The sequence below is a fragment of the Ammospiza nelsoni genome, chromosome 13 (genome assembly GCF_027579445.1).
Source record: "Ammospiza nelsoni isolate bAmmNel1 chromosome 13, bAmmNel1.pri, whole genome shotgun sequence".
In the NCBI taxonomy this organism is placed as follows: domain Eukaryota; kingdom Metazoa; phylum Chordata; class Aves; order Passeriformes; family Passerellidae; genus Ammospiza; species Ammospiza nelsoni.
Window position 1 is genome coordinate 13,185,366 of NC_080645.1, and position 288,358 is coordinate 13,473,723.

Here is a 288,358-nt window from a genome sequence, read left to right on the forward strand (position 1 = left end):
ACAGATTTTAACTGTAGCTATGTTCACAGCAAAAAAATTCCAAGCTGTGGCAATTTAGCTGTCTTCATGAGGATGTCATGTTGTAGCCCTAATATGTAAGTACTTCCTACATAATGGGATTTTAATTAGCAGATTTCTATAGAAGATCATACACATGATAAACTCTTGGCCAGGTTGACACATATGCTCACAGGCTCCAGTGAACTGGCTCAGAGAATGCCAATACATATGTAGTTGTCTTTAGGATCTAATGTGAAAGAAAAATGGTTGTAATTCACTCAGAGCAATATCTCAGATTAAAGAAATCCTCCTCAAATAAATGACAAACACCCTTGAAAACTGATTTGAAATCTACACATGGTATTGAAGGCTGGTGAGCCCAAAAGCTTCCATGCTTTTTACAATTATATTAGTTCATCTCATAAAACGTAGCCTCTCTTCATAGAAAGCCCATCTGGTTTCTACTTTTAGACTGTCTTGACTCATATAATTCTACTGTTACTAATTTATCTGAACTATTCTAGCTAAATGAACTTAAAACATATTCTAAAGTGTTTAAAAACAACCCTTAAATAAATGCTGGCCTTCCTGCAATATCAGACATTTAAAAGTATCAGATTATGCAATCAGCTTTTCATTCATTTTCTATCCACAATCCTCCCATTCTCTGCTCTGAACTACACTAGCAATTTATTGACCCAAATAATGTAAAGGAATGACATCGTATGTCTCAACAGAACAGCAACAGGATCCAGTTCCTGAAAAACATATGGGACAAGCCCCTGTACACTGAGCATAGAAAAGTTAATTTGTAACCAAGATCTTGCTGAAATAGTTATTGCTCACCTTTAGCTTTAATCCTGGCAGGCATATTTAGAGAGGTCCATACAAGGATTATGTCTCATAACTGAAACTGGGTGGAGAAGAAAAGTTTTACAGATGGACACTCATTGTTATGCAAGCTCAGTACTGAGATTATTTTCTTATTAATCAAGCAATTAAAACTGTAAAATAGATCAGTTTTACAGTTAGATCACATGAGACCATTGAAGATACTCATTAAAAGCATTGTGCTTGAATGGATAAATTTGTAGTGGCATTTTCATGAAGGGAAGGGAAGGGAAGGGAAGGGAAGGGAAGGGAAGGGAAGGGAAGGGAAGGGAAGGGAAGGGAAGGGAAGGGAAGGGAAGGGAAGGGAAGGGAAGGGAAGGGAAGGGAAGGGAAGGGAAGGGAAGGGAAGGGAAGGGAAGGGAAGGGAAGGGAAGGGAAGGGAAGGGAAGGGAAGGGAAGGGAAGGGAAGGGAAGGGATCTCTTTTACTACATTATTAAAAATTCCTGTGAACTGAATGTCCTGATGACTGAAGTCCTTTTGTAAAAGCCTGATAAAAGGAGTATGAAACTTTGAGACATGAGATCTGAAGTAATATCCTGGCTGCATTTAGATCTAGAGAAATACCTCAATAACCTTTCAGGGAATATGGAAGTCAATCATTTGTTCCAAACTAGTATGATATTGAGAAGTTATTTGTCCTCATGAATATTTTACTCATCAGTTAAGAGGAGGAAAATAATGATGATATTTATCCCTGTAAAATAGTTTGAAATACCCTGAAAAAAGTGAATTAACTTTGAAGTTGGGTCTAATTTCAAAATTGGCTATGGTGGCAGGGCAAGGATGTGCACCAAAAGATGTCCAGAGGTCTCTTCTAGCTAATTTTTTTCCTATGATTTTGAGAAACAGAGATATTAAATTGAATAAGTATGGAGCCATAGGGATAGTAGTAAATTCTCTGCATGCCTCAGCTTCTCCAAACTGAACTGGCACTGGAAGTAAAAGATCTGTAAGTGATGTGTAAGCAAATGTGAGAAGACATTTAAATTTCATACCCATTCAGTCCTTAACTCCTGGATTGGATTGTAATATACTGCAGCAATATTTGCTGAAGGAGGAGCTTACAGTAACTCCTGAAACATAAAACCATAGGTAAAGAATTTTCTGGCATCCTTTCTTTAACAGAAAATAAGTGGGAAAAGGCATGGGAACAAGTGCTTAGTAGTGTTCTTTGATTGCTGTCCAGATGTTTGGAGAGATCTGATCTTTTGGTCTGCCAGGTAGTTGTGCCATGATTACAATGCACTGTAGAAGCCTCGAAATAATTTCCATTGAGATAGCCACAAATGCTCAGCAGCGTGCAGAAGAGCTTCAGAACTGTGGTTCTGATGGATTGTTACCCTGCAGATACCAGCACCACCAGGCCACACTGGAAGCATTCACTTAGAATCCTGTGTCAGTTGGAATTTATTTCTATTGACTTAAAGGTAAGTTAAAACATAAAATTGGTGACTAGACAAGATAAATAAAAATGAAATTACTTCCCCTATTATTTTTCATGGCTTCTCTTCTTCATGGGATGACAATCAATACAGTGGTTTAATCCTACGAAGATTTTATATGTGCTCAGTTCCCACTGGAATATGCTGTGAGTTGTTTAGCCAAGTTTCTCCAAATTACACTTACCAGGCTTTTGAAAGCATTTACTTTTCTGCCAAACTTGTGGACAGATCAAACATGCTTGCATAGTAGTGTCCTTCATATATATTATCATAGATTTACATTAAAGTTAACAGTTTATAACAAATAAACTGAATTTCCTTTCTTTTTAAAATTGGAAATAATGCCATCTGTCAAATAATTTACTGAACAACTTTCTGGATTTAGAATCACTGAAATGATTGCTGACCCTTTGCAAGCCCCCTTGTCCAACACTGGCTTACTGCCAGCACTGCCAGCACATTGAACCAGCCAGTATTTTGTCCAGCTGTGACTTGGAAACCTCCAGGGATGACCCATTCCAGTGCATTGCTGCACTGCTTTGCTGATGAGAAACTTTCTCCTGGTTTCCAATCTGAGCTCATTGCTAAGTTTCTAAATAACTCACTGCAGCTAGTTGAGACAGGATCTTTATGCTATGGTAAATTCTACAAGCCATGTGCTACAATTCCTGTTACCTAATGAGATGAATATGCAAGTACTTCCTGACCCTCTCAATCTGCCTTACCTGGGATTCAAAATTGACTTCGTGTGAAGCTTTATTGCCTTTACAACCTGCCTAGATATATTTCATTGCAATTGCTTCTTTTTTTTACTAGTCTCAGGTATAGTATAATATGAGAAAGAAAATTCAAAGGAAAATATCCTTTTTGTGGCAGGTTTTTAAGCAAGACTGACATTCAGTCTTAGATCAGAACACTTCTATATACTAACCCATTCTCTCTTTGCCCCCTGAAAGGATATAGCATTTTACAAGTCTGTCAGTGTAAATATCCAACAGTAAAGAATTTCCTTTTTAATGATGAAGTTAATCTAGCGAGGTATTTGTTACATAAGCTATAAAGGAAAGAAATTCCATTACCAACATTCTTGCTACCATCACTATTGCCCTAGTGAGAGGAGTAAAACATAAATTGATAACACTATCCACTGCAATAGCTAAAAGCCAAAATGCTCTCTGTTATTCCCTAGTATTTACATGCAATTAAACAGAATAATCTTCTGAATTAATAAATAATAAAATTTAAAATTACATATTTATGGTTCAACAGGATAGAGTTATACCCTCTTGGGAAAAGATCAAGAATTTAACTCCTCATAATAGTAAATGAGAATGACCTAATATCTACATAAAGCATTTAATTTGGGCCATTTTGTACTTTGTATTTTAACAGACCAACTCAGAGACTTCCAGTCACAGGAGTAGCAAGACAGAAAATTCAGTAGTACTCTTACAGAAACCTTCTGTAACACTCCTTCAATGAATCAATGATATTCAGCTTGTCATATTCCCACACAGTGTACATTCACACAGTACTGCCAGAAAGTTCTCAGAAGTTCACTGAACCACAAAATCACTGATGTTTCAGGGTCAGAAGTGGCCACAGGCATCTGGAACATTGGATTCCAGTCACCCATTTCCAGTCACCTCTGCATGCAAACACAAAAACCAAATAGGAAACATAAGACCTGTAAAGGTTGCTAACTACATCCAAAGATCTGCATGCTCCACACTGCTCTCACTTACTGAGAGCTGATAATCAGTGCTGCAATGCTGCAGTGGTGAAAGAACTGATCATCAAATACAAAGGACTGTACACTGGAACTCCAAGCTATTCAATGAAAAACAACTGTAAGGATTACATGATTAATGATGAATTGATGCAGGTTACATCTCCTCAAGCTTTACTGAAAACTGGCTGATACTGGTTTCTCTCATGAGATTATCTTGGCAGAAATTACTTATCTCTGTTCATTCAGATTGTACCACAAGCTCTCAGTTGACATAAAAACCTTGATAAAAAAGGAAGGTGTGTTCCAATAATATTTAACTGCTCCGATATTTAACCTTTTTCTTCATTAGAATTTAATTAAACTTACTCCACATACAGATATGCTAATGCACTTCTTTTTCTCACCACAGTATAAACAGAAGTAAAATATAAATGCAAAACATAAGCAAAACATAACCACCTGTTGAAGTACTTGGGCTTTGAGAATGCTTCATTGAAGCATTTTGTAAAATAAATTGATGAATGCAATTATGTGCAACCAAAATAGACATGATAGGACCTATCATTCAAAGATTTCCTGATCTTTCACCTTGATTATGTTTATTTTGCTTCACTTCACTTCTACCAGCAATTGTTACATACCTAAGATCTGACAAGGGGATTTCAAACACACTCTGTGTCCTATTCTATCCAATCCAAGGGTGGCATAATTTCCCCAAACAAGCAAACCTCTTGATATTTTTTTTTGTACTTCTGTTTTCATCACCCTGTCTTGAAAGTACAAGGTCTTTAAAAAGTCTTGTCTGACTCATGACTACCAGCCTCTAGCAGAACTAATGCCAATTTCTAGGAAGATTAGATGAGTTTATTTTCTGCTCTACCATTTGCAGCTTGATAAGACAACTACAGCTTTTGCAAAATAATCTGATTTTTTTTCTATAGCACCTCTAAATGCATGGAAGACTCTACTTCTCATTGAACTGTATTATATAGTTACAGTCATATCAGTAGAGTCATCAGATCCTCACTCAAATAAATTTCCTTGTTCTATTCAACAAATGCTCTTTCACTTTAACCTCTGAGCATGATTAAACAAGTACCTCTTGCTTTGGCCTGATGCTGGATCCTACACACTGTGGAAGGGAGACAGAAGTAATGTCCTCACAGATACATCTGGCTGATGCAGGAGAGTGATATGGTATCCTGAGAAGAAATATTCTCAGAGAAACATATTGCACAGTCACTAAATGTACTCAGACAGAGAGAAAACAGGTATACCTAGATTATTCCTTTTGGCACACTGTAGAAATTTTAAATTGAAGACGCCATATGATGCAATTCAGTGCATTTTATCACTTAACAGCTATAGAATTGCTTTATAAGCACAGATAATAACTAAGCACATGCAAGCAGGTGCAATTCCCTTCCCAGCAAGTTGGAGTTGTGATAATATAACCTGACAGAGCTGTTTCATAAGTGCCAGTACTACCTCACCTCCTTTTCACAACCCTCTGCTAACGTGGCACACCCCTGTTTGACAGGAAACGTCACCTCGTGTTCAGTCATTCCTTGTTTTCCTCAAACAATTATTTCAGCCATGGTGTCACACGGTTAACATACATTAAGATTTTGCCTTTTCTACACTGAAATTCCTGGTGGTGAGGGAAAAGAGAGCCCGGGGGCACAGGAGAGGAGGTTACCTGGCCCATTCTGGGAGCGACTCTGCACTGACTCGGGTGAATGCAGCCATGATAGCGATGATAACGCTCTGGCTCTGGGTGAGGGAGATGTCTAGGACATAACTAACTTTTAACTACTCTTTTCCAGACTAAAGTGCTCTGCTTTGTGTGAGGAGGGAGTTTTAGGAGTCTATGCTCTATTCTCTAAAGTGGAGTCATTCCCTCATTCAGTTCAGTTATCCTGGATAAAACAGGACTGGTGGGAATGGGCACCCAAGGGGGCACTTCTGCCTGCTGGGTCATGAATCCATGGCTTTAGGGCACGAATCCATGGCTTTAGGGCACATCCAGCTTTCCTCGGGCCAGGTACTCTGAACACCTGCAGCCTCACTGAGGGCAGTCAGGCCAGCTGTCACTGTCACACTGAGTCACCATGGGCAGCATTTCACACCTACTTTATATAGACATAAGATGCAAGATTGTGAAATCAGGTCTTCCTGTCTCTTCAAAACTCTGGATTACATTTTATCTACGCAGGACTCTCTATCGGAGCATGTGTAAAACATCAAATTTTTGATAAATTAATGTGTAAACTTCCCCTTTTCTCACAACACATCTAGCAAAACTGACTTTAAAACACATTTTATATTTTTCACTGTTATCAAAGCCCAGGATCTATCTATCCAAACCTTGTGAATCTGTTTGGTTTAGGGGAACAAGGTGGAGCCCACCACCTTCAATCAAGGATTGGCTGCTTTAATCAAAGAGATGTGAATAGCTTGCATTCTCAACTTTTGATTTCCACAAAGCCTGTTTGTTTTACTTAAGGCTAGCAGTCCCTGTTGCCAAGGAATTGCTAGGGAGCTAAGCCACACCTTAATGAATATACTTAGCACTTCCTGCTCTCTGCAGCCTTGAAAGCAGTCTCCTCTACTCCACAGAGATAATTGGAGGTTAAAAAAACATAAACATCTACATCTTAGGATCTTGCCTGGCTGGCAAAGCCACCTGTCTTTGTGCTCTTGTTAAATAGTTCACACAAGGTCTTGGGGAAGTGTTTACTATAAGTTGTATTTTTCAGAAGAATTCCATGTTTGGGATGGTGATAATATGTTTCTTACCCTTTCATCTGTGTGAATCCAGAGCTTCCATTGGTGGCTGCTTTGTGACAGAAGGAAATGAATTGGTGTGTTCCTCTGAAATCCCTCTGGGCTGGTGCAGATGCTGTAGGCTGACTGGTAGCTCCAGCACTCAGGGTAAGGGTTCATTATTTGTAATACATGTAAACAACCCTCTCAGTGCTCTGAGGCATCTCCATGGTGTAATTGCTAGATCACTTGCATACTCCTTTTTCTGCTTCATCTGTAATTTAAATTATTATATAGAAGGATTTGTCAGTCCTGTTGATGCTCAGTAATTACATCAATCTCAGGAAGATGTTTGCTGTTTGTTTGGGGTTTTTAACATAGTTTACTTAAAGAAACAACTTTTAAACACACATATATTTAGTGCTATAAAACAAATCTAAGCATAGAGCTCATTGCTGAAACTTATGCTATCTAAAAATGCCTAAAGCAGGCAGAACATTCATATCAGAAACATTCTTACTGAAGAATCAGTCCCACAGTTTCATAGATTTCTTTCTTTATCCTTTCCTCTGATGCAAAGTATAAAACTATCTTTTGTTTTATTGTCACTGCTTACTGCAAATGGGAACTGTGGGAGACTTCAGATTCCCACTAAAGATCTCTTACAGTTTTCATGACAGGTTATAAATGATAGCAGCTTCTAAGGCTTGGGTGGGTAGTAGGGATGATTAATAAGATATGGTTACTGGCACAGCAGTGAGGTGGAGTAGGTGTGAGTAATTCTATTCTGTGGGAACTTAATCAGAATCCTCTGGTTCATGGGCATGAAAGAATTTTATATTCCCAGCATTTCTAAGAAAGGACAGAAAACCAACAGCACCTTAGTGCAAGTTTCCTTAGGATTTCTATACAGAGGAAGATACAGGCAACAATAGAAAACAAAAAAAAATTGGAATCAGTTGATTTATTGCTACTTTTTTTTTTAGAATGAAATCTGTAGTGCACATTAGAATGATGTAGACTCAAAATCAGTGGGAAAGGATTCTCACTTGAGGACCTAGAACTTGTTGTACAGGCCTAAAAGCACTACAGGGAACAGACAATGCATTTGAGGATGGAGCTTCATTGCTTCAAAGGAATAGCAGTCTCCACAATAGTCCCAACATATTGTTGGGGGGCAGAGAAGGAGGTTGTGTGCATACACATAATGAAACTAAACTAGTGGGTGTAAAGTAACAGCCAGTTCCATTTATTTGCACAGTTTATCTATAGTAGCAACCAAAGCCCCAGTAGGCAAACAGCCTGGACAGCTGCTGTGGAAGAATGGATTCCACAGCTCTGCAAGGATTTCATGTGAAGCAACACCCTCTTACTGGGATTAGCTACCTTACTCAAGGCCAGCCTCAAAGGGATTTACAAATGCACTATATACCCTTATTCAGAGTCATAGTAATGTCTTCATTGTTTGTGGACAATATGCTGCATCAGAGACATTTGTTTTTTTCTCCTAATGTAGAAGAGAAAACACCCCTTCCTTAGAAAAATCATAAGGGATTGGTAATATGGGGATTAAGCAGGCAGGATTATACAGTCTCAACTGAAAGAAATAGTGTATGACAACTGACAAAAACTGTTAAGTGCCTTTCAGGAAAAGGGATTATTAAGACAACAGTTCTGCAAGCTAGGCCCACAGTTCCTGGCTCTTGGGCAACAAGTATTCATTATCAAATACTGCTATTTAATATAAAATGTGCTCTCTTCAGTCTTCATGTGCCTTTCCACAACACAATCAAGGCCAGAGGACAAAAACACTTTTGTCACATTTCAACAGGGAACTTGGTTTGACATTGGGCATGATGGGTTGTACAGTGGGTTAGGAATACTGAGGGAAAGGATGGGCACTGCAATGCTCTTAAATTCATAAAACCACAGTTCCTACCTTTATTTTTAATATGAAACAAGCAAATGTATGCATCAAGATGTTGTAATGTATAAAGAAAAATTAGTATGGGCATGAAACACTGAGGAGTTTATTTGATCTACTCTCCTTGACTGAGACAAAAGACAGTAATTTCAAGAGCATTGTTTATACATGAAGGAAAATCAGAGTTCAGGGATCTATTTGTTTCTTTAGCCCTTTAGAAATAAAGATATAGACTGCTTGAACTGCTTCAATATCAAATTTCAAAGAATCAAAATATTAAAGTTCAGTTTCCTAATCTATTTCCTGAATTAAAATACATCTTTCAAACAAGGCAACATTAACATTTGGATGGCAAACTCCTCAAAACACATGATCCCACATTACAGACAAATATATATCTATATGCACATATACATAGATCCTTTGTTACATATTCATTTTCATTCCTCACCTTTCTGTTCCCTCAGAGTTCTCAAGTTTGGGCCAAAGGCATATACTTGATCTGTTCTCATTTAGCATTTCTGACTTCTTTAATCTTCTTTTAATTCATATTTTTCTATCCTTTCTCTCAAGTATCTGAAAATACAGAACATTAGATGAGTACATACCAATGCAGAATAATCAAATGTCTGTAGAGATCACAGCTTTCCCACAACAGCATTACAAGTATAAATTGAATACATATTTCACACATCATTCACAAATTGCTGCCTCCCCCTGCTCCCCAGTGAAAGGAAGCAACACTTCAAAGAAAAACTGCCTTAGTAGTGTGACATTTACATCTGCTATAAGGCCATTTATGCTTAATTTCACATTTGATTTTGAGTGTGACTCTATAATTTTCCTACCATCAGTAGATATGACCTTTTCAAGGAATGACTGCATAGGAGAAACATGCTCCTTTCACATAAGTGATTCTTTATGATACCTTTCCTCCACCCCTCCCAGCAGTGCCTTCATGTTTAAGCAGCTTCACCCTGAAGTTACTATAGCTATGCAACTCTTGCTCATTGTAGCCCTTAATAATTGCTGTCAATCTGGATAATGCTGTTGCCATATACTCTGTGTAAGGCTACACCTTAAACAGCTAATAAAATGAAGTTCATGTCAGAACAGCAAGGATTACTTCTGAACTGCTTGACTCAACACAATTTTTTCATGGGTGGTTATGAATAACAAGTGTTCACAGGAGGGTGGTAGAAGCCCTTCTCTTTTTCTCCTCATTACTCTTCCTCTGTGTAACACACACCAACACATGGCCACAGCTGCAGTCCATGTGCCTCACTGTTATTCTTGAGATAACAAAAGGCATGACTGGCAGAAGACTCTCTGAGGTTTCAGGACTCAGGATATCTGCTCCCACTTTACAATAGCATGAAATTATATTTTAGCCATAATTCTGAAGACACCCTCTCAGCAAGGCTTTTGGAAAGGGATGAGGATATACTCCCATTGATAAAGAACACACAAACCAGTTCTGGGTACATCAAACCAACTCCAGCATCAGGCTTTAGTCCAAAGTTGGATCATGACTGAATTTTTGCAAAAAATCCAAATATGATGTAAACTACATTTCTGCAAAAGATTTGGTATTTCTTAGCATTTGCACAGTTTCTCAAGAAGTTTCACTGGGACATGACAGGTACCAGCAGTGAAGGCAGAATTCAGCACAGAGCTAACTTTTTGCATTCAAGTTCAACAATGCTTCCTGTTAACCAGAGTCAATAGAAATCAGCAAATAAAAGACTCCCCTGGGCCTTGTCAAAATTCATTTACTAGTCATGAGTAGATCATGGGTGAATTCCTGTTGAAAGTTAAAGCCAAAGCTTTATTGTAATTAATTTTTATATAAATTAGCCATATTGTACTTCCTGGACTCTGGATCCATTCTGAATAAAGAATGCATTGCTAGTGTCATGTTCAATGTAACCTATTCCTTTGCAATATTTAGATGTATTTTATTTCACCACAGAAAGCTATGCAGCGATGGCAGGTTTTAAGGACATTTGTGATATTTGTCATTTTCATTTTGAACTTTCCAAAACTGTGTCCTTTGCCCACTGCTAAAGGATGGAATTATATTAATGGAACATGACTGTCATTTAGTCTCTACAAGGCCACACACTACTTAGGTATGCAGTCAAATATGCTCTAGAGAGCTGCATTTCTGTTCAGCTGTGTAACTATGAACCTCTTCCATGAGATGCTCTAGGAGAGGGGAGTGACACTGCCCCTGAGCAGTGCTCTGCAGTTACTGCCTTACCTTCAAATCTAATGGTGTTAGCAACTGAATCAACATCTCATGCTGAATTTTCTCCTCTGTACTCATTCAAAAAATAATCCTAATTTGTATGTTGTTCAAGAAATAGTAGAAGTAACATTAAGCTGTACTTTGACTGCTTTGATGATTGGACCACTGAGTTGATCTAACACTATTCAGACTTGCAAATCTTATATGATTAATTTTGTGTGAAGAGATTCTAGCTTTTGTTTGTTTTACAAAGTATTAGAAAATAAATCTCTGCTCAGAGTTGTGCAACCTCTGCCTTCTCTTTCTCTTTGCTTCCTTCAACTTAATTCTCATAATTCTGCTTAATGTCTTGGGAAGACTTGACAGTCAAATTTTACCCAATGATTAGACTTTTCCCTTTCCCTCCAGATTTGTGTGTTCTCTGGTCCAATTTGAATTTTTTGCCCTGGAGAGGAATATCAAAACAAGTAGATGTATCTGAAACTCACAGTAGGCATGTTCAAACAGTAATAAGTCTCACACTTTTGCACTACAAAGAAAACCACAGGATAATAAACTCATCCAATTTTAAGTATAAAATATGTATGTTTATATACATATAATAATGACATGTGGGAATCTGATACATGACTTTCATAATCTAGAGGTGATAGACAAAAGCCTCAAAGAGCCCTTGGATATTCTTCCCCTTTCCCTTTCCCTTTCCCTTTTTAAATGGGCATTTTTCTTTATAGCCCACCCAGAACTAGGTCACCTTTGAAAATGTTCTTGGGCAGTAACTGCACAATAAACCCAAGGCAAGAAGACAAACATACTCGTGCACCACTGTACAGTTTGTCTCAGTGAGGCAGGTGGAACAAAAGAATATTTTGATTTGCTAGAAAAGAAAAAAAAACCTGAGTATTTTACAGGAACTACAGCTCAAAAAAGACAAAAATAGAGGAAGATTTACAGTCCATAAGAACATTCAGCAGTAGCAGTATCTATGTCCTGTATGTTAAATGGTAAATGTCCATTTATTTGTTCAGTCTAGCTTACATCTTTACTTTTAACCCTCACAGCTGAGTAGTAGAGCATTCTCTGTTGAGGATGAACATTAGAGCTTGAACATTTTCTATTATGCAGATCATGTAGTCAGGCTATGATCCAGAAGGAAAACACAATTCAGCTCTCATGTGGCCTAAAGCTAACAATTTTTCATATTTTGTGTCACTTGTAGCTTGCTAACACAGAATCATGTTTGAATAGCTGGCCTGGCAAAGACCTATTCAGCCTCAGAGTACGGTAAACGTTTCCAGACTGGTGTAGAACAAGAGCCACGTGTGATAACAGTCATGTGTGAAAGTATTCAATACTGTCACATTGCTGAGAGAATGCTGGACTAGCACTTATGAAACTGCTAAATTCATGGTGGACTGATGCACTGCTCTATCACTTTTCCTCTTAGTGGGCAGGATTACTGCAAAACTGGTTGAGGGTGTTTCAGTCTCTTTGTGTTTTGTTTCATTGCATCATAGAACAAAGGGAACTTTCTAAAACTTTCATATTGAGATAATACCTAAGTCTAAAACTTTATTGGTTTGAATAGTTAACAGACAACAGGCTCACATGACCACCTGCAAATTTGAGTTGAATTCTGAACTTAAACTCTGTTCAGAAAAATCTGAAATTTGACACATGTCTTTTCAAGTAAAGCTCCTGAACACAACTTTTGAAGTTAAATACTGCAGCTAAGCTGGTTTAACAGCTTGGCACTGCCAGAAGTGGGAAGCCCTTGTTGTTTCCCCACTTCTTTTTCCCAGCCTCATGTATCCCATCTCTTTGTACCTGCTGTAGTTGTGGTCAGACTCTGGCTGAGCCAAAACCACTTGTTAATTCACCAGTAAAACCCCTTTTGATCACCAACCAGACTGACTGAATTCTGCTACTGCCAGAGCACACGTAAACAGAGGGGCCACAGTCAGGAGGCAGAAAAAAGAGTCTCCTTTTAGCAAACCATAAGACTGGCCAAAGCCTCCCTTTCATTACTAACACAATGTAAAAAGCTGATTTTGTCTTTTTAACCAGGGGTTTAGGACTTGTTTTGGCAAGTAAATTTTTGGGGGAATTTTTCGAAGCCTTGACTCTCTAACTACTCTTTAGCTGAACTAAGTCACAGTTTCACAACTTTTTTTTTTTGACAGTTGGCTGGGGCCAAAAATGCCATTTTAACTCTAAGCTGCTTTCACAAGTAGTGCTGTGAAGAGGAATCGCCATGATATCATGCCCTTACAGGGTCCTTCAAACAAATACTTTAGTGTGACAATAATGTAATCACAGACTTCCTTAAGGAAATTCCTTGGCTGAAGTGCTGTGGCATTCAGTTTAGTCAGTTTAGTACAGACCATATTGATCTAAAGACAAAAAAATAATGTACTTCAGATGTAGGTACAGAAGGAGACAAAGCAATAAAGTGACAGTAAGCACCAAATTCTTCATCAGTTAATGGGTCATAGTTACTCATAGCTACTTAGCATATTTTGAAATACTCACAGCAACTACTTCAGCCTCTGGGTCGTTGGAATTTTACATTTTCAAATACTTTGAGAGTGACAGCTAGAGCACAGAAGAAGGAAAATGCTGAGGAAAAAAGAACTGTACAACACTGTACTTAAACTTTTTATACCATCAGTGCCTGAGACAGAAATTGATCTTGAATAAAAATGTCAGTGTTTGTTTACCAGAATATTACAAAAACCTGATGGTGTGAAGGGCAGATCTTTTCAATGTATTAGCTGCACAACCATATGGATTTTGAGTATTCCTTTCAGATAGTTCTGCACATGCATCTACAGTAGTATGCACTCTTTAAACAGTTCCTTTTAAAAGTACAACTTTAGTCAGCTACGAAGTGGTTCAGGTTTTCAAGAAAAGACTCCAACCTGATGGCTGGAATAGTAATTTTATAAACACCCTGTCCCCATTTGTTAACCAGCTTTGCTCATGAATAAATACCATGCTGCATTTTTCCTCCCCATCCCCACCTTTTAAGAACAAAAGCAGCCTCAGGCCATCGACTCTTCCCCATCACCCTTTTAATCTCTGAGAAACAGCTTCTTTCTCAATTGTTCTTGCTTAACGAATGCAACATTTAACACCCCAGATGAATCAGCACTGAGTTACAAGTAACCTTCTGACTACTGATCCTTCAGCTCCGCAGCACTAAATTTACTGATGAAAGTGCCTGGACTGTGAGCTCCATTTTGGGAGGTCATTTTAGAGCCCACATTTGCCTGTGATACTTTCTCACCTCTCGTTCCTTTGAATCTGTCTCTAGAATTCCAGTACATGCGATTCATTTCTGTGATGTGGTGATTTCTGATTGTCAGAACTCATGATATCTGTGTAGTTTTTGTTCTTATCTGGGCAGATCGTAGATGATGTTTGAAGTTTAGGGGTTCAGGGTTTAATACAATACTTCCAGAAATTCCCTGCATGACCTCACCAAAGATCACAAGGAAGCATTTGAAAAGCTATTGAAAAGACAGCAGCTCCAGTCAGCAGAAAGCTTCTTGTTCTCATAGGAACTAAACAAGAAACTCAAACAGATGATGGAAACAAGAGAACAGGTTTGTTACAAAATCTTTCCTCAACAACATGAATATGTATTTATTGGTACATACATATTTAAAATGTAAATTATGGAAATGTATACACACACACACACACACACACACACACCTTTTTTCCTCAGCAATTATTCCTTAGAGTGGACAAGGATGAAATCCTTTCATATTTTTGCTGGAGTTCTAACTTGTTCCTGTGTGCAAATTTTCTTTTTTTCCACTCCTAAGTTTCATCAAACAGAATGGTCTCTGTGTAATAGAAATAGCGTCTGTCAGCAAGATTGTGTCTTCAAGCACTAACAATTTCAACCAGCAAATAAAATGACCCAGAAATCAGAAAATTATATATATATATATATATATATATATATATATATAATTTTTGTTATTGTGTCTCCCCACTATCCCATCCAGGAAGAACATGCTGTCTTTAGGTAAGTGCTCTGTGAATGTTTTCCTTCAGTCGAACACGTGATCCCATCCACCCTCAAGAGGCGAAGGTGGGGCTGTGTTTGTTGTTTGTTGAGCAGCCTCTAGTGGTTCCCCAAGGAGCCACCCAAGGCTGTAACTGCTGCAGAGGCAGCAGGTACCTGCTCACACCTTGCCCTCAGAGAAATTCTCTGAAATTGTCATCTGGCTAGAACACTGAGAAAACTGTTAGGCCTTTCTTTAGCCACCTCCATTTAACAGAGAAATTCTCCTAGCAATGAAAAATATTTATTAGGCACCAATAATTTGAATAAAACTTCCTATTACTGAGACATTCCTGCTTAGGCTGATAAAATCTTCATTCCTAAAACAGGTGGTCCCTGGGCAGCAGCAGTGTGAGCCGTTAATATAATAAAAAAAGTCCAGCATATGAAAGACTGAATATATATTAATAATGAAAAAATTAATTATAAAATGAATTATAAATGATTTTTAAATGTTTCCATTGTTTATAAAATTAATTGTCCATTAGTTATAAAATTAATTTTAATGGCTTTCTAACTGTTGCCACTGTTTATGTTTAAATACATAAACTTGGTGCTCTAATATTCTATTACCTTGAAAACGTAAAGAATTTCAAGCTTAGAAATTTTGGGCTCAGAAATTTACAAATCTATATCTAACTATTTTGTGATGATAGATTGATATTAATAAATTTTTTTAAACTTTTAGTACCAGATCTTTTCCACTAAATATCAAGAAGATTCAGCAGCATATATGTTAGTTCACGTGTAAAAACTAGCGATCATCACAGCAAAGAACAAAAGCTATATTTGAATTATCTACTAAATAATTCCTCTGACTACCTAAAACTAAACTCCAAAGTGCTCCAACCATTTTTTTCAGCCTGGTTAGGATTCTGAGAAAAGATTTTTCAGCTGATTCTCTACATTTGCATCCTAAAACTACTGTTAAAGCTCTTCCCACCAGTAATTAATTACTCAGTGCACCAGGCATGTTTTCAGTACAGCCGAGATCCAGCAGCCCTGCCCCGAGGGGAGCACAGCTGCCCCACCTGTCAGCATGCAAATATGTTTGGTATGCCCAGTCACATTCACAGCAAAGCCTGCAGCCCACTAACAGAAAGATTAAGGTTTCCTATTACTGTGAGGCATGTTTCCAGCAGATCAAAACAATGGACTAAAGGGATACTCTGAAACTAGGAAGCCGAATTTGCAAGATTTTACACTTCTACTAAAGATACCTTGAACCCCTAAAAGAAAAAAAAAATCTTTTTTTTTTTTTGAGTTTCTGAAACCCAGTACAGCCTGGGGTTTGATTTTTTTTTCTTTTTTATTTTAAATTTTTTTTCCCCAAAATGCTTTTCCAATTGCTTTTAGGTGAAAAAAGCTTCATGATTTTAGATCATTGAATAATGTTCTGAAATAATATCTCATCAATCCAGGATCACGAAATAATTTCAGAAATCTTATTTGTACTAAGTTAAAGAATATTTCTGTAGTCATTGCTTTGTACTTACTTCTTTGTATCCCAGGCTGGTAGTCCAGGATAGCCTCACAAGGTGGGAAGTGATAGGAAAGTTTGTCATCAAAGTTTCTCCGAGATCTGAGAAACAAAATGATTAAATATCTGGACTCTCATCTTTCATTTTTGCCCCCATCTCATCCTTACATTTACAGGCCTCAATGAGGTTGGTCCTCCACAGTCATTTTCACCTGTTATCCAATACTCCCAGCTAGATGCCAGTTTTTGCTGCCTGTTTATTTATGCTCAAACCTGTCTTTCACACTATCCCTTAAATCTAAAAAACCCTGCTCAAATTAATTAGTATTCAACTTACCAACCTCAAGACATGTTTATGTCTGATGTTTACAGTAAACTGCCAGTTGCAGTGGAGAGGAAGGTTGTATGGAGGGAATTTTGATACCATAAACACTGTTACTTCCAGCTTCAGGAAGTCTTCTAAGTATGCAAATAACTCATTTTGCTTTATTGTTTATTATTTCTTCCACTAAATTAGCTGCTGCAGCTATTGCAATATGGCTGAAATAAATCTCAATGCATTGTTTGAAGATAATGGGACAGAAAGATGACTATTGCTGTGTCTATTCTGTTTGATACTGTGCTTGTATTAAGTAATTTCCATGTGCCAGGAGCAAAGCTACCTAATCAACATTTATACTCAGGTAGCACTGTGCTTAATTCACCTTTTAAATTTTTTTTAGACACAAACTGATTTTAACTGTTTTTAGAAACAAAGATATTTTGTTAGTACTATATAGTAAAATTTACATTTATCTGCCTTACTTTGGCAAAGGATTGAAGGACTAAAACTTACTCTTTTACTTCAATCCTCACTCCATATCTCAAGGGGAAAATTCAGTTATCTGTAAAAAAGGGAGAGGGAAATGTAGTAAACTGAGCTCCATCAGATCAAATCAGCTTCACCACAATAAACTGGTCTGATTCTATATTATATTATGCAAGAAAGAAAATAATGAATTCCTGAAGTTTATATGCAGAAACTCAGTTTATCCCTGATTTGTAATGTATTTTCTGTGCATAGACACACACACACACACAGAGGAAAAGGGCTGTTCCCAGCAGCAGTGAATCTTTGATATTCCTGCTCAACTCAGCAAGGGTTAAGAGATAGTGTACAAATAACAAACTTCATTATTGGAGTAGTAGCTCTCACAATGTTAAAGGACCATTCACAGATAATCACAAAATGAATTAATCATGTGTTTAGAAGGACTATTCAATTTGTGCATGATGTCATGCCTCTATGAAGACAAGTTGAGAAAATAGACATACAAAGTACTGAACAGAATAATCAGATCTCTCATGGTGTGGCCTCTGTTGTCAAAGGCCAGTGAGGCTGTTCTCATTTACAAGTTCAAGTCATGACAGAAGGAAAATTCATGGGATAATTTTGCAAGACACAGGGTTAGCAGGACTTGTGTTAAGGCCTCACTGCCATAGTACCTCAAACACATTTTTCTTCCAATATTTGATATTGGGAGTTTCTTTCCTTATGCACCAACATGACAAAAGTGCTGTAAAACCTGTCAAAGAGGGGACTGAAAGATGACTGAAAGATGTGGCTAAGGAAACAAGGGAAAAGGAAAATAAAAGGGTGAATATAGGAGAAAAATTTCAAACTCAATATGAATGTTAAGGTAATATGAATGTTACAACTGCTAGGAGAGAGATACAAGAGAAAAAGAACAGTACACCAAAAACATCCGAGAAAGACAATCAAATGTGGAAAGAGCTGCCACAGAAGTCAGAAAGTGTTGACTCTTTTTCCAAATTCTCCAAATTTTTCCAAATTTCTCCTGTGTTTCTTGAAAATTGTACAGAGTTTACTTAACCTACTACATTTTCTGTCTGTAAAATCAGAAAGAATGCTTATCTGATAGGCTATTTGGGTACAGAAAAATCTGTAAGTAATCTTCAGGCCTATCAAATTTCATGCACTAAAATGAGATTTCCACAACTGCTTCCAAAGTCACATTCCCATAGAGCCAGCCCTCCATAGCTCTGCTGGGCAGTGCCACAACTCCCCTTTTCTCTCACCTCCCAGTCACAGCCCCAGGCTCCCTCCAGCCTCTGCTCCCAGCACTTTTCCCACAAATCTGTTCCAAGACACCAGTGTGCCCTGTGGGCAGGAGGACACTGCTTGTTCCAGGGGGTCTCCTGTTTGTGCAGCTACAGATCTAAGATGGTGCAGAACTGGAGAGAGTAAAGTCCTTTGGGTGGCAGAAGCATCTTCTGAAACAAATATTTGGCTAGATCTATAACACCAGGAAAATCAAATCTCTGATTCAGCCTATGTGACAGGGGTGAAAAAAATGAGTGAACAAGTTTGATGTGATAAAAAGTGTTGTCTCTTACTTTTCCTGAGGCTTTTTTCCTATTTGCTAGTGAAGTCTTGCTCCTTTGCAACCACCTGTGGTTGATTTTGTTGTGTTTTGTTTTCTGGGAAAAAAACCCCCCTGAAATAGAAAAATATATGTAATTGGAAAAATACCACAAATAAAAAGTTAGACAGAAGGCAAGGAATTGTAAAGAGAACTGTGTTGTCCAACAGCAAACAGCATTCACAGAAGAAAATTCAAGCAGACACAGCCAAAGCAACTACAGAAGAATGCAAACACGATTCTGTAGCTAGAGGAATACTAACAATGAAAATAAAAGATATATTGTTAATACAAATGACGGAATGAGAAGAATTGTAAACAAAGTCATTCACTGAAAAAAAACATCAAATTGAACATTCAGTGAATAAGTTAAAAAAAAATTTAAAGGTCCCACACCTGGAAATGTAAATAAAAGGAATATTGAGAGAGAGAGATGCCACACAGAAAAGATTAACAATGAAAAAAAGTCATTGAAAGACATAGAATATTTTCCAGCTTCCTGTGAAGGTTGGATTTACAGTAAGGAAGATGAAGGCAGGATATTTATACCATGATAAGTTACGCCTCTAGTTTAAGCAAACAAATTGTGAAAGTATTCTCCTTATTTTTAAGTATAGTTGATAGTCAAATAAGAGCTTCCCCTAAATTGCTTCAGGAAGTACTTACTCCTCTCTAGGTTAAATAGGGAGTCCAGAGAGTGAGAAGTGTCTCAGCCAAATCAACAGTTTCTGGAGGGAGGGCACTGAGTCCTGTCCCCACCTTTCCAGCTCCTATTTCTTTTCTCCCACATCTTTCTTGTGCTGCCTCTGAAGTTTATCAGATTCTTTCCAAGGTCAGACAACAAAATTCACTAACTTGGCAAAAAATGTACACTTTGGAAGGTGGGCAAAGGTAACTCCTGTTGTTTTATCAGGTTGAACAGCCTGCAGCCAGATGAGCTGCAGAGGTGGCTGGAGGTCAGCAGGGGGTCCCAGAGCCAAGAACAGAGTGGGGTACAGGAGAAGGGCAGAGGGAAGAGGGAAGTGATTTCTGACAACAATCAGCTTTTAGCTGAAGTCAGCCAGTTCTGTAACTTAAGCACCTTAGTTAAATACATGAAGTTATGTGGAGGGAGCTGAGCACTGCCATCCCTTATGTGCACAGAGGAGCTGCCATTACTGCTCTTGCATCTTCACACCCTTATAGTTCTTATTCATGTTAATCATCTCCCCAGCAGTTTACTAAAGCTGAATTAGAATATTTTCCACTGCCAACCTTTTATTGCAAATCTCATTATGCTTGTTGGGTTTTATTTTTAGACTCAAACCCTTATATTGTGCAAATAGATAACAGTCCACATTTTCAAATTTTCATTTCTCAGTGGTGTTCTCTGTTTTCTTGTTTATAGAGCCTTTTGTTATATATTTAAAAATCCCTGATTCTTTAACATACCTTAATATATATTTCAATATGCCTTCCTTAGTCAGGAAGGTTTTGTATAGTATTCAGATTAAATTTAGCCAATTTACAACTTTTTTTTCTATTTCTAATAGCCAGGCCGCTTGCCCCGATTCATCCAAGTTTAAGCAAAAGGTGTAACAAGGATTCTACTGCCTGTAGGAACAGATGAACAAACAAGCTGCTACAGGGCATGCCAGGGTGTGAACACAGCATATCACATGCTCTGCAGAAGCTCTACAACCTGTTCCTTCTCCAGTTTGTTGTGACCTCTTACTGCACAAATCTGCACTTTATGATACCTTGTTAGCCAGCATAATAATATATTTATTCAGGCTACATGACCGTGCTGGGCCCTTTGTTCTTAATATACAACATTATTTTATTCTGGGAGTTACAACTTTCCAATATTTTTAGATAGCAGATGGATCTCATATTTCAACCACACACGCACATGGCAGTAGCCTACAGGTATAAAGAAACTTGTAGGCATCAGGAATCTCATCATGAAGAGTAAATACACTTTAGGAAACCCTTCCAAAAGGAAAAAAATCCTTGAAACCAACTGTCTTTTTGGGCAAATTTTTATACTTTGGTTCATTTGAAGATCTAAGCATTCAGCACATACCTAATATTAAGCTTGGGAGTGGTCATATTAAAGTCAATGAGGGGAAATAATGTATGCAACAGTTTTGCAGAAACAAACTCCTTGCACCAGTAGGGATTTTCCTTGCTTTTATAAAAAATTACTTGATTGACTTTAGTAAATCAATCTATTTATACTTGAAAATATGACACCCTCTGTACACCAATCTCTCCCTATGCCTCCCAGAGTCTATCCCTGTACACAGATGTGTGCACACAAACACAAACTGTTCCTGTGTGCTCACTGGCTCCTCATGTTGCTTGAGCAAAAGGTAAAATGATGATTTGTTAGCTCATCAAACCTTTTCTGAACAGATATCCTTTTTCTCTGTGTTCTGGTGGATATGTAAATATTGTAGATTCTAAAAGAAACAAATGCCAGAGGCACTGAGGTACGTGTGTCACACAAACTAAAGCTCAGAGAAAAGTTGGGTGGCATCTGCAGCACCTGCCCAGCCCAGCTGGCTGAGCTGAGTGAGAGGGTGAGAAATGGAGAGCTGAGGGCACAATAACACATCAGCACTGCCAGGGGATTGAGCTTTCTAAATACACTGGTGCATAATGGGCAGCCTCAGTTGGAGACATGTTTAAATTCCTGAAGGAAGCTGTGCATGATAAATACCTGAAACTAAGACAGTACCTGGGATAAATATGTTTTAGACTGAGAAGGAAATCAGTTTTGACTTAATTATAGATGTAGCCTTCACTTTGGCTTCTCTGAAGTATAATTTGCCCAAAACAAAACTAATCTGCAAAAATTCTCTCTTGTGCTACTGTGCTCATTACATCTACATGGAAAATACATAATCATTTCAAAACATAATTTTAGAGGTCTGAGGTTAAAATCACTAATCATGACACAGCATACCAGAAAATACATCAGACGTCTTAAATATATTAATAATTCTAAAAAGAAATTTTCATGCTTCTAAGATATCTTACAGTAGCTTCTGAGCTCATTTCTAAAAGAAGTGATGAACACAAGCCAACTATTTGTGTAGGATCTTCCATATAAGTGTAAGATATAACCTGAGATTTCAGTCTGACCTCTGAGACATGTTGAAATCAAATGCCTAAAATGCAGGGGTTCACTCTGGAAACTTATTTTTTAGTTTCTGCAAAATGATTTTTCCAGATTAAAATTGCTGTTTCAGATTGCTTTGTGGCTACACATTCCTTGCTTTTGTTTAAAACATCTTTAGAGGCCTTTGCAACCAAAATATAAAACTTTTACTTTAATTAAGTTGCAGAGAACTTTGTCTATAAAGGCAATTATTTATACCTTTAATATATACTTCAGTCATTCCAACTGTACCCTGAGGAAATGTTAATTTTTAAACTTTAATGTATTATTTTAATGTAAATTTCTCTGTTACTATTTCTGCCTTATTCTTAATTCAAGAAGCTACTTGGAAAACCCTGCTAAGATAAATTCCATACTAGTTTAGAAGTCTACCTTCATTAAGAGCTCTATTGAAGTACCTACTTAAGTAGTGTAAATTCCTTTAGAATTTATATAAATTTGATTTAAAAAATCTAAGTATTCTGATAATAAAAGTTTTTAAGTGTTTAGCCCACCTGTGCCATGTGATAATAATTTTGTTAGACTTATATTTAATTATGGTAATACATTATTACACTTATCTCACTCTTACAATGGCATTTACTGTGTAGCATTGGGTACCTCCCTTCACCTTCTGTTTTCCTGACTGTAAAGCAGGAACAATAACAGCAGGAGTCACACACAGCCTCTCTGAGCTGTGCAAGGGGGGCTTTGATGGCAGTCAGGTCATCAAGGCACCCCCTCTAACCCATTCTTCCCTCTGGCTTTCCTTTCCAGGCATAATGAAATTTCTACAGGAATGTTTTATATTAAATACAAAACTGCACTCCTTGCCCAGTATCAACAACTATCTGAAGTTGCTACGAATGTGAATTCTACTCAGAAAAAAAACACAAACAGAACTCCTCTTTTGAGATGCAGGTAATGTTGGGGCATTAAAGGGAGTGCCCTCCTGACCCCTGCTCTTGTCCTGAGGCAGCAGATTGGGTTACTTGGTATCATTGCCTTGGCTTGGATAACTGCTCATAAAGTTACAGAGTTTTAGAATTCCTGCAACACCACTTATTTCCACAAACACCTGCAGCTCTGGTTTCCATAGGCCAGTTTTAAATTCAGTAGACAAATATTTCTTGTCTTTTACTGCCTTTCTTACTAAGGATCCCCCTAATTTCTTGTGGACTGAATGGAGTCCTACCAATTTTGTTAATCACTGCAAAAAAGCAATTTTTCATTTCCTGAACTTCCTTTTGTACTGATTAAAATCCTTCTTCCTTATATAATAAAATAAAAAGAAATTAATGCTGTATTACTTATTTGCTATCATGTTATCATTAATTACACACCCAGAGTTAGAGTTTAAACAACAGATTTCAAAGATAATTAACTGTTTCAAATTAGTTCAGGATGTTATAGAAAAGGAGAAAAATTCTTCTTTTTTTTTTTTTTTTGGAATTGGATACTTTAGTTATTACTGTTTATTTAATATTGCTCTTTGAAGAATTGAATGCACTATAATACTGAACAAAATATAGGAAGTTGCTAGCTCAAGAGGCTTGTCTTTATCTTCTGATCAGAGAAATGAAATGGGATTTCCTGTGGTTCTTTTTTGCTTGTCTGTTCACTTTACAGCAAAGTACTGATCTAAGGCACATTTCTACATCACAGTTCCAGCCTTTACCAGTGACCAGACATACATCATCCTTCTCCTTAAACAGAAATGGTGGTGAGCTACTTTTTGTGGAAAGGGGAACCAGTAGAAAGAAAAGGAAGTGGTTTTGCCTCAAGCAGCCAAGGTGAAATGTATGTTTTCACTTACCCTGAGAGCAGGAAACTTCACTTCCCAGGCTTAGCAATGCCACACTGTGTGGCATTTTGCCTATACATGTGAGAAATGAGAAGGGATTTCGCTGGCACGCAGACAGCTGTGGCAAGTGGGATTTGGAGGGGTGTCTGTTCACTCCCTGTGCTACTCTGGCAGCTGAGGAGAGCTCAGTGAGTTCCCCTGCCAAGGGACTGCCCCGGGCTGGCCTGGCTGCAGCAACCAGGGCCAGCAGCTCCTAAAGCAGGGCCCCAGCTCCTTCAGAAATGGTGGTTCCAGGCTGCCACACGCATTGGGGAACCCAGCAACTCTAGGAGCAGCTGAAGCACAAAAAGGGTGTTATGTCCCCTGCTGTAAGGAGGAATGTGAGTGTGAGGAAAGTGTAGGACAGACCACACTGCCATAGGTCAGCCTAGAGCAGAGACCGGCTCACCTCCCACAGCTCCCTCACCCACAGGGAAAAAACACAGCAAAATATTCCCTGGGTTCTTAAACAGCTTCATTGCTTTTGGTACTCTTTAGCACTTGTGGATAAACACCACTAATTTAAAAGATTAAATTTAAAAGATTAAATTACACCACTACCTCTCTGTGAAATTATCAGTGTGCCCAAAATTATTTACTAGAGTTAAATTATAGAGCAACAAGGAAACAAGTCTATAACCAAAGCAATATGAATTTGGTGCTTAGGAAATGCATAGCTATGTTTTCAAACACAAGCCAAGAATTTTTCTTTTCGTGCTCTTGTGCTCAGGATGCTAAATATTTAACTTTATTCAACCAATGGTATTATGAAATGAAATGAAAGATCCTATCACATGGCCAACCCAACAGTTACACTGGGCTATTTAATTGTCTGGTTAACGCCAGCCAAAGTTCAGTGACCCACAGCAGGTGAAATTCTCAGTGCAGAGTGTGATAACATCTTTGTGATCAGAACAGCGTATGTTTTGCTTGCTCTTGTGCTCAGAGAATTTCTGTGTATTTCCAGTGGTTAAAAGATGTAATTTTCTGTATCTTGGAGAGAGCAAAGTATCTTTCTGTGTATCAAACATAGAAAAACTGTGATGAGAATTGAAGAATCAAAGGAAGAAAAAGGGTGAGAGGTAGGAAAAATATTCTGAAGTTTTTATATTATAATTCTTCATTTGTAATATGAAAGAAATGTGAGTATAAGTGAAAAAATAGCAACCTTGAAATGTTAAAGTGTAAAAACAACATCATTTTTTCTAGGAAGCTTCCCTACTTTTTACAAAGTTGCCTAACTTAAGCCATTACATAAAACGGCAATTGTGGCTTATGGCCATTATTCCTTGAATAATTTGCATTTTCCTGTTCTTGTTCTTTGTGTTTCCATTGCTGCTGGAAATGTATCAGGTCCCTGGGTGCACTAATTACCCTTAATGACCCTCCACTCCACAGACCCTGCCTCTAGGCCTGGAAATCCATATAAATTCAGGCCTGGAACTTCACCCCTACTTGACCTGCGTTGCTGGAGTGCCTGTTTGAGTTCTGCCCTGGCCATGCCTGTGCTTGGCCATGTACCTTATTGATACAGGTCCTGACCTATGGTCTGACTTCCTGACATGACCCTTACTGACCACTGTGGTCCTGCTTGCTCATCACTGGCTGGTTCTGATTTTCATTTTACTTTAGCTGTCAAAGAACAAAATAAGGTGTGTAATGTAAAATAGTTGGGTTATAATGTAGCATACAATGCAAATCTTGGGGTAGAATGGATATTTAGGGAAATGGTTATTGGGTAGAAACCTTTCATTCAGGATGTCTTCTTTCTAGAAGTGCTAGGAGAAGTTCTTCAGCAAAATAAGTTTCTTCTGATAATTTTAAAAGTAGGATTAATCAATTAGTGTAATGCTATTCAACATTACAAATGTAAGAGGATTAAACCAAACCTTGTTGAAAGACACCAAAACCACTACATACAGAAGCTGAACATAGCAATAGAGAAAAAAGGTATTTGAAACCAAATCTATTGATTCTGTTTTCTGCTTTACCCCCAACACTTCTCTTATTTTCTTAAAGGCAAAGCTTTTGCAACATTCTTATAATGGATATCTTCAAGATATTTATCATCTGCAAGAACCATTTCTAATTTAGCCATAAGGAAGTCAAGTCTTTCTGAAACTTTTTGAGAGCATCTCAAAACTACCAAAATCCTAGAAATCAATAATATCACCTGGCAGGAGATGGGAGCTACTCAAATTCAAGTCAAGGTCCAGCTCTACATGCTTATTGATGGCTTGGCAGGGAGAAGTTGTTTCCAGCACAGACTTTTCACAGACTGGCATGAGGCAACTGTTAGGCATTCTGTCAGGCACTCTCAGATTGCCTAATTTGTGCAATATTTGAAACAATGTGGGCTTAGGCTCCTGAAGAGCAAAAAAGAGATGAACTAGATCACTCTGAAATGAATGCTTAATATATTATTGTGGATTTTTGTGAACATTTCTGTCTCAATGACTTGAACCTTAAATAGGTTCACAACTGATACAATGAACAAAGTATTTCACTGCTTGTTTCAGTGACTTCCAGAGTATTAAACTTAAGCTTAACTTTTTAAAATGGAAAAGCCACATGGTGGCAGGAGAGAACAAGGCATGTAAAAACCTGTGATGCTAAATGCTTCCCTCAGATTTAACTACCTAATATTCCCTTCTACAGCAAGCTGAAGCTCTGTGGCTGTATTTTTAAATCTAACAGGCACTCATAGTTGCAATGTTTAAAAAGTGTCCATGACTTCTAAGTTTCTGATACTAATCACCAAGTTCACCAGTAAATATTAATATTATAGTGACTTGTGAAATTATGCAGTAGAGTTAAGGTATTGAATCTGCAACTTGTTTTCAGATTGTTTACACTGTAATACATTCCCACAGCATCAGAGGTGCAACGACTAGAAGTGATCTTCACACAGCTATTTTCATATTGTGGCTCTTATGGTGACACCACCAATGACAGGTCATAAACACTGCTTCAAATTCACAATTCTATGAAAATGAAATATTTAGCCATTAATTTTTTGTGTAATGTGCTATACCATGAACAGGTCTGCTGTGCAAAAATGAAAAGTCTGATTTTTCAGTTTAAGATCCAGTAAGAGCAGGCTAAACTTCTAATCCTCCAATTTACAACCATCTGAACATACCCTTCACTTTAATCACAATACATTGTTTGTAGGTGTCTCAGTGCAGTTCACACTGTTTCCTAGTTAATAGCCCATGGAAATACTGATGCACTTACCTGCACACACTATTGGTACCTATACAGGTGCAGCCAAAACTGAAGACTGACCATTAATTTTGCAATCAAGACTTAGTTCTGATAGCTGACTTCTAGTAGATAAATAATAAGTGGATTTTTCTGTTTAGCAGATGTATAATTGATTCCTAATTCAAGAGCTGTGACTCTTTAACCTGTATTTGAAGACTTCATGGCATCTTTTTCAATAATGCCATCATTTAAATCACTGACTTGACACATTCCATAAAATAATTTTCTTCTAATCTGAATATTTCTTCAACTTCAATCTATTTTAAAATGTTGAATCTTTCTAAGAACCATCCATGTCATTTTTAGCATATTTGATTTAACGGGAAAGAAGACACAAAGAAATTCAATAATACACAACTCTCTTATCTCTTATGGAGATAAGAGCACGAACTTTTACAGTCCTCAGAGCACGAACTTTCTGAGGACTGTAAACAGTGTTGTAAAGTTTCTGAAATCCTGGTGTCCCTCATCATAGCCCTGGTCACAGCCAGCTCTTAATGCTAACAGGAGCAGCATAGGCTACTCACCCTCTCAGAGGACAGGCTTATGTCTCTCTAAACTCTGGTTTATTGAATTTTTTTCTTAAATCTACTGAGCACCAGTGTGGATCACACTGAGAAGTTTTCTAATAAGGAATTGTTTCAGTGATTAACTGCTCTGACAAGAAAGCATTCACAAAAATGTGAAAATGTCTTGCAACTGAATAGTTTTCACTTCCCTGTCTGCTCTCTTTCTATACTCAGTTCTCATGGCTGAACTTCTCAGTTCCAGTTTAAGTCTATATAATTCTTAATAATCTTGACTAACTTATTTCTCATGCTTTTCTACTCAAAAAAGCAATAGCTTTTCCTTTGCCTTCCCTTTTCCCAATATATGCAGAAAAGAGACTAATACAAGAGCTGTACACTAACCTGTAGAGGAAAACTTCACGCTGTTAATATTTGCTACTTCCACGTCTTCTGAAATATTTATTCTTTATCAGACTCTTGCTTGAATGTGAAGAAATTAAATTCCTATGTTGTTTCTGTGTCATCTGTTAGCTTCTTTTATTCCTTTCACCCAGGCACTGCAGGCAAATCTTTCATTTAGTCCTGCTAATTGTAACCCTAAAAGTTCCATAACTGCAGCCTTAACTGTCTTTAAAATGTGTCTTTTGCTCTACTTCTTCCTAGAAAACGTTCTGGAGGTTTAAACATTTTTTTTCCTAATATAATGCAGTTGCCCTGTTTCTTCTTGTAAATAAGGATCTCTGATTTCCCTTGTGCTACTCCTTAAATTGTGAGTTGCCTGTAAATATTCACAAAGCTTCATTGTTTTAATCCAGGTATAACTCTTTTGCCTTGATGCTTTTGATGTCAACAGGCAACAAATAGTGTAAGGCTGATGCTTTATGTCCTTTTCTATCCTTCTTGTATATTGGCTGCATGAGCTAAAAATTTCTCAGGCTTTCCTTCAATCCATTTAATATTACATGAATTCACTTTAGGCAGCATAATCCTACTATAGTAAATGTGAAAAAATCCTGATGTAAACCCATGGAATGTTGACAGCAAGTTTCAGGCTAGGAAATATTGAAATGTTAAGAGATAATTGTTAGAAGATGATTAATTTTTACAAATGTGAGAAATTCAAAGTATTTGATCACCTCCTAGTACTCAGTGTTCTAAGCAGAGTTGCACTGACTCCACATGATGTTCCCTGCACTTCAGTGTAGTCTGAGGTGATTTCACTCAGGTGACTGAAGTGGCTCTCTCTTGGCTCAGCTTTCTGCCTTGCTGTGTCACGAGAAATAACTGGACACTGAAAACACACAGCAGACCTCATAAACAAGGGTAGAAGGGTTAGGAAGAAAGAAAGAAAGAAAAAAAAATAAGAACTCAAGTGACATGAAGCCTCTATTTTCCTGGGAGAATCTGAGTGTGTCTCAAGTTAATAGGAGGTCACTATTTTGATCTAGCTTGAGCAACAGATAGAGGTGAGAGCATGTTAGCCCTGATGAAGTGCAAAATCTGGCTGCATTCCTAGGCCTGATGTGTACCTGCTCAAGGAAGCAGCAGACAACCAAGTCATCTGCTTGGACTTTTAGGTGGACTCTTATTGTCCCAGTTACATGACTGTGTGCTGACAAAAATATTAAATCAGTGAGGATTTTAACTGTGCATACCAACGGCAAGAATTACCTCTATTTACTCTACATAAAAATGAAATTAGTTAATGTTGCTGGTTTAGTATGTTCTAGTACTTCTCAAACAGCCTTCAAAAGAAACACAGTTCTTAGAGATGACTGTCTGACTATCTACTGGACATAGAACCAAGGTCATTAATGAGAAATTAAGAGGGACAGTTCTAGCTCCTTGATGGACCTCCTGATGGACAGGGACTTCAGTACTGTGAGTAAAAAGCAATGGAGAAAATGTGAAAAATTAATATTGAGGCAGAAAATTCAGGCATGGACTGATAGAAAAGAAAATATTGGTCAGGCAGCTTGTACTAAAGTTTGCCTGCGTGTTTTCTAACACTCTGAGTTGGGAAATACTTGACTCTTTGTGGCCTAGAAGTACAGTTGCAGTGCTCATGTGCTTATCAGATAGCAAATCTCCTGGTCTACTCTGTGTTGTTGAATAGTGAGTGATTCCTATCTCAAGAACATATTGGGAAATACAGCTTCACTTTTTTATGAGTAGATAACTGAAACTGCTGTTTTTTTGTGAGATAATGTCACATTGCTATATTGAATGCCCTATAGCAATTAAAAGCTATTAGAGGGGTGAAAAATAGTGGTAGGTAAAGGCTGGGGTCAAGTCTAAAGTGTTTCATCTGTTGCTTACTTTTTGTCGCAAACAAGATCTTGCTAAAGTTTTCTTTAATTCCAGTGAAGGAGTCCTGTTGAAGGAAAACCCTCTGTGCTGTGGACTTCTATTCAGGAGAAAAAGTACTTTGTGATAAGAAGCAGGAATAACAAATACATATGCAAAGTTTAGAGAAATATTCTTCCATTAGGAGCTAAGGATTTAACCTCCCTGTGTTTATTTCAGTTTACAAGCTAAATTAATACAACTCAAATATCTTGCACTTCAAAATTCAAAATTATTCAAAATTTCAAAAATTAATGGCTGGTTAGTATTTGTAATTTCTTTTTAAAGATGAGTAATATAGCTATTTAGCAACTGTCCAGAACAAGGAAAATGAAATTACAACATGCTTCGTAATCAGTAGTTATCTTGATCTTATTACAAATGTTTGACTTAAAAATTTACAAAGCAAGGGTAAAAAATGTTAAGCACAATTGAAATAAATAAAACTTCAAAAGCAAACACTTGATGCCATGTAATTTTTCACAGTGAGTTTACACACATTCACAAAACTAAAGCCCTTGCAAATACTAATTTTATTGGTTTCCTATGGCAAGGTCCACTATTCTATAAGAATAGAAAAATATAACTCTTTTATTTGCAAGGTGAAGTTTTTCTGATATGAGACACTTTGTACTACTACCATAATTTTCTTACACATAAATTTAATAGGAAGGATGTCTCCTTCCTCCTCACCTGAGCCTGATCCAATTCTTCCACAATTTAATAGACCTCTTGGAAACTTAACTTCTTTGAATCAAAATTTTTGAGGATACTCAAAGTATATATATTTAACACATCAAATTGCTACTGAAGTATGCAATGTGTTTGCCATCAGATCCAGCATGCAGTCTGCAGTGGTGTTTGCCATACAACACAGTTCTCATACTCCATGTTTGACTTGTTCAAACCCATTACCCCAAGATAATGCAGTAAATGATCTTGACTGTATAAACAACCCTTACTACTTTCAAACCTAAATATAGTAATGAATAAAAAACAGCTTTGAATTTTCCATCAACCCAGAAGACTTTTGTGTCATTAGTACAATAATTTAAAACCATTATGAGCCATATAAAGAATTTAACTTCTTAAAACTTTAGATTGTATAAGGATTTTTGAACATGTAAAAATTTTTTTTTCTGCAGAAAAACCTTAGTTTCATTAGTTTCAAGCTTTCAAAGTCTCTCTTTTTCACATGCAGTTCTTTTCTGTTTTCTGCACACAGACTTTCTAGAAATCAGAAATAATTTTAATGGAAAGCAACAATGTTGTATTCCTCACAATTTTAGCTTTTAGCCACCTTGTTGATGTTCTCAGCAACAGTGAAATAGTGCCCATTTCATGATGTGAATAATAATTTATGAACTGAACAATGTTGTTCATGCCAATTCTTATAAAACACACAAGAAAAAAACCCAAAAGGCTTTTCTTTCTTTACAGCTTTCCCTGGACTGCTCAGTAAATGAAACTGAGAGAATGAGGAGAAAGGACGGCTGAAGAAATGACACAGATTATTCACTGAGTTCCTTGTTAGAGATTTTCTGTGCCTACCAAAGGATCTTCATGTTTGGCTACAACCAGATTTCTTTTCTTGTCTTCCTCTGTTACAGTCTGACTGATCTGTTCAAACAGCTTTGACATCTTGGCAAACCTCAGGTGGTTCTGAAACTTTCGTGCAGCAAAAGCATAAAGCAGAGGGTTAATACAGCTACTGATGAATACAAGTGCTCCAGAGATGTATGCTCCTTTGTCTACAATTTCTTCCAGTGCCAAAGACATCTCCTCATTCGAGAGCTCTATTTCAACAGAAATGACATCCAGGATGTTAAAGATGTGGTGAGGGAACCAGCACAGAATGAAAGCCACCACGACGCTGGCAATGAGACGTTCCGATCGCTGCTTGGATTGGTAAGTCATTCTGCTTATTCTTCTTGCAACACACACATAACAAGTGCAAATAATTAAGAAAGGGATTACAAAACCTGCAAGGGTCTCCAGCAGAAGATAGGACACTTTCTGTCTATTAGAAGAGTAGTTGCGACACGTGCACAGAAGCCGACCGTCCATTTCTTCTGTCTCTTGAAATGGAATGACAGAAATGCCAAAGGCAACAGACAGAAACCAAATGAGGAACACAATTAAAGAAATTTTTTCTTTTCTTCTGTAGGTTTGAATTGTGAAAGGGTAAAACACAGCCAGTAGCCGCTCCAAGCTGAGTGCTGTAATCAGAAATATACTGGCATACATGCTGCAGTAAATAATGAAAACCAGCACTTTGCAGAAGATGATTCCAAAAACCCATGAGTCAACAAAAGAGTAAATCCAGATTGGTAAAGTGATCAGTACAAGGACATCAGCAATGGCCAGGTTCAAGATCAGCAGGACTGAAAGAGATATTTTCTTAATTTTTGTACAAACAGTCCAGATGACAATGCAGTTCCCAGGAGTGCCAATTATAAATGACAAAGCCAGTATTATGCAGACTACTGACCTCACAATATTCCATGCTGAGTTCCCACTGCTTTCCTCAGCTTGACTCATTCTGGAAATTCTTCTGTTCTTGGTTGCTCTGTGCTCTGCTTTTATTCTGTAGGTGTTGGTGAACTAGTTGAAAGTTCTCCTCCAACTGATGTTCTGAAGGCTAATGCAGACTATGAGCTCACATCCTCATGTTTACTCTTACTGACATCTGACCACATATGGCAGATGGCCACATATGGCAGTTCCTGTTGTTTAGGAGGATAGGTATTTTTGCATACAAAGCAAAAGCAAAAATACAATGCAGGACCTGACTTTGCTGTTAGTTATACATCCATTGTGCTTCAGCAAATTTTACAGCATGTTGGTGGTCTTTCTAAAGTGTCCCTATTTAAAGAAATGTGCTACTGTTTTGATGTTACTGATCTAATCAACAGCTGTGAGGAGAAAGAAACCCTTTTTATGCTATTCTATTCTTGCTCCTATGAACAACTTGGCACTTTATTTTATAAAAACAAAAACCAGAGGAGTAGCAGGTCAACTACAAATGGGCATTATATGTTTGGCAAGAATTTTAAAGCACAAAAATTGTGCTTACTACCTTCATGTCATCTTTTTTAATTCAGCAGAAAACAGTCAATCATATTTATAAATACCCTGGCATAAAGGAAATCAACTGTTTGTACTGGTACAACAAAGTGGGTAGGAGTTGTATTTCTAATTCTCTGGGAAATTGCAGTTCTTTACCAAACAATAACCCTCAGAGTATTCTGTCTGGATGTAGACTTATAGGAGGAAGTGCTCCATGCCAGAGAGAAAAGATATGACTACATTATTGTCCTGCTGTGCCAGCAATGGGCTATGATGTTTATGATTTTTCCTAGGAAACTTGGTAGTCAATGTAGTACTCAAATCCTAAATGAATCATAAGTTCTTCAGAGCCTGGCCAAAGAGTATGAAACTATTTTGTTATCCTGATTTCAAAACATTTTCTGAAGTTAATTTCTAAAATGTTAAAGGAGGAACTAGAACAGCAGAGCCAACAGAAATATTCAAGAAGTGGAACTGGATGGGTATTTACCACTAAAAAAAGTTCACTGAAACAAAGGAGTTATTTATAAATTTCTTAAATTTAAGAATGTGATGCAGATTATTTCCCTAATTTTACAAACCTGGCAAATGTAGTGCACAGTATTAAGTTTAAAAGTATTTTTCACCATGGAAAAAGGATTGTAACATCAGCACCCCCAAAGCAGCTTAGCTGGTTTTGCTCTTGTAAGAATATAATGAGATCAAAAGCAAATCCAGAATAACCCCACTGAAGTCAAGTATTATATCTTCAAAATACTATTTGTGTAATACAGATTTTAATTGGGATTTAATCAGATACATGATTCCAGTTCCTTTCATTTTTAACCACATTTAATGAATATCAGGTAGAGGAAAAAATGAAGGAAGCTGTTTGTATTGAAGGGAATTTCTGAAAACCACATGTGAAAATTAACTAGTGGGAGGAAGTGCTGGGCAGGATCTCTTCTTCCAATGAAATCACCTTTACACACATTTTTTTTTCCCCAGAAATATCTTCATAGACTGTTTTAGTTTATTGCCAGTGGCATATCTAGATTGAATTAAGTTGCAGATTTTTATTGGAAAAAGACAATCAAGCAGAGATGTCCAGTACCTCTTGTCACCCAGTGCTTCAGGGACTGGCAGGTTCTTTAAGTAAAGTCAATCTAGATTATGATTGTTGTGTCATACACTGATTATCAAGACTTTGACCTGAATTGCAGAGAGCTCAGGTGACTAAAAGCCTACATAACCAAAGACTTTAGATAGTAAAGAAAGCTACACTGATCACTAGAAACTGCTTAACTGAAAGGTGGGATAATTGCTAAAAATCCTGTGTAGCAGTAAGATACACAAACTGCTAGAAATTGTAGATAACAATAAGGTATGCTCTTAAGTAAATTTTTATGTCATAATAAGTGCTCTAAGTGTAGCTACAATCTTGTGGCCAGCCCTCAATCTACCAAGGATCCCTAAAAGGACTTGTATGTTCTGTACCATTGTGTGACAGTCTGTAGGATTTTTTTGTATAACTTTATTTTTGGTGGAAAAGAGCAGTTGTCTGAACAACCACTGGTATAAGTATAGTTCTAATCCAGTAGTGTATGGATGTGGTTGAACTTCTGAAGCACCTGGCCTTACATTTTCCAGAAACACCTTTCTCCACTTGAGTTGAAGTTTGCTTGCTAAATGGCCTCAGCCTCTGGCTGTGTCTTTCATTTAAGCTAGAAAACAAATGAGTCTCTCAATTGCAGCCACAGTCTGGAATTTCTGTTTCAGAAAAATCCCAAAGAAGTTTTGGACTGCTAAGATTTCCTTGAGTAAGACTCTGAAGCTAGGCTGTTAGACTAAATATCTCAGACATTAGAGTTAACATTAGCTCAGGAGCATGTTCCTGAACAGCTCTATGTGACTCCTGGATCACTAAGAAAACTTCACGCTGTAAACTGTCTTTAATATTCTCTAAGAGTGTCCGTTATTTATCAAATTTAAATTAGTAGAACACAAACTTTATAGGCAATTTAGCAAATATTTTCATTAACAAATATGGGGAAGAGTAATAACTTACAGATGACAATAGTGTAGTCAATAGCTGCTAAAAACAACAGTGGCTAAACAATTCAGTATCTTACTCACCCTTTTGGCCACATGTGGGTGGGCTTTAAAGTATGAATGCATTTGGACTTCGAATCACAGAAGCTCTGGTCCACTTCATCACAGCAGTGAAATTAAGCTGCATCTGTATGTTTAAAAAACACAGTTTAAGTTTTTTGTGTACATGCATATTATAAGTAGTGCAATAAGTCAGTCATCAATCCAGGAAACTCTCTGTAGATGGGCAAATAACTTCTGAAACCTTTCCAAGCTCAAAAAGTCCATGCTACTGCTATGAAACAATTAAAATAGAATTTGCTTTGCCCTAAATATCAGGTGTGTGTTTCTCTCATCCTTCAAATTATTTATTTCACTCTGAATGAATGCATGAGCTTCCCTCTGGTGGATGTTCTGTAATTTACACTACCACTGAGCATTTTCAAACAGCCATGTTTGCATCCCTGCATGTAAATTGTAATTGATATTTCTACCTCTTGCAAATTTATTCTGAGAAACAGAGTTTCTCTTCAAAATGCTGAGAGACTTTGGGCTAAAAGTCTCTGCTCAAAGTGTATCCATCCTTCCATGCCATATGAGACTCCCCTGTAAGGACTTACAGAGTAGCCAATACATGGCAAATAGCAAATCCACAATGTGGAACTTGTATTCAGAACTCTACCAAGAAGATTTTGAAAATCAGAAGGATCCTCTGGATGTTTGTCTAGTAAGTGATTGCAGAATAATGATTATCAAGTATCATGGATCTACTGAGATGCTGCAAATTGATGTTATAACCTCATTTATTTCTAATGTGAAAAAGAAGTAATTAGCCTGAACCTCTCAGTTCTTCAGCCACTGCATCAAGGTGTATTTGCAGGATTTGTACAAATGCCTTGTAACAAACTCAAGTCCATGTGCTACTGAGGGCAGTGTGAAAGTGCCACCTTGATCAGAGAACTATGGGCTACTTCACAGCTGATCTAATTATTGCTTTCTTGATTACAGGAGGGGCTCCTATGTAAGAGGGATTCCAGGGGAATGTGCTCTGCTCTGAAATTACTGCAAAGGGAAGTGCAGTGTAGGAAAAGATAAAAAGCAGATATTTCTATGGTCTTGCAGTGTTTGTGGCAGCAGCCCATGGGGCAGCAAGTACAAATAAGAACACTCCCAGGGCTGCTTCATCAGAGAGTAAATAACTTAAGGAAGAACTTGGGATCAGTTCCAGAATGTAATAAAAGATGTGTACTTTGCCCTATAAAGTTTGAAATATTCTGTGCTGTGTGTATTGTTGTTAATCAGTATCCTAACATTATTAAAAATTTGTATGAGAAAAGGTTTCCTGTTTGTTCTGTTCAGTTTTTTGGCTGGCTAGAGATATGGCTGGCTAGAGAAAAGATTTCCTGCTTGTTATGTTCAGGGAAAACTGCTTTAGGATTTGTGACAGGGAAGAGCTTCCAAGGCACCTGTTTTGTGTGCACCAGACATGCTTACATATTGGCACCTCTCTTGCCCTAACAGACGGATCACTGACAATCAGAACATGTTTCCATGGTGAAAACCACAGAGAAATACTTTCCTTGTACAGACATACCAGGTGCATTAGATTAGAGGTGTTAATTAAGATAGTGGAGAACTGTATTCATACTTCTGACTACAAGCAGGAATATGAATAACAATTAAGCAGAGATTATGGAAAAACTTATAGACACCTTTTCTTGACATTATGAATGTATACAGTTTTAGTGCTCTCTTACAGTACAAGCTTTTGAACAGTAAATGTATAAATTTGTTACAATTAAAGGCAAGGCTGGCCCATTCTGAATCAGCTACTACTAGGTAGCTACTTGTACACAAACTGTTGCTATCCAAAATCCTTAGGGGTACAAGCATATCTGGCACCGTGGTTGCTACTGAGAAAATCAAATGCGCAGTTTATATGCTCTTCCTTTTGAGAAATAACTTACAGATGGCAAATACTGCTTGGATGATTTGCTGCCAAACAGGATTGAATTTTTTTTTAATTGTTTAGCCAAACCTACTGGCATTTCCACCTTGTTTACTGGGATTGCATGTAAATATTATTTTGCTATATGATCGATGTCTCTTTTTGTTATTCAGCAGTGATAAAAGAAAGTGTTCAGCAGAGCATGTGTTAGTGAAGGATCTGTGATTACAAACCCTGCAGTGCCTGAGCAGCAGCACCAGCCGCTCTGCCCACACGGCGCGGGCTGTCCGTGCGCTTCTGCGTTTGCAACACAGGGCGGCGCTGGGGAGCCGTCCCTCGGTGTGGGCCGGGCCTGCAGGCCCGCAGGTGCTGCCTCTCTCTGCGCTGCGTGCTCGGCGTTCAAGGCCACGGCTCTCCACAACACTGATTCTTTTGTAACTAAAACTTCAATAAACTCACGGGGGAACATCACATTGTGCTTTTTTGTCTTGTACATCGCATTATTTTCTAAATATTCATCTTTCTAGCTCTCTCAGTTCTGTTTTGATACGTGTCCATTTCTGTTTTAACTGATCTGGTAAGGACAACTCCCTCTGCGACCAGAAAAAACATTATTTTAATAAATAAATTTTATTTTCTATGTCTCTGAAGGAACAAAGTTTGGAAAGTTTGGTAATTATATTAACATTTGCTCCTTCAGTGTAGCTTCCATTTGTGTGTTCTCTTTGAAAAGCAAATCAAATTGTGATCTCTTGGGTTGTGAAACAACCCTGTCCAGCAGATTTGAGCACCTTTAAAGACTTATTTAATTCCTTTATTACACATGACTTAAACTTGCTCCCAGTGTGACATGAAGTTTTGATTTTGTGGCCTTGTGTCAGGAGGCTGGTTAATTGTGCTGCAATTAGCAGACTGCACTGATTTTATGGGGAATACAAAGCTTTTTCTTCTGCTCTGTAGCATCCACTACGTGTGTGTAAGGAATGCCTGTGTGCTCAATCACTCAGTAATTAGCATACCTGACATTCTGTTCTGCATAGCAGAGAAACCAGCACCCTGTGCCAAGCTGCCCTTCAGAATGGTCTTGTCCAAGCATTCTTGATCTGAAACAAAAAGTAGTCAGGATTCATTCTGAGATGCTACACAGAGCCACACTAACAACTATTTAGTAAACACACACACAATATACTGTATGGAAAAGTGCAAGATATGCAAGCTTCAGGCACAGATAATGTTTTATCATTCTGAGCTGTTGTTTCTGTAGAATTTCTCTATAATATTAGAAATGACTGTGAGTAATAACTTCTCCAATAAATGAAGTGTTTTCACTGGCAGACAGTGGCAGCACCATTTTCTTAGTTAAAACGTATATCTATTTATGAAATGTAATAGAATGTACAGCTAATAGACTCTAAAATAATCTGATGTCTTATTTTTCCTATATTTGACTCTCGAGCCTAATAATATGACCTGGTTTTAGGCAGACTTATTTTCTATGTTCCTGTATTGAGTCAGATCAAAAAGTACTTTTAGCCTGGTATCTTGTCTCTGGTAGCAGCCACAAGCAGGTGTTTAGAGAAGAATGTAAGAACAAGCCATGTGTGTCTGTACTTGTCCTACACATCCTCTGGCATTCAGTCAACCACAGCTGAGGAGTTTCTTGGATCAGAGATGGTTTCTGTGTGTTTAATAAAGCTTTGTGGACATTTATTCTGAAGACTTCCTATCCTTGAACTCCAGTGAACTTGTAGCACTGCAGCTTTGATCCATGCTGTGTGAAGAGCCATCTCCTTTTGTTTCTTTGCTGCTCTTCTGTTGGCTCCAGCTGGCTCCCCACAGCTCATCTGTTGGAAAAGCAGTGAACAGCACACCTGTGTTCATGCTTTCCACAGTTCTGCCTTGATTAAAGCCTGCATCTGTCAGTCAGTGCTTGGCTGCAGACTGAAGAATTCTTACATACATGAATATACCTACAGACCTTCTTATACCCAGTAAAGAATTTCTCCCATGCTTTTTAACATCTCTTCATTCTTCTCACTGTCTCTTCATTCAGGTCTTTTATGTTTTGTTCAGACAGAGGAACAGACTAGCTCTGAAATTCAATAGTTCAATTAAACCACAGTGTGCTGATGAGGGAAAATGAAAGAAATCAAGACATTCAGAGGTCAAAGTTCCCTCATCTCCAGTCTGTTTGTCTCACCCTGCTGCAGTGTAACAGGGCTGGCCATACTGCACCCAAACATGTCCTTTTTTTTTTTTTGTCTAATTGGGGATTAGTGTAGTTTACATTCAAAGCATAAAAATAATAATTAGCTTTTGTCTTTCTCAATGCCAGTGTGTGCTCTAAGATTTAGAAGACTTTGTTCCAAAGGTCACTGTGTCATTCTTCCTTCATTTACTCCAGATGCTTCACAATCATAGAAATCCTCATGTGATACAATGACCTTGTAATCCTTAAACCTCAGGTTATCCCGACTGGTGGAGGTTTGTAGCTCTGCTGTGTGTCCTATTCTGTGTTTAAAACACTAGAAGTCAAGTATAATCTAAAATTGCCATTATTTGGTGCTGTATGAAAGGCAGCTTTAATTGCACCTGTTACCTTTTCCTAGGTAGCTTTGTGTCTTGTTACGTCTGGCTGTGTGGGAAGCATTTAATCCTCTGTGATATTGAATGGTATCTCTTTAACACCTCCTCTTTTCTGACACAGCAAATGTGTGACTTCTCTTTCTCTCATGATTGTGGTTTTCCTGTCTTTTGAGCTTGTGACTGGGATCTGTTAGTGAGTGAAAAACAGACAACATAATACAGAAAATATGGCTAAGGCTCTTGGTAGACACTGCTGATGAGTATCCATTGATCAAATTACTAAGGATCCCCCTTGGCATGACAAAACACAGACCCAGTCACGAACTTTATCCATGTTCTAGTCCTCTGATTGAGGTTTTGAACACTGTCAGGTTCCAATTACAATTTATAGATTATACATCTCTTATTTTATAAGAGATTTGCTAGGTTGTTGTCATCATGTAATACTAACTTCTATAGAAGTTTATACAGATATCAAGAAGACATCTGTAATGGATATAAAAGCAAATGTTATCCACACATTTATAAAGAACTCATATTTTAAACATTATTAGTCTTTCTGTGTTATCTGAGAACAAGCATCTTGTGTAAACACTAGAGAAAAACATCAGTACTGTCTAGCAGATTCCCAAAATGAGGAAATATCCAATAAAACAGAGTAAGAGAGCAGCTGTGAGAGAACTGCTCTCTGCAGCTAATCAATGCATCTTTGCAGCACACAAACACAGCAGAACTGTTTTCAGATGTCAGAATGAGGTCCAAGTAGAAGAGCTGAAATCGCCTCATAATGGTATAACATTTTACAGGAACACTCATGTATTTCTTGTTTCAGCAGAAAATTTGTTTTCATGTCACATGATAGCAGTACTCATTTTTTACTGCTTCTTTGGCTTGTAATCTGAGCAGCTTCACATCCAGCTGCCAAGCACTGATAGCCAAATTAATTTCACCATACCATGAAGAAACTTTTATGAGTGTTAGTCTATTGTCAGTGTAGCATGGCAACAATATTTACACCATCTCAAGCTGTCTTTAGCATACTAATTAAAAAAAATAATTTTCCAATAAATCCATCTTCTCAAACTACAATGCCCAGATCCAGATAGCCTTTGGCAAGCTTCCTCTTTCTAATATGTCCACAAGTGTCTCTAAATTGTCATTATGCAGGTTAAAACATGACAGGTCAGTTCACTGCTACCTGTTTAAAATGTACTTTATTCAGTGCTGTTACCAGGAATGTGTTAAAGGAAATTGTGGAATTTTATTAGAATTTTCATTTTATATTCACTTATCTGCCCAACAGAATGGTCAAAATAATTGTCCTGATCCAAATTTGATCATAGATATGATTTGAACATGAGGATTAAAATAATGACCCTCAATAGTCCCTTCCAACCTTAATTTCCCTGTAACTGTATTGTTGCACTGACTTGTTTGACAGAGCCTCACACGATGCTTCTCATGATGCTGCTGATTCAGGCATTTCCCCATGATTAACTGTTCCCAGCTGCCTGTGTCCCTCAGTCCAGAAGGGAACTCTGTCCTTACAGGAATCATCAAGCAACACTTTTCAACTTAATCTGCCCAAAGGATGGGACAGAAAGTGCCTGTGCATTCGTAGCCTATCTATGCCTTACTTTAGAACACAGTACCAGCCAAACAGCAGATCAGGCATTTCTTTTTGCAGTCAGTGGCAGTTAAAACTCAGATCTCAACAACTAGTTTTGTTAATTTTGTTTGTTTTAAATGTTAATCAAGAAACTTTGGTAAAATGTGGGTCTGTCCTATTCAGTTAAGTGTAGTCAGTTTTCCTATTCATATCTAGTTTTTAATGGGGTACTCTGGATTTGAAGGATAGAAAATAAACATTTTGTCTACAGAGACATTACATCTTCATATCTAAGATGACATTTGCTTCACAGATGCATCAGTTAGTGAGATTGTATAAGCATTTCAGAGCCAGAGACATAACTGAAGAAAAAATCTTTACATATCCTTTAAACTCAGGTGAACTCTCATTTTTAATGCACCAGTGAAAGAGAAACTCTCAGATTTGTTTCTTACAGGCTGAAGGGAAGTCTCTCAACATATGTGATCAGGGTCAGATGGTTTTCCATCCCTCAGTGTTGGGAAAATTCAGCACTGAAAATGAGTGAGTGAAACCTTGTGAAGACTAGACAAAGACCAACATCCCCTTTGATACAACACTAAATTACTGACAGCAGTTTCAGTTCTTCTGGACACACTTGTGTTTCCAGAGATGGATTCACTTTTGTCACTAATCTGTTGGATTCAGTAGCAGCAGTGTTGTGTCTCTTCAGAAGTACTCTGAGCTAGCAGATTTCCTAAGGCCTGTATTTCCCTGTGGCTCCCCTGACACTGTGTCCAGCTCTTTGGGATACCAAACAGGTGTGACACTGGATGAAACACTGAAATGCTTATTAAGCAGTGGCCTCTTGCCTTTTCAGTACATGTGGACTAGAATCCCGAAATGCTGCTGCTTGACTTGTGTCACTGTGCCCTCTCTAACCACACTCAGTCTTGAAAGACTTGTTAAGCCTTCCAGTAACAGCACACCAAATTCTGCTTTTCCTCCAAATTTCTTCCTCACAGAAAAAAGTACCTTGTCTGCAGATTAAACCACCTTGTCAGCTTTCTTCCTCAGAGGGCCCAAGTTTCTCTGCAGAGCAAAAGGTGTCAGGTTCTACCACTCCCGCAATGTGCTGGGAAGTTGTTGTACTTTGTGGGAACTTGTGCAAGACACAAACTGTGCCTGAGGGTTCAACCTATTCAGTTTTCATCACAACATGAATTATATTTTCAACACTTTTCCCCATATATTCATCCTACACAAAATTGTATCTCCCCATTTCATCTTCCCATGCCGCCTCTTATTTTTAAATTATTTTTTCACTTCCATATATGGCTTAGCTCCAGTTTCAAAATTCTTCAGTGGTCCAACCCAGAATACCAGCTCTGAGTAAATCTTGAGTAAAAGTTCCACTAGTTAAGTTTGAGCATTCTTGCTCAAAATTTCTCACTCCCAGATTCTAACAAAATTCTCTCTGAGCAGGAATTCTGAAATTCCAAGTATTAGTAATTAAATCCTCATGATTTACTATGAAGCTTTATTACATCAATAGTTTACAAGGACAAATTGATTTGCTTTAGCTAAACATGAGCCAAAGGAGTAACATGATCTCTATTATATGGATTAAAGGTTTGAAGATAGGAGATATGACAGTGACTGTTACTCTGTTAATTGTGGTTACCCCACGTTGGCTCTGAGTTTGTGGGTTGATGGTTATGTAAGCCTGCATTTTCAGTACTCCCACTATTCAAGTGCTCTCTTCCCTTTTTTCCAGTCTCTGTTTGACACTGTGACCAAATTTAGCCTGAAAGACAACGAGGAACACGGGTTTTGTTTACTGTCCTAATGCTACTGAGCAGCAGCATGGGGAACAATATGGAAGTGGATGTGAAGCACTGAGGAGAAGTGAAAGTAAGAATTGTCTTTGCAGCCCTGGTTCAAATGCAAGTCAAGTTGTGTCCTGGCACTGTGCTACTGCACTGGGCTGCAAGGACAGAGGAAATTTGTCACAACACTTTTGGTTGTCTTCACATCTCTCTTTGAAAGTAGCTGTCTTCTACTTGTGTGTGTAAGTCAGCACAACTGTGTTTGAGGGTATTTGAGCCAATGCAAACACCACTTCAATGGCAAGGATCACAGGCAAATAGAGAATTCTGTTCAATCAAATAAAAGACATTTAAGCAAACAGTAGATTTCTGAAAAGGATTGTTTCTCTTAAACAACCAGTGTGGAAACTCAAATTCAATTCATGGTCTCTGTCAACAGTGCAAGCCCTCAAAGTGTCTTAAACAAAGATAATGCTACTGACACTGTAGTTTCTGGCATTTAATATGGTTTATTTCTATGGTGTGGGTTTTTTGGAAGAAGTAAAGAATATTTTCTTAGAAGATGGATTATGCATATGAAAAAAATTCTACAGTGATAGCAAACTGGCCTCTGAAGTATGAATAATGATTTTTTTTCACTTCATACATAAATGAAAAGGATGTAGTCCTCCTTTTATCAGTAGTTTAACTGCAACAACTTCATTTTCCATTTCTAGCCAACTTTGGATATCAAACATGTGAAGGAAGCAGTATATAAAATGTATTTTATAAAATAATGAGTTGGCTGGCATTTTACTGGCAGTTCAGATGTAGAGTTGGTTCTGTTATTTTTTGAATCTGCCTTGGATGATGACTGGTAGATTTCTGTGTGGCTACACACGCTCACGTTCCCAAACTGCTGTTAATCTACAAATCCCTGTTGCTAAATCATTCTCTGTGGAGAAAGAGCTGGATTGCTCTTCTAACAAAGCAGCCCTTGGAAATAGTTACACTGACTCAATTAATAGCAGGGTATCATCAGCTGGAAAGCAATGCTGTGTGTCCAGGTTCCTGGGTTTGTTGGTGTGAGTGACAATAGGACCAGGCACTCAGTGTGAAAACAGAAATTTGCTGTGCTACAAAAGCAAAGAGCTTAATGCACTTTGTGTTTAAATGCAAATGCTCTGATCTCACAAAAGGAGACAATAAAAGAAATAACTAACAAATGCTACTTGATTTATCAGCTGAAAGACTGCTATTTAAAGAGCCTGGGCTTGCAGGAATAGTTACTATGGTTTTAGAAGCCTTTTCCTGGGATAGAATTAGATGGAGAGTATTTCAGTGAAATGTGAGGAGGTTCCCAGCTGTCAAAAGAGCACAGGGATTTGTAAAGGAAATATTAAGACTAGTTTGAAGACATCTTGAGTAGAATCAATGAGGAAATTGTTACAGAAGTGATACATATGTGGTAATCACTAGGAGCACTTGTAAATGCTGACAAATGCAAAATGTACCTGGAGCCCAAAAGGTCTGTGCCCTTAGAGGCCCACAGCCAGGCACAGAAAATCTGCCCCAAGATGATGCTCTGAGGCCACCCAAGGGAACCCACAAGATGTGGAGGGCTTGACAGGTGCCATTCCTTGAACCTTGTGTCATAGCACAAGTGATCCCAGCCAGGCTATTGGGACATGTGCATTTTGGGCCTTTTGAGTATGAGAGAAAACTGAATTCAGACACAGTCATTCTTTTAAATAGTGTTTTAGCCTCCCATAAGGTGTTTTGCCGTATTTTGTAACTTTTAATTCGTACACGAGGTTCCCTGTTGCAATCACTTTTAGTCAGTCACACTTGCACACCCTGCAGTTTGCCTCAGTAGGAGGTAATTTCATGTCAACACTTGCATGGTGACTAAGCACCTGTCTTTGGGTTTGTTGGATGTAAACACACAAGGTGTGGCTCCTGCCTAGAAAAAGGCAAGTCTAGATTTATATTTAGCCTTACCTTCCTTGAATATTTGTTTTTTAATTTTCTTATTTAAGGAGGAAGATGTATCCTTCTGCTTCCATGTTAATGCCAAGACAATGCAGTTTTTTAAAACTCCTCTCAGTAGGCTGTGTATCTGATTTACCAGATTCTGCCTTCACATACAAATATCTGACATGTCTCTCTCCAGGAATTACAGAAGTTGCTGAATACTGAATTTAGTTAGGCCAGAAATTCTGCTTCTACTTGTCTTTCCCTTACACCTTCACTTGTGATATTGTTCATGCTCATGTATTAACCATTCAAGGTAGGAATATTTCTGAAAATTATTAGACCCACTGGGGGATGTAGGAAGCTGTGAAGTAGACAGTGCAGTGCTCCTGTTGCAAAATAACCTTGTCAGAAATAGCTCTATCCTGAGCATGAATTGCTTGTCAGAAATAGTTTTATCCTAAGCATGAATTGCTAACATCTGGCTTAGAAAGTGTATTTCCACAGCAGGAGCAGATATATGACTGAATCAAGGAAATCTTGTCCAGCCCATCAGCACAATCATTACTGACCATGAGCTGTGATTGCACTGGTTCCATTTTTTTCTATTTAATTTCTGCTTCTATGGATACCCTTCCTTGTTCCTCTCCACAGGCAGACACCCATCAAACGACCTGCACACCAAACAGAGCACGTAGCCCCTACTAACTGGTATTGCTGAAGCACTAAGGCTTATAACACTTCTGGTTCCAAATTACTGTAATTACAGTACAGCCTGTTCTTGTTACATGTATAAAGGTCTAATGATTTTTTTTCCTCTCAGTATTGCCAAACGCCTGATCCCAGGGATCCTCTGTACCAATTAGCTCCCGGGTGAGTTGGGTGTTGCCTGAAGTGCAGATATGCCCGTGAGCTCCTCTATCAGATGCCCAGTCCTTTGACCGTGTGACACTAATTCCCAGCTCTTCCAAGCACTTCGGCTTTCAACCATTCTGACCACGCCCCTTTTGCGCTACTTATTTTTAGACATGTTTTGCAGCAAACGCCCATTAACTTAGCTGTTAGATTTTCACGACCAAACAACTGTAGATGTAATAATGAGAGACATCTCTGCTCCCTTAGCACATCTCCCTCCTTAGAGTGTTCTGCCGGCCCCAACAGAACGGGGGGCAGCTGTCCCTACCTGTCCGGAGCAGCAGTCTGTGCCTGCGGCCGGGGCCGCCACACTGACACGGCTTTCTGAGGGGAAATGGAGCTCCCACAGCCGGGCCAGCCACACTGACACGGCTTTCTGAGGGGGAATGGAGCTCCCACAGCCGGGGCCGCCTCACTGACAGGGAACGAACTGCCACAGCCCGGGCCGCCACACTGACACGGCTTTCTGAGAGGGAATGGAGCTCCTACAGCCGGGCTCCCACAGCCGGGGCCACCACACTAGCAGGGAACGAGCTCCTACAGCCGGGGCCGCCACACTGACAGGGCTTTCCGCAGGAGGACCGAGCTCCCACAGCCGGGGCCGAGCGGCGGCCGCCCGGGCCCTCCGCGCTCGGCGGTGACGCGGGTGGGGGCGGGCCCGGCGGGGCGGGCCCGGCGGGGCGGGCGGGCCCTTTTCTGGCCGTGCCGGGCGGCGGGGCCGCACTCCGGCCGGGCCGCAGCAGCCCCGGCGCAGCGGTGGCGGCTCCCGGCCCCGGGGTTATGCGCAGGGGCGATGTTCCTGCCGGCTGGCGCCAGGCTCCTCCCGCGCTCCGGACGGAGCTCCTTCCTCAGCCTCTTCCTGCTGCTGCTGCTGTGTCCCGGTGGCGGGAGCGCGCCGCGCCGCCGGCCCGCGGGGCCGCCCGTGGTGCTGGGTAAGAGCCGGGGGGGCGGCGGGGCGGGCGCTGCGGGGCCGGGCTGAGCTGAGCTGAGCTGAGCCCGCCGGCCCCGTTACCCACCCCCGGCGGGGGGGCCCGGGGCGCTGCGGGCTCGGCACGGCCGCGGGGAGCGAGCCCCGCCCGCCGCTGGCACTGCCCGGGCTCCGTGGGCACCGCGGGTGCAGAGCCCGCACCGAGCGGCGGCTCCGCAGCTGCCCCGGCGCTGGTAGCTCGGCTCGGCCCGGCCCGGCAGACGGAGCTCCGGGCTGGGGCTGCCTTGGCCTGGCAGCCGGAGGGGGACAGACAAAGCTCATTTTAATACGCATCGAGCTCATTAAGTAACACCAGAGCATCCCTGCTTAAGTCTTTCCTCTCTAGGAACCTTTCGTGAAGGATGTGGATGGAGGAGTGATTGGGTGGTTCAGCAGTTGAATTACAAAATAAAAAAAAAAAAAACAAAAAAAATAGGCGTTTTATCATATGACATGAAAAACGAGTATTTGTTACTGGCCTGTCGTTTCACCTGGTAACACAAAATAATTTGTAATGAATATGCAGATAATATTCGTATGCAAGTTAATAAGTAATACTTGTTAGTTTCTTTTTGTATCCATTGGTAATAAGATGTAAATAAATTTTAAATGTTTCGATAACTTGTCTACTGAAAACTGTAGTTCTTAAGCATTCCAAGAAGCAAGTGCATTTAGTGACAGTAATGTCAGTAGCCAGTCCTGTGAATATATTCAGCATGTTGCATGTTCTTATCTTGATGGTCACAGGGGAAGAAAAACTAAGAAGATGGGAAAAGTGGCATGTTGTTCAGTTTCCATTTCTTGATAGTTATTTAGGCTCTGATGGTGACTTTGTTACTACTGTTACAAACTTGTGACTTATAAGGGCAAACTCTACCAGAGCATATTAAAAAATGTTCTTTTTATCTCAGGGTACAGTGTGTACAAATCCACAGTTCTTAGAAGGTCTCTCTACTGCCTGACAGGCTGTGGTTTGGAAGTAGAAACTGCAGAAGGGTGTCCTAAGAGGCAGGAGTTGAAACAGGAAGAATTCTTTGAATTCTGTCTGAGGAGGCTAGAAACAATCTTTTATGCCATCTTTCCACTCTGTGGTGCTGGATGTAGCAATAGGCCTTGGCACTTGCTCCAGTGCAAGCTTCCTGGTGACAGAGATGTTTTAGTTGCTGATTTTATTGAACTCTATCTGGAAAGGAATCAAAGATTTAAAAGCAACTGGCAGAAAGGGTTACTGACTGTAGAAGTGTGGATTTACTACTGATAGATCTTCTGTAAGTATATATGTTCCCTAAGGATGGTTTTAAGAACTGTGGCTGACCTACATTTCCTGAAGAGACATTCTGGTAAATACTGTGTGGCTGAGCACATGTTCATCCGCAGTGCTTTACAACAGACTCTCTTGCTGTTACAGTGAATTTTCATCAAATGCTGCAGAACTTGTATCTCTGTCTTCTAGTCGGTCTCTGCATTTTAAAATTCCCTGGATTTTTTGTTGCCCAGTTCTCCTCCTTCTTGCACTTGTGGCATGTTAAAATAAGCTTTTTAGGAATTGCTTTGATGAGGATAATGGAAGGGCTTATGAGAATCATTTAGGGAAGCATTTGAAGTGCTGGCTTAACACAGGTGTTTGCGGGAAGGGAGAAAAACCCACATCACCTGGATATGCAAATGAAAAAGATTTAGAGCTATAAGTCTGCATTATAGAAGCCTATACAAGCTTGTATAGGAGATGAATATGGAGCCCATACAAGGTAGGAATCCAGAGTTGATCCTCCTGATTTATCAGACTGGCATCCGGACTCCTAACTTCTCATGTAAGTTCATTTTTAAAATAAATTTTTATCTAACTTTGATCAGTTCTCATGATCAAAGCACTCCCTCTTGATCTGTTTGGAGGTTAACATGCCTCAGTAGAAAGGGGAATTAAGTTTGGTCACACTCTGTATGTGACAAGTTGGCCACCTGATCTTAAGGAATAAAGAGAGAAGAAATGCTGTTAAAAGGAATATTGTCAACATAGTGATCACTTCAGAAATGTTTTGGACCGGGGTGGTCACAAGACACAGTGTAGCTTGCTCTCAAACCTTTTGTGTAATGACCCCACTTTGCAGTTGCAATCTACTCTTACCCAAGTAACAGAGGGCAACTAGAGCAAAATCTTGCAAAAAATGGAGTGTTGCTCATGTGTGGGTAACTTCTGTTCTGCTGCCCAGGTACTGACAAACTGTTGCTTCAGGGAATCTCACACCTGAAAACAGCTGAGCTGCACGAAGACAGCCTTGTAACTCTTGGCCACAGCTGTGATGGCAGCAGCTCGGATTTGGGGAGCCCCCGCTGGCTCAGGTGCAAGGTGGCTCTGTGGAACAGCTGTGCCAGTCTAACAGCTCATTAGTGCTCACCCAGCTTTCCTTGTACCTGTTTGCTGGCCACTTCGTGCAGTCCTTTGTCTTGCTAAAGCATGAGGAAATAACCTGATGAGGAAGAAGTGATTAATTTTGTAGTTGAATTACTTTAATGGAGGAGCTGGCACAAGGAATGTGGAGAATGGCACCACATGGCTTGGGTTAGGTTGCTTTTAAGCTGGTTTGTGCATACTGGAGGTTCCTTAGGAGCAGGAGCTGCTCTGCCTGGAGCTGGTGTTCATTCATACCAAGGGAGCAACACCAGGGACCAAGTGCCGTAGGTAGTAACTGACAGCAAAATACTGCAATGCAATTGCTTGGTTTTCTCTGAGATGTAAATAAAAAAGTATTGAAGTATATTTACACAATAGTGACATTAGAGAAGAAGAAGCAGGTGAAAGTCAAAACCTTATTAGAGCCTGCTTGAAGACCTGATATAAGACCCAATTCTCATTAAAACCTAAGGTGATTGTCTCAGATTCCTTTCCCAAGTGTTTTGGGGGAAAAGGGGACTAATTATGGTCCTGACATGCTTTTATGCCTTTTTTAAAGTGTTTTCTATTTAGCCAGGATGATGTAATCATACAGAAAAATCTTCTTTAAGAACCAAAATAACTCACTGAATGCTTCTGTTCTACTAAAAATGTATATTACATATATTCTGTGCAATCACTTCTGCATATCTGCTTTTATTTAGATGAACTGTAATTTTTTACCCTTCTCTTATCAGTTTGGTGATGTTCAACAGGCTTGTCTTTAATGCTAGTTTCAAGTAGTTTTTGTGGCTGTTCTTCATTCTCTGATACAGTCCATCAATAATCACTGCATACTATCTCGTGTCTTGGACATTTTTGGAGCTGGTAACCCATCCTTATAAGATCAGTGTCAGATGCACTGAACTCTTTACCTTTTACAGCTGACTCAACACAATAACTATATCAATGTTCTGATACCTTCTGCAAACAATTTGTTAGGTACTTGGCTAAAGTTTTCTAGAAAGACACCTAAATGAAGTTTGTTAATAATTGATTTACATGCAAAGGAGCCGTGCCTGTGAATTCCTGCTGACTGCTAATTGAGCTGTGTATGTTTGTATGGTCAGCTGGCTAGATGTCAGGAGTGATTTAAATGTTTATGCCTCATGTGATCCAAGGTATCTGGAAGTATCATGTGAGACGTTGTTTGCTTTCTTGTTCCTAATTTTAAACAAGGCCTTTTCTGTGGCAGTCTATGGAGTCTAGAGCTGCTTCAAGACATTCTCAGAGACCTGTAGTCAGAGTTTAAAATTAGCTTTCCTGGGAAGTTGCTTTATTTTGCAGGAAGACTAATTTATAGAACCAAAGAGACAACAGTTATTTGAGGAAATAATACTGGTTAAAAAGTTAAAATAGTTGATAAATACCCAAAGGCATTTGCATTTCAGATAAAAGCAATAAAAAAGTACCAACTGCTGGCCCTCTTTTTTTCTTTTTCCCCTGCATGAAAAAATATCCTGGCTCCCCACCCTGTTATTAAATAGATGCCTTTTTTTTCCTAAGGATCCTCATATTTGGACATTTTTTGGATGATCTTTTTTCTTTGTTATCTGAGCGGTCTTAAGGCAAGTCACTTTTAGGGTGCAATTTGCTTCTTGTCTCTTGGTGGGAACTGTGAATCTGTCATTAAGACTTAAGGATAGTGATAGGCGGAGTAGGAATGTGTCCTAAAGCTAATTACTGCAATTCACAGTCTATTACCTCTCTTAAACTCTAATGATATTTCTAAATGTGCTTTTCTTTACAGTTTAATCATATAAAAACACATCCCAGAGGGAGATCTACTAGTTTTGTCAGGCCATATGAGACCAAAAAATTAGCCAAGGTTACTATGAATATTGGAAGTAAATTTGGCTTACTGATTATTAGAGTGAGTTTTGTTGGGATTAGCATGTTTGTGAAAAAGGAGGATGTTCTAGAACTGATAGAACACAAAATCTTATGGAAACACATTTTTCTGCTGAATAAGAAATCTAATTTTTCCAAATGTTGCAGTTCTGAAATCGACAGAGGAATTACACAGCTGCAAATCAGGGAAGCAAGGCACTGCTGAAGATCTTGTCTTGGACATGCGGTCTTAACTAGTGCTGATGTGTTTTGCAGAACTTCATAAACAAGTTATTTTGGGGTCAGTCTGCAGACTTTAAAAAGAACTTTTAGAACTTTAAAGAACTTTCTTTAATATTTCCAGCAAAAAGGTTTAGGAACTGCAGATATTGGTAGATGAGAGGAGTAGAAAAATTGCATACAGATTACTCTGCCTGCAGGTCCATCCTCTGTATGGCCTGAAAGCAAAGGAAACATGTTTTTCTACTGCTTTCAAATTCCGCCATAGAAAATTTAGAAAGCTATGTCCTTAACCTACAGAATTAATCTTCAGTGTGATATTTTTTAACCTGTTACTTATAAAAAACCACTAAGTAGTTCTCCAGCCAAAATGTAAATCATTAACACTGTTAAACTGGTTGGGTTGAAGGCTGAAGAGCTTGCATGTTTTTTTTCCATAATCTCAAAATCAAAATTTTGTATTTTGTTTCCTATAGGTTCATCACAAAGCATCTTCAGTTTGCAAAGTAGACTTTAGAAAACAAAAGAGCCCTAAGGTGTGAGTGATAGTGATTAGCAACTTCACTGTTAATATGGAAATGTAAACATGACAAAAACATTTTTGTTAGTCCCTGCTTTACAAACAAACAGGCATCATACCTGTACATCAGAATTTATTTTTAGCTACAGTATTTGTCTTTGCACAGGTAGAACTTGTCCTTTATCTTCTGTTTAGAATTGAAAAAATTGCCATTTTTCATCTTGTTTCTTATCATCCCTTGAGTAACATCAGTATGTCATGTTTTTCATCTTGTGTCCTGAATTGGACACAGGAGCAGAGCCTCTATCATCCAGAAGCTTGAAGATAAAATTTCTTAACTAAATGAAAGTTGCAGTTAATCTGAGATCATTCTATTAAATCCAAGTGAGATTTTGTACAGTTTCCTTCTTTCAGTGCTTTGTTGATAGATGTATCTTGATTATAATCTGAAACTTCTTCAGCTGTGAGTTTTCCCTGCTCTGAGCAGGAGTACTTGTGATTGATTGAGTGCAGTTTGGAAACCTCAGCAAGTTCTCCAAACTCTAATACCCCAGGTGTTTGTCTAAGTCTTTGAAGGGTGTCTTTGCTGGAAGAACTTTATTTTTACCCAAGGAAGTGAGATTTTAGGCTAGAACAAAATGTCACCCTTCTTTGTTTTGCATTGAAACTGAAGACAAAATCAACCTGTTCTGTCCTTGGCAGGTCTGCTGCCGAAACTGGCCAGTCATGAAAGATTGATATAAATAGAATTACGTTCTGTTCCCTTTCCAATTAAAAGCACTGATAGGGCAGAGGCACGAGACTGGAACAAGTTGTTGCCGTAGTTTTCTAAGCAATTCCTCAGTAGGATTCTGTGAGGTTACAAGACTGAACTTCAGTAAACTCTTTCTAAGGTGTGATGCAATGCTGAAATCTCCCTTACTATGCTTTCCAGTATATCAGAGTCCTTGAAATATGACCTAAAATAAACCGTGGTCAGCTACTGGGCCTTTTAACATTTCACTTAAGGTGACAAAAATAAAGCTCCTAAAAACCTAATGAGAAAGTAGAGGTAGTTAATAAAGAAATCCTGAGGTACATCTCATGGTAGAGCAAAACCTGCTGTGGTTGGAGGTTGTAAGAATGTGGTTATCTGAAGTTTTGGCCTTTTTCAGTTCTGCAATAACTTTTTTTCTAAAAGCACATCTGGTTTTCTGGTTAAATTAGGCATTCTGCTAAATGGTATTCTCTCTTTCCTTAAACCATTGCTAAGTACCAGTGTATTATAGAACTCAAACTGATTTGATTGCACAGTTTACTGGAGGATAGGGGGAACAAATGTGTGGGTAGACCTGTTAAAAAACTTCAAAACTAAACATTGATATGCACACCCTAAAAAGGGGGCTTTGTGGACTCCTGAAAGGAGTGGAGGGAACCTTTAAGAAGTGCCTAACTTCTAATTTTTTCTAATACAGAGAAACTTTTCAGTTACTGAAATGCTTTTCTCTTTCTGGTTCTTGAGGAAAAAATGCTAAGCATAACAATGTAAGAAGTTTCTCTGAAAACTTTGTGCTGAAAATTGTTAATGTTTGGTTAAGACTAATTCCAATTTGGGAAAGCATTCATGCTTCCATCTAGGGTTTAAAAAATAATGAAGAATAAACCTTAGTCAAAGGAATACTGACATTTAGTATATGCCTTAAGAAGGTGCAAATAGCCAAGACCCTTTCCACCAAGTCTTACTCAGGTAAGGTATCCAAAGAAAAAAAGGTAACTGTTGTTGCCAAAACCTGAATGTAAAAGAGATAAAACTGCATTTTTACATTGTTAGCCAACCGTGTCTTGTGTTGTAAAAGTCTGGTCTTATGTGAAGAAGGGAAGATAAGTAATATAAATCAATCTTTTACTTTTTACATTTCTAATGTCAAATTGATAGTTTGCAGGCAGCCATTTAAAGAGAAGAAAATGGTGTAGTTGTGGTGCTCTGGAAAAAAAGTTCTTACAGAAAGATTCAGTCTGTATTTGGAAACCCAGATCAGTTTGATGATGTCCTACACAATCTTTTTTTTTCATACCTATGGCCTTACATGCTCCTTTATAGTTTGCTCTTTGAAGTTAGGAGCTGTTCATCCAGAATCATTCTACATGTTGGTTTCTCAGGTAATGAGGTTTGAAAGTATATAAATATTTTCAGTGGAAAATGTATATGTAGTACCTTCTTATGTAGTATTTGTTCTCCAATTACAAAACCTGATGGTGTCTGGGTGCAGTGGTCATGCACATAAGGGCTACAGTATTTAGCTGTGTATACTGCAATAGAAAATGTTATATGCTTTAATTAACTGTCTCCTTTTTACATCTCTCTCTCTTTATATTTTTCAGTTCCAGGGGACTTAGGTAATCAGTTGGAAGCAAAGTTAGATAAGCCATCAGTGGTGCACTATCTCTGCTCTAAGAAGACAGACAGTTATTTTACACTCTGGCTGAATCTAGAATTGCTTCTGCCTGTCATCATTGACTGCTGGATTGATAATATCAGGTAAGAGCAGAAATGTTGCTCTTTGCAGTTCCATCCTTTCCATAGGTTGACATGCAGAATGGCTGCCTTTAAATTACTTTTCTGATTCAAGAGCAGTGAAAGGAATGACTTGGAATTCTGCTGGGTAGGCTAACAGGATGGGTCTGAGGATGCAGCTCTGTTTCATCTCAAGTGGCTGTAATTGCTGATGAGGAGCAGAGGCTCTCTTAATTTCTTCCCCTTTCTCTTCTACCAGTGACTCAGTGTAGGTTTGAGCACTTGTTAGACTCCTCTATGGCCCTTATCTCAAGGAGGAGGTTTTCTTCTCTTTTTTTTTTTTTGCCAAGCAATAGGACAAGAGGAAATGGGCAGAAATTGATGCACAGGAAGTTCCAGCTGAAATATTTTGGTTTTAAGAATTGCCTAATTTAAAGCTTTCATGTTATTTCCAATCTGTTTTCATTAGTGTTCCTGTAAAATAATATATGTATGAAAACAAGAAATAATTAGCTGGTGCAATTAAAAACTATTGTGTCGGCATTTTGCTCTTTTATGAATGTACTGAGCTGTTGTAAAGTAATCTGCTTTGTCTTGCCCTGTGCCTTATGGGTTAGAGATTTTTGTTAAGAGATTTGTGCATCAGTTTAGATTCTTAGACTCCATCTAGGGGCAAAAACTTGCATTCAGAAATGGCAATTGTATTGATATGGTACTAAAAACAAACCAACCCCCAACTGTAATAACAGGGATGATTAAAGAAATAAACTCCTGACTCAATGCTCCAGATTCCTCACATCCTAAATTGATTTGAAAAGTATTTACACAACACTCAATACCTCAATGTGTTTACTGAGGTGCTAGTTGTCATTAGTCAGGAAATAAAGTATTCCCTTATGCTGGTATGGATGTTTCTAGTTAAATAGAAATTAATTATTTTTAGGTAGGTTAATATTTTTGATGTCTGATTTAATAGGTATTTTCTGTCCTAGTGCCACATTCCTATGCTCTTCATAAGTATTTCCATTTTGTGGCTCAATGCAAAGTCAAATGGTGTAGAACTATATAAAGAAGCTGATATTTTAAAGATGAAGTTCAGTTGCACTTCCATATGCTCAGTTTTACAGAGACAAAAAGTTTTAGATTCTGCACCATGAAGCATTGAAGTGTAATTAAAGTAATTGTTTGCACTGTATAATCTCTTAGCCATGAGAGTACTCTGATCATGTCTGCTTGGGTTGGGTTTTTTCCTCCTTCTGAGTTACAGCACTTAAAGTTCTTGTACTGCACTCAGAATGTAAGACCCAGTGTAATTGAGGGTTGTCATGTGGCAATAAAACATGGTTCATGGCTTTTTTCATTGTTTTCCTTCCCCTCCTCCCCAGGCTGGTATATAATCGAACAAGTAAGATCACAAAACCACCAGATGGGGTGGATATCAGAGTGCCCGGCTTTGGGCAGACGTTTTCCTTGGAATTTCTTGACCCAAGTAAAAGGAGTGTTGGTATGTACAAGCTGTGTCTGGAGTGCTTTGTCACTTGCAGGGTTTTTCTCGTTTGTCTTTATGCAACAAGCTCCTGAAATGTGATTTCAAATCACTTGGCTTTTAAGAGTTTTCATTGCATTGTATTGTTTCATTTGCTGCGTGGCCTGACAGATTGAGACAAGAAGATTCCATGGTATTTAGTCAAATCTAAGTTTGGTGGATGAAATCTGAGTAGGCATATTGAGGACAGATGTTTTCTGAAAATGAGATGGGTTGAGTAGAAAATTCTGTGACAGAAGCTTGACAAGCAAAACTGAAATAAAAGCATGAGTTCTGAGTAAGCTGTTCTTTGGGTTAATTGGATTGGGAGATATGGTACCACAATGTGTAGCTCCTTGTATTTTGCTGGTGTCAGAATAATTATATAATTGCATTTGTGCTGCAAAAGATTTCTGTATTCATGTGTTGGCAGGTTTTTTGTTTGATGCTTTTGTAGAAGTCATGTTTCAGAAAACTGTGAGTTTGATAAGCTTTTGTGAGTTGTTCACTGTGGCTGAAGACTGGAGGAGTTGAATAGTCAGTAATGGACTGAGCTGACTGAGCTTCACAAGCTGCATAGCATGGATCTGTTCTTTGAGGGCAGTGATGTGCTTAATGATCTGCACTAGGTCACTCTTACACCATGATTCAATTCTCCACTTGAGGGACAGTATGATAAACATTCAAGACTAACAAATGAGGTTCTGCTCAAAATTTAAACATGGCTCTCATGTTCAGTAGATTGTTCTGATGCATTTAGTCATGGTAATACTTAAATCCCACATGTCAAACCTTGTATTAAATAACATCTTTCAATATTCAGTCTGCAGCTATTTCCCTTTCTGCTATTACAGCTTTATCTTCAATTACTTAAGTCTTAGTCCACTACCCCAGAGATAAAAAAAGTTTTGGGGTAGTTTCTGGAGTTCTGCCCTAGGTTATATAATAAGCATTTGTTTCCAAGAAAAAATGTTGAAGTCCAGGCCAACTGTTACTCCCTACCTGTTGTCAATTTGTAATCAACAAAAGCTATGACTCTGAAAACCCCTCAGAAATTATTATCTTGCAGTTCAAGGGTAAACTTTCCTCTGCTGAGTAAAATTTATCCACTTTGTGTATGCTACATTTGGCTGCCAAAAGGTTTGAGAGGTCAGCCATCTAGTAAGTTTTAGTGGTGGTATTCTCTCGATTTTGGGGGATAGTGAGCATAACTCATTTTGTTTAATATGCATGCAGCTTTCTAGATTGCTAAAGGCAAACTGCAGGTTTAGTGTGTACATATGGTGTCACAGATACTGCCTCTGGAACATGTTTTGCAGTAGTGGCTGTCAGCTGCTTCTCACACTAACCTTGTTACTCTTCTGTTTCTCTTATCTGATATTTACAGGAAGTTACTTTTATATGTTGGTGCAGAGTTTAGTAGATTGGGGCTACAAACGTGATGAAGATGTAAGAGGAGCACCTTATGACTGGAGAAAGGCACCAAGTAAATAATATACTGTTATTTTAATAAAATATCTCCTAGCCAGCAAATAATGTATTGAATCACTTCTCCCATCCTTCACAATCTAAAAACTTAATTTTGTTTAGTTCTCAGGACCAGGGTACTCCTGGATACAAATTCAAGCTCAGTGTCGTGGCTTTTTTTTTTTTTCTTCTTTAAACAACTTGCTACTTAAAATTTGCTGAAAACCAGAACAAAACAACAGAAAAAACCCATTTCAGCAAAGTATGAAAAACCCCCAACCCTCCCATTCAATATTGAAATTTCTAAGGTCTGCATTATTAATTCTGCAGACAGTTCAACACCATTATTTAAAAGCTTGTTTTTAAAGCTCAGCATTCCCAATTAAGAACTCTCACTGTGTAATGTGTGTATTTTAGATGAGAATGAAGACTATTTTGTGGCGCTTCGCAAGATGATCGAGTTGCTGTACGAGCAGTATGGGAGCCCTGTTGTGCTGATTGCCCACAGCATGGGGAACATGTACACCCTCTACTTCCTGAACCACCAGCCCCAGGATTGGAAGGACAAGTACATCAAGGATTATGTGTCATTAGGTGCTCCGTGGGGCGGAGTGGCCAAAACTCTGCGTGTGCTGGCCTCAGGTGGGTAATTTGAGGCTTTACCCTGTGCTGTGTGTAGTGCACAGTGCTAATGAGGCTGTGGACTGTGGGACTGCAGGATGAGAGTTTAAGGTACCATGAAGGGAAAAATAATTTTTTATAAGCAATAACAACTAGGTGTTTCAAGCCCTGCAACCCAACTGTTATCTTTCATGCTTGTGGGGGTGGACTGAGATTTCCCACATCCTTTAAGCAGGAGCTTTCTCCCTTCTTGACCTCTCCTGACCCTTTTCAGCAGATTGTTGTGTTGTCTGCTGTTTGGCCTGATGCCTTCCCTTTCTGTCTCTTCTGCCACCAGCCAGATTGATCTCTGTTCAGTACTGCAAAGCTACCAAGGACTCCAGAACATTCAGCAGTTTCCTTTGATTAAAGATCACACAGCTGCTTGAGGTTAACGTTAAAGGAAATTTGTAGAGATGGTGGGGAACTTGTGTTCAGTGTTAATGTCAGGTGAAAATTGTAACTCTGCAGATTAGGAAAGTGAATCTTTGAGGTCTTGGGTTTAGCACACTGGATATGCCAGAGACTAAAACCAAAAAAATTGAATAAAGCAGCATAATGTATTTCACTAAGTAACTGAAAATGACTGATGGAAAATGTTCACTTACCCATCATGTGATAACATAATTGCATCATGTGCTTTGACATTTAGTTCTCAATGTTTCTGGCTTGGTTTTGTAGCTTGTTTCTGACTTGTTAGCTTTGGATATCCACTGTCTTCTTCCTAATCAAAGCTGACATCAAAAATTGGACTTCATCAAAATGCAAAACACACAGCAAGAGTCAGCCATGCATGGACAGAGCAAAGAATACTTTGCTTAGCAAAGGCATTTGATTCTGAACAGTTGTGCACTACTCCATTACTAATTAGAAAACTTGACTCCATACAAACATCCAATTTACACATTGTTAAAGCTGTTGAAATGTCACTGTAAAAATTTAATTCCCTTTTCCCACAGACTTTGTCTGACATGCTTGATACAGAAATGGCAAGAAGTGAAGAATGTTATCACCCTCATAAAATTACACTATTATATTTCATAGTCCCTTATCTCTGTTGGATTAAACTTTTCTGCTTCATACCTTGTCTACACTTTATAATGCATCTCAAGCAAAGGGGCTAATTCTACTAATGCATAATGAATAGCTGAATTTCTACTAAAATATAGTCAGTCATATTTTAATCTGTGTATCTGTTGTACTAAACTTCTATGTTTTGGAGCAGAAACTTAAGAACCATGTGGGAAAATTACATGGGCATACATAATATCAGAATGTACAGGTTTAAGCTGTTTCTGTCTCAAATATCTGTAGTAAAGCACCACCATCAGCCCTTGGACTGCATTAGTCCATTTAAGAGTTTCTAAAATTATTAGGGTTAGTATGCTGAAGAATTGTAGCTTTAAAGGAAAATACTGCATTTCAGCAGGAAAGACAAGGCACTCTATGAATGCATTCTTTCTGCTCCCATTCCTGTTTATAATATGTGATGCCAGGAACTTCATGTCAAATCCAGCTGTGTTATCAAAGTGGTAAACAGTACACAGGTGGAATTGTTTTCTGGAAATTTCTGTGATACTTTCAGCTACTTGTACATGAGCTTTGCTGTATCCCACTATAGTGGGCAAAGACACAAAGCTCACAGTGGTTTGTTTCTATTTTTAATGTGTTGAAAAGTTGAAATATTAGCAGTGTCTTCCTTACACCTAAGGTTTTGATGTGTCTGCTGACTTAAATGTGATGTTGGCCATCGTGTACTTCTTCACTTACGAGAAAAGTAAAGGATTTGAGAAGCACTTTGTGAGAGTTCTGTAAGAGAAGGCTGGGATAGTCAGGTTCTGTGTTTGATTATTCTGCTGGAAATAAATCTTGTGCACATTCTTTTCATTGTTCAGTTCAGAACTTGGGCTTTCTTTGCTGAAAGCTGCCAAGCAGTGTTCAGTAATGTAGCAGTGAGAGTGCACAGTGAAGTTGTTACACCACACAGTATCATGAGACCCATTTTTCAGGACCTTTGTGATTCTTGCTGTGCATTTGAATTTCCTTTATCTCTTTCAGACTAGCAATGTCTCCATATAGTCCTCCTAAAGATGGCATTACTGTGCTTTGTTTCTCCTTGCTGAAGCAATAGTGCCACCCCATGGAATTGAAATACCACCCAAGTATATTTTTCTTTGAAGAGTGGTTTCAGTTGCAGCATTTCAATTTTTATGGCATGGTTGACCTGGACCACTACATGCTGTAACCACCTGGATCTAATAATGGAAAATAAAATTCAAAGTTCAGCTGACAAAAGAATTGAGATGTGACAGCCACTGTGATAATGAAAAAAAAAAAGGAATATAAATTTATGTTTGTCTCAGGGTTTTTTTTTTTTAAGTAATCACTGTAATTAGTAAGCAGCTTTTGATTTTGTGAAGATGGAAGAACAATTGTTAAAATATGCAGAAAGGTGCATATAAATTATCCTTTAATAATGTGTTAGTTTAAGCCATTTGTTTCAGTCATTCATCAACTCATATTTAAATCTTGGAAGTTATTAAAAGTCAGTTTGCAGAAGTTAATTTACGAGACAATCATAAATGAGGAAAAACTTTTCAAATTGTCACTGTAAGCCAGGGGAACAAACTTGTTCATGTTATCACCATGAGTGCTAGTAATTGTTACTGATTAAGATTGATGTCTTGCTTTCTGGATAATGAAATTCTACTTTTTTTCCCTAAGGTGACAACAACAGAATCCCTGTTATCAGTTCCCTCAAGATCAGAGACCAGCAGAGATCAGCAGTTTCCACGAGTTGGATGCTGCCCTACAACTACACGTGGCCTCCAGACAAGGTGTTTGTGAGCACCCCCACAGCCAACTACACACTGAGGGATTACTGGAAGTTCTACAGGGACATTAACTTCGAGGATGGCTGGCTGATGAGGCAGGACACGGAGCCCCTGGTGTACGCCATGACCCCGCCCGGCGTGCGCATCCACTGCCTCTACGGCACGGGCGTGGAAACCCCCGACTCCTTCCACTACGAGAGCTTCCCTGACAGGGAGCCCAAGATCTTCTACAGCGATGGGGATGGTACAGTGAACTTACAGAGTGCCTTGCAGTGTAGAAAGTGGGTGCACAGGCAAGAACAGGAAGTGGTGATGCTTGAGCTTGCAGGAAATGAGCACATTCAAATGCTGTCCAATGAAACCACGATCTCCTATGTGAAAAAGCTGCTCTTTGAGTTGTGATAACCTTGTGTTGATAGTTATTTTCCTCACCTGTGATGCCTTCCCTTAAATATGGGGAAATGCCTTTTAATCCCTTGATACTTAGATATTTGAATTATTTATTTTGCTTTTTTAAAAGGTTGTTTTCAAGTTGCTTGGTATTCTAAATGATTGTTTGTCTCTGATTTGTGTTCATGATGTTTCATAATATTTTCACATTCTGAAAATTTTGTCAAATATGCATTTTGGTGCCTCTGGTGTTGTGTCCAATGGTCATACAGACTTTCATTTGGAGACTGTGCAGCCCCTTGCACATACCACATGGAGTTATAGATCCCAGAGTTCCTTTGTGTGGTCTTTGCAGTTTTGGAGTGGAAGGCTAGGAAGGATGGCAATTTTGGATGCCCAAGGGAATGGTATTAACAATTTGGCAAACACAGTAAGCATTTTATAAGGTCTTGCATATTCTGATCCACAGTTCCCAGTGGATTAGTTTGTAAATGTGCATATCTACTAGGGAAAATAGGGAAGAGGTCTGCCTGGAACTGTCCTACCATTGTAATCCAGACTTTTATTTATTACAGCCTGTGGGGGGGAAAGAAAGATGTGTGAATTACTTGAAGCTTCTTTATTAGGTGCCCTACTGGGTTATTTTAGAAAGAGGAAATGGTTTGCTCATCAACTTCTAGAATCCCTGATCACATACAGTCTGGAGTCTGAGGAGTTCTCAGCCTGTGCTTTATTTCTCAGTGAGGGAATGAAGCTAAACTGTGGTTGGTGCTTGTAATAACTTGGAGCAGTGTGGAGTAGCACACCAATCATAGCTAATTGAATACTGGCAATCTCTAAGGTATAGAATTGCATTTCTGGGTGGAAAACAACCTCCTGTGGTGGAAATGATAATGGATGGTAGGCAGTATATAAAGAAAAGTGAACTTCTGAAATAGAGTGGGGAATGAAAACCAGTATGGAGTATACACCTTGTTCTCAGTCAAATACTTTGGCTCTGATCCAGTTATCTGACTAAGCAGTGACTGGATCAACATTGCATTCCACTGAAAAGAAATTTTTTGCTTTAGGACTAAAAGTAATTTCCCATAGATTACAAGTTTCATTTTTGCTGTTTGAAGAAGCTGGGACATGTGGGTCCTTAAGTGTTTCTATAAACTGCTGAACACGCAGTTCTGTAGTTTCCTACAGTGTTGTTCTACTCAATGTTAAAATAGTTATTTCAACTCTGACCTCCACAGAAGTTTAGGTCTAAAGGCCATCATATCTACCATCCCTGATTACAGATGTCCTGTTGGAGAAATAGTTATACTCAAAAATTTTCTCTTGCTTGCTTTAAAACAAATCACCCAGTTAGACCGCACTTAGTTTTCTAAAAACACAGCTTGGAATGCTTTCAAAATGCTAGGTTCTCCAAGAAAAATATTTTAAGATTTGCAGAAACTCATCAAACTATTAAGGATTTGTTACTTAAGAAACTGAATTTGTCTAAAGGCTAAAGTTTTAACTATTTTGGTAGCATGCCTAAAATGTTTTCTGCCACTGGACATATCAATAAGATCTGTTGAACTGATGGGCTTGAACTCTTGCTATTGTAGAATGGAATCAGGAGGTAGTTTTAAGACTTTAGTTTTAATTCAGAAATCTTTTGTTTATTCAAAACAATTAGAACAACTAGAGTCATCACCAAGCTGATTATCTTACTAGGTTTTAACTTCCTTATGTAGCTTTGTTTCCCCCTCTGCATTTTTGCCTAGTGCTTATGTTGAGGGAGTGTAGACGTTTTCCTGATTTTTAAAATGGATCATTAATCTTGTCCTCACTTGTCCAGGACCCTATAGTCCAGCAGCAATATTGCCTAGACTTTTCCAGAGTAAGTACTGACTTGTCCACAGCCTTTGCAATGTGTAACTGCTGAGATTGAAAAAAAAAACCCAAAAAAAAACCCAACAAAAACCCCCCCAACCAGTCAACTTAAACAATCAATCCCCACAAAAGAAGAAGTCCTACAACAACAAGGAGGGAGAAAAAAGCCAACTCGACCCCTCCTTCAAAAAATCCCCACAGAAATTGCCCTTTAGCCAAGTGATCTATTTTATGCAGGGCTTGTCAGCTGGATAAGCTTCAGGCTTGTGTTCCAAGACTGCTCAAAGATGATAAAGCTCTTCCTTGGTCTGACTCAATTTTTGAATAAATGGCTATCTGAATAAATTACAGAAAACATATAATCACGATCTGTGTTTCTTGCTGAAGGAGAATGCCTGTTAATAAGCACTGGATTGAGTGGAGCTGGAGGCTCTATTGCAGGATACCAACATAGACATCAAGGGCTGAAAAATGAGAAAACAACGTAGGTAAACAATTCTTAACCTGATCTGGAGAATGTCTGTAAGATTCATTTGGATCCTTACCCATTAATCAATAGCATTTTCAGTCTCCTAGCAAGAATTTAGCTGCAGGGTTTTTTGTGATTTGAAGTTCCAAAATACATTATTCAAGAAATGCTTGGGCTCTTTTCTTTAGTACTTTTTAAATACACTTTTTGTGACCCAAAAGAAGAAAAAAGCACAACTTTTTTATTATTTTCTAATTTTGGCAACCTAGTACAGTTTCTGAGATTAGTTGGCTGTATCTTTTAAACGGAAGATTTCTATACCAGTTTTCTGTTACTAGACAAGCCTTGTGGTAGTTAATGTGGTAAATGAAGCTGAAGGTTTTTTGAGGCTTTTATTTGTTTGTTCTGTTGTTTGTCACTATAAAGCCTTGTTGTACTGTTGAAAAGAAATGTGTGTACCTGAGTCCTAAGTACTGTGTAAGAGCAAGCACAGCACCTCTGATGTTCTTTGATTGCTTGTGGTGCATCTGCAGGCTGGAGTTTTATGTCCAGAAAGTGTGGGGTCGTTTTTCCCCCTTCCAAATGATCATCAGCCCTTTCATTTGCAGTTTCTTGTATGTTAGGATGCAGTTCTCACTGAGAAGTGAATGCATTATTCCAGTTGCTGAAGTGGAAGCCCTGCACTGTGTGAGGAGTGGCTGCTCTCTGAGCAGATCCTCTGCAGGGGCAGCACTGAGCACTGCTGTCAGACCTGCTGCAGCCACGGGCTCTGAGCTGTCTCCATTCCTGTGGGGAGGGAGGTCTGAAAAATATATTTTGTGAGAATGTGGCACTTTGATAAGAGGATTAACTCAGGTGCTTTGCCACACTGCACAGCTGAAGTGTCTGAATTCACTAATGTACCTTTGTTATACCTAAAGCATTAATTATGTGTCTCTTTCCATAATTTTTACTTAGTTTTATTCTTCCAGGATATTTTCAGAAACCAAAACTAGTCTTGAGGACCAAATGTGTTTCTTATTTTTGGCAACTTGTATAGACAATGCTGAAGAAGCTTTCAGCTGTCATTGTAGTACTTCTGAAAAGGTTCAGAGTCACTATGTGATTTGTACAAAAGCAGAAAGCTTCACTAACTAGCAATAATTGCAAAGGACTTGCAGACCAAAGGAAGGAATGTTTGGTATTAAGGTAATTCTTGGAGCACAGTGTGTTCAAGGCCCTCTTAAATTCAGGGAATGTTTGGCAGTGACTTTGCTGCTCTACACTAACCAGTATTTTGTACAGAACATATTCTGAGGCCTGGCATTTTATATGTTCTTGTGTATGAATGTGTTCAATAGATTTTGAATATTTTATTGTCAAATTTGATAATATAATAAAGTTGATCTAATACTGATTGTCTCCTGTTGTGAATAATGTGCTGTCTCAGTTCTCAGAGGAAATGAAAACTTGGTGCTGTTTTTCTTCTCTAGAGATGATTGGTGGCTCTCACAGTAATTCTTTCTTAATCTCCCAAATGCACCTACTGTCTTGTGGTACATTTGGAGTTCACTGTTAATTGTTCTTGAATTTAGGGAGGTGTGGGATTGAGTCTACTCAATTTCTTTTTGCTTGCATCTTGCTTGTCTTGTGTTAAAAGAGAGAGTGGTGAGGCACTGGCCCAGGTTTCCAGGGAAGCTGTGGATACCCCATCCCTGGAGGTGTTCAAGGTCAGGTTGGATGGGGCTTTGAGCAGCCTGGTTTAGTGTAAAGTCTCTGCTCATTGTAGGAGAGTTTGCCCATGATCTTTAAGACTCCTTTGAACCCAAACCTTTCTATGAACATGAAACATTAAAAAAAATCTACCAAATATTCAATTAAAAAGTTCCTCAGTCTAGTTTTGGCTCCTAATCCAGTGACATAAGCCCTTTCCTCCTTGCTTTCAATTCAAACCTTTCCAACCAGGCTTTTGTCATTGAGCCCAAGGTTTTTTCCTTGTTTAAATGATGCTTAAATCTCAGCACCTCATGCAAAAATAAACCTTCCAAAGCCAAACACAGCATGAAAATCTTCCACACAGACAGAAGTAAATTGCTGACAATCAAGTCTAATGTAGAGTCTCTTTTTGGAGAGAGACCAAATGCTTCAATAATGGCAAATTCCCTTAAAGAAACCCCAGTTTTCTTAGCAGGGATGCCTATACAAAGATAGCATTTAGCTCAGAGCTTAAGGGTGTCAGGAAATCAGAAAAGAGAACTGAAATGTCAGGCAGCATGAACAGGTGAGAGGCTGGGCTGGTAGAATGGTGTCTGTGGGGCTATGATGTATTTGTGTTTGTTTTTAAAATCTACTTCTTCAAAGCAAAAGGAAAATTCTGACTCCATGAGAGAGAAGGAAAAAACATGGAGCTAGCAGGTCTGCAGTTACTGTCATCCTCCATCAAAGTCTACTTAGCAAGAGCTAACTTGAGGCTCCCTGGCCAGAAGAGGGTGATGTTGGTTTGCTAAAGACTGCAGCTGTGGGAATCCTGAAGTTATCAAATATTTGCACGGGACCTATGTATGTATAGATCATTTGTCTTAGGAGAATGCTTCCTGTGAGAAGCAGCAAAGGATCTGGATTTACATGAAGATAGAAAACTTTGTCTCCTTTTCTCTAACTCCACTTAGCTAGAAGTCAGTCAGCACTGCAGGTCTCAGAGACCTCTGCTATTCATGGGGAGTGAGGTGCCCAGCTCTGGTCTCTAGGCTTCATCTGAAGATGTCTCAGTTCCCAGCTAAGGAGTTGACACTCACCTAAGGCCCACAAGTTTCACTGTATTTTGCCATTTCCCATGTCTTCCATTTTAAGAATACAGACCATAGTTTACTTAATCTCCCTGTTCAGAGCAGCCTGTGCTATAAATTCAAGGTCATCATGTTATTGCTTTTCCATGTTTTTGTTATTAACTTTCTGAGGAGGATCACTTATTTACTACCACTGAGACAAGGACATAAACACACAAGACAGTACTATACATCTCTAAAACAGGAGTATCACCTAATTTACACAAGAAGCTGTTTCTGTTGGAGCTTAACAGTAGAACAAGACAAGTTTTATTACCTAATTCATTTGTTTATGATCAGTCTAGAAGGGTTCCATTTGTAAAGTAAAATTTATACCTTTTGTGATGATAATATCTCATAGGATTTAGGTAAGGAAATAGTTTGGTCCATAGCAAAAGTTAGAGAGAGCTTTACCAAATTTATTTTTAAAAATTGCCAGATTTTGTTAATCCATAAATTAAATCCATTTTGTTAATGTAATAATGACCTGTTGGATGTATGCCCAAGTGTGACCAACTACTAGCAAATGGTTTTTTCAGAAGCATTAAACAATGAGGTGCAAGAAGAAGAAGAAATACTGCTGCTATGATTCTCTGCTTGTAGCCTCTGTTAAATATTTACATTTTCAAAGTTTTATTTAGTTTTTCAGCTGAATACATTTTCTGTAATACTAAAGGCTGAACATCACCCTATTTCTGTACAACAAAGCAGCCAGGATTTGGGATCAAATTTACATGAAAAAGTCATCTTATACTTAATGTAAGGCTGTTTTTGGGAATAAATATTTAGCATCAAGCTCTTAAGAAGTAATACATATTAATGGAATAGAGTAAGATACTGTGCATTTACTCCTTTCAGAAAGGCTTTTGTAAATGCTAAGTGTATGCTCAGTCAGTGTTTTTTCCTGAATGTTTCAGGTCAATGGAGTAAACAATTTAATTTGTTATTGTTTGTTGTTTGTTTCTAGTTCCTGTAGTCCAATTAGTGAATTGAGAAATTAAACTGATTTGTCTGGTTTCACTAATGAATAGAAAGCAAATAGAAAGGTCAGGTTCAGACTGAGTTTTCAGAAATGTACAAACACATTATCCATAAAAATGCTTTCATTTATAAAGAGGCATGTTGAAAACAGGAAATGCCTTATTTTTCTCTGCTGAAATGAATCAAGTTGTGATAAATAATAGGAGCAGTAGGGTTTAGAGCTGACCTTACATTCCATCTGTTTTACCGCAACAGCTCTGAGTTCCAGCTGCAACCAACACTAAAACAGACTGGGAATCTCTGTCTGTCTTCAGCAAATAGGAGCAGGTTCTGGTGCTTTCTATGAGACACAAAACTGACTGAAGCAGCCCAGAGCACGTCTTGAAGGCTCCTGAGACTTGTCACAAACTTTCACTGATAAGCTGTTACTTATTCCTTTCCTGTTGTCATGTCATCCTTACTACAATTCAGTTATGAATTGGTTGCAGGGAAAGAACTCATTTTCTCCCAAGCTCTGTGTGTGTGTCATCAAGGCAAGCAGTGAGTCAACATCAGAGCAAATTTGATTTCAGTGGTTTTGCGGTTTAACCCTCTGTAAGGTCCTTGTTTCAAGGTGCTGCATCTGCAGCTTTCCAGTCCTCAGCACAGGACCACTGTTATCTGCATTACCAACTGCCCAGAGTTGGGGCACTGACTTGTCTCAGTAGCAAAGTAAAAAGTTATGAAATGCCTATTAATTCAAAATGGATGTAATGGGTAATTTTCAACCCACTGCACTAGTAGTTTGGGACATAGCTATAAGACTCATTTACTTTTCTAAATAAGGCACCCTATTTCAAAAGGTGTGTGGGAAGCTATGCACAAATGCAGTCAGTAGGAATTTGTATGCTAAACTCCCACATTACAGTAAAACGTCCTGCACCACAGGAGGTGGCATGTAGGAGTGGGTGGGTAAACTTCAGAACAGAAGAAGGTAGTGAATCACTTGAAAATTTCTCCTTACTCTTTATTTATGTATTCAATTACTTGTCCCAGTTTTTACCTCCTAAGCACTCTTATTTTACATGGTTATTTCAAGGCTGAATAGAAGCTCTACATTCTTGATGCAAACCTGTCTTTACTCCCACTTCCTCTTCTCTTTAAATTTGAGATGCAAAATTTTACTGAAACATGATAAACCAACTCCCAATGCAAGTTCCAAACCTAGCTTGCAGTTGTCAGTTATTATCCAGGACTCCCAAAGATGTTACCATGATTCTGCTACACTTGAATTTAAAGACATTTATATTTTGTTAAACAGTAACAGACAAACAAGTCCTGTTACTGTTTTATGGTTTTGTAGTAACTGTGTTACTGTTTACATAAAACAGGAGAGAGACATGGCACATATTTGTAATACAAAATTTCATTGGATGCATCAAGAAATGCAACTTTTCTTTTTGGTTCATCCAGGTGTTGGAACTGTCCCAGAACTGGCAAACAGAATGTTCATTGATTAAGAAGCTCTCCTAGTAAAATAGCAGTGTGTGAATCCTAACACTGCATGGCCAGAAAAGGGACAATGGTGGGTGTCTGCATGATTCTAGAGCAGTAAAATCATCAGGGCCAGCTCCTTGGACAGACAATAGTTATACCTTTGATCAAAGACTGCATTTTTAAGTGGTCACAACTGATTCTAAATTTGCCTGTTTATTAATTTCTCTATTCACAGAGAATTCAAACCTGTGTTTATTGCATTTAAAATTCTCCTCAGCTTTACCATTGATCTCTAAGTTAGATTTGCACTGGAAAGTCAACTGTGGAAGAAAGCACATCTTCTAATTTGTTACTGAATTCTCTATTTCTGGTAATTTACAAAGCTTCTGCCTGAAAAAAACTACATTTAGTCCAGAGACTTATTATATCGTGCTTTAAAATCAGCTTGTGATTTTAAATCCAGTTCTAGACTGGCAGGGTTTCATTAGAGATGTTTCCAAAACTAGTAATTACCCTCCTAATGAGCCCTTGAAGATATTGTTTATATTTATAATTAGATTTACAGAGGACACTCAATCAGCTCAAACACAGCTGGGTGCATGATGCTGGCTGAGACAGTCAATCCACTGCAAAGTCCAGTCAGACACAATTGCCTTTTGACAAAGAGCACTGAGCACTGGGACCTTGCAATCTGCAAAGCTAATGAAAATACTGCTGTTTTGCATATTCCACTATAAAAATGGTGATTCTCTGCTAGAGGAAAGATTTTTTACTTTTTTTTTTTTGATCAAGCTGACTCTCAGTTGTGGTCCTGAGGTCTCAGTATTTGTGGATATTTGGGGTTTGGTGGGGGCAGGGGGAAAGTGCTGTCTCATTCACTGAGATCCTTAGCCCAAGGACAAGGTGAAATGGTTTCTGACTGAAAGAGAGTAGGTTTAAATCAGATTTTAAGATTAATTTTATTTACTCCCTTAAGTCAGAATTGTTAGAACAAGATGTACAAGTCCGGGATCTTATGGAAACTTTCTTAACTTACACCTGACAGCCAGCCCAGAAATAATGGGGCACAGCACAGAACCAACTAACCACAAATCTGCAAACCAGACATTACAGCAATTCCCAGTGTTTAATTTCTATGTTGCTAATTACAAGCAATGTCTTTGACTCTTTAAGAAGAGAAAAGTATTTATGTTCCTATCAGGGTGATCTGATATGTTGTAGAAGTACTTACCTATGTAGTGCTTAATATTAATTATTCTTTACTTTGTAATTTCTTTCTTCTTCAATATCTTTTTACGTTGCCTTTCTGTGCTCCATTTATTTCAGTGCTTTTTCTACCCACAGTAAAGTTCTAACCTACAAACATATCCATGAAAACTGGAGGAGCTCCATGGAAACTAAGGTATTCCTTTTCAAACTGATTAATTTCCCTTACATAACTGCCAGAGGATGATCTGGCAGAGCTAATGCATTGATGAAGATGGCTAGAATATGCAGGCAATAATGTATTTACACAAACTGATGTTTGCTTTAAAAATTATTTTCTATACTTAACTGCTACTTTTGTCTTCTGCAGCAGGAAACTAAACCAGGAAAGCTGTATGTTCCATTTTCTCTGTTGGAATGAACATGCTCCTCAAGCACATCAGCTGCAGAACAGAAAGCAAAGTTAGGAAGTTGTTAGTACTACTCTAATTTACTCTAGAATTTTACACAGGGTTCCTAAGACTGACTGATGAAATTTCCCCCTTAATTTTAAAATAAAAATTAATTTAAAAATTAGGCTTCATCTTTGTCACCCAGCTGCAGCAGCATGTTCGCACTCAATAATCTCCATTGCCATAGCAACACATGTTTGTCAGATCAGGGCTGAATTGATGCAGGAGCCTCTGTGCAGAAATCTGCTAACCCTTAGATATGCAACTCTAGAATTCACTAGGATTTCTTTTTACTTTTAGAAATGTAACATTGTTATACAATACAAGATAAACATCTCAGCCCCTCTGATATGCATGACTTGCTTTCTAATAAACCAGAGTTTTGAAAGGCTTAATACAGCTAGAAACAGAAGTAGATTATTCAGATGGCAGGTTTTCATGCAGGAAATTGCAAATGAAAATACATTATGCTGAGTTGGAAGGGACCCATAAGGATCATTGAGTCCAACTCCTGGCCCTGCACAGGACACCCCAAAAATCCCACCCTGTGCCTGAGAGCATCATCCAGATACTCCTCGAGTTCTGCCAGGTTTGGAGCTGTGATCGCTGCCCTGGGGAACCTGTTCGAGGGCTCAAGCACGCTCTGGGTGAAGAACCTTTTCCTAATATCCAACCTAATTGCCCCGGGGCACAACTGCAGCCGTTCCCTCGGGCGCTGTCACAGCAAGAAGAGATCGGTGCTGCCCCTGCACTGTCCCTCCTGTGGAAGCTGCAGCCAACCGTGAGCTCTGCCCTCAGTCTCTTCTCCAGGCGGAACGAGCCAAGTGCTCTCAACTGCTCCTCATTAAGCTTTCCCTCTATTTAACATTTAAATAATAGTGCACAAACTGGATATCATCCTTTTCCCTTTGGAGTCAGCAGAGTCCTTCCCCTTTTATTCCTTGTAGAAAAATGTTTGTTCATTTTTTCCCTACAGTCAGTCATAAGATTCTCAAGTGCCATTGTCTTCATGCACAGCAGGATTCAGCAAGGTAGGGGTGCAGAGAAAACTGATTTGTGCAAGTTCACATATAAAGCTGGCATGGGAAACACTGTTTTGCAGCTCTGGATGAGTTGTTACTGCATTTATCATTATTACATATGCTACCATTTATATTTTCATCATTGCCTGATTCAAAGAAAAAAAGCAATAATAAAATTTCTCAGCCAAAATTGCACATTTCATCTGGTTCTGGGAATTCACCACACAGATTTCTAGGCCTGGTTTTCACTCCAGTATGCTGTGGTTTAGAGCCTTGGTACATTTTTAATTGATCAAGCTCCAAGTGGATTATAATAACATTCCTAATTCAAGATGTAACATAAATACACAATTTAAATCTTAATCTTTTGAATAGACAGAAATTCAGGTTTGCAGTTAATAATCTACTTCCATAGAATATTTATTCTTTTCAAAAATATGTTTTGAGGCCTTTAAAAATATAGAGATAACTATGAACTTCATCTATAGTTTCAGGTTTTCTAACCTCAGGGTCTGAGGAATAATTGAAATCATTAAGTTCTACTATACATTTGTATCTGGGTGACAAAAGATCCCAACCAAGTGTCCTGGGCTCCCAAACATGCAGTGTGCCATCTGAGTACCCCCACAATGTGTGTGTGCATTCATTCAGGCAGGAAAAACCATGTGTACCCATAAAATTTTGAGTTTGATTTGCTATACTTACCCAGGCTACCATGCAATAGCAATGTTGCTATGGGAACAGGTTTTCAAAAAAGCAGATCACACATGACAGGCAACACATTTTTGGATGTTTTTTGTATGTATTATGGCAGGGTGGATAGCAAGCATATCAAAGTAAAGGCTAACTTGAAGTCTTATATGCCCTGATCTACAATGAGATTCCATTGATCATTTTGCATTATATTTTTTTTAAAGATTCCACAAAGCATTACTTGTTTCCAGGTGCATAGGAATTCTTTTCCCTCATCTTTATATACTTTAATTTGTAATTTTTTACCTTCCTATCAGGTCCTCCCCTTTTATTTTGTTTTTCCCTAATTATATTCATAATGCTCAGTTATTAATTTTTCCTGCCCATTATATACCTCTTTCTTTCTTTTCTCGCTCTTTCTCTCTGTGTACATTTTTCTCAGGATTTTGAACCCTTTTTTGTGTATTTTGCAGTCTCCCTTCTCCCTTAACTCACAGTGTTAACACCAGACAAAACATTCAGCACTTGCTCTGACACAAAGGGCAGCAGCCACCCAGAGCCACTGTAACAATACTTAGAGGCATTTTTTCATTAGACAAAATGGAAATATGTATTCCTTTCTTCCACCTCCTCAAAAGATAAGAGGAAGAGTCAGTTCTGCTTTTTGTTTTATGTATTAAAAGAACTATGGCAAAATTACAAACTTGAATTTGTTCTTTCAAAATCTCTCAATAAATCCATTTTTCAGAGTTTATTTCCTACTGTGCAGACTAGCAGGTATGATGTTTTCTGTAAACTGATGATATAACCTTTACATCCTAGTAGAGACTTTCAAAAGCTTACATCCCCAAAGCTTTAAAAATGAAAGGTAACACAGGCAGCCAGCTGAAGAACAGCTAAAACCCATGCAAGTGTAGCAGTATTTCAGAAATCTGTTGCATCAATTCCTTCTTTTTAAATGCTCGTGAAAATGTTATTAAAGATTTTTGTAGGTCTTGACATAAAAAAATAGTATTTCATGTCTTAATTTGGCTTAATATGCATTGAAGAACACTCCAGACCAATAACTTGCCTGACAAGCATCCTGTCCTGGGGTATAGGAGACATATTGTGCTTCATGTGACATTTTGAGCTGTTAGTCAGACACCAGCAGTGTCAGGAAAACGTCATCCCAAGTGGAAGGTAATATATTCAGATCAGTTTTACTTTTTCAGCTTTCTGATTTCTTCCTGTTCCATGATTATTCTTCTGCATCAACATTTGCAGGAATTTGTAATTCAAATATAGAATTTTTCAACCACCAGCAGCCCAAGTTCCATCTGGGATTTGAACAGTCAAGCTGAGCTCCTTCTGCTACACACAATACTTACACCACCACTGCCAATAAATATTGTGAAATTAGAATTCTGCAGGCAGACTTTCTAATGAACAGAACAATTTGCTCTTTCGCACTCTTACTATGATTCTAATTATGATTCCCATAAAAGCTAATTTTATGAGGTAACATTTTTATATCCCAGTCAATCAAAATGTTAGTCACATAACCCTAAATTCATGTGCATACTTAATAAAGTTTTAAAATCTGTTGTGAGTATGAGTGGCATGTCTATATGAACATGCACTGAAAGATGTATAGCACCAATTTCCTTGAGTGATAGTGAACTGTGGGAATTGCATGAATCACTTTTTTTTTTCTTCTTTCTTTTACAGAAACAGAAGACTCAACATAAGCTTTTACAAAACTTAACATGCAACAAGAGTAGTGATATAATTGGTTTATACATACAAAACCAGAAGAGATTTCACAGTTACCCTCTTTACACTTTAAGTATTAAATTCATTATAACCACCAATATCTGCAGTTTTCTACTGTATTTTAACTAGCATTAATTTTCAAATAAAAGTATGTTGCATTTTTTAAGATGCACCATTTAATCTTTTCCATTTGTAGTCTACTACTTCATCTGCTAACTCAGAAATTCAGTGATTCTGAAGTTCACCATCATAGTAAAATTAGTCACTTTAAGCCCTTCTTTAACTACAATGCAGATAAAGTTGTATTTGTCTGGCAAGTACTTTAAATAGTTCCTATTTCAGATGAGATGGCTACCAGACCACAAAACAAGCTGCTGCTATACTGCTGTGCCTGAAACTGTTAAAAATGAGGCTAATTTAGAAAACCGACACAATGCAGGAAATAAATATCACAAACACAAGGAGTTTGAATATGGTGAGTTTCTCCATTTCTCCCTCTTGTTTAGATGAAAAAGAATGACATATCATTATGTGAGTTATTGTGTGAGGTGGGAAAAAAACCCCAGGTAATAATAGCTTTGTAAAAGGTCTTTAGGCATACATAATGTAACTACTGACTGCATGAAATTCCATCTGTTTGTAGGATGGAAGCAGAGTAAGTCAATATTGACCAATTAAGCTTATTAATTGCATTACAAAACATATAGTGTGAGTAATCCTTACAAAATCTCTGGGGCTATTGACAATTTTCCCTGCCCATTTATATGCATTTAGAAGCCCTTAGAAATTTGTTTCTCTTTATAATTCAACTTCTTTGTAAGTATAGCATGAAGTGAGCACTCTCATACAGGATGCTACAGGTATCAACATTTCCTTAGGCATAAACACTAAAATGCATGGCTCTAGGTGGGAAAAGAGTTTTTTAATAGATTTTTATCCACAGACAACAGGGGTTATTGACAGAGCACTACATGGCAAATATTAAATTAACAGTCAGAAAAAACAGATGTAAACATTAGTTCTTTACCGTTTATGCTCAGTTCATTCCTGAACACCCAACATTTCAGAGAATTCCCTAACTCTCCAAGGGTACTGTTGAAGGATTTTGCAGTGTTTTCCTCCTTTTGGTGAGTGTGACACTAGATGGCACATCACACCATGAAATGTGTAATGAGGTGTAAGAAATGCTGCTTGCATTAGAGCACATTACTCATTTTAAAAGCTCCTTAAATCAATACAGTAACACTTCTCTATCAGACTTGAGGTCTGCTTCTGAAAAAAGTCCTTGAAGAATAAATTTCATACAGAATTCATAGGTAGATATTTAATTCACTATTAAATTGATCTTAAGAGGCTGATGCTAAAATACAATTTAATATCCACATGAGAATCATAGGTATTAAGTTATCCTTTTCTTTTAAAACTATTTGCAAAATAATACCAGCATGGTTTAGTTTAATTTGTGGTGCTTTACTGTGTTATGTCCAAACCATGATTTTAACTCACATAGCTTTGAGTGGAACTGCCAAACCTGAAATTCAGAACTGATAGCAGTTCTCAGAACTCAGAGATTTTTTGCATATTAGAAATTACTAAGACTATAAAGTTTATCTGTAGTCCTCCAAACCTCATTCTTTCATAAAGTGAGGTTGTATCACAAATCAGAATGGATCGTAAGATCAAAGCTGTACAGCTCAAGGTCTGGAGCTTTCCAGGCAACCACTATAGTTTATTCATAAGGCAACAATAAAGTGCATTTTTAGGCCTGTAAATAAATATCTATGATTCACCTAGGTATTATATTTGTGATGCACGGTTGCACAAAACCCTTTAAATTAGATCTGTATTTCACATGCCTTGTAACAGCTTGGAAACATTTAAGCAGGAATCTAGCAGTCAGAGTATTCTTAAGCTGCACTGATGTTTGATGCATGAATCCTGGAACAAAATGCAAAATAATCTCTGAGTACGAATTGGCATGCATTTCTTTTAAACTCCATGAATAAAAAAAAAAAAAAGAGAGCTTCTCTTTTCAAGATAGAAATAAAGGAAGAACTCATAGGGAAATAATTCAGTCAGTGGAAAACAGTGCTTATATTTGCCTTCATATGAAGGCAAGGAAGTGAGAACATAGAACAAAATGTAATTTTTCTGGAAAAGAAAAGTAATTTTTAGAACTCTACTTCATATAAACTGAGTCAAAAGCCTAGAATGTTTTAAATGACAATGTAATTGAAAGAAAAAGAAATTAAATGGTTGCCATGGCTGCCTCCAAATGCCTTGATATGCTTTCCTGTCTTTATTTTTAATCCTAACTCTGAACTAACTCTGAATTTCTGTATTTTACTGCACATCAGCCATTTTTCTTAAGAAGTCTATGCCACAGCTTGTATCTTTAGCTGGTAAGGCCAGACAGCTTTGGGATAGTATATGTCCCAGTCCAACCTTTCAGTTCAACATTTTACATGTTAGAAACAAGACTGGAAAAGGATACTTCAATATCTAGCTCCTCTGGTATGTAAAGATAAATAGATAAATAGTTATAGCTTTTTTTCCTTTCTCAGCATGATTTTTCTTGTCTCTGGGTAGATACCCAGCCTAGAATAAGATTCTCTAGCTGTATAACACGACTTGCTTCACTTGCATAGGGAAAAAGAGCCCATGGTGCTCTAAGTACAGCCAGGCAACCAGCACAGCAACCACAGCTATTTTGGTAGCAGCAGCACCTTACAAAGTGGGCTCCACTACGATAATGTGGTCACAACTGCATCACTCAAAGACGTTAAATTGTCAAAAATAGCTTTCCCTCAAATGCAGTAATCAGGCTTGTATTTGTATGTTGAAATTACAGGCAGTTTTCCATTGCAAACAACTTTGTGGCAAACCAAAAATACAGGGGTTTTTTCCCCTTCCCAATACCCACATGCTGTCCATTGGGTAGAAGGAAGTTTCCTCTGTCTTCAAAATAAAGCAATCCTTTAATAAAATCAGTTTGGACTTTGAAATGACAAAATAGTAGCTGGGAAAATGTAATCCAAAGACAAGCTCTCTCCTGTCATAATGCTGTGGCTGAACCATAATCCCTTGAATTCCATTATTTTTGAAGATCCTGGCTTGTACTACCCATCAATGAGGCTCTGTTTCCAACAGAATTACACTCTAATTCAGACACTTTAGAGCATGCCATGTTTTCCCCTGTACCTTAAGGGGTAATATGGAAGCTGAAACACTGGTCTGCTTCTTCATGAGCAACCAATGCTAACAAAGTATTAATGAAAGAATTCTGTTTGCAGTTATTTCATTACAGAGTGAGGGTGCTTTTAACATATTTTATATAGAAATCATGTTTTAATTGAAGCATTATGTACCATTCCATCCTAGGATGCGCAAATTAAATATGAACAAACATTGGGAAGATCTGTATCTAATCTCAGCCAGCATCCAGGTACATAGGGCTGCATAAACTGACAATTATTCAGTGGGTTTGGGAAGACTTCATTTTATTTGTGCTATTTTAGTTAGTGATAGTGTTATAATTAGAAGCTAAAAATCCAAGGACGCAGAAAGATTTTGAGATAATAACACAGCCCTGAACTAATGACATGCTACTGTACTCTAAGGAGAGAAGTTCAGGCTTCAAGGACTACAACCACTACCAGTTCTAAAGCCACTGTAGGATCATGCTGGAGCACAACCATATGCACAAACTTTAAATAGCAAAGAACATGAAACCAAATAACCAGATTAAAAGGCTACTCTTTCAAAAATCACTGGAACTCTGTGCTTTGTACTTTACCATTTCAAGCCCAGACTTGTAGCCTGGTGTTAGCAATCAAAGTCTACAATTAAAGTGAGAGATTCTTTTAAAAAGTCAGCAGTTTCCATTTAGGATAGAAACTCCTGATCAACCAGCAAGTTCCCATCAGTTCATATATTTTTAACTTGTCACTATTGAATATTGAGGTCTAAATATGAATCGAGTCTTGTTAAACTAGATCTTTGATGCAGTGTGGAGAAGAGGTATTTCAAAAACATTTTCCTTTAAAACATAGTTTTCAAAACCAGAACCACCCCAACCAAATTGTAATCCAGTCTCTTAGTGCAGCCACAGTGTTTCAGACTGTACTGCAGCAGCACCTTATTTGCAGCAGCTAAAGCCCTACAGATCTGCCATCATAAAAGCAGAGTTTTGTGGCATCCCAGCTGGGTGTACTCCTTAGATTTGCATCCTTAATAAACAGTAGGTAGTTAAATATCTGGTAAATTTATCCTGACATTTCTGATTTCTTTGTAAAGGGTATATAATTTTTTAACATTACAAGTCCATATATCAGGAGAAAGTAAAAATTGGAAAGTTGATCACAGTACAAAGCTGATTAAGGAGGAAATAAAAGAAGACAGTGTACAGGCTTGGATCAGGAATGTTTGCAGTGGTAGATAATTTGTACACATCTCCTCCACTGTATCTGAATTTATAAGAAATAAATCTAAGAGCAGAAGACTACTATCACTCAGGATAGTAGTTCATGAGGTATAGCTCATGAAGCTACAAAATTACTGAGTACTTTCTTTTAGTGTTTCAATTTAACTTTACAAATGGTGTCCTCCATTTTTTGCACTCATTGTAAACTACATAATTAAAAGACATCATACTCTGCCACTAAAGAATTCTTTGTTCTCATTCCTTTTCCTAAAATAAATTCAAGTTAAGGTACATTATTATTATGCATGTCTATGTAGAACATATCTAAAGCTTTTAAGTGCTCCTTCCCTAATTCAGCTATTCACATTAAATTAAAAACTTTCACTTCAGAAAATGCAGTTGATATTGCTATGGCAACGTAAGAGGAGTGAATCCAATTTTTGGAAAGATTTTCTATCCAGATTTCTTGCAGTATGACAAGCCAGTGGTTCCCCTCTGGGACCCAGTGTTTCTTACCACATGATGATTAAAAGAACTAAGCAGGACCCTCTGCTGGACACTGCAGCTGGCCACAGATTTAACAGTGGCCTAGCAAAAACCTGGAAATCAAAGGTAAAGACCACAAGGACCAGACTACCAATACTTTATCCATAAAAAGTCAGTAAATTCCCCCAGTGTAGGACAGCAAACAATGACAGCAGAAGAGTAAAGTCTTCCAGTCCTTGAGATGTCACAAATTTATGGACAACAGAGTAAGTCAGGTTGGACTGCAGTTTATTGAAAATTGAATTTATTACCAGCAGTAGAGATCTGGTGTTTTCACTCTGCATAGCAATTTTTTCCAGTAACTCTCTGGAAAGGTTTAAGTAAACAGGAACAATTTGTTCAAGAAAAATGATATATCTATGACTGTTATAAATGCCCTGTGTCATCTTATCTACAGCAAATGCAAAAGAAGAAATTGAAATACCTAATACCAGAAAGAGACTGTACTTAAACATATGTCAACTGTACCAGGCTTAGCTGAATACCATATGCCATGGAGACATGACTTACACTCATATCCATATACAAATTATGTGACATTTTGCTTCTCTATCAAATTAATATTTTAAAGGATATTACAGGAATGGTGGAACAAAGGTAAAAATCAGATTATATAGAGAGATTAGCCTTTGGAATCCTCATTATTTAACTTTAAAAATACTTTCATATTGGTCTGTAAAATTTAAGAGTAATTCTTTAAAGAATAGAAGCCAAGATATAAAGGAAAATTAGAAATAGATTCCATTTAATAAAATCTTACACCATCAAAGCCACCCTAGGCCTAATTTGAAATTCATATGTTTAAAACCACAGAATGCAAACTTCCAGTTATGTTGAAAGCAATGTTCTGCATATAGCCTTTCCCTTTTGGAAACTGAACCACAGCCTTGCTCTTTATTTACTGAACTTTCTCTGTACTTGGTCATCACTGAAGTCTGTCATTACAGACTCTCTGCTGAGTTCCAGGCCAAAAAGCAGAACTATTTATGAACCTTTGTAGCAGCAGAGGTAAAATAGGGATACTAATAGGAATTCAAGGCATGTATTAACATGTATTCAGGATCTTGAGCAGAATTCTTTAAGCAAACAAGAAGGCAAACAAGAACAAGCTGCAAAAACTGTGTACATTAGTCCTAGATGAACTTTTGCAGCAGAATAAAATGAGCTGTCATTCATCCGCTTTACTTTTTTTTTCATTTTCATTTCCAAATGAGCACCTAGTTGGAAAAGAATCCTGTTCCCTGATCTTCTCTATGATTTGTCAAAACTAGAAATGTTGCTTGAGGTGTTTTCATGAAGAGAAGTGTAGTTCAATTTTTTCACTTGTGTTCAGTTTTGAAGGATCAGTGAGTGAAAAACAACATATATTTGCCCATATATCAATGTGGGGGAAAAAACTGGAATATTTCTTAATGACAATGTAGCTATGCTGATGTAGGGATTAGGAAATAGTGATTTAATAGTCTAAAAACTGCATGAACAAACAGAAGCTCAGCAAGTAGAAAATTGTCATTAAAATATAAAGTCAATCTGGTACATGCTAACTAAAATCAGACATATTTGGCTGTTAATTTTGCCTTATAAAACACAGTGATTATCTATCCTTGTCACAGCGCTTTTTCAGTTTGCTTCCAATTACAAAGCACTGTTTGTTAATGTAATATTAGCATTATTACAGTAATATTTTATTGATGCATGTCTGTGTGTGGAGCAGAATTTACTGTTAACCATTGCTGTGATTCTTCAGCTTTTTATCGCTTAACAAGGAATGCGTAGTCACAAGTGTTTGCAGCCTAACTATTTAATCTCCTTTATTCTTCTGAGGATCTTACTATTAGCTGGAGTTTGATTTGTTAACTCTAAATTGAATTGAAATTTAAAAGATTTATATAGTACTTGCACATCAATTGTAGCATTAACTCTTCATTCACAAAATTCTCCTTTTGTTGCCACATGGCTTTTTTAAGGTGGTCATCTCAGATGTTTAACATAAAAATAATCGGGGAATTCTACATGGTTTGAGTAGCTTTTGTAACTATAAAAGACCCCAAGGAAGTACAAATGAACAGTTCTACATATTTTCTATGAACAAGCAAGCTAAAAAAAGTGAAATAACTGTGTAGCTATGAAAAAATAATCCTACTACTGGAATTCTAAGAACAGCATAAGTAACCTACATTCCTTTTTTCTCCATTCCACACAAATTCCCTTAATAATCTTCCTTCCACCCAGAGATGAACTGTCAGAGGAGTAGAGAACATACATACATACATATAGAAGAATCATCAAAATCAAAATGAAGAAGGAACAGCCAGAGTGAGTAACCAGACTCCTCTGTTTTTGAGACCACACTTGATCCCATGAAGTCAGAAAACAAAGTGTCATTTTGTGCCTAAACAGAGCTTTTTATTCCATTTGCGCTCCAGAAGAGGAACTGTGTGTGGTGGATTTGAGTATTGCTTTTTTCACATGAACAAAAGCAATCTTCTTCATTCTTCCTGCTCTATTTAAGTAGTTTCCTTGCCTGCTCAGATGACAGTCACATAATCTGCTAATTCACACATGATGTAAAATCTGCCTAACGGGTAGCAAGATTTATTTTCATATAACTGATGACATGTATAATGTGCAAATCTAGACTAGAAATATTCAGCATCTTAACTCTTACTTAACTTTTCTTATTTGTTCAGTTGAATCCACTTAGAAATGGAGATAATATTTGAATAATAGTTGAATATTTCAGACTTTGAACAGAATGCTTGCCTATCATCTAAAATTAAATTATTTGTATTTTTAAAGAAAAACATCAGTGTTTATCACTATAATTGCCCATGTAGAGAGAACCTGTTTCTAACACTGGGATGCACAATAAAAGAACTTAAAACATCCATATGCATTACAAAAATGCAGTTTAAATCGGCAATCTAAGACAGGGCTTAGAAATGGGCATTAGGATACAATATGCTGTATTTTATGCTCTACTACAGAGAAATGAAATTTATAAATGTGCTGAAGGTTCAAAACTTTTCTAAAACACATGGCTATAGACACTCCTGGAATTATGATAAAGGCTAGTAATTTATCTTAGTTTAAACAAATCTTATAAATTCAATATTGCAATTAATTACTCCATGGAAAGAAAGAGCACCAAGTGACTGAACAGGATGTCTTAGCACAGAGTTACAATTAAGTTCTCCTTTTTTTATCTGGTTGTCTCTGTAACACCCAAGGAAATAGCACCAGGCAGGGATTAGTGTCACACTCCTGAAGCTGTAGGTAACAGATATTCCATAATCCTTCACTCCTAGCAGAGCCCCAGAGGGGCTCATAGGAACATCTATATATTTAGCACATAATGAGGAGAGAGGCTTTGGGCAAGACAAGTGTGTAGGGAGAGGGAAGGTTGTAAATTATTAAATGTTTCAAGAATTACGGCTGTTCCTAAATCACTGCACAGTTACACGTGCTATATCACTTGCAAAGGGAGGAGATTATGAAACAAAGCAATACTAAAACAGAATGCTGAAATCAGTTTAAAGAACTCAAGAACTGTTCTCTCTTGACAGGTTTATATCATAATATTCATAAAATATCTATAAAGATAGCTTTTTCAAAACCTAGTGAGACATTTAGCCACAGCATTCTGCTACTAACAAACAAGCTAATTAAATAAATGCTAGCTTGGATAGGCTTAAAAGTGCTGCAGTACAATAAACATATCCATGAACTAATCATTTACAGAGTGTTGATGCTTTGATGTGCTTCTGAGGAAGAAAGCTCAGAATATACATCTGGTTTTCATATGGTACTTTATGTCAGACCATGTGGCCAATTGCAAAATTTCAACTTGCTAAGGTCCTCATTGTATTTTCTCTCACTCTTTATTTTTTCTAAAGCTTCCACTTAAAATTATTTGTAATAAACAGAAGAATCCCCTTCAAACAGCACTAAATTGAGTATATCTCTACATAACAAAAGTCAAAATCAACACTCCAGCTTGAATGTATGTTGTGCACCTCTTTGTTACTGGAAAAGTACATCTTACCTTTATCTTTGCCAATTATGTGCATGCTCTTAAACATTATTTTCTCTGAGAATTGCTGCTCCTCATAAAACTGCAAAAATATAGAAAAAAGAAATGGTCACATTGTACTTTCTTAAGGTCATAATATAAATTGTCACTCCTGTTACTATAGAAACAGAGTGGATTTCATCATTCTAATGCATGCAGTGATAATTGTTCTGCTTTCAGTCTATGGATAGGTAGTTAATGGTGCCAGTTGCTGTTAGCACAGACACAGACTATTGTCGTCTAAGCACAAAGCTGCTGTCTCCTGTTCTGTCACTGTGAGCTTTCCTAACCATCAGCAATTCGTAGGGGAACATTCAGGCAGAATGAAGAGCTGTTCACAGGCCTCGGTCTGTGGCTGAAACAGAATTCCCTGCAGGAATTATGTTCTCAAATGAAAACCAAATAAATATGACACAGCACAGAGTGCTTCTTCAGATTGTCCTCTCACGTCATTGCACAAAAACTGTTTTCTGAGCTTATAAAATTTGCATTGCATTGAGAAAAGATTCCATTTACATCCTATCTATAGAGCAAGCTTTCACTGGTACAGCCAGATACCACAGGCTTACAACACACATCTCCGTGCAACTGCGTGTTTTCACCTAGAGATTATAAACAGATCAGTGGGTACTAAATAAATGTAAATACTGCAGTTCTGGGAGTTCACAGCTATTCCACAGGTGCTCAAATTTAGGCTCATTTAGAACACACAAATGAAAAGTAAGGCAAAGTGAGAGCAATATGGGATAAGAGAACAACTGTCCAAATTCCAGCATTGTCCAGTTTCAATCCAGAACTCAGTTGTATCAGTTTTAAAAGAGATGGACTCTAAAATGAGCAGATAATGGGTTACTAAAACTGTTATCACTTTAACTATGGGTTACTAAAACTGTTATAGCTTTTGCTCAGGTTTGGCTTAAAACATGAAAGATTTATTCCCAGTCAATTATTCTCAGTTCATGTTAATTTGGTGATAATTAATGGAAGTTGTGGGGAATTATCTCCTTGTAGGAGATGCAGCTAATGTGTAGTTTAAATATTAATGAGCTTATTCTTATAAGGATAACTGCAATACTTAATATAGATTAGTCAAGCATATGGATGCTTTTCATAAAATTGACATGCTTCAAATCAATCGGGTTATAGGTTACCTATAAAACACTGTTTTCTGCACTAAGCCTTCCTCACTCAACACCGTCAAATACACAAATTGTGCCCAGGATCGTATTTCCCTCTGACATATGTCTGTGCAATTCTGAAACTCTTTCAGAAACCAATATTATGTGAAAAGCAATTGGCTTTTCTTGTCAATTTTCCCAGTCTAAAACTGACAAAAATGCTGTAATGTATTAGAGCAGTGTATAATCAAAACTAGACATTTATGGAAAGTACTACAAAAACTGAATTATGACTGGAATTATACTTGGAAACGTCTGTTTAGAGGTCCCACCTGTGAACACAGAAAATTAAAACAGACAAAATGTTGATGGTGGTATAATTTGTGAATACCTATAATGACATTAGCTGTTGCTGGACACATGAAACCACCAAGGCATACAACTCCTGTACAGATTTTTTATGAATTATTTCTCCTCAGATCCTAAGAACTGTAACATACAGATTCTTACTCATGAGATTTTATGCAGTGTATCCCTGCATGTCTCTGACCCCTGAGGTTTTCCCCAATTCCCCTGGGAATCATCTCTCTGTTATTCATACATATGTACATACATACCCTATTTATTTTGTATTTAGGTCACATCAGCTATGCGCACACAGCAGCACCAAACAGGTCACCATATGTCCAAAAATTCCACATGTATTTGTTATGTATGTGCACTCTGAAATACATTCTGTTTACTACATGAGCATATCAATTTACTACAGTGAGCATATACACTGGTTCAGAAAAATGTTAACCACAATTAGAAATTTGGCAATATATTGGTTACACAGCAAACTCAGCCTTTTGGAGAAACATCAGGGGTACTGCATGAGTGCTCCATAGTGCACATACAGTTATACAGTTTTCCCACAAATGTCAGGCAAATATGATAGCCTTGTGTTTTCTGAAGATTTTACTTTTTTGGCAGACAGCCAAGCTGAAAAGATTCTGCTGGAGCCCTATAATCCATATTTGGTAATATCTCACTTCCTAGCAAGCATATATAAAACTATGTGAGAGAAGAAACAAGGTTCTAATTCTCCCCCCTTTGACAAGAGCCCAGAGGAAAGAAAACCAACAGTGCTCTCTGCCCATGTGGGTTGCTGCAGAAAGCTGGAAATGGCTGTGACCATGATTCCTGCCCTTCAGGCCTTGGCACATTTGCCCACAGCCTGGCTCATTTGCTCAGGACAGGCACAGAGCTGGGACTTGGAACAGAAACAAAGTGTGACCAGTGAAGTTGTGTTGACTTTTTTTTAAACAAGTATTTGCTTTGAGCAAGTATAGCTAAAATAAATAGACCATAATAGGAAGAGGGTAATTAGGCATATTTCGGTAGCCAACTTGACTCCCATAATACTTTACTACAGACAGTATTACATACTTCACCTTCATTAATGATACTGCAGTGTATCACAATATACTGTTTCCTAACCTGAACTGAGCCAGAATGCACTGTGTGGCAAAAAGAACAATAAAAATTAAGTAAGAACAAATTACATAATGTGGTATGAAGAGCAGCAGTATAATTAAAATTTGGAGAGCAATAGTGCAGCAAAAGAGGCATTCTTTTCCTATTCCAAGTATCAGGTAATGAGATCAGTACCTTGTAAGTAAAACTGAAGCATGTAAAAACCTGCCACATTTCAAGACAAATCTCCTATGCAAGTGCAGCATCTTTTATGATGAACAACGCAGTCATACAAGGCTGAATGAACTCAAAGACAAAACAGCTGGAAAAAGTTCACTGCAAAATCATTATCTACAGCTCATTTGTGAGCTACTTCGATGAGATTGCATCTCTTCTTCAGGGAAAGCTGGGGAGGGAATCTGTGTCTGTGATCCAGGTCTTTGAAATCCTGACAGATTTTGCAAACAGAATAAAATCAGTTTGCTTTCTTATAGGTGTCTTTTGTATGCAGCTGTTAATGTTCTTGATAGCTTTTGTGCTTTCATTTCATTTCCCTATACTTGGCATGGTGGGCAACACCACAACAAACAGAACCATCCTCACATGTACCAAAATCCAGAGCTCACAGTTCACTTAATAGAACTTTTCAGACACTAGTATGGAATACTTCCAGGCCACACTCCCTTTACAGCTATTAGAGAGGGGATTGAGACAGGAAATTACTTATTAACAACATTTTAATGTAGACTGCACTGTTCAGCAAAGCAAATTTGGTCTGGAAAGAAACCTTTCCCCATCAGCTCTTAAAATGATTCAGGTAATATTCTTCCTGATCAGAAGAGTAACCAATTTCCTCCTGACCACATCCTTCTCTGTTCTGACAATGAACGCCATGAAATAAAAGCCTGTAGGCACATGCTAGAGTAAAAATATTTTTAGATTTTTAATCCCCTGGCTAGATACAGCCATATTAAATATAGATTACTTTTTATGCCTAGAGATAAAATGGAATGAAAATAGGAAAATTGTCACTGAATAAAAAAGAAGTGTGGCAATGAAGGTATATGATGTACTGTAGATAATACAGTATAGAAAAAGATAATGTATATGTTCATCATTTGAGGCAGAACAATGAAGATAGTATTTCTGATGTCTATAATTTAATATTAATAATTTATAAATATATTCTTACTCCAATTCCATGACTGAACCATTCTTGAATTTAAAGGGTCTTATTTTAAAATATTCTCTATACAAAATGAGCCCTGCAACATCCATTTACATAGTCATGTCTTAGGACATAGAGAAAATATAACTATTTTCCATTTAAAAAATTGTAAAGCTCAGTGATATTTGTGCTTAATACACAAAACTTCAGCTCCTTTGGCTAGTCTTGCAAAGCAAAACAGTCCCATTGTGATGAAGGATTCCAAATACAACTTAGTATTATAAATAGTATGACAAGCTGATCTTTCAACTAGAGTTTCACTGTACTGGTACTGTCAACAAGTTGGAGTTTTCCTGTTAAAATTATAAATAGGTTGGATTTCCACTGAGGTTTCAGGATATCTTCTTTTGTTAAGGATAACATTTATATTTTCTAGAAATACATCTGCCTTTAATACAGAAGTACAAATCAGGCAAACCAGTCAATCCTCTCTGTGCAGTTGCACACCCAAATGCCAAGAGTTAAGTGGAATAAATTTTACAGCTGTAGTGAGCAGTGAAATGGCTGCTGGGAAGGACTACTGGAAATTGTGGAAATTGTTTGGCTACCCACTGAAAGTTAAGCAGTAGACAGAGAGAAAAAACATTAAATACCATGTTTTAAAATATTACCCCAAATTTATCCAATTCATTGCAAGATTCATATAGACATTTTTTCTTTCTGGAGCAGAGCGCATATAGGATGGACTGGGGAAAATGAAGATGTTCCAAAGAGAGGCTCATAACGTTTATGTTACCTTCAATGGAAGTAGCAAGGCTTTCCTGTGAAAATGCTTCTTTGAGTATTCCAGAATCCAAATTTACTGAGTTCATCTGGAAGCTTCCTTTCATTTATAAACTTAAATCCCTTTTTGGTACATCTTAATGACATATATTAAAACCCAAGGTCAAAGAAAAAGAAAAATAATCAAGTCCATATCCTTTGTGCACATTTTTCTACCCTAGTTACATAAATCAGTCATTTATAACAGGAAAAAGGGACTAACACCTTCACTTTGAACACAGGAGGAATATCCAGGTACCTAACTAGACAGCCAGTGAGGGGGCAAAAGTCCTGCATTTAAAAAAAATGAATATATACCATATATATGAATATATTGATGAATATATACAATGAATATATATAATGCAGAATATATATAATGAATATATACTATATATATGAATATATACTATATATATGAATATATACTTTTTTTTCTTTCCCCAAAAATAGTATAATTTTGTGTGTGATTTGGTCTGGTTTGTTTTTTTCTTGTTTGGTGGGTATTTTTTTTTCCCAGAGATTTTCTTTTCCCAAAATGGCATGGCAGACATCTGAAACACTAATCAACTGAGAGACTGGAAAAGTTCTTAGTGGACACAGCTCTGGCTAGACTTTTCACAGAATAAACACTGCCACTTAGCAGAGACTGAGTTTAAGGGCCCTGCTCCAAAAATAATGCAGAACTCCAGTTTTACCTATTGCATAGAAGGAAAAAACATTGGAGTTCAACATCTTTCTCCTAATGAAAAAGGATTCTTTGGGTTGAAACTCCCTATTAAAATGTAATGTTAATTTTTGTGAAGCAAGAATCATTAAATTACACTGAAGCATCTATTATTGCACAGTGTTTAAACATTTTGAACTCATAGTTCTATTTCTGGATACTTCTTTGTCCCTCTTTGAAATTTTGAAATTGTTCACAGTTCAAAAAGGAAACTGAAGGCAGCCTTTAAATAATTGTCTCTGCAGATGAAAGATAACCAAATTTTGAAGATCTAAGGAGTCAAGAAGAGCACAGTAGCCTGTTTGATTGCAGAGGGTCACACTAGCCTATATTTCATCAAGTGTTATACATTCTATTTTAAAAAAACCTTTAAACTTGTGGAAATTTCAATACATTGCCGTACATAGAATTGAGAGCATAATCCTTCACCTCTGATATTGAGCTGCCTTTGCAGAATTCCTCTCTCAAAATGTCCTCATAGAAGACTTCATATTAGCTAAAGCAGCCTGCTCACAGAATTCTCCTCTTTCTAAAATCAGGTGTCAGCACACTAAAATTACTTCTGTTTCCAATAGTCCCTGCCCAGTTCTAATCTAATGATCAATTTTCCAACTTCTGTTGTTTTATTTCTTCTCCTATTGGAAGATTATCTTCTACCAATCTGAAGGGAGGGTCATTTGAAAGCCTCACCAGTTATGAGAGACATTGTGCTCAGATTGGACACTGGTGCAAACCTGCAGGAGTCACTCGATGGGCACTGGCTCATTCCAGAGCTGAATTTGGTACTTTGCGTTTACACTAATTGTTTCACCATTTGAAACAAATGTTTATTTAAAGCTGATTGAGGTAAGAGTTGACACAGTGTGCCATTTATATCATCAATGCCTTTGCCACTTCATCTCAGCAGGTTTTACTTTGAAGAAGCAAAAATAGCTTCATCAGACACTGAAAGAAAATCTTAATGTTCTGGTTAATCAGCAGCAGTCTGTGAAGAAAACAGCAAAGTAATGAAATCTCCACTTCTGAATAATTGTACTTGGGAAGAAGTGAGATTCCAGCATAAATTAATTCTGAGCATCCAGCTCACTTTTCAGCCAGAATCAATCAGTCAAGTACTGAAACTAAATTCACAGCTCTTCACAGCGTACTCTTTTTGATAGGATGCAGAAAGATTAAAAAATAAAGTAAAATTAAGGCACTAAATTATTTTTTTCCTACACAGGAGATCCATTATTTGTACAATAGAAATCAGTTACTGATGTAGAGAATTTTAATAACCTTATGTTCTCAATTTTCCAAATCCAAGTGATGGATACACTGGAAGGCACATTGAGGTGCATGCCTCAGAATTGTAACTAAATATGATTTACTACTGGAGAAATGTTAGCAAATCCATCATATCACCCTGCCCCCCAGTCCTCTGTTGTATTACATCATGTGAAATCTTTGCACAAAGTTCATAAAACACTCAACAATGAATTTTAAAGCTGAGTCCACATTAACTATGCTTCTCAGACTGAATTTATCCTCTCAACAACTTAAAAAAAATTACAATCAAAAGAAAGTAGCCAAAAGGCTGTTTAAGATATACAATAAAACTTGGGGCCTGCACCACCTTGAGGTGACAGGGAAGGAGCCAGCAAAAATTGTACCCACAATGGTATCTTCTACAGGTTCAAGTACCCAGTCACAGAAAATGAGAACCATATACATAGAATGTAAGAGGAAGATGCAAAAATGACATCCTGGGTTACAATTGGGCTGTTATGGGTGAGCCAAATGTAGCTCTAAGATCATTCTACCTTAGCTAATCAGAATTTACAACTTGCTTCAATTTAAGTCTCTGAAGTGCCTGAAAACATATTTTTGTAATTTTATTCCATTACTGCACACATCTGTCTCAAAGAAAAAGTGTCCTTAAGCCCATGAATATAACATATGTTACTCATTCCATTCCTTTGGGTACTTGACCAGTCTTCCAGAGCCCAGTGAAATTGAAAAGCCATTTTAAAAAAGAGCAGAAATTCTAGACCAATTAGAGAGCTGATAAAGGACAAAATCTCTGTGGAAAAATATCTTTATTGTGACTGGAATTAGCTAGAAAATGTCTCCATTAATCTCCTGTGTTTCAAAGCAAATGTAATTTAACACCTAGAATTCTGAGAAACTTTTCTGAGGAGGAAAAAAGGAATTATTTTTTTACCAAGAAACCCATCACTAATTTAAACTGTAACCTGTGTAATCCCTAGAACCTAACATTCTGATCAATTAAGGCACTTCTCACTGCATAGTAATCACTGCATCTCAAACAGTTTATCTCCTCACCAATTACCAAATGACTGGACTAATCCTCATTTGCTTTACAGCAGTAAAACAAAGACCTTTGTAAAACTGTGTGCGGTGCTGTAGAATTGGCAGCCTTTACTCCAGTCTTTTCTGTACTGAGTGAATTTTGTTAACTTGTGGCAGTGGGAAAATTATCTATATTTCTTCTATTGTTTACTCTAAGAAGAAAACATGCACAATCTTTTGCTCTCAGATATTTTCTCAGTTAGAGATTGTTTAAATGCTAAAAGATATTTTAGACTGTATGTCAGCAAATTACTGACATACAGTCAGTATGTATTTAATTTGCTCCTTTTTCTGTACCTACACAAAGAACATGCCCTGCTGATGGCCAAGGTGTGCCATAGAGACAAGAAAAACCATAGGACACTTAACTGTGTATCATCCAGACAGACAAAACATGCAAATACTCAATACTAGATGAGATATATCCTTCAATGTAAGAAAAAGAAACTTCTAGGACTGCTTCCTGAACTTCCAGTTACTGACACAAACACAGACACTGATCACAGAAAACTAAAGGTGCCCTTCCAGGGAATGTTACATATCACACTCCAGCCAAGCTCTCTGTAGTGCCTCTGGAAGAGAGACAGAAGGCAGACATTTTGATGTTCTAGAGGTATCTTAAGTAAATAAAGAGTTGCACACTTGCAACTCTTCTGCTAACACCACCTTCATTATTTTGTACAAGTGCAGCAGCCTCTGCAGAGGGAGACCTGAGCTTTGATAACATCTCTTCTGGTTATTACAAAGGCAAACCACAGGACCTACAACAAAACAGTGTCTTCATAAGACTTTCTAACACCTTCAACTAAAAGGTAAATAAACAAACAAACAAATAAAAGTGAAATAATAATAACCTAGGACCAAATCTAAAATTATCACATAAAAGAAACAGATCTGAGAATTAACAGTACATTAAACTGTTTTGTTTTCTGGAAAGACTGTCAATAAATAAGCATCTTCTTGAGGCTTCTAAGAAATAAACCAATTGGAAGCTCATCAATAAATGAATACTGCTGGAAAGACAGAACACAGGGCACATAAACCTAAATATGATGGTTTTGCATCATTGTAACAAGAGTCATAAATGTAGCCTTTCCTCTGCATGTCTCACTATTGAAAGTCCTGCTGCAAGTGTTTCTAAACCACATAAACTTACAAGTTGACCAAGTATCAACTGAGAGTTTAATGTTGCAAAACCGAGTGTAGTTGCCTTATATCTCACCACTCTCTGAAGGATGACTCCTCTTTTCCCTTGCTTGAGAAGCTGAAAGCTCTCTGTTCATTTGTTATGATATCCCAGGAGATCAAGAGAGACAGAAATTACACTGTCATGACCACAGCTCTCAGCATTTGCTTTCTGACTACAGCATCTCAGATTTCAGTTTTGTTTTAATGCCTGCTAGTGACCCACATCAATGCAGCTAGAAGACAACATTATTATGTAAAAGTCACTACAGAGTCCAAATTAAAGATCTCATAATTGATCTGAATGATGGGTCTATCCATAGCAGAAGGCTTGAATTGCAAGGCTTGCTTCTCCTTCAACTAATGGTAGACTCGTCTGTGGTCTCAGTTCCACTCTTTATTCCTTATTTTAGAAGATCAAAATACAGTGGTTAGTAAAGATGATTTGGTCCATATTCATCTCTGAAATTACGCCTGCAACTTGTTAAAGCAAAAGTAAGCATTTTTGCTTTTAAAAAAAATCACAGGGGAACTAGTGTTTTACTATGAGAAGATCTAATTATTAGTATACAGACGGGCAGTACATTTAGAAACAGAAAAATAAATCTTAAGCAACAGCAAGAAATGAAAGATTTAAAACACTGTCTAGGTAGCTGCTGGCTGTACAAACACCACAAACAAAAAACCCCAACTGGCTTAAACTAGTGGCTGTCCACTTTATGGTCATTAGACTTCCATTTCCATGGTTTGGGAAAACTTTATACTTGTTTTTTCATGACAAAACTCAACATAACTGCAAAGATGACAAAAATTATCATGAGTATAGGAAAAGTAAGGCAGTAAAGCTACTTTTGCACACTGCAATAAAATTCTAATGTAGAAATGTCTTCCTCAGCACTAGTTAGCCACAGCTCAGTTTGTTTCAAGCCAAAATTTAGGTGCAACTCAGCCACTGCAATTGCTGCTCAAACTCTATCCAACATCATTGTTAAAGTGATTTTACAAGCAGGAATTATTCAATGTCATAACCAAAGCAGAACTTTGGCCCTTGTACTTTAATCAACAATGGACCACATATCACAAGAAGAAAGATGTTGGTGTATCACAGGTGCTATGAGAACAAGAAAAACCCTGGAATGAGCAAGGTTGGCAAACTGTAGCAGCCAGCCCTGTGACGCTGCCACAGCAGACAAGAACATAAACTTCTTGCTGAAATACTTGGCATTATCAAAAATATATATAAAAATCTATTCCATCTGAACAGATCAGCTCATCAAGGAAGTGTCCCCCTAGCAAGGTTATCCATGACACTTGATTGATTTCTGACATCCCCTAGGATTTAAATTATATCTGCATAAACCAAAGCAGTATAATCCTAGAACATCTCATCTATCCCAGTTATTTCAAGCTAGAAATGTTTTAGGGATTCTGAAGGAGAATTCCATGGTAATGCAGCTCAACAGCTGTCAGTATCCAGCCAGTCAAGCAGAGCTACCACCAGGACCCAAGGAAAGCCCCTTTTCATGTCAAGTTGAACAGAACACAAATGCACAATCACTGAACTGACATGGAAATGCATCCTCAAAGTGACTTGCCCATGGACTGCTGTACTCTTGCTCTCTCACTTTTGTAAGGGATATTTATTTATATTCAGCCCCCTTCCCTTTTACCAGCACAGACATTTACAGTCAACAGATCTGGGAGTGGAAAACTACATTTTCACCAAAGACTGATTTTCTGAAAAGCACAATCACAGCACTACATATGCACCAGTGTCAGACCAGCAGCAGGTTGCAAATTTCTGATCACAGATGGCTGGGCTTGGCTTCAGTCTCCTAGGAACTATAGCCTAAGTTCTTACTGGTTTGTGTATTTTATAGTCCACTTGTACGTCAGTAAAACTAAAACCCATTTCTATGTAATGCTCTCCATGGTTTTAAAATGTATTAGTGTATTCCAGAGATTCTCTGGTAGGAGATCAGTGATCCTGCCAGAGGGGAAAAAAGAGAAATCTTTTAAAAGGTCATGTTTACTACATTTGAAATTATATGCTACAGATTTGCTAAGTGGACAGATTAGGCAAAGTGCTACTATGAAATATAACTGAGCTTTCTTTGGCTACTGAATACTTTGGAACAGCCTACAGAAATCCTTTACCATCAGCCTCAAGAAAACTGTTACTGCAGTTCATTTAATCAGAATTCTTGCTAGCACAGGTTCTTGTCTACACATACTTACATGCCAAGAAATCACTTACTACTGAGCCATTACAAAACTTCTGGAAATTACTCTGACTGACAAAGTCAAACAAAAGCCAAAACTCAATTCTGTATTGTTTAGTGTCCTCTCAGAAAGAGGCAGCACATCAAGATTAAAACATTTCATGTGAATGATGAAAGCAAGAATTTAATTTATGCCTTATTTTCAACCTCTTGTTAAACAAATCTTTCATCTGTTTGTCAAGGAAGATTTCCTCCTTAGGTCTGTTCTTTGCTACCATATGTAATCCTCATGTCAGATACTATATGGAATACACATATGTCTTCCACCTATAAATTAATCAAACTAAAAAATTGCAATGGTTTTTCATTCTCACATGTGGACAGTTGTGAGTTATAAATGGTAAAACAAATGAAATTAAAATATTATTTTTATCTTCTGTATTTTTTTCTAATTCCTATAATATAATAGCAGAGATAAGAATTAGTCCAAATGATTTAAAGAAAGTGATTTTAATCTCATCCAAACCCATTCCAATCATGTCTAATACATTTATTTACAGAGTTCAGAACTGAAAAAAGAAATTAGATGATGCTTAATGGCTTTCTACTGGACTTTTTTCTTTCCTTATGTTATCTTTATCTATTGAGGGTGTCTGATGTTGTAGACGCTTATTTTACATTTTTTAGTACTTAAATACTGCTTAACTGATATTTTGTACACAGGATTAAGTTATCTACTTGAGCAAAGACTTCAAAATTAGTGCTTTCTGATGATATTTTTACTCTACTGAGCAAGAAGCTGGAACTACACAAATTGTTATATTAGCTTGATTATGCCTATGATTAGCTCAGTCTTGTCTCCAGTGCTGGCCAATATCAGACACTGATTGCAAAAGTATAACAATTTGGTATCCACTTTGTAGGCAAACCAGGGAGTTATTTTGTTAGGCTCTGGACTTGCTGTAGAGGTGAAAGCTTTCTAATAATTCTTAAAACCCTACAACATTAATGCAATAAAAATCATACTAAAGTGTACAAAAAGGCAAAATTCTGTTCTGTAGTTTAAACTAGAAAAACTTAAAACCCACTCTTTTTATGTCAGCTTAGAAATTACTCTCTTCCAGAGACTTCTAAAGTCCATTTCTCAATTATTTAGCAATTCTGCTTCTAGATGCTGGGAGCAATATTTTACAGATCACAGGATGGTCTAGGACCCTACTGAAGGGAGGAGGTAAAATGCCCTATTAGATTTGTGGCAGTAGAAATCTCCATGGCAGGTTTAACAGGCCCTGCAGAATCCAGTCTAAATGAACACAGAAAGGTCACAGCTGCAAAATAACCAAGGAAGGTGTCAGAAAAGTGTTCATAGGAAGTACATAGAAAAGGCGGTCCTTTCTAAACTGGAAAGTGAGGATGTAAAACACAGTCTGAGGTTCTGGGCATGATTTTGATCCTCCTTAGGCTATAACCATGGTGATTCAACAGCACCCAGTTCTCAGATCCATCTTGTGTGAAAGATATCTACATTATTGTCTTTGTGAAGGCAACACTAGGAGCTTCAATAATGAACTTTTAAAAGAATTGCTCTAAGTGCTAATTTCTGTGAAGACTTTAGACCTCAGACCTTTTTTTCCATGAAGCTTGTAGATTATTCCCAGTTCCTGCATAAGGATTTCCCAAACCCAAGACCTCATTTTAAGACACCAGAGAAACTCAACTTATTTCAGTTTTCTACTTTCACTCATAGTAAGAGCTAGGCTAGATTTCCCATTACATTGTATGAACTGCATTTGGATCTATTTACCATGGTCTATACTCAGTCTTCCAGCTTGATAAAAAACAGAAGACTCAGAACTGGAGAAATGTATTAGTTTGTTGTACCAAGTAAATTCAGAGTGCATATGAGCAAAGGGAGGGTAAAGAAAAACATATCAAGGTGAACATCTTAATAATTTGTGAAGGTTTCTGGTTCTACAAATAATATTACCACTTATGTACTTGAAATTAGGTGTTTCTTGTGAATTCTTGTAGCAGCTGGTAAGACCCCTGCTGCAGGTCATGCATGACAGTACAAGAAGAGTAAACAAAACCAGGCATAGCTTGTCCCAGTGAAAGGAGATGGGAACATTTTGCACAGAGATTGCATTTTTATTTGATTAAAACTTCAGCACTGCTCATGGCATTAAACCATATAATTAATTTACTGGAAGATTAGTTTCAATGCTATGCCTTTTAATAGAAGTTTAACCTGCAAGCCAGAATTTCTGAAGTGAGCAAGACAACCAGCATACTCCAAATACCAAAGTAACTCTTATTTAACAAAGCATATACATAATTCTAAACCAATCCCATAAAGATCTATTGACAGTGGGAACACTCTGCATTAGGGTAAAAAGAGGAGTTACTATCAAAAGTGAAGATGGCAAAGTATTGTTTTTCCTATTCATCAGTATTGTTTTTCCTATTCATCAGTGCTCTGACATGAAAAACAAATCCATTGCAGATCACAATGAAATCAAGGCTTTATATGTGTTCATGGAAGTATAAGAGGGAACTCTTGTCTCAGGCATTCACTGTTAAATTCAGATCCAAATCCTTTGCTTAGTTAATTCAAACCTGTTGCTAACATCCAAGATGCTGCCCATCCCTCCACACAGCAGGTTTGCCTCAGCACTGCCTTGTTGATGGGATTTCATACCTGAACAGAATAACAAAGAAACAAATACTAAGAACTGCACTCTGAAACCAAACCATTTAGAGATGAGAGCGCAAATGCAAACCAGCAAGTTCAGGAAAGAGATTATGTTTCTCAATGTGCTGTTGACAATGGCTGTTATTAATTTTTGGCTCACAGGTAGTAATTTTCAAGAAATAATGAGAATTTGTTGTGTTCCAGCACAGCTCCTGCACAAAGAAGCTGTGAAAATACACTGTTGTCAAGATTCACACAGCAAGAAGGAATGAAAAGAAGGATATTTGGCAGAAAGATATTTGTCCTCCAATGTGCAGGACAAGCTATATGTCTCCTTCATATTCTCTTTGTTAATAAACACAAAAAAAAGGACTTGACAACTGTGCAGGGCTCCTTTACATATGTGGAGAGCATATGAAAACACACATGATTTTAAAATTTTCTGTCTGAAAAAATGTACCAAATATCAAATCCTCATACTTGCTAGTTCATTCTTAAATACATTCCACACCCAATTATTTTAAAAGAGAGAGAAAGAAAAAAAGAAAAATGCCACCAAACTTCAATGCTTTAATGCTTAGTCACTACCTGCGACTAAGAAGTGTTTCCAGAGGACTCCAAGTGTATTTCAACATTTTATTTTAGTCTCCTGACTGAAAATTCAATTTCTCTTTGTCCTCTGATATCAGTCTTAACAGATGTTCCCTAATGACAACATTCTGGTGTTCTAATAGCAACAAAAGGAACGGCTACCTTATTTTATGACCTATGATGGTTCAGCACCTCTTCTATATTACCATTAGATTAAATTGTAAGTAAATATATTTCTTGGCAAGTTTTCATATCAAGTGACACTGGCACAAATAAATCAAAAAATGTTAACCTACTAAGCAAACAGTGTTCCATTGCCACAGCATACAGCTTTTGGTAATGGTGATGATTATCATGAACAGTAAAAAAAAAAAAAAATTTAAAAGTCCATTTTACCAGATTCAGAAAATAGAGAAACATTTAAGGTTGTATTCAGTGCCTCAGCTGACTTACAAGGACCACTTGTTCCTGACTTACAAGCACCACTACTTGGATGGTTGCTTACCTCAGAAGAGCACAGATCATACCAGAAGGAAGAGTACAAGTACAAAGAAATGTTTGTGGATTTTTTATGAGGAAATAAATGTGGAAAGGAGAATTGATATTGTGTTAAGTTTGAAATGAGAGTCAGATAATTCAAAGTTATGATTCTCATAATTAGAAATGGCATTTCCCCTGCTCTGCCATGACACTGCAAAGCACCTGCTCACAGGAGCTTCACAGCAAACAGATGAGAATCTTCTGCTCCAGAACCCACTTGTGAGCTCCTAAACCAGAAGATAATGTTATGTCTTCTCTTTGCTGAGCTTTGCTGGGATGTAGAAGAGACTGAATTGTTCCAGTAAGAGCTGATATGACTTAAGCCAGCTGGAGCCTTTACCCCAGTGTAACCTTTCATGTAGATGAGCTCTTGAGGGCCCAGACTGCTCTGCTGGATGAGTGAGTGCTGAGCACAAATGTGAAGTTTTGGTCTAGAGCAAAGCCTGTGGCTGGGCTTTGTGCAAAGCTCTGCCTGTAGAATAGAAAGGTTTCCTGCTGCCTGTCTTGGCTCTGAACTTCTGCTTTGTTCAGCCCTTGAGGAAGGGACCTGCAAAGAATGAACTTGCAAGATGTGGCAAATAAGGTTTTAAAGATGCAAAGCACATAGCATTAACAAAAGCAGAACTGCCAGGTGGTAAATAAGCTTAATGAAGAAATCCTACATATCTTGACAAAAATCTTCAGGACACAATGTACAAGAATAAGCAATGAATATCCCAACAGTCGGTCCACCTCTTTTGGCTAATATTGAGCCTGCTCTTATTAAGAACAAACTTTTAAAGTAAACTCTACAATAAAAATTTTTAAGCCCTGTTATATGAGCTAATGCTTTTTTCAGTTCTCATTCCCTCTCCCAGGAGAAATTATCTTCATACTACATTCAACAAATATTCACAAGCATGATCAGAAGGGTATATATTATTTATTTCTGCATAAGTTGCAGAATTCCCTTGCTTACTAGGGCACTCTTAAGCACTTGAAAATGAAAGATATTTCACTCATCTGCCAAAATAGGTGACAGAGCCTTTGACACCAATGATCTAGGGGGATGCACAACATAAATTGGTCTGTTGCAATAAATTGACAAATTGCTTTTACAAAACTGCTCAGCCCCAAATGGTATACAGTAATTAACAGAAGAGGTTCTAAGCACCTCATCAACATGAGGAAATTCAACACTTTGGATGTCACTACCCATGGCAGGGGATTGGACTAGATGGCCTTTAAATATCCCTTTGAACCCAAACTATTCTATGAGCAAACACTTTTTCTAAAATTGAAGTATTGCTTAATAAAATGTCTACATTTTAAGTATACAACTTGACTATTGGAAAGCTTGCTTTTAGCAGGAAATATTCCAATAGAAATGGGGATTAAACAGCTTAAAATTTCTGGAACTTCTGCCATCATGTCCCTTGAACTGTTAACTTGCTACTTTTCCAAAGCTCGTGCCTTTATGGAAACCATTAATGAAGAATGGGGCAAAATTTTCCTTGGAGGAAATTGTGCCCCATTCCCCTTTCCCCTCAATTCAATTCTTGATTCCAGTTTCAGTGAAGATACAATTTTTAAAATGGAAAAATCATTGAGAAGAAGAAACAAAGTTACTTAAATGCTTTAAACAAAATCACATTTCTGTTCATTCTCAATTTCGCATCTAAATGGCTTGTGGCAAATGCTCAGCATAAATAAAAGTTCATAATCCTTTTAATAACAATTTGCCTGCTGCTTAAATCCATTTTATTTTTTGGTTAACTGAAGATATTTTGGAAAATATCATAAAGTCATAAGAAACCAATTACATTGTTTGTTGGCATAATCCATTTTTTATATCACAGGGTGTGAAACTGCTAAAATGCTAAAACTGGAAATTCAAGGATGAAGCCATGCAGAAAAAGAACTCTGAGAAATAAATTAGGGTGTTAAATGTCATTTTCTTTTAGTTAGCACTGGAGAAGGAAAGTATTTAGCACAGAAATCCAGTGTGAAGCCTTCAGTTAGCATCCAACCTGGGCAGTGTTCTGAGGGTGAGATGATCTTGGACCTACTGTACAGTTTGAGGTACTTCTGCACCTACCACAGTGAACACTTTCAAAAAATGCACTCAAGTGCCTGCAGGAGATAAGAGCAAGGAGCTTGGCAGTCTATCAGTTGAAAAACAAATCGCTTTGATAGTAGAAACCAAAAATGTTTCACTGGAGGAGAATATTATGCTATATCAGAAAAAAAATGTTAACATCTCACAAATCCTGAGTCAGCAAGTCACTGAGATTTCTACCAAATTCACATGTTCAGGTTCCCCCTCCCTCCTGATTCACTTGTTGCCTAGTCCTTAGAGGAATTAAGGATTTAAATAATCAGTAAGTTTTTAAAACTGACTACCTAGTGGGAATATCTTTAATCAAAAAATCGTAGAGCACATAGCTCTAAACATTAAAATCTTTCTTTCAAATCCAGAAAGAATCACACAATAAAGCCAACTAGAAAGATCAACCCAAGTAGCCACAAATGATTGCATGTGGATTTTTTGGTTTGGTTTTCTGTTTGTTTGGATTTTGTTTTCCACCAATAAAATTAGAAAGAAATAGAGAAGCTGTTCAATTCCAGACTTTGGTCTGATCTTTTTGATTTGTTTTTATTACACAATGTGTTCATTTTGTCTCATCTCTCAAATATTTTTTGCTCAGAGATTTCTGTTTTAGCAGACATTGAGTTTGTTCCACAATGCCCATGGAACTTTTTCCTAACTATTTATTACAGTAATTTTTTCACCAGATACGCAGTGTATGCCTTCAGTATGGACTAATACTTAATGAATCTTGTTTCAATCAGCTTAATTCTTTCCCTCCTCTCTGTACTACTTAATGATCTATATTCAGATCAAATATTCTTGAAATAATCTGTTATTCAATGTTAATCTGAGAATCAAAATCAATTTTTTTACTAGAACCTAATAAGGCAAACTGTTTATGGCAATTATTCAATATTAAACTAACTTGAATTACAAAGCATTCTGAAATTTCCCAACTTGGATGTCCAAATGTAGGCAGCTTGATCTATGCTTAGGAATCTAAATTAATGGTCTGGCTTTTCAAACATGCTAAGCAGTTTTTTTCTCTAATAAGGCTTAACTAATTAAATCTAGCCCAAACTTAGTATTTTTGAAGGATTGTGAAAGGGGCAAACACTTGCTTTTCAATTCACAAATAGCTTGCAAAATGAATAATGATATTTTAATGTTTTTATACTAAAAAATACCATAATAAGTGGCTTTCTACTCCAACATAAATAAAACATTAAACAAAACAGTAAAACCATCCATAACATCAATGGAGTTGTCTTCTAAAAACCAAAACATCCAATTCAAATGAATAATGAAAGGCTTCAGCACAGTTTTTATGCTTACAGTATTTACTTATAGATCATCTAATTTCCTCCTAAGGCTAATGTGGAAACTGGAAGCTGCTACCATACACAATCAATAATCCTCTTAGAAGCTCAGTGTGAGATACAGGAGACATTGCCAAAAGTATTCAGCCAGAAATTAAATTCATTTCAGTTTTGTTGCTGTTGTTTTAAGGAGAAAGCAACTCAAACATTGCCCAGCATTTCTCATTTTGCTTACTGACTTTTCTTTGCAAAAGATGATGCTCAAATCGTCTAAAGCTTTGTCTGACTGGCTGGACCTTATTAACACAACTTGAATTTGGAGAAAAAGCAATAAAACATTTTGTAGCTCATGATTTCTGTGAAATGTTGGTTGCAACACAGAGGGCAAATTCAGCTGGTCAGTCTTTACTGCTATTAAAAATGCCTTGGGCCCTGAAGAAGGCTGAGTCACTTTGTGGGGGAAGAAATTACCTGGTTGCATTAGAGTGGAATTCCAATAAAGGATCACATCCTGAAGAAAGGCACACACATTCTTCCTGGGGACAGCAAGAAGCAGAACCAAGTAGACTCAAATGTACCAGATGGTGCACATGTTAACTAATGCTGCTCTCTGACAACATCAAGTACCCCAATGCTCTGTGTGGATTGGCCTCTTGCATACTGGGGGAGAGAATCCATTTCAGACCAACATGAAAAAATCCAGTTATGCAAAGCAACTGAACTGAACCTGTGAATTTAACTGTAGTGTCCAGCAGTATTTTCCAGTTTGTGTTCTTGAGGTCAGGCCTGGAGAGTTATGCCTCTAGAAGTGATCCAGCCTGACTCATTAAAATAACATTTTCAGAGAATGATTAGAATGGTCCACCATTAAATAGCTGTACCAAGCACTCCTAAGGAATGAAGCATTCCAAAGTATTCAAAAGAATTATCCTCTTCCTCTAGAGTCACTTAAAGGTCTAGGTTATTAAAATATTCATCCCAAGTGTTGAATGATAGATCTGTAGGCACATTTAAGTTTTCCCACCACTGGGCCATCCAGAAAAATAAGCATTAAGCATGATTTGGAGATCTTTCAAGTCAAATGTAAGAACAAATTCTTAGATTCACTGAAAAATTATTGCTTTAATGTTATTTTTTCAAGCTTTGAACAAAAGTTCTGCTAACCCCTTGTCTCCATAAGGGAAATTCAGACACTAAGAACTGAAGGGAAATAATCAATACAATGTGAGTTGTAGGGAGGAGGTAGTCTGTTATTTTGAAATGTCTGTAATCCTCAAAACTTGGTAATGCTATGCAAGGGGAGAGAACTTCCAAAAATCAAGTTAGGAGATTGCACATACCACTTAGTATTACTTTCAATTCTGATTAAGTGGCAAGCTCAAAAATCAGGAAAGGACAAGCATTAAAAAAAAAATCAACATAAACTAGTAATCACTCAAAATACAAAGGACTAATCAGAAAAATCCTTAAATTTAGTAACTGAGATGGTAGAGTATTTTGTGCACTGCACTGATTCTGGTTTGCTTCTGTTTTTTAAATCAAGGGTCCTCTTTACTGGGGAACCTTTATATGTTATATAACTCCAGTAATGAAGAATGTGTCTGCATTCCCAAGGATGGGCAGTGAACAAGAAGGAATACAGATGAGTGTACAGCTCCAAACAGAATGATCAAAAAACAGAGACATTTTTATTTGCCCAGAGAAACCAGGTCTGTACTGGCTATTTCATGTCATTAAAACTGCTCACAGGACAAGAGCTTGAGATGCCCTGATGTTTCTGGTTATTAGGACAAGACTAAAAGCAATCATCATCCTCTATTGCTCACTTGGAAGCTACAATTATCCTGGCCAGTAGGACTTGAAAAAGGATACCCATTCTCCCAGAAATCTGAAGCATAGTCTACTAGTCTGGATAATTACACTGCTTAAATTGCAGATCCAACCCTAATTATTCAATTTGCTGAGCAACAGAAAGATCTGAAGCTGGAAATAAACATTTGGCTCCAGCTTTGCTGTCTTTTGTACATTCCACCTAGGAACATAGGAATGGATTGTGTGCCTTCACCCTAAGCCTACATGCTTTTCTGAGTGGCTGTCTAAAATCACTTTTACATTTTCTTCCACTAGAATCTTTCTAGATCTCAAGATATCTGTCAGATGGGCTTTAAGACGAGATTTCTTAGACTTCTAATGTAAAAATAAGAGAAATACAGGTCAAGAGAGAGAAAAAAAAGAAAAAATTCAGACTGCTTTCCAATCCTGATGAGGTAAAAAACAATTTTCCTACAAACTTCAGAACATCTTGTTCCCTGAAGATATCCAGATACTGGATAAATCATTCACTCTCATTACCTTATAAGAGGTAACAAAACCTCTTACAATTTTGAACTCAGTACGTTTTTTTGGCACCAGATATCTGATGATAGCTAACTAAGCTAAGTGTAATACTGCTGTCTTGAACTTAAACTCTGAGAGTTGAAAGAGATATTAAGTGAAAAAAGTACAAGAAGTTGCTTTAATTATGCAATTTTTAACTCTCAACATTTTCTAAATGCAATCTGCTCTATGCAGTTGATTTGACTACAATTTATATTAATGAAACATTTCAACAGCACAATGTTTGCAATAAAAAGCGTGTAGCTATGAGCACAACACTGATTAAAATTAAGGTTCTGGTGGTGGAAGAAAGCTTTTCTGGGTTGTACCTGCTAACTGAGAGGGGTTGTGGTGCTTTTTTTCTCCCCCTACACAGAAATAACCTGTCATGGTTTAAAATTATCTCAGATCAAACATATTGCATTTTTTTTCCCTGTTAGAGGGAGATAATTCTCACCCATCCACATAAAACTTCCATCCATAAATTATAGGCAGCCTCAAGCTATAGTACCATAAATACCAAAAGAGAATACTTTCTGTCAACTACCAGATGTCTTCATGTCTTAGTCTATGGTAACTTGCCTTCTGGTTGTGTGGTCCAACAGGTGATTTGAAATAAATTTTGTAAGGCTGCAATAGTGGTTTTATAGACTGCAGGCCTTCAGCTCTTGATGGTAAGCTGAATTTAGAAGTAATTGCTACTCTCTTGTCAAGCAAATCCAAGTAATTTTGAAAGCCAGGGTTTATGGGCATTATTCTCATGGTATTTGGGAAGATTAATGAAATAATTTTATTTTTAAGGATTCAGTGTTTAATTAGCACACTTGTTTTACTAAACTCAGTTGTAGGGACATGAAATGTCTGCCTGACTTTTGGAAACTGGCACTTGAAATGCTGCTCTAGGGAAGTTAAACTAAAAGTGCAGCAAGAGATAAAGTACACTTGCTTTTGGGGGATCATGTCAGTAAAATATTTTTCATTAATGAAAAACCTACTTAACTCTACTCTCTGGATCAAGTTTTACCTTCTACTACCTTCAGATACTGTTCAGAGACCCCTTATCCTTCCTTGGTGACAGCAGGACAGTCAACATAAAACATTATCTTTACACAAAGCACAGGTGCCTTATGATGAACAAGACATAGATTTTGTTCCTCAGAGAAAAAACATTCCTGCTTCAAGTTTCTTTGAATGTGCATATAGGATTCACAGTGAGGGTGTCAGAAGCCATAGCATAAAATCAGACTGGAAAAATTAATTTCCCACTGTGAATACTAATAAATGGAAGTATGCATATAAACCATAAATCTAAAAAATGTCTCTTCATAGAACAGAACAAAATTTGCTGGCAACAATTCCAATACCTACCCCAATGCCTCACTGTGCACTATACCTTGCTTTTTCTGCTTTTTTCATTCTTTACTTTTATTCCTTTACCTGACTTGTTTTCCAACAACACAGCTCAATTAGAGAAACTGCATTGTGCTCCATTTCATTTCTGCAAACATGACAACTGTTGTCACCTTCTGTGAAGCCCACTTGATCACCTTCTTGGATTCTCCAAATCTCGGAGAACTACAGTAAAAGATTGGACTGTCTAATTAAAGCCTTTTAGCATTATTGTCTGACAGTTCCCTGTCATAATTTTGAAGTCTTGCACATTTACAACTATTTCACACTTTTTTCCCCTCCTGGTTTGTTAACTGATGCTCTAAAATCAACTGTTTTCCCAGTTCAGTCTATTCTGTCTGTGCATTTGACATCTATGCTCAATCAGTGATAAACAAACCATTACAACTCCATACATAGAATCCTGTGCCTTGGTATCTCTTACTGATAAAATATTGAACCTCCAGTGGCAGAATCATGAAAGACTTATGCCAGACACATCAAACCAGTTTGCAGTACTCTCTACATGAATTGGAAGGTCTAAAAATAATTTCAAAGCCCTATTTAGGTAGTGACTATTTAAGGCCTGATCAAGGCTGTATTTATGAATTTTTAAAAATAGTTGTATTTTTTAGCAAATACCTTGAATTTCTTCTTTTATATATCCTTTCAACTTTATGAGACTCTAACTGTATATGGCTGTGCCATTTATTTTAGCTATACCATTTGGCACAACCTCAGCTTTTCTATTCTGTTAACAATTTAAGATAAATATTCCTACTTTATTCTGTCAGTTTATTTCTCTGCAAGGCAAAGAAAATGTTGGCCCTGTATGGTTATAATTTACTGAGGATGAGAAAATGGAGGTAGTGAGGGTGAATCATCACATCTGCTGTTCTTTCATTTAATAAGAACAAACCTTCGAAAGCATAATTGGGCAGTCCTTAGACAGAATGATCAGTGATCCTTCAGTATGTCTAATTAAATGTTTACTAAGCCCATCAATAAGAATTTGGATGCACAAAACCGAAAAAGAAGAAACACATTGTGCTATCTGTTGAAAATAACAGTAATTTTTTCTTGCTTTCCTTCATAAGATGGATGACCTACTGAGATAAATGCAGGGATTTCATTGAAATTGGGAAGAAATTTAATCTTCTATCTGGGTTTCCCTGAATCTATCTTATGTGTGCAGGAAAATGGGAGTCACTGTCTCCAGGGTAAGCAGATTGGTTGCTGCTGACAACAGCACACTACAGCTGCTGTTAGCAGAAACCAGAATCCATGAATCCAGTGATTCAGCTGTACTTGAATGGCTGATGGCTCCTTGTGTAAGATCTCAAAGAACTTTTCATATTTGATTTGATAAACATATCCCAATTTTACTTCCATCTGGAATCAAGTGTAACTGTAAAAACCTTAAGCTAGCCAGACCTAATTCCAGATTTGAAGGTGGTTCTCAGGAATTTCTATGAGAGTTTGGAAGCACAACAATGTTTGTTCTTCTATTTTGGTGCTCAGAAAGTTACAGTTCAGAACAGGGGGTATGAAAGAAGAGAGTAGGATTGATGTGAGCTTTTGATTAACTAAGTTACAATGCATTAAAGTTACTTGTTTTAAATTCTTTCAGGCACTAAATCCTTTAATTAAAAATAATTTGAACTGTGTTACAGTTTGAACTAATATATTTTGATTATTCACAACTATTTCAAAAGTATTTTTAATGTGTATATATTTCTATTTTTCTTCTCTCCAAAGCAGAACATGGTTAGCAGTTTAGCAGGACACTTTCAGCTAACAAACTTGGAACAAGAACAAACTTGGCTTCATTAAGATGAATGGGGTTTGAAAACAAAGAGCAATGAACAGGACTAGTGGTAGCTGTCCTCCACATTAACACTAAAGGTTTGCTTACTCGTGGCCTTGTAAACTGGGAGTGCCCTATAGCTGCCTACACTCTTGAAGGTTTTCTGCAGGCCTCATGTTGGCCTCAGCCAAGCTCTTTGGCAGGGCAGGTTTCCACTGCCTCCATCTCAGGCAGCCTTCTCGAAAGGGAGCCCCAATTGCACACTAAAGCCCAGCCTGGAGGAAGGACACTCAATTGTTATGCAAATGAGAAGGAGATGCCAAATGGAAGAAATTGCTTTCTGTAATTTGTTCTTTACTATATCAAACCCACGTCTTGAATAATCTCAAGAGCACTTGCCATAATATTTTCATAAGTGCTTTCCACATCTACAAATGCGTTTCAGTCAAACAAAAGTTGTAATAAAGTAAATGCTGTTTTAAATTTATCTACTATACTTTGCTGCAACTTCCTTGCTGTCATCTTATTGCAGGGGTTCCATGCTGTTACCTCCTTACCACAAAAGTTTCATACCTTCTTGGTATTTCTTGTGGTCAGCCCCTCCAAGCACTGACTCTTTCTTCTTCACAAAGCAGCCACTGACTCCAGTTCCCTTCTCACCCAGACACCCCACTCTTTTATGGCACTCTTCTTCTCATTAGTTACAGCTGTGGCCTGGTAAAGTCAGGCCTGTTCCTAATCTTTGATAGCTGGCCCAGCTGTAACTCCTTAGGGATGAGATTACTTTCTGCACTATCTTTATTTTCTTATATTCTATCCCCCTACACTTTCTAATGCTGAAAAGTTCAGCAAGGTAAGGAACAGCATACGTAATTCTGAGCTGAGTGAGTCTTGTGGAAACACTGGGGAAGGTACTTCAGGAAGCAATTTAGCAGTCAGCATGTAGCAAAGATGAGAATAATTATCAAACAGCTGTATATATTCCAAAGACTTATGCTGTGATCAAGTTAGCATGCTGGTGGCATAGAATGTTGTATCATATCAGGCATCCATTACAACAAATCTGGCAGTACTTTAAATCCATGAACCACTGTGCAAAATGTAACATCAGTGTCAACTTCTCACCCTTTCAGGATGGCTGCACAAGAGACCTTGCTCAGTAGGGTGTGACTGTGTGGTCCAGTTGCTGTCTGGGAAACCTACTACATTTAAGAACTGCCCAAAAAAGCATCCAAAAGTGGGCAAGAAATCATTATAATATCTACCCATTGAATAAAAAGAAGCTGTAAACCGAACTCCTACATCACTGATTTAGAAAAAAAACACGTAGGAATGAAGACAACCCAAAGGGAGGTTTTGCTAACACAGTGTAAATAAAACATATTTCTCAGTTTATTTGGCTGCCCCAGATTTCTGTCATATTTCTTGCAAGTTGGCAGAACAGTAGCTAAAACCTTCTCCTAGATGAGGGCAATGCTTGGAAAACAGGATTTCACAGCATCAAAAGCAGGGACCTTCATGCAGCTCAAACATACTGGATCCTCCACACAAGTCTTCAGCATCTTGCAGCGCCACATTATTCAGGGTGAGGTGGGAGCCCAAACATCTAAATTTACTTGTTAACTAATTTTTTAAAATAATACTTGAAAGATTCTTCTATTGTAGTCATTAGCAAAGGAATAAATGAACTTCTAATTTAAAACTACACTAAATAATGATTTTTCTTTTGATGTCCAAGTAAATAGAAAATGCTTGGAAGTACTGTACCATTTCATTTGTAGTTAACTAATAAAACATCCTGCTTCAGAAAATTCTTCATAACTACATGAAAAGCCCTGTATAAACAAAGATATCAGAGATAACTTTCTAAAAACCATCTGCAATTGGATTACAGGCTTTTTTGCTACATTTTCTGCAGTATTTTGCTTTTGATGACACAGGCACTGTTTAGCTGCTCTGAACAGCTACACATGTATCATACAACACACAATATGTATCTTCTATCTTCTGAATCTTGGTGGGAGGAAGGGAGGCAGTACAGCTTTCAGGACTCTCTCAAAGACCATAAGAACTATACTATCACTTCTTTTTCTCCCCCCAAAAAACTGACAAAAATGGACGTTATGGAAATGCTCCCCATATTAAACCAGAAGAGGAGCCAGAAAGGCAATAGCTGGGAGCAGTAAAGCAAGTTTAAAATCAAGTTAATGTGACTTGCAGCAATTCTGATGTTATTAGAGCTTCTCCAGTCTGAACAGAAAGATTGTACTTCTTATATTCAGCAACTTGGCTTTTATTATTATTTTTTTTAACTTCTGCTTCAGGTTCAGATACGTAATTTATTTTTAAGATAGCATACATTCAATTTGTCTCATATAGGCTGCAGATAGCAGATTTTGTGCTTTCCTGTACTAAAAAGAAGTTTTTTCTGCCCCCACCAAAAAAGGGCAGAATCAAACATTTTGGAAAGTCTCCATACAAAGCGCAGCGCCGCAGTGCCAACACCCCGGCGCGGGGCAGCCGCGGGCTCCGGGAGGGCGGAGCTCGCCGCTCGGGGGGCGGCGGCCCCAGGCGTTCTCCCGGGGGGGCTCCCGCCCGGGCAGCGGCGCTGCGGCACCGCCCGAGCGAGCCGGCGCTCTCGGCGCTCCGCAAGCCAGGACTACACCTCCCGGCTGTCCCCGGAGCGAAGCCGCCTCCTCTCCGCGGGGCGGCTGGGAAGCGCGGTCACCGCCGCCCGTTCCGCTCGGGCGCCGCCCGGGCCGGGGCCCCGCGGAGCGCAGCGGGGCGGGGCGGGGCGGCCGCAGCGCGGCGGGCGGCGGGCGGAGCGCGGCCCCCCCGCGCCCAGGGGCGGGAGCGCGGCGCCGGCCCCGCCCGTGGCGCTCCGTGGAGCTGTTCAGCGCCCAGGTGCTGAGTCTCCCCGCGGCTTACGGAGGCTCCGGCGGCGCTCCCTTCTCACCGCTCCCCAGCGCGGCCATGGCCCCGGCGCTCAGCCGCCTCCGCCAGGCGTTCTGAGCGCCCGCCCGCCCGCCGCGCCCCGGCGTGGATGCAGCAGCTCCAGGCGCCCCTGGCTCCGCGGGGGAAGGCGGCAGGTAAAGATTTCCCTCCCCGCCCATCCGCATTGCATCTCCGCCCGCCCTCCGCTCGGAGCTGCCGGCTCGGGGGGCTCTTGCCGAGCCGAGAGCCGGAGGCTGCCGGAGGCGCGAGTTGTGTGCAGGGAGCGAGCTCCGCGAGGCGGACCGCGGGGAACAAAGCGGTGCGGTCCAGATGCCTTTTGAGTAGTTTGGCTATTTTAGTTTCCGGGGAGTGGGGAAGGGAAGAGCGGGATATCTGGTTAATTGCAAATATCTGTACTTAGATGTAGGGGGAAAATACCCCTACGTATATTAATGGAATCATGGAATCACATTGCTATTCTCATGCTTCTGCAGGGGAAAAGATGTGTTTGTCATACAGGTAAGATAGTGCTATAGTCAAGCCTGCAAAATGGTTTCCTTGAGTACCCTCCTTAACTGTAATGCTTGTATAGATTTTGCACTGCAATGATTTCTTACTTCTTTTCGTGTGGATTACCAGCCCCACTGAAGAGCTAGGACAAGCAGCAGAAGGTCAGAGTGGCAGCCACTGTGTTTCTGTGACAAGGTGTCAGAAGAAGAGAGGAAAAAAATCCACTGTATTTAAGGCCAAATGGCAAGTTGCATCCTACATGAAGTCATTTAGAGCCAAGCATTGTGCTGTTATGCCTGATGCTTCAGGCTTCCTCTTAGTGCTGGCTGATGAATAGGGAATTGAGCAAGCGTATTAACCATGCATAATCAAGCAGCAAGTGTTCTTCAGTGCTTGTATGTGTAGCACCTTCTGTCACAGGATCAGTGAGTATTCCTCAGCTATCAAAAGACTGTTTCACCCTAAATTGAGTAGGATGCAGCTGCACCCTTTTTGTGTTGTGGGTAAGACAGGTTAACTTACCCTTCTGAGAGTGGCAGGGGAAGGGGAAGCCTGGCAAAACAGAAACTCAGCACTTTTCTCAGGTGTACATGGTGAGAAAAGTTTAACCCAGGAGACTGCATGGAGTCAGAGCAGGAACTTGTACAGTTTCTGTGCTGATTTTCAAAAGAAACTGAAGAACCAAACTAAGATTAAAAAATTGCTTCCTTTAGAAAATCAAATGCAATCTAATTGGGATACTCTTAGCATTTTGTCTTAGCTTACTTCTGCCCTGTATCTAGAATTTCTTTGTGAAGTATCTCCTCTCCCTATGTTACTATATCATTGTCAGAAGAAAAGAGCCAGAAAAAAAATTGCAGGCAGCAGTAAGGTAAGTGTTAAAAGGCAAAATCATGAGACTCACATAAATTCCTATAATATTAAAGATTCTCCAGTCTGGACAGAAACATAGTCCTTCTCATTTTCATTATTTTCATTGACTTAGCTTTCTTTCTTTCTTTTTTTTTTTTTTTTGTACTAATTATTATGGTTCAGGTATGTAATTAATTTTAAGATAGTGTGCATTCAGTTTGTTTTACAGAAGCTGCAGATTAACAGATTTTTCTTCTTTACTGTAATAAAAAGAAGTTGAATAGATTGAATGCAGTCTGACAGTCATCTCACATCCAAAAGCTCTCCTTCCAATATGCACCTTGGAAATGCAGGGGCATAACATCTGGCTTTTAACAGTAGCCTTTTAGGGATCAATTGAGTTAATAATTAAAATAGTGCTTTACTGTAAAATTAAAAATCAATTTGTTCACATGACTGTGTGCAAGGCAAGCTTCCCCTCACAGCAGCAGAATTAGATTTCCTGACACAGCTCCTCCCCACCTCTGCCTTTCAGTCTAAGAACCATCGAAGCCTCGGAGCACGTGACCACTATGTGTGATTTAAGCGATGCTATTGAATTTTTTCCACAGGGAACAATTACTATGGAGTGACAAGTCAACCATTTTGATTTTAACAGATCCAGCTCTGTTTAGTGATGGTAACCACAGCATACTCTGCCTAACCCAGGCTGAATGTCTCACTGTAGCAGTTTGCTTCTCATTTAAAAGGACACTGTTAAACCTTAACATAGGTTGTCATTTTTGGGTAGGATTAGGAGGCTTTATAACAGAAGGATGTTGTAGATGTTTCAGCTCTATGTTTGCAGTTGCTGCTGCCTGCAAGAGCCCTCAAGAAGCTACTAAAATATAAAAGCTAAGCAGCATGCTCTGACCACACCCCTACAATGCCATAATTCATAAACCCAGACTCTGTGCTTGCTGCCACATTCTTATTTCTACCTGGTCAGTTAGGACAAAGACAAAGCTGCTTTGTCCTAATGAAGCCACTGCAGCATGCTTTCAATAGAGCCAACAGTCTGGGCTTCCCAAAATATATTAAAAAGGACTCTTGTGTTTCCCAACATTGTTTATGCTAAAGGCTATTGCAAATAGAACATTTCTGCTAATTACTTGTATGTCAGCTTGAGCAATGAACAATCAATATTTTACTGATGTAGCATTCATTGCAACTTTCTGTGTCCAGTTATCATGCCTTCAGCACAGTAAATTAAATCTCAAGTTGCAATTTCTTTGTGGAAATGTTTATTTTAACTTCCAAAGGAGACTGCTGAAGTCATGGAAATGTTTCCATTACAGTTCAGTAAAAGTCTATTTTTCAAAAAGACTTGCCCAGAAACCTGACCTGGATATATTTTAATGTCAGAGCCACTGTTGTGATCACACTATACAGCAACACATTAAGGGTAGGGGCTTTTTAAGGATTAAAAAAATTTTATAAGGACAATCTGTACAAAAATGCTATAGTTAATAATCAACATGGGCTCTAGAAAAGCAGAGACTTTTTTAACTGCTGTCTGTATGAGGAAGAATGACTGGACACACACCTTCATATGGTATGGGGAATTAAAGTACTCTGTATTACCAAACCATCTTTTTAATATTGTCCCCTAGGTATGGCTGAGATGGCTTATGTATTTTCTACAATTCTAAAAACAGAAAAAATAATTTCATGTATTGTGTAGTGCCAATTTTCTACTTGAATTCTAACAATTCTTGGCATTAAACATAATTAGATTTTACTTATCCCCATAAATGCCTGTAAATTGTTATATGATACTTCCAAGTCTACTCTTTAAAAAAGGCATTTAAATGCACACTGCAATAAGCAATTATGTACTGCTTCATTTTAGAGGAAAGGGCCTGCTAACTAAAAAGGAACAATCCCAGTGACTTGCTTCAAGTATTAAGTAATGTTTTCAATGACTTTTGAAGATATAGCTTCTAAGTATTTGACTGTAATGTTTAAGCATTTGTTTTAAGTTCTCCACAGCACTCCCTAACAGAAGAAAATTGTAGCTGCACTCTAGGCATATTGCTATAATCACGTACTTTCATGTCTCATAGGTCAAAGCCACTCTAAAATCTGGGAAAATGTTAGACTATGATTGAATTGTGACATTGTTGTAAAAGGGACAATCCATAATTTGAGGTGACAGCATAATGCTGACAAGATTTGCAGAAATATCCACTTCCATTTTGTTTTGTCTTGAACAAGTAGTTTCTGAGAAATGGGCAGCTTGGAGACAGTATTTATGTAGATCACAGTGAATACAAGATTTTCCTCCTTGTGTAAGTTCTACTCAGCTTTGTTTTTAGTGCTTGGGATGGGGGCAAGAAGAGGAAAACTATGGGACAGAGGGCAAGCCCTGCACATACACTTGTACTTATCCACTGGGAAGTCACCAGATTTTGGTGATTCCTGACTTGGTCATGCACACACTGCCCTTTGAGGGCTCTGCTGTCAGCACTCAGCTTTTACTCTACAGGAGACAGAACACTGTCACACCTTAAAGAGGTGACCAGCAAACACCCTCTTGAGTTAAAGCAGAAGCAAGCAATTTCATGATTATAGAAAATGTGACTGAATGTGAGGGAGACTGAGAAATCTCTCAGTCTTGAATCTTGTGCTGCAAGTTTGAGGTTTAACAAGCATATTTAAAGAACAGCTCAGTGTGAGCTGACCCCAGTCTCCTCAGTGGGAGTAAGTGCCTGGGCAGAATGCCTGCTTCTCTGTCAGGGATGATTATTCTCTCTGGCCTAATACTTGATAGTTTGCACTCTTCACTCACCTGCTATTTTACAGAGCAGAGGTGATCGGCCTGGACTAGCACCTGTTTGCAAGAAGTGCACAAAACAATTTGTTCTGTTATTTTTCAGATTTCTTGTTTTGCTTTTTTTGAGATGTGTCTGAGGCTGTGTCTGCTATCAAAAAATTACACTTGGGTTTTTTTAGATCTCTTGCTGCTTGTCCTCAAAAATACGACTTGACAAAATTTGCAAATACAGACATTTGAGGTGAGACACACAGGACCAAATTATTGAAAATTTCTGAAATAGACAGAATTTCCATTAGTTTCCATTTAAGATGGTTATACAGTCTTCTTTAAATTTGGAACCAAGATGTGTCAGAAATTATAAAAGAATAATCTATAGACAACCAATATTCCACTCACAAGAAGTTTAACCTCTGCCTGTCCACTTATCTTTGTGCCAGCATAAAAGGATTATTCTTGCTACATTTGCAGTAGAGAGTTGCTCTGCTGACATGGTTTGCTATTTTTGCTTTGGAAGTGCATTAAAACTTCAGCATCACTAACACAAAGCAGAAAAACTGGCATCCTAAAAGTATGGGAAATTAATTTTAAAGCTGCCCTTTGTTAACATGATTCACACAGCATCTGTTGAAACTTGCACTTTGGAAAGTTGTGTGTGACCTATGACACAGCTCAACTACAGAATAAAAACAAGATTTAACAATTCAGTTCAGTTTTGAGATAATTAAAAATGCATATTCTTCAAATAATAAGAGGCTGTTTACTCTAGAAATATGTTACCAGGGAACAGGTAACAATTAAACAACATAGGCTGAGAAATTCTGATTTAAAAATTAATTACATCCATGCTTAGACATATATCACTGTCTTATGGGGAAAAAACCCACAAGATGTACTCTGAGTTCAGAGCAAACTGCAGAGAGCACATTCTGGGCTCTGTTCTGGGTAGCTGATTGCTGTCTCAAGGAGCACAGTTAAGGAAAAACGTTTAACGTGGGTTTACTGCACAATCACATCCCCACCCCCACTCCCTTGTCTTCTAAAAGGCATCAACTTGAACAGCATTCTATTACTGTTACATAATTGCAAAGTTTAACCACATATAGCTGCTTAAATCTGAAAGCTGAGATAATAAATGCAAGACAAGTATTTTCTCAGAGGTACTTAAGACTTCTGTTAACTGCTGTTCCTCAATCTATTTCAGTATTAACAATAGCAAAAATACCCTTTAAAGTGACAAGCCATATCTGCCACTCAAAAGTACACAAGCTTCAATATATTTTAAAACTGACTCAAGTAAAAGAGAGATAATAACTGGATTCCATCTGTCCCTCTTGACTATTTCTAAAGGAGTTAACATTGATTAACAGTTTTGCTTTAAGAACAGGGTTTTGGTGATTTTTTTAGCTCTTTCCCACCTATACTGTGCTTCAAGCACAGTGGAAGCTTTTCACTTTTAAGCAGGATGTCTCGCTTCAATCTTTTCTCTGCCAAAAGAAGAGTTAAGTGGTCATTTTATTCCTTTCACTTACTCCAAACATTGATACAGCCATGTTGGAAAAAAGGGTAAAATTCCATTGATTTCTTTTGGGTAACTGCATTGCAAAGAGGCTATCAGGAAAATTCATGATCAGCAAGCTGTGAAACTTTGTTTTCCTACTTTACCAAGAAATTACTGTCTGTAGAAAAAGTAGAGTTTAACCCTTTCTGAGAGGAGATAATATCTAAGGAATGTAAGCAGCTATCTGTTGAGGGGCTATAGTTTTCTGTACAGGCTACTCCATCCTTCCCATATGGCTAAGCAGAACTGCCTGTCATTGAAAACAATGAGAAATTCTGTCTCAGTGAGAAATGACAAGTGAAAATACATCAGAATTATAAGTGTGCCCTGAAACACTTCAAATATCACAGACTAGAAGAAAAAATACTCAGTTCCTGACTCCTTCATCACAGTTAATTCTGTGGAATCAGCACTGCCATACAGATGAGAGATCAGAAATTTATAGCTTTTCCTCTAGGAGTCCTTCACTGAGCTCTAAGCTGAACTCCATGCATGACCCTACCTGCAGAAAGAAAAGACAGGGAGAGTAGAAAACCCTGCATGGACAGGAGTCTCTTATCCAAGCTAAGGAACTGGCAGTGAAAAATGAAGAAAGATTAAGAATCTTGTTAAGTTTATTATTTCTCTGTGAATTAGTATGTGTTAGTAGATCTAGTCAGAGGATGGAGAGCAGTTGGTGTTCTCTTGTTGCCATGAGTGAGGGAAAAGGATAAAACCTCTTGGAATTCCTTAGTGCCTCTTTGAGAGAGGAAGAGAGGGAAGAAGAGACCCTGACAATATGAAATCCTGTGCAGGTGGATACAGACACTGCTGGCACAGGCTGGAGATGGGGATCCCTGCTAGTCCCAGGGGATGCACATACCACCCCTTTTTCATGATAGACCTTTAAGCTGTTGTTACTCTGCAAGCATGGCAAGACAGAGCAAGTAAAAATGACTCTATAGTAGAAAACCAGCCCTTCATTGATTCTAGTCCTGGGGAAACTTTCCTTACTCCCTCAGCAAAGCTGGAAAAATTACTGAAAGAATCTAGTCCTGATAAGGTGCAATTATGTAAATTACTCTGTTTACTGCCAGGGTATCAGCTATATCATAAACATTCCTTTGAAAGGACAATGTACAATGGAAATGAAGCACAGGAATTTGGCTACCACAGTCTGGCAAATTTAATTCCAGTGTATGTTGCTGTAAACCAATGGGAATATCTTGGCTATAAAAGGATTTTTATTCACTGTGAATTTGCCATTTCACCTTTCATATTAAACTATTAGCTTTCAGATAACATGAGTGACAGAAGAAGGTATTTGCAACTTTTTAAAAAACAGTTTCCTGATAATTTCTTAGAACCTCAGCTGTAGCCCAATATCCTCTTTACGTCTTCCAAAGCCAACATAATGTAGCCTGTGGACATAAGGTGAAAAAGTACAGGCACAGCTAAATCTTTATTGAACATAGACACATTTGTTGAAAGTTTCTCTGATGCAGAGCACAAACACTGCTGCTGCACATAGCTAATTGCAATAGTCCTGCAAGAAAAGGCTATGGAACACAGAAGAATCAATGTATAGATACAGAACCCTACCCTACCAGACCACTAGGTCAGCACAGAGTAAGTGCTTCTAATTTTGGCTCTTTGGACTTTCCGAGACAGCCCTCACAAGCAATTGACAGCAAATATGTGATGTTCATCTCAGCCAGCTGATACAATGCTTGCTTTCATTATTTCCCAATGGCAAGGTCCTTCAAGTGTAGCTTATACATTAACCTTGCCGATTTTACACATTAAACTTTAGTCAGTTAAGCCCAGTCCTAAAGGAAAGAACAAAACAAAAAAATTCCCCAATGTCAGTGTCTCATTCTCCTCATGACTTAATGCTTTTTACTATTACTTCTCACACTGCTTTTTCTTGCACAAGCAAGTTTCAAATGTCACACCCAAGAGGAGGAAAAGGAAATTGTGTTTTGTTTAGTTACTGTAAATAAATACATCCATTATGCTCATTCACTCCTTCCCCTGGTGGTGTGCCAGCAGCTACCTACAATTCCTCAAAAGGGCTCCCTAACACACCAAAAAGAAAGTTTTCCTCCATGCAATCTCAGTTCCACATGAATGTATTTCCTTCCCATAGAAGGTAGGAAAATCCTGACAGATGGAAGAACCAGTAAACAGCTTCAGTCCTGGAATGGCTTCATATTAACTCTATGTCAGGCAGAGATTACAGCTCTAATTTCATAATCTGCCTCTGAAGAGCTTCTGACAACACTGCAAGGCCCAGCTCCAGATTTCTCCATTCAGAACTTACCTCTAGAGCCTTCAGATCTGTGCCACAGCTGCTTTTACAGAATATGTAAAGTCACTTAATTTAACTTCTTACTGAACACATTATAGGTGAATGGAACAGCATGCCATGCCCTGTTTTAAAAAGTATGAAAAAGAATAGTAAACTCTACACAGTGATGCTCCTATTACTTTAGGATGTTACAATGAGCATTTCTGGCCAGCTGGGTGTGGCTTGCTCACAAAGTTTTGATAAAATGTAAATCTATTTAACTATAATACAATGTAAAAACTATGATGAAACTAAAGCCACGATGGAAAGATTTTATTAGTCTAATATAAAAATTGAGGGTTTTATTCACTTCACACTTCCTTAACTATATTGGTGGGAATTCCAGCTGGTGTGTTAGGAATTCTCTTTAGTAACTGAGATTATTTAAAGCATGAAATCCTGAAGTCTTGTGAGGCCTAACTTTTTTTTTTTTTAAGAGGGAATTAATTGAGATTCCTTTTAGTTAATAGCGTGCTAAGTAGTAGCTAGCTCCTTCTAGCCTAGCATGTAAGTAGATTTTGTTTGCTCTTAAAATACCCTTCCAATCACATTCTGGTGAATAGTTTTATTCTTCTGAAACCAGTTTACAAGTTATTTCAAGCAGAGTAAATTATCACAGGCAGTGTGTTCACCTAACAACAACGACATTCCTTAATGTTCATGGAGTAATGCTGGGCTTGAGCCCAGACCACAGAGCATATCCTGCTAACAAGAAGGGAAGATAAGTTGTAGCTCACCAGTTTCCTCTGCAGCTTCCTTGGGTTTGGATGCTTGCTCTTCTTAGCATAAGACATCTGTAGCTTCACCTAATGAGAGAAAAATATATTAGTAACCAGTTCAGTGTTGAAGATTTCTGGACAGTTGCAAATTTCTTTGCTTCTGCTGATTATATTTAATCATATGACTTGCCATGATCACACCTGAGTACCTCACTTAATAGAGTTTTGGAGACAATCTCTGCTGTCACCTTCCTTCTGGAAGTCACACTCTGGAGTTAGGGAGTTGATTTACCTGGGACAATGCCAGAAAAGAAATTAATTTACTCTCACTGTTGTCTACTGCTGTCTTGAATGTTTTCACTTTCTGTGCACAAAGGAAAAAAAGGCCTGAGCAATGGCAGAAAAACACTGTGTAACTTAGTAAAACTTTTCTGTACCACTGGAATTACTCATTACACTGGCATAAATTCTGTTACCAATATAATAATACAGATTTAACTTTCTAGCCCAGAAGGGATGAAGGTGTTATGAACACACTTCTACCAGCATGAGAAGACCTGTTTCAGTGGCAATGTTTAGTTTGGAAGCAAACCTTTCTCAGATGGACAGCCCCTCATAAGAGGTATTAAATGACAGGTCTAAATTTATCCTGGAGGTCATAAGTACAGTGGGGAAATAAAATCCATCTCACTAATTATTAGTTATTACTGTAAGCACACTCAGATTTCTTTATCATTAAGAAACATTAAGTGTGGAAGAACTCCAGAAGATTACAAACAATGACATCTAACATGCAAATCAGCTGGGAGTTTTAATCTTCTGGGGCTTCCTCATTGTGGACAGCTGCCAGCTGCAGATGCTTGGCTGACTAATTGGCTCTAGCAATAAACAATATTTGAGTTTGTCCAGGAAAGGAGCAGAAGGTCTGAGAAAGGATTACCAATATACATTAAAAAGAAGAAAAGCTGCTGTGTCTCTATTGAAATTATTATCTGTGTGGTTCATTTCTACAACTGAAAATTGCACTAAACCCAAGCAGTTGTTTATAAAGCTCTCAACACTATCTAACTGAATTTTAGCTATTGGAAGATTATAAAGCAAGTACAGTGTACAAAAATAAACCAAACTGCTACTATAATAAGGAATACTGTACTCTCAGGGCTTCATAAAGTAATTTTGCATCCAGACCTGACTGGCTTACAAGCAAATAGAACTTTTCATCAAAAAGATTGCTAGATTGTTTAGCAATATACCAGCCCCTGAGCTACAAGACAATCTATCCTATCTGTAACATTGATACCAGCACAGAGAAGTTATTATCTAACTTATTGACAAAAGGTAACAATCTTACACTTCTCAGGAGCTGTTACCTGACTCATATCTGAAACTGCTTAGATCTTCTTGCAGTGATGGTGGAGTTACTGTGCCACAACAAACAGAACTGGATTAGGCCTTCCTTGCACTCAGATGTGCAATCCCCCAGACAGAATTCAGGGACAAGCTGTCAAATTGAACAAAATTACTCTAAAATTTTCAGGAAAAAAAAAGTGAAGTGATAGACAAACAACTTGCAAAGGAACCTGTAAAAAGGAGGATGCAGAAGAAAGCAACAATTAAGAGCCAAGGATGGGATCGAGAGGATTGAAATGTAGGATATTCATGTGCAGCAACAATTGTTTTAAAAGCTTCTGAATAAAAAATTAACAGCTGATGGCATACTCACTAGGACTTACATCTAGTCTGAGAAAGAGAGCTGTTAAGATAGTGAGTGAGCCAGCAAGACAGATGGCTGGTGAAGGAACTGACACTGCAAGAGCTGGAACATTCAGTAGGGAGGAAAAACAACAGCTCTACCCATGAAGGGACTGCTGCCAAGCACGTAAGTGAAGTGAGCAGAATCTCACAATTTCTATAAAAATGTCCATGATGTGCTGAACTGCAGGCAGTGCATAGGGCCCCAAGCTGACAGTTCTGCATCAGCACAGAAGCAAATAGACAAAGGAAGAATTAAAAGGTCATTATCTGAAAAACCAGCAGCAAATAGCTGAGATGTGAAACTACACAAGTGAGTTAAAGGAGATTTTACAAGTGAGGAAATGCTCCATAGGCATAAGCACTTAAAAGATAAGCATATCACCTAGCATTCATTTGCAAAGACTACCTCTTGTATTCAACATGAAAAACAGTGTCAGAAGCAAAGGTTTATGACATCACCTCACCCTTCCTCCCCAGTTTAAATCTGTCTACTAGGAATAAAATAGTTTCCAAAAAGCTTGCATTTCTCACAGCTACAGATTTACTATCAGTAACATTCCAGACATTCATAACAGTCAAATTCAACACCTGCATCTTGAAACCCACTAAATATTTGCAGTCAGGTCTCCACATAATTTCAAATATTTTTTAGTACAATCCACTTCTCTTTACACTGACAAAAGAACCCTTGAACAATCTGGCCATAACATATTGTTGAAAATTGAGTGAATTCGAGGCACAGGGTTTAGGGGTTGCAGGAAGAACAAGTTTGAGAACTGAACAGATTTGCACGCACAAGGAGGTGTTGTGAGATCTCATGAAAACTGGTCTTGAATTTTGGTACCAACACGAGGAGAGATAGTTCTTACAAAAAAGGAGCTTTAGAATAGGACCCCAAATGAGCACCTTATTTAAAAAAGTTTCTGCATTAGCTTCCAGTTACCAAGTTGCCCTTTCCTATTATTTTTCCTTATTACTTTTCCTGCCCATTACTCCTGCCAGTCATTGAAAACAAGAGAAGTGCATCCTTCTTTTGAGTTCTGTGATGGTGTTTCTGTATTTAGCATTACCACACAGACATGCACTGAAGTACACATTGTTTTCATTAATTGTGCACTGTATAGTCAGTGATTAAGCTGTACAGTTCAAGAAAAACAGCTCATTGCTGAGGACAGATCTCCCAAAATTCTTTAAGTACTGATGAATTTATTACCATTAGTGTAGTAGAAAAATGACTATAGCATGGACAAGTAGAATATTAAAAATCATTCCAAAATTCATCCAGAATATGATTATCTTTCTGGTATTTGGGAAATTGGATTACTTTTCAAGATGCAGAAAGATTTTAATACAGAGGCCAGGCAAACTAATTAAATAAACAGTATGGGACGGCTCCAAAACATTATAGATCACACATTAATGCAGAAAGCCAATATAATTATGAAGAACTCAAGTCAGCCATCAATAAAGGTAGTAGGGCTTATTCATTATTATCAGTAAAGGCATCTTTCCCTGGTTTAAGAACGGTGTTGTTGAAAGTTTGTTGCATAGCATTAGCAAGATACAGGTAAGGCAAAGTGAGGCTATTCCTCAAGAGGGCACTGACACTGTATTCTGAGGCCAACATTATCTTCAAGCAAATACAACATTGAGATGAATACCATACAGATCCCACTTCATCTAGAGGAGAACACCGGCAAACGTTTCACATTTCACCCTTCACCAGAGCACCTGGCTCCTGGGAGCAGCAGAATCTCTGACCAAACCCCCTGAACCACCGCTGCCTCAGGGCCCTGAGCAACCCCACCTTCACACTGAGGCCCGTGCCCTCACCGTGAGGCCCCACCTTCACACTGTGGCCCGTGCCCTCACACCGCATCCCTCACCCTCACACTGCGCTCCCCCCATCACACCGCGAGGCCCCACCCTCACACCATGGCCCCACCCTTACCATGAAGCCCCTCCCTCACATCCTGCTTCCCACCCTCACCGTGAGGCCCCGCCATCACACCGTGCTCCCCACCCTTACCGCGAGGCCCCACCCTCTCACCGCAGCCCCGCCTTCATACTGTGGCCCCGCCCTCACACCATGAGGCCCCACCCCTGCCGCGAGCAGCCAATCAGAGCGCCCTCATCTCCGCCCCCACTGTTGGGCAGCCAATGAGAGCGCACGTGGCAGGAAAGCAGGATCCGCATGGCAGCACATGCGGGTGGGAGGACGAGCGCGCTGCCAGCGGCTCCCTCAGCGCGGGCGATGCCCCTCAGGAGCCCATGGCGGCCGCTGCTCCGCTCGGGCATGTCAAGTAGCCTTGCAGAAGGAGGGGGAATGAGGGAAAAGCCTGGAGGAGCACAGGAACAGCAGCAGCTGAGAGAGGCTGGTTAGCGAGAGGCACGGCTGCCCTGTCCAGATGTCGAGGGTCATCTCCTCGGAGTGGGACTTCTGCTTGTAAAGCTCTTGGTTCACTTCTTCAGTGAAAGAGAAAGCTCTTGGTTGGCTTTCTTCTTAGTGTTGTGGAAATAAACACTGCTAGGCAATATGAAGCAAAAAGGTGTTTCGATGGCAGTACTTTTGTTAAGTAATTAAATGTTTTAGTAAGTAATTTGTTATTAATAGATATGAAGCATTGTTATAGAATAGATTATTAAGCATTGTTTTAATAGATATTTTTTTTCCTGTCGGTGTGCAGATCCTTCCCCAGGCTGTACCGAGCTGAAATCAAAGCCTGGTTACATTTTCTCTTGAAGGAGGTGAGGCTCAGGGAAGATGTGCCCATTTTCAGGGCATCTCATGAGGGACCAGCCCAGCCCTCAAAATGGGGAGTTAGCCAAAACCAGCACCAAATGATAAGTAAGTGTTGCAGGCTCTGTAATTACTGAGAAATGATGGAAGCACAGGAAGCACATGAATCTGCCATCCTCTCCCTCTTAAGTGGGTGAACCTGTAAATTGGGTAAGCACTCAGTCCTTGAGGGTAGCCTGGGGTGGCTCTTCTGTAAGCCTCCATCAGCTTTTATTGAGGCTTTAGGATCTTGGGATCAAATTGATTAGCTATTCTGTGTTGTGTTTGCTCAAGGGACAGGAAGGAAGCATTAAATTATGCCCACCTGAGGTTACTTGCTAATGAATAATGTAATTATACCCCAGGGTATTAGAAGGGTTTTATATTTAATCCCATATGTTTTTGTTTTCTCTTAAGAATCATCTACGTTTAGATAAGCTAGAATTAACATTGCCTCTTTGAGAAGTCTGTATTTGTGACCACAGTAAAAATAGTTTTGGTTAGAAAATAAGATGTTTAAATTATCAGGGCAGATGGCAGAAGTAAAAAGCAAGCACTTCATGCATATGTTTTAAAGGCAAGAGTTCCTTAACAGATGCATGGAGGCTTCTCCTTATAGCTCTGATCACAGCAGAAAAATGATGGTTCTTTTTCTATGTGGCAGTTCAGAGAACTAATGGAAAGCATCTTTCTAGAGAAACAACTATATGAAGTGGACAAAACTGTCATTTCAGTTTTAAATTTGAACACAGAAACACAAACAACTACTATACTGCTAAATTCTGATATCCTCAAATAAACTCCAGCAGCATAACAACTTTTATTGTGTCTTTGGGACAAGGCATTGTGCTGAAGGCAGAATTTTGGCCTTGGTATTTCACATTTTATATTAAAGTTCAAAGCTGTGAAAGCTTTAAAATATGTAATTCAATCTCATTTTGCACAACACTTTAGGAAGTGAATTCTGGGGTATGTGTTAAAGCTAAGTGATACCACTCTAGCCCACGTAAATAGCAAATGGTTACATTCTCCTTCACACCTGTATAAATTTACAGTTGGATGAATATTCTGGTTCTGTCTTTTTTTTCCCATGGTGTGTAAACTGGGATAATTTACAGACATTGAACCTGATTTGGTTGCAGGAAAGCTAAGGTGTGGGGGATTGCTATATTTTCCTTCAGGCCAGCTCATTGTTCTGGCTCTTTTTTACTCTGTAGCAACACCTCAGGCTGATATCAGTGAGGAATTGGCAAAAGGAAGATGTGCTCAGTGCTGGCGCAGAAAGACTAATATAGAAATAAAAACAAAGCTAAACCCAAAAGTGGATGGTGCCAGTAAATGTAGTAGTAAGCTTTGTGATTACAAATAGACTTATTCAGTAGATTTACTCTGTATGTCCTAGGTTGCCTCTTACTTTGTTCCTCCCCTGACAGAAAAACATTGTCAGGACTCCCTTTAGTGACTGCAGTGTTGGTTTGGAACATATGAAAATTGATTTTTAAGAGCTTGGAGCCAGGTTTTCAAGTACTTGGCATCTATAATTGGGGCAGATTTTCTAAAGAGGTTAGCACTGACTGTTCTGAGCTCTTGTGAAGGTTTGTCCATTTTGATTTTGTGCCTAACTGAACTGATTTGTTGAAAATCTGGTCTCTGTAGCAAAGCGTGACATTCTTAGAGTGCTGTCAGGGCAGTAATAACACTTCCAATGAGAAAAAAAAGCTGTACAGCACCCCCCACTCAGTTCAGTACCCCAAAACTGCCACCCAGAACTCAGAGTATGAGTAAGGCAGGGTTGTAAGCTGGTATGTGTTGCCAAACAGTTTTCTAGGATTTCACAGTGTACAAGTATGGTTTTGCTACTTCTGTTCTGGATGTGTTTATTTAAAGTAAAAGCTGCTGTGAAAGGAAGCTATAAATGCTGGTTATAAGAGGGCAAAAATGTGCTTGGGAAGCCACAAGAGGAAAATGCTTTAATTAAAATGAACTGTAGCTGTTGTTAATAATTTTGTGAGTTCTGAGATAACAGCACTGCTTCTAGAGTTGTGCTGCCTTCTGACCTGGGGCCTGGGATGAACATTTTGATTGTCCATTACTGTAATCAATGGTATGAATCCTACTGAATTTGATTTAGCAGTGTTGAGTCCTATGTTAAAATAGTAGCAGTATGAACAAAATGAATGTTTTGTGTTGGAGAAAAAAATTTAAATCAGCCATGGGCCATCTTTTTTACTGGCAGAGCTGTAACAGGGTGATAATATTGATTTATGTGGTCTTTCTGGCTAGTTATGTCACTTACTGTTGCAGATTACTGCAGAAGATTTCTATTTCTGTTTTCAAATAATTCCTTTTATTTGAAATTAATTTAGTGTCCATTTCTACAATGTTTTGGCCTTGTTTTTGTCTCTTAATCACTGTCTGAAGAATGAATTATTAATTGTTGCAGCTGAAGAAACAAACCAATAATTTTCTGTGGCCTTTTGAGGGGAAAGACAAACCAAACCAAACCAGAGCTTTATTTTTGCACACATTGTACTACTTTCCTACTGTGCTTGCATGGTTGAAATAAGGATCTCCAATAATCCAGGATAAGCAAACAATAATACTGTAATTTCCATGTAGGAAGTATGGGATACATGTCTACATGCTAGGGTTGCATTTATAGAACAGCTGAGTGAACCTCTGATAAACAAATGAAAATAAATTGGAAATTACTACATTTATGTTGATACCTCTTAGAGCAGTAAGATTCATTCACACAGAGGTGATAAGGGAAAAGAGATGAGCTATTCTTGAGATAGCTGCTTTCCAGACCTTTCATAAAACTGGAGATTAAGGCATCATGCTATTTCTAGCTTGCCAGTGCTAGCTGGAGTGAATTCTAGGCTTTAAAAACATTCATAAATTAGAATAAGATGGTGATTATAGAGATGGAAAAAACTTGCATGAAGGAGCTGCCCATAAACAGTCACTGCTCTGTGAGTTCCAGGTACAGTCCCATTTTTGTTCCATTTTGTCTGGGTGGTTGAATGGAGGCTGTATTTTACTTGTTACTTAACTGTCCTGTTGTGCCATTATTCTGCTCTGTTGGTGTCAATTACAAGTAAGTTTTTTGTTAAAAGTTTTGACCTTTGGCTTTGGGAAGTGTTCTTGTGTTCCTTGTTAGCCATGGCCACAAAGTTCTGGAGTTTGCTGTCCTTGTACTGTTGCATATGTACACACTAATAAACACATGTAATGGGGTCCTCTGAAGTCAGTGTGCCATACACATTCTATATTTACTGATTTCAATTCCACATAGCAGTTGCTAATATTTCATCTCGTGGTTGGTTTATTTTTTAGAAGTAGAACTTGTACACTGAAATGGCAAAGCAGAGCCTGTCCTACTCTGCAGTTCCCAAAGCTATTTTCCCAGGCACAACTTGGTCACTGTGCTTTCTCTTGGTCCTTTATGGCATGTCACAGTGGTAAATAAACAGCTTGGGAAAGGGTATGTTTTAATTTTTTTTCATTAATTATTTAGTGTGGTTAGTCTGTGTTGAAAAAATCTCAAGGCTAAAGAAGTCACACAACAGTCACAAGCCTCATTTTGGACAAAGACTATTAGATAAGACTGAGCATCCTTTTGTCACACTTTTTGGAGTGGGTGGGTAACTTAGGTCTGTTTTTCATCTGTATCCTTTGAATGACCTTCTGCAAATGAAAATTTCATTTGGGGAGGTTAGTACACTGAATTTGATTCAGCTTGCTCCTCACTGACTTTGTGAGCCCGTTATGGCATCATTACTCTCCAATTAGAGGCATGAAGGTGAGAAGTGACCTAGTAATGAAGGGTACACACCCAGGATGGTGTACTGAGAATTTTGCATGAGGCAAAAGGGGAAAAAAATCTGCTACACTGATACCTGCCAAAAGGCTGTTTGTCATAAGTGACTGCTTTGAAGGAGACCCCAAGAAGGGCTTGTGCTGAGCATTGCTGTGCTGTTGCTGGGATGGGTCTGGTGTGCAGATATCTACAATTTCTATAGTTTTATGTACTGCATAAAGTTATTGCTACTTGTACAGAAACAAGGTCAAGCAGTTTGGTATATTTATATTTATTTAACTTGTGAGAGCAATGTCTAAGCTACAGTTTAAAATAATCCAATATGGACTGAAGCCTTCTGCTTTAGAGCTTAGTGTTCTTTCAGTTTTGAAAAAAATAGTTAGTGTCAAGTGTACTCTAGAAAACACAGATATTTAGTATCATTGTAATTTAATCAATTTATTGTATTCTGTCATTTAAGATATTAAAAACCAACTTTGTCTGCCTTTCCAAAATGTCCTTTCTCTTGTGTGAGTAGAATTTTGTGACAGGAACTGTTATGAGATCCTACAGGATACATTTTTAGAGAAACTGCACCTGCTGTAGGATGGCTTTATTGAGAGTGCTCTGAATATGCTGCAGTGAACTGAAGGCTTGAGAGGAAGCAGCAGGATAGTGAATGTCAATAGCAGGCAGAGTCCATGTAAGTTACATTGTATTGAATGGTTTAATGCTGCTTCACAGGGATGTGTATTTTCATTCTCAAGGAAGAACAGACCCATAGAGGACTTGTGGCCAGAGAAAATGGAATAAACCTGAGCAGCAGGGAAACAGCTTCTAGTACAGCAAAAAGTGAAATCTAAGAAAACTGATAAAAGCAGAGGCAAAAGCTGCACATTCTTTTCACAGGATATATCTGAAAGTTGAGGTCTCCTGACAGGAAATGATCAAGTGAAATATAAATAGTAAAGCTGTCAACTGGCAGAGCAGCAAGGAATAGTGATTTAGATTCTCTTTTTTTCCTTTTACCAATTTATCTACAAGTAATCACATAAAGATACCAAAGTAGTCAGCTGCAGTGTGGTGTGCTGTGATGCTGTGTAGTACTTTGGGATTGCAGACCCATGCTCATGATGATGAAAATCAGTGCTGCTACATAGCTTTTAGCTGCATCAATGCCTTGGTTTAGTTAACTGCAGGGCTGCATGAGGTGCCAGTGACAAGTGCACAAAATACCATAAAAATTCATACAGCAGACAGGAAAAAGTGCAAACCAATCCTTTCTGGTAAAGGTTCACAGTGGCCAAGTCAAAAGTTCTGTGAACATATGAAAAATGGTCTTGCACACAGTTTAGTTATTTCTTGCCATTTAGAATATTATTAAATTATGAAATGTCATCTTGCATTTAAATTTGTCCAGCTTTCTGCTCTGGTTTGCTTTCTGGAAAAAATCACTGAAGTTTTCTAGGTGCTATGGAGACAGTGCTGATGTCAGAAATGTTTTCAGTGGGGGCCTGGAGCAGGGAACCAGATGGCTGCAGTTACTGGTGAGTGTGGCTGGCTGCTGGTGCATAAGTGAGCAGGGGAGTGCAGTGCAGAATTGCTGAGCTGGCTGTGGCTGGTGACTGACGCTGGCAGCAAGGTGGGAGAGCCTGCAGGGCCTGGGAGCTTTCCCCTGGTGCTGCAGTCACACTGTGCCCCATGGTGTCCCCACCAGCACAGCCACACCACATGGCTGCACTGGCTTCAATTCAGGCCAGCTCACGTGCATCTCATTTGCAGCTCTGGGCCAGTTAACACTGCAGGTTTCTGTCCCAGGAAATGAAGTGTATTTCTGGTACTTATGTTGTCCTGACCTTTATAGACCTTTATTTTCTAGGTGACTTCACAACTTATGGGGCTTTTATAAGACCTGATGACCCAGGGGTGAAGAGACAGTATAGGTGTAGCATGAAGTGTCTCTGTTAATTAAATAAATTCTTGGGTTTTTAAAAGTATTGAGCTTTTGGCTAATGTTAAATGCTGTTGCCTTAAAAAACTTATCATCTTGCATTTAACTGGAGCAAAACCAAGAACAGTAGCACCAAAATATCTTTCCAAATTCCAGACTTCCCCCACATTCTGAGAAGAGCCTCCTCCTCTGTGAACCTTGAATCCCATTTTGTGCAGTTGCCATCAGTGCAGAGCTGTGCTGCTGAGCTCACTGCCTTGGCTCTGGAGTCAGCCACGCTGTGTGCTTCTCCTGCTTGTCTCTCCAGCACACGAGTGAGGGGACCTTGCCAGCTGATTAACTCTGCTCTGCTCTGGCTTATCTATTGTGTCACTTGCTTTTAGTTTTTATTCTGAAGTACAGGTCAGCAAAGAGTTTTGGTGGTTTACTTATCCAGCTTTCTAACAAGCCTCTTTTGTTTGACCTTTCCTTGTGTTTAGAAGAAGCTGCTTCTAAATATTTCTTGGGGTCACCTTTCTTCCTTTGAAGTCCTTTGAAACTCTTATTTGCTGTGATACCTGTAAAGACTTTACAGTGGGTAAACAGTGCTTATCGTGATGTTCACTTGTATTTTCCAGTGCCTCTGTTCAGTTGTCTAAAAATAAAATGAAATATTCTGTAAGCTCTTCAGAACAGAGACTGGCTATTTGTACAAGTGTTTAACACAGCAGGGCCTAGAAATCCAGGCAATGGCCTATAATACCACCTCAAGAGAGAAGGAAAAAAATATTTCTAGGTATAAATTTTTTTTCATAGGAAGGTAAGTGTGGGGTGCCTTCAGGAATCATTCCTTCATAAGGAAATACGCATTGATTCTAAGAATATGCAATGATTTCTAATCAGGCTGACATATCTACAATGAAGATCAAGATTTTTTTATCAATGGTATTTAAGGCACCAGTAGCATTTCTGTGAGCTCGAATGGTCTATGTGCCAAAAGTATTCTGCTGGAAACCTACAATTATTCTGTAAACTTCAAAATCTAGAATTCAAGATGAGAAAAGGCTGAGAATTTCTGCACTTGATGGGCTCAGGCTGAAAGCTGGAGAAAAAGCATTTTGCCTTTTATGCATTCTGTCAGCTACAACAATGCTAACCAAAGAAAGTGTCACCTCCCTAGAGTCTCTTTTCAGACAAATGTGCTACAGGGCAATAATGAATCTTAAAAGAAATTAATGATGGGAAAAAGCAGTGTTTTGCATATAAATGTTTCTAATGGAGCTATGAACATCAGTCTTTTGCTCTATTACTTTGAAAAATACCATGTGAATCCTTGTAGTTTTTAGTAATTCAAGACATGAAAGGTGCTATTTATTTTTATTTGTGTTATGTTCCCTATAAAATATTAAACACTCCTTTGGCCAAAATTACTACTAACTCTTTGAGATTGTATAAAAATATTATTCATAACTTCAAAAACTTAAGTTGCTAATGGGTGACTTGGATAAACTGTGATTAGCAGAGAGCAATTCCTACTGATCTCCTAGACAGGAGTACTACAGGTAAGTAGATTAAAATTTGTAGGGAAATATTTCTCCAGCATTGTTGACCTAATGAATTTTTTAAGAACAAAGTTATACTTTAAAGCCCCAAATAAATCACTTGGATTTTGAACATTTTTCTTAGTTTTTCTCTTTGTATCATCTGTGATTTTTTTAGGGCCTACACAGCACAGACTTCCAGCTCATCTCTTCAGCCATGGGGAGTAAACTCCCTCACTATATTTTATTTTAAGAGAATTAAGATCCCTGTAATTTACTGGAACCTTACAAGGAAAAAAAAAAAAAAAACTCCAACTATGTTAGGAGTTGTAAATCAAAAGAAAATTAGATCATCACTAAATTAAAAAGAATGTTAGAACTTTTTTTCTGTATTGCATGGGGAAATTGATCACTGTTTTAATTGTCCATCTTCATGCCACATCCATCCCAAACTCTGCCCACAGAATGTGTCATCAGGAAAATGCAACTGTGCTGAGATTCCACTGCCACATGTGATTGAAACAAATTTTGACAGTTCTTGGAAATTTCACAAGCACATATACAAGCTGAATTCTGCATATATTTTTTTTGGACCAAGAAAATATTTTACTGTTTGTACAAGTTTTTCCCAATTCAGCTGTTGCAAAATGCTATTCTTAACACTTCTTTTTAGTAAAGCAGGAATAACTGGTTGGCTGCACATGGGTGTTCTTGTTTGTTGTTGTTCCTCCTCCTTGCAAAGCACATCTCCAGGGAATGACTATTACAGAATGATCTGACTGGAAAAATCTATGTTCCATTAAGACTTTGGTAGAAGCAGCACTCCAGCCTGTTTAGCAAACAAAGACTTCATCCCATTGTCTTGTCATTGTGTGCCAGTGGTGTTGCCTGAGTGAGTGATGATAAAATAAAGAGGATTTGAGTCCTAATAAGTGGACATAATGTTAATTCTGTGGTTCTGGAAAATATTGACAAGAAGTAGTTTCCTTTCTTCTTGGGTGTAACTGTGACCTGGTTGCATTGTGCATAATAGGTATTTTCACCAGTTACAGTTTTTCACTGGAAATAAAGTTGTAAAATTTAAGTCATTCAGGAATCCCTGGAACTTCTTGCAACTTTGAAACTCAAATGATAAGCACTAATTGCTTGCAGTGTTATTTTTTCTTTGCCATTAGGAAGTACTGTAGTGATGGCTGCATATTTTTAAGACTTGTATGCAGTGATTCTCTTTTCCTGACATAGCTGGGCTCCAGTGGGGACTGCACATATTTTTGCCTGAAGACAGAGCCAATTATGATGTGGTTTGTGCTGATCAGTGCTTATTTTGCTTGTTTTGGCAGTCAACAGTATTTGGTTACTGGCTACAAAAATAGTTTGGAATCCTTTGGGATGATAGTACTGATTAGAACTAAGAAGACTCTGATTTCAAGGTTTAATGCATGTCTGAAACTGGAGGAAGTGCACCTGGTGGATAAGATGAGCAGCTGTTTCTGAGCTACTTGAGTGTGAAGGCATTATTTGCTTTGCCTTATGCAACTTGTTTATTACAGATCTGGATTCCAAAATAGTTTCTTTTAACTAGGTTTTTCTGTCTTAGACTATTTTGATGATTTTTTAATAAAAAGTTTTAAATAAAGGAAACAATAAATTAATGTCTGACCTAAATCTGCCTTTTGCTTTTGAAGTCAAATAGTTAGCCAGTAAAAACCTGCAGATAAGCTGGTATTGCACTCCAACTTTCAGAACCAGAGGAATTTCCAAAAAGTTAAAGGTTGCAAATGCTTACACAAGTGTTTGTTGCTAGACTGTATATGTGGACTCTAAAGATTTTAGTGTTCTTTGAAATATCTGTGGAACTGCTCTTTGTAGGACAAATATTTTATATTTTTTTTAGAAATATTGTAAGAGAACAGCAAACACCCTAGAGAGGGGGAAGAGCATACATGGGAAAATAAGACATGTTCAGTTTGTAGTTGAGATTTTTTTATTCCTGAGTATTAGAAAACCACTTGTAATGTATCAAAATCTACCAATATTTCACATTCCTAAATTTTTGCCTATTAAAAGTCACCAATTTATTCTTCATTCTATACTGCTGGACACTGAAAAAATATAGACAACATTACAACAGTCCTTATTGATTCTAATATCTTCAGTGTTTTGTTTTAGAGGCAGAAATGCAAGGGTTTTCATGTGTCACATCACCAGAGAAACATTTTTCCTTAACATGTTATACATTTTCTCACTTTAATAGAGACATCTCATAGAACTGACAGATTTATTACTATTCAATCTCTACAGAAAAGTAGAATTTACATGAGTTTCCTATTTCTAATCCCTATTTGAGATAGCATTCTGTGTAGCATGCTTTCTTTTCCTTAGTAAATCCTGTTTAAAAGATTTGGCTGGTTTCAGAAATTATTCCGCTCCATTGTTAACTTCACAATTCTTCATTTTCTTTTGCTGTAAATCTGACTACTGAAAAAATCTGTTGTTTTTTAGACAAAGGCAAAATTATTATTTATTTTTCTTGTTGTGCAGGGAACTCCATTCATACTATTACTCCTTCTTATAAAAATGGTGAAATTTGATTTTAATTAAGTTTTACGGGAGTGAAATGTATTTAATTTAGACTGCTTTTATGTTAAACTGTGGTTCTTCAGAAGCCCTGAAGTGGTTTAATGTACCGATTGTAAGATTTAGGGACTGGGAGATCTGGCTTCTTTCCCTGATGTTCCTTCATGTTTTCTCTGTGTGTCAAGTTGAAATCTTGCTTCCTTCTGCCTTTAGAAATGCTTACAAATTATGCCTGAAAAATGTGCTTATTTATAGATGATAGACAGTGCACACAATGTTTAGCTTTGGGTTTAGGTGTTTGAGTTCTGTGAGGCCTTGTGCTGTCCCCCTACAGGAAAACTGTTGTCTTTGAATATTCTTAACTGCCAGTACTTTCTGAAAATATAAACATATTCTTTAGATAGCTACCCAGGTGTTTTTTTGTTCTTGATTGTGTTTTTCTACAGTTTAATTAGAGCTGAATTTTTAAGCTGGCATGGATTTATCAGTACAAGTGACCTTCTCTGCTGATATCTTCAAGGGAACAAGGACGGAGAAACAGGTGTTCTGGCAGAAAGTTCAAAATAGAATAATTCAAAGTAGTTTCAAAGGCCAAGGGAAACACTGAGGTTACACTTCTGTGAGGAGTAATCAGCTTGTGTAGCAGCTTTGTGCAACTACAGCATAAGTGTTGTGTGCACAGCATCTCGGCTAATCCTCTGCCCGTTTTGGGTGTTTTTGGTTTTTTTTTTTCCATTTTCAGTGGAAAGACATGGGCACTTCTGTGAGAAGTGCATTTCAACTTTGTAAGTCTGAGTAAAAATAGTTGCTTTACGGAGGTCAGAGCAGTCTGCCCTGCTATGCCCAGAACATTTCTTGGATATATTTGAAAGCAAAGAAGAGCACAACACTTGGGCTGTGTCTTTTATCACTTCAGATAATGTTTAAATGTAGTATGATAAAATGTGGAACAGTTTTGTTTGGAATAGGTTTTGTCCACACCTAATTGCTTATAAGAGATGCAGCTGCTAATTCACAGCACAGCTAAATGACAGCCAGCTCCTCACAGGGACTTGTGGCACCAGAAAGACATGCTGGATTTATCACATGCATTTATATTACTTTCCTTTGAAAAGTGGAGCAGTCTATATTTACTGTCTATATTTACTCCTTCTTGATGTCAGGTGGATGTTGATGTGTTGTTACCTCTGATGCTTGTGCTAAAGGCAACAATTAATTTAAATAATCGCAACTCAAATTAGGAAGAAACAACATATCTAGGGAAAGAGAGCATTGTAGTGTTACTTAAAAACTAAGAGCACGTCTGATAAAAATACAAGTTGCAGTTTACAAAAGGTTCCTCCTGCCTTCTACCTTGTTTGCTTAGGTGAACTGTAATAGAAGGTGTGAAATATTATAGAAATCAGTGTTTGTTCAATCCTTAAAGACCATTAGAATTATGAATACCAAGCTTTTGGGGAATTATGGTAAGGAATAATTAGTTTGCCATTCCTGTGTCCTGCTCATTAGTCTATGGTAAATGTCTTACCATGTCTTTCTTTAGCCTTAATCCAAGAGAAAGGAAACCAACTTCATATATAACCAGTCTGGATAAGCACTGAAAATGTTACATACTTAGAAATTCCAATACTTAAAAAAATTTAACTAATATTACTGTTGCTCTATAACAGAAGACACACTGAAGGGTAAGTGAAACTCAACATTTCACATTGGATAGGATGAAGAGAAAATAAACTGTAAAGGGTATTCATTAGGGTATAATCTAATTACATAGACTGGCAAAGCAGCACCATCCCATTGATACTAATGTGGTGTTGATGTGACTGTTTTGATGTAAAGCTGGGGATTTCCCTTTGTAAACCTTCCTTTTTATAAGAATCAATAAGTAAGATGGTGTGATTTCACAATTTGTTTTCTCTTTTCAGAGTTGTGAGAGATTTGCACATTCTGTCACAGTGTGTGTGAAAGACTGATTTATGTAGAGTTAGAGGGACTGAGCATATGTAATTAAGTACATAACATAGATTTTAGATTTTTTGTTTGTTTGTTTGGGTTTTTATTTTAATTTTTCTGTTTTAATCTAAAACCAGTTGTAAGTAGCTCTTGTCAATAGGTAAATGTATCTTCCAGATGTGTTGGTAGACTGTGCTATCCAGTGCAACAAAACATGAAAAAGAAGTAAAAATCCACATTAGAAATTTGTATTTTAACACCATCTGACACCATAGGTGTCAATTTTTTTTCAGCAGGCCTGCAGCTGAAATGAACTTCATTGAAAAATTTTCAGAGTAGTTTACTAATTTCTGTTATTACTGCAATACAAAGCAAGTACTGTCATATCAACTGCAATGAAGTAGTATCTCTCCAGTCTTTTTTATTTAAATCTGCATAGTATTTATTCCCATGTCTTGTACTGCTGTTCCTGGATATAATAAATTTTGCCTTTAGCATTGTTAGGCAGGCACATTTCAGAAGACTAGCTGTATCTATGCAGAATTACTCAATTAGGTATGACTAAGCCTAAACAAAGTATCAGCTATTTCTGTCAATGATATGGCTCAGAAGCTACTTCAGTGTAGGTTAAAAACAAACAAAAATGTGTAGTCTAGCTAAGGGTTTGGACTTGTGCTTTCATATTCCAAATGATGACTCAGTGATATTTTGTACTGTGGAAATGGGCTCTGACACATGGTCATCCATCACTATGAGTATGTGATCCCATAATGAGAAGTACAGAGATGAATGTTTTATTACTGCAGGGTAGCTTTTACAAGTACATATGTAATGAGAGAGGGAGCAGGGGCATTGCAAAGTCTCCATCTTTCTAGAATTAATATTTAACTCAAATGGCCTAAAAATGAAGAACATTATGATCCAGGAAAAATTAGCTGGTTTAAGTTTCATTCTTCCCCCCATCATGGCTCGTTACTGAGGAAAATCCTTTCCATTGCTATTTTGTACAAAATGATATTCAGCAAGAACAGAGTGCTCATATCTCCTAGATGACACTGAGCCCTCCCAACAGCCATACAGAATAATTTTATCTCTGCAGTGAAATCTCTGTAGTTCACACTATGGTTCTTTCACTATGGTTTGAAGTAGTGAGGTAGCTCCTTTCAATAGTTGGTTCTTTGTGTTCTTTACCTTAGAAATTACTGATAAGATAGGAAGAACAGCACTATGTCTGCTTGATTCTGCTTTCTGTCCTGCTGTTGGGCTTTCTAAAATTCACAAGCATGATCTGGTATAGAAGGTAATTACTCCACAAGTCAATACTGTTTTCCTTAGTAATTTACAGTTATGAATGCTGGGAAAGTTTTTGATGTCATCAGTTCATTCTCTCAAATTGACTTGTACTGAGTAGTAAAACCATCTTTGACTTTAATATGGGGAAAGAGCAAGGTAAGGAAATCTACCCACAGTGACCAGGGTCATTCTATTTTGTTGTTTTCTTCTAATTCAACACCAGTTCTGGATATGACAGACAGAACAACTGCTGTGTAGCCTTTGAAATCTGGTAATGGTCACTGAAAGCTACAAGATGAGAATTTTATACCTGATTAGCCTCAATTTAGTCGGTAATAGACTCATCAATTTCTCAAGATGCAACAAGACAACTAACAGCCTGCTACACTTTCTACAGCTGTCTCCTGAAATGTGGAGAGATCAATATGCCTGTAAAGGGTCAGGGAGTGGGCCAGTGTAAAAAAACCAGACAAACCCAGGAACAACTCATAGTGAAGAAGGGTCATGGAAAGGAGAGAGAAGATGATTATCCAGCCAGCATCACAGCTTAGCAGGGACACAACACTAATGCAGCTAATCTGTATAAACCCATTATAGACAGCAACTAAAAATGGGGGGGAAGGCATGCTCCTGAAACCTGGGAGCAAGGAGAAATCCACCTCGAGTTTGATTAGCTATGCATGGTACTTGCCAGTGCCAGCATGTCGCAGTCGCTGCGTAACTCAGCAGGTACCTTGCTGATTTCATAGCTGACATCTGGGAGCTGGCCACAGTGGCAGTAATGCTTCTCATGCCTGTTGTGTGTCACTCTGTTGTCACTGTGCAGTGTAACAGGAATGTGATATAGGGAACAGCCCCAAACTTATTGAAATTGATGGATATTTTGTTTATCTGCAACTGTGCTCTCATGTTGAGTCCTTTAGTGTCCCATTTTGTAGAACATTCTTGAGCTGTCTTCAAGCTTGTTGCTTTCCCTCACTGATCTGCTGTCAGGAGAAAATCAAACATAGCATCTGTTTCTCATTGACAGAATTAATAAAATGGAAGCAGACAGGATACAGAGCAAGTGCAATTTCAGATCTGCTGTTATGCATTATTCTTCCCCAGCAATGGAAGAGACAAGTTCAAGAGCCCTTGAGGTGAATTCCTTTAAGTAAAACTGTCAATTTCATCATTACATCTCGAGTTTACATCAGAAGTTCTAATGGAAATATATGTAGCTTCTGTTATCTTTTCTCTCACTTTAAGGAGAAGGAAAGGAAAAAGAGTCTGATGGCAGAGTTGTTAGATTGATGTCAGAATTACCTGTTCCACCTCAGGGACTTGCATACTTGGTTGCCTGCCTGCTGTTAAACGTAACTGGGAATTTTAAAGGGCTGTTAAATTCTGTGGAGGTGCTTGCAGGGTGATATCCTCATTTTTCTTCTGCTCGCTGCTTTGCTCTATGATGGTTAAAACATTTAAAACCCTAGTTTGAACCATCTGTTAGACAGATCTAATATTAAATTTTGGAACTGACTGGATGCTCAAATCAGCAGATAATGTTTTGAATGATATAGCAGCATGTTCAGACCAAGAAGGAAGAAGTGCAGTAGAGAGTTAGAAGCTTTTGAGAGTCTTTTAATTAAAAAAAACCCTCCCAAAAACCATAATAGGGAGAGTGGAAAATTAAATCAGCTCACATTAGTTAGTGCCTTACCTCTAAATCAGTTTTTTTGGCACCAGAATCAAGCACTGTGGGAGATGGATCTGAAGCAATTTACACTTGGAATTTTATTTGGGCAAAGAGTTTGAGATAATTATTACAAAATTACTGTGGATCTATAGGGGAATAAGTCCATAAAAACTTTAGATTTACTGTTTTTTAAATAATGTAATTAATGTTTTGCTATAATAAAACATATTAAAATATTGCTTAAAGTATATCTTGTTAACCTCTCAGCAATCCCAGACATTTTTAAGCAGTGAAATTAACATTTGTTTAGAGCAAATAAAATTTTCAAGTTAGAAAGAGCTTATAGAGAGTTCCAAGCTGTGCAGGATCATTTTTCATCCATTTTTCTTTTTTACCACAGTAATTAGGCAAGATGCCAGACAGCACAATGGAAAAGACATTTTCTTTAATAGAATATTTTTTTACAGGCACTGCTGGACACATGCAGACATCTCCTGTATTTTTGCTCCTGGTCATGCTTTCTCCCTGGTTGTACTTTCCATGAAAAAGACTTTAGGTCATTAATTAATTTTTTCTAAGTTATCCACAGGCTCTTTGGAGTTTGAGCCATGTCAGCTAATAAGACAATTGCTCACAATGGCCAGAGTGTTTCTGGGGTTTTTTTGTCTTTGAGGTACCATGAGGACACTTGATAGGGAGCAATGTTAACTAGGGTGCTGCACAAAGAACCTTCTGGAATAGCACATCAAGAACTGCCCTGCAGGTTTTACAGCAATGCAAGAATTTGGATGAGTGTAGGAGCCCTCCTGCAGCTCAGCCACTCGCCTCTGTAGCCCCTCTGATCTCCAGCATGAGTCTGTGTCAAGAAAAAAATACTTTACTACAGTAGCTCCCTAGTTCTTTGTTTTACATTGATTTTCTATCGTTGTATGACTGGCTGTGTTTTCAAGAATATTTTCTTTGGCTGAAATGCTGAGTGCTTTTTGCAGACAACCAAGCAGCAGAGAAGGCTTTTTGTATTCTCTCTCGTTTAAAAGGCTGTAACACCACTTAACTCCTGTTATTGACCCATGGTACCTGAGATTTCTAGAACCTTCAGTGTGATTTTATGGTATTTTTGATTTTATTGAAATCTAGTCTACATTTTTTGTGGATTTGGTAGTGTCTGTTTTTCTTTCTGCTACTGTAGTTCAACTACTAGTGTATGGATAATCAAATCTGGAGTTGATTTTAAGAAAATCAGACTCTCAGCATTAGCAGTTCACTTAGTAGTGGGAGGTACATTTATTTTCCTTTAAATATTTTTGAAGCCTAAGTTTGAGCTTTCAGATATAAAATTTGAGTTATTTGGAATTAAGCTGGTAGTAAACAGATAATTTGAGTTTAACCAGTTTTCATGGGTTTGAAATGCATGACTTTGAAAAGGTTTTGTATTGTAGGCTTTCATCAGCATTAATAGTCTATTTAGCAGAAACCAACCTCTTCTCTTCCAAAGTCTATTGTGAATTCAAAAGTCCTCTTCCCAGTGCTGTAAATCTTTTTATTTTAGTATAGTTCAGTGAGTTACTTAGCAAAAATATACCTCTTCTATTGCAGAGGCAGCTGTCATTTAATGTTTATTGTGCCTTTTAATTGAGACTCCAGTCCCAGTTTGTGTTAATGTAGCATTTTCAGGAGGATAAAATACAGAATACAAAAATTTGTGTTAGGTTTTAAAACTTTAAAGGCTTTTTGTGGCTTGAGCAGATTTTGCATTAATTTTTAAGACTTTACAGGCTTGTTTTGAATGGAGCAAATTCTGCAACTAATTGCATCCAAAGGATCTGTGATGCTGATTCCTGAGAGAGCTCCTTCTTTACTTCCCATTTCTAAAAGTGAAATGCAAACATTTTGTGTGATTGCTGCCACCTTCCAGAAAATCTGTGCTTCTTTTTGTTTGTGGGAGGAGTGGCTTTGACCATTTTATATAAAATTACAGCGCTTGAAATCTTTTAGTCATAGCACAATAACAATGCCTGTGGTAGACTTGATTTCTGTACAGGGTCTGAATAATTGGAGTCTGAACAATGGATGTTGTGTGCATATGTGATTTGATGTACTAATACATAAAAAGTAATAATAATAATTATATGCAAGCTGGTGCAGAACTTGGTGCTGAACTAAAGGGAATTAACCTGAGGATATAGAGGAGCCATTTTCCTGTGACTTTTAATTGCATATTCAGTTGATACTTCAATTAATACACTTCCATTGCTTGACTGTGGGAGGGGCATGGCCTCATAAAGGATCCACAAAATTATAGTGACAAAATGGAGCCCCAGGGACAGGAATGCCTCCATTACACAGGTTGTGCTTCTTCTTCTGCCCTGTGCCTGCAACATGACCTCAACCCTTCTGTGAGCTGCGCCTGAAAATGCTGCTGGGAGGGGATGGAGTCTGCAGTTCCAGACTGTTTTCACTCTCCATTTCTAGTTACAGGCCAATTTCACCTGCTACACTTAGAACTGGGAGACTACAGTTAAATACAGGTTTTGTCCAAAATTACTTTATTTCAAAATTTGCATTCTAGACATGGGGTTTTTTTTTCATTTTTTTAATATATATTATAATTCAAAGAAAATGAGTGGGGAATTGAGGACATTTTTCTATGCTAAAGAAAGTGATTTTAGTATTAATATTTCTAAGACTAGGAAAAAATATCTACAGCTAAATTAATTGCATATAGAAGACTATGTTTGAAGTTGCAAGTAAGGATATTTAAGATTTTGTTCATGGAAAATATAGCACATCTTCCACTACTTAGCTTCATGTGTATAATATACTGTTTTACTTGAAGATCTCTGTTGGGGTGGAACAATTTCTCCTAGAATATACAAAGCTTAATATTATTGTCTGGCACACATCCTGCTGAGGGACCTGGGAAGTGTCAGAAGTTTGGTTACTCAGACTGAAATTTTTTTAGTTTCTTGCTTAGTTTGTAAGATCATATAGCGAGTCTGTGTATGCTATATACCTGCTGACAATATTTTATTGCAGAGTCTCCACCTTCTTGATATAAAGTGATCATATTGGCCACAGAAAAGTAAATAAATAGTTGTGAGTCGTGTTACTGTATTGAAAGTATTGCTGTTGTGCAATCTAATCACAAAGGCTTTTCCTTACAAAAAATAGGACTAATACTTGGATATTTGTTCCATCTTCATTCCTCCCTATCATTTTCCCATGTTTATAAATGTGTTGCAGACCAATTGCTGATTTTTTAAATCAACTTATGTGACCCTTTAATGGGTGACATTCTATTCCCTTAAACTGCAGCTGGCTACATGGGGAAAATGGGTCGCAACCACAGAAAACTGTTCATAGGCCCCAGATATCTAACTTGTGTTTGTCTGGCTGGTAATTGGTTAGAAGCCAGTGTGGTACTAAATCTGAGCAGGACCTGCATCATTTTCTTCTGAAGGTTCCTTCTGAGGAGCAGTCTGAGAGCTGAGGTACAACAGCAGCAGCAGCTGCTGTCCTTGTGGCCCTCAACACTGCTGGAAGGTGTTCACTGCTCCCTTCAATCTAAAACAGATCCACTGATACACTCCGGTAACAACTTTTGAGCTGTAGTGACAGCATGTGTAGAGATATTTCACCTAAAAATTAATCCAAAATTGAAGTCCCTGTTAGGCAGCTGATGCTCTAAATCTTTGCTGTTTCTTCCCTCTTCTGCCCCTGGCTTTAAAGTGCTGCATGGAAGCTCAGAAGCTTGGTAGTTTTCCAGCCAGCAGGATGAAGTTGTAGCTGCACTGGAGCAGCTCCTTAGCTGTAGTTTCTGAGCCCAGGGTTGGTGTATTCTCTTCTTTTTCTGGAAGCTTTGTTCAGACTTGATACAAGCAGGAAGGACTTTCTCTATATAGAGAAGCTGTTTCATTATGTAACTTATAAAATAAGTCTTCTATCTATGTGAAATGTAATCATTTCTCAAAATTAGCAGTCACCTTAAAAAGTAATATACAAAGGCATTTTTTAATTTAAACTATGAAGTACACAATTGGATTATTTCAGACACATGTGAACCAATTTAAAATAGAAAACTAATAAGTACTTTTCATTAAATCTGTTGATATTTATTGACTGATAGCTATGTGTGAATACTTACATTTTTAAGGGGAAAAAATTTCTTTCCTGCTTTCATTTATTAAAAAAAAGTTTAATAATCTTCATTTGTTTGACTCAGAGGTGGTTCTTTTTATTAAAGATTTGCTGTCTCATTTTTGAAAAGTCCATTGTTTGCTTCTGAAAGGTCCTTAATAGAGCTTTAACAGGAGACTAAATTTGAACAGCCAGGAATATTTGAATAAAAAGTTTGCTCATTTTCACTCTGGATTGTTTAAATTTTGATCTTTAGAAATGCAGAAAGAAACTTGAAGACGTCTTCACTCTGCCTCTGCTGCAACTTTAGCCTTTGAATTTTTTCTCTACCAGCAAAATCTTGTATGTGCTACTGATTATCAACATAATTGTTATTTGCTACTCTACACACCAGAATTTTACTTCTGAAATGAGATATAAAGAAATCTAATTTCTTTTGACTTGTGGGGAGAAAAAAGTTATATACTTAAATATTTTACACACAGACTATTCTAAAAATGTTGGAAGTACTGGATTGTTGTAATTCTTGTAATAATTTCTACTTGATCAAAGTGATGTTGAGTTATGCCTCAGTAACTTTGAGTTATATAAATCTAATTTCTGGTTAAGAAACAATAGTCTTATGCAGAAACAAGAGAAAACTGAAAGACAGCACCAATCTTACATCTTGTTTAGTCAAGGGTTTTTTCACTCCTTTTCAAGGTCTTGTGTAACAATACATGAAGAACCAGGCCCAAGAAATAGGCTGAGTTAACTGGATATTTTTTCCTGAGGAAACTGTAAAAATGGATTAGCACATCAGCCCTAGCTGATAGTTAAAGGAAGAGTTGCAAACACCCAAGTTCTATCCACGAGTTCTAGTTGGGGACCAGAAGTTTGTCACTGCTTAGTAAATTTAAGGGATGATATGAGGGAACTCATATGCAGTAAAACAAACTGTATGATTACATGTATAAATGTCACTAATTCCATGTACTAGAAGAATGGAATTGTGTGCCTGACTGGACATGGGAAGTATAAATTAAAACAAAGTCAACTGGTCCAAGCGTTTGATTGTTCACAGCTGATGGTGAGCAGGTGCTTTATAGGTAAATCTTCCCAGCCTCTGCACAGCTGAGAAAAGCAGCAGTTTCCATTTCCCACCTAGTCCAGCTCCTGCTGAAGATGTAGAAAAGGAAATAGACCTTCATGATTTTTTACTTACATGGGTTATGTAGAAAATATGGACTAACTGAAAGCAAAATAATTTGCTGAATAGGATTTTTTTTCTGTTTATCTCCTGCCTTAAGAAAAACCAATTTTGAACCAAAATTATTGAATCATTATACTTTTTTATTTTCAAAATTAAATATTTAGAGCTTTCATTAAAAATTCCTTTTTTTCAGTTCTTTTCTGAAGAAAAGTTCTAAAATCAAAACACAATTATTCAAAATTACTGACTTTGAAATCAAATTAGGACAGAAGGGACACAGAGTCGAAAATTTTCTACTTCTGAGGAAATATTTCAGTATTTTAGACCTTTGGCTGTCCTGAGAAAACAATTTCATAGAGAGATTTTCCCAGGAGCTCACAGAATAGACACTTGCATATTTTGGACTTCTTTTAAAACCTAGACCCAAAAGAATTTTCAGATGACCGTGTAGACATGACAAAGGTGAGATCATGAGATCTTTTGAAATCCACAATGGGGTGGGTTTTTTGAGGGGGAAGGATATGTGTTTTTGTTTTCTTTGGGAAATGCTGTCTTTTTACAAATTTTTAATCACTTCTTTGCATTTAATTTCTCCTACAGCTTTCTTCATTATGTATTGAGTACTTGTTTGTTTTGGGTTTTTTGTTATTGTTGTTGTTGTATTTTGGCCTAATTAGTTTCCTTCCTGTTTGTTTTGCTCATAATTTTGCTGTTAAAGTTTTCCAAAGTTCTTTACAATAGGCTCCCAATTTTAAAGTATTTGGAAACCATAATGTTTGTGTATAGGGGATCTTTTAATCTCTCAAAAGCTCACAGACATTGTGGGCCTGGGTTATCAGTAATCAGCTCAGCCATACTCACAGTAAAATGTTAAAATTGCATTTGCAGGTGTTGCTTGCATAAAGCCAAATGTAATTACTAGGGAAGTCAGCAGGAAATGGAATTCACTTGCACATGTACCAAGTTCTCAGCTGACTGCAGTGATGAGCAGCAGGACTCCTCTATGTCCAAGTGCTCCCCTGCAGAAAGTCTTAGAATGGTTCTAGAACCTGTCATCAAAAGTTGGTCCTGTTATTGCAAAGGCTGAACTTGTCCCATGTAGAAAAGTCTTTAAATCACAGCTGGTAGTCCCAAGCTTCCTACTTTCTTTAAAGTCAGATTTGACCAAAATGTTAGCAACCAGCATGGTTTTTTCCTTTGCCTAACCACAGGGTACAAATCTCAGGTTTTAACTGCTGCTAATCTGTTGCTGAATCCCACTGAGGAGAAAAGGTTGCTGCATAACGATTTCCTAATAGGTCTTTAAAATTAGAAAGCAATATTTTTATTGGGAAATTATACAAAGTTCTTCTTGTTGAATATTTGAAAGGTTTGCATTAAAAATATTTTGTGGGGCATTAGTTTGTCATGCTGTAGTAGTCTTCAGGCAGAAATTATGTTCAGGGACCATTAGCTTACTCATGGTTTTGTGAGGAAACACTAAACTGTTGGGGGTGGGAAAGTCACTTAGTTTTGTTTTATTTTACAAATCTTCTCAAGAATTCAGTAATGGAATGCATTCTGGAATGTTTACGCCAAGTAGCTGTGTAATCTTGATAGAAGTATTTTGCTGGGAGGATGTTTTTTCTTTTCAAGAAAGCTGTTTATAGCTCTTGAGTCTAGAAAGATTGGAAGATTGGTGCATAAAAATTGACTTGTGGAAGCAGAGATGGTTATTTATAGGACAAAATGTGTGTTAGTAGCATTGCAGAAGCTTTTCCTTCCTTAAAGTCTTATATAGTCACATTACTATTATGTGTTCATAACCATTTCTATTTAATCTTTCTTCCATTAATAGCTGAGTATAGAGCTATTCTCACCTCTGGTGTGCTAAAATCAGAAACCTGTGTGCTAGGACCTGCTGTGAATATTCACCTGTGTGATTCCTGTTGATGTTAACAGAATAACAGAGCAAACTTTTGTAGGACCCAGATCTTCAGTCCAGGGAGGTGAGGAATGTGTGTTCCTGACTGCAGGTCTAGGAAGGTGCTGTCCTCTGATGTGGCCAGCCCTGGTGGAGCCACAGGGGCTCTCTCCATGAGCACAGCAGGATGGGGCTGCAGTCAGGGTCTCTGCAAAGCTGCAGTAATTACCTGTCACTGGATGAGGGGATGTGCTGAAGTTTGCTGCTGAGAGAGGAGGGTGCTGAGCACAGTGCTGGAAATATCCATAGTTGGCTGCTGAATGGGGGAAAGAGAAATGGGTGGAGTTTTTTATAAAAAAAAAAAAAAAGAGTCCTGAAAATTCTGACATTAAACTTGTTTAGGAATATGCATATTGAATAGCCTTTGTTTATTGGTGAGATACAAATATTGTAAAAAATAAAGATTTTAAGCCTTTGGAAAGTCAATGTGTTCAGATACCTGTGGACTTAAAACACACCTGCATGCCTGCCGTTAACTTTTCTCTGTGTTGTACAAAGTGTTGAATCAGTCAGTGCCTCTGAAAACTGATATGGAGAATATGTCTTTCTTTCTGGCTGATTCAGAATGAAGTAGTTCAGAAGCACAATGAAAAGCAGTCACTGTTTTGTCTTATCTCTTTTGTGCCATATGTTCCTTTGCTTAGCTGAAATGGTGACTGTATAAGACTCTCCATCTTCTCTCCAGGACTGTCTGAACTGTGTAAAGGGTTTCTGACAGGTGTTTGTAGTAACTGTTCAACTCAGAACTTGGTTGTGCATTTCATGTTGCTTTTGCCACTTTTTTGCAAGAAATTTCCAAAGTGATTTGAGCATGTTTTGCTTCAGAAATGTTGATTGTAAAGCCTTGATTACTGCAGGCAGTGCATGAGGTGCTCAGTAATTCCAAATGGGTTTTGTGGAACCTGATGGTAGAACAAAACCATAGAGCTAAATGTCAGGAATGAGGCACTGATATAAAGTAAAACCTTTCATTACCTGATTACCAAAACCAGCTCTAATGGCCATGTTTTGACACATACCTTTCTCATGCTTTGCTTAGCAGAGGTAAATATATACAATGAAAATGCCATTGTTGCACAGTATTTTTTCAAGAGAAATTTGCTGTGTGTTCCTTGAAATTTTCTCTGCAACAGGCATTGCTAAAATTTATGAGAGAATAATAAATATGCCTCATGGGAATGATAGCAAGGCAAGCATACCGGTGGTAAAAATGTATTTTTTGGATGAGGTTTTTTATTATTGTTATTTTGTGTGCTAGTTTTAAGTCTATTGTAACTGGAAAATGCTGAAGTGTGGAACATCTCAGTTGTGGCAGAAATTAGTGGCAGGGCTGAGTGATGCAGTTGGAAGTACAAAACAAATGTAATGCAATTTATTTGTCTTTGGTGACTTGCACTTCTCAGGAAAATCTGAGGTGTCTATTATGTGTGACAAATGTGCTGGTGAATCCAGGCTTGGAAACATAACTTTTGATTACTACAGGGAATACTGTACTTGATTTGTTGGGCAAGATTTGCCAAGAGCATAATGAAAATTGCTTTGTCATTTAATAGATGCTTAAATAATGCAGTGAGCTTGGATGAGATGTGAGGGATCTCCATTAAGGAAGTGGTTACTGTAAACCCCAGTGATGCTAGGCTGCTAATACCATCTGCCCCTTTGTCTTCTGATTGTCTTGTTTGCAAGATTTCTGTTTGTGCAGTTTTTGTGCTTCAATGTGCAGGATCTTGTAGCTCTAACAGTGTTTTACAATATGGGTGGGGAAATTATTCATGTACCATTTGTCACCTGACTGTAAAGCATGATAAAAAGTGATTATTATATTTTTTAGTGCAGATAGTAGTAGAACTGTCTTGTGGAACATTTGATATATATTTACCAACTGGTATGCTTAAATCAATGACAGAATTTCTGTTTATATGCATCCCTTCTGAAGGTTGTACAATTACAAAGCATTTGATGTTTGACCAACTGGTGAGACGTATATGCAGAGGATATTTATTAACTTTTGTATGGAAAATTCTGAGGCTTGGTACAAGATTTTTTCAAACATTGTTGCTTGTTCTTATTTACAGCACACTCTATTGTGTGTGTGGCAGTTACCTGTATTTTTCCTAATAGCATCTGATACACTGTTGTGAAGATACTGCTGCTCAGGAGCCCAAATATTAACAGCCACCCCTAAAAGGTCACCTCTTATTCTTTTCTTTAACCTATGTAATTTTTGTGGTTTCCTAGGAGGAAATTCTCTCATTGCAATTCCTAAATATATTAAGGTTTGGATATTGGTTTCAGTCTAAAAGGGAAGGGCAATAATAGAAGGGAGGAGGGAATTTTCCAAGTCTAAATAACTGTCTGTAAAAAGACTGTTGAATTTCGAAAAGAATGGCATGTAGAGAGGTCAAAAATAATAAATGACAGACTTAAAAGATGTAATTAAGCAACATTAAAGCAATAAAATATCTAATGCAAAGGACTAGTGATTTCTTTCAGTCATGTTGGCAGTAATATCAAATTTCTCATGGGAAGTTTTGGTCAGTTTTACACATTGACTAATGCTGCTGTTCTTTAGGCAGAATTTGCTGCGTACAGAGAACAAATTAGATTATTTCTAATTTGTAATTGTAAGCTTAGAGGTTTACTAATATGTAAATCACTATACATATTCTGAGTGATTTCACATCTAAGGTTCTGTGAAGTGTTAGAATTCTCCAGTGTGAAGAATGAACAAATAAAGTCAGCACTTGTTCCTAAGTGAAAATCACTCTGTGTTCTCCAGGTGGCTAAGGGGCTGATTAAACTGGCATGGCCTATCTGCTCTCACAACAAATATTCTTCTTGGAGCAGAAAGGGGAAGACATGAGGTGCAGGAGAAAATAGGGCTTCTCTTCTTGCTGTGACCATTAAGTAATGAATGATGACAGACACAGAAACTCAGATACAGAACTGCCATTGCCCCTGTTGCTCTCCTGCTGTGGTATTTCGATGGTGGAAACACTTTCTGAAAAGTGTTTGAGAATAATTTTGGAACCATGTGTTTACCTTGCTGTCTCAGGATCCCACTGTATTTATTGTGGCACTTTGTTGTCCATTTTCAGGGATGGACTTCCTGGGAATTCTATTTCAGTCAGTGAAGTAAATTCTGGAAAAGAGCAGCCCTTTGCAGCATCTTTCACCTGACCTTTCAGAAGCTGAGATTCCAATTTCCTGATCCAGATGGTTGAGGAAATAGAATAAGTCTCTACAGAATCTTTACAGATGCAAACAGTTCATTAATAATTCAAATTGCCTGAATTAAGATAGTAATTCCATTCTTTATTTGGTGTCTGAATTAGTGTAATGTTATTTCCTTTATTTCCTGTACTGCCTTTACCAAATCTTATTTTGATATAGCATATGATTAGGCCATGCTATGAAATAACATGCTGTAAAGGGTTCTATTGAATGACTTTGGTCATAATAATATGAACAGTGATGACTGGAATGTATTTGAAAAGAAATCTTTACATACAAGACCCAGAACAAATAGCCTGTAGCATTATATAATTATGTGCACTCATTTGCAGTTTCATCTCAGAGTGACAATCTCGTCCAACAGTAATTTGGATAAGAACTTCCAGACATAACTGGGTCTTCTATTCAGTATAATCTATACATCTGGTTTTCTGTAATTTGGTGCTGTTTATATATTAGCTCTCTTAGCATTCAGTTTTAAAATTTTTCATAGTTGTTTTGTCTTAAAAATGGGGTAAAGTTGTTATTGTTGCAAATGAGCAGCTTTTTCACTATTAGGTGTTTTGAAACTAATCTTGCACTTCTATTTTGGGCACTAAAGGTGTCTTCTCTCTCACACACACAGAGAGGTGTGAGAATCCTTAAAAATGCTGAGTTACAAAAGGAAAGAGGTGCTCCTATGAACTTATTTTAAATAAAATTTAATAAAATAAAATTCAAAGGTGTTTCTGACCAAGGGGAACAATATGGAAATGAGTGGTAACACTTAAACTTTATGGGAAAAAAAATTCTAATTTTTTAAATTGTCACTGTCCATATAAGAAATGTTATGTTTAGATGGCAAGTTCATTCCAAAGCTGGTGTACAGAACTTTGTCAGTCAGCCAGAAATGCTGGTTAGCCCATGCTGCCCAGCCTGGATTCTCACACTACAAGAAGCAGCAGAGCCCTGCAGAGTGAGGCTTATGGAGCTGAACTGAGCTCAAGTGGAGGTGAGATGCTCAATCAAGAGCAAAAGCTCTTAAATACTTATTTGAATTCCTGATTGGGTTTTGGCCATACCTGCTTAATTTTTTTGTTGCCAATAACCTTTATTAGTGAAAACTGGACTCTCCAGAAAAGTAGGGATTGTAGGTACTAATCAGACCAGGTTTGTATTTTTTCCACCAATAGTAAAATTGTAAATGCACCAAGCTGCATCAGTTCTTCGCCTTGTAAACATTTCTTTGGAACATACACAATTCCTCTCTCTTCTAGCTTTTTTTAATAAAGGGATTTTCTTTGAGAGATAAAGAGTTGCCTGATTTAAATATTTACCTTTCTAATAGACCGGATCTGTAATGCTCAGCTGTAGAATTCACTTGCAGTGGGTTGCACATTGGATTCTACAAAATGGAATGGTAAAGTAACAGCATGACATGAAAGGCCCAGATCCCCCCTTCTGACACCTGCAGCCATTAGAAATGCCATTTCTGCAAGCATCAGGCACAGCTCTGTGAGTGACAGGGCTTTGTGGCTCCTTTTGTCAGGTAGCAATTGTTAGGTTATGTGAACATGAACCCAGAAGGATTCCACATCCTGTAGTCCCACTGATGATGGCCAAAGCATTTTGAATGCTTTTGTGAAAGGTCAGCTTTGTTGGTGGGAAACAAGAAAGGGCAGTGGTTTTACAGATCTAATGTTAGGGGAGGTGAAGTGGAAGAACTGAGACGTGGGAGGGATCTAACAAGCAGCCAAGACACTTTTGTTAATTATATTGCTTTTTAATTTTTTTTCTTCTGAAAGCTCTAAGGAACTGGAAAAGAATGAAGCTGAGATTTGATTAATGGTTGCCTAGACTGCAGTTTAAAAGAAATGGATGGAGTGCTTTTGAAATAGATTTGACTTTTAAAAAAGAAAGATAATCTGTTATTGCTCTATTTCTTACATCATTGTCTGGCAAATGAGATACACTTTGAAAGAACAAAACATAGCTGAGATACCAGTGTGACAGCACAACTAATTCACAATCACAGAAACGTCCAGAAGGTATCAGAATCACATTCTCTGTTGGTTTCTGCAAGAAGAGATCACACTACTCCTACATGTGTAGAGAGGCATCGTGTACTATAGGTGCCTGCAGTGCTTGGAGTGTTGTTCTGGTCAAAAATAAACATTTCCTAAGCACTGAGTAAACTCCTGCATATATAAGAGAAAGTTACATAAACCTTTAGATTAACCTTAGATTAATTCACTCAGGATTTGTCATGGGATATATCACAGTCCCTTAGCATGTCCACTACAAGCAGTGTCTAATAAATTCATAATTTATTTGTTATCTACCACGTGCCTTTGACTGGATCATGTCAGTCTGTGTTGTGCAATGGAATATAGAAAAGGTCTGCACTAATAGGATATCATTCACTTGGTCATTGAGGCAATCCTGGGGACACTTACAGACAAGGTTAATCTGCATGCATTGGGATTTTGACTTTTTTCCCGATAGTCTTCTAATATCTAGTGTTTTGTTGCTCTGCAAGTTATTCTGCTGAGATAAAAGTAATGGAAGTATGAGGTGCTCTTTTCTTTGTTTTAAAATTTAAACTGCCATTTTTCCTGTATATAAAATTGGGTCTACTAAGATAATTACTGTTATTATGATGACTTATTTAAAGGCTTTTTCCAGTTCTGACCATTCTTCTGCTTTTCCACAGGAAATTATAATGAAGATATCAGAGTGAAAATTAAATTTAGTCTGTTCTGTCCTTAACATGACTCTAGTCCGATTGAAAAAGTTGTTGATGTATATTTTTTCGTGACACTGTTTTGAGGAGTATAGACATGTATAACTTTTCTTTATGAGGCTTTTGGGTTTCTTTTTTGTTTGTTTGGTTGGTTTTTGCTGTTGTTGTTTTTGTTGGGGTTTGTTGTTGTTGTTTGTTTGTTTGTTTGTTTGTTTCAATCTAAGTTGTGCTTCTGCTCTTTCCCCATGTAGGATTGGTTGTATTTTCAGACAAACTCCCTCCTCTTTTTTTCCCCCAAATCACTAGTGCTATCAGTCTAAATTTACCTGATCCTGAAGCTAACAAAAAACTCATATGACTGCTAATAGGAAAAAAAAGAAAGACATAGAGCCTGCAGTTACCATGCCAACACTGTTCCCTGGGGTGCAGCAACAGAGAGATGGATGCTGTGAAATTAAGATCTGTGTGATAGGTAGGAGGTACCTGTGCATGTGACTGTGCTGTACTTGGAGCTTTCATGTACATTTTATTTTATCATTTGTGTTTTTAATTTTATGTATTAATCTGGTCTTTATGTTGTTCCCTTCACTCTCTGTGTGCACATTGCAGTTTGCTATTTTTGTGGAATGAGAGAATTTGGTGTTTCAAAACATACAGTGTATATAGTAAGTTTCATGAAAAATGAATAAAAAATGGGTAAGATTTGATGAAGAAAGAATGGCTTCTGGCTTGAATTCTATCTAGGATTTAATTGTCTCTGTAAAGCAGTTGGAGTGCTACTCTACTCTCACCTCACAGGTGCACAGTCTGTTTGAGGGGGCAATATGGGGATAAGTAAAATGTTTTACAAGAGAACCACTAACAAAACTCACACACGAGACTGGTGCAGGACAAAATTTACTTTGTATTGCTCTGCTTATATGTGATTTTTCCATGTTTGCTTACAGATGATCTTTAGGTATTTGTTAAATATCGAAGACAAACCTCCTTTTTCTTAATGCACTTGATGTGTTTACTTAAGGCTGCACGATTCTATGAAGTTACAGCTTGTTCCTCACTGCATAAGTACTCCTGGCTTGGACTCAAGAAAAGGGCTCTGTTCCATATTCTCTCCCACTCTGTGCTTCGTAGGTTGATGGAATGACAAGGGATTAGGGAATATAATTCTTAGTCAATACTTAAGATGGTCATAAATCAATAGGACTTTAATTAGAATTGTATGTTACAATTCTACAATATTGTCCCATTTGAATGTTTTGATCTAGTGACTGCTTTGAAAAGGTCTTTTTAAATACCTTCACACGCTTACTTCCTGAAGCAAAACCTTTCTGAGTTAAACACCTCCATTTGTTTTCTTTTTTTTTCCTGCTGCTTTATTTGTTTCTCCATCCTCCAATCACAAACACATGCAAAGCAGAGGCAGAGCTGTTTATAACATGGTGAGCTTGCCAGGTTGGTTTACTTAAACTTTTTTTGAAGACTGTGGATTGGTTATGTAAGTAGAAATTCTGTGGGATATTTTACTGACACTTTTTCAAGTCTCTGAGAGGTTAGTTTGTGCACTAGAAATGCCAGTCTTGAAGACTGGGACTGAGAGCAGCAGAAATCTCATCAGCTCCTAAATTTAAAATCTGTTTAGATTTTTTTGTGGGTCATATTAAAGATAACAGTCTTTAACTCAATAGCAGCTAATTAAAAATATTTAAATTGCAATGTTTTTGCATACTGATTTTTGCTGAGGTCACAAAGCAGCAAAATTATATTCATGGTAAGTGCACTTATATAATTTCCCAATGAGGTTTCCTTCATTCCAGGCCACAGCTACACCAGAAATGTTCAGCACAGCTGCAAGTGCACTTTGTCAGTGTTAATAATTAACATTCAAAAAGCAGCTAAAACAAGAACTCAGCCAGAAAGGTAACTAAATCTATTGCTGTTAGTTATGTGGAAGTATAAAAGGAATTAATATATGTTGCAGTGACATTTTAAAAGCTGGTCTGCTACTGGACAGAAACTTAGCAAACCAAAATATGTGGTTTGTGGTTTAGATCTTCTGGGTGCAGCTATGTATACTGGGGACTTAGAAATTAAAATTTGAAAGTAACTGAGATACTAATGCATCTGAGTCTTGTCAAGCAGTGGTTTCTTCTGGGAGGGTTTTTTGAGGTGACAGTTAAAGCCATTTATCACATACTGAAACCTTTCTATTGAACCAGGCTCAATGAAACTGTTCTTGACATCTGCAAGCATCATGTTAATGAGGCTAAAGTATAGAAAGGTGGGTGAGAGCAGAAAATGTAATTAGGAGCTGCTGCATAACAGTTGTTACATCAAAACATAGCACAGATACAGGAAAAATACGCAGATGAGGGGCACTAGTTTTCTATGATAAATGTATATTTTGTGTGTGATGCACGTAATAGCCTGGCTTGGATATATGTCTGATACAGTCTGTCTTGGACTGCCTCATTTGCACAGTAAACTGCTTCCCTGTTACTATGAAGAAGGAATTCCTTGAGCAGTTGAGGCTAGCTCCTTATTTGTCTATAAAATCTGACTGTGAAAGCCATGGGAACTGTAATTCTGACTTAACAAAGATTTTCATAGCATCAATCCTTTCCTGTAAAACCTTATGAGTTAATTAAGCTGAGGAGAAGGGTCTGGAATTATAAGTTACTAAAACTTACTCTTTTTCATGCTTTTAAAAAATTCTCTTGAACAGATTATATTTTTCAGGTTGTAGCCTGTAAGGGTTGATTATTAATCAATGTATAAAAGTCATGAACTTTTCCCTTGAAAATATCTATAATCATGTACCAACTTAGCAGAATTTTTCTTGTAAGCAAAAAAGCCTTTATCTCTAGTCTTACGTCCTCAGTTTTGGATTTCTGTTGGTCTTTTAGCAACTGAATTGCATAATGCCAAATTCTCCAGTTGGAACTGGAGTGAGACTCCTGTTGCCACACAGAATGACCACTTGACACTATTCTTGAATGCCTGCTGATATCATATTAAAAAGAACTCTGTTATATTTGTGATCCAGCTGGAGGAAAACTGTTTTTTCAGAAAAACATTCACTTGCTCATATTAGCAAATGAACGAAGTAGGCCTCAAATGTAACACGCTCGTAAAACAATATGTATAAATTAACTTTCTGTAGAGAGTAATGCCACTTTTGCAGCTATGCTAATGGGAAGAGCCAGGAAACAATGAGGCATGGCAGCTACATGAGTCCTGAAATTAAACTGAAATTTTTAGCCCTAACTAGTGGTTAAAGCAAAGCGTTTTTATTATAAATCACAGAAAATCAGCTCACAGAGGACACTTTAATCATGCATTGTCGGGCATAGCACCTGGGAGCATGATTTCAGTGGTGACTCTAAGTATGGCATCTCCCTACCTTGCACTGCACAGGAAATGAGTTTGGTTTGCTGATGCACAAGTGAGGCCATGCCTCTGCATTAACCCCATCAGCCTGTCTGAATGAGGAAGTTCCCCACCTGCTTGAAAGTGTGCCTCATGAATATTAACTCACTGCATTGGGAAAACACAGAGCAGATTACAACATCTGGTTAATAAACAGATGCCTTCTCTTTAGCTTGTGTTGCCCCTTATTCACTCCCTGTTTTTCAGGAATGTTTTCACAAGATTGGCACTTGACTTCTCCTGTGGTGGATTAGTTTGTCAAACAAAGAGCAGAAGCCTGGGGGTTGCAGCTTGGTGGAGGCTGTGCTCCTGTGCTGCTCTTCATCTGCAGCTTCAGTCCTGAAAGGTGCACTTCAAATGGAGCCTGTACATTCCCAAATGAGCCCTGATTTGCAGTGTGAAAGGGAAAATCACACTGATTGGGCTAAAAAGGAGCTGGGCACAGTTGATCCTAATCCAGGGCTGCCAGCAGGGATTATAGTAAAACTATTACCAGTTGTATGGCACTGGCAGTGAGGGTCTCTCCCAGGAATCTCTTTGAGTATTTAGTCAGTGCAGCAGAGTTGTGTGATTAGGACTTCCCAGGATGATATTGAAGTCTGTTGATTATCCCCATGCAATTCTAAAATCTGAGAATAAAATTGGCCTTGCTTAATTACTGCCCAAGCAAAAAAAGCTAGAGTTGAACTGTACAGCTGAGGAAAAAATAATAATTAAGACCTCTATAATATGCTTGCAATTCTGATATCATGGGAAAGTGATTCTGGGTTTTGCTCTGATGCTGCCTGCCAGGGCTCAGTGCTGCTTCCTTCCTTGCTTTTGCTTTTAGGAAAGCTGTTTGGGTCATCCCTCCTAGCAGATCTTGACAAAAATTAAAAATCCCCAAACTGAATATCTTATGTTGGTGTTGGTATTGGTAAGGAGGTAGCTGTACTTAATGAAGCACCAAAGTCTTTAATTATTTATTGTTTCCTTTTGAGAAGCATTGTCTTAATGCCAGTGCTTAAGATTTCACTTTGGTAATGTTGGTTGTCACAGTATTTGGAAATTTTATATAATTGTCACTCTGTAATGCTGTTGAATGTGTTTAGCTGTGAAGGGTGTAGCAACTGCATTAAAAAATTAAAATCATAGTAATGCAGCTCATCCTGTAAAAAGTGATATACAATAGTCTCAAAAGACTCTCTTTTACATTGACACACTGAGTAGGCTTGTTCCCAACACACAAATATTTCAGCGTGCTTGATAGTGATAAAATTGTTTAAAACATAAATTTATTAAACTGGAGCTTTATATAGCAACCTATCAAAATAGACATTGATAGCTAAATTAAATATTAATTATTGTAGTGGAGAAAGAGAGAAGAAAATAAATAATGAAAAAATAGTGGCAGGAAAAGCAATGTTAAAGCAATGTTTGGATGGGAGAGCTGATTAGTTAAGAGGATGCACAACACAAAGTGATCAAGGTAAGGAGAGGAGCAGTTCAAGTGCAATCACATACAGTGTCTCTGCCATAAAAAGACTGACAAATAAATGTTTTCAGACATTCTCTGCTTTTTTTAGGGATTTTCTAAAACACTTTGGCATGAATGCACAGAAAGTGGAAGTGACCTTTGCAAAAAAAAAAAAAAAAAGAGCAACAGCATTTAATCTGGAAATTCTCAGGTTTTTGTCAGTGTCTGTTATGGTGTGAACTACCAACGAGAGCTTCTGCTGAGGGGTTTTTCTCCTTTATGTTGCAATTTTTTTCTTATATTCTTGTTTTCTTTTCCTTGAAGCTTGTGCTGTGCAAGTGTTTGCAGGCACAGATGTGCAGGAGGCATGCAGGGTTCAGTAATAACAAATAATAATAGCATTTGACCTCTTTTGTTTGTACTGTGATAGCAACTTGTATTCCATTAGCACTCTGATTGCAGTGCTCTTGTCAAGATTTCTGGTTTTTGCTGCTGGATTCTAAAAGCACTTGATCAATTGATCTTGGAAAGTGCTGAGCTTTTTCCCAAAGTCTTTCATACTTAGCTATCATCAGGTGAAATTTTCAGCAGATTGATTCTGTCTGTAAGTAGAGGTGAATGAATCAATAAATTTTTAATGATGTTCATTGAACTAGAGAATCAGGAATAAATATGTAAGAGAAATTTCCTCTTTCTGCAGTATTTTTTTGTAAAATTAGATTAATAATACAAGGATCTCAATAAGACACTGGGAGCTTTCCTTGCAGTCAGTAACTAAAATTATATTTTTTTACTTTCTGAAGAACTTCCTGTACTGCATGCCCTGCACTTACTCAATTTTTAAACTTGTATGGATAGAAGGCTTGTACTAAGTGAGTCACAGGTTGTTTATTTCTTTGTATTTTAACAGTGTGTATTTTAAATCTGTTTGTAATAGCACATTTTTTCATATATAACCACGTGCCTAATTCTACTTATAGCATTACCAGAATATAAAATATTGAAAATATGATAGGAAAAGACAGTGAATTTTTGAAATTTCCAAAATATGAAAGGCTATTAGTACATGGTGTGAGTTCCTAGTTCAAATCTAGAGTTGCAATGTGACAGTTCCAAACCTTGCAGCTGGTGCTTATCTGTGTGTCTGACAGAGCAAAGCCTGGACTTCAGCAACACAGCCCCTGACAATTCAAGTGCTATTTAGTTTATAAATGCATTAACAAAGACCCTCTGCAGTTGGAGTCATCACTTTGCAATCCTTTTAAGGAGAACTGTGAGCTTGCTGGTTCTCTGATCTTTATCCTATCTCAGCCTAATAGGGTAAGAGTAGTTGGGTAAATGACAGCAAAATCCTGCTAGCGGCCTTAAATAAGAATCAGCCCAGATATGAACAAAGACAAAAATTAGAGAAAAGCTGTGATGTGTATTTTGGAGAACCCTGTTGTTCCACCTTTGTTCAGTTTTCTATACTTTGGGGATAGGAAGCAGGGACCTCCCATCTCTCTCAGTGCCGCTGTTTTAGGAAACTCCCCTATCCAAAATGGGGGATTTTGCTTCCTCCTTACCTATTTCTCTGAGTGTTTTTACTGTCTTCTGCTGCATTTTGGAATTGTTTAGACTAATATTCTCTGGGCGGTGCTGTTTGCTGGAGAGGTTTTTGGGTTAAAATTTCCTTGATCCTCTAAAGGACAAAAAGCAAGCAGACCATGTTGATAGATCAGTGGGGGAAGTAGGGAAAGCAAACAAATCATTAAATAAATTACTGTTGTGGGCTGATACAAGAGGATTTAAATAAGAGATGCTTAGAAGAGATTGTTTGGAAAGACAATTATGGAAGTTCTGTGAATCCTGCAAAGCAAAGATGGAGATTTATTTAAACTACTGACTTCTAAGAAGATGAGAAAATCCCACCTTCAATGCTTTGTGTGGGGGGAATTCTTAATTACAAGGAACTTGTTGCTCTTTCTGTAGAGGAGAAACAAAGGGCTGACTTGTGGTGTTGGAAAAGCCAGAGCTGTAACACTAACTCATTTCCCTGGTGGCTTTCTATCAAAGACATTTTTAAAGGCATCTGAGCAGCAAACTGTTCTTTGTGCCTTTGAAAAATCCCTTGTGTGAAAGCAAGGGTAATTTAGAAAGGCTTATCATTTGGAAAACCTTTGATAACACCTCATACTGGTTTCACAAGTTCAGAACAAACAATCTTAATTAATTCTTAATAGGAACCTGCTTACAAACTCAATCCTGCTTTCTCAAATGCATTTTTAGCAAAGAGAAGGCCATAGTGGATGTTTGGATACCTGATGTGGATCCCTGAAAAGGATGAGTTGTGAGCAGTGGACCCTGAAAGAGGTGCCTGGCACAGATCAGTGCTTCAGATCCTTCTTGACTGTTACACAAATGTGTATTAAATGTTCCAGACTGCATCTTCGTATTTATTCCAAACTGGATTTGCTGGTGATGCTTTTCTTTGTGTTTCCTTCCAAGCTTATTCCTGGCTTCTAAACCATGCTGCCTTGGATCCTTGCTGAAGTCATTTATTTCCTTGGCATCACATCTTAGGGTGGTTTGGTGTAGTCAAAGTTGTCTGTCAGGTTGAAAGTTCTTATCAGTCTTGGGTTGCACATCACCACAAAACTTCCACGAAGGTTATTCCATGGAATATGCACAGGAACAAATGCTGCTCCTGGGCTACAAACTGGATTTCCTAGTACAAAATCAGCTGTGGATCCATGAGGGGGTCCCTGTGAGGCCAGTCCCTGGCTGCCATCCTGGTGGGGCAGTAAAAGAGTTTCTGCAAAAAAAGCTGTAAAGCCTTTGAAGACAAGACATAGATCATAACAACAGTGATGGGAACTGCTCTTCATGTTCTTGTCAAATACCTGTCTCCACAAAAAATTACATCTTGGTGACTATTTTTAGGATCATCATGTCCAATAAAATGCCAGGTTTTTCTGTATTTCATTTATTTTCAATAATCATACTTCTGCTGCTGCAGATCTGGGGGAGAGATGCTGCATTTATACCTTTGTTTAATGGTAAAAGTAGCTTAATCTTCTGATTTCAGACCTTGTTAACACAAACTGCATTTGAAAATGGTAGTTTTCCTTTAGTGAAATGGCATTAATGGGGCTAAAACTTGCTTGGTAGCTGCATGACATTTTAAAGAATTTTGTGATTTTTGTGTGCCATGTGGCATCAGTTTACAGTACTCAGTGTCCTTTTTAAGGAATGCAAGACTAGAAGGGACCATCTGGGTTATCAGATACAGAGCCTCACAATTTCAGGCAGAGAGAAACAGACCTGGTGCAGAAAGGCCCACAGAGTAGTTTTCTTTCAAGTATCCTCCCTTGCCAAATACAGTAAAGTAATCCCCAAAACCTTACAACAAAGTAAAAAATATTTTTAATTAAGGAGAAAGAAAACTACTGTGTCAGGTTTCATCAAGGCCAAGAAGAAAAGCTGAAGAGTAATGAATTGCATACAAGTTGGGAGAAAAGAAAGAGCACTTACAATTAACTGAGAACAAGATTCAGAAGAGTTGCAAGGTTTTCCAGTTTACTTATTGCCAAGTGCATTTCTAAAAGCAAAAATGAGCCCTGCTTGGCACACAGGTTGTGTATAAACCTCTTACCAATTTGGAAGGATCACCAAAGCTATTGAAGAATGTTTGTCCAAAGCACAAAGAACTATGAGTCTGAGATGCAAGGAACATTTCATTTTATTGTATAAATTATCTTTATCTTTGAGAGAAATATAAACTAACAATTATGAATAGATAGTCTAGTAATGCAGCTATTCATTGTAAGCAATTTTTAGTGGGTTGATTTGAAGTTAATTTTGAAAAACAGCATCTTTTGTTCAGAGAAAGGAACTGCATGTTACCATAACATTATGCAGATCAGCTGCCATTACAGGAGCATTTATTTTAATAGGAGGAGGTTTTCCTGCTGTGAGAGGGACAGGCTGTTGTTTAGTTCCTCTTGTGGGAAATTCTTTTTTCTGTCTTAGTGTCTCTTGGAAGAAATATCCTTTTTTCCATATCTGTGAGACAGTGAACAGGTGTATGTATACTTAATGTATCTGGAGTTTCTTAATCCACAGGGGCATGTACTATATTGAATTAATCTCCAGAAGAGAATTACACAAGGGAAATTCCTCTTCCCTTGCCCTTTCTCCTTCTCTGTACGAAGAAGAGAGAGATATTCCTACTGAGGATTGATTAAGTATTTTTTATACTTTGCATATTATCTGTGATTACTTTAAATTCTTTTTTTGTTGCTTTTAGGAAGGTTTTGTACCATAAAATAACAATAATTTAATACTGTGAAGAAGCATGAACTGGCAGTGTTGAACACACACCACAGTGATTCCACCAGTTCTTTCCTACAGCTTTTAAAGGAGGGATTATAAAATAGCTTAACAGCTCTGCTTATCAATATTAATATATGCAAATACATCCAGGAGTGTTGCTGCAGACCTACATGCTCATCAGTTCTTAGAGAAGAAGTCTTGGGTGAGTAAAGTCAGGAGTGTGGTCAGCATGGTACAAAGTAATTTCCCTCTTGAGGATCAATTTTCCAGTGTTCCTGATTGGTTTTTGACAGGTGTCCCAGCTCCTGCCTGTGACCAACTCCTCTAGCTCTTATTTAGATCTAGTTTAGGTAAAACTTTACTGATTTGATTAGAAATTTTGCCTGGCAGAGGTTGAAAGATTTGTTTCTATATGTCGTGTTTAATTTATATAGTACCAATACTTATTCAATGTACAATATTAACAAATTACCTAAAGACCTTAAAAATGCCTTTTTAAACCTACTAATATAGAATTAGAGCAGTAGGAAGGAAAATTATTAAATACATTTGTAGATGGAAACAGAAATTTTAATTAAAATAATTAGGGTTACTTCATGTTTCCATAAAGCAAGTGCACAATATGGAAGTACAGAACACTAAATAATACATTCCAGAATGCTAAGAGGTAGAAATTAAAAAATAAAGCAGAATAAATAACAAAAAAGCCAAAACAAAAAATTTTTAAAAATCCCTGTGTATTTCTCCAGTGTTTGTGCAGCTCTGATTTTTTTCTTAGTAATACAAAAGGTTTCTGTCAAAGCAGGTTCTTTCTAAAAGCATGTGAAGAAATAGATTCAGATTCTGTTTCATCTCTCATGCACTGTGTAACTTCAATACTGGTAGGGGGTTTTTGCCTGTTACTATCAATATCTGGTTTAAAAACTGTCCTGTTGGAGAAAAAGTTCTCGTTAGCATTTCCAGTGCAAACACATAAAACAAAAAATCCGAAAAACAATGCACACTACTGAACATTTAAAAAATGCTGAAAAGAATTTAACACAGAATTTCTGAGTGATATTGTAACAGCATTGTTCCTGTGAAAGGCAGCAATATCCTGCTGGTTAAATAAGCAGCATTACTGCTTTGTGGGGAGCTTCTTGCATTATTTGTATGAGTATAATATTGCTTGGGGTTTTTTTTCTTGTTTATCATTGTTTCATGTTGCTTTGCTATTTGCATGCAAAGGGTTATCTCTTGCTAAGTTCCCCTCTTCTGTCTGCAGGAGACAAGGAGCAGCTTTCAAGAATCTCTTTGACATCATTTAGTAGATTGTACTGAGTGCTAATGGTGCTTTAAATTTTATCTTCAGTGTCTCAGGGTGTGATACTAAATATGAGCTGAAGAGTTTCAGCACACTCAGACTGAACAAACCTTCTCTGGTTAAAAATGAAAACCCCAGAAGGGACTGAGAAGCACCTTTGAGCAGACAGAGCCCTCTGCCTAGCAGATAACAAGGCTGGGATGAGTTGACTCTAACATTTATTTATGTTTTCCCTCAGTAAGATAGAGAAAGAATTTGGAAGAATTAATTTCTTTTAATTCCTTCTTCTATTTACTATATTCCCACATGCAATTAGATAGAATTAATTTTGGAAGAGTCATTCTGGATCTCTGCTTTTGCACAATGGTCTGTGCTCTTTTGGTAGCTGAGCTGTCAGCTGCTGCCTTTGCTGGTGAATGAGGCTTCAGTTTCCAGGGCCATTATCAATCAAAGGACGATGCAGTTCTGCCTCAAGGCTCTGATCTTTCTGGGAATGCATTTCTAAGAAGGCCTCAAAATTTTCAGGCTGAAAGGTGAAGATTGCCCTACAAGAGACAAAGCCTAGCTGAAGGAATATGAGAAATAATTGTAGCCCTTACAAAGCAGCAGGTAGTGCTGCATGAATTTTTCTTTCCCTCAGCCCTTAGGTCATGGCAAGTGAAGCTCTTCAATCTGTTTCTAATGACAATTCACTGGAGGATTCCTGTGTGGGTCTTTGCAGTGAAAAATATGAATATGCTGAACGCTTCCAAGTGGTTCTTTGGGGTATGTGTATTTATTTGCTTTGTCAGAATTTATTTTGGGGGTTGGGAGTGGGAAGCTGAAATGAATGCAAAATAAAGTAGATAACAGTGTATGTCTTTAATGTGAAACAGTTATGGCTGCTGTGAGCTGCTGCTCTTGGTATGAGCCTTCTCTATGATCCAAGCATAGCATCTGTCTTCCCTGCATTCTGCATTTGCACTGACATAATGATTCTGAACTGAGGATCAATAAGCTGAGAGAATTAGTCATTATATATGAGCACTGTGTTTTTTTCCCAGGGAATTTAATCAGTAACACCATACACAATTAATTTGGCCAAATCTCAGCAGAGTACAATGGGATCAGGAGCAGGAATATATTCTTAACAGTCAGGCAACACCTACAATAACTGCTCAGATTAAAATTAGAATTTGAATTAAAATTCAAGTGATAGCCATTTGCCTTTAACGAATTTCTTGGAAATAATCACTGCTGAAGTACATATTAAGCCCTTTCATTAACCTCTAAAAGAATGCCTCTAAGTGTTGCTCCTTGGCTGAGATGTTAATATGCTAGTCATGCTGATGACCTGTTCACAAAAACTGAATTACCAGCTGCATTTGCATTGATCTTCAGATGAAGAGTGCTATTTCAGAGCTGTGGTGTTCTCCAGCTACAACTGTATGCAATTATTTTAGTGATAATACAACAAACATTAATTATGTTGATGAAAATGCATCAATTTTTATTATGATAAGTATGAAATATATGATTTTATATATATAATGGGAAATCTTATACAATGAATAATAATTTTTTCATCAAAGGCACCAAAATAGACAGTTACTGCACTCATCAAAGGTTATAGTGAAGGGGTGAGACACAGGGCAAGAAACCGACTGATCTCAGTGGGGAGAGTGGCTTGAGTAGCACTGCACAGCTGGTTGTTGCCTCAGAAAATAAAATTGCCAATTTTCAGAGGACAGCTTCTCTTCTGATATGCTGACTAGCTGGGGTTCACAGCTCAAGGGGTCCTGACCAGGGAGGTGCCTCCCCAGCAAACTGTGCCTAAATCTGAGATCTGCCACAGCAGGACTGGCAGAGGGGACAGTGACCGTGCAGGGGCACACAGAGGCTCAAAAGCTCCTCTAGGGGCAGGTGGCAGATGCAGGAGCAGAACTTCCCTCTGCTCTGAGCCTTTCCCCAGCTCCTGCTGCTGGCTGGGAAGTTTCTGGATCACTGTGTGTGCTTGTGGTGTGCAGTGGGCAAGGGGGCAAAGGCAGGGTCAGAGCTGGGACCGTGGGTGCCACACATGTCACAAATGGTGAAGCACATCTCAAGGTCTCTAAATCAGTGCTTTGTCCTGTGCTGGCTGCCATAACCTGGTCATTACTCTGGTCATGACGTTTATCCTCCTGATACAATAGAAGAAAATAATACAAATTATGTAAAGTTACAGTGTTGGGTTACTGTGGAGAGGTCACCCTTTGTTCTGGCCTGGCAGTCCAATTAATTGCAATCATGGAATTAACTGTCTCTGAGAGATCAAAGCAAGTGATGAGACACATCTCTGGTTCCTTCCTGTAATATTCCTCTTTAATTTAGCATATTTTGAAGGTAGTTTGAAGCCTAAAAGCAGGTAGAAGTGCTATGTTGAAAGCAGACATATGCAGTATAAAGACAAATAAGTAGAAAAACAAGGTGTATTAGCAGTACTCACATTTATGTCCATTAAAAGAAAACCATGAAACAGAAAATGTTAGGTAGAATTAAAAAGAAAGGCATGTTGTAAGATTTGGGCTTTCTTCTGCATGAATGGCAAAGTATTTGTTGGTGATTAGTTTTTCCTTGTGTAGTTATGCCTAACCTGTTCCTGTTGGGGGAATTTCCCTATAGTAATAGTAATAATAATGATTCACTTATATTCCCCAGATATGAAGAAATATAAATAATTCAAAGAATTTTTATAATGAAGAAAAGATGTGGTCACAGCCCATAGGGAAAAAAAATAGGGGCAAATATGTTTAATATCTAGTAAATCACTAAAAACTAGGACCAATAGGTTTGCATCATAAAGCAAAACAGTAGAGCCACACATCTTGTGTCATGACTACTTTTGGTATTTGATGGGAAAGTTTCCTAGATTATCTATTTATAAATAAGATTTTTTTTCCCATTGAATTACAGTGTAAAGTCTGTCCTAGCCTCACCATGAAACTGAAATGGCAGAAGTTAACCCTCATCAGCTTCCATCCCCCTTGTATAAGGCACAGTATCAAATAATCCTCAACTGTTCCTCATTCAGTATTACTTTACTCCTTTACTCTGTGATTTATCTTAAAATACAGCACTGCTACTGATGAGTGTTAATCTGCTTTTTCAAACATGTTTCAAAACATATCCCAAGGTTACAAAAAAAGATTTCTCTCAGCCCCAGTGTGGAGGTTGCTCAGAAGGTCCATGCATGGGTAGAAAAAAAATTTAGAAAAATTTAAAATTACTTTTAGAAACTTCCCCTCAGAAAGCCAATAAACCTTTAGTTATTTCAACTTTTCAAATATTATACTTATTACAACATAGTAGAGAAAAGGTTTGGGCTGAGCTCTGTCCTATAAAATAATCACTGTCTGTGCTGCCTGGAGTATTTTGGAGTTTGAGGTTCCTGATATTTTTTCCTATACCAAGTCACGTTTTCCTTTGAAGTACTTCTTTCACATGGTTGTTGCCACAAATAGATAGTTTGTGTTTCTTCAAAGACTGACACTGATTGTAGCTGATTTTGGCATTCTTGAAAAGCCCCAGCTACAATCTGAGGAAGGGTTAGGCCTGGCTGAATTGCTTGTGGCAAATCTGTTGTGTGGATTTGTGGGTATGAGCCATTGTAGGTGGACTTGGTGAAGAACTTTCAAAATAGGCTCCTAACTTAAATACACTGGGAACTGTGAAGTATTTTACATAAAAAGTCATGCATAAATATGTGTTACATAACCACAGCAAGCAGCTGCAATGGAGCAGGACAGGCAGCAGCCCCCAGCCTGCCTGGAGAGAGCAGTGTAAGTTACAAAAGCAGTTGGTTCCTCAAAACTTGTTTGCCAGAGTTCTTGCAATTGAAAAGAGGGATGAATGTGATAAAACAAGGCAGCTATTTGGTTTCCAGGAAATATTCACAAACATAGAATTAGTGCTTTTATTTGTTGTTGCTCTGCTTTGTTTTCAGATAATGCTGCAGCACGGAAAATACTGGGTTGTAGAAAATGGAAAATCATTTAAGATTTTATTTTATGTAGAAAATGGAAAATCATTTAAACCTGCATTTAAGTTACAGTTGACTTCAAAGAACACCTCTGATTCTGGAGGAGTAGGTTTGGAACTGAATTTGTTTTGAATTTACTTCTCTTCATGCCTTCCTTTCTTCTGTTAGTTGCTTATAATTTCATTGATGTATCTACCAGTGGTGTACATAAAAACATGGTATGCTAATGGCATAATTAATATGCCAAGCAGCACATGAAGGCACCTTGACAGGTTTGTGGTTTACCAACACTGTTTTACAAGATTAGGCTGGAGCTCTGCAGCTGCCTGATGTGAGTTGTTTGCTCAGTCTCTCATAAAGCTGAAAATCAAGTTGTTATCAGCTGAGTGAGCAGCAAAGTGTTACCATCTTCTGTGCTTACCAGTTGGGCTTCTTTGCCTTAGTGAGCCAGCCATAATTTTCAATTAGTTTAAGGATAATAAATTCAGAGAGCAATTTTGATCTCAGCAACAAAATTACTTGTGTAAATGCTTAAGAGAGTTGGAGATACAAAGGAAAAATTATTCATATATAGGGAAAAAAAGAAAACGGAACACAAACTTTTTAAAATTTAGTAGAAGAGTTTTTTGTCTTTGGAAGACTGAAATGACTAGATCTTGCATGTAATGGCCTTACAGCTTTTGGCCAGCAGTCCAGTCCATCCCAGCAGATCAATAATCCTTTGAAGCAGAGTGAGCAGAGTAACCAGCTGGTGGTACCTGTGCTCAGCGTTCTGTGCCAGCTCAATGAGCTCAGCCCTGACCAGCCTGATAACCCTTCCTACAAAAGCAGCAGCAATATTTAGGGACTTTGTGGTGGTTTTGCTGTAGGGCCCGAGGGTGAATGAGTGTGGTTAGTAAATGAAAGCCCCTTGTTCCCTAGGAGGAGGAGATTCCTGTCAGGGGGGCTGTGCAGGGTGGATTGTGCTGCTCCCCAGGAGTCTCCGGGACAGCACAATTCCCTTCTCACAGCCAAGGCACTTCTGGCTGCTGATCACATTGCAACTTATTGTCCTTTGGTGTGAAAGGTTTGCTGTTTAATTGCACAGACCTAAGTGATTTCTTGTCACCTGTGGCCAAGACACAGTGGAATTGGAAGTTCTGCTGTGTTTGCTGTACGATATAATTTTATGTCACTTACACAAGGTCTCAAGTCCCCTGATTTAGAAGCTTAACACCTGTCAGATTCATAGAACAAAGTCAGAATAAAAATCAATGTTCTCTTTTGTGAATTCTCTTCACTAGAGGTAATCCAAAGGCTTTATTTCTTCAGTTTTGCTGGTGCATTTACTGCACATAACAATAATTATCTGAGACAAAAATCTACTGTACTTTGACTCCCATTGATAGTGAAGCTCATTACACCCCCATTATAATTATTACCCTCTTTATGTATACCTTGTTAAACACTTCAAAAGCTGGCATCCAGGGGATGCTGTTTTAAGAATCTATTTAAGTGATCAGGATGAATTATGTAAGATATTAACAGTATGTTCCTTCTACATCACTTCAAATCTTACAAAATTTGGGGTGCATAATAATCAGAGTTATACCAATAATATTATTCTGTCTAACAGTTCTCTGAAACTTTCCCAATATTCATTGGAAATTGCAAAAATGCAAATTTATCTCTGGGAGCAGTCCTACTAAAGATAGGAGTAAAAGCCATGGCTAATAAACAAAGGGTATCTCTGCCTGCAATACTCAAGTAAATGTATGTCCTGAAAAGTGTAGCACAGGCTAGGAGCAGCCAGCAGAAATAGAAATGCAACTTATAGCTATTAAAGATAATTACAAAAGCCCAAATCCCCAAACATTTGTGTTTTATCAGAACCATTCAAGACATGGACTCTTGGCTCTGGGTATGTGACAACTTCAGCTGAGTAGTGGGGATCATTTTACCCAAAGCCACAGAGATTACCACTATCAGAAATGTTGCTTTACACAATTTGCACCTTTTTCCTTGGCATTTCTTTGACAACTGTTCTGTGACATGCAGGAGATAATGCAAACTTAGACTGAAATATGATTTTCATTTCAGTGCTGAAGAGCTTCACTTCCAAGAACACAGCATTCAATATATGAAAGCCTGCTTTTCTATTAAAGACAATTGAATTTTTAGAAATGTATTTCTGCTCTGCAAAATGACTCTTAAAAATTGAATTCTGAAGTGAATCATAGGGCAAAATGAGTTTATTTAATAGCAGGACAAGACTATGCTGGTTTGGAAAATCTAGCAAAAGTCTCTACAGTTTAGGCATTGATATTGACAGTTCTGTGTGGATGCTGTATTGTTTAGCAGTTGCATGAACCTAATACTTTACACAGGTATTTAACATGCCTGAGGATGCTCTTTGTAAATAATGGACTGCACAGTAAGTCCAAAGAATGAAACAAACTTCACAAATACATCAATGCAGGTCTTGTAGAACCAAATCCCTATTTAACTCACTGTAATTACTTGTGCAGAGTTTACTAAAACTAACCTTTTAAAAATAGATTTTTTGTACTGTGAATATGCATCAGAGGTATGGTTTAAAAAAAAGGCAATTTAAATTTTTTTTCTGACCATATTTGGACCAAATTTTAATGTACTTCATTTTTTATCCCCTGGAATAGCTGTATACATCCCCAGTATATTTTTGCTGAACGATTGTGACAGTAAAGCTTACCTGAGTGAGTAAAAGCAGCAGTAAGATCCAGGATGTTTGCTTTGCATCCTAAAACTAATACTGAGATCAAGCTGTTTATACTGGAGGTAGGCCCAGATCTATTTTGGAATCATCACTTCTGATTCTCTACAGTTTTGTTACTTGGACTGAGATCTTATTTAACTTGTCATATATTCAAGTGTATGAAAAGATCATGCCTGGAATGCCATGCATGAAAATCTAATCTGCAAATACCACGCGTCCATGCTCTCAGCTTCTGGTTATTTATTAAGGAGCAGCTGCTTCAATTAAACATTTTACTTTTGGTCACAATAAAAAAATAGTCATAGTTTGACTCAGTATTGACATTTTTAAAAGCATATTAAATATTTAAACAATTTTTTTTCTGCCGATGGCTAAGAGAAGCCTCTAGTTACTTCATTTGTTGGTGACCATGTAAGAACACTGTAGAAGGTATTTTTAGATGGAAGCAAACACTGTGTCCCTCTTGCTTCTTCTGGATATAGGAAACTTTCTGATTTCATTCTAGTTCCAAGAGTAAATAAAAAATGGGGTGCAAAATGAAATATCTGTATATTGCCATGATCTTCAAAAATGCATTTAATAGCAGAAAAAACTACAAACATTTGCTGTATTTTTAAGGAAATAAAAGTCCACAGAATAGTGAAGTGAACTTTGTATCCATATATGCATACCCCTCTAAAGTAGCTGCTCATTTTCACTCATTCCTCGTTTTTGTTCTTTCAGATTTTTGCCAGATCTGTTACTGGGTTATGCTACTCCCTTGGCTTAGAAGTGGTAGAATGTTGGGTATTTAGCATAGCTTCTTCTGTTTCTTTTCTAAATATGGACCGCTTTGATTAACAGCAGTACAATTTTGATATTTCAGGTGTGTTATGGATTAAACGTACATTTTGTATAACACAAAAAATGAGATTAGCCTTTATTCTTGTTTTTCCATAGAGATGCAAAAGCTTCTGGCTCAAAAATAGGATCTTCCTCTCCCTATCCCACCTCAAATTTTGTGTTCACTTTTCTCTACCAAGTCCTTTCCCAACTCATGCAAAAAAGCAGCGATGTCTGAAGAGTAACAATCTCTGAAACCTGGAACCTGAAATGCTGAAAGTGTCGAGGCATGAGCCAGGATCTGTTCTGCCAGCAGAAAATATGGGAGACTCTTGGGCAATTTCAGAAACCTGGTTCTTATCAGGCAATGTCAGAAGACTTCAAAGGTTGCTTTGTGGCTGAACTTTGTGGCTTTGTTGCTTCCTGTGCTGTAACAGTGAGGCAACCAGAACAGACTGAGCATGTTCTCAGTTTGTCAGATGTCTTAGAAGGTGAAGAGGAAGGATCAGCATTTTCTGTGTAATGCAATGGTTAATAAAAAGTGAAGGGAGTTTTAGGACAAGTGGGAAACATATTGCAGTCCTTCTGCTTTGCGTTCTTGTGAGAGTCAAGAAGATTTTTTTTCAAGAATGCCATTTTGGTGGCAAACATATTTCCAAAAGACATTGCAGGGTTGTGGAAGGGAAGGGAAGCACCCCAGATTTGTATGTGCCCGTGGTTGAGAAGGAACCGCAAATGTCAGAGGCTTTCAAAAAGGCAGTTTTATTGGTAAATTATACACTTGGCATGAAAATTGGTATGTTAGTCCCTTATCTTCCCATGTAAACACAGGGGTGGATTTTGAATAAAGGGTAGAGTGAAAGAGAGAGGGAGAGACAGAAAGATCAGCAGTGCTGGCTCCAGCACTGATCCAGCAGCCTGGGATGTGCACACCGGGGCTTTGTGGAGGTAGGTTTTATGGATGAGTTTTCCCTACTCTCAAGGTAACTTTCTCTCTTTCTATGCAAGCGGTTACAGTGTGCAGTTCATTCTTCTTGGCATGTCTGGAAAAGAGTCAGAGCCCTTTGGGTGTCAGAGCTGGTCTTGTTTTCCCCCTGCTGAGCTGGCCTTCGGTCCATGTCTGCTTCCTGACCTCAACCCCATGGCTGTGTTATGCTGTGCTTATTCCCAGGACCCAGAACAAGGATATTTGTCCCAGAAAAGTCCTGCCCTAGCTCCCCTGTGGCCCCTTCTCCAGCCCCATCCCACTGTTTCTCCCAGCATGTCCTTGCCAATGATCCTTGTTGGCTCCGTGGCCGTCGGTGTTTGAGACCTGCAGTCAGCCCCTTGTCCCCAGCCCTCTGCAGGGGTGTCTGCACAGATGTGCAGCAGCAGAGTGTGAAGTGAGCCACAAGATTCCTTACATGGGTCATTTTAGATATCCCTGTTCCCCAGACCTGCCCAGCCTAGCAAGGATGAGGGTGTTACTGTGGAGGAGCCAGTGAAGAACAAGCCATGAGGCTCCCTGGAATAAACCTGCACAGCAAATTCTCTCTGCTTTCTTAGGGGTGGTTTTAAGACAAGTCACCACACGGATCTTAAATAATTCATTTTAAATAATTCATTCTTGAGTATTCGAGAGATTAGTAGCTTTGTAATATCTGAGCTAAATTTAGCTGTGCTTTATGTGAAGATGGCAACAAGTGTTCTTTCAGAGTGTTAAGTGATTGGATGGGATAATTTAAAAAATCACATGTTGTTTTCTGTCTTCTTTTATGTGTTACTCCGTAAGAAGAAAATGTGAGAGGATTGGCACACTTTAGTCTACCAGTGTATTGCAGTGACATGAATTTACAAATAAGTAAATGTAATATTTTTGCTTGAATTTCCTATAACTTTTGAAAAGCTGAAAGTGTCAAGTGCTCTGGGTTGGTTTTTATGCTGGTGGGTCTTTTTTTGTTTTTTTTTGTAATGAGAGTTTTAATAGATGTCTGTTTGGGTGTTTGAAAATATGCAACAAAAGTACTCAGCCTATCTTGGAGCAATTTGTAAAAAGCTTGAGCTTGAATTCTTGCATTTTTGTCAGTGGCTTGACATGGAAGCAAGTTTTGGGGGAAGGACTTGGTATTTATGTGCTGAGTTTTGAGCAATGCTGGGTTTTTTATGAATACCACCATACAATTAGATCTCAGGGTCCTGGGGAAATATGCCTTTGTCAGCAGAGCTAGAAACTGGGAGTTAAGGAGTCTAGTTTTGGGGTTTGCATGAAAACTTGTCCAAGTTAAAAAGGCTCTGTTTTCCAATTTTCTATAAGTAGAAAATGAATAAATGTACTTTAATTTTCTTTATAAGGGTAGCTGTGTTTTAATTCAGTCACATTGTATTTTAATTTCCTTTATAAAGTATTTTAAGAATTGTAGGTAAGCATTTTTTTTATAGAGGAACAGATATTTATTGACAGGAATTTGTCTTGGATTTACTGTAGGTTAAGGTAACTTTTCTTTGGCACCTTTAAGAACAATTTCAACAGTATAAAAATATCCACTCTGGGGAAAAATGATTACTTTATACTTCTGTTGAGCTGTCATGGAGTAACCAGAAGCCTGGAGGCTCAAAGTGCTGCTTGAGAAAGAACAGCTTTTCATTTTACAGGGAGCCTGTGCCCCTGCTAATTTATGGGCAAGGCATGGCTGTAGTCAGACCTCTGTAGGATTTAGATGGTGAAAGATGAGTAGGGAAAATTTTATCTCCACTTCTGTCTTGTGCACCTAAAGCCAATATTGTTCCATCTCACTGGGTTTTGTTAAACAAACCATCTACAAGGATCAGATTTATTTAGCCATTATTGAATTACTCCAGCTCCTGTAAAATACGAGGCTCAAGCACACTAAAAGGTGATTTTGTAAATAAAGCCCATTCTCTTTCTATTGTATAAACAGAGCTTAGTGTCACAGATTCATACTTTTGTGGGCTGCAGTTGTCTCACTACTGAAGTTCACCAAATAAGGTCTCAAAACAGAGAGTGTTTAGCTTTCCAGGTGCTGAGTGAGATCACCAAGTGGTCAGATTAACTTTTTTTTGTCTAAATCTTGCCTGATAGCAAAGCTTTTCTGAAAACCTAGAGCTCTCTGTATTTGCAGATATTTTCATCTATCAATATGTTATTGATCCTACTTCTTTCCAGTTCCCAAGGCCATAAATAGGAATTGATAATTTGGAAATATGTAATTGTCCCCTGTACCAGAAGAGACAGTTCTGCTGATTAGGATTTTTTTGGTATTAATTCCGAAGTAGCTACTTTAACAATGCAGTCAAATTTGTGTTTTAAAGTAATGTCCTTGCAGATCAGAACTGACATTGGTTGCTGTTACTTAGTTTGCATAACCATGATATTTTTAGAGGCATTCATGGCATTGGCCCCTCTAAAATACAACAGAAACTGTCAGTCTGCTTCTATTTCCACTGAAATAAAAATAATTGAAGAAAGTTTGTACAGTCCAGATTTTCAGATGAGTCTTCATGCCCTCCAGTGAAGTAGAACTAAATGCCCTTGTAAAAAGTTCCCACATGGCTTGTATTTGATTATTTATCTGATGTTCACAGGCTGGTACTGGTGCACTCACAGAGTGCACAAGGCTTTGGAGGTGTATTTCAGAATTTGGAGCTGCACTGGTGAAGTTTTCTGGGTTTGGGTCAGGTCTCTAGGGAGCAATTAGTGAAGCTGGTGTGTAAACACAGCATTCATTGTTGGAGTGCAGTTTGTATGGGTGGAGTAAAGAATAAACCTCTCCTAGGCTTGAGAGATGTGATGTGTCCCTTCTGCATTTATAACTCTGCATGTAGGGTTTGAGCAAGTATAATCTCTTGTGTCGGGGTAGACTCAGCGTTGCTTGCAGGGATATGAAAGATGATTGTTTTCTGCAATAATGCATTCAGCTTCAATTTTTCATCCATTTTGAAAGAAAAAAGGGACCAAACTGACATTTTTTTAATGCTTTTCAATGGGTTATAAATGTAAAGATCTTTTTTTAACCTGTGTTTCCATACATTAACATAATTGAATTTATATTTTTTAAATTAAGTTTAAACCCAATTTATTTAGGTAGCAGAAGGTGTGTGGGTATGGGTTTTGGCCTAGGAATATGATCTGGGACTACCAAACTCAGATGATTTGCTTTCGGAAATGAGAATCTGCTGCCACGGCCCACGTAACTGTAAAGCTCAGAGCAAGTTTTACAGTGTGATCACAAACAACTTTCCAGCACTTTGAGAGAAAAGCTCCCATTTGGGGTGAGGAGGTACACAGGGCACCAGGCCAGCCCAGTTTCTCTGCAGCTGCAGCCAATCTTTTGTCAGATGAAGGGGATGACTCCCACTCACACTGGTGCCCGCAGGTACCTTGGGCACTGCTGATCCAGCTCCAGCACTGAGTGCCCAATGAACTCCAGCCCTGCTCCAGCTCCCTTCACCTGTGGTTAATAACAGCACCAAATCTCCTTCAGAGTACAGCTTTGGAGACATTCAGAGGCATCACTGAGAGTCCAAGGACTCCTTAAGAAAATTTAGCACCTCCTTGCTTCAAATACAGATTGCATCACCACAAATCTACTCCCTGAGGCTTGAGCAGCTCCCTGGACTTGTGGGGGTGCTTTGGGGTTTTTAGACATGTGCTTAACTGCTGACATCTCTTCTATTCAGGGAGACTTGTAAATTCACACTTCTTAGTATTTTATTTTTTACAGGTTAGCTCAATTGAGTTAGGCATCTTGTTTATGCTGATTCTTGCCTGTTGGCTGCCCATGGACAAAGAGACAAGGTGCAGAGCAGCCTGGCAGTGTTTGATGACCTTCTCTAGAAAGGAGGGAGAGAGTTTAGGCAGAAACTGGTAAATGAATGTTGCAAAGGCAAGTCTGCAAAAACATTGTCCTCCTTCCCTTCTCCTCCTGCCAAATCCTTAGTTTAAATGGGTTCTGCTTTATTCATCAGTACCAGTGATTCACCAAATTCAGCTTCTCCTACCAAAGAGGATCCGTGTTTTCCCTGAGTTTTTACGAAGATTTTCCTAAGCTGTAAATTGTTACTGATTTAAGTGGAAGTTAAGCTGAGCCAGTAAGTTCTACTTAAATTCCCTTAGCCTGCATGGTGAACTCCTTCATGGAATGAGTCCCAGCCAGGATGAGAGGATTTCAGTTAGAACATCAGGCTGTGAAGTGATCACAGGGGAACAAGGAAACATCTTCATTAGAGCCACTGACCCCTCAAGATGGCTGCATCTCTCTAATTACAGCCACGTAATCAAGCATGCAAAGCAGTTCACGTGGTTTTGGCCTTTTGGAGTGGGTTTCTTTTCCAGAAGGTTAGTTAGCTGTTGAACTAGACTCTAATTAAAAGCATGTATAAGAATAATCAGGGGAACAACACTGAATAAAGGAAGGAAGATTTTATGAAGTGTGTCTGGGAGGAAAACCAGATGAGAACAATGAGGAAAGCAAAAATTAAGTTGTGGTTTGTCTAATAAGCCTGAATGACGTGAGAGCCTGAGTGAGAATCCCCTCAGTTACCTCAGATCTTCATTTCACCTGTGCTCAGTTACAAACACTAATTTTTGTGGTTTCACATGGTCTAGTGGGATCAATTTTGTAAAACTGTTTTTTTTGATTGAAATTACAACGACAATAAGTAAATCAAGGTAAAACCACAGCCTAAATAAACTGCTTTTCTAGAATTCATTTTTAGATAGATATTGCTACAATCTTCCCTGGAAACCAACTGTCAGGATTCAAGAAACACTAGTTTTAATGAATATATGTAAATTATGATGTGAAATTACCCATAGGGTAATTTTCCAAATCAGTTAGCCACTTCAGTAGTTTTATTCTGTTTTTAAATAAATAACTGTTGTGCCAGTGATTTACTTATAGTTTTAAAAATACAGTTTACTGTATTTTTACTGTATATAGGTGATATTACTATCACTTTTGAAGAAAGTTTAGTTGTCTGAATGTGAAAGTGTATTTTAGTTTCTAAGCAAAAGGAAGTTTAAACTTTTCTGACCATTTCTAGACTGTTCTCATAACATGATTTTTGTAAGATTTGTTGTTTTTCTTCTGTTTCTCCTATCACTTGTTGACTTGTATTGTCCTTTATTTAGTTTGCAAGCAATGCTGGAGCTAGAAACATCTCTTTTGATCTATGATGTCTCCATCATACTTCTGGGCATAATTATGATCATAAAAATCTTTGAAACCTTCCTGCCTGATGTCTTGTTATCACTAAAGTTGAAATGTTCCATACTGCCACCATAAAAAAAATTAAATAAAGTCTATTTTTAGCCTTCAAACACTCACAGAGTAATAAAAACCACCAAACAACGCTGCCGTTTACGTCTTTGTAGCATACAAAAATATCTGTTTCATTGCAATATCTTAAATTCTCCCTTAATCTCCCAAACCCCTATGAATAAAGCATTGGATTACCAAGTAATACCCTTCATCACAAGGAATTAGGCACTTTAGCTGTAGGCTCCATCTAAACCGCTGCATTAGGAGAGATGTGACTGACGTCATGTTTCCCAGGTTCCTGTTGACTCACACGGTGCCTTCCCTCACCCCTTAAGATCTTGTTGAGATAAAATCTCTCTCCCATGACCCTCTTAATTCTCTTTTTTGGGGCGGCTTTGAGGCACTAGAGCGCACAGGATTTTCTAGCAAGGAGTAGGAAACTTAGTTCCTGTTTGTGTGTGTGCCAGTGAGTCTGTGACAGAGTTTTGGCAAGTTTTGTGATTGCTTTCATCTGGAAGTTTAGTAAGTCAGGATAATAATTTCCTTGCTAGAAGAGGGTTTTTAATTAGGACCTTGACATGTCTATGTCTTCTGTCTGCAATATGCAAAAATTTAAAGGACATCCAGCTATTCCGTCCTTTATACTCTCTTCCCTTTTCCCCAGCTATTATATTTTAAAGCTTGCTGTGGTACCAGGGGTTTTGTGCTTCTGTGTCATGAGTTGTGGGAATTCTATTAGAATGCATGGAATAAAATGCATGGAATACAAGTGCGTATTCAAACCCCTATTGCCTCACTTCAGCACGCTGCTAGTGGGAAATGCAGCTGGCACCTGGTCAAAAACCCTCCTGATTTTGGAAGATACTCTCCCTTTTTAAGGCAGAGGAAGTGTAGGAGTCATAAATGTGGCCTTGAACCATCATACAGCCTTTAGTGTTTACAGAGAATCACGTTCTTGCTAGAAGTTGTTAAAACGAACCTCAGTCCAAACCAATCTGCTTCATGACATGGGCTGTGCAATCTTATCCCATGGAAGGATTTGTGATTGCAATTATTTTTCTTCCATTTTTACAAATACACAATAGTATGTTGGATCTGCAGCAAGCATGAATTCCTTTTACACAGTGTGTCTCCACAATCTGGATAATGGCTTTTGTAAAGCTGTTTAGTTGGGTGTTTCATGGTTTGCTGGACAGCTTTATCTTGTAGATTTATCTTGTAGATTATCGATACTGCAGTCCGTAATAGAACTGGCAAGAGTTGTATTGAATTGATTCTTTTTTTTTTTTCCACTTCAGCACATCCCCAAGCAGGCATTGACTGCTCTATCTACAAAACTGTCCCTTGGTTTCATGTTCCCCAGGGAGTTGTAAGATCCTGTCATCATATGCTCAAGGAAACACCTATTGGAGACCTAATTAGGCAATTTTTTTATGGATCCATTGAGCTTTTGCACTTCCTTCTGGTCTGTTATTTTAACATAGTAAAAGTCAAATTGACCTGTATTCTGCAGCACTGCTACACCTTTCACCAGGAAGGCTGTCAGCCTGTAAGTTGGAATATAGGGCTTGCAGTCTGTCCTCACTTCACAGATCCCAAACACAATGTTCTGTTTATGCTTGGCACTGCTGTAAACAGGAATCTTTCTGGTCTGCTGAATGATTATGTAAATAGGGCTTTTATAAAGCATTTTAAGCACCCAGTAGAACAGAATAACTTCTTTAGAGATTTTTCTTTTCTAACGGTAATTACATAATTGGATAGGTTTTAGGTTAATTTTTTCCTATCTGATGCGTGGATGCCAGAGTCGCTTTTGAGAATTTTTACTCAAGGATCCTAAAAATCATCCAGAAAAACAAATCTGCCAGGCTCCCCCCTATTATCAACATCCCAAAATGCCTTTGGCACTGTGTAAATGCCAAGCATTTGTTGTTTGGCACTTGACTTGTCCCTTATTTCTTTGAACTCAAACATGTTGCATAAGATTGGTGAAGTTATGCTGAGCTAATAATTGAAACAAAACAAAAAACCCCCAAATCCTCCCTTGATCCAACCTTTCCAATTTCCATCTAAATACAATAAATATAATAAGTCTTTAATTGTTGTGAGAAAAACTCAATCTGCTTTAAACTTCTAGTAAGTGTTACCTAAACTTCCAATATGTTTTGTCTTTTGTTTCTGCAGGTTTCTGTTTTGCCTCTGGAGAGTTTCATTATGGCAGCCCCCAGTGAACAATGACATCCTTCAACAAATACAGATGCCAAAAAGCCAGGCAAAAACAGTGGCCTTGTTTCATTTTTACCCCAACACAGTGAAATGGTGCTCTTAAAGTTTTGTTATTGACTCTCACTGGAAAGAAACCCAACAATCTCCTGACCAGACCTTTTTTCCCCATCCCTCTCCCTGTGTTTTTATGGATGCTTGACACAGTGACATCATGTAGTAGGCCCTGAAGTGTTGTCATAACTGAGTTGCAATGGTTTTATACACTTCTCCATTTCCCAACAGCTTTCTGTCAGTTCTGCATTCTTTTTCCTGGGGCCTGATTTTCCCATGTTACTGGCTAGCAGACAGGCTCGTGGGCTCTTTTGTTCCAACCACCTATGAAAAACGTCAAAGAGCAGATGACCCATGCTATTTCCACGCACTCTGCATCATTATCACCACTCCCATCTACCTGGCACTCCTGGTGGCCTCTCTTCCTTTTGCTCTGATTGGCTTCTTGCTCTGGTCCCCTCTGCAGTCAGCCAGAAGGCCCTACATCTACTCCAGGCTGAAAGACAAGAACCACGCCAATGGAGCCACACTGCTCACTGAATGGAAGGCAGCAGGGAGTGGGAAAAGCTTCTGCTTTGGCAGCGCCAACGTTTGCCTGCTGCCCGATTCTCTGGCAAGATTTAATAACGTTTTCAATACACAGGCCAGGGCTAAGGAGATCGGCCGGAGGATCCGAAATGGGGCGAGCAGGCCACAGATTAAAATATACATAGATTCTCCTACCAACACATCCATCAGTGCAGCGAGTTTCAGCAGCCTGGTCTCCCCCCAGGCTGGAGATAACCGCACTGTGAATGCTGGCATCAAAAGGACAACATCAATGGAGTACAAAGGAGACAACTGTGGCTCAAACAATGGTGAGGAGAACAGAGAAGATAAAGGTGGGAGTGGAGAGCCACACGAGGGAGAAGAAAACACTTGCATTGTCCGTATCAACGGAGAGGAGAACGGCCACATGTCAGACACAGAAGCAGACACCGTCAACGGCCAGGCTCACGCCAGTGGCCCAGCCGAGCCCTCACTGGAAGGTGATGCAGAGGTGTCAAAAACACCAAACCACAAACAGAAGGAAGGAGATTCTGGGAGTCTAGACAGCTGCTCTGCCTCACGAGAGTCCCTAGTAAAAGTCCGTGTTGGAGATGGCACAGTGGACCAAAGCACTGTCAACAACAAGCTCCTCTACAAAGCTTCAATCATGAAGAAGACTTCAGTGCGGAAAAAGAAACACACAGATGAGACCTTTGATCATGAGATCTCTGCTTTCTTCCCTGCCAACCTGGACTTTCTGTGCTTGCAGGAAGTGTTTGACAAAAGAGCTGCGGAAAAATTGAAAGAGCAGCTCCATCACTATTTTGAATACATCGTCTATGATGTTGGGGTCTACAGCTGCCACAGCTGCTGTAGCTTTAAGTTTGTGAACAGTGGTCTACTTTTTGCCAGCCGCTATCCTGTTATGGATGCTGCCTATCACTGTTACCCCAATGGAAGAGGAATGGACTCCTTGGCTTCCAAGGGAGCCTTGTTTCTCAAGGTAAGAGCCTTTTTGAAGCTGTAAGGATTGACTCTGTGTAAGTGGCAAGTTATAAAATTACATTATTTTCGTATTTCTTTAGACAGCAACAGAGGCAATATTCAGATTTAGCTTTCCTGATATAACCTAATGGGCTATAGATGTAATCTTTATAGGATTTGTAGCCTGAATATTGTGTTAAATTGATGGATGTGTCTGAAACAATGAGGGACTTTTGGAGGTAGAACTCAAGTATAATTTCAAGACTCAAAATTTGAAGCGATTTTCATGATATTTTAATTCATTTCTTTACGGAAATCTCTGTAAGCTCTCTGCATAAATTCTATGCCTCATAACATGAGTACAGTACAGTGAGCATCACTTTTGGAAACCAGCTTGTGCTCATTGTGTGTTTGTCTGGCAATCAAAAGACAACCAAATGTCTAAATGTCAGTATAATAAAACTGAAAGAATTGCAGTGAAAGGTATGGCTACTCTGCTCTCTTGCTTGCAAAAGAATTAGTAAGGAGAGATATGAAGAGGAATAAACAAGACAAACATGCCTGGGACACTGGGGAGCACAAAGCTTTTTTGCGTTATTAACACAGTTTACATAAATTAACTGATGGTAGAGAGAACAGGAAGCCTGGGGTTGTATGTCTATAAATCATGAAAAACAGAAAGTCTGCATTTGCTTTTCCAAGACCTAGTGGCTGTTCATGCTTAACTCTTGGGATTATCTGGCTGTGCTCTTTCTAAACTGGAAAGTGGGATTTTCTAATTTGTGAATTATCAAGAACCAAAAATTTCTGCCAGAGATCCAAGTCTGTAGACCCAAACCTAGAAAGATCTGAAAATGTCCAAAATGCTGAATTTCAGATTTTGTGATTTAGTCACAGTTTGGAATGAGTTTCACTAACTAAATCCTGAACTTCTTTTCTAACATTGACAAAGTACATCAGATGCTCAAATTATATGTATTTTCTAGTCACAAGTCGTCAACAAAAGACATTAATAGCCATTAAGAATATGGATTGTCAGTAAGGATCAGTGAGAGGCTTTGTACTCCATTTGTGGTTTTTAACCAAATCAAAAACTTTTGGTACCATGGCTTGTGTAAGAAAACCCCCAAATATTAGAATTTTGGTTCTGATAATAGTTCAGTATTTCATGTACATTGACACAAACAAAAGCCAATCCCTATTTGAATACAGGTTTCCAAAAACTGGGTCTAAGCTCTCTATGTTGCACTCTTATGTGTTTATAAACAGCAACCATTTATTTTTTCATCACAAATTGCTGCAAGAAAAAAATAAACATGGATCTTGGGCAGTATAAATATTTCTCGGGTCACAAAGACTACCCTTGAACATATGCATATATTGGGGATTAAGAGATTAAAACCAATCTGTTTGTAACTGCCCATTGCTGAGTCATTGATTTGCCACCCTGCTAGGCAGGCTGCAATGTCTCCATTTCTCTTGCAGAAAATTAAGCCTCTTTTCAAGATTCCACTGGGAAGATGAACTTAATTATGGAACCAAGTTGTTAAATAATGTTACAGTTGAGCAGGGAATTGAGCCAATTATTATAAAGTTCCAAAGATGACTCCATTCTTTTGAACATAACAGAGTTCTGCCCAGCCATAAGACTGTTTTTCCTCCTGTCTATGTCATTCTGATGTACTTTTTTCATACCTGAAATATTTTTCATTCTAAGTCTATTTTAACATGAATTTACTTTCTCTCTTAATTGTACATTAAATGACCAGTTGTACATATTTCATTTCTTTGATGACAGCAACAACATAGAGTAGGAATAATTGTTTAATTTTGTCTTTGAAATAAAGTAGGTTTAGAGGCTGTCTTTCTTGATGTGGTCCTTAGTCAGCAGCTGGGTGGGTGCGGACTCCAGAGACAAAAACTACATGCAGGAAGTGAAAGCCTGGTTTGTTTTTGAAGTCAGCAGGAATCAGTGCAGTGAGTTCAGAAGCCTGGGGCTGTTCTGCTGGGCAGCAGAAGCTGGCAGAGGGTACCAGAGCTCTGGGTGCCGGCGCTGTTGTGGCCAGCACTCTGCCATCCCCAGGGACAGCTCATCTCCCTGATTCCAGGTGGGACTTTTACTGGCCCTTACAGATTTCTGAATGTCCATAATACCAGCCAGTCCTACACAGAGTTTCTCTGCTTTTAAAGAAAGAAAGAGAGCCTTGCAGAACAGGGATGTCCCGACTGCTTCCCCCTCCACAGGGGCGTGGAGCTGAGCCTCTGTCCTGCGCAAACCCTGGTTTTTAAATTCCTGACTCCTGTGGAATGCAGTGTCCCCATTTCTGATGTAGAAAAGGCATCAATTGAGTTTTGTTTTGGAAAGATATTTGTGAAGACTGTTCCCCTTGCACAGCTTCCATCTCTGAGTAAGGGAGCAGTTGCTCTCTGTGTTGATCAGAAGCCAAAAGTTGTGCAAAGCAATTGAAGGGAGAAGGCTCATATGTTTGAAAATATGGATAAAACCAGTTAATATTTCCATTCATGGGGAGGATGAAGCCTTGATTCCAATTATTTGGAACCTTAAGAAACACCCAATATCTTAATTCAGAAGAATGTTCAGAGAAAGAATCTGATTGGTTTTTAGTGTGATTGTCTCCTTATTACAAATAGAACTATTAGAGAGATAAATTAAAGGTCTCAGAACTAAATATTTAAAAAAAGTTGAAATAATTTGAAAATTACAAAACTGCTTTGAGGGACTCTGACACAAAACAGATCCCTACTGCCCTGGTTCAAGTGTTTTGCACATTTTTTCATTTTAGAATAGGTTCTGTTTCCCATCAATAAGAAATTATTTTCCATTGCCCTTGTCTTCCCTACCCTGTCTTCACTATCTAGATTGTAAAGTTCAGGTGGAGATTTGGAAGGATTTGAGAGATTTGCTTAGTCATACGAAATTATTTTACCTGAGAGACTTACAGAGCTCAAGGATTATTATTAGTAGCTGTAATAACAATCAGCTCTTACCCACTGCTTTTCATTCCTATGTCTCAGGGTGCACAATGAAGAAAGGTCAATATCTGCTTAACAGAAGGAGAAACTAAAGTACAGGAAGGTAAAGTGATTTGATTGTGGCTTAACACCCAGGGTAGCACAACCAAGGAGCCAAGTTGGAAGTAAATTACAGAGGCTTTTAGCACAGTTTCATGCTACCCAACAGCTACCTGGAGAAGGAAGTCTGCCTCTGCTCTCCTCCTAAGGAGTCTGCCACAAAAGGTGCTGCTGCTGGCATTTTCCAACAGAGACCAGACTGGTTTTTCCATCTGTAGAGGCTTTCCAGGGCAGGATGAAGACACGAGGATGATGTGGTTGTGAGGAGCCATTGCGTGAAGTCCATTTTCTGCAAAGAGGACTGATTTGCATTTGGCACTTGGAGCTCTTCAAACTCTACCAGTGCTTTTGTGCTCCAATCTGAGGGTCTCATTGGCATGTAAGAAAAACACAAAAAAATAGCATATATGAAGGGGGGAAATGTCACAGCCAAATGACAGTTTCATGTCTGAAGTGTTAAACCATTGTTCCTAGTTGCCATAAAGACTCAGAGGAGAAGTTAACAAATACATAAATCAGCCAATCCATTTTCATACTTTGGCAGCCTGGACCCTTGGGAGACTCTGCTGAGACTCTCTGTTCCAGCCTGGCATTTCACATTCATTTAAAATGCTGAAGAGAAGAGCCCTGCAGTCACTTTGTAGTTTTATAACTTCCATTGTCTCTGCTGCTGCTCAGCTGCAGACAGAGGTGGGAAGGGGGCCTGGCACAGCCCCTGTGCTGGTGGCTGGCACTGAAAAGCTGGCTTGGACAGGTCTGTCTGGAGCATGGTGCACATTTCAGCAGCCTCAGCTCCTCTGCAGCTGCAGCTTTGGCTCACACATGATGGTAATGCACTGTAGTTTTGATGGATTTAAAAGGCAGTTATAAAATATACATAATTTTCAGAAACTGGATGTTGATTTTACAAATCAGCATTGTCAAATCAAGTTTAAAAGGTGTCAATGAGTGCTGAGCAGAAATTGTGTAATGCCTCACCTGTCTGTAATTTACTAGATGGTTTCAAAATGTCAACATCCCTCTTTAGACAGAGGATTTAGTGTGAAGCCTTGGTTACCCTGTGCCAGGGATGCTGTGTGAGTTTTGGACAGTAGTGCAACAAAACTGGAAAGCATCCTTAACTTGACCTGGTGAGCTTGTCCACATTTTTCCAGTGTAGCAATCTAACAAAAACTCACTTTGGGGGGCAAATTTCACCTCTCTTATCCTTAAATTGTAATATTTGTAACAATAATGTAAATCTAAGCTAACCAAGAGATGTAGATGCACAGCCTCAGTGAAAGAGGCATCATTCTCAAAATGGCTGTTGACTGAGAGAGAGGTTTTGGAGCCTTCTTGCTCCCAATGGGACTGGGGGATACAGATGGTGTGTAGAAGGCTGTGCTTCCTACTGTTCCTAGCAGGAAACTATTCTGGGGTTTGGCATCTGCCAAAAGAGTCAATTTTAGCAAAAATAAGAATTCTAAGTTAAAACAGAGTATGTGAGCATAATGTAAAGACTGCTTTCTGATGTGGGAAGTTAGAACAGTTAATAGTATTCTTCAAAATCAAAAGGAAAAAGAATGTCTTGTGGATTTTGCTAGATTTCTGGAAGAAGTTGTGCTTAATTAATATTAATTCCTAAGGTTATTAACAGATTTACTTTTCAAATTCTCTGAAAATGAAGGCTGTTCTCAGGGAGTACAGTAATTGTGCTGAGAACGTGTCATTATTCATTGCTTAAAGGAAACCTAGCAACCTTTGCTCTGTGTGCAAAGCTCAACTTGTTTTCCAAAGAGCTGATATGGTGGTAACAGATGGTAGAAGGAGCAGCAGCTCTGATTGCAAAACTGTTTTGAAGCACAATTTTTACTGTTTTCTCCTCTCAAGGAGCCTGATTTGTGTGAGAAAATGAGGGTTCCCTGAATTCACCTCTGTGATTCTCCTTTTTGATATTTCTGATGCAGATGCATTTCACCTGGGTGATTTAAGCTGCCTTTGCATGTGAGCTGTGCCTGGAGTGTAGGGGCAGCTGCTGCAGTTCCACATTGGGTTGAGGGGAAGATTCTGGACCTCAGGATTCCCCAGGAAAGGGGAATGGCTCCTTTCTGCCCCCAGAGCTTCCAGTTGTTAGATTTCCTTGTCCTTGATCAGTTGGCCAGCACCTACAGTTATCCCAAGATGTATAAAAGAAATGTCTAGTGCTGCTCATGAATTTGTTTAGATGACTCTAAAGCTGTGCCATTTAAGGCAGGAGGGTAACCTAAACATTTTCCACATGCTGAGATTCTGCTGTAAAATGTCAATGCAGGAATTGGATGGAGTCCAATAAACTGAGACTTTCTTAAAAAAAGAACAAAAAAAAGATTCTACCATGGCACTGTACCATGTTCCTTCACTTTGATGTAATTAATGTTATTAATTATGGCCCTTTCCCCCTTCATTAATGGGGATAAATAAAAATTGTTATGCAGAATGAAATACAGATTTGAGAAAATGTGAGTCGTGGGCTTTCTCCTCTTCAGAAGAGGACGAGCCCTTCATTAGTGGCACCAATTTACAGCCACTTTCCCTCAAATATATGTTTAATGAAGCTTTGCCAAATAAATTCTCTGAGTTCATGGAACAGTAATTGTTGCACATGGCAGGTGGGAAAAAATAGGAAATAATCAAGTGAAAATGTAGCTAGAAAGAATTGCAGAGCACTAAACAATTTTGAGTTGACTCCTATAACATTTTAAACTTCTTTAATATACTTTTAAAAATGTTTAATATAACAATTAGGGATTTAACTAATGTGTCTTCTTTAGAAGCTGCTACATATTTCTGAAGGCAAAAGGCAGAGCTGCTAAAGGACAGAAAATAAGATAGATGGTTTTGCGCCATGTCTCAGCTAACCAAAAATACACCTTTCTTGGGAGTTATGACTAATCTAAGTCATCTCTGTGGGACAGGAATGTTTGAAGTGGGAATGGGAGTAGCTGCAAGTTTTCTTTGGCATCTTCTCTTAACAGAAACAGGAATGAGGACTGGGACAGTTTGGCTGTCCCAGTTAGGCTCTTAATGCTGCCTCTCCTGCTTGTTTTGGAAATTTGCTGAAATGGGAAAAAAGTCCAGGAGAGGTTGATACAATTTGGAAGATTACAGAAATGTTGTACTGGAAAGAAAACAAATTTTGTTTTCCATTTCTTTCTTTTCCCTTGCCCACTGCTAACTCATTATAATTGCATTGGGTTACATAATGGCATCCCCAGTGCAGGGGAAGAGGAGGCACAGAGCACATCCCAGGGCACCAGCCCGCAGTGGGTGTGGAAATGCCTCTCCTTGTGCACTGCACCTGCTTTATCCACAGCAATTCTCTGAATCTCAGCCTCTTTTTAAGGGAGCTTCCCTTGAACTTAAACAATAATGGCCACATATGGTAAGATGAATATTTCTGTGGGAGTCAGTCACTGTCACATCCACTGTAAATTCTGTTTCTGTGCCCTGCACTTACTCTCTCTCTGAGGTGTTTTATTTCCAACACAAAGAGTTACTCAAGGCCCCTGTTCAGATGATGTTCTTTACAAATGCCATGTTCATACTTCTGTTTTTAGGGAGAGATGGTTTTGTTTTCCCTCCCCAGAGCATGCAGAGTTTCTTTCAGCCTGGTTAGTTTTTCTCCATGGCATGACCATCATTAGTGTGGCTCCTGCCATGACTGTGAATTCCTTTCCTGGAGAGTTCTGTGCTTTGGTGACTTATCCTCCTCAGAAGAGCAATGCAGGGAGCAGCACTATGGTTACATTTATTTCATTGGCAAAATTGACACCTCCATGGTCACCTGAGTGGATGAAATGGAAGGTTTTGCTCATTTACAGCCCTACATGAGATTAAACTACACTGGTTGAGGCTGGAGCTGAGCTGTGGAGATCCAAATTCACCTGAAGGAGTCTCAGTGCTACAAACAGGTTATTTAACTTTCCCAGCTCTGGCTTTATTTGCCACATGGAGATTCTGGGGTAACAGGCTTTGTGAAGAACTTTTGCCATGAGTATGCCAAAATTTTAGCTCTCATCTGGTTTGCATACCAGGATTTTCTTCCCCTGAAGGGAGAGGCAATCACATCTGCTTGGACTTTTATGTTAACAACTCCTTTGTTTTGGAGGGTAAACATTTAAGAAACTATTTTATTTTGGATATTTTTTGAATGGCTCCCTCCTGGCAATGTGAAGCTTCTAGAAAATGTCACTAAAGATTAAGTTCTCCTCATAACAAATGTTTTGGGTTTTGTATATATTCTTGGTCAATATTTGGGACTCTAGATTAGTTCTTGAATCAAGTGAGATTTCTCATGCACAGTTCAAATTTTTAATCATTAAAGAGCATTTCCTTCAGAGCACCTGATGATTTGCTGACACAGCCATGTCCTGTCTGAAGATGTTTTCCAAGGTGGTAGAGAAATGCCCCAGTACTGAAGTAGAATTCTCATGGGTTTTGTTCAAGAGTCTGTTGATGCTTTTCTTGACATCTACCATCCAGATGTGATAGAATTGTTTTGCACTGCTGGAACAGATGTGTGTAAATATAAACTCTTAAGAGACAAGGTATTTGTCAAGTTTGCAGCTTTGTATACTTACTGTGCCAGCATATGGGAAACATGAGATGTGCAAGATTTTCCAGTTAGCCTAGGAAATTCCCATGACGGCAAGCAGTGTGATTAAATTTCAAGTTATTTTCCCTTGCTGTAGCTCTAAAATTTCAGTTCTTGCTACTCATTAGGTTTTATTCCTGTGAACGAGAATCTTTCTGCCATAACCTTGCTGCCTTGATTTCTTCCATGAGCCATTTATTACCTGATCCCAGTCTCAGTGGAGGACAGAGCACACCTCAGCCATGTAGGACAAGCTTTTGCAAAACAATTCTAGGAGTATTCCCAGCCTTGCACAGCACAGCACAGTCCCAGCGTGGTGTCTCTAACAGATTGAACTAATGTGCTGTGGCATTGAGATGAAATCTTTTAATAAAATCTACTTGATGTCAAGTACTTTGGTATGCTTGACACAGCCAGTACTTGGAAAACAAAATTTCAGAGAGGTCAGTTTTGCACTTTCTTATATTGTTTGCAGGTAGGAGACAAATGTAAATATGCAGCAGCAGAAAATGGCATTTTGGAATCCAAACACACCCTTAGCAGGATTTCCCCCTTAAGGGAAAAAGTCTCTTTCCCATTTGTAATGAGATTTTTATAGCCCCCTCCCAAGAGCAAACAAAATGTAATGGTAAGAGGTGTAACAGGGATCTGAATCCACTCTTAGCTTCTCAATGTTTGACTAATTTGATTATTGCAAATCTAGTGAGAATTGGAATGAATAAATTTTATATATTTCAGCATAATTGTTAAAAAGGCTAATTTTTAATGTGAAAATGATATAACTGGATACTTTATTAAACCACAAATAGGTTCAGTGAGTTTTAATTTTACCTCTAGAGTTTAACAGGTTATCACATATCTTTTTCCTCCTGTGATCATTTAAAAATAAATATTTTAAAACATTATATTGAGATATTTTCTTCCTGTACATTTCCATACACAAAGAGGAATGGTTAATGGCACAATCAAGACTGTACGGGGATTTTTAGAAAGCAGTGCCTGAAGAAGGATGGTTCAGTAAATGTGTTATTGACACACAGCTACCAATGCAGAGCAGCTGAGGTGAGCTCAAGTCAGGCTTATGGTGACAGAGCCACTCTGGCTTATTTGTTTATATCTATTTCCTTTGTAAATGGGGCTGTAGATGTTTCTTCTGTGTTAAGCAGCTAAAATTGTATTTGTGAAGTGCTGACTTGGTGTGGTGGAAGCAGAACCTCCTGCCAAGGTCCACGTTGGAGGCTCAGCCTGGTCCTCCTGCCACGTCAGCAGCATCCAGCACAGCCTGGAAAATGCAACATCTGAAATTGCTCCTTGGCCACACAAAAGAATGCTTTCATGTAGAATTACAGGGCTTGTAGTATTTCAGAGGTCAAGTAGGTTTTCTGTCTGCACAACCCACAATCCTTGTCCATCTGTGAAATACGAAATTAGACTGAATAAACAGACTTTTCTTGCTATTTTACTTCAGATTGTATTTAATTCAGTAATGCCTCCACTGTAGCTGGGAACTGACTAGGAGGATGCAAAGGTATTTATTTACTCTCCTAGTTGCTGTCACAAATATTTGCCTCCATTATGATTACACACCAAATATACTCAGTTTAGTGGTTGCCATCAGCACTGCCTCTCAAAAGAAACTACAAGCCCCTAAAAGTCAAAAAAGCTGGAGGAAATATGAAATCTGGGAGACAAGCTGCTTTGGATTCACTTCCACGCTGGCATTTTCCAAGGAAATTCTAATTATGCTAATGTCTTCAGCTCTTGCTTTTGAGCTTTATTTTTTAATCAGAGAGTGTTTATGAAAGCCCCTCTCCTCTCCCCATGGGACTGTGTGTCCCAGCAGAGCCCTGGGGCACCTTCCCCACGGGCATTTGCTGTGCTCAGCCTCTCCACAGAGCACAGCCAGGCTTCATCCTGGACTATTTCTTATAATCCTTTGAGAGCAAAAGATCCCGAGTCCATCTCAGCACAGATGAGCACACAGGCTCACTGAACAACACATATTTATTCCTGATTAATGGAAATCAGAATGATCCTGTGCACAAGCTGGGTGAGGAGTACAGGGCCTTGTCAGGCACTCCATTAAGGCTGCACAGGAAATTCTAAAGCCAGTTTGAGCTGACTCTTTTTCTCAATCGGGCTATAATTTATGTCTGGATGTTCAGCTTTTACAATTAAATCTTTTCTGCTTTTTGAATAGAAACACTGGGATGATTCCATCTGCTTTGGTCAATAAGGGGATTACAGGGAGCACATTCCTGCTCTAAGGCAGAACACTGTGTGCAGTGTTCTCCTTCCAGAGTGGGGACATTGGAAGGTGTGTGACACCCACACCTCTGCTGCAGGAAACACAGCACATTTGCAAACAAGGGCAGTTTATAATTTAGGGGTTTTTTTAATAGCATTGAAGAGAAACCCTGATTTTGAATCGCTAAGTTTGGAAGAGATGGTTCATTCACGTGCCTGTCCTAGACAGCAGAGGAAATAAACTGTTTTCCACTTTTCTGCTGGAATGGCTTATGCTGCATTAAAAAGTTGGAGAGGAAGCTCCTAATGGTTGAGCAGTGCCTCTGCTGAGGTGTCCAGGCAGGAGGGAGAGGTGTGAGCATTTTCCACCCTCTGAGGCTGCTGCAGCCCTGGGAGCTCAGGAGAATCCCCAACTTTAGAGGTGGAAGCTCCAGTGATTGCCTGAGCTTGCCTTGGCTCCCTCTGCCTCCCTGGAGCAGGTGAGCTGAGAGGGAACAGCACTCAGAACACCATCAATATCCATTTGTAAAACTGTCTGGAAAAGGACTGAACAGGCTGAGGACAGAATAATGCCAGTTGTTTATTACCTACTCCCCTGGCTGGCACAAACCCTCAAAGTTAACAAGGCATTGTTAAGTACAAATGACTTCTAAATTCACTTACTGCAAAGCTGCCTTTTCAGTTATAAAATATATCAGCTGGTTCTTGAATAGCTGGAAAACAAGAAAACCAACCAAGCTGACAAAATTGTGGCCATATGAAATGGAGCTCTGCTTGTTATTTAGAGGTGTCAGATAAAATTTGAGCCCAGCCTTGTGAAGTAGAGTCATCTGTGCTGGTGTTTTCTGAGCCCTGGGTACAACTTTCCTCTGTGGGCATTTTCTTTAATTCATGCAGCGTTGCCACATAAACTGTCAACAAGAAAACCATAGACTCAAACTAGTTTCTTGCCACAATACAAAACTTATCCATTTTACATTTGGAATTTTGAATTGCAGCCAAATCCTGAACTGCCAAAATTACCAATCGAGTTCAAAACCTAGACCAGAACTTGATTTAAAAAAAATCAGAAATTTATTCTAAACCAGAAATTTATTTTAATTTGCTTGTGTGTCTATTTGCAAGTACATTTTTAAAGGATTGTAACTTAAGATATAGATGAGGAATTACATTCCAGCTTCCTTGGAAGCCCTTCCTCTTCTGTGTGTAAGAACAGGATTCCAGAAAATGTTTTTTGTCTGCTTGACAGGCATGGGGGCTGCTGCTGTGAGCTGAAGGACGCAAACACTGCTGAGGCACACCAAGGCCCCCAACACCTTTGCAGAAGAATGTAAAAAATCCATCAAAATCCAAAACTTACTGTGGAATAGAGAAAACATGATCAAACCCAATATCTATTTAATATTTCATCCTTTTTCCTGGCATTTTCCCTTTTTCATTCTAGTCATACACAGACAGCAAAAAACATGGTAATACTGGTAATAATGGTTTATGAGGCACTTGAGTGGTGGGCCTGAATTGTACATGGGAATGAGAGCAGGGCCAGGGAGCCTGTGGGACTGCAAAAACAGGATAAAGGAACATTTTTTAATGTGTGCAGATCAAAATCAAAATCCTGAACATGGTGATGAGCAAAGGGTCAATGTGCTGGCCACAAGCCCCAGTAAGATCAGGAAGCCTCAGTGTGTGTCTCTGGTAGCCTTTTCTGGTTTCAAAATGGAGTTGACTGGAAAGAATGGTAAAAAAGACTGCACAGATGAGCTTGGAGGTAGAGTTGTATGAGCTCTTCCATTAATCACCTTTTTATTTCTTCCCTTCCAGGTGCAAGTGGGAAGTACACCTCAGGACCAAAGAATTGTGGGATACATTTCCTGCACTCACTTGCAAGCTATTGCAGGTACTGTCCTAAGATTCAAATCTTTGTTTGTCACTATTCCAGGCCTGGGGTGGTAATTTTGTGCACAAGAGCAATAGTGCAAAGAAGGGTAGACAGAAGGGTAGACAGGTATCCCCAACACTTCACATCTTCAGTCTCAGAGTAATTATTATGGGGCAAAACAAAAACTATCCCTTAGTAACTTCTCTTTGCTCCCTCTTAAGCAAATACTGGTATTTTAGAAATACATTACTATCACTGTTACTCAACAACATTTAACAACCCATACTGTGAGTATCAGCATATAAACAAAAATTTATTTGTACATAACTGGGGTTAATCAGAAGTTACATGTTGGGACATTAGATATATATATTGGGTAATTATAGCTGCTGATTTCTGGTGGGAAAAGCCACAATTTTCTGGCTTTTGACATGCAAATTTCATCCATAAATGACCAGCAAGTTAATATACTCACTGCAAAATTCTCTTGGTCGTATGTCTTAAAGCAGTTCTGTTCAGAGTAGATGTAGTTATAAAAACCAAATCTACAGATCTTTACTTGGCGTATGATCAGCATTTTATTTAGCCAGAGGGCTGGACACCCTTCCTTCATTAACCATGGCTGTGACCTGGTGCTGCTGGGAGCAGGACAGCCCTGGCAGGGTGGCTGCTGCCAGCCCATGTGCTGGGACCTGGGTGGGCCAGAGCTGCCAACCCGCGTGTGAGCATCTGGGGCTGCTCTGCTGCTCCCTCCTGCCTCAGCCACACTCGGACCTGCCAGCAAAACCAACAGTCCCTCAAGTCCATTAGAGACACTGCATGGCTCTAAAAAAGATTAATGAATTTTTCAACTCCTTTTTAACAATGTAACATCCTTCTCTGCTTTTCTATTTTTAACTTACGGTAATGTACTGTGAGATTGCTGAGATTTATTGCTGTTGCAGTTTGGTTTAGTTTTTTTGGGTTTTGTTTCTAGTTTTCAGTCCTGTTCCTTTTTACTACCTAGTCCTGTATTCTCAGTTAATCCTTGATAACCACATTGTGAAATTCCTAAGATATTAAAGAGGAAGAGAGGGGAGGGAAGAAGAAAGAGGCAGTAATGTTATATTTTCAAAGTCAACCTAAAGTTTGTTCAAGGGTAAAACACAACCTTTTATTTTCCTGCTTTGTATTTTTAGACTTATCTGGTTCAAACTACATTCAACTAGAGCAGACAATGATTTAAGAGTCTGTCCCTAGATATATTGTATTTGTTTATGGAATGAAATGGAAAACTAAAGTTCGTAAGTTCGGCAGAGCTGTATTTTCTGATTTGCCTCATTTGATTCATAACATTCATGCATTAAACAAATTATCCAAAACCCCCAGTTTAATGATGTAAAGATGTTTATCTATAAAAACAAGCAGTGTTTAAAAGGTCAGCCATTTATATCATCTTGTCACACATGGCTGAGTGCAACTGGGTTTCCCTTCTAGGACATGTAAACTTACACTTGACAGTTCTGATACTTACACAAGTATAAAGTGAAATGATCCAACTGGTCGTGATCAGGGACCAGCTGCTAATCCTTTTCTCAAGGTATGTGCTGGCTCAGCTCTGTTCTGAGCAATTAGCATTTGTTCAGACCTGACCCTCAACTTTTTCAAGAAACATTAGAATTAGATGTACCTTTTCCTCTCAGGTCTCTGCCTGGTACTGGTTGCTGCTCTGAAGAAGCTCTTTATTTCCATTGTGGAAATAGCTGCATTTCAGTGACAAATGAAGGGATCCTTTAATGAGATTTGATGTAATTATTTTGCAGGGCTGTTAATTTTACATGGTTCTTTTATGTCTGTTGATTAGTCAGTGATTAATGCTCTGGCCAGGTTTTGCTGCCTTGAATCCACCCCCATCCCGAGTGCTGTTGAGTCACGGCTCAGACACCTCTCCAAGGCATCAGTCCAGAGTTAACCTCAAGCTACTGCAGCCCCAGCTGAAGGGATGTGGCCTGCTGGATGCTCTCCTCACCTGCTCACATCCCTGTTCTGCATTTAGTGTGAATGCAGCCATTGGCAGCTCAGCTGATGGAACCCACCCTTCTCCAGCCCCAGTTTTAGCTCCCAAGCCTGCACAGAGCTGGAGCAGAGCTGAGAAAGCTCTCTCGGTGTTGGAAGCTGTGGTGGTGCAGTCAGGAGCAGCTCAGTGCTGAGCAGTGATTGCACAGGCGTTCTGAAGGAGCAGAGCTGTGTGTCCAGCAGGGCAGTCTGTCCTTGCCCTCCTCTCTGCTGTGCCACCCCAGCTGTGCTGCACCTGGCTGGGGACCTGACCCGCTGAGCAGGAGCCCAGCAGAGTAAAAGGGGACTCTGTTCCTTTGGGGTTTAGGTGGTTTGTTCTTACTTTGGTTTATTTTATTTCCTCAGTCTACCCTGGATTAAGTGTTACAAGTGCAGCCTGTCTCACAGCTGAACCGAAGCCTTTGGTTTGTGACTTGGAAGCAATTTTTCCTTGTGATTAGGCTTCACATCCTACACTCTGCAAGGTTTTTTTGCTCTTCTTCCCTAGGTTCCCTGCCAATACATCCCATACTGCACTGCCTCCAGTAGATTTTTAAATTTCCTGTGACTAGGCCTGTCTGTGCTTTGTCCTACAACCACAGTGCTCCTTCCAGCATAATTCTTGCCTGAGTTCTGACTGAAGCCAGGGTTTCACTCAAGCGTTTTCAAAGTGAATGGAAAGGGCAAGTATGATTACTCCACAATGAACAGAGGTGAAGTATTTATTTATGCTGGCTGAAGTTTCCCATATTACCCTTTCATCCTTCTACAGAATTTGAAGCTGAAAGGAACTTTCACAGAATTCAGAAATGCTGACTGCAGGAATCCATCAGGACACAATTATGTGCATTTTTCCAGGCCAGTTACTGAAGAAAAGAGTGCAGAGCAATTAGCACAAATCTGTATTCTTTGGCTAATCCCTGGTGGCAGTCAGATCACTGATTCTATCTGAATGTTTAAGAAGTTGAGCCTTTGCTGGGAGTTACTACCCAGTTCTCTTCTGTCAGTATTTACTGAACTGTTTCCCTGAGTGGGCTGGATGCAACTTTGGCTTCTCTTCTACTTGGGTGTCTGATGAGTTCTCTTATCTTCATCTCCAAAGTTATTGATCACTGGGAGCTGCTGAGACTGGGGTCTGGGTTGTAACTCTTGTATGTGGATATGTGCAGTACCTGCTGAGAGCTGCAGTGAGCTGGATAATATTAATCTTAGAAAACAATTACATTCAAGTCATTCATTAGAGGGATTCATTAGAGAGATCCCATCTTGTGTGCTGGAAATGGAGCTGCCTGTGTGCCCCTGCTCCCAGCAGTGCCCTGAAGAGCAATTACTGCTGTGACCTCTAGTGGGGACAGCCAGGGCTGCTGGGCTGTCACAAGTGCACATTGGCTAAAGACAGATGGAAGTCGTGTTCCCAGAGCTCCAAGGTTTACCTGTCAAGCCCTGAGGTTAAAAGCTGTGCAGGGCTGTTACCAAGGCTCAGCATCCTCAGAGAGAGGTGGATGTCACAATGCAGTTAATGCTTTCCTAGTAACAGCAATGCATCTTATCAGACCAACAGCATTTTTCCTCTGTGTCTCTTGTTATTCTCAAGATTTTTCTGTTGGAGAATTTTACCTTTTTGTGCTTCAGTTAAGTGGGTCTGCTGTATTTTTCGTGCTGATGTGGGACAGGTTGCTGCCTGAGTTTTGTGCCCATGTGGTAATGGGCCTGTTATTTTATTTCTCATTTGGTGAAGCCATGCCAGATGGATAATTCACAGAAAATGAGTGAAACATCCTTGGCCATTCAGGAATGGAAAAGCACTTCTTAGAAAATGAAGCAATTTATGACATTGGAACTTTGTGGGGAATGAGATTTTACTGCTTTCTTGTCAACAAGCACCATGCCTAAAAGTTCCTTATGAGGAAACAATGGCAGGTCAGAAAAAGTACAGCCTAAGGAGAGGAGACAGGAGAGGAAGATTCAGAAAAAGGAGGACAGTCCATGAATTTGAATGAGCTTCACCAGGAAAGAGAAAGCTGAGACAGCTGCAGGAGGAGAAAGCTCTTGGCCAAGTGTGAATATCTGATGGGAGGGTGCAGGGAAGGTGGAGGCAGCCTCTCCTCACTGGGGTCCAGTAATGGGACAAGAGGCACTGGGCACAAACTGAAACACCATTTACACACAGGAAAATGGGTTTTATTGCAAGGATGACAAAGTCCCAGAACAGGCTACCCAGAGGTTATGGAGTCTCCAACTACAGAGATTTTCAAGACCTGACTGGACATGGCCCTGACCAACCTGCTGTAGGTGATCCCTGCTTGGGCAGAAGGGTTGGGCTGGATGATCTGCAGAGGTCCCTTTCACATTCCCAGCTCACACATTCCATGGATCTGTGATTTCTGCCCTATCTTTAGCTCAGCAGGAAGGATCTGTTAGTCACGCACACCTTTTGTAGTGAGTGTCACCTGCTCCAGGCTCCATTTGTTCCATCTGACCTATTTCCTGTGCTTTTGTTTGGCTCCATCTTCACTGTGGGGCTTCCTTGTGCTGTCATTACAGGGGCTTTCCCAAGCTGTGTGAGCAGGGTACAATGGGAACCTGAGGGACAAGAAACTGTAGGTTAGGGAATAGATCTGGGAAACACATCTGCTTTTATATTACAGCCCAGCTGGTAAAGGTTTGTTAGGAGTAACACAAGCAGAAGAAAAAATCAGTTTTTTTGCTGTTGGAATTACCAGCCTGAAGAGATGAGTCAGTGTCAGAACCTACTTTAAACCCTCTTTCCCTAGTCATGGTTTTTTCAATATATCTTTTAATTATTTAGCACAGTATCAAATAATCCTTGGTTGAACATTTCTGATTCTGTTTGTATTTAACTGTTGATTTAACGCCTTCCTGCTCACCCCTGCCCCGAGATGATGTTGAAATTCCAACCTCTCACAGGGCAGCAGTGGTAGGAGGGTGAAGCCCTAGTGGCTGGAGCCTGTGTGCTGATGCAGTGACAGTGCTAATGTTGGAGAGCTCAATTTTTAAGAGTCTCTAAAGAGTGCTGGTGACAGCTGCAGTTGAGATGAGTGATTAATAGACTGTAAGGATGCAGAATTAAACATTCACCATCTCCACAGTGGCCTCTGAAAGAAGCTCTGGACATACATAACTAAGTAGGTTTTACAAAGTAGTAGATTATGTCAAAGTAAAATTCTACTCAGACTAAATAATTTTGGGCTTGCTGATTTTCCTTCTGATTCTGGCATTTGAAAACAAATTTTTTATTTTGAAGAAAAGAAATGTTGTTCTGACTTCAAATATCTATAAAAGTCTGAAACAAGCGAAATTATAGCTGTTAACTCTGGGGACTGAGAACAAAATAAAAGGAAAGACAATATGGTAAATAATTGTTTCTAGAATGCATCTTTCTGCTCCTTTGACCACATCAAAATGATTTGCTGTATCATTGTAAGAGAGAGACAGGAATAATTTTTTGTTAGACTTCATGTCACCTGATGTGCTTGAAGTTGAGTGTGGTTATTTGCTGTAATTAAAGAGCTGGTTTGTGTGTCAGACGGTTCCATTTGGCAACCAATCAATCTCAACCCTCCCATGCAGAGCAGGGCACACCCTGGTGTGCACCCCAGAACTGGTGAAAAAGAATCCTGTTCTCTGTTTTTGGATTTCTGCCTACCTAAACCTGTTTCCAACATGTACCTTTGAAAATATGAAAAAATACTTCCAGTTTAGGCATCCTCTTCTTGACCATAAAGAGAATCCTTCCTCAGATGGACTACTACAGTATAAGCTGAATGTACCACTGATGTATATTTACAATTTACACTTGAAAGCTAAACTTTTCCTTTTTAAAAATTAGAAAGCAAAGCAAGATAAGTGATTTGCCCCAGAGCGTACTGTCTAGTTCTGTCTGAAGTAGGATTTTAACTCTGAATTCCTGATTATAAACATGGTGCATCAGATTCTCCTATGACAAGAAACATCATTGTTTTGGGAGTTGTCTGCAGCACAGGGAACTCATCCTCTCATTTCTTCAGCTGTGCCTGGCTCCAGAAGGAGACACCTCAAATCACCAAAAAGTGAGTCCTGATGGAGCTCCCAACAGGCTCAGCACTGCGAGTGCCTTTCTGGCCACACCATTTCTTATCTTGCAGCCTTTATCTCAGGATGTCTCCAACACCTCAGCAACTCATATCTGGCTGAGTAACATTCCAACAGGAGGTCTTACTCCTTGATTTGTTGTTTGTTTGCTACAGGAGACACAACTGTTCGATGTGAGCAACTGGATATGCTTCAAGATTGGCTGTCTGAATTCAGAAAATCTACCTCCTCCTCCAGTACAGCCAATCCAGAGGAGCTGGTGGCGTTTGATGTACTCTGTGGAGATCTCAACTTTGATAACTGCTCCTCTGGTAAGACAAGGTTTGCCTTTTCCTGGTGTCTACCAGTCCTGAAAAGGAATAGGAATGTTCTTGATCCCTGTGGGTTACACAGTATATGACTATATACTGCATTATGACTGCCTTTTGCTAGGAGAAACTTAATTGCTGCAGACACTTCTAAAATAGGTATGAGCTTTGAGTGTAGCCAAGGAGCTACTCCCTTGGCTCATGCCATGAGGTCTGTGGAATTATTAACCATGATGGGTTTTAAGGCATAAAGCAATAATTTGTGACTTGTGGTAGCAATAATAAGGACAGATCCAGTGGTTTAGCTTTATTTGAATTAGGTAGACATTTACTGTTCAACAGTTTTAGTTACTGGGAGAGACATGTATGGGATTTTTGTGGAGAAAAAGTAGTAAATCCATGCAGTTAAAAATAATTTGGTAATACATATATACAGACATAGGAGACTAATGCTACAGAGAGAATTCAACTTTGCTGAATCAGTCTTGGAAAAAAATTATCTGATGCTATATACTTTTGAGGGGTTTTTTTTAAGAAATTTATTTTTTTTCTTTTAATTGGATACTGAGGGTACTAGAAAAAGAAATCCACAAAACCATAATTAATGGGTGGTGAGCTCACAGAGATGGGAGCTTTTTCCAAACATGAATATTATACTGTGTAACCAATGTGGAGTGCAGAGTGTTGTGTCTGCATCCTCTGTGCCTCCCTGCTCTGTCCAGCTCAGGGATCCAGCAGAGCTCCCTGCTGGGCTGGAGCTGGCCCATGGATCAGAGGCTGGGGCTGAAATGCTGCACAGGGACAGGCTCAGCACAGGGACAGGCTCTGCACAGGGACAGGCTCAGCACAGGGACGGGATCAGCACAGGGACGGGATCAGCACAGGGACAGGCTCAGCACAGGGACGGGATCAGCACAGGGACAGGATCAGCACTGGGACGGGATCAGCACAGGGACGGGATCAGCACAGGGATGGGATCAGCACAGGGACAGGATCAGCACTGGGATGGGATCAGCACAGGGACAGGATCAGCACAGGGACGGGATCAGCACAGGGACAGGATCAGCACAGGGACAGGATCAGCACAGGGACAGGATCAGCACAGGGACAGGCTCAGCACTGGGACAGGCTCAGCACAGGGACAGGATCAGCACTGGGACAGGATCAGCACTGGGACAGGATCAGCACAGAGACAGGATCAGCACTGGGACAGGATCAGCACAGAGACAGGATCAGCACAGGGACAGGATCAGCACAGGGACAGGATCAGCACAGGGACAGGATCAGCACAGGGACAGGATCAGCACAGGGACAGGCTCAGCACTGGGACAGGCTCAGCACTGGGACAGGATCAGCACTGGGACTGGATCAGCACTGGGATGGGATCAGCACAGGGCACTGCCCAGGCACATCAGACTGCAGCACCCACAGGGATTCAGCAGCTCAGAGCAGGGTTTGTGGATGAACAGGATGAACAGGCCAACAGCACCCAGTGGATTCTGTGGTTTTTATAAGTCACATGTAACTGAGATAGAGAGCAACACCTATACCAGAAGCAATTTTAACAAAAAGCATTTTCTGAGCTAAAAACCCCCAGAGTGTAGTCTCTAATCTCATTACTTGTATCAGACACATGAAATGGAGGATTTTAGCAAAGTTTGGTAGAAAAGACCACCAGCCCAAACCCCAGCCCTCCTCTCACTCATTTCTAGCTCATATGTACAAACAGGGAATGCACAACTTTGGCTCCAAAGTGAACTCAGAATGGTCACTGCTGAGGGGAGCAGCGGGTGGCAGTGGCTGCACAAGGCTGCAGCCAGACAAACACATCTTAGGGGGAAGAAAAATGCAGCAGAGGTGGTGAGGTTTTGAGGGAATCCAGGAAGGAAATGGTCAATAGCAGCTCTCCATGTGCCCAAGGCTGAGGAGCTGCAGCAGGGCTGGGCAGGGCAGGCAGGGGCTGGGACACAGACAGACAGACAGACAGATCTGCTGTGGTCTGAACATTTCAGTTCATTTTCACTGTTGTCTGCATGGAGTGGCCTGGAGGCAAAGGTGTCCATCAAGGAAATGAACAAGCTGCTGCAAACCAAATGGGAGCCTGCCCAGTCCCATCACAAATGGAGAGTGAATGGGCTCTGCAGCACGAGGAGGGAGAGATTGGAGTGAGCTGTGAGGTAGAACATATGGTCAGGACTCTCCACCTGAGAAGTGTTGGCACTCTACCCAAGATCTTTCACAAGAAGCACAGAGCATAATTAATGCAATTCTGAGCTGTCTTTTTACTGACAAAGCAAAAATAACAATTTGCTTTTGCAAATAATAGCTGTAAACATTGCAACTCCTGCTACAGAGGATTGAAAAATGGGTTATAAAAATTAATTTTGTCTTTGCTATCTCTGATGCTGATTTACATCACCCTCCCCATTAAAATGCACCCAGCCTGGAAACTGGAATTAAGCTGGCTATTAATTTTTTTTATTTTCAGATTGCTTTCTTGTCATATGTACTAAGCAAGATTAAGGCAATGTTTTAAAGTTCTCTCCTCCCTTTTTACATTAGTCATTGTTTTAGGGACATTTGCTAGCATTATAGGTTAATTGAGTATCTTAAGTTTTTTTAAAGTAATAATTAGCTTCCTGTAATTCTCTTTGTGATTTTCTGCATCTTTCCCCAATCCACAGACTGATACAACAGCTAATTAATGTTTCAGTGAATACCAAGCTTCTATTCTTAGTTATGTTGACAGTACAATTTTCAAAGATCTTTAGGTCCATGAGTGACCTTATGCTTATGACAAATTTTCTGCAACTCAGTTTTACAGAACATTATGGCAACATTTGTACAGGGAATTCACACTTAGTGGGAATGTTATCAGAAAGTTCCTTAATGTTATCAGAAAGTTCCTTAAGTTGCTTTCAACTGACTTGTGTAAAGGTCTATGATGCTTTTAAACCTTTTAGAATAAGGAAAAAAGCCTTCCAATCAGATGGACAAAGTTTTGTGTCACCAGCTGTGACTTGCCATGGTCAGTCCCGCAGTTGTAAATTAATATTTTTTAATCTATCTTGGTTTTGAGGAAGATTCTGTAGACATATGATACAACAAGGGAAAACCTGGAGAAATTAAAATTGGCAAAGACTTCATCTTCTACTTTTTCATAAACATTAAACAAACCAATTGGCTGCTCAGACAGAAAGAACAATTCTCTGTGTTGCCCACGTGGTGGAACTTAGGGAAGGTCAATCTTCCAATCATCTGCTACAAATCCAGGATTCACTGAAAAATTAGTTTTTCATCTCCTTGCAGTTCTGAGGTTGTTGTCAAGACTGAGAGCTGGCTGGGAAGATGTAATGAGCCAGATGAACTGTCAGTCAGCTGAACTAAAGACTGAATAACAAAATGGCAAACGAGCCAACAGCTGTGAGCACAGCACTGCTTCACTCCAGCTTTTTGTTCAGCAAGAGATCAGCAGCTCCTTCCTTGGCAAGAGCAGCATTTTACACGAGGAGATTTCATGTGATCCTTGGTGTGTGAGCTGGGCTCTGTCTAAGAGACACAGCTCACATTCAGAGTTTTGTTTTGGACTTTATTTCCCGTTTTCACAACAGCAGCAGCAGCAGCAGCTCCAAATTCAGGTGAATATTCTCCCAGGAGAGACTCTTGAAGTGTTGCTAAGATGTTTTAGCCTTGTAAAAGCTGTAAGTGCTGTGAGAAGTTTTCAGGAGCTGGTTGCAGTTTCTTTGCCATTTAAGAGTGGGATTGTAGACATTGACACTTTCAGGTTCCAGTTTCTTGCCCAGATATGGTGATTGTGTTGATAAGCAGCACTCACAGAACTGGAACGTGCTGGTTTGCTCAGGCTCTGAAATGCTGGTGTGTGCAGTTTTGTGGGATTTCTTACCAAGTGATCCCAGGAGCTTGATGTGCTTTCAATGCTTTCAAAGGAGCACAGTAGCAGCTAGGAAGAATTTAATTTAAAGTTTGATAGTCATGCTGATTATGTTTAGAATGGCTTTAATGCTGCAGATAACATCCCAAGCAAATTATCAATTGCCTGTCCTTTCTCTGATCTGTTATAGCTTGGAAAACATTCAGTCAGTGAATTCTTCTGGAGCAAAGAAAGCATAAGGTTTTATCTTCAAACGTTCTGAGATGTGTGAATATGCCCCCAAACAGGCATTTCCTTTGCCATTGGGAAGCCAGCCCAGCTCTCCTCTGGGTGTTCCATCTCAATAAGAGTTTTGTACTGTGTAAGCAAACCATGGCAGTGGCACAGGGGGGAGAATCACTGAAAAACTCTCACTTCAGCTTAGAGCTGAAAACTCCAAAAATACCTTCCACTGAAAAGACTTTGTAAGAAAGCACAGGAAAGCACTGTTAATGGCAAGCATTTGCTGGAATTTCTGACAGAGGCAAGACCCTGCTGTGCAGCCAAGCTGTGGCTGAAGTGACTCAAATCAAACCTTTGTATTTAGGATTCTCCTACTGAGGAAAAACGGGGGCTTGGTGCTGCTCTTGTGTCAGAGCACAGAGCTGTGCACAGGTTCACAACCAGGAGCTGATGTGCCTTTTCCTGGGCTTGTTCTTTCCCTGCAGAGGACAAGCTGGAGCAACAGCACTCTCTGTTTACACACTACAAAGACCCGTGTCGAGTTGGTCCTGGGGAGGACAAGCCTTGGGCAATCGGTAAGAGTTCTCCAGCTCTGAGTGTGGGAATGCCTCCCTTCTGCCACCCACAGCCTGCCCCGAGCAGCTGCTGCTGCTTCAGCTGACCAGCAGCAAGGGTTTGGTGGAGGACAAATACTTATAATGATAATATAATATAATATAATATAATATAATATAATATAATATAATATAATATAATATAATATAATATAATATAATATAATATAATATAATATAATATAATATAATATAATATATATAATAATACAATATCTATTTATAATATTTATATTTATTATGGTATTTCTATACCATAAATTTTACAGACTTTAACAATATCTCGTGGAATGATAATTAAGCACCAAACAGAGGTCTGGAACTGCATTCCACATTCTACAAGTGCATCAAGCCACTGAATGCATCAAGCTAGCTGAATGCCTTCCCCAAATATTCTACCTTTAAAATATTCTCTAGATTACTTGGAGGGGAAAGTAGCCAATTTATTGTTTCTGTACTTTGTGCATGCAGTGAAAGCCTGCAGAGTGTTCTGCTCAGAGTGTTCCATTTGGTGCTCAATAAATAGTGAGGATGTAACAAAGCAAACCAACTCCATGAATTTGTAAGGTTTGCATTACAAAAGATTTCCTGGAACTCTGAGATATTAATACCTGGTGAGACTCAGTTGAACTCACTGAAGTTTTAGAGCAGGAATTATTACTTTCCCCAGAGGAGCTTTAATAACTGTGAAGGTACTAAAGTTAAGTAGAACTTTTTAATAGTGGGGTTTTACTCTGTGGTAGGAGAAAAACAAATTAGAGTCATGGGGGCTGAGAAAGTGGAAGTGTGGAGACATCTGCAAGGTGTCAGGCAGTAGGGAGGTCTGGAGGGAGAAGTGAACACACTGCTCTCAGAGCAGTCCCCTCTCTCCCACACACCTGTGCCTCTGCAAGCTGCCCAAGAGGCACATCCAGGAGCTGTGCTGGGACACTCACATCTCCCTTTCTGTTCACAGGTACCCTGCTGGATCCTGAAGGATTATATGATGAAGAAGTGTGCACCCCAGATAACCTACAGAAGTATGCAATTCCTAACCTTTCCACATGTTTTAGACAGTTCTGAAAAAAGCAAGTTCATTGCCTGCTGTTTAACATTTCAGATGTTCAGACTGAGAGGTATTTTATGGACTGAAAACAAAACAAATAATCCAATTTTTACCCAGGGGTGTTTGGGGAAGAGGATAAATGGGGCAGGGAAAGGGGCTGATGCTCTAACTCAAATGGGGTTGGCTTCAGTGGGTGGAAAGATGAGAGAGCTGCAGGCAGTGTCTGTTTGTCTCCAGAGCTGGTCCTACCTGGGCAGGCCCATGGCACAAGGAACTCCAAGCACTCCCAAAAAGAGAGCATGAACAGCTTGTCTGAAAGTGTCTGCAGGCAGCCAGTTCTGAGGTCACAGCACTGCAAAGGGCAGCAAAAAGGAAATGTGGTTTTCCTCAAATAAAAACCCCACAAAGTTTAAAACACCACCCCCAGTTCAACAACTACTGAGTTCCCATTCACTGCAGAGTTCAATACACCTGAAACGCCAGCTCACAAGTACAGACAGGAATCAAACTGCACAGCAGACAGAGCTAAAAATGTGGCTCAGGATCTTCCAGTGATACTAGTGCAGCATTACCTCTAAGGAATGTTTGATATTGAGAAACAGGTGTCTGTAGTTTGAGCTTAGGGAGTTATGAGAAATACAAAAAAATATTAATTAACAGAAGTCTTAAAATAAAAATCTTGAATACTTGTTTGTTAAATAATATGCCAGTGGAGAGAAATTAATAAGCTTTGTACATTTTAGAGCAGCACTTAATTAATGTGGCAATCCTTTTGTCACCTCTACCATGAAGGCAAATTTACTGTGCTAAATAAATACCTCAGCATCATGACTAACTATAAAAGATGTTCTAACTATGCATTACCAAAATATGCTACAGATGTAAAGTTATTTAAATTAATAAGTCAGTCCAGATGTTTCTGTTGACACACATAATGGAAAAGATAGATTATAGGAGGTTGATGTAATTACTCACCAAGCACAGTACACTTCAGGGCATAGATGGACACTTCATTGAATGCATTAAGTGAGGCCACACCCTGAAGTTTTCTTTCAATTTTGAACAAAGAAATTGAATTCTAGGCATCAAGTTTGGCTTTAGTTTACATCCAAAATAAATTTTTTGTACAGTGAATCCTGCTTCGCACATTTGAGACATTACAAATTTTCCAGAAATTTCTATTCACACATTAAAAACATAAATTTAGCACATGTGAAAGAGATTTCTGGAAAGCAAAAATAAGGTAATTTGGCTCTACAATCAAGTTTGCCAATGTAAATATATATGGGTATAATATTATATCTTATGCCTCCAAGAGCAGGTTTGGAGCATTTAAAAACACCAAAACACCAAAACAAAACCTAACCCACTTCATCTCCTAAGAAAACCAAACCAAACCAAAGCCCAAACAAACCCTGTGTTTCAAAGTGGCCTTTTCAGACAATGTGTCACAAAACTCCTTTTGGGTTATTATGTTTTATTCCCTGAAGAGTTCTGATGTTCAGCAGTTCTGTTCCACTGACGAATACACAACTGATTAAACAGGGAGCCATCAAATAATCAATAACAAATTAAGAATATTACTTCTGCTGCCTCTGGGCATGCACAGCACCTCTGGCTGTGACAACTGAAAAATAGCCTTGAGTGCGGGGAGCAGAGTACACATAAGGCTTCCTGCCTGCTAAGTTGGCTTTCAATTTCCTGCAATGTGTTATGGTTCTCTTGCACTGATGGAATAACCTCTGTGAGACTGTAAATCCCCCTGGCTCTTTCTGCAGCTCTGCAGGGACACAGGGCTCTGCATGGGTGCATTCTGTGGACGGTTCATCTATTGCAGAGCCATGGTTTCTGTGAGAGGCTGAGGGAGCCTGTCCTGCTGCCTCTGCAATGGACTGGCAAACAGGGAATTTGCAAGGAAATTCCAGGAAATGTAAAGCAATTCATGGAATCTGGGCTTTAAAGACATTTAAATGTTAAATAGCACAGTGGCTGGGGGGCACTATCTAGCTAACAAATATTGTTCATATACACAGCAAAGCAGGGTACTGCCTAGAATTGATCCATTCTCAAATTTTTCCATAATAAACCTTGATAAAGCTTTACAGACATTTAAATTGGCAATGTCAGCTACCCAGAGAATTATTTCTTCATCAGCACTCTTCTCTGGTTTATAAATAAAATTAGCTATTTCACATTACTAAAATAAATAGGCCATAAAAGCAGCAGAACTCATTCTTAACTATGTCTTTTGAGTTAGGCACAGTGTATGTAAAACATCAAACTAGAACAAAAGACTTGGTACAAGTAATAAGCAAGTAATTTACAATTATCAAACAATTAATTAGTTAGATATAATAATAATGGGGCCCTGCCTCAGTCCTGGATGCCACACAAGCTTCTGCTCAGAAAGGCTTCAAGAAATGCACACAAATAATCCCATCTCACAGAGATGATTGTCATCTTTAAGTCCTGGAGTAAAGCCAGTTTTATCTCTGAATCCTGACCAGAGGCAGATCTAAGAGAACACATTCCAGCACAGCTGAGGAAAAATTTAAATGCAATTTTTCCCAGTCTCCTCTGCTGGACAGGGGCTCCCAGTTCTGGGCTAAAGGCTTCAATACCAGTGAGAAAATTCTTCCTTAGCTCAGGTGCCTCTGGCCAGAATGGGAGCTGGTCCCTCGAGGTCTGGGATGGGCAGTTTTGCTTTGTGGCTCCCTTGCAGTCACTGCTCCTGGTGCTCCTTGGCTGCAGCTGGACCAGCACCACACAAGGAACCAACAGAGGGATGGGGCTTTCTCTCTCCAGCTCTGGGCTACCTGGGACTGAAACCCTGCCAGGGGAAAACAAAGTTACAATTATTTCATTCTGCCTTGCTTTGTATCCTATGAATCAAGACAGTTATTCTGGTAAAATTGAGGTTTAGGTGTGCTCAGTCATGATTAGAAATGTTCCCTCAGATTGTCAGGGTTTAAGTGCCAGCATGGCTGAGCCAGCTGTCCTAGAGAGACAAACAGCAAACTCCTTTGCACAGAGAGGAGCAAGTTCTCAGCAGCAGCACATGCATGCACATTCACAATTTGCCTCCCTCGTGTATTTGAAATTAATATTTCCCTTCAACCAGCACATGTGCTGTTAAGTGAATACCTAGCACTCAGAGACTTTTCAAAAGACATAACTGAAGCTGAAACAAATTCACGTCTTAAACTAATGCAAATAAGATTTTTTTTTTTTTTGCAGTAGTGCTGCAGAGCTAATCAGCAGTTTCTTCTAGTTTGTTACTTAATTAGCTTTGCCAAATATAAATACAATTTTTGAAACAGGTCAGCACCATCAAAGAACTTGCTTCCTTGAACCTAGAAAAACAATCTAAGGAAGTGAATCATTTGCAAGAGCTCTTTGGAGAATCAAAATGGGGTGCAGACAATAAGCTAATTTAATGTGAGTTATTATTAAAACAAAGCAACACACAAAAGAAAGTTTACTTTCATAAACTGATTACAGTAAGCTCTAAGAACCTTCAAAGCCTCCCAAAGTCCGAAGAGGAGTTAAGAAAAGTTCTGAGCAGATGACTATGTGATCAGTTTTGTCATTGTTATCTGCTGCAGCACAAAAAAATGCACCTTTAAATGTACCAATTCACCCAGACTTAGAGATTATAACACTACTGAGAGCTGATCAGCTGTAGCCAGTGCTGGGTCCCCTCTGCCACCAATCAGGTCCTTCCAAGACCTCAAAATCTGACAAACCAACCATCTGAATCTCACACATTAAAACATACCACAAGTGCTTGTCCCTTGTTTTTCCTCCATTCTGTACTCCCACGTGTCTGCATTAGAAAAATTCCTGAACCCAACCCCACAGAACCCATCCAAATCAAGTCTTAAGAACTGGGTGATCAAAAAGATCTTATTTTTCTCCAAGGTGAAATTAGAGGCTTTGTGCCTGCAAGGAGCCAAGCTCATGGCTCAGTGTTTCTCCTGCAGCAGGTGATGATGCTGTTTAATGGCCAAATCAACCCTTGCAAGGGAAAGCACAGAGCCCTGAGCTCAGGTCTGGGCAGGTGAGTAAAGAAGGAGATTTTTGAGCAGGTGCTTTTGAAAGTTTATGTTTTAAGGCAGATACAGCAAAACCAGAGCAGCCCTGTCTGTGTGGGCTGTGCACTCACCTGTGCTGGACTTGATGTCACACTTGATGTCACCTGGGCACAATCCCCAGCATTGGTGGGTCCCATTCCAGCTTGGCTCACATGGTTGGGGCTGTTCCTCTCAGTGCTCCTTTGGCAGAGCTCTGAAATAGAACACAGGAGGGTGAAACAAGTTTCCCTCAAAGTCCAACACAACAGCAAAACAGCCCAGAACAGCACAGGATTACTGTAAGAACAGAGTGCCAGGAACCTTTCTGGGGTACGTGGTCCAAGGTCATGTTTGAAGCTGGGCTCAGTTCAAAGTTAGATTGAGTTGCTCAGGGCCTTGATAGTCTTCTGTTTAAAGCCTACAGATAATGTTTAAACACCCAAAATAAGTATTTTAATGGGACAGCAGCATCTTATTTCCTGGAACACAAGACTGGTACCTCAAAAACCAATTCTCAGTTTTGAGTGCTTCTGTATGTGGCCTTGGGCTGGGAAATCTCCTTGCAAGGTGGGAGGGCAGTGCTAGCACACCTGCTGAGTAACTCCTCCATGTGGAGGAGTCTGCAGTGTCACGGACAGGAATCAAGCAAATTAGGCTGTTATTTCTAGTGAAGGAAGGGCTTGGGGTTCCAGACACAGCAATCTGATGCTGAAACCTGCTCAAAATCACCCACCGTGTGCCCAGATGGGGGTTCCTGCAAACCAGTCCTCACCCATCCCCTGTCTGTAAGGCTGGATGCTGTAATTTCAGGAGTTGGTCTGATCAGAATGGAGAGGTTTGTATCAAAGTGCTCAGGTTTGTACTAAAACAATCCAGGAAACAACTTCCTCCTCTGGCAGTGTCAGCAACACTGGAAATCAACAGAGAGGCTCTGAGCAGCTTTATAGCACTGATAGCAGGCTCCTCTCTGTGTTTGCTCTCCTGGCTTCAAGGGAGCTCTAGGGCAGCACCAGTGATACCAAGCCTGCCATGAGCACTGTCAGCAGTTAGAGCAGCCTCACACTGGAAATCACATTTGGAAAAAGATGTGCTTTACAGCTCTAACAGTCCTTTGGGACTCGGATTATCCTTACCAGGGATTTGGAGAGAGCCCTGGGTAAGGCGTAAATGGCCAGGGTGAGCAAACATTTAAACATTAAAACTTGCTTTGTTTGTTTTCTTAATGAAACAGGGTGCTGGAAAGTGAAGAAGGAAGGAAAGGATACTTAGTCTATCCCACCAGCAAGAACCATGGTTCCAGTCAGAAGGGGAGGAAGGCATCACTGAAGGGAAATGGGAGGAGGATTGACTATATGCTCTACACAGAGGAAGGTCTCTACCTGGAGTGGAAAGTGGTGAGTTTCAGAGTTGCCAAAAAGGCTGTAACTTGCACACTTGATGTCACCTGGGCACAATCCCCAGCATTGGTGGGTCCCATTCCAGCTTGGCTCACATGGTTGGGGCTGTTCCTCTCAGTGCTCCTTTGGCAGAGCTCTGAAATAGAACACAGGAGGGTGTTCTATTTACCTGTGCACAACACACTTCTCTGAATGGCACTGCAGCCTGTTCTGCTTGGATTAACACCCATACTCCTGGGAGGACCTGCTGCTTTGCTATTTTCCACTTCTGCATGTAGGTACCGTTTTTGTAAAGCTACTACATAACAAAGTTGAGTTTGAGGATTCCAGCAGCAGCACTGGTAGATGTACTGCTCTTCTAAAACAGCCAACCAACCTTGATTTCCACTTCTTTTAAGCTTTTGCCTAATGCCTGATGCTTTTCCTGTGCCTGCAATCTGAACATTTTTTAATGTTTTCAAGTGTTTGGATGTTCTTTTATGCCTATGTAAACCTGCCTAAGTTACAATTCTGCAGTATGTAGGGAGAAGCTAACATGAGGGAGTACCCAGAGGGAGAACTTGTAGGATGCAGTCTGCTTCCTAGTGTGGGGCCTTGCCTTGTACAGAGTTCCATGATGAGAACAAGGAGCTCATGCACATCTATATTTACCATACCCTGTACGTGGATCACCTAAGGCAGCACTGCAGAGAAGTCTGGAACAACAGAGATGTTACTGTAAATGGAAAGAAAAGGCCCAACAGATTTCATCCAGAGCAGCTCAGCTGCATGAGTGGTTCCCTCACCCTCTGCAGCGCTGCCATGCCCTGAGTGGCAGCTCCCCACAAACCCAGCCAAACCAGGCTGCTCCCACACCTCTACAATACACCAAAGTAGTTCAAAGAGGCTGAGCTCTGATGTGTGGAATGACAGACTGATTTTTCAGCTCCTAATCTTTTGTTCTCCTTCTGCAGGAAGTGGAAGAGTTCAGCTTTATCACCCAGCTGGCAGGCCTGACTGACCACCTTCCAGTAGCAATGCGTCTCATGGTGTCTACAGGAGAGGATGACCCCTAAAACCAACCAGCTCAGAGAGATTAAAGAGGGAAACATGAATGATATTTCAAAAATATCAGAGGATAAGAATGAACTATTCTGGTGCCACGTTAGGAAAGATGACCAGACCTGACCTGGGCAACTCCCAGAAAGTACCAACAATGTGGATCTAAAAAGGGAAGAAATGGAAGGGGCTGTGGCCAAAAGCCACTGTCACAGGTGGCTCAGGCAACAGGGCAGGCCTGTACTACAAAGCTTTCACTGTGGACCGAACGGAACCGAGATGGAAGTCCTAATTCCTTCTGAACCAGTGCCATTCTTACTAAAACATGTTTTTATACTAATATATAGCACAATTTAGTTTGTACTTAGTCTGTGAGTTAGTGCTGCTCAATGGTTTTTTGCATCATTTCTTTGTCTAACTACGAAGCTGCAGCTTTTTCTCTTTCTTTAGCCTGTGACAGTCGTAGTTCGTGCTCGCAGCAGCCGCATGCGCCCGCACTGCATGCACGGGAGGAACCGGGCAGAGGAACCTGGCAGCAGGCAAGGGAGGGCACAAAGCAGGCCCAGCCAGAGCCTCCTGGGACTGGAAACCCTTCTGTCAGTACAGGTAGACCTTAAACCAAACAACTCTCTTCAATTTGCAGACCGGTGTCTCCCTGTCTGATTGAAGGATAATTAAAAGATTTAGAATTGAGACGTCAAGAACACAGTCCCACCCTTATTCCAGCTGTGTTCCCACTGAAATTATGAACTCTTTTGTCTGAATGATGACTCCAGAATCAGGCCTTCAGCTTTCTAAATGCAACTTATTCCCTTAAGAAGAAATAGTTTCCCTGTAATGTCTTTCTTTCCCATGTGTGGGACAGTTCTGAATTATGGTATGGGATATGTATGTTACAGTAGAGTGAATAGATTCCTGTAGTACCATTGGTAACACCAGAGCCAACATTCTGCCTTAGCTAGAAAGGGTAAGTGGGAAATGAATTGTAAAATGCATGCTAGATATAGAGTAAAAATAAACATAAGTGACATTTGGGGAGAGAAAAGGTGTATGATTGATAAGGCAGAATAACATGACCATTTTCTAAAGGAATCAGTACACTTAAAGGGGAAGTGGAACGTGGCCAGAAGGAGAGTAGAGAATAGAACTGTGACTCTTGGCCTTAGGTAACTGCTTCCCAGGAACAGAGGCTGTTTTGATGTCTGTGAGACACGATTCTCCATTTGTTAGGTACCCACAGACTTGAATGGGGGTCTTGCCACCTGAATCATAGTTCTTTCCATTAAAGCTCTTTAAATGTGGGGCTCCCCTCTGCCATCTTGTCCCCATGACCTGACCACCCAGCCTCTGTAACCTTAAAAATAATGAAAACCTGAGAATCAGGTCCATAATGAGACTTGGCATTTTTTAGGGATTTAATTTCAGAGAGTTTGTGTTGTTGGGAGAACAATGAAACCCCTTCTCTTTTAACCCTCACTTAGTTTGTTCTGCCTATTTCCTGTTCTAGTTTAGTTTTATTTCCTCTTGCATTACAAATCCCCTGTGTTAAGAAGAGTTAACCCAATATTAGATGTACTCCATTAAGTAACCTGTTTTAGTTATGCTGCCCACAAACTCCTGAGGACGCTCTTGTTTTGGTTTAGTTTACACTTGCTGTGAATCAGCTTGAGCTAAATCAGAATAGATCTAAATTAGAAATCTCAGTCTGCACAGCTTCTGGTACTTGCTTAGTTAGCTACAGTAACCAACAGAACTTGTACTTAGATCTGATTTTGCAAATAGAGAAACTCGTAGTAGTCGTGAGAGTACAGGACTAAGAGTATTGGCTAATTCCAAGGAGGCAGCAAGGCCACTGCTCACACTGTCCCTCTGCACCCGGTCTTGACTCATTTTATGCCTCGTTTTCCAGTCCTGGGGTTCCTTCAGCAGAGACTGCCTCTTAAAAGTGTACTGTGCCAAACCATGGGGTAGTCTGAAGTGTAACACATGGGGACCCAAAAATGGAACCAGACTCAGCTCCCCTTTTTATAAAATTAGGAATTCAAGTTTACAGAATCAGAGACTTTAGTGTACTACCCCAGTGCACCACCAGTTTCCCACTTTGTATGTCTGTCTTTATACAGAGGGTGCACATACGTGCAATGTGTTTTTCGGGTTTCTTATTGCTCCAGCCAATTCAGAAAAACTTGTACCCAAACCAATGCTTTTTAATCCTGTTTTCTACCTTGCTTGTATTTTATTAATCTTTTTTAAAAAACCCAAACAGTACCAGTAGCAATTTGTGTGCTGTCCAGCAGATATTTCTCAGTAGTAAGACTAACTACAAGGTACAGTGTTTTTAATAGTTTTCCTAACAATGTAAATGAAAATTTGATATCAATTTCACCAAGTATCAGTTGCAGGAGCTGAATTTGACACTGTGTGGGATACAAACATAAAACTACTGCCAAACAATGTTACATTATTTACAGTAAAACTATCATGGTCTAAATTACTTTAAAATGTGTTCTGTGGCTTTGTGCTGACTAAAAATCAGCCACTTTCATCAACTTTTTGAGACATGCTGAGAAATGTTTTTTTTTCAAATTTGAAGCAAACTGTTTTAGATTTTGATGTTCCTAGTTCCTCAGTGCTTAAGAACTGGCTAGTTGGTAAGATGCTCTCTTACACAATACACACACATTTAACCAGTGTGAGTAGCTCTAATTTGCTGTCTTGGGGATGCTGGGGGGTTCAGCATTGTGGCACCACTGTGCAGATGCTCCTTGGTTTTTGCATGGATCCCGTGCCCTCTGCTGCCTTGGCAGTGCTTGCAGGGGTCAGAGAGTGTCTGTAGCAGTGAGCTGGAATGAGCAGGCTTCCCCTTCCACGACAGTGACCTCCAGGAGAAAAATGAATTTTACCACTCCAGCCACCACAGCTCCATCCAACAGCCCAAGAGAATCCACCCAGACAATGCCTGTACTGGCACAATAGCAACCATCACAGGCCTTAGGCAGACACTATAGAATAAAATATTTGCATTTTAAAAAAATTTTTGGGGACAGGGCTGGGGGTAAAAAGACCACACCCAGGAGAACAAACCCTGGAAAGCTTTTTCAGATGTCAATCCTACTTTGCTTATGGGTAGCATGACCCAATTTATAAGTAGACTATTATAAGAAATCAAGTTAAGCTTACTCTACTGTGCTTATCCCACTTTGTACTGGGATTTCAGGCATCTTCAAGAAGTGACTGATAAGACTATGCTTGGTTAATACCTGCCCCTCACCAGGGATACTGCAGATGAAATCTTTTTATAAAAGCTAGATAACAGTTTTTGTTTCTCATGTTCAGTTTGCATTTTACAACAGCACTTCTAGAACAAGTGAACAAAAGGCCCAAGGAGGACAGTAGAAAACCAAGCATTTCCAGGAGTTTTGAAGGTGTCAGGTCCTGACAAAGTTGGCAACTTTAGATCACTTCAGAAATGCACCCTAGAGATGGAGGCCCTGAGCCCAGGGAGGCACCCCCAGCCTCTTGCTGGGGAAAGGCATTTGACTCATCCCAGGGGTGCCCAGTTTTACTCCGTCCCAGCCTGGACACTTGGAGAAGCTGCCTAAAGCCCCCAAACAGAAACCACCAGAGCCTGGCTCCAGGAGAAGCCTGAGCCCCAAAGATGTGTCCTGCTGGCTGCAGAGGGAGCTCACCTGCCTTGTGCCAGTATCACGACAGTTTTATCCCAAAAACACCCTCAATTAGTCTGGCCAGACCCTCAGGCCTACTTGTTGGGTGAGACAGTAAGATTTAAGGAACATACAATTCCAATGAGGATTTTTTTTTTAATGGCCTTTGTTTGGTGGTCAGGTGAAGCCAATGTGACTGTCCCCAGTTTGGTGTGTGAGCTACCCTGGCTCACACAGCAGCACAGCAGTGTCACCACATATCATCAGCTCAGAAATGAAACAGTTTTGCCTCCTCCTGGCACTACAGGATGAGGACAGAAATACAATTCAAGCACTTTGAAAACCTCCCAATTTTATCCATTATGAGGGTCAAATTGTTACTGAAGGTCTCACTTTTCCATGGCATTTTTTTTTAAATATAATCTTGATGCTTTTAAAGACTTGTATTATTGCTGAGGTTTAGAAGTCCTGTAATAAGAATAAACTTTTTTTATTTCAATGATTTTTCGGTATTGTATCCTTCTGGAACCTAATGTTTTTATATGGTAAGCACACACCTTCTGACATTTTGTTATAAATGTATTAAAAAAAAAAAGGAAAAATTTAAATATTTTCATTGGTTTCTTTACCTGCAAGAAAACCACAATCACAGACCTGATAAAAACAAGGTATTTTAAACAATATGGAGGGGTTTTTGTCTTTTATTGGTGCTGAAAGGAAAAACTGGTTGATGCAAACAAGATAATAAAATTTCAAGGCTCAAATGATTCTGTGCTGTCACTTTCTCTGGTTTTGTGATGTGGAGTCTGATGTCACCAACACAGATCTGACTCCAGATCACAGTCTGGTGGGTGGGTCAAGTGCAGCTCACTGTGCCACACCTGTTGAGGTGAACTTGCAGAAAACACAGGGTGAAAAAATGAGTCCTTTTAACTCCCCCCACTGCCCCAAGAGCCCCTGAGCAGTTTTGCAGGGGTGCAGCCTTCCTGCAGAGCATTCCCTGTGCATCTCACACCATGTCCCTGCTCTAGGGACGAGCCCTGCCCTGGAGCCTGGCAGAACAGGGCAGGGTGCAGGAGCACAGCTGGGCACCACAACAGGCCCCTGAGCTCAGGGAGAGCAGCTTTTCAGCTCCAAAAGATAAAAACCACACATCACCCCCCCTGTACTACTGCTGATTTAACAGAACAATGTCAAGAGAAAAGAATCCAGACTAAACTGGTTTAGTCTTCCCAAACAGTCCCATAAAAGCCAGTAGGGAGCCCCTCATTGAAGAATTTATTTTTTCCACAGGCAGAAAGGATGAAATCAGTGGATTTCATGCAAATGAGTAAGAAAAAGGACAGTGCACAAGTCTCTTGTCATTGCCTCAGGAAGGCACCACCCCATCCTGTCAGACAGGACATTGGAGATGGTTTTCTGCAGCTTTCTCCATTGCTGCAAGGTGATTTTTGTCTGCATTCTGATGCTACCACTGCACTGTACTTTGACAGACTTGATTTTCCAGTGGTAGATTCCTAGACTGCCTCTCTTGCAATGCCTGACCTATTTTCCCATTGCTGCAGTTGGTTATTATGTGAGCAGCTCATGAGTGGGTTCCCTTCTATGAAGTGCTAAGGAACTGCAAGTTAAAAGAACAGTAATTTCTTGGATATTTGCATATTGCAGACAGTTACAAGAACAAGTACAGAAAACTGCAGCTCCTTCCTGCTGCCTGTGCCAGGAGCTGCAGTGATGAACAGCTGCCTGTGGGTCAGCACTGGAACAGCATTGCCATCTGCCCCCTTGGCTATTTTACAGACTCTCTTGGCCAAGCACAATTATTGAAACACAAACCTCCCTATCCCACTGAAATTCCTGCTCAGGATGCTGGTAAAACCATCGTTCTTGTCGCCCTTTTCTTTGACTATTTAATACTTTGGTGTAGCAATTCTCCTTGCTGCAGCAAATTGAAGAGGCTCATCTACATTTTCGTGACCTTTCAGAAGATTATTCCAGATTTCCCATCTACCACTCCTGAACCTGTATGTCCATTTTCTTCCAGACTTTCCCTGACATTCAGGGAAGCCTCCAGAAGCCACTTGTGAAATCAGTGTGTGGACCTGCTAGGAAGACTGGCAGGAGAACAACAGTTCTCATATTTTACACAATGGTAGATGTAACCACTGCTTCTTACAACCATTAAATGTGGACAGGAAGAAATATGCACTAATTGGAGGAAAGATTAGAAGAAAATGGGGGGAGGAAAAAAAAATTTCTGAGAATAGTTACACAAAAGGATGGAATCTCCATCTACATTCAACTCAGGATGCAAATTCCTTCTTCCCAAACACCCTCAAAACTCCTTCCTGAGTCTGATACACATTTCATACTATTGCAGATCACATGAGCTCCTGAAGTTTTGCTCAGCCACTGGTACCTCCCCTGTGGTACCAAGAATCACATCTGAATAGACAATTGATCAGAAAAGGACTTTAACTATAGTAGAAAAATGCCACAGCTTTCCTGTGTGCTTTAAAGGATGAGATAATTGAATATAACCACAAAATAAAGGGGCATTTTCCACATGCTCCTATTAACACAGCAGCTTTCAGCTGGCTCCCCTGTCTGCAAATGGAATTCCTAGAAACAGCACCTGCTTGCTCTGCCCCTCTGGAAGTGTCTGTAAGCTGATGCTTCACCTTCTGCTGCTCCCACAGGAGCATCTCATCAACCCACAGAATGCCCACCACTGCCAAACCCTCTTTTCCCCTTTTGTAAGTAAACCTTTGATGTCTCTGAAGCCAAACCAAGCAGAATAACTTCAAAGTGCTTCAAGTGCCCTGTATTTGGTAGGCAGGTGTGTCAGAATATCCTCTGTAAACACTGCAACAAAAGCCTAGAGCTCCATACAGCTTTCACTGTTACACTACAGCTGATCACCAGGGCTTGTGCCAGGCTCTGCTGAAGCTCCTCAAGCCACAGCAGTTTTTGTCCAAAGCAACCAAAAGCCTTAGAAGTCCCATTCCTATTTGCAAATGATTTCAGCCTTCCAAATCCCAGCAATAAGATGTGTCAGTGTGCAGAGCTCAATAGGGACCTCAATGTGATCCTGAACACAGGGCTGCCATTAGGGCACAGAATATTGATGTCCCTGACTGCTCCCCACCCAGCTGAAATGGAATTTGCCTCCCAGACACACACATTGAACTCTATCAGCTACCAACTGATAAATCCTTCTGCCTCGGTGAGACCAAACAGAGGAGGGTGGCCAAGACACTGCAGTGTCAGCCCAGGGAGCCAGAGCTGCCTGCAGACCACAGAGGCTGCAGGACAGGGGGGACAGACCCACAGATGTGACCTGGGACCCACAGATGCTGAGCAGGGTGATTCACACAGAGCTCAGGATGCAGCTGTGCTAGGAACTGCTTCGTTCCACAACAATACCACTGCAATTTTAAGATTTTGGATTCAGGGATGTCCCATCCCTGGAAGTGTTCCAGGCTATGTTGGATGACACCCTGAGCACTCTGATCCAGGGAATGACAGCCTGCCCATGACAGAGGGGCTGGAACTTAATGGTCTCTCACATTCCAACCAAATTCCATTTCTGGGATTCTGTGGATTCAAACAACTGAAGGATTTTCCAGTGCTGCCACAGCATCACATGGTGCAGTGTCTGCTCAGAAGCCTCTGAACACCTTGGTAATGTGATGTGGGAGTTCAGAACCTGAAATTCCCCAGTGTATCTGATCCCACCACAGTGAACAGAAAGAGATGAGCATGATGAGGGGAAGATGACATCTTTCCACATCAAAAGTAATTAGGAATCTTTCTTCTCATTAAAGAGGTTTGTGAACTCCTAACTGAGCAGAGGATTCTGAGTTTGAACACCCAGCCCTGCTACACTTTGGGTAATGCCCTCACTACCTTTTCAGACCCACCTAGGTATAATTGTTACCTTCTTTGTAACAGGCTCTTAAATACCTTCTAAATGCCAATTCATAGTTTTGAATACCCAGCAAAATCCAGCTGGATCTTTATATTTAAATCACTTCTGAGGTCAATTGCCACAATTCCACCAGCTCCAGCAAAGCCAACACAGAATGTTTTATATTGCTTAGTAAGGACATAAGGTATCAAGGAACAAAAGGCAGCTGCAAGGTCTGCAGGACACCAACCTAACAAAAATCCTGGGCCTAGCATGTTGCTAAGCACTATGCTAAATATATTGCTAATGAAAGGTGTATCACACAAGACAAACTAATTCTCAGCATGCAACCTGGTCCATTATCTCAGCCCCAAAATCAGACTGTTATGAAACAGGTATTTAAAACTCTATTTTCTGTTATTCCTTGGTTACATTTAATTCCTCTCCTCCACATTTGCCAATGAAGTTTTTTATAGCCACAGCAAACTCAGACTTTTAACCAAACTTGTCTTGTGTCCTCAACAAGCACATAAGAAGGTCTTCGTGCTGCAGGCACTTTACTACAAGTGTTCCTGAAACTCTGTGCCCCTTTTGAACCCACAGTGCTTACCTGGTGAGATCCTTTTGCCCACAGCTGACCTTGAGTGTCCTCTCACCTCACTGCAGAAACCTCACCATGCTGCAGCTCTGTTCCACAGCCAGAGCAAATTAGAAGCTGTAAATGCAGCATTTATTATACACTGGCAGAAAGAAACACAGGGTCTGGTCAAGGGCTGGGCAGTGGCTCCACACCCAGTATAACAGGTCCTTGTCCAGGCCTGGATGCCTGGGCTGACAATTAGAAAGTTTCTCACCACAAGACCAGGAAAGTTCAAAACTATCTTCCAAATGACCACAATGGAATGCAAAATAAACAAAAAAAAATTCCTCTCTGAATCCCCAATGCTTTTAAAACAGAGCTGAATGTATATTTACAGAGAGTCTGTGCTTGAGCCAAGCTGCAGGAAAGGATGAGACAGAACAACCCAAAGGCCCCACTCAGTCCTGGCTTTGGTTTGAGGACAGGGGGAAAATACAGAATTTCTTCTGCTTCTGGGTTATGCTTATTTATAAGAGAAGCAAAATTATCTGTTTGAGACTGTCAGTTTATTATTTAAAAAACCTCAACAGTGCTATTTTTACTCATGTTTTAAACGTGGACAGAACTGGAGCTTACAAGCAGAAACTCTTGAAGTATGAATAGGTGCCTGTCAAGGCTCTGTGTGAGAAGGCTGAAAGCAAAGGGGGCAGAAGGAATGGAAGGAGAAGGAATGGGAGGTCATACTGGATCTGCAGACATACTGCAAGGATAGGAGAACATCTAAAAATATTTTTAAAATGCAACAAATAAAGTTAAGTATATTAAGAAAGATTAAGTACATTAAGGAAGATTAAATGGCCCTTAATTGCTCAGGAAACATTCCCCAGAACACACACTGCTGACTAGTTCTGCTGGTGACAAGCATGACTACACCTTGCCTTTATTTTTAGACATGCTTTTTTTTTTTTTTAAATCTTATTTTAAATGTAATTATTTGATTAGCTGTTGCCCAGCCAACCCAGGGAATGCAAATACAGACTGTCTCATAAAGAGAGCCACAGCTCTCAGCTTCTAGGGAGGTAAACAATGGAGCAGTGTATCTCATTCCCAGCCAGAGGCAGGGACACAAGTGGAATATTCTCCCTGCAAGCAAAAGGATATGGGCAGCAGCATCCAAGAAAGCAGCAGGAAGCTGGCACTGGATGTAAGGCACTGCATCAATCTGAACAGATGATCTCCTGTGAGAAAATCCCAGCATTCATTCAGGGCCTGCCTGGCTGGCACAGGGACACAACAGAAATGGCACCAATCTAAATGGGGACACATCTGCCACCGAGGGTGCCCTCCAAGAGAGTGGGATAAACAGCACCTGAAAGGGGAACAGCACATCCTCACCAAAACCTCCCACTGCCACTCTGGAACAGGGAACACACTGCCAGCCATGTCTGTGCATGAGCACACCCACAGTGGGGCACCAGGAGCCCAGCCTGGGCACCAACCTGCCCAGGTGGTCTGAGGTGCTGGTGCCCCTCTTGGGAAGGAAATGCTGCTGATGCCTCTGCCCTGCTGCTACATTCATGTCAGCTGTGAGCATGAAACAACCCCTCAGCCTGGCAGCACCACACAGGGATGAGACTGGCCTTGAAGTGCCTCGTGTCTGTGACAAGCACAAAAGAAAACACAAAAATTAAATGTTTGGACAGCACAGACCCATTAAACCTGTGGAGCAGAGCACCCTGCTACAACAGACATAAAGACTGTTTTGTATTGAAATATGAAGACATAGCTCTTCCTAGATATTTCTCTTCCTTCTTCCATTTTTGAAGACTTATTTTCATGTGTATTGCAGGGTATGTGTCAAGATAATGCAAGAAAAGATAAAAACCTAACATTTAACACAGAAGTTGACTTCATAGTTAATTTATTCTGCTGTGCAACACAGAAGGAACTGCTAGTTTTTGTTGAGCACCAGTCACTATTAGCAAAAAATGAAGAGCCATGGCAAGGCAGGAATCTAAGCCTCTGAAATCTATAAAGAAATTTATTTGATGCATGAAGGAGAAGACATGCAGCTTCCCTAAGAGTTTCATACAAAACAGAAACACATACTAAGCCATGATAATGCAATATAGCAGCAGAGTTTTCAGCACAGGGCCATCAGGTATTAACCCAAACCCTCCCACCTCTGGCATGCAGTCCTGGCCACTCAGTGCATCCAGTGACACATGAGAGAACTGCTGTATCACACCTTCCCACAGCTAAGGCCTCCTCAGGGCATTCAGATAAAACTTTGAGTTTCTCCATCAATTCCAGAAGTATAAACTTTGGATGAAATGTACTTCTAGGCAGAAAGAGCTTTTGCTCAAGAGAGGTTCAAGTCCCTCATCCTGGGAGAGTTCCTGTCGTGCTCTCCATCGGCCTCTGAGCTCTGCTCTGCTCTCAGGACCAGCCTGGCCAACAGGGACACAGGAGCTGCAGGAAGGGAGGTGGGCACTGATCTCAAGCAAGGCCAAGGCTCCAGAAGAAGCAATGCCAACAGGGTCACTTAAGGGCCCATCACCTCAACTCCACTGACAGAATGAAACTACTTGAGCTGGAGTCCAAAGATGATTGCTACTCAATAGAACCAGGCAATGAGAAGCAGTATGGAAAACCCTTAAACAGCATCAACTCAGGAGGTCAGAGACACAAACATCAGAGCTGATTTAAAACAGCAGGAACATGAACAGCCAATATTAAAGGCACTGCCTTGGCCCTCAGTACCCTGTCCCAGCATGCCAGGACACACACATGGCAGAACAGCCAGCAAAATTATATGGTCTGAATATTCTCTTCACACCAGTTCATTACCCCTGTGTGTTCTTGGTTCCCTCAGGCTGGCAGTCACACAGACACAAACTCAACACATTAACTTTGGTTTCTCAAGTCCCACAGCTGCTCACAGAACACAGCAAGCCTCCTGGCCAGCTGCTCTGTCCCTGTGGGCTGGCAGCAGGAGCTGACACATCTTATTTTGGGCAGGACACAGCCCGGGGCATTGGGATGCACAGGGAGGGGTAAGGAGAGTGTGTCCATCCCTCCCTGCAGCTCAGCCCCTCAGGGGCCCAGCAGGAAGGGGCACAATGGCAGCTTGGGGACATCCCTGGCCCAGTGTCCCCCAGGTGCCACTCCTGCAGAGCAGCCACTTCATTCCCAGTCTGGATGCAGTCCCAGCCTCTCCACCCCTGTGAGGGAGCCTCAGCCTCTGTCAGCAGCCCCTGGGCACAAGTGACTGTGTCAGGCAGGCATGAGATGAGACATGCAGGACATGTACAGTCCCTCCAGCATTCCTAGAAACACCCAGCAGCAGGGACAGGGCATTTGGAGTGCTGCAGTGAAGGCTGCTTGTCTCTCCCTCCTACCTCATTCATCTCCACAGCTTGAATTATTTGCTGATTGTCAGGAGTGTGAGTAATTGGTTTCTTAGATACCCTGACAAGAAGCCAGAAGGCACCTTAAGTGAGCACAGATCCAGCAGGATCCACCACCCTGCAGAAGCAGCAGCACACTCAGCAACATGCAGCACCCACTCCTGCTCCCAAAGCACATCACTTCCCCAAGGGAGTGCTGTGCAAGGCAAGAGGGAGCAGAGGAAATGGAAAAAGACAGTAGTGAGAGGCACATCCACAGCAAAGGGGCTGCTGCAGCTCATCATGCAGCTGCACTTCAGCAAAACCCTGAAGAAGAACCAGAGGGTACACAGCCAATCTTGTGTAACTTAAGGCCAAGACACCCTGGGACTGTGCCCACACCTCTGTGAAGAGCAGCCAGACCTGCAACTGCAGGGCCTTCCCCTGGCACACAGGAGGATCATCAGCTCTCATTCATTCATTCATTCATTCATTAGTGCCCTTGTCCACAAAAGAGGCATCTTCAGGGCTCTCAGATCCCAGACAGAATCCTGCTGGGGGGAAGAAAAAGTGGGTCATCTTCATGACAGCTTTTGAAAGCAAAACCAATGCTCTGTAGCTTTGTAAATATACATGTATATATATTTATGTTAAATATGTAACTTCTATATAATATAAATATATTTTACATGTGCAGTAAAACCCGGGTGGCTTTAATTACTGAGCTATCCAAGGATTTACTGTCTCTGAGTCTTTATCTGCTGCATCTTGGTCAAACCTCATAAGGCTGCATGTGAAATCACACTGTGCTAGGAAAACAAATTATTAAAGCAGAGCTAGGGAGTCAGGGGATTAGTCTATTCTGCATGGCCTTGAGCAAGTCATTTTTAGCTCTGAGGCTCTAATCTTATAGTGAGCCTGGGGCAGATGAAACACTCACACACCCACACAAACCACACTTGGTTTTTTTCTCGTCCAAAAAATAGAGATGACAACACATACCTCTCTGAGAAGCATCTTAATCACTAATCTGCATTAAATGCTTAGAAATGTGAAGCATCACAATGATTAAGTACCAAGCCAAATTAACATTTTGCAATGCCATCAGAGTCAATAAGGTAGAATGACAACACAAGCACCCGTTGTATTCAGTCATCACTGGAAAAATCCAACTCTAGGAAGCTCTAATAGTCTCTTCCCCCCCTAACAACCAGCTGTAACTACAAATAGAATACAAAAGATGAGTGACTAAATGAATTAGTCCTGAACTGCATCCTCTATCTTGTTAAATGCAGGAAGCCCACACAGAGCAGTTTCAAAGGGACTAATGAAGGAGAAAAGCAAGCTCCAGGATCTCAGTCCTTGAAGTGCCCAGCTTTCACACAAAAGGTAACAGTTCTGCAAATAAAGGAGCAAATCTTGCACCTGCCATGGTTTAGAAAACACCTTTTAAAATGCAAGACTTGTCCTTCATTAGGGCCATGACAACCTCACTGTCCAAGGAGCACTATTCACCCTGCAGTCAGCATAAGAGTTTGTTGCCTGCCTGCTTTAACAGTAGGTGCAGGTCTGGGTTAGATTTACGAGCAGTTACGGTGCAGGTCTGGGTTAGATTTACGAGCAGTTACCACTTTTTGCACTGGTTTTCCACGTCCATGCATGTATGTACAGTGTATCTCATAACACAAGTGTGATTTGCATCAGACAGCTGCATTGCAAGCCTCTGCATTTTCCTGATTTATAACGTGCTAGAAATTCAGAAGTGGGTTCTCAGCACCCTCTTGTGGAGCTGTGCTGTGCTAACCACCACACCTTAGTAAAATCTCACTGCAATTCAGAACCACAGAACAGTTACTTCTGCAGTAAAGCCAAAACTGGGAAGTTAAATGTGAATGGCAACACTTGGTAGTTTATTGACTTTTAATACCTGACTAAAACCTGTGTCTTGCATTAAAAAAGCTGCCCAGCTATACACTAGCTCTCTTGCAATATCTGATCTCTAATGCTGTTAGTTCAGGGCTGGCAGAAGATCCTGTTTCTATTAGAACGTGCATCTGTGCCTGCAGGCTTAGTCAGGATCAAAGCTATTGTCATTTAGAAAAAAAATTGCCTGTGCTGGCAGCACCAAATAAGTTCCTTCCAAGAGAAAATAGGATTCTTGCTCTGCTTATTAGGACGCCCATAGCCAGCAGCTCTTCCAACTCAGAACATCACTGCAATGCTTCTGTCAGGTCTGGGAACAAATGGAGGTTGACTGCTGCTCTGGGTAATGTGTTTGTTTGATAGAGTGCCTTTCCTCCCCCAAGTGTGTGCCTGCAGTAAATGCCCTGTGGAACAGGACAGAGATAGAAACAGGCTCTTATTTTGTTCTTGCACACATAAGTAAGAAATGGTGTCCCTCTGTAAGCAGCTGTTTTCCACACAATTGACAGATCACATCAGGTTTTTAAGCCCAACCTAAAGAACTCACATAAGTCAAGAAAGACTGTTACATACAATAAATAGTCTTAATTACACACACTTGTGGTAAGGGCTTGTCTCAATAGCCTCCAGCAATTTAACAATTTTAATTTTAAATCCTTAAAGCACTTGCAGTGCATATCTAAATGCATAAGCCAAATCAGCAAGCATTAGTGATGCTGGTAACACTCACAGTGAATTAGAACATGCACAAGGTTTCTTGAGCATATCCCTCAGATTTTGCTCTTCTTAGGAACCCACAGGTGCTAAAATATGCTCAGCATTCCATCCTTCCAGGTTTTTTGGGGTTTTTTTGGATATCAGCAAAGCAATTTCTGCTCCAGGTGCACTGAAATTTAAGATATTCTTCCTTATATGCACACAGCACACAGCTCAGCCCTGGGAACACAGCTCTGCAGGTGGCTGCTACTGCATCCAGCCTCTGCCCTTCCCTTTCACTGCGCCCACCCCGGGCATCTTAAAAGTGCAGTTTTGAAAAGTGGAATTCACACACATCAGCAGGAGCTGCAAGGTTTCTGTTCATTCGGAAAATGGATCTAAAACTTTGGGAATATTGCAGATGGCTCGTGGGTCTATAAATATGATCACAGCATCAGGGGAAAAAAAGGAAGAATTTTTACTCACAAGAATGATGTATCATGGTGACCAGGAGAGCAGAGTAGGGGAGGCTCCTGCTGCCTCATGGTTTCTTTATATTCCTTTCACTTTGCTAAAGCTGCTGCTCAGAGAAATAGGAGTAGCTTTAATAACTGTCATCCCTGTGGATGGCTGACATAATTTGGGACTGGCAGGACATTGATTTTCTATCAAAACTTTAATAGGTCACACATACAAAACAGATATCAATTGATTCTTCATCTAAAGCAGAACTCACTTCACACAATGCCACTGCAGCCAATGTGATCTGGAGAAAACTAAGAAAACCTCAGCAGTGGACATGTGCTACAGCAGAGACCTCACAACTCAGCCAAACTGGCAGGTTTTATTTACACCTCTGATGGAATGAGTCATTTTTAATCATCTACTGAATATTACATCTCTCATAAAGATTTGCTTTTTGCCCATGACTCTTTTTCTTCAGTTTCTAGTCAGACTACCATCGGTTTGTCACTTCCAATAATCTGAATATATATTTTCTAATTTCCAGTCACAGCTTTCCAGATTCTGGTCACTTTTTGGCACAGGACTCTTCAGAAATGCAGCATCTCAGATCATCAGCTGCAGCAGAACATTAGTGCACCACAGTTTAATCCCCTGGCCATTTCAGCTTAGAACCAGCCAGAACTTAGATGAGTCTGAGAGCAGCTAAGCTGTTTCCTTCTCCCTATTACATGTACTAATATACATATGTATCTTGACTTGGGATTTCTGTTTGTGCAGTCTGGAGATTATTTCCCATTTTACAGTGACAGAGCACAGCCTAGAAATAGAAGTGTTTAACTCACTTTTCTCTAATGTCAGTGTAAGGCCTGGTGTCCTCATCCAATGATATGCCATGCAATAACCAGCTGCTATTGTCAAATCAACTGTTCTGTACCTCCTTAGCACTATATAAAACCCTGGAAGAGATGATGAGAAGCATGTGTGTATATATGTATATAATTCCTGACAAGAATTCCTGCCCCTAAGAAATGGCTCCTCTCTACCTCACTAACTGTATTTTGAAAACAAACCCATAAAGGTTAGAAGCATGTTAAAGAAAAGTTTGCTCTCTGAACACAACGAAAGAAAACTTCTGCTGTACAAAAAAAGGAAATGCTGTATGTTTATTATAATTTAGGAATATGAGCAGGAGGAAAGAATTTTATAATAGCTTGAAATCCATGGCAATCTCTCCTGTCTTTGTGTCAAAATTCATAGCGTATTCGACAGCAGTAGGGTCCGACAGAATTTCTGATTCAATAACAGAGCTGAAGAAATAAACAGCTTGCTTGCAGTGGGGATTCCATTCACAGTTTCCCTAAAGGAGAGAGTTAAAGTGAAAGAAGTCAAAATCTTCAATATTATTATAGAGTAACAACGCAGTCAGAGTTCTTGCTCCCAGCTGAACACACAATGATCAACAGTTATCATTTACACTGCCATCCACTCCACTATGGAACCCATAACTTGAAAAACCATCTGCTACACCACACACTGAAGTCACTGACCTAAAAATGGATTTGGTCAAAGAATACTGAGAGAGAATACTAAAAATGCTTACTCCTTCCTCTCCAAATTTTTGGTTTTGTTAAACTGAGGTTATTTGTATGAAAAAACTCTGCTTTGACCTAGCATCCCATTTAAATTCTGAATTTGATTCCAAACTAGGGAGCATTTGGATGCAAATCAGACTCTCCCATTTTAAGGTACAACCCTGCTCCCCATAAAAACATGAACAGATAATTTTAGTACTTCTGATGACACAATGACCAAACAGTGTGAGAAGGGGTACTACACAACCCAAGCACGGCCAGCGGAGACCCTCTGCAATCCTACAGACTTTAACATAATGAATTAAAATGAAGATATACCTTTTCATTGGACAGTTTCATCAGTCCTGTACTAACAGAGATATCAGCAGTAAGATGATATTCCATCCACAGAACTGCTCCATGGCTCTTGCCTTTCCTGGGGAGAGATGCAGGATAGAAACTGTCACTTTCCACAATCCTGGCAGCTTAAACACTGCACTAGTGCTTAACTGAGAGCTGCAAAAGCATGAACAACTTCCTTCCTTGAAAGAAAGCTGAACAGCTGACTGAGTTGGTAACTGGGGGCAGAAACTTTAAAGTATTTGCAGATATGAAATCCAAAAAAAGGCAAGGAAGAGAACATGTCATAACTACATCTGCTCAGCAGCACAGCCACTTAACCAGCACTGAGTAACATGGCATGAATTACACAGATAAGCTGGGAACTTCCTTTAGAGACCCCAGCTTCTACTGACTCTGAATTTAGAGGAAATATTTACCACACACATGGTGTCACTTCAAGTGCCTGCTCCACAAGAAGCAGAGGCCATGCCACTGTGCTGCCTGAAAACACAACTGCTGCAAAGGCACAGAGACCCCACAGATGGCTCTGCAGTCTATGAAAGCTTGATTTTCTCATTTTGTTGAATGAGAAACACAGCAGTGTTTGAGCTATGTAAGTTCTAGATAGTTAAAAAAATAAAGCTTTCTCATTTTTAAATTCTTTACAGCATTTCAAGTTTGAATAGAATTAAGTACAATCCACGGTTATAGTGGAAAGTATCTCAGAAGATGTGGCAAAATATAAACTGTCAGGATTATAGTTAGAAGAAAGAATAACATATACATTAAAAGCTATTAACATATACACAACAATTATAAGCTACTAGCATATAATTTTAAAGCTATTAAACATAATAAGTTTAATTATTAAACACAATAATTTGACAAGCTAAGTAGAAGCTTTTTCTGAACAGAAACACTAAAAAAATCCAGGTAATATTTTATTTTCTCTAAACTATAAATTAATATATTTAAAATTTAAATCATGGTGAGAGCTATTAAAATGTTGTTTTTTTAAACAGAGGTATATTATCTAATCTAATAATATCAAACATTATTGTATTATTGTTATAGCCTAGTGTGAATATCCACAGGAAGCTTGTGCCAGGGCAACTTCCACAATCTTAGGTCACATTATTAAAACTGCCAAGTACATTTACACCAGTTAAGTGTAATACACTTAAAGGAGCTCTAAACTCAACTCCTCTAAAGAGCTTTACTGGGAGGTAAAGAAATGGATGATGACAAAAATATTTATTGCAGTGAGAAAACTGACCTTAAGAGCTTCACAGAGCCCTCTGTGCTGAGACAGTGCTCTGGGACAGTCTTTGTGAAGTCAAATGTCAGAACTTCCTGGGGCTCTGAGAGTGACTTGCAGGGATATTCCCACAGTGGGTGAGGTTCTGCTTCCTTGGATTCCCTAAAATTCAGAGAATCCTGAAAAAAGGAAGGAATAAAATTAACTGAAAACAGGAGAAATGCACACCCAGAGTATTCAAGCAATAAAGCTGCAAAAGAGCAGGACTGCACTTAGTCATAAGGGAGAAAATGTCCTACATGCATGAAACCAAATGCTGTGACTGGGGCCCTCAGCCCTGAAACAGAAATGGGCACTTTCAAACACAATGCACTGAAATTTTCTTTTTCCACACCATGAACTCCATTCTACAACTGCCTATACTCCTCCAAATTAATCTAGAACAAAGCTCTAGAAGCTGATAAAAATGAATCTCAAACAATGGTGTTCTGCCTAATACACAAGTTTTTCAACAGTCACTAAATGCTTGATTAAGCCAAACTGATTTTTTGTTTTGCCAAGACTTATGGTGAAACTGATTTTCTTACTTTAATCATATCATCCATAGTCCGGACATCAAAACCTTCACAGATGCCACAGGGACTCCGGATTCTCCACAAATCCTGGAAGAAACAACAGCATTTTGTTTGGCTTTATCAAAGGAAATGGGAAATCTTGCAATAATTTTAGCTGTAGCTTAGACATTCAAAAACAAACCACATACTATGTATCTATCTCACCTGGAACTCCACAATCATCATGTGCAAAGAAGCAGACTGAGGCAGGACAGTGACATTGCTGGCAAGGTGAGAGCTCACAGCTGTCCTGGCATACCAAAAATACAGGTTATGCCATGGCAACAAACTTGTAGTGAAAAACGGCTCTCCCACCAGGACAGAAATCTTGGCAAAGGAGGGAAGAGATAAAAAGCATTATAATAAAGAACAACAACTCACAACACAGGCTGTTTAGATCTTCCAATAGTTGCCAGTGCAATATATTAAGTGAAATCATCTAGATTGCTCCATAGGGATTTAATTGTTGTACACTGCACATTCAGCACACTGGACATTGTTCTGTGGGTTAACTACCACATTTTAAATTGAATTTTCCTGCAACAAAGTTTGTGAGAAAATATTGAATTTGAGTTTGGAAGGCTTTGTAATGAGTCACAGAATTCTGAGGTTCTGAAGTATGTTATTACTTCCAAATAGATTGCAATCTTCTTGAGTGGCCTGTGAAAGTTACAGCCTTGTAGAACCAGTTAAACTGCTTTAACTACTGAGGCAATTATGCAGCAGGGAAAGTCAGACCCTTCAAAAACAAAGCAACAACCCTCCCACATTCTTTAGTCTCTAATTTTAGTGGCACATGGTGTGAAACACTTAAATTTTAGATTAATTGGGATATAACAGAATTCATTGTGGTAACAATTCATTTTTACCTTCTGCTCCCTACCAACCCCTAAAATTCAGTATCATGGACAACTGTAACATACCTTTTTATCTTCCAAATGAGAAGGCTTCAGCAACTCAGGTCGCACTTCTATTATTTTAATTTTATCTTCAAGATTATTTGCTTTAAAAATCTAAAATCAAAAAGTAACACACTGTCTTTATCAAAAGCCACAATTGAGTCCAAAATAACAATTTCATTGAAAATAAATAAGGAAAAAAAACCCAGCAGCCAAAAGAAATTTTAACAAAACTGCCTGCCATAACTCATGAGGATGAAACAAGTCTATTCTTGAAGGCTGCATGCACCTTGCAAGGAGAGATCCAGCTTTAACAGAAAATGGAATACTCACTTTTTCCATGACAGAACAGGCCACACCAGAATTTTCTAAGGTAAACACCTAATGAAAATACGCAGTTAGTCAAACTAGCTTTATAGTTTTAATTAAAAGTTTATGTAACTGAAGAATGAAGCAAGATTTCGATGCCCTAGTGAGCACAGTTCATAAGAACCATGCATATATTCGCACTATAATGAACTTCTAAAAGAACAAAACACCCACCAAAACTACAGGCTAAATACTGTTTTCACAGCTATAAAAAAAAAAACCAAAAAAACCAACAGAATGCCAATACTTATTTTCCTTTTTTAAGTTGCACACAGCACATTAACATTTGTCCCAAGCACATATTTACTCATGAACAAATGAAGGCATATCACCACTGTGCCAAACTGTAAATACTGCTTAGTATAACCTGACTGTATCAGCTGGAAAGTGCTCAGAAGACTTTTGCAGTAAGAAAAAAATTAGTTTTTATCCAAAATTGATGAATTGTTAGGAAATATGCTACATTCCTCAGGATTATATTACATTACACATTCCCAGATATTCAATTCAGCTCTAACAGATTTTAGTTTAAAGAGCTCCCCATCAAGCAGGGCATTTATGTGTGTGAGACAGCCAGGCAGCTCTCAGCCACACACAGACCCAGTACTCTTACTGCTTCCTACTTGGCTCTTACAGATCTTCCACTCCAGACTAGGTAATAAATGTAATTATGGAATTGCAAACATAAAAGAAAAATACCCTCCCAGACATTTAGGTCCATAGAACTTCTTCAGAAAAACAAGATGGCAAACAGGAAGCGGTGGGGAATAAGGAACAGCACTTTCCCTCAAAACTACAAACTGGGAAATGTCAAATCTGGTAATTATCATCTTCCTAGACTTGAGCTTGACCAGAGATTAATTTAACCACCCCTTCAGCACAATGTGAGTCTATTCCTCACTTGTCCCTGAAGAGGCACTGGAAATAGTTAAATAATGAGCTGAAAATGAACTCCATGAGAGAAAAATACCAAGCTAAAATGCAAAGATCTGAAAAACAGGACAAAGTACTGTACCTGCTTTGCTCCAAGATAATGAGCCAGCACAGGCAGCAGACTGCCATCACTGATACAAAGGCAAATGCTATCTGTTTTCAGAACCTACAGAAAACAAATAGTCATTGTTATTCTTATTGCAGAGGGAAAACTTTCCACACTTTATACACTTTCATACCAAATAACTGTAAAAAAATTGTCATGTAATGCCTTTGGCTTAGGTCTGAAAAAGTTTGCTCAAAAATGTAATGGATGTCTTTATTCAACTGCCAATACTATGTCTAACAAACACACAGAGCTACTACAAATCCTATTAAAAATGGCTGCTTACCATTTACAAATTTAATACTAAAGCTTTCAAGACAAAACTGTAACTTCCATCTGCTGATGGAAGAAAAATACACTTTGTGAGCAAAGTCCTTTGCAGGGGACAAACAAATTCCATAAATAATTATGTAAATAAACCAGGGTGTGCATCCCTCAGAGGAGCCAAGAGAACCTGCAGGCAGCAAGCACTCACTTTCCTCAAGGACTTGACGTACTGGCGTGTCCGGCTCTGATCGTTCAGCTCCCCAAAGCGGGGCCTGTTCCACAGCAGATGGGCACGACACCTACAGACAGGACTCTGCACACAGACATCTGCTTTCTGCTCCTCTTCATCTGCTCTGCTCTCCCCTTCTCTGGAAAAAAACTCAGTGTAGTATCAACCACAGCATCAGTAAGACATTTTTGTAAACAGCACATTGATGCATTTTGGCTGATATGCACAGTAATGAATACAAACTCTGCTGTCACTTTTTTGAAGCTCCTGGCTCTCCAGAGACATTTCTGTAACTCTGCATTTCCAAATGAAGAGGGGTCAAAAAGAATTTTCACCTTCTTTAAAAGACAAAACCAAGAACCATCCCCCACTTCACCACTAACTGTGATGGTTAGTTACTTTAGGCTTTGCCCTTTCAGCAAACAGTTACTTGTTTGGATTTTGGATTCCAAAGTAAAAAAGGCACAGCAGATTCAGACATTTTAAAGCTAGCACTGGTTTTAAAAATGTTTGCTGCAATTGCCATGACAACCAACATGATTAAGCCCTTTTTAATCTGAGCAAAAAGCAGTAATCTCAAAAAGACAGTGCTGACTAGGAAAATAGAAAATGGAAATGGAATGGCAATTATTTCACTTCCTTACCAGTATGCCACTTCAGCTGGGCTGTATTTTACGATTTCCAGGAACCAACCATGATTGCTTTATGCTTCTTTTCAAAGAATGGAACCAGGTACGAGGCAGGACCTTGCAGTCCAACTGAGTTTTTAGGCATAATGTGTATTTTTCACCTGTGCATTGCCCATATTAGCCTTTAATATTTTTCTACTTTTTAGGTTCTAATCTTGCATTTCTACAAAAGGAGATGCTCTAAGTGCAGCAAATACTGCAGCCTGAGTAAGAGAGCAGTCTTTTCCACACCCAGATTGTTACCTGGCTTTCTGCAGGTTGTACCACACAGAGTACTCATCACGACAGGCAGTCAGGTGCAGCTTCTCACCCTGCAGAACTGGCTCCTCACGTGGAAGAAAATAAACACACTGCATCCAGTGATCCCTCCACTGAAAAGGGTTGATATACAAAACCTCAGAAACTCACTCATAAATAGCAAATGGAAAGTAAACAAATAGCAGGAAATCAATTAGGAAGAATGGGTACAATTTTGAAAATGCAGGATTAATTTAAAGAATCTTGTTCAATTTAGCAAGGCTGAATAAAGACCAATATCACACATTGAATAATATTGATTTCTTGCAACAGAATAAATCCAAGACCATTGGCTTGCTCACTGGCCAAGCTTCTACTGCAACCAAATGAAAAACAACCCAAAATTGCTTTGCATTTATTAATGCTGTTTACCCTCCATGGTTAACTTGTGTTAGAAACCTGAACTGCTGACAGCCTCATGCACCCAGAATTGTCACTTAGTGTCACTCTGATCACAGCACAACTACTATGTGTTTCAAAAAGCTGGTTTTTGCACTGCAAATATCCTATGCTGATCAGTCAGTCTAAGCTGAACACCTCCAAATTGATAATTTCAAATTTTATTCTCAAACATGCTAATTGTAGACAATCATTTTGTCCTTTGAACTTCCTTTTGACAAAGTTCATCCTACTGGTAAATTCACTCACAAAAACCACAGCAATCTGACTTAATAGTGATAGTATCTCTGTAATTATCCATAACAATCCAGCACTTTCCTACAACAGCCTCTTTTGTTTTAATGAGAGTATAAATATACTACCATGAACATAAAACTTACTTGGAAATTTAATAGAAGAACTACAAGGAAGCAAAGCACAGACTAACATTTTAACCAGAGACAGAGACTAGTTAAGGAAAAAGATATGGACATTTTTATTTCTTGAACATAAAAGAAATAACGATATCTGGAAGAACAACTTCAGTCTTTAAGTTTTACAAAAAAGATCACTGTTTAATGTTTACCATTAAAGAAAACCTCAAATGGGCATATACCATAGCTAAAATTTCTACAATTTGCTTATTTAGCATCTTCCAATACATTAAATACTAAGTTCCTAAGCAAAGTTCCTAAGCAATTTAAGGCAGAGCTGCTTAAATCCCCCAGTACTCCAAAGGATTGCTCAGTCATCTGACAATGGTATCTGAAGGCTCAGTATTTTACCTGCAAAGCAGAAGTGGGTTTTACCCAGTAGGGAGCCATTGAGCAATTTATCATCCCAGAGGGGTCCATGTCAATATCCCACCAGGAAAGTACAATTTGTGCCTTGCCAGATTTCACAGCCTCCAGCTGCACTCTATAGCAGGTAGAAGCACTCTGTACTGGCTTACTGAAATCCACACTGCAGGGAAGCATGAAAATTGTAAAAAGAAATATTAGAAAGGAAATTGTAAAATGAATTCTTCAGAAATTCTCATCAGTTTCTTAAGCTCAGTACACAGCTTATATGAAAGGCATAAGAGGATAACTTTGTTTTGAACAAAACAATATCTCCCTTACCTGAACATTTTCACCACATCACTAAGGGTACTGAAGTCACCTGAAGGCATCTGGTTCAGCTGGATATCACAAACAGAAGGAAGACCTGGACAGTTCTCCATTTCTGAAGGTGGAACAAGTATTTTTTCACCATCCTCTGCTTCAACATGAACAGGAAAGAGTTTCTTCCAGGACCACATTCTTCTGGATTCCACTAACTGGACATAGACTGTTGCCCTGTGAGGCACTGCCTCACATCCTTCCTGAGTATTCAAAACAAAGGGTAAATACATTCAACAAGTTTCACTTATTGACATAAGTGAGATTAAATCAACTGAAATTCAATCTCATTTAAAGAAAAGTTGGACTGGGAGCTTTGAAATCTAAAATACAAGTTATTTTAGAGACTTTTGTAACATTAGAGCAATTTGTCTCTCTGTGAAACAGAATACACATATCTGTCCTGTTCAGTGTGCTTCAGCAAGGCCAGATTTCTTCATTAATCATGCAATATTATCAGTTGACTAGCCTCAGTTAAAATTGCATTTCCTTTATTGTTCTGAAATAAGAGATCTAGCTTGAGCTTCTCAGGACAGAAAACTACTAAGCTATCAACAGTAAAAGAGAGTTACTGATTGTAATGAGAAAATAAGAAAAATAATGGTTTAAATATTTATGCAAGGACAACTTTGTATCCATGTTTAAAGAGTGGAAAACATACAAGTTGTCCTAAAATCCCACTAAGCACTAAGAGCGAACCATGAAGTTCAAAAACAATGCATTAACAGAAAAAAGACTAATTGCAATTAAGAGTTCTATATAGAAAGCAGTACAAAGTTATGGAGTGTTACTGTCTTTATATGGTGTCTTCTAAACTCATGAATGGAAACTTGGAAACCTAAACGAAGTTCTGCCATCCACATTTTAATGAAGGGAAAATATTAGAAAATGTAAAAGAGAAAGCTCCAAAATTATACCCATAGATTATAAGTCCAAAAAAAGAGTTGTTATTTAAATACACTGTTAAAATATTTTCACATGCAAAATGCACATGGAGTAGTAAAAACACAATAGAAAAAATATCCAACCAAAAATGTATCAATGCCTGGAAGTAAAGCTCATCAAATTTAGCATAATTTTTTAAAATATCTTGGGACAAAGTTATTATTAAGGAGAACTTCAAATCAGAACTGGATGCCTTTCTGAAAGACATTTGTTAACCAGTAAGTTATTGGTTTCAACACAAAGCAACTAGGTGTACTTTCAGAGCCTGTGACTTACAATATGAACTCAAATAGCTTTATTCTAGGAATGAATCTAGTAAATTATTGACTGAATAAGAAACTAGCAGAGCTGATGGTGTATTTACCAAGAGATACAGAAGCCTAAGTTCTGTATAATCTCTATCCTACTTCAAAAAAAGGCAGAAAAATTTCTGTAGTGATAGATGTGACACATTCCCTATATTTTCTTACCTGTACAAGATATTTGTGTGCATGCTCATAGGTTGGTAAAGCTCCTTCTCCAATCAGCTCTGTATCAAATAATTCTGTTACAAGGATGTTTGCTCGACACTGCATATCTCCATCTGAAAGATACAAATTAACATTGAAATGTTAAATCTTTTACCTGAATACACAAGTAATTAAAAACTTATTCCTGTTAAAGAGTCTGCAGAAGACTGGAAATTATTTTCCATTTGAAATACAAATGGTTACTGAAATATTACCAGAACACTTTCTTCCAAAGTAGATTTCCAGTGTTACTTTCTAGAATGTAAAGTATCACTGAACCCTTAAGGTTGGAGAAGACCTTTAAGATCTAAAGTCCAACCACTAACCCAGCACCATCACCATGTCCCACCACTAACCCATGTCCCCATGTGCCATATCCACATGTTTTTGAGCACTTCCAGGGATGCTGACTCTACCCTTTCCCTAGGCAGTCTTTTTGATGCTTTAACACCCCTCCTGTGAAATTTTCCGAATCTCCAATCTAAACCTTCCCTGGCACAACTTGAGGCCATTTCCTGTCATCCTGTCACCTGGGAGAAGAGGCCAACCCTCACCTTTCTCACCCAATAACTCCTTTCAGCTGTAGAGATGAGGGTTTGCCTAAGCCTCCTCTTCTCCAACCTGAACGCATCCCAGCTCCCTCAGTGCACTCAATACACTTGTTTTAATCAAAAAAAAGGTGTAAGAAATAACAGTAAGACCTTTTCCTTCACGATTTTCAGGTATTTGCCCATTTTTTTAAGCCTAGCCTACTTTTCTCACCTGGGCCAACTGTGACTTCAGTGGAATGCTTGTTGATTACTTTGATCTTGTCAGAAAAACCATTTTTCTCCACTATCTTCACAGCAGCATTAGCCATGGGCTTGAACACCTGTGAACAGCGAGAGTGCAACAAAATGGTTCCCTTCAAGTCAGCTTTCAAAAATGGAAGGGCACCTACACAAAATGCAATATATTTAATTCTGAAAAAAAAATTAACATATTCTTATCTTTTCCTATGTTTGAAGTTCATTACCATGAAACAAGGCAATGAGCCTCACTTGAAAAATTCAGAGCTTCACTGTTAGTTATTGGCTGCCTCCAAAGGCTACTCCAATTTAACTTTTGAAACACAAGAATACACATTAATACTGCAGCATTTACATTAAACAAATTCATTTCTTTGTAAAAATAAAGATACCTATACATGCATCAACAGAAGCCCCTAAAGACTTACATGTGCTCAAGCCACTATGTCAATGAAACCAAAACACCCAGCAATGAAATACTCACTGCTTGTATTAACAGTGTAATTGTCAAGAGAACTTCTGTTTCATTCAGAACAAAAATAACAGAGATAGTACACAACCTGAAAATAAGAGCATCCCAAAGAACATATTGAATATGTGCAACCCCTAACAAACACTCACCTCAATGGCATAGCAGAAATCTGCCCCAGCTGAAGCTGCCATCATGGACAGGAGTCCTGTGCCAGTCCCTATGTCCAGCACAATTGCTTTCTCACCTCTCTCCTTTACTCTGCTCACTGCAGCATGAATACCTTGGTAGTATTTCACATTCTGTGGAAAAGAAAAAAAATCAGCAACCTTTTATCCATTTATGTTTTTAATTTTTGTGCAGAAATCTTGCACTCTTTGACTGTGAGTTTATAATCAGAAAAAGTCCTACAGACACTCCTCATGCCAAGCAGTCACACCAAAGCCATTTTCAGCAGTAACAAGTGTAACTGACAGAACCAGCCCATTTAAAGTACATTAATATTTATCACAATGTTCATATTACTATTGGTCAATCAGCTATTCATAACCTATGTATGATTTCCAAATGTCATATATTTTCCCAAGTAAATAATAATCAGATCCATGGGAGATAATACAGGTTTTCTGATTAATTTTCCCCTGCAGGACCACTCAAATAGTCATATTCTCCCTATGGCAGTACAAGAGCTGAAGTATCTTGTTTAGATTCCTCTCTTCATTTACTCAAAAAAGTTCACACATGAGAATTAAACCTGTGTAAATTCTGGGTTTTAGTTACAGGCCATTAAACAGAGCTATAAGCATCAACAACAGGAAGAAAATAAATGCTGTCAGCCACAAGATACAGATTTATATGGTTATATTTTCTTTATAACAACCTACTGTAAGATATTCCTTTCCAAATGATTTATCTAGCCTTTCCAAGGAATAGACAACCTTTGATTATACATTTGGAAGGTCTGCTGGACCCCCTTCTCAACAATTCTAGTCAACAACTTTGATACATATAATTCCAATAGCTGTTTTTATCACTCACACACAACCTGCTGCCTCTACAAAGTTTATTAAATGCCTTATCCCACTGACAAGTTTTAATTCAATATGAAATCAATATTCATTGTGGAGGCACCAAAAAAATCTTTCAAAATGTTATTGATGGAAGGCTGACTTAATGGCTAGAGGAAAATGAACATTTGAACTATTCACTCCAGACTTCATCATGCCTGTACATATGGTAGAAATACCACAGAAGAACAAACTTACATATACTCCTATAAAAACTTAGAAGCCCAGCTCCACTTTTACAACCTTTGAAATTTCATCTAACGAGCGCTCTGTCAAAAATCTCAAACACAGAAGAGCAAAACTGGCTACTGAATATAAAAATGTTCTGCAGTAAACAACAGAACAGTAAAGTCAGATGTAAGAAGGCATTTGTTGATTTAAGAGCAGGTCTGGTACCTTAGAGAGTACAAAAATGTGATCATTTTATTTTTCAGTGACAGCTATTCAAGAGAAATGCAATGGCTCTTTTCCCTCCATTCAAAAGGGTTTTGGTTCTGTACTTACTCTGTCCTTATCATGAAGCATATCTGCATAGCGTGACCTGCAATAAAAGATATTCCAGTTTAAATACTCCATTCTGCAAAGCAACTGGTCCCTGTGCCCCACAAATGTACAAACTGACACACTCTGGGAAGACCTAAAGTGTTTCTCTAATCTAAGGGATAATGTAATTTCAGTGATCTGGCCATCAGCATATAAATCAACTAATGAATCACTGGCACAAATCCTCTCCACAGCAATGGACCCAAGGGATAGACAGATGTAGGGACAAACAGCTGTGAAGTAGCACCTGAGACACACATAGAGTCCTACACAGCAACGAAAGACACTGAGACTTAAACTTCTTTGGTTCCCATTTCTTCATGAGTTCCACTACTCAAAAATACCCCAAAATATATCTTCTCACTTTCGCTGGCTATTACACTAAGCTCTTAAAAAGCTACACCAAGAACAGACAACCGGCAGTTACATGTTGCACTGCCATTTAAAAGCAATTTGGTAAATGCATTTTGTCCCAGCTCAGACACTGTCAGTATCAGGATGAGCTGGACAGAAAACATATTTAAAAAGTTAGAAGGAAACTACTTGGAGAATGGTTTATAACATTTTACGTTGACAGTTCTCCTCTGTACACCACTGGGCACATTTACTGACATTTAGACTATTCTACAGTCTGTTCACCTCATGCCCTTGGAACTTCTACAAAGACAGACCCCCAAGCTGCCCGTAAAAAAAATGTTGGATTTGCCCATTTTTCAGTGGCCTTTAACAGAACAAGCCACTTTTCCAAGCATACCTTGCAATCTCCTGGTGGTAGTCATAGTCCTCACCCTCTTCCAGCCACTCCATCGAGCCAGTGGTTGGATTGGCTCTTCCACAGAATGTCTTCATGATCAATCTCAAGCCGTATTGTATTATTTATGTATTGTGTGCAGCTTTGCTTTCACTTCAACAGAATACACCAAATGCTGGCTGTGAAAAAAAACCAAAAACAAACCAAGCATAAAACTTTTAGTAAACACAAGTATCGCTTTAGCTCTTGTACATTTCCCCCACTACATCTGTTTTAGCCATTAGTACTGGTGACCGCTTTATGCTTTTTTCCTAAGGACGTTTTAAGCTAAAATATGTCACCTAGCCCTGCACTGAAAGGGGACCCTGAAGATCATCCAGGTGTAACCCCTGAGAACACAACGCAGGAAAGAAACCAACACAGCAGTAAATCCTCATGGAAGAGCATCCCTTCAGTGGATCAGGCCGGCGGCGGCCCCTCCCCCGGAGTCCCCAAGGGGGAACCGGCACAGGCCCGGCCCTTCCCTGCCTCAGGAACGAGCTGCGATGGGGCACGGCCGGAGCGCTCCCCGCCATCCCCAGCCCGGAACCAGCGCAGCGGGCCCGAGAAGCCGCGGGCTCGTCCCTCCTCAGAGCCCCAGGCCGGCAGCTCCCACATGCCGCGTGTGCCCACCTTGAACCCCGCGGGTGTGCCCGCCCCGGATGCCGCGTGTGCCTGCCCCGGACACCGCGTGTATCCGCCCCGAGCGCCGCTCGTGCCCGCCCCGGCCCCGCGTGTCCCTGTCCCGCACACGCCGTCACTCCCCGCCGCCGCTGAGCCCGAGCCGCGGGGCCGGCGCTGTGCGGGCGCTCCGCCCTCTCGCAGTCACCATGGCGGGCGCGGCCGTGCTGCGTGTGCGGCGGAAGCGCGGCGGCTCCGAGCCGGCCGAGGCGCTGCTTCTGGCCTGCAAGCGGCGCCGGGCCGAGCCCGTAGAGAACAACCTCTTCAAGCTCGCAGCGACCGTCTCCTCCAAGGTATCGGGTCGGGCCGGGCCGGGCCGGGCGGAATGGGCCGGGCGGATTGGGCCGGTGCTCCTGGAGGGGTTTGCAAAGCAGCGCCTCTCTCTGGCTGCTCCTCGCGGCCTTTCGGGGCTCCGCTCTGGCTGTGCTGCCCTGCACAGTAGCCCGGCCCCGGGCAGCGCCGTCCGCTGCCGCTAACCGAGGGCACGGCGGCTCCTCCCGCGCTGTGACAGCCGCGGACACGGCAGGAGCACAGCTCCGGCCCACAGCACCCGCCCCCGGGACAGGCTGTGCGCGGCACTCGCTTCTCTACACTTTTCTACACTCTTCCTCACTTGGAAGCTACACAACAGTCAATAAGTAGAGCTTGAATTTCTGCCTAGAGAGATGCTGAAGCTCCGCCCTACAGGGATAACAGCCTCCATCCAGCCTTTTCTATTGAGTAAGAATAGGGAAATGGTCTTCTTAGGATAAAGTAAAGGATATTGTGCGCTAAATTTAGGTCTGCTGCAGTCTTCCAAAGGCATGTGTTTTTCTTTGGAGAGCTATTTTGTACCACAAAGTTGTTTAAAAATCAAATTGAAATAGCCTTAGGACTTCTAGATCTTGGGACTTTTCTCCCCTTATAACAAGAGAATATTATGATTATGTTGCTTAAAGTCATAGTAGAAGTTACTTGAATGTTAGGATTACTGGTATTGCAGTTCTTCATCCCTTCCAGGAAGGAATATGACTTGCTATATTGATGTTTTCATTACATTCCTCCTCCTCTTTGTTCCTTTCCCCCAGAACGAACCAGTTCAGAAATACGTTAAAGATGCCATCACACGGGACAAGGCAGCTCAGAGCCTGCGGCCCCCTTTGGGAAGCACCCAGCAAATCCTTCAGGAGCTGCGCTGTGCCAGGCAGGCAGAAAGGAAGGAGAAGCGGTACCGGGTCATTTCCAGCCACCGGCCCCACTGTGCCCACACAGCTGCACCTGCCGCAGACGGACAGGCTGTGCCCCACGGGGACAGGTTGGACTCTGAAGCACTGCAGGATGCTTCACCAGAGGAGAGCAGTGCTGTGGATAAAAGTTCAGACTGCTGTGGGAAATTCCAGCTGTTTGATATTATACAAGAAGAGGAGACAGTGGGAGATTCCAGTGTAACCACTGCAAACCCACAGGTCAGCTATGAACCTGGGCTACTTGAAGTGCTTTGGTATGGCTGTTGAGTGGCACATGTGGGCAGACTGCTGTGGCAGTTTTATTGTACTCTAAGTATTCCACTATTTAATAGGAGCTTTAACTAGTGCACCTAGTTAAAGCTCCTATTAAAGGAGCAAGTTGCAATGTTTCATGAGGATCCTGAGTGCACTAATGTTCAAGCAGACAGTGTGCATAGCTGCTGCTTAAGGAAGGCCTTGTTCCACCCTATTTTCCTTTGCCCTGGTCTGATGGATAAGTTCTCTTTTCATCTGAAAACTGTTGGCTGTAAATGAGACTTTGTATGAATTTAGTGGAAACGTTTTTTCGTTTTTTCTCAGCAGAAGACCAATCCAGATGCAATTCTCTGCAATGCAGTAGAGATGATCCGTGAGCGTTTAAACATTTCTGAAGATGGTAAAGAACACGGTCACAAAGAGGATGAGTATGTTTATGACATCTACTATAAGGAAACATCAGCCCCTGACTGGATTGAAAATATCCTTTCTGTACAGCCCTACAGAGAAGAATATGAATGGGTAAGAGTGCGGAAAAAAACAATCTTTCTCAATTAGAAAGACATCAAATAAAAGATGTTTAAAATTCTGCTCTTGGAAGCTGCCATGCTAAGAAAGGTCCTTTCAGGCAGACACTACATGTATGCTCAGTGACCTCTTGTGTGAGGCCTTTTGTAACTGCCAGTCCCATGTTCCTGCAGGTTACTCCTGATCCCAGGACATCATATGACAAAATGGAAGGGATGGTGCTCAGGTCACGAGAAGAATCTCTCTGGTTTCAAACTGACAATTCCATTTTGGCACAGGAGAATTGCATCATTTATGTCTTGCTTGCAGTTAGGAGGCAGCCATTAAAATGGCATTGTAAATAGGACTGAATGAAAACAAAAGCAAGGGGGAACACACAACTTTTGCACTATTTGAGGACTTGACTTTAATCTTCATATCAGAGATTTTTTCATAATACTTCTTCAGTGACTGTGGAGTTAGGAAGTTTAATCTAAGGTTTAGTCTTGTGTTGTATAGTTCCTGTGATTAACAGACTTGTATATTGGGAGCCTGAAATTATTTTCTGTCTTCCCTGATCTATTATACTACTGCTGAAGTGAGTAGGATTAAGCTAGACATTAGCATTGAAGTGCTAGAGTGGAACACATACATGTGGGACTTCACTGATTTTTCACCTCAAGCAGATTTGAAGTGTGCTGGTGAATGCAGTAACAACTCCAAATTCTCCTGCAGTGTGCCCTGTGTCACTGCAGAATTACTTCTGCTGGCCATCAGTATTTCCTGGCTCTTTCTGGTCTGTACAGTATTGCACAGCTGGATGAAAATTCACTTAACATTCACTATAAGCACAGACACTCAGCATTGTGTTTTGTGTTGACATGCAGGTAAATGATGATCCTGGTCCAGAGGAAGTGTATGATGATGAAGATGATGAAAATGATGAAAATAACTGGCGTAATGATTATCCTGAGGAAGATGAATTCTTGCCTGAGGAAGATGGAGAAAAAGGTACACCTGTCATAAATGCTGTTTGCTTTCCTGCTGTGCATGTATACATCCCCTCTTTTTTACATGCTATCCCTAAAAAAGCAACTTAACTGAGCACTGCTGGGGTAGGATTCTGCTCTTAAAATGGTGAAATGCTTGTAGAGAAGGATTATCTTTCTTGGAACTAGAAGAGAAATTAGTGCTCGTGAAAAGACAAAATTGAGAAATTTTGAGCCTCACATTGAGGCTGCTGGAATTGCAAAGGTTTGCTTGCTTACAGAAGGAATCCGTGACTTGGGTCCACATGCTTGTGAAACACTGCCTCTGCCTTCTGAAGTCTCTACCCCAGAGTCCTTCAAGCACAGTTCAAACCCCTGCTCATACAGAAGTTAATCAGACTTCGTTAGTTTCTCAAGAAGCTTAAACTAGTCTGATTAACCTAATTTTTTAAGTAAAAAGAAGGGATAATCTAGAAGTGTTGATGCTTTCTCTGCAGATTCTGAAGAGAGCTTCAGTGATGAGGACCAATGTTACAGAAGAAGAACATGGGACAAGTATCGAGAGGAGGTTTTGAAGGAATTTGGATACGATCAGATTGAAGATTTGGGTTCTGACTAACAGCCTGGTTTTGGAGATGAAATGCACACTGAGGGTGAACATTTGCTGCTGTAGGAGAATGTACTATCTGAGCAGCCAGCTTCAGCTGGTGGACATTAAACAGATGGGTGTGTTATAGGTAAAAGATAAGTTATGTTAAATTAGGGTAGAGTTAAATTATATTGTATATATTATGTTATATTAATTGTATTATGTTAAGAGTTTGGGGGTCCAGGGTTTGGTGGAACGGAGGTCCAGCAGGGCAAGGTGAGGTCAAAGAGGGATTGGATGGAAGATCTGACCAATCATTCAAAGCCCTGCAGAAATGATTGGTCCAGACTGAACAGAGTTAAAGATGAATGAGGAGCCTGGAAATGGACCAGTCACCATGCAGATCCGTAATGGAGCAATCCTGGACTCGAAGGGGTCTATAAATGGGGGAGTTTAGTTGGGTTGGGGTTCTTCTTTTTGGAAAGTTGCTTTTGGGGGAGAACCCAGTGCATTTGTGGGTAGCGTTTTTGGCTCACTGTGTGGGTGCTTGGGCTTATCCTAGATATTCCATTCCTTGTAGCTATTTTAATAAATGAGAACCTCTTTTTCCAGAGAAAGTTTGACCTTGTTCATGTTCATAACAGGTGTGCTATAAATGATCAATCGAAAAGCCAAATTATCAAAATGCAAAAGATTTTATTTTCCACGACCAAATACAGTCCTCAAAAACCACAGCCGGTGCTCCTGGAGGGGTTTGCAAAGCAGCGCCTCTCTCTGGCTGCTCCTCGCGGCCTTTCGGGGCTCCGCTCTGGCTGTGCTGCCCTGCACAGTAGCCCGGCCGCGGGCAGCGCCGTCCGCTGCCGCTAACCGAGGGCACGGCGGCTCCTCCCGCGCTGTGACAGCCGCGGACACGGCAGGAGCACAGCTCCGGCCCACAGCACCCGCCCCCGGGACAGGCTGTGCGCGGCACTCGCTTCTCTACACTCTTCCTCACTTGGAAGCTACTGAACAGTCAGTAAGTGAAGCTTGAATTTCTGCCTAGACAGATGCTGAAGCTCCGCCCTACAAGGATAACAGCTGCCATCCAGCCTTTCCCATGTGGAGATGTCGTCACCCCTGATAATAAGCCCCATGCCCTCCCTAAAGGGTTTTTCCTTATTTGTGGTGACAGAGCGTGGGCAGGGCATCCCCTCTTGTCTGATCGGAGGTCCATGCACCATTGGAAAGCTGAGCCTGTTTACACCCAACAAGACCCAAATCATGGATTGGTGAACCAAAACCAGCGCCCACAATTCAGCCCACAAAAAGAGAAACTTAAGGAATTTGGACCCAAATAGTGATTCTGAAATCATACATTGGTCTGAACCAAAAGGTGTTGCAATCACCGTATTTTTGCCACGGGTGTCTGCAGCCAAAACTCGAGGTGCATTGTCACACCTAGAGTGTTGGGTTGCTAAACAGGCCAATATTACATCATCTGCACTTTCTGACCTCCTGGCAGATGACAAAACAACAAGGCAAGTCACCCTACAAAATCACACCGCAATCTCCTACTACATAATCTTCAGTGGGAGGAGTTTGAGGGTTTTTGTTGCCTGAATCTGTCGGGGCTGGCTGAGGGTTCTTGAAAGGCTCCCAGAGATACACAGACACCAGGGACCTTTACTTTTGTTTTCCCAAAGCTGCATGCCCAAGAGTTTGTACCTGTAGCAAACGTACAGATGTGGAGGTACTGTTGGCAGCAGCCCTTCCAGTCATGACTAATATGTCAGGTTTCACAAGAAGATCGATGTGTCTTGCCCTGATGGGAAATGGAAGTCCTGGAAGGCACCCTATCCTACTGCTTTCTAATTCATTTGTTCCTAAATGTCAATTGACTTTCTTCACAAGTGACAAGTGTTTGAGCATATGAAATGCCTTGACCTATCCATTACTCTCCCCAGTAGTTTAACAGTTGAAGTAGAACAATGTGCATTTAAATTGTCAATTTTTTTTTTACCAAGTTTTCTTTACTCATTTAAAAATCACAGAAGTTGGCCGAGCTGAACCCAGGTCACCATTTTAATTTGCATTTGTAGATCTTTAAACAATTCTATTGTACATGTTTGGACACATGAAGTATTTCAGCACTCTCCTACTTGAGTCTGTCAAAAACAGCTGATAAGATTAGCTCTTAGCTGGTCAATGTCACTCATGGACTGGAGGCTGCAGCAGTACTGAGGCCAATCAGTCTTGACTAGTAATAACAAAAAGGAGTGGAGATGGCATTTTTGTTTGCTTCAGAGAAAAGTTAACAAGGCAGTGCAAAAATCCAAATTATCCCCACTATTATTCAGGTACCTGATGCAACTGTGGTGCACCCTTTGAGGTGTGTATTACTTCAGCCATAATCTTGTAATTTCAAGATTTAGTTCAACTTAAATGCACAAAACCATACATGTGGCCAAACTCAGGTCAACTGAGACATTCTGAACTAAGGTAAAAATCTCAGGTATGTTTTTGAAATACATACCTCCCTTTGCCAGACAAACAGGCTTCTTGTTAACTTTTACGGCACCAGAATTCAGTATCAAAACAGCCCTGATTCTAGGCTTACAGCTTTGGAATTTATACATAGACTATGAATCAGCATGTCTATGCTGCAGAAGTACCCTTATACTTCTGTTTTTATTTCTAGTTTTTCTCCCTGCTACTTAGCTGTCAAGATCTAGTATTGGCCACAGAAATTCTGCTATAGAAAGTGGTTTCTAGGAGGTTTTAGTGGTCACTTTTTAGTGAACAGCATTCAAATTTATGAACGGAATTTTCTCTCTGCTGAGGTAACTCAGCTACTGTGTCTTCACTGAAGCAATTAAACAACTGTTCACAGACTTCAAACTGAACATTTTGATTTTGGAGGTTTCATAAAACCTGGAAGAGATTTACAAAGCTGCAGCAACGCCTCTCCGAGTGGGTGCTCGGAGCCACCCTGGCTTGCTCTGGCACAGCGAGCTGCAGGGGACACTCCCCTGCTCCTCGGGAGGTTGGGAGAGCAGCTGAGCCTTTCCCCTTTGGGATGAGACAGCAGCATGACTTAGGGAGAAGGAGGAGAGTGGACCCCAATCGAGGCCAAAGCCCAGGTTTATTGCAGAACTCAAAGCAGAGCCCAAACCCAGCAGCTGCAGCCAACTGAAAATGGCAATTTGGAGTGTGCAGGGTGTTATAAAGGGGGGGAGCAAATCAGGGAGGGTTTGCCCACCTGCCAATGGGGATACAGGAGGGCGTGGGGACCAGGGAAACAGGCAGGTAGGAGAGCCAATAAGAGCCAGCCGAGGGAGGGGTCCCAGTGCCTGAACCTATCACTCAACGCCCTTGGTAGAAGTTTCTAGAGGGAGGGGATGGGCCGTTGAGTGATGGACAGGATGCTGGGGAGGGGTTAAGGGAAGGATTCAGCCACTTTTGGGGAACAGGTAGGGAGATTGACATAAAAAGGAGGGAGGAGGCAGCAGGGGCAGAACCATTATAACAGGGGGAAACTGGTATAAACCAAAGTACAACTTTATACAACTAAAACGTATGAGAACACAATACAACACAAAGTACCAAAGAGTTAACAAGAAAAAAATCAACCATTAATCAAATCTTCAGTGGCAAGGTGATTTAGTTGATTAAATCCTTGCCACAGTCGGATAAATTTCCATGTAGCATGGTTCAGTCTATAAATAATGGAGCAGAACTTAATTTATCATTAGGGGCAGAAAAACAAATGAAGTAGTTTGTTGTGACCAGTTTTCTTCTGAGAAAATAACTGAGACAGTACTGCAAATCATTTCATGCAAGCATCCATCAGAATTAAGCTGGAAATTACTTAGTCTTTGGAGTCAAAGTGGGTTTTAGTCTGATGTAATAATGCATTACTTCACCACCTGTTTCTGCTGAAATCTAATTTGATCCATTAGCTCTTACCATTGTGGTACCGATTCCGGAAAAGAAACAGTATTGACACACATCTTGTGTGAGTAGGTAATGAGTAGGCAATCATTATCCAATGAAAACCTGCCCTGAAAACATGCCATAGTTTAGGAGGATGACACAAGGGCATGACCCATGTTGGAATCCATCTGCAAGTAAGAATATTTTCAGCATTTCTGAAAGACCACCCAAACCAGTTTTTCTGTGTCTTCCAGTTCCAGCTCTTCCCTTTCTTTTGTGTAATTGCTTTGTCCTCCCTCCTGCTTCTTGCAATGGCTTTAAACTTTAGTTGGATTTGATTTCTGGTTTCTTTTCTTCATTTGGGTCCATCTCTGTTAAAACACAGTAACAGAGCAGCTGTATGTTCCGTGTGACTGCACCTGCAGAGAAATTGGAGACAGATTAGAACAACAGCCACCTATCTCAACTCTAATTACAAAACACATCTGGCTAACCAAAGCTATCAGGAATGCTGTCTCACCTCTCTTTAGGGAAACAAACAATAAAAGCTAGTACAATAACTTTGTCCCACTCATTTTTAACAAATCTTAAACTGTTCTGTTGATATCCTAGGGTGTTCTGCTTCTTAGGTACCCTGCCAAGTAACTGAATAAAATCTTTTTTCCCTATAATTAAGAATGTAAAATTTGTGGAATAAAGAAAGTAAAACTAATAGCATAGAGGGAAAGCTACAAGATTACTGAGTATTTACATACATTCTACTACTGCAGCACCACATCCTGCTTTCAGGGTCAGGTTATGCTATAAACCTTCCTTACCACATCCCTCATCATGGCTGTCTCACACAGTGACAATAACAAAGAGCACCGATAGAGAAAAGTTGAAATTTGTGTAATTTAACTGCTGGCAAACTGTAATTCAACAGAAGGCAAAATTCCATTCTTTACTGACATAAAATCTATCTATTTTCAAATAACCAATTCAGTAAAGCTGGACAGCTTGTGCTACCAAGAATGTTCACACCTTTTACAATCATCAATCTTGGTTCAAATTAAAGACTTTTTCCTGATGTTTTGGCTATTGCTGAATAATATCAAGGCTTCTTTTCTTTCCTCTTAGCTCTTCCTGCAGTTGGCAGGATGGGAGAGGGCAGGCAGCCTGGCAGGAGGATGTTCAGTACAGCTCACCCAAACTATGCAAAGGGCTCTTTCATGCTCCCTGGTGTCATGTCCAGCAATAGAAAAGGGTTGAGCAAGAAGTGTTTGCCTGTGGGAGTGTTTCCTCATACAGCTGTTGCTTGGAGACTGGCTGCACACTGGGCTGCCTGTGAGGTGTGTGATTGATTGCTCTTGCAGCAGCAGGGCTTTTTCGCCTCTTCACTCACTAAATTTTCTTTGACTTGACCAGCAAGTCTTCCCACCTTTTTTCTTCCTGTTCTGTCCCTCGTGCTGCTGGGGGTGCTGATGAGCTAGCTCTGGCTACTCAGCTGGGTCAGCCCACCACAACCCTTTCCATGAACAGATCAAGAGTCACCTACTTACTTTTCCCTTTCCTAACAACATCTCCAGCAAACAAAGAAACTTACCCATAAACTTGTTAATAAATTGAGGTCTCCTTGATGCAGGTAAATATACTCCCAAGAAAAAGAATGGAATTCCAGATAAAGCAATGCCAATTCCAATCACTGAATTTATAAAGTCACTATAGAGTGGCACTACCACCAGAAATATTGTGCATATACAGAATATTATCGGGAAAGCCAGACTCAGCTGTAGACAGAAAAAAGAGAACACAGTGTTAATGAAATATTCACTATCTATAGTTACAAACATTATGATACAGACTTTTCTCTCTGAAACCCACTCTGTAGAATTCTCTGCTCTTCCTCTCATATATCTGGCTATTTAGCACGATAAGCAAATTGCAGAATTATTCTTAACAGAACTGTTGCAAAATATTGCAAAAGTAATCAAGTATGGTAACTCTGTGTGCTGAAAGAAAGTGCATAGTGGCATGAAGTGTTTTTAGACAAAACCAGTAAAACTTGGGAAACAAGAATTACTGACTTTTTTGAGTAGAGTATCAAAGTATGAGGTTAGAGGATCAGATACCATCGAAGCTAAAGGTGATCCACAGAGTTACTTAACTTGAGCAATTCCAACCAGAGATTTCTGCTGCTAGATAAAAGGCTAACTACTGTGTTAGGCTCTTGAGACAATCTCCCGTGGGCAGACAGAAGGGGTACTTATTGAACTAGCATGTAATAGTAGAGTACACTGACACAACAATCTTACCTAGCAGACAGGCTAACTTTCATGGTATAATATCAAAGGGAAACCACACTTTATGTCCTGATCAATCTGTAACCTTTACACTTAACATGTATGGTCCAGATTTTAGACAGTACTTTTATATTATATGGAAGGCAGGGATTTTTAACAATTGTGTAATCAGTATTACCTTAAGAGGTCTAGGCCGATCTGGTTCTTTCCAACGTAGATATAACTGCCCAGCAATAGACAGACCAACAAAAAACCAGTAACTGAAACTGAAGTAATTAATCAGCTTGAAGACATCTTCCACAGCCAGGTAAATAAGGGTCATAAAACACTGTCAGAAAAGAACAAGACTAAGGATCTAAACACAAAGGTTTGAAACTTACTGTTTATCCTGGTTTTTGCCTTTAAGTAACACCTTACACTCCTTAGTGTCTGGCATAATTTTGTGCCTCAAAATATTACTCTCTCAGCAATCACCTTGATGATAGTATATTTTATCTCTTGTGAATTTTTTTTAAGTTTTCCTTTCAATAATCATATTCTTGTTCTGAAAAAGTTACTTTAATTCATTGACTGGATCACAATAAATGACATTCTTATTCAGGGGACTGGGTTTCTCAGCTGCTTTTAGATGCAGTAAGGATCTGAGAGAAGCACTGGGCTCTAGGAATTATTCAGTCTTGAGCAGAATAATTCAGGAATTATTCAGTCTTGAGCAGCAGAAATCTTTTATATACAGTATGTCAATTTTTAGTTGCAGTTTCAAATGCAGAAACTGAAAATGCAATCCATTGTAAACAGAACACATTTCTTATGGCATGGCCTTCTGCTAAACTGATGTTCTGATTTCAGCATGAAATTGAATACATACATGGACTAGTTCTTTTATACTTTTCTCATGTTATTTTTTATACATATATATTTGTGTACATTTTTCTAGCCCTGTGTTGAAGCTCCATTTTGAGGGAAGCTGTGCTGTGTGTCTCATCTAATTAGTTGAAAAGAAAAGCAATAACTTGCATTGAAGAGCAGAGCTGGCACAGGTGTGAACCTCTTTATGTGGATCATAGACAACAGATCAGGAAGGTGACCTTCCCGAGATCCTACAAAAAACAGCCTGAAAAAAAGAAGTAAAACACATGTTGAGATCACAGGCAAGAGAGAATATATTACAGAAAATCAAAGAACAATACCAGTCAAAATAAATGTTTACAACACTGAATTTCTGTCCTTTAAACTGGAACCTTCTTATAAAGGTGTATTGTACAACCATTGAGAGGTAAGCTTTTAGAAACAAGCTGTTAACAACCTTTTTTGTTTTAAATCGTCCTACAGGTAAAGTAGGGAATCTCTAAGGTAACTGAAACAAATTTTTATTGTTTCACAAAATTCTAAAAGCTAGCACTGAAATCATTCCAGCTTAGGGAAAAACAGTTTTCAATGTCAACCAGAAGAGATTGCCAGGTCCCTAAAATGATGTCACTCAACCACATGCTCAAAAAAACAAACACACAATTTTATTACCAACTGTTCTATATTGACTGCTTCACCAAATGATCATATTTCTTCTCAGTAGAGACATTGCAAATTCATTCAATGGATAGAAAGAATATTAAAATGCCTGGATAAATCTATTTAAAACTTTTGCTAGTTACATCCACAATCAGTGCTCAAAGAAAAGGTTCCAGACAGTATCCTAAGCTTTCTGATTGCAGCTTCATAGCAGTAGCAAGTTTTTTAGGGCTTTTCCAAGTACAAAGTTTTAAAATACTGATATTACAAGGTCAGTAAGTTTTAGATAAATACATTTGAAAACAAAAATTTGCTAGAATTATTCTATCAATTAAAATGGAAGGTAATGCAAACAATCAGAAAATTCATTTGATTCATTTTCACCAGACAAAATTAATTGGATCTTATAATTTTGCTCTGCATACACTCAGGAATGCTTTGGAGAAACAAGGCAGTGTTAAGGGTATATGTACAGACACACACAAAGGTTTGTTTAGATCTGTGGTTTTATTGTGGCTATTCATTATGGTTTGAGTTTTAAAAGTATTTTCTGCCTCTCTCATAACAGATCAGCATAACAGTAACATGTAAAAGGAATTATGAACATTTCTCAAGCTGAAAGAGGTATGCACTACCTTGATGATGCTAGAATTGAAGCATTAAGTCCTCCAAAGCAAGAAAAGGCTACAGCAATGGGAATCGTCCAGCTGAATATACCAAATACCCTGTCAGCAAATGTCTGATGAAAGGGAAAAGAAAAGGAAACATGAAAATATCTGCAAAAAAGAATATGTAAAAATATTATATCAGAGCTTTTGTAATACACTTGTATGGAAAAATAGTAACACAGTAAGAACAGTTCATAATGCAGCACAAGGAATCACACAGCTCTCTTATTTATTTATGGATTCTAAATACACACAAACTTCTTTAGCCAAGCATCTGAAGTCCTATTTTCTGCTCACAAGGGAAAAGAAAATGTTTTGAGCATTTTCTTCCCAATCCTAATATATTTTATTATCTAACTGACCTACAGAACACAAGTGAGCATTCTTTGGATTACTAAAAATATTACCTAACCAAACAGGGAAATGTCATATTGCAGTGAATAACCACTGCCAACATCACAGCTGCTGCTCATAGATTCTATTGTAGGAATCTACTTTAATTTCCTTTTTTTCCAGTTTCCTAAGCAGCATCTTTTTGTTTAGCTCCACTGGCAGGGCCTCTGGACTCTACTCTTACAACTTGGCAAATAACAGAGCAATTGATCTTATCAATTGCTCAATATTTGATGTTACTAGACAATACTGCAAGAAACTGTGGTGACTGTCCATGGTAGAGCTCTGAAACCAGGAAATCAGGAGCATCAAAGTTTAACAGCAAGTGGTAAGAGCCACTGATTGCCAGCAATCTTGGATCTAAAACAAAAATGGGTAATAATTTGCAATATACTGTCCTGGTCTATTCTGTTCAACCTCCTGGATGGAGAAAAAAGTCAGAGAGACCTAAAGTATCAGACAACACATTTGAAACATGAGGAAATTTAATTAATGCAGACTGACAGGGATTCCATCTCCCATCCTGGTCTGAGCATTGCACATATCTGGACACTGGCATGAAGTGAGGCAGAAATGCCCTCAGGCTGTTCAGAGGATGTGGGTGGAAGCCTTCCTACCCATCCCAAGCCTACCTACACATAACTAAATCACTTCCATCATTTCTTTTACAGAAGCAAACTAACAGTCATAGTAGCAAAAGAATCATGATTAAATTAGACAGCATGAAGTCACTATTTAGGGAAACACAAAGATACATACTCATATATAAGTATTCAAACAAAGATTTGAACATTTTACATCTTAGCAAGCAGCAGTCCCCTGAAGCAGAATGCAATTTGTTATGATCCAGTCAATGAATTAAGACAATTCCTCCAGAACAAGAATGAGGACAAGAAGAAAACTCTAGCAAGCAATTGTTGTAATATTTTAAAGGAATATTTAAACCTGAACTGCTGATTTCTGAAGCCAAACAATAAGTGAAATTACCAGACACAAAACTCCTGGAGGATTTTTTTTTAATATATGAAGTTAAGCTACAGAACAAGATGTTAGAGAATTAAGATGTTTAGTAAAACTGCCTAAAGGATAAGCATTTAGATAAGTAATATTAACAGCTGAAGCTAAAGAAGAGAGAAAAAAAAAAACTATTAATGCAATTTTATCCTGAAGGATGCAAATTAGCTAATATAACATTTGGAGAAATTTTTTCCCTCCAAAGATGTTCTTTGCAATGATGTTCTTTTCTATTTCCTTTTGAAACATCTGGAAATGGTCCAATGTGAATGACAAGTACAGGACTAACTCAAAGGCTATTTCCATCCTGTAATGTGTATCCAGTTGTTTTAGGAGATGCTAATACTGTTGCACACATCTTGGAAAGCAGTATTTATTCAAATGAACAGTAAAACTCACAAATTATATACAGACCAAAATGCTACAGATTCAATGTATTCTGGATGCAGGCTATGTGCTACATCAACTGTTGATCCAGCTCAAAGCCTAAATAAGTGATTTCCCTAGAGCTGTACAAGTCAGACTCTTCAAAAAATAGAGTAATGTGGTGAAAACCCCTAACAAACACTGTCATTTCCAATCTACTTTCTAATGCTGTAGTTGGGATTCATCAGAGCAAAGGGCAGAAAAACTTCAAGAGCTAAACTTGAGGTGAGGCAGTACAAAAGACTATTTTAATTGAGAATCATCTAAAAAAAGTTCAGCTTGGTTTGCCAAGTAGATTTACCTGCCTGCAAAATGATCTTTCAGCAAAACAAAGTTGAAAGGTCCCTGAAGTTTGCCTAATCTATCTATTGATATTAACCAGCTTTACATGAACATAAAGACCCACCTGCCTTTAGACAGGTGTTTCCTGACAGGGTTTCACCTTTATTTATAACAAAAATCAGCCAAGTTCATTACTACTACTCAGACACTTGAGTACAAATTTAAAGTACTTCAATACCCTCCTTTTAACAGATGCCAAGAAATGTCTTCTTCCAAGCTCAGCTATAGTCTCTTGTGAACAAAGAAACCCAAAGACCTCCACAGCATTTCTTGCTAAAAGAGATACTGAAGTCTAAGTAAAAGCAGCCACAGAAACATTCACTGCATGCATATCAGAGGATTATTTTGCATAAGAAGGCAGGGTAGAGGAAAGTACAACACAAAATCAAGTTATTAAGCACGCATACTGAGTGCACTGCACCAAGAAGGGAAAGGGGGAGGGAAAAGTAGCAGAGTTAGTGGCTGTTTTCTGCTAAAACCACAACTGTACAATCATGGATCCTCCAGAAATGAGCCAGACCTGGGCTTTGAGCTGAGCTCCTCACCAATTCTACTTTTAACTACAACTACTTCTGGGAGTTGTGAAGTACATATATAAAAACAAATGAGCTGGCAATGGAGGAAAGAATAGAGCATTTACAAAGGCATGTGGAGGATGACAGAGCCGCCTACCTGGAGGTAGCTATAAGCAGAAACATTTAGTCCACCATAACAGGAGAAAACCACCACTATGAGGATATCATCTCAGGGTTCTTCTGAGAAAGTCTAAAGAGCAAGAAGGATTAAGAGATTAAATTGTCATCTCTGCTATAGTCTGACAAATCCTGTAGTCCAGACTTGAATTATAACTGCTTCTAACAGCTTGGAAACAGAATTCAGAGAAGTGCTGATGTAACCCTTGCAAGTACAGATACAGTTCTTTTATGCCCTCCCATCCATTGAATATGTAAGGTATACATGGATACATGCACCCTGTAGGACATGCAGCTGGAATTGTCCCCTTTAGTTTTGATTTTTTTTTTCAAACATCAGGGAATAATAATGAAAGAAGAGGCTTTCCAGCCTTGCACTTCTCAGCTGAACTGCCCTTATTTAATCATAACTAAAATGTTACATTACTCCCAGAAGAATGGTCAAAAACTGAATTACAGCTTTGTTTCAAGGCATGAATGACTGAATAAACTCCATTTTATTTTTGTCTTGGGTTAGTTTGATCTCATGATCATCAGCTGGTAAGTTTTGAATGGTTTGCAAGAACACTTTTTTGTCCTTTTAAAGGTCCAAACAACAGTTCTGTACAAACAGGTTGAACTAAAAGCAGCAGAAATTCCAGCATAAAGAGTTGCCACAGCAAAATACACAGGATATTTCCTCACACTCAGTAATTCAGGCACACAGATGAGTAGCAAGGCCCACATACATATTACAAATCACAAGATGAGAACTGTTTCATCACACTTAGCTGCACATTAGAAGTGTACTTAGAGGCACACAAGAAATGTCAGACTACACTGAGAGCATAAGGAGCCACAAGCACATGTGAGGCTGGCAAAGCAGCACACAGTATTGATTGGAGGGACAAACGGACAAATGCAAAGAGAATGTAGCCTAACATGAATAGGAAACTTATACCAAAAAATACCCAAGGATTATCAGGTGTTTCTGTTAGGAAAGTTTAAAAGGCATTTACAGAGCCTCTTCACATTAACTCATTTCAAGATCCTATTGCCCAGGAGCTTTTCCAGACCAAGTTCCATTAACATTCAGAGCAGTAAGGGGATATATATGTGTGTATGTATATATATATATGAGCAATCTGACTGGTATTTTGGAAACACAATTAATTCTGCTTTGAAATTTTTCGTGAGGTGAAGTATAAATACATTCCCACATTACAGGAAGATCTGGCAGTCAGAATTACAGTATGTTTTATTAATTTTGAGCTTCTGAGGACTCTAAGGTGCTACTGCCTAACAAAAACAAACTCTTGATTAATGGCAATTAGGAAGCTGCACAAAAAAAAAAAAAACCACAAAGCACCTGAGCAGAAGTTTTCTCCCACTGCCATAGATTACATTGTCAGGATACTGTATGACATCTCTCCCCACTGACCAAATTAGATTTAGTGTCACATCTATTAAAAGGAAGAGTGCCCATCAACCAAACCCAGAAAATTGTAAAGGTGCAAAAGAAAACAATTTAAATGTGTCTCTTGTAATTCTCCTTTCAATTACCATGCTGTTTATCAATTCTACTCAAACAGACATAATTGTCTCATATTATTTGCAACAACTTTACTGGGAGAAAAAGGTACCAGTGCGGTAAGAAGTCCAGCATAATATTCCCACTTCATTTTTGGGTCACTGAATATAATCTTATGGCAAGAGAACCAGCACTACTCTGCTGCATTAATACACTGCATTCCTGCATGCCTGTAAGTTCTCTCTTCTGTACAGCCCACATTAAAATTTCCAGTGTCAGCTCCAACAGTAAAACAGTTCCATTAATATTTTCATGGAGGTGCTGAAGATATTTGATCTGAACCTTCTCAGGTATTTATCCTCTTCTTAGAGGATCTAAGGATCTTAGATCATCTCTCATAGCTAGCTGTAGAACAAGGGTTCAGTGTTTCCCAAGTCTATTACCTATCTCATACTGAAAATATAATATATCATTCTCAAGTTCAGCTTTTCAGCTTGGACTCCAAAGCCAGAGAACTTCCATGCAGCTGCCATCAGGAGTGTTGCATTGGCAGTGAATTACAGCTGGCTCCAAGAAAGAAGGCAAATAACTTACTGAACAACTCTCCCTCTAAAAGCAACTGCCTACCCTCAGTTTGAAGGTATGGACTGTGCTCTTCATCCAAAGAAACCTTACTGGGAAGTGCCTGTGCAACCAAAGAAGAGGAACATGACACTGATGGCTAAGGACGAGTGGATTTTCCTTTTCAGAAAAGAAGCCAGTGAAGCCAATGAAGGAAGAGAAGTAATACCCAAAAGGTCTAAGAAGAACTTAAAAATTTCTGTCTGAATTCAGTTAGAAAAAAGAAGAGCTCCATGTTGGCCTAGCTGTACTCAGATGAGGAGGCTTAGGGCAGTACCCACTATTCCGGCTCGTGCATCGAAAATCAGGTACAGGGTCCTGATATCTTTGTGGTTAGTTGAGAACAGTCAATAATTATTAAATACACCAAAGAAGAATAAAACAGCTGAAACACACAGCCTCCCACGTTTCAGTTCATCGAGGGAGCATGGCAAAGCAAAGCAAGCCTGCTCTAGAATATGAGAGCACCAGGGTGAACTGATGGATTTACACTGCACTCACAGGATGATATTCAAAGATGCAACTGAAGTCATCCTCTTTATCCCCAGTCTGCTGACAAAGCTGTACAGCTCCAAGAAAGATGACAGCTGGCTATGCAGGACAACTGTTTGCTTCAACCACTTTTAGCTCTTCCAAAGGAAGAGGTAAAAGAAGTAGGTTGCCAAACACCACCTATTGTAGGAACTCAATCAAGGCCCACAAACATGACCAAACACAGGTATCAAACTGTGCATTGGCAGCCAGTATGCTTCCAGTCAGGAGACAAAACAGCCCAGAAAGTGCTTGTGGAGCCAGCTGCCTCTTTCACAGACAAAAACACAATAGTAGTCTCAAAAAACATCAAAATGTTGTTCAGTAATAGTGAAAGATGAGGTAAAATGTCTGCTCTTCTTTATTTGTGTTTGTGCTACAGAGTAATTTTCATCTCCATAAAAGTTAATAGCAAAGGTTGTAAGGGTTTCCATAAGGAGGTAAAACAGAAGTCAGCTGTGAGACTCTGACAGGAATCACTGAAAAAGTGAGTGATTTGACACAGTCAGCAACCATCTGAAGAGCATTTACAAAACTTTTAAGCTGGCTGTTGCTGTATCACTTAAATTTCTTTAACAAAAAAACTTCAAAAAATCCATTTCTTAGCCCCAACACTGGGGCTATATGACATGAAGCCAATTGTGTTGTAAAAGGAGGGCATTTTATTATTTCTTTTCCCATATAACCCCTTGGCATGATTTTTTTGCCCCATCACCAATAAAAACAGCACAGAATGTGATCTGGAAAGATACTTTCATACTTCTTTTACTCAGAACTTTCAGTCCATTCAGAAACTGGAAATGGCTTCACTCCACCCCTTCCAGCTCAAAGCCTCTTCACTGAAAAGGAGAAAGCCACTTCACTTCTTCCCAATATAGCAACAAGGAGGCTGAAATGTAACTGCTGCTTGATTACACCAGACTTGAAAATGAAGCAATATTACTACCATGTTTCTTTAAAAATTCATCAATGTAATTTTCAACCTACGCCAACTTGCACCAACTACATAAAGGGCAACAAGCAATCTGTAGCTTGTGTCACATGCAAAATATCTGAGCAGATCAAAGTGCCTCAATTTCATCAGATTTCTTTGAATAACTTAATTCTCACCTCCTTTCTTCATTCATCCACTGAATACAATGTTCTATGTCTTCCTAAAGATTCCAGAGGATAGAATCTCTTCCACCACCCAAAGAATCTGGTTTTTGCTCATACCCTTACAATGATTTGTTAAGCATCTCAAACACTCACTTGTAACACTTGGTCAACTTACCACTGCCACAGCATCACTAGCGAGAACAGCATGAGAATCCAGCACTGTATAGTAAGCTATATTGGTCATAATATAGATAATAGTCACAATTGGCATAGACACTGCAATAGCCAGGGGCAAGTTCCTGTAAGACAAAAAAAATGCCAAAACTCCAAAACCCACAACGGTAGAAAAAGAAAACTTACACTAGTAACAGATTAAAGTTATTTATTTGTATCATTTACAATACAGAGAAAATTAATGAAACCAGCATAAAGATTTCAAAGAAGGTATCTATGGAATCAGAGTTTGGTTTCTTTTATAACTAGAAATTCTAATATAGAAGACTGGAAAAAAAATCAGATTTTTATACTAACTTACCACCTAAATTATGTGTAAAAAGGGATTCTCTGCAACTGCTCTTCAAACACTCCAAGGTTTCCACATCTGTAGTAACAGCCTTCAAACTTACATGCTTTAAATGATTTCCTAATGTCCATGTTAATTACCACATTTAGAACCCAGAGGCAAAGCTCTGAGGTTCTGCCCTCCTCCTCCCTGGGGAATGGGGTTGTCCTTTCAGCACCTCCTTCTGGAACTGATGCAGGGAGCTTTATTAAACCAAACCCCTGTTCTCATCTGCACTCATCACTGCAGAGAACAACCTAACTGGGCTGCACAACAGAGATGCAGATCTCAAACTGCTGAACAGCTATGTGGTGTATCCTACTAGCAAACACAGGTCTAGAAAGCTACACAGAACCAAGTCAAGAGTAACAGGAAACTGCTAACCTTTAGATGTGAGCAGGTAAGAGTTAACTGTGAGATAAAGTCACAGCCCTGAGTGTGCAGCTCCACAGAAACATATTTTTAATGTGCGGCTTTGGCTTTTATCAGTCTTATTCTTCCCTCAAACCTCACAGGAATATTCAAATGTTTCAAAAGGGGAAGCAGAATTGAGAATGTTACTCTCGCATTTGCCCAGCTTGAAATCAAATACAGCAGGGTGACATTGATGTGCATTTGCCATAAACATTGTTTGTAATAACAATAAAAAACCTCCAAAAAACAAAACGCCAAAGCATAAAAATTATCAGTCTGAGTATTTTGCAAGTCTGAAACTTTGCAAGTTTCCTCAAAAAATTCCTGAGGCCCAGAAGTCCAGCATCTGTCTGCTGCCATAGAAGCAGAAAAACAAACAGGGCCCACAATCCTGTATATAAATCAGTAAATTAGTAACTGGGAGTTCTGACTCTTCTTTCAGGTTGCACACTCATAGTAAGAGACCCATGAATCCCAGCACAGAGAAGAAAAAGAAGCAGTGAATTTAGTTCAGAAATATTACACAATGTAACAAAAATCTGAAATAGCATTTTAAGGCCTTTGCATCATCCAAGATTAACGCCAAGGGACGATGTCAAAAAAATTTGTGGATTGCAACTTTTGGGTGGATAAGCATGAAGGCACTACCAATCAAGTGAACATGAAAAATATGTAATTCTTATGGTAATTTTGTAAAAGTCTGGAATACCTCATTATTCCCAAGAACTGTCAATGCAGAAAGCTGAAATTTGAACTTCACTTTACCAGCTACCATTCTACCAAGAATGAAGCTTGTATTAGGCACTGATGCCTATCTAGAGCAAATGATTATGAAGAAATTTTCATCAGATATATATATATATATAAAATATATATACTATATATATAATATATATATAATTTTTTATATTTTATATATATATAAAAATATACTGTGAGAAAAATTGTTTTTCAAAACAATGCATCTAATAGAAGAGCTATCAAACTGATAACAGAGAACACTATACTTACTTTAAAAAGGAAAGGCATTGCAACAATACTCAAAAAAGAAGCTTTTCAGCAGAAAAAAGCCCATTATTGGAAGGACCAAATGACTGATGAAAATACAAAATGTGTGTCTTCTGAATATTTCTATCAAATCTTTGCAAGAGGATTTAGGGAAACAAACTGTAAATCTGGAATTCAATCTAACCAAAAATAGCTAGGTTTTCTTTAAAGTACTTATCCACTGTTTTAATAGATAGCTTTCCTGGTTAGACAAATGCCCAGCATAAAACTCAACATCCAACATAGAAGGGAATAAACTGCAAAAGTCAAAATCAGTTGGAAGAACTAAAAAAAAAATCTCATTCTTCTTTACCATTCAGCTATAGCAATCTGGATGCAAAAATCATCAAAGGGAATCTATTCTAACATAAAGGTGTCTGCTTACAGACTCACAACTGGGCAAGATTGGCCAATTACACTTTTAGAGTATAAACTCATGGAAAATATGAATATTCTTAAATATGAAATCAGAATGATTGCACAGGTAAACACAGACAACATTTAGGTACCACTGCAACAATGACACCTATTATAATAAATTGTAACAACATCTTGAACTGAAAGTTTATCCAGCACTGAATACAACATCCTGCAATCATCTACACTTAATTGTTCTTGCATTTTAATTTCTTTTTCACTTTTAATGGAGTTTAGTAAATCTTTGCCCTTGGCCATCCACAGCCTCACCAGCAGAGCAGTTCCACTCATTTCTGTATAAGCTCAGAATTCATTAGTGAGTAACAGCCACAAGCCCCCCAACCTGGGAACATCCCCATTTAGAAAGCTCAAATCATTTACCTTTCTGGGTTTTTGATTTCTTCTGTTACATAATTGAGTGTATCCCAGCCAGAGTAAGAAAACAAGGCAGAATATAATGCAAGGGAGATTTCTCCAATATCAATAGAGGATCCCTCAAAAGAGTTCTTGAAGTGCCCTGTGTGTCCTGTGTGGAAAAGATGTAATGAAAGACAGGATAATAAAATACAGTAAGTAATATTTTTCCATGTGCCACACAATTACAAAAACACCTCAGACACCCTAATTCCTTCAAATCTGCTTATTAAGAACGTTTTTCCAATTCTACTCCAAGTTTTAGCCATGAGAATTAGCATGGCATTTAAACTACTATCAGTTATTCTGTGTGTATGATACTGTTCTACAATTAAACACCTGGTTTGTCCACAGTAGCACAAGAAGTTCAGGAACATTAAGTTCAGACTAAGCTGTAAACAAATACTCAGGTTAAGTGTGGGGGTTTATAACATATATATTTAGAAAAATAACCCACTCAATTCTTCTTTATCCTTTTAAATTTTCAAACATTTAGCCTATGCAGAAAACAAAGATTACAAGAGACTTAGATAACTATGAAAAGAGAAACTCACACAAACACCTACAGGGATGTTTAAGGTTTTGCTACTAATAAGAGGAAACTGAGAAAAATTAACAGAGAATAAAGCTTTCCTGTTAAGATAAAATTTTCCTAAGCTAAAGTGTATGTTGGTGGTTTTTGGACCAGTATTTATGAAAACTTGTGCCATCTTTTGACTGTAAGCAAGTCAAGACAAGTTCATCAATCATAGTTTAATATTAAGACTCTCTATATATATAAACATACACAAAACCACCAAAAACAGAAAGGCAAGCTATTGTGCAACTCCAAAACATGCCCTATACTATGCATCCTCAAGTGTTTAAACTCCATTAAAACTGTAATATTTGAAGCCTCCAAAATATCTTTACTTATTTCTCTTTTCTACTTTTTATCCCAATCAGACATTGCTACTCCCTCAGCACAGACACAGGTGGAGTAACTGCTGAGTTAGAACAGAAAATGGAGACAATGTCAAGGAAATCAGATGGGAACAAGCTTGGTATCTACAAAACAAGGGATGGGCAGATGTGCTAAGGATTATGGTGCTCACTTATGCATATTCTTGATTGGTTCACAGTAATTATCTTGATCATGAACTTTCAACAATAACCTGTTAGAGCAAAGGACATAAATTGTCAGATTGCCAGGGAAAGACAGCCCTTTATGGCAGCTTTGAAAGCAGGATCATTTTCTTAAGCTAACACACCAACAAACTGTTCCCAAAGGAAGGGCTAAGAACAAAACTAAGTTCAGAATTTGTCTTAACTTGAAGGCACCATGCCCAACACACACACTTTCTAATTCTCAACAGTATAACAGAACTCAGGCTTTGGGCAAAAACAGAGCTGTAGCTTCATAAGTCTACCTACATCTTCTTAGCACCTTTGTGCCTTAAGTTCAGACACTTTCAGGCCACAGATTCATTTTGTAAAAAAAATATTCAATTGATCTCACAATAAAGTAGAGATGTTCCTTAGAGAAATTCGTAACTTTCACCACTGCCACTGTATTTTGCTGTCTCTGTGAATTGCTGTTTTCACTTCCTTTTTAATTCTGTATTGCAGGCTGTAAATAACACAACATTGCTGAGCAGTCAATTACCTTCTTTTACCAAGTTCAAAGTCAATTGAGATAAGATGGGTATCTCATAATACAGTATCATGACAATACCTAACATTGGTATTATGGGTATATTCAAGGTGGCTGTATTACACTTTTTTTACTGAGGCATTCCATAAAACATACAGAGGAAGTTCACTGTCCTTACACCAGTCAGTCAGCTTAATTGATAAACACAAACCTTTGCTACAATTTTACAAGCTTACCCTGGCAGATTTGAACAATTCCGGCGATGATGATGGCGATAAGAGCAAGGACTTTAGCATAAGTAAATATATCCTGCACACGTGTGCCCCACTTAACATAGGCACAATTTATAAATGTTAAAAGACCTAGGGAAGGAAGAAAACACAAAAATTAAAATTCTATTTGAGCAATGCTCAGTTTAACTCACTTTTCAAAGTTTTTAATTGACATCTAAATATGCACTGACTTGTTATACTATTACTTAGGTTAAACTAATGCACTGGTACTGAAAACACACTGGTTTGAACAAAGCAGGAAACAGATGTTTTAAACACTGTTTCAACAGTGGAAGGAAATACATTCCTGTTCTCTGCCCATATTCCTAATGTTACCTCTCATCAGCTGTACTCTGCAACTACCCTGGAACTAAAGAAACTGCTACATGGAATAATTAATTTCAATGTACCAATATTATTCTAATAAATTAAAGATTATCTAGAAATTCCTTTGGGCAAACATATTAAAAGAGTGAGAAGGTTTCTTTATGCTTCATTGTTAGGTTGAAGATGAGTTCAACATCCATGGAGTAGCTGCAGTGCTGAGTATGCTGCCAGGTGATTCAGTACTCCTTTCCAGTTCTACTGCACTGCATTATGGAGAGAGAACATAGCAATTTTACAAGGGCACGTACTGAGAGGACAAGGGGTAATGGCTTTAACCAGAAGGAAGGTAGATTAGATTGGATTGGGCTGGATTAGACTAGGTGTCATCAGGAAATTCTTCCATGGGAGGGTCACGAAGCACAGGCACCTGTCCAGAGGTTGGGGGTGCCCCATTCCTGGGAGTGTTCAAGGCCAGCTTAGATGGGGCTTGGAGCAGCCTGTGAGAGTGGGAGATGCCCCTGCTCATGGCAGGGAGGTGGCACGAGATGATCTTCAAGGTCCCTTCCACCCTAAAGCGTCCTGTGGCTCTAAAGGATGTGTGCCTTACAGCTAATGCAACAGGAGTCAGGATTTTTACAAACTGGTGCAAGTAACGAGTATCCTCAATGCCTTTAGTCCTCTATCCCAAAATAAATTAGTCAGACCTATGTCACAAGGTTGCAATGAAACTTGAAATGAGACTTTCAGATCTCACAAATATTTTTTTAGTTGCTGACTAAACTTACTCACATGATCAACTTCCCCAAGACAGTTCTTCCCATGACTCCCAACATTTTGCTTATGCATTCATTACCTTTCTCTGAAGTGGAGAGCCAGGCAACCTTTGTCTGAACTCCTACTAAACAGGATTCAGTATCTTCAATATTCTTTATTCAACAAAATCCTAATTTTGCACATATTTTTCTTAGCTAAATTATTACCACATAATTGAAACTTCTGTATTGGAAACAGTGTTTCTTCCAAATCTCAGTTTTCTCCCTAGCTAGTGAAAAAATGTTTATATACTACTGTACTTTTTATCTCCATAGAATCTTCTTGTACTGTGTATTTTAAATATGCATATAAATAAAAACTAAACTTGATTGTTTCAGGAGTAAGGTAGCAGTAAATAAAAATTATATTAAAAGATGTGATATATTATTTTCTTTCCCATAATCCAAGAATAGCATGATACCATTGAGATAAAAATGACCTTAGCACAGCTACCAAATTGAAAACAGTAACTTTTAGAAGCTAACAAAAGAAAGGTAATGATCAGATAAGTACAGCAGTAGTATGTTACACAGTCTGGACAAGCTGGATGAGCTTCAGCTGTGTGGCAAGAAGAGGAGAAAAAAACCCCAGTTGTATCAAATTTCAAAAGTCAGGACTGCTGCAAGCTCCCAAACAGCCTTCAGGAAAAAAAAAACAACTCTGCTCAGTCTCTGCTCTTCAGTATTAGGGACTGGAGTATTTGCTTGCTGGATTTATTTCTGCCATATTTTTTAAAGCAACTTTCATTGGGATTAATTATTGAGTTAGGGCTTGGTCTCTACTTCAGATGAAGTATACCTTATAAGGGAAAAAAAAAAAAAGAAAGGTTATCAATATTCTGAATAAGCAACACCTCTCTTTTGCTAAAAATACTGTTTTCTTCAATTTAATTATTGTTTAGTCACTTAAAGTTTCTGAGAACTGTGAAGTTTAGTTCTGTAGCACCAGATGACACCCCACTGCCAAAATGATTGTCAAAGTAAAGCTGTATAACACAAAAACTGTTCTCACACTGGCTCTAGTATTGCTATTACTAAAATAATAAAAAAAACCAACAAACAAAACTAAAAGTGAACCCCACAACAAACCCACCCAGTCTCACATACAATCTGTACCTAACCTAACTTCCACTCCCAGCAGCTTCATTACAAAGGGATTAATCATATCCAGAGCTAGGGATGTGACAAACAAGCTCAGCAGTGCCAAGACAGGGAGAAGCCTAAGCTTTAACAGCTAAATGAAGCTGTAGAGCAGGGCTGAGTCTTAGCACTGACACTCAGAGCAGGGCAGAACAAGCATTTAAACCATAAAACAGACTGTTAAAGTAAATTGTTCCACCTGCCTGAGAGTGATCCTGCTGTCATGTGTCTCCACTAAAAAAAGAGGTGTTAAATCCTCTTGATTAGCAGCATATGTAGAGGACATCACAGTGTTTGTCTATACCTACTATATAATAATTTTAATTTAATCACTTTGTCTTTATTGCTTTTTAACCAACTCCTTTTTATAAGGGCTATCTGCCCTCAGAGTGAGGGGATACCTTAAATGGAAGAGCAAATTCTCCCACACTCCTTAATTTGTGCCAAGATACCTTGGGACAATACCTGTTTAAGGAATGTGAACATGACACTACAGGCCCTTCACTTATTTGCAAGAAGGAGGAAACAGAACTGATTAAACAGACAGATTTCCTGGAAAAAGTTGGTGATTATTTTCCCCCCTACTTGCTCCTCAATTAATGCTTCCACAGCAGTAAAAAATAACAAAAATGGAAGGGGAAGCTGCAATCATCATAACCAATTACAGAGGCCAAATACCCAAAGTACATGTCATTTCCCTTTCCTTGTCCTTTACAGACAATAAGAAACATTAGAACTCTTTCAAAAGAAGTCTCAAACAGGCAGCACACATCCTTGAAGCATATTGTTGGGAGTAAGAGTCCAAGTTCTGTGTTAGCTTTTTGATACAAAATCGTGTCAATACAGGTGACAGGCTCCAGAGCACACAGCTGTGGATCAGTTCATCACAAAGCATTGTCCTACACACTGGCTGAAATACAGTTTTCACTGTTTACTGGAAATGTAAAATATGTATATAAACACTTTAAATAGGAAACACCTGAAATTAAATAAGACACACAATTCAAACATACAGTTTCATTATTTTCATACAGCAGAACACTGTGGGCAGCTGCTCCTCTATATTGACTAACAGAGCTGGCTATATGAATACAAATATTTCAATTTTATATACATACAAAATTTCCACTTTTTAAAACAGCTTTACCACACACACTGCTCTACTGATTTTACAGTTAATCCCAAGTAAAAAGAATAATCTTGAATGAATGATTTTTTGAAAGCAGAGTAGTAACTGAACCATGTAATCATTGAGAACTTATTGCAAACCAAAATACATCAGAATTTCTAGCATAAAAGCCATTCTGCAATAGCTCTTAAGACCACCCCAAGAGTACCCCAAGGTCTGATTTAAGATACCTCTCTCAAGGGAAAGCAATTTTTACCCCCTTACTTACCTGGCAATTTTTGCCAGGTAAGTAAGCCTGAAAGAGTTCAACACCTTTTTCTGCTTCCAAATGAGAAAATGGTCATTCACTGACTGAACACCTGCAAGTTTCTCAGGCTGGAATTGTTCTTTTCCCCACTGTACCTCAAACCATTGCAGATCCATTATGCACCAACTCGGAGCGTGGGTAAGATGTTTTTATTAAAACATCTTTAACAAAACATGGATAAAAACTTACCATAGTAAATTTCAATACATACTTACATTCACAAGCAGCTGCTATGAGACGACAAGCCACATACGGAGGGTCACAAGAAGGGAAGAAAGGCTGGACTATGTAGTTAGCAAAGGTGATGGCAATGATTGCCTGACTAGTTGGTTCAACAATCAGGAGTGAGGTCCACAAACGAATAAAAGCAATGAAGCTCCCAAAAGACTCCAAGATATATGCATAGCTGGCTCCTGACTTAGTAATAGTGGTTCCAAGTTCAGCATAGCAGAGAGCTCCAAAGACTGAAAATATCCCTCCAACTGCCCAAATTATTAAAGACAATCCATAAGATTTGCTGTAGATGAGAACTCCTTTGGGCGAGACAAAGATACCTGAACCAATCATGTTGCCTACTATGAGGCTTATCCCATTTATTAAAGATATTTCTTTCTTCAGTTGCAATGTATCTTGGTCTCCATCCTGTTTTCGACTCCGACCTGTCCTTTTTGATTTTTTGACTGGGCTGTATTCAGCCAGTGAAATTTGTGGTTTTGTATCATCTGTCCTTTCTGCCATTGTAGAAAGACTGTGAATTCTCCACGACTCCGAACCACAATCTAAAACAAAATATAGACAGCTGAAATAATTATTTTTTTTATCCCTTGCAAAATCTTCTTTCCACCTTTTTACCCTATGATTTACAAATATAAATTAAAATATTTCCTTTTGTTGCTTCATGTTTGGTTCTTTTTACACAAAGTCAAATTCATGCACAGTTAAACAGCAGAACCAACCCAGACAAACCAAGAGACAAATTCCTATATAACTTAGAATGAAAGAAGAACTGCTACCATCAGGGAAAAAAACAAACAAAACTGTAGGAAGGACAGAATTAAAGGTCTCCTATCTTGTGAAGACCAGAAGAAAGACCAGAAAGAAGGACAGTGAGTTGTTATAGATCAGGAAGCACCACAAGACCAAGATGGAAGTTCTAAGCATGAACGCAGATGTACTGCAATACTAAAACTACCAATCCAAAGCACTGTGCTTACACAGGTAATTTGTGAGTGATCCAGCAGCACGTTATCAATTGCTGAGGGCCACAGGCAGAGGTGCTCACTCCACTGAGCCCTTGATGCAAGCCTTGAGCTCTGACTGACACCAAGCTCTTCCCTCCCTCCCCAGAACTCTTTATCCAGATCTCACTGCCTCATCACTCACTTATCTAAAAGTACAGACTGCACATAAAAACCCACAGTGGTTTCAATCCAAATTCCTCCATTAGCAGTTGTATTTAACAGTATCTAAAGACACAGAAATTAGCTTTTTTCCTCTGCTTCAGAACTGACTGACCAGAAAAGAGCCCCCTTCTTCTGAAGTCTCCAGAAAATGCTCCCATGCCTTCCAAAAGCAAGTTACTGCTAATAAAATCACTCAGCTCAAGAAGACATTGATAATTCTGAATAAGACCCATTTTACACAAGATCACAAGCTTATTAGTTGCATAAAAAACAGGCCCTACATATCTACCAGAATTATTTTCATAACTATTCGTTTGTCCTGTCCCTGATTAAAGCTTTAGTGTATACTTCAGCTATTTACTATAGAATAGAAAAAATAAAAAGAAAAGCTGGGTCAATTAGAATAAAGCAGGTAATCTAGTGTGGAGTGGATTTTGTGCTTTTTTTGGGGTAACACTAATTTTACAAAAGGTTTTCTATCTGCAACAATAAACTTGTCAACTGTGACAACAAAAAACCTGAATATGGGAATTTTGAAAGGTCAACATGCAGTCACCCAAACCACATGTGCATCTAGTACACATGAATGTACAAGCTCTTGCAGGCACACCTTTTTGGAGAGAATACTCTTCCTCTATCATAAAACCAACACCTGTATACTAAAGCACAGAGAATCTAACCAGACATCCCTGAACTAGAATGAAGATGTGAAAATTACAAAGATTCTTTTCAATCAATTACAGAAGTAACGTCTGGAGTACAAATTTTTTATTGAAAAGTATTACTTCATTCATCTCCAACTCATTAATCTTTAGAGACTGTGTTCTTTTAAGTAATGCAAAGTAAGACCCTCAATCTGTTTAGTTGGATGCCTTCTGGTTTATTTTCCCCTCAATACTCCAAATAAACACTTTAAAGATGCCTAATTACTGAATACACATTTTATCATTTACACGAGTCAACATCAAATATCACAGATACACCAGAAGACATCAAATTTCACACTTATAATCAAACAAAAATTTTTCAATTTTCCAGAAACTAATCACTACCATTTCAGAACTAGAAGAGAGGCTTCCCCACAGTTTCTACAGATGAGTGTCAGCAAAACTGCAAAGGAAAAGCAAAGCCAATTGATCTCAGCAGTTGTTACCTGTTTCTCTTGTTATTTATCCTTCCATCCACCTTGTGCCAAATTCATCTGCAACCACTTCACGCCTGGCTTTGCGTTAGTGGTGTAGTAGAGCAAAGTTTTCAAAAATATATATGCTCCATAAATTCACAAGATTATTTGTTTGCTTTACAAGAGGAAGCTATTATCTGTAAATGCATTTAATCATTAAGCAATTATAGATATGGTGCAATCATCAGAAAGTTCTGCAAAACAGCAGAACAAATAATCAAAGCAGATGTTTTCATTACTAATTTGGCTGTAAGAAGTGGATTTAAAAAAACTCTTGTGACCCATAAAAATATCATTCAACTCCAAACTGAGTCTTTCATTTCCATGAAAAGAACTTGGGACAAGATACTAGTTGCAAATGTTTTTTAGAAGGCAATTCACCCTGAACAAATGTCAGCAGAAGAAACAAGAATACTACAGCTATTATTATGAAATCCAGCTGCCATTTAAAACATGCCATGTTCTTTTCAGCCCTTACAGCCAAAGGATAAATATGTTAAGAACTGATCATGAATGTTAAACACCATTTTGGTGGTAACTACACAGCTTTAGGATTTTTTGCTCATATCCTGAGCTCATTTTTTGCTCATATCCTGACCATCATTTCCATTTCCTCCTAAACACCTTCCAAATACAAATTCATCAGAAGCATACACATTACTTGGAATACTCAGGCATTTTGATGATTTAAGTCAATTGAATAATTCAAATCCCATCAAACCTGGTGTGTTAATTCAGAGCCAGTTTTGCACAAAGAGTAACCATGATTGATTTACCTCATGGTCTGGAGTTCAGAGGTGCATTTAATTACCTGCAACTAGAAACTCAGTCACCCTTCAAATGCATCCACCTCAACCAGCAGCACGTGCCTGCAGTTCAATACAGTTTTGTTACCCATGACCTTGACTGTTTCCTGCCCTACTATCTCCACCCAGGAAAGAACAATCACAGTACCCCTCAACCCAGACTCTTTTCTCCCAGTTTTGTCTCTTTTGTTATTCCCAATTTCGGGAATCTGCTAATAACTAGGATTTGCCTGAAGGTGTGTACAACAGCTCAATGGAGATTTGATACTTCATTCTCCTCCCTAGTCTTGTTTGTTTTATGTGCCTTTTAAAGCCTTCACAGCAGAATTGCTAATTTGCCTGACTCACGTGATGCTTTTCCACCACCTCGGCCAAAATCAAAACTGTTGGCAGATTTTTTTCTCTCAAGTGCTTCACTTAATTTTAAGTGGAATTAGAATCTGCAACTTTGACCACTTGGAAAAAACTTACCAAGAAAGAGAGAAAGCAGAGACTAGAGAAAACTGAAGCTATGTCAGAGAAAAAACACATATATCAAAATCCATTATTCTGTCCCAAGATAATTATTTCAGTGGAAACAGAAAAGAGGCTTAGAGGAGGAGAACCAGAGACAAATAGTATACATTTTCTAACATACAACAATCCTAATATACAGCAGCTAAAAATACTTTCAGAACAATCTCTAATGCTGCCAAAGCCTGACCACAGGAGTGCTATGGCTAATGCAGGGCTCTGCCTCCACACAAGCTAACCAACACGGATTTCCTCATCCCTCACCCTTGTGCAACACAGTGTCTTCAACTCTTTTTTTTTTTGCTGATCACTGCAGCTGTGAGGAACATTTTGCTGATACATGTAGATTTTTTTTTCTTATTATTTTAAACTGAAATGACTCTGCTGTTGGTAGAGAAAGCTATGGTATGAAACCAGGACACAGTGACTTGAAACTAGGATCGCTTCACTGTTTCACCAAAAATGTATCTTCTGGTGAGGCCTATCACACTGCAGCCAGGTACCACAGGAGCTGATGAAGGTTAACATGCAATTAGCAATGTACTAACACTGCATTACAGGGTGGCCCTCCTTTAAGGGGAGGGAAAGAGGAACCATCTGCCAAGATCCCCTTTCTCCCACTGAGCAGATTGTTTGACCTGGGATGAACCTGCAAGTGATTTCATGACCAAGGTGAAATACCAAACTGCTAAAAGCTTACTGTGTTTGCTGTGCTTTTATACAATACCTGCTCATTAGCAAAGATTTCTGGTGCTCTTGCGACTGTCTTCCTCAGCTCTTGATTGCATAAAACAACTCCCATAGTAACACAGCTCTACATTGGCTGTTCACATGTACAGATGTAAGACTATTTCTGAACACAATGACTGGCCCCATGAGCAATATTCAAGATTGCTCTATACAGGCAAACAGCATTGAAGTCTTCAGGGAGTTAAGCTCCAACAGAGCAAACGCTTATTCATTGCACTGTATATATTTAGGCACCTCACAGGCACCTGAACACTTACATGGGAAAGGCTTAGAGTTTGTCTGGGACATGTTTTTCTTTTTCTGCTGAGAGAAGAATCACTGCCCTAACATATGTACACTTAACAGACAGGAAGCCCGTGCAACAAAAACAATTCCCTCTGTAAAGATTTGTTCAACCAAGTATTTTGTGCTTGCATACACAAACACACCATCTTTAGCACAATACAGAAGAAACCATACCAATAAACTTTTGATCAAATAGAATTGGTTGTAACATCCTTAAAAAAAAAAAAAAAAAGGACAAGGTATGTTTATCATGTAAAAAAGTATGAAAGAGAAGTTACTATGACAGTCTTTTCACTTGATAGTGTATCAGTATGGTAGTTAAGTAATATTTTCATATTTTTCGTGGTTTTAATTATTTTCATATTTCCAAGGAAAAAAACAGAAGTAAGCTCACAACAGGGACTTTGATCAGTCTTGATTTAGGCTGGAAGTGCACGAGGCTGCTGCAGTGAGAGAATATCTGGTGAAATTTATACAATAAACCCCAGGTAAAGACAGAAGGAACAATCATAGAGTTTGTTAAAGTAATTCACCTTATGTTTCACGCTGGGGCAGAAAAGTGGAAACGTCTTCAAAGGAGGAAAAATAATGCCAAAAGGCACACGCTACACCCATGTGTACTCTTTAGGTGGCACCTGATCAGATTGTAGTTAATACCGTCCGTTTAAAAACACACAAAACAACCAAAATTACTACTAAACGTCAGCAGGAAAAGGTGCGCTAGCTCTCTGCACCCACCACCAAGGGCACTAAGGGAACACGTGGCTTGACAAAGCCACCCTCGAGTCGCCATAAGCGTGGCCCCTGGGCTGTGGCCGCGGCCCCGAGGGCTCCTGCAGCAGGGCTGGCACTTCCCGAGGTGGCATCGCCACTCTCGGAGGCCGCTCCGCTCCCCACAAGCCGTGGTGAGCCTCTTTCTCCTCATAAAATAAGCGAGGTTCACACAGCCCTGGGAAGGAAGTAGCTGCAGGCACCCGCCTCAGGCGGGCGCTGTCAGAGTCGGGGCGCCCTTTAAAGACAATACAGAAACACACACGGCATTCATATGGCTACCGCCGCACATTTCGGCTGCCCGGATCGCCAAAGCCGCCGCCCCAGATGCTCCGCATGGCAGGGGCTGCCGCCGCAGCCCCTGCATTGAGGCTGCTCCCCGCTCACCTCCCCTCAAGGTCAAGAGAGGCGAAGGAAAGGGGAAAGAAGCCAAAACCTCACCGGGGCCGTCCCGCCGGAAACGCTCCCGCGAAGCTCCCTTGGGATGCTCCCCGCCCGTTGCCACCCGAAACGCGATGGCGGCCCCTCCTCCACCCCGCCCCCCCACGGACGCATCAGAGCCACGGCGTCCTGGCGGTCCAGCCCCGCCGCCTCCGTCACCGCCTCCGCCGCCGCCTCCACCTCTTCCTCGTCCTTCCCCGGCTGAAATCCGCTACCTCCCGCATGGTCCCCCCGAGGGAGAAGCCGCAAGTCGCCCACCGGCTCCGCGGGGGTTACGCGGGACCCTGCGGCATCCGCTGGTGCGCAGGGAAGTGTTTGCCGGGCCGGAGCTCCCCCCGGCCCCGCGGAGTTCGCGTCGGCCCCTCCGCTACCGGTGGGTGAGGGGAGCCACGATCGCCACCCCCGCCGCAGCCGGAGCGGGGGACCAGGCTCCCCCTTCCCCGCGGGGGCAGGATGGAGAGGAGCCCTAGCGCTGACGGTACGGCACTGCCAGCCGGGCCGGGGTCCTGCCCTCACACCCTGAGGGCCTCGGGGACACGGAGCTCTCGTGGAGCCCCGGCGGCCGCCGCACAAAGTTACACCCACATGAGTCACACCTCCTGAAAGACCCTCAGGCTTGAAACTGAGGGGCTGAGAGAGTGGAAACCCTAAAATCTGGTGATATTTTGGGTTTCTACCCGTAGGTCCTGCACCAGTCATAGGGGATATGGAAATGAAAATAGAACGGTAGCATTGGTGTGCTCCAGCCTCCAAGACGGGCATAGCTGCTACACCCAGAATTTGGCTTTGTTAAAATAGTAATGGACTTCCCAGAATCGTGATTAAAAGTGACCCGTGGTCCCTGATTATAATAATAAGGAATTGGCTATTCAGCAGATTTATCTGGGGTGTAATGAAAGCTTTCTTGTCTTCCACTAGCAGATTAATAGTTATACCCTAAGCCAGTGAACCCCAGACTGCAGCCCCCTCTTAATGTTCTTTTATTTCCTTTTTACTGCGCCCTGCAAGGCAAAGGGACGGTTCAGTGCCTGGAAAGACAACAGGGTTCAGGAGTCAGCGTAGTCTCACTCTAAATAATTTAATTACTCCTCCCTTCCCTAGTCCACAATTATTATCTATCATCTGACACAGATAAGTAAGGTAAGAAGTTTTTCAAGGGGGTAAAAAATCTTAGGGGCAAATAAAAATTAAAAGGCTGTAAAAGAAAAGGGAAAGGCGAACAATGCACTCACTGTCATACCCATAAATGTGCTAGTAAATGCGGTAGTGGAGTCCAATTTTATTGCCACAAGGCTTATGTTTCTGATTTCCATTCTGCTTCTTCTCTCAAAGTTTGTGTGTTTTATCAAGGAGTTGTTTTCCTTCGTTGTCACAGAGACAATCAGGCTACCAAGCAACTGCTGTACTCATCCAGATCTCCCGATATTCATTACACTGTGTTTGGATAAAAATGAATTAAGAAAGTTGGTTTTGGTTTGGTTTGGTTTGGGGTTTTTTTTTGTTAAAAGTTGGCTTTTTAATTGCACACAAAGAAGATAATACCATTAGACTTTATTTCTAAACTACAAAGCACCATAGCAAAACAAACTCTCATTTGCAGGAGCCTGATCTTCTCAGCTCTTTAATTATGTTTGTCTCAACTCTTTGTTTGGCTTTTGTCAAATACAAACTATTCTAAATCTATTACCTGCTGAAGCTACTGACAGTGTTGCAAAGCAACAAACAAAACCAGTCTACTGCCTTCTGGGAGCTTAACAGCCTGATAGGCGACTTCTTTGTTTTTAAGCCACTTATACACCACTGATAGTAGATAAAAACATAGATGACATCCCCAGAATATAATCAAATCCTTACAATATGAAACTGATTGTTGTTACAAAGATAACACTTACCAGAAAGCAGACATTAGATGGTAATAATGCTAAGTGATTTACAAATGTGCTGGTGCCCTGTGTTCTGTGGTGCAGGATTTTATGGCAGATGGGTGTTTGCAGCAGTCTCACACGTTGATCAAAAGGTGGATTGAGTGTGAATGTAAAAGATGCAGCTGATTTCAGTTGTTGGTAGGCTGCATTTTAAGCTCTCCCATGACTGAATCTACTATAGACAGCATTGACTCCTCAAAAAAAATGGACTCATAAAATGTGAGCTAATTATAAAATTGCCTTTAGAAACAAGGAATATATGAGAACTGATAAGGCATAGGAAATTAATTATTAGGCATATGCTGGAAGTATAGAGAATGACATTTTACCTTAGAACTTTGAAAAATATTTATTAGAAAAAGTGCCCATTTGGGGGTTTCAAAATAGAAGTTCACCACACGGATTATGAGAACTTAAAACACTGTAGATGTTGGTATGAGAGATCCAGGTTAGGACAGCATCATAAGGCCAGACAATGCTTCTGAAATGTTTGCATGTGAGCAGAAGCAAACCTCAGAATAATCATGCAGGTAGATATTTTTGTTCATTTTGGTAAGGTTCATATTTTATAAATTATCTTTTCCATTTTACTATGGAAGCGAAATGTAAGTCAGGACTCTTTTATTTCTTCTCTTGTTACAGATTACATAAATTGTGTGGCTCTTCCCTGATGCTCCATAAATGGCCGCTGGTAAGTTGTGTTTATACAGGAGTGTGTGTTCTCTAAGTGCTAGCTGACAAAAAACAGCTAAAAAAGATTTTGTTTCCACTAGGGTTTTATCTGATACTATTTAATCAATTTAAGATCTTATCTCCTGCAGCTAATGAGAACAAAGTCAGACTATGTTTGGTTAAGTCTGTGAGTTTTGCCCTATCTCCTTTTTTGTGTCTGACTAATACTAGATACATCTTAGAAAATGTAATTCAACTCAAAAAGCTTGAAGAATAAACTGATTAAATGCCCCTGAACAAACCAAATTTAAATAGCATCAGATTATGGGAAACCAAATCCACACGATATTCATTAAATGGGTTTAGAACATGAAACAAAACCAAGGTAAAAATTGCTATTAAATCTGAGTGAATTTGAAACCTTACACATCAGGTTTGTGCTTGTTCACAAGGTCATTCTGCTGAGTTTAAGCATATCCTCACAGCATAAGTCCCCCAAGAATGCGTTGCTCATGCACTTAATTAATGGAAGAATGAGCATGCACTGAGCTCCTTAAGGGTCAGCACTGAAGGGGTGCTGTGTAAATGTAAGCACTACTCATTGCAGCTTGGAGCTTATGATGGAAATATTGCTTCCAGCCATGTGTTTGATGGCTTATGCTGGTTCCTTTAGAAATTCTACCATACAGAGTGAGTCCTGGGACCACTTTGATGTTCGTTTGGAAATGTGCATTCTGTTGACACAGGAGTTATTCACAGGGGTCATGAAATTATTCAGGACAGTAAATCTGGAAGTTTAGCCAGATCCCAGCAAATGACAATTTTTATAAGCACTTAAAAGCAAACATTATTTTTTGTTAGTTTTTCAACCTTAATAATTTTGAACAACAAACAGTATCAACCATGTATTTCAGGAAACAGAATCAGTTCAAAAGCAAATGTAAGTGCACCTGTTTCTTTTCTTTGGTTAAAGCTGAGTGACTTTGTTTACAAAAACAAATTCACTGATCCTTTGCCCTTTGTTTTTACCTTCATCTTTCTATCATACAAATTTCTGCATGAAGTGGTTTAAGCAGGGTGTGTGACACAGTACAGATGAGAGTGACTATAAGCACCAAAGTGCTATGCAATTAAAGGAGAAGGTCTAAATTTAGCTTTCTATATTTACCTTCCCCTGCTCCTAGCTCCATGTCTCCTCCTACTCCAGCCTTCAGCATTTGACTGGTGCTGGCACTTGCCCAGCACCCTCTGCAAGGCAGTTCTGCTCACTAAGCTGGCAGAAAACAATGCCTTTATGAAGGTTGGTTTTTTACTATCAAAATCACAGAAATACAAACATGGAATAAGCTAGGAGCAGAGGAGGAGGTAGTAGAAAATATCCCTTTAAGGAACAGAAACTGTGGGGTGTCTCTGTCTTTTCCAACTGCAGTCATTTAATACTCTGAAGATTAACATTAGTCCTTCTTTTATGGAAAACTTGACTTCTATAGACAAAAGTTTTTAAAAATAGATTGTAAAATGAGCTTTGACATCCCATATTTTAATTTTATTTGTCCTATCTAGTTCTGTTGCCTTTCAGGTGCCTTTTTCTTTTCTCTGCCTTATCTACTCTCACCAAAGTTTATTATTTGCTTACACATATCTTTGTTGCACATTATTGCAAGCTGGTTTTGTTCAGTGCTGTCCATGCTGCAATGCAGAAGTGGGAGTAGATGTCTTCTAAAACATGGACAAGTTTTCAAATGTTAACTTTGTTAGGAGGGCAAAAAACCACCAGCATAGATATGTTCATCTTCAGGTAAACTTCAAAGGTCCCTGGGAGTTTTTTATCACTGTTTTGATTAATGCCACAAACCTTGTATTTTAATTTTACATTTCTCTTTCTCATGTAATCTTCTCTATTAAAAGGGGAATGAGCAGTACATAAAATTTTTCCCAGTCAATTTTGGGAGTTTATTTGGAAAAAATAGTCCTTTGTACATAATACTTGTTTTAAAACAGATGGTTTGTGTTTAATGTTTTATACAATGAAATCATTCAGCTTTGAGATCCTACCCTTTGATTATACAAATTGTCTTATCTATGTTGAATTACTTCATGAGCATCTGGCTATTTACTAATGAGAATGAATGAATCACAGTCTTTGTTTTCCTGAAAAACAACATGGGAGTCAGAATCATTGTTTCACAAGTCTTATAACACTGCAGGGATTTTTTAAGATAATGCTCTTTGTCCATGTCTAATTTGAAGACTGTTAAAAGTAATTATGTATAAAAACAAATGAATGAGGGTTTGTAGCTGTAAAAAATATCATCTTAAGGATAAGTATTTTTTTCTTGTTTCAGGTCCCAAATTAGCATGTGGGTACTATGATTGAAGAATATGAAGTCCTTAGTTATAATGTTTGTAACTGAGTTCAGCAGCATTTAAATAAATTTCTTCTGGATGAGACAGTTTAAACACATCTGTTGGGTTGGGTTAAGTAACTCTGGCCTTCGAATGCAACTGCTCAGACTTTCTTCAAAACAGTAAAGTTCCTCTCTGTTATAGATTCCCCTGCATTATTGTCAGTCCTTTGTTGATATACTTGTGGTACCTGTCTCTCTCTCTGATTAAAAGCAGGAGTATTCTGAGATTCTGATCCTACTCAGCAGTAGTTGCATTGACACTCTGCTTGCAAGCAGCTGGTTACTAGAGGCTGAAGCCAATGTCATCATTTTGTTTGTATTATCATGCTGAGTCCAAACTTTGCCATTTAAATACAACCAGATGTTCCTTAGCAGAGCCATTTTGAATGCAGAATATTACAGTACAAGCCCATCAGTGCTGATCCCATTCTTCCACCTTTGCTTGTAGTGCACTCCTGTTACTTTTCTCTTAATTACTGAATTACCCTGAAAAGTTTGTACAATACAAATAAATTTGGACCTTTAATAAAAGTTCTCTGCTATTTCATTTAGAGACCTTATAATAACACAATACTTTACCGTGTAGGAACAGTTGTTGGACGAACAGAAGTAAGGGCAACCTTTATTCCCTAAAATTTCAGACTTCTGGGGGATTCTGTAGTTGTATTTGATCCAAAAGTAAAATTTTCCAAAAAAAAATCTCAAAGACCTTTCTCTTCTGCACAGTGTGTGCTAACCAAACATGCCAATGCATGTTGATCTCATACATTTTGCCTCTAAGAGGAACAGTCTAGTGTGTACATGTGCTAAGAGTGGCAAATAAGTTCTAATTAGCAAGCTTTGTAAAAGAAAGAAGACCATGTTGTTTCACAAAATAAGATCAGAATACCTTTGAAGTTTTCACCCAAGTTCTTGCCCAAAGAACTCCATGTTCCATGAGCAAGATTTTCAGAATGTCTCACTATTTAAAAGTACACCTTAAGAACTGAGAGGTATAATATCTTAGTGCTAAAAGAACCTTTAAGAGTAGGGATTTATTACCAGTCCATGTGCCTTTGCAGTAAATAGGATGGCTCTATTAATGGGTTTATTAGTCTTTTGTCTGCCAGCATAGTTTTTCCAATTTCAAATCCATTCTTTGCTATTATTAGAAGGCATCCAGCCCTAAAATTAAAATTATGGTTGACTTTGCTAACTTTTCAGAAATGATTTCTCAGCAGGCTATTTGTGAGTGTTTTGCACTTTGCTCCTTTGTTCCCCACTTGGCTCTTGATTACTTGGTGTGTACAGTGTCCCACAGAGCAAATCATAGCGGACTAATTAAGAGCTACCAAGAGTTTCTCAAGTTATGCAAGATCCCCAGAACTATGAAAAGCCTTTTCAGATTCCCAGTCACATACTGTGAAGTGTCATAAATCAAACTTTTGAAAACACTGAAAGCTGTGCTTCAGACACTTACAGGTATAGTTTAGTTCCAGAAGAAAGGGCTTTTGTTAAAGTTTTACTGCTAGATTTTTTAGTACTTTTTTTTTTCTCAGCTGAAATCCCACAGGCTATAAACATTCTGAATACCAGTAACGTTGATTTAATGACACATGATCACTTATTGGTGGCATTGGTGAAATTTTAGTCTTTACTTTTACATGAGCCTGGAAGACCAAGAGAAGTGAGAGCAAACACTTGGGCTTTACTGTTAGAGCTTAGGCAGGAGGATAAAGGAAACTAAACCTCGTGTGTCACATTACACTCTGGAGGTCAGGGAGTTATTTTTACCTCAGTGTCACTACTATGGGAAAATGTGGAACACCTCAGCTTAAGTGGAAACTATAGGAGATGGCCAAGTTATTTGTTGTGTCATCAGTGTCATCTCCTGCGACAAACCTTATGGCTGGAGTCCTGCAAGTGTCCTCACCCCACACATTGGTCACTTGGCCATGTAGGGTGCTCAGTGTCACACTCCATAAACAGCTCTGTATTTATCCTTACTAAAAAGGACAAATTTTATTGCTGAAGTGTTGTATCATTGGGCAAATTGTTATTTTGTATTATTCTATGCTAGAATGACATGCATTGTAGATAACCAGGAGGCTGTGTCATTAAAACAAAACCCAAAGGTTCAGATTAGGTGGTTGTACTGAAACAAATGGGAGGCAGCTACATTGCATGCTGTTGGAGTTAAATCCAATGTATAGCATACAGTAAAATTACAGCTGTGAAATCCTGATAATTGCCTTTTATTTTGTTCCTTAAAAAGTCTTCCTTTGTCCAAGAAAAACACCTGTGATTAAATAGCCAGCTGCAAAAACAAACAAGAATAATCCTGTCTACATGCCCAAGCATATCTTGAAGTCTCAAATGCTGAGTGCACCTTTCCCTCTGCAGCTGTGTCTGTGCACAGTGACTGGGACAGTTCTTGGCACTGTTACAAGCAGGAGAGGCCAGGCCACAGGCTGGGTCCTCCTTCTCTTGCTACTGAAGATGGACATAAAGAACACTGAACAAGAAATGATAGCTTTCACTGATGGGGTCTAATTTGGGTGAAGAAGCTGACAGTTACCATAAGATTTAAACCAAAATAAATAGTCTCAGACCACCTAAGAATGCAGTGGGCTTGGCAGTGTTACTCAGTGATCTTAAAGGTCTTTTCAATCTAAATGCTTCTCTGATTTTAAGAATTAATTAAATTGCTATATTGATGTGCTAGTAAATGGAATACAGGAAAAAATTCTTACTAAACACATCAAAATGCAACTGCTGAGGAGTTAAAATGCTATTATATATCTTACAGAAAATTAAATGTAACTTGAGTTTTGAAAGACATAATATAAACCAACATCCAAATCTCTCCTCTCTTGTTCATGTAATGAATTCTCTATGAAAGGGAGAGTTTTCTGTAAACAAATAAATCTGCAGGTTTGAATACCAGTGCATGATTGATTGCAGTGGAGAGAAAAGGTTTTAGCCAGAGCTGCCAGACTGCTTTTGAACCAGCTCTGCAGGAGTCAGAGCAGAAGGGAGGAGAGCAGAGCAATGCCTTGTTTTGCAGAAAGCCTCCCTGAGATGAAATATTTCTTTGGCTGTAAATCTTTTAGTCTCATACAGTGTTTAATAAAACCTGTCCAAGACATGCAGTCTATCAGAAAAACAACTGAATTTCTCTATGAGCTCAAACCCGTTCAGCACAAATAACAACCTATTTTCTATTTTTTTTTTCTGTTACTTTGTTTGCATTTTGATATTGTGTGTCATAAGGGGTTCTTTTTTAATGTTTCTGTAAGGGGTTCTTTTTTAATGTTCCTGTGGTTTCTTGTGAAAAGAGGGAAGAAAATACATGAATGTGAAGTAGCTCTTTTAGCAAACATTTAATGAACTGGACAGAAATCTTGGTGGATAAAGATTGCATTTTAATAAAAATGGAAACATTTTCATTTTATTTGAGAGAAGATGACCAACCAAGATCTACTGCAAAGCAAAAAATGTAGAAGAGCCTTCTTTTCTTTTAAGAATTCATAACAACACTGTAAAGGGTGGAAATAATCTCCAGGGCTCTTCAATTCAAGTTATCTTTATTCCATTGTCCCAACAGCTGACCTGATAACAGACCCATGCCTTCACAGGTGGGCGTTAGTGGAGTGAATAGTGATTGAGTTACAGGCAGTTAAAAATATCCATGTTCTTTACCTCCAAGCAAAAACAAGTTAATTTTTCCCTTAAATCACTTCAAATGTTTATAGTTTGCATAAATAAACTGAACAGACTGAGGGGAAAGGTTTAGTAAATCTCTGTTGTTTGCATGAATTTTGTCAACTAAAGAACTCTTGATCAGGTAAGAGAACGTTCCATGAATATTGCTAATTTCTCTGGTTATGGGGAAGGAGCCTGTCTTCATGAAGGCCTTTAAATCCTTTAAAAGCCCCTGCTTGAAACCCAGTCCAGATTGACAAGCCACAAGAACAAACCATTCCCTGGTTTTCCTCACTGCATATTCAGTGCCTCTGCTCCAGACTCTTTTGTGTGCCCTTCATCTCCTGTTTGCTAGACCAAACACACACAATTTTATCAGCTTGTCCCTAACAATAGGTGTTGAGATACTTTGGCATGTTACCACATTTTAAGGGCTAAGTTCTTATTCTAAATTACTGCCATCTAATTCATCCTGGTTGAAGGAGTCCAGAAGTTCTTTAACTGATGCATGTCTTCTCTGAGAGAAGAAAGGTCATTCTTAAAGCCCAGGGAAAATGAGTTTGAGGCTACAGGTTTCTGTAACATTACTTGGCATGTATTCTTGGCAAAGAGAAATAAAGGCAGGAAATAAAATACTGATCACAAATTGTATCAGCACAAGAGCTGGAAATACTGTCTAAGCTTCTGATCTACCATTTTTGCTGGGGTTAAGCAAAATGCTTGCAATTAATATGTTCTTGCAGCTGTGCTGAATTTAATGTTGCCCAATTAAATCATTAAATATGGTCTTTTCAGACCTTGTCAGGTAGTTTAATTTATGGTGGATTTACCTTCAAAATCCAGGAGTTTTGTTTAACTCAGCTGACATACCATCTGTCAGGTCAACCATGTGCTCAGTTAAGGGAATGTAGTTCCAGGCAGGCAATGAAGGAATTGCTTCTCTAGAAAAGGAGCAAAATCAAACTGTGCTAGGGCCTTTAGAGCACCAGGAAAGTATTTTGCAAAGCTGGGGAGGGCCAGGCAAGGCTGTGTGCAGGAAAGGAATGAAAGGGAATACAGTCCAAGGCAAGATTTCCTGAGGCATAAAAGATCCCAGCAATCCTGGAGACAATATGTATTACTGGAGGAGAGCATAGTTAATAGCTGTATAGCTCTGAAATCAATAAATAGCAATAAAGAAATCTAAATTTTCTGTGCCTGTCTTGATGATCTTTGGGTCCTTCCCTAACATACCAGGCCCACAAGTATTTATTTATGCACTTAACCTTCCTTAAAAATCTTCATATGTGATGCTCAAGTGACTAAGCCTGGGCAAGCACGATAATTTTACAAGGTTATATAGGACTCAGACTTGAAACAATAAAATAAGAACCCTTGAGCTTTAGCATGTTTTCATTAGTGCTTTAGGTTTTGTTCATTTTAGACTACTTATGTGGTGTAAAATTCTTCTGTATATGTTAGCAGTCCATTAATGCATTTTTTTTTTAATTTTGTAGATTAGTATTTTATGAATATGCACTTGTTATCTTCCTCTGATGTTCTCTGGAACTGTTTTTAACAGGCACTGGTAAGAACATTTGAGTAGTATTTATAGTTTTGTTTGCCTTGCTCTCTACTGGAAGGACTAATCTCTTAAACATTTCATTCCAGCACCTCTGATTAATTTTCCACAAATCAACTTCAAACAAATTCTACTGCAGACATTCTTACACTGCAGAAACTATCTCATCTCAGATAAAAGTATGGTATAGTTAGGACAAAGGGCAAGGGACACTCATCTTTTTGCAAATCAGCAAAAGATAGCTACCAAAAGATTGCAAGCAGTTGCAATCAAGAATAAAATTACATTTCAATATATCAGAAAAATAAATATCTGCTTACTCTACACACCATTTCTTTAATAAATTTAAATAGCTTCATAAAATTTGTACAGCTTGTCATTTTTAATGACTATTAATTCTTTTCTGAGTAACTGCAACAGAATCTTACTAATCAGTTTATATGACCAGTCCTGAAGTGACTTGGTTTTATTATTCTCCTTGCTGTTTTCTAGAGATCCCCAGGTTTCAGATTTCCTTCTTGGAACTTCAGTTGTTCTTCACATTCAAGTCTTGTTTCTTGCCATAGATACTAAAGAACAGTTTGATTCTTCTATCTTTACTCCTGCTCAGTGCCATTTATTCTGCATTGTTTTGTAGTATCAAGGTAACTGCAGAAAACTCAGAAATCTCAGCCAATGAACAAGCTTGGGCAGGAGCAAAATACCACAAGCTTTCAGCAGTTTGATATTTCATACCAGTGATCAACATGAGACATTTGTAACAGCTCACACTACAGGCCTTATGAGAGTGTGTTTTTTTGAGAAAAAATGCTGCTAGTTTCAGGTCACTGCATTTCAGTTTGGTAGCAAAACTTTTTGTATCAACAACAGTTTCATTTCAACAAATGTGTACCATCCCTTGAAAAATACCACACTGCAAAAGCAGACAGCTTGTGCTCCCACTGTTTTGATGCCAGTTCTTCTATCAACAGTTAAGACTGGGCTCAGGTTTGGCATCAGATTTTATTCTTAAGTAGGCAGCTGCTTCTAGAAAAGAGCCAAAACCGTTTCTGTGTCCAAACCACAATGACAAAAATTCAGCATAGCCTGCCAGCCAGCATATCTTTCATAGGAGTGTAAAGTGTCCAGCAGAACAACTAAATGGAATGATTTTGAAAGCTGCTATTAAGTTTCAACAGTATTGCTAGTTTCTCTTTTAAAGGTCTGTAACTATTTCCTGCAGGTAAATGTTTATCTGTTTTACTGAGCATCTTATGCCTTCTAAAGAGGCAAAACACCATGACAGCAGTTCCTTTCCTCACAAGCAAGACATGCTTTTTAGCAGACTGTTGAAATTTCCCATTTAAAGTGTAGATTTTAAAGTGAAAAAAATTCAACTGTGAAAAAGATATTTAGCTCCTTTAATAAGCAAAACTATTGTCAACATATTCTGATAGACATTGCCTTGAATTAAAATATTGTTACAATTAAAAGCAGTCTCAAAGTTCAATGAAGTTATGTAAAAAAATAAAAAGTTTATGGTTGCAGCAGCATCATAGCTGGAAACTTTGATGTAACACATTTCTTATTTCTTAACTGTGCCCAGACCACACATCATTACTGCATTTGCAATCAGCCAAATGACTGAATTCAATGAGAAATTTGAAACTGCAGAGAGAACAAAAGCAACATAGGGAAACAAATAACGTGGTTTTGTATTTTAAGTACCTGTAGATGGTATAACAAGCTCTCATGTTAATCTGGTGCCATGAAGCTTGAAGAGACCTCACTGGGCCTTTAAAAATATATCATTATTTTCATTGTAAAGAAAGTTATCTTATTATTTCTCTTTCAAATGCTGGTTTTTGCTGGGATGGAGTTAATTTTCTCCATAGGAGCTAGTATGAGGCTGTATTTTGAATTTGTACTGAAAACAGTGTTGACAATTCAGGGATGTTTTGTTATTGCTGGGCAGAGCTCACACAGAGCCAAGGCCTTTCTGCCCCTCACCCCACCAGAGAGGAGGCTGGGGGAGGATGAGCTGGGACAACTGACCACAGCTGGCCAAAGGGATGCTCCAGACCTTGTGGCATCAAGCTCAGCTAGGGAAGGAGGATGGGGAGGACATTTGGAGTGATGGCATTTTTCTTCTTAAGTAACCATTACATGGGATGGAGCCCTGCTTTCCTGGAGACAGCTGGACACCTGCCTGTCCTTGGCAAGTGGTGAATTAATTCCACATTTTCCTTTGCTTGTGTGCAGCTTTTGCTTTACCTGTTAAATTGTCTGGCTCTCAACCAACATGTTTTACTGTTGTGGAGCATAGTTGTCTGCTGGGACAAATGTTCTTTTCAGCATCCAATGTGAGCTTGAGGGGTTCAAGGTAGCAACAGATTTTACTGGAATGTGCTGGATCACACTTGTAGCTGCTGTTGCTGTTGATCTTTTGACGGACTCCTGTGCTTGCCGTGGGACTTGTTTGCCTTCTGTACATGAGTCTGGTGCTTGTTAGTAGCTGGGCTGTTGTTTTCACTGCCTGCTGTACCACTTATCATCTTCCTCCGCTGTGCCTGGGAACATTCTGATAACAGCAATGTTTCTGGACAGACTGGAACTCCATGTGAACTCAAGTCTAAGGGTCCATGACCTGAGGATGAGTTCAGGCAGCAGCAGGAGGCTCCAAAGTATCTGTGACCGTGGGGGAGTCCAGGCCAGAGCTACAAAACTTCCCAGTGTTCCCAGCCTGTCCCCATTAGTGCACAACCATGAAAACAGTTCAGCAGAACTACCATCGAAAATGATCAGCTTTGGATTAAACCAGGCACCTCTTCTGCCTGGTTTAATTTTACATTTGTGCTGCAGACATGATTAGAGAGATACAGGGATGTAAAGTGTTAACATTTCTCCATTTAATGAGTACTCCAAGTCCCACATCTCTGAAGTACATATGTAAGTACTGCTACATTTTCATATGACCATTTGTGAGGAAAATTAAGTAATTTATATGCATAATATAAAACTTCCAAGTCTTACTTAAGGCTCTACTGAAGAAATATTTCTTGACTGGACTTGATGATCTTATAGGTCTCTTCCAGTCTTGAACTTCTGTGATTCTGTGATTCTCTGAAGGCTTTCACTGTAACAGCTGGCTCAGATATGAGTGCAGTGAAAGGCAGTCAATTTTTTTCTCCTCATCCAGTATTTTGTTATTCATTATCTTTATCTGGAAGTATTTATAAATAATCATTCTTCCATACTGTGACCTCCAAAAAGTCATGTTTCATTTTCCTCCCTTCTAAAGAAAAAAATCAAGGAAATAAGGTGCCATCTCACTTGAACTCTGTTTGCTCTGGCACATATTGCACTTTTCCCATCTCTGAGGTCCAAATCAGCATTTGTTGTACCACTCTTGGCAATTTCTGTTGGCAGCAGTTGACTCGACCTTTTAATCCAGTTAGCTTTTTCCTCTACAGTACTCAAATAATGAGCTGTAGGAAGAATTGCCTTTGGTCCATGGGTTGTGAGACACCAACGTGAATCTTTGCCATCACAAATTCCTAGAGCTCAGATGCCTACAGCAGACCCCGAAGAAAAAACCAGTCACAACAACAGCCTGTTTACCTTGGCAGGACAGCCTGGGCGTGAATGACTTGTCCCAGAGGACTGGATCTGTTCACCGCCAGTGCAGAGAGTGCAGCCTGTGCTGCCCTCTCGCCGAGGCAGAGGCAGGTGTCCAGCAGGGCGCGGGCGCGCGCGGTCACCGTGGGGCGCGCAGCGATGCTCTCGTAGTCCACGCGGGACAGGGCCTGCTGCGAGCGCAGCGCGTCCAGCGCGTGGTTCAGCAGCCCTTCTGTCATGCAGCTCAGGATGCTCTGCCTCTGGCAGGCAAGGATTTGACAGCAGCTGCCTTTGCTGCAAGGACCTTGAGTGAAAAGGAAAACAAAATGAGATAAACGAAGTGGTTTTTTCATGCAGAAATTGTTAGCGAGTGATAGCATCGACACCAGAAATACAAAGTCAGCCGAGGAAGGAAGGAGGAGGAGTTAGTTTGTTTGCGGTCTATGTTTGCAACTACTCCAAAAGTATTTTCATCTCATGTTTGAAACTCACAAAGACCACATTACAGCAAATAAGTGTTTCTAAACCTCTGGGTGCTCAGATTGTGTGAGGGGAGAAGATTTTCTGGTCATGCCCTATTCATCTGTATTTAACTTTATGCAAAGCACCTTGGCTAGACACAAATGAGAAAACTTTCTCCTATAAAAGTGGAAGGACAGGTAACAGGTACTTCAGGGTAGCAGGAGAGTTTGAAACACATAATGTGAAACTAGGAAAAAGCCAAACTAGGTAAAAGCCAAACTAATACCAAAAGCAATACTCTTGATAAAATGGTTGAAAGCTTTGGGTCCTGCCTCTTTTCATGGGATGATTAGAATACCTAGTGCTGAAATTAGGGTTTTTAGTGTACAGTAAATAGCATACAACAAGAGAAAATTAATAACCAAAAGTTGTTTTGCTTTGGAGAGCACGCTTCTGTCATTCTGATTTCTGAGTGTTGGCAGGAGAGTTCTGTGATGAACTTTTCCTGCATGGTCTAGTCTGTTGATTTATCCAGAAATTATGTCATCACTCAAGTAAATTGCCATGGAGAAGGACAGCCAGCTAGGTTGAGAATTGTTATAGGCCAGTTTGCAAAAAGTTAGCATAAAAACCTCACAAAGCTTCACCCACAGGCAAAGAGTCTTCACAATTCAAAACCTGACCCTTTCTGCCTCTGTTCTGCAGGAAAACCTGAGATGATGTGAGGGGATGAAGGGTCCCCTATCACCTGTTTCTGTAGTCAATAGCTACTTTTGCAGAGGTAGGCAATACACAGCTTATGATTGCAAAAGAATATTCCAGACCTAAACATCTAATGTATTTCCCATTAATGTGTGCTGTGTTTTTTGTATTTTTATCATGGACTTTTCAGAACTGCTCTCAGCCTCACTGTGGTCCTAAAATAAAACAAGCCAATGTTCTCAGTGGTCAGGGTCTGAACTTCTGAGAACAGAGGAGCAGCTGTACACAAATAGAGAGACATTTGTATCAAGTTAGAATCAGTTATGACCCTTAATACCTGAAAATGTGCACAAAATTTAGAAATATCTAAATGTTTCTCCAATGTTTCCTCTGAGTTTTAAACAATTTAATCACTGAGATCTGGCCAAGGTGAGTACTGCCAGCTCAAAGTGGCAGTGGTGCCTTGCCTGTCATTGCTTGTCCCAGGTGCACTGGTTGTGGTCTGTGCTGAAGAGCCACTGCTGGGGAGTTATGCTGACTGCTCTCTTTGCCTGCAGTTGAAGTAGATGAAGGATTTGTGCAAAAGGAGCTTGGTTTTCTTCTCTCAGAGCCTAGGTGATCTAGAAAAAGGTGAAGATGAGCATGATTAGACCTTTGAATTGAACAACAAGAAATTACGCATATGTCAG

The 288,358-nt window shown here is 39.1% G+C and overlaps 7 protein-coding genes and 1 long non-coding RNA gene across 12 annotated transcripts in view; 3 read left to right on the top strand and 5 right to left on the bottom strand.

The window, feature by feature from the left end:
• Window positions 1-30,219: 30,219 nt before the first annotated feature.
• On the bottom strand, window positions 30,220-32,639 carry LOC132079150 (leukotriene B4 receptor 1-like). The gene has a single exon (XM_059481621.1). It carries the CDS (start codon window positions 32,637-32,639, stop codon window positions 31,629-31,631), a length of 1,011 nt encoding a protein of 336 aa, XP_059337604.1. The 3' UTR covers window positions 30,220-31,628.
• A 14,132-nt stretch (window positions 32,640-46,771) lies between these two features.
• PLA2G15 (phospholipase A2 group XV) lies at window positions 46,772-65,145 on the top strand. 2 transcript variants are annotated; one of them, XM_059481792.1, is made up of 6 exons: window positions 46,772-46,988; window positions 54,406-54,562; window positions 55,924-56,042; window positions 57,451-57,549; window positions 57,948-58,172; window positions 60,915-65,145. In XM_059481792.1, the coding sequence occupies exons 1-6, from the start codon at window positions 46,850-46,852 to the stop codon at window positions 61,424-61,426; spliced, it is 1,251 nt and encodes a 416-aa protein (XP_059337775.1). In that variant the 5' UTR covers window positions 46,772-46,849; the 3' UTR covers window positions 61,427-65,145. The 2 variants fall into 2 exon arrangements, with proteins under 2 accessions (XP_059337775.1, XP_059337776.1); XM_059481793.1 differs by lacking the exon at window positions 57,451-57,549.
• Window positions 65,146-75,904: 10,759 nt separating this feature from the next.
• On the bottom strand, window positions 75,905-107,667 carry LOC132079284 (uncharacterized). Its single transcript, XR_009419379.1, has 4 exons — window positions 107,590-107,667; window positions 96,848-96,929; window positions 83,153-83,222; window positions 75,905-76,076 (listed from the first exon to the last, which is right to left on the bottom strand). It is a non-coding gene; the product is annotated as an uncharacterized LOC132079284 (long non-coding RNA).
• A 2,284-nt stretch (window positions 107,668-109,951) lies between these two features.
• Window positions 109,952-214,365, top strand: SMPD3 (sphingomyelin phosphodiesterase 3). The gene is made up of 8 exons (XM_059481537.1): window positions 109,952-110,105; window positions 177,786-179,409; window positions 191,164-191,239; window positions 197,503-197,658; window positions 202,255-202,344; window positions 203,339-203,402; window positions 208,733-208,895; window positions 209,852-214,365. Exons 2-8 carry the CDS (start codon window positions 178,078-178,080, stop codon window positions 209,951-209,953), a joined length of 1,983 nt encoding a protein of 660 aa, XP_059337520.1. The 5' UTR covers window positions 109,952-110,105; window positions 177,786-178,077; the 3' UTR covers window positions 209,954-214,365.
• Window positions 214,366-225,694: 11,329 nt separating this feature from the next.
• PRMT7 (protein arginine methyltransferase 7) lies at window positions 225,695-240,118 on the bottom strand. 3 transcript variants are annotated; one of them, XM_059481716.1, is made up of 18 exons: window positions 239,729-240,118; window positions 238,752-238,923; window positions 237,959-237,995; window positions 236,540-236,689; window positions 235,893-236,001; window positions 235,092-235,204; window positions 233,638-233,879; window positions 233,302-233,479; window positions 232,085-232,212; window positions 231,132-231,291; window positions 230,633-230,716; window positions 229,582-229,629; window positions 229,273-229,362; window positions 228,515-228,676; window positions 228,323-228,397; window positions 227,754-227,914; window positions 226,475-226,571; window positions 225,695-225,921 (listed from the first exon to the last, which is right to left on the bottom strand). In XM_059481716.1, the coding sequence occupies exons 2-18, from the start codon at window positions 238,844-238,846 to the stop codon at window positions 225,766-225,768; spliced, it is 2,085 nt and encodes a 694-aa protein (XP_059337699.1). In that variant the 5' UTR covers window positions 238,847-238,923; window positions 239,729-240,118; the 3' UTR covers window positions 225,695-225,765. The 3 variants fall into 3 exon arrangements, with proteins under 3 accessions (XP_059337699.1, XP_059337698.1, XP_059337697.1); XM_059481715.1 differs by having other exon boundaries at window positions 238,752-238,927; XM_059481714.1 differs by lacking the exon at window positions 239,729-240,118 and adding an exon at window positions 239,421-239,575 and having other exon boundaries at window positions 238,752-238,927.
• SLC7A6OS (solute carrier family 7 member 6 opposite strand) lies at window positions 239,522-243,628 on the top strand. The gene is made up of 5 exons (XM_059481718.1): window positions 239,522-239,761; window positions 240,536-240,913; window positions 241,277-241,471; window positions 242,344-242,467; window positions 242,943-243,628. Exons 1-5 carry the CDS (start codon window positions 239,618-239,620, stop codon window positions 243,062-243,064), a joined length of 963 nt encoding a protein of 320 aa, XP_059337701.1. The 5' UTR covers window positions 239,522-239,617; the 3' UTR covers window positions 243,065-243,628.
• Window positions 243,629-243,743: 115 nt separating this feature from the next.
• Window positions 243,744-272,721, bottom strand: SLC7A6 (solute carrier family 7 member 6). Of its 2 annotated transcripts, none has more exons than XM_059481324.1 (10): window positions 272,659-272,721; window positions 266,722-267,285; window positions 262,756-262,881; window positions 260,854-260,998; window positions 258,208-258,331; window positions 251,373-251,476; window positions 250,246-250,342; window positions 249,407-249,556; window positions 248,532-248,715; window positions 243,744-247,365 (listed from the first exon to the last, which is right to left on the bottom strand). In XM_059481324.1, the coding sequence occupies exons 2-10, from the start codon at window positions 267,242-267,244 to the stop codon at window positions 247,271-247,273; spliced, it is 1,548 nt and encodes a 515-aa protein (XP_059337307.1). In that variant the 5' UTR covers window positions 267,245-267,285; window positions 272,659-272,721; the 3' UTR covers window positions 243,744-247,270. The 2 variants fall into 2 exon arrangements, with proteins under 2 accessions (XP_059337307.1, XP_059337306.1); XM_059481323.1 differs by lacking the exon at window positions 272,659-272,721 and adding an exon at window positions 271,980-272,049.
• Window positions 272,722-283,932: 11,211 nt separating this feature from the next.
• Window positions 283,933-288,358, bottom strand: part of LOC132079091 (receptor-interacting serine/threonine-protein kinase 2-like) — a 14,794-nt gene continuing 10,368 nt past the window's right edge. Inside the window, exons 11-12 of the mRNA XM_059481533.1 lie at window positions 288,137-288,289; window positions 283,933-286,809 (exon numbers count right to left, since the gene is read on the bottom strand). Of these exons, the coding sequence (XP_059337516.1) occupies window positions 286,505-286,809; window positions 288,137-288,289 (458 nt within the window). The 3' untranslated portion in view covers window positions 283,933-286,504. The remainder of the gene's footprint in view (window positions 286,810-288,136; window positions 288,290-288,358) is intronic.

Coding starts and splice junctions, on each gene's coding strand:
- LOC132079150 (XM_059481621.1), bottom strand. CDS start 32,639: ATGAGTCAAGCTGAGGAAAGCAGTGGGAACTCAGCATGGAATATTGTG.
- PLA2G15 (XM_059481792.1), top strand. CDS start 46,850: ATGTTCCTGCCGGCTGGCGCCAGGCTCCTCCCGCGCTCCGGACGGAGC. Junction 56,043..57,450: donor CCCAAGTAAAAGGAGTGTTG/GTATGTACAAGC, acceptor TGATATTTACAG/GAAGTTACTTTTATATGTTG. Junction 57,550..57,947: donor TGACTGGAGAAAGGCACCAA/GTAAATAATATA, acceptor TGTGTATTTTAG/ATGAGAATGAAGACTATTTT.
- SMPD3 (XM_059481537.1), top strand. CDS start 178,078: ATGGTTTTATACACTTCTCCATTTCCCAACAGCTTTCTGTCAGTTCTG. Junction 191,240..197,502: donor TCACTTGCAAGCTATTGCAG/GTACTGTCCTAA, acceptor TGTTTGCTACAG/GAGACACAACTGTTCGATGT. Junction 203,403..208,732: donor ACCCCAGATAACCTACAGAA/GTATGCAATTCC, acceptor TTAATGAAACAG/GGTGCTGGAAAGTGAAGAAG.
- PRMT7 (XM_059481716.1), bottom strand. CDS start 238,846: ATGAAGACATTCTGTGGAAGAGCCAATCCAACCACTGGCTCGATGGAG. Junction 233,480..233,637: donor GATGTGGTGAAAATGTTCAG/GTAAGGGAGATA, acceptor GCTTCCCTGCAG/TGTGGATTTCAGTAAGCCAG. Junction 228,398..228,514: donor TGATGATTGTGGAGTTCCAG/GTGAGATAGATA, acceptor TGTTTCTTCCAG/GATTTGTGGAGAATCCGGAG.
- SLC7A6OS (XM_059481718.1), top strand. CDS start 239,618: ATGGCGGGCGCGGCCGTGCTGCGTGTGCGGCGGAAGCGCGGCGGCTCC. Junction 241,472..242,343: donor ACAGAGAAGAATATGAATGG/GTAAGAGTGCGG, acceptor GTTGACATGCAG/GTAAATGATGATCCTGGTCC. Junction 242,468..242,942: donor TGAGGAAGATGGAGAAAAAG/GTACACCTGTCA, acceptor CTTTCTCTGCAG/ATTCTGAAGAGAGCTTCAGT.
- SLC7A6 (XM_059481324.1), bottom strand. CDS start 267,244: ATGGCAGAAAGGACAGATGATACAAAACCACAAATTTCACTGGCTGAA. Junction 249,557..250,245: donor TGCCAGCTCTGCTCTTCAAT/GCAAGTTATTGC, acceptor CTTTTCTGACAG/TGTTTTATGACCCTTATTTA. Junction 247,366..248,531: donor ATTTATTAACAAGTTTATGG/GTAAGTTTCTTT, acceptor ATTTCTCTGCAG/GTGCAGTCACACGGAACATA.